Source organism: Ammospiza caudacuta, chromosome 5 (genome assembly GCF_027887145.1).
Source record: "Ammospiza caudacuta isolate bAmmCau1 chromosome 5, bAmmCau1.pri, whole genome shotgun sequence".
NCBI classification, from domain to species: domain Eukaryota; kingdom Metazoa; phylum Chordata; class Aves; order Passeriformes; family Passerellidae; genus Ammospiza; species Ammospiza caudacuta.
The window spans coordinates 64,532,252-64,790,057 of record NC_080597.1 but is presented as its reverse complement, the minus strand read 5'-3'; the positions used below and the strand labels follow the sequence as shown (position 1 = coordinate 64,790,057).

The 257,806-nt window shown below is 39.9% G+C and overlaps 2 protein-coding genes across 6 annotated transcripts; one reads left to right on the top strand and one right to left on the bottom strand.

Annotated features, from left to right (window-relative positions):
- Positions 1-54,291: 54,291 nt before the first annotated feature.
- KMT2E (lysine methyltransferase 2E (inactive)) lies at positions 54,292-109,451 on the top strand. The gene is given in 27 exon segments (XM_058804699.1): positions 54,292-54,454; positions 72,212-72,396; positions 79,028-79,139; positions 79,510-79,739; positions 81,364-81,444; positions 81,618-81,676; positions 85,819-85,991; positions 86,983-87,021; positions 88,622-88,834; positions 90,204-90,334; positions 91,404-91,521; positions 91,672-91,781; positions 92,601-92,862; positions 93,800-93,898; positions 94,647-94,811; positions 95,773-96,081; positions 97,897-98,151; positions 98,328-98,472; positions 99,148-99,401; positions 99,554-99,610; positions 100,413-100,976; positions 103,809-104,110; positions 105,805-105,893; positions 105,995-106,108; positions 106,265-106,356; positions 107,180-107,758; positions 107,760-109,451. Coding segments are annotated over 26 exon segments (5,559 nt in total). The 5' UTR covers positions 54,292-54,454; positions 72,212-72,325; the 3' UTR covers positions 108,696-109,451.
- A 1,594-nt stretch (positions 109,452-111,045) lies between these two features.
- SRPK2 (SRSF protein kinase 2) lies at positions 111,046-239,274 on the bottom strand. Of its 5 annotated transcripts, XM_058806003.1 has the most exons (17): positions 239,150-239,274; positions 238,967-239,051; positions 152,008-152,159; positions 146,063-146,171; positions 145,414-145,501; positions 145,041-145,128; positions 139,871-139,977; positions 139,336-139,501; positions 137,290-137,315; positions 135,608-135,854; positions 134,195-134,683; positions 130,373-130,473; positions 130,172-130,279; positions 120,272-120,341; positions 119,466-119,558; positions 118,947-119,039; positions 111,046-112,741 (listed from the first exon to the last, which is right to left on the bottom strand). In XM_058806003.1, the coding sequence occupies exons 1-17, from the start codon at positions 239,163-239,165 to the stop codon at positions 112,557-112,559; spliced, it is 2,223 nt and encodes a 740-aa protein (XP_058661986.1). In that variant the 5' UTR covers positions 239,166-239,274; the 3' UTR covers positions 111,046-112,556. The 5 variants fall into 5 exon arrangements, with proteins under 5 accessions (XP_058661986.1, XP_058661983.1, XP_058661982.1 ...); XM_058806000.1 differs by lacking the exon at positions 118,947-119,039; XM_058805999.1 differs by lacking the exon at positions 119,466-119,558.
- Positions 239,275-257,806: the final 18,532 nt, after the last annotated feature.

Here is a 257,806-nt window from a genome sequence, read left to right as displayed (position 1 = left end):
AATGGAATGGCTTTGTTGGAGTAGCTGGCAGTACATGCACACATTAGGCACGCTTGCAGCCATTCCACCTTGGTCTGTGATCCACAGCAGCCTACATTAATAATTTGTGTAGAGACTTTCACAGAAGGCCTGGAATTCTGCAGCAGGTAGAATATGTAGTTTAAAATCCATTCTCTTCCCTTTAGATCAAATAACATTTGTGTCATGGTGCTGAAAACACAAAGCCAAAGCTTGCAGTGATCTGATACTGATGTGATGTTTTCTATTACCCATCTGTCTCTCTTAAATTTTTGCTTAGAGTTACTTTATGCCTTTGCCTTCTGAAATGTCTTTTGCATTTTAAAAAGTAAAGTGATATATCCTTCCCTTCTTCCAGATAGTCTCATAACCCCATGAGGGGGTGGGGGGAGATGGGGAGGCCAGTTTCACAGCTTTTCCACTTCACAAAGTGATGAGAGAAGTATTGCCTCTGCAAGAGGAAAATCTCCAGGGAAAGAAGCATAAGCAGACACATTATGGTCATCAACCCCCAAGAGAAGATGTGGCCCCCAATTCCCTATGAGACACTACAAAGCTCTTCTCCTTTTGAAACTGCTCCAAAAGTTGCTGCAAAGCACTTCCTGAGATCACCAGTGTGTGACCAGCCTCCAAGGCTGAGCATCAGCTCAGTCACCTGGGAAAACAGCCTGAAGAAAATGCTTCAAAAAGCTGGGAGCTGGGGCTGAATTAACCTCCACAAACCAATTTTAAATTGGAATAACAAAATCAATTATTACTCCTGATTTTGTCAAGTGCAAGCTAGCTTTATATTAACTTAATATAGCTGTTAGGATTATTAATAAGCAAAATTATATATTATTATTAGCAATTTCTTAGGGGAAAAGTGAAATAAAGATTGTCAAAATCCTATATGCTAGGATGAAGTCTCTTTGGCATGATTGCCACATATTTTCAAAAGTATTCCCACAGTTTAACACCAGAAGGTGCTCTAGATCATCAGCCACATTACCAGTTACAGAGACTCAGGATTCCCCTGTCACATCCCAGCACAGGAACGTAGAAATTTTGCTCTGCCATAGCAAAAACCAGGAACTTCATCACTTTGACAACTCAAGCATGGCTTTTGCACAAGATATCAGGCAAGACTCTGGGATGTCAGCACAAATGTCAGGCTTACAGGTATGCAATTAGCACCTTGATTCTCCTTTATATAACTTTAAGCCAACACAATGCAAAATAATTAGTAATAAGCTAGATATTCAGTCTGAAAAACAAAATTAGGTCTCCTCTTCATTTGCTTAGATTTTTTTTCCCTTAAAGAAATGAAATTGGTTGAAGTGTCACTGGAATATTCCGAGGGCCTACTAAGTGCCTGCTGTATTTGTTGAGTTTCTCAAATGGCAACAGCAAGTAATATAAAATATTTTGCTCATGAGGCCATGAGCTGAGATGGTTGGTGACAGAGCTTTCTAGAAGAGCTTTTAGGTGATAAGCTACTATACATGTCATCAAGAAAGGAGCTGTTTTAGTCAGCATAGCTGAATTTATGAATGCTTGAGCAGGATAAGGAATAAAATAATTCAGAAAGAAATTCAGGATTAATAGATGCCATCACTGTTTGGGGGGAGGGGGTAATTTTTATTTTATATGCTTTAATATAATATGAAAATCCTAATTTACAGGTTTCAATTTATTTTGCTTTAAGTAATGTGAAAATTCTTCACCCACAAGGTACCTTGGGATGCTGAAAGAAGTGGAGAAGCTTTCCTGGAGCAGCGCCGGGCACGATGGATGTTGTCCTTATCTGTGCTGCCATCTAATGGCGCAGCAGCCTCTGGCGCCTCGTCCTCGGGAGTTGGTGACTCAAAGGCAGCTTTGCATTTCCCTCCATAGAGATCAAGGTAACAAAACCAGCGCACGCCTTACCTCCCGTGGCTCCCAGAAACGGGGCAAAATCCAGGAGATTAAACCATCACCATGTTAACTCACACTGCAGAAAGTTTGATACGAAGTTTGAGAACTTCTACTTTTTTTTAATTTCTCAAGACTGACAAGAATAAGCTTTATCTCTGTAAGTGTGGATGAGAACTTTGCTTAACATTTAAAAAGCATTTTCCAGACCTATTGAGCCCAACATTTCCCAGGGGCAGGCTTCTGCATTTCCCAGATATGACAGACACTAATTTCTATTTACCCCCTCAAAGAACCATTTAATCATAGAATGGTTTGGGTTCAAAGGGGCCTTAAAGATCACCCAGTTCCAGCCCTGTGGCATGAGCAGGGACACTATCCATTAGACCAGGCTGCTGAAAGCCCATCCAAGCTGGCCTTGAACACTTCGAGGGATGGGGCTCCACAGCATCTCTGGGCAATCTGTACCAGTTTTAAACCATTATCACTTGTCCTGTCACTATGACCCTGCACTTGGCCCTGTTGAAATTCATGAGGCTGCCCTGGGCCCAGTTCTGGAGTATTGGAAAAGAATCCCAATATTACCAGTTATATTGTGCCTGGGCTATTCTGTCCCTTGCTGCTGGGCCAAAGGCAGCAACTGTGGTGTTTCACCCCAGAGACACCTTTGGATGGCTGGAGGTTGCAGCTGGGCACTGAAACAAACCCAGGCTTGTAGAAACCCAGTTTACCTCAGGTGGGAAGGCTTCAGGCGATGGTGAAGAGAAAAGGAGATGGATTCTGCCGGAGGGTTAAAATCCAGAGTTTATTCCATGGTCACAGAGGTCTGAATCTCAGGTAACAGCTCCAACAGAATACCGAGCACATGGTCCTTGGTCAATTTAAGCCCAGGGACAGGGGGAGGGAAAGGGACAGGTGAGCACCAACCAAGGTGGGAGGAGGAGGATCTCAGGGGACAAGGGACACCTAGACAGGCCAATGACTCCCAGGCCTAAATTGCATCCTTTGAACTTGACCAACGACACGAGGCCTCAGGAATGTTAAGCCTGATTGACAGAACTCACTCAGCAAGGGGGCGAGGGGGAAGGGAGAGGGGTAGTGCCACACCTGGGAAGGGACTGGGAAGTAAAACAGGAAGTTACAACACACTGCAACACTGGAGCTTGTTCATGTCCCTCCCCATGACATCCCATCCCTCAGACATGCCAAGTGCACCACTCAGCCTGGTGTTGTCTGCAGATCCACTCTCAGCTCCAGCATAAGGCAGGCAGGCTGCAAGCTATCAAAGCTCTGAGTGGTGTTTGGGAGCATGGAAGGGAGGGATAGAACAGCAGAAGTAGGAGGCATCAGAATGAATGGGAAAGTTAGGTAGTTTAAGTCAAACCCAGGAAACAACCATAAGTGGTCAGCATTCCTCCAAATTGCTCTAGTTGCAAAAGCAGAGGTTAAGGAGGCTTCTGAAATAATGACTCTGAGATGATACTGAATGTGGCATTGATGAGCTATGATCATGCAATAGGAAACCATAAACATCTTCAAAGGTGACAGAACATAGAAAATTGATCGTCCCTAAAGGAACAGAACATCAGATTTAGGTCATCCTAGATAGCATTTGCTCTGAGAAATGCTAAAAAAGTGAAATCTGATTATGGATTACCAGGCTGAGGGCCGGAAGCAGCTAAAGCCCCTAATCCCAAAGGAAGACTCTAGAACCCATTAATACATTCATCAGGAGTAAAAGCAGGCTGTGAGGGCGTGGTGAGACCCAGGCTGTGGCAGGAATACCAATAACAACAAACTCTTCCTGCCTGGTAAGGCTGTGCAGCCTCCCAGGGAGATGTCCCCAGGCCCTAACCACTCCCAAAGGAGCTGGAGAACAGGAACCAGAGGCAGAAACATCACACACAGGCACAGCCTGGGGAAGGAAATGGCTGGGGATGCAGCAAAGCCCAGAGAAGTAAACTGGAAAAAGTCCAAAGCCAACTAGAGCTGGGATAGGATTTTTTGGCAGAAAAGCTCCTAAAGCAATAAGAAAGTATCACCACACACATATATTTCATTCGTTTCATACGAGGCACCTGGTAGTCTTCTCAGAGGCCTTAGACAATGGGCCTTCAACATGAATTTGTTAAATAACATGGCATTGCACGTATGTGAGCACACTTATTAACAACTCTGCCTGATCTTAAATAATAACTCTGCCTGCTGCTTTTGCAGAACAGGAGTCACTGCTTGGTGTTGAGCTCTGATGAACTACCACAGGTGATACTCAGATATCCCAGTCATTTCTAGACTGCTTCTGTACTCACAGGGAGAGCTGTCACCAAATTAAAGACATATTGTATATTTGCTATATATAATTATATATTATTTATATATTCCTTCCCTTTTTTGCTGCTTCTCTACCCTTATAGGCTCCTTCAAAGTAGAAAAGCAAAATACATACATATCTGTATTCAGAACTCTTAAAAAATTCACAAACACATTACATTTTACTCTTTTTCAGTAGTGTGTATTTATTTTTTTTTCCTTTTTACAAGAATTACAGAGTATGGAGAACCTCAGCTGAACTTTTACAGACTGGAAAGTGCAGGGAAGAATCTCAGAACCTGAGATCCATACCTGGGAAGCATGGAGTCACAGTACTGCAGGAATATTCATGTTTGAGGGGCTTTGGGTGGCCTTTAGTGCAACCTCCTGCTCCATGGGGTCAGGGCACTGACCTCCATTCAGGTCCCATAAACGTCAGAAGCGAAAAACACATGGTGTTTCTGGGCAGGTTGCTCCAATGTTTAATTAATCTCACAAATGCATCAATAATTAAGTAAATATCAGTGGGGAGATGCTGACACATGATATCAGAGCATCTGCTATGTGAGTGGATACACTCTTAAAGGGTACCATCCCCATCCTCTTGCTTCTTGTTTTTAACTCATAGGCATGTGCACTGAGGCCAGATTTTAATGTACTAATAGTGCTAACTTGTCATTGGTACTGAATTATATTCTTGCTGTTGTTGGAAGGGATGTATTTCACCTAAGTTTATCATTCTACCTCTAAGAGGTAAAGCCAGAAAGCTTTATTAGTGTGTTGAGAAGTAATAAAGCCATATAGACCAATACAGAAATTATTGGAGTGTAACCTTCACATTTGTAGCTGTTTTCTCCAGAAGTCCCCAGCTAGAAAAAATCAGGTTGAGCTAATGTGGCACCCAGACCTGTGCCTGCAACCTGGACAGTACCTTAAACAACTCTGCCAGCACACAGTACCTCTGCTCCATGTTGTACAAAACCACCAGGTTTTGTGAAAATAGTTTGCACTGCTGGGCTAAATGGGAAGATTTGCAACAGGTTGTCAGTGGAAACTGGAACACATTGTTATGCCAAGGAGCTGCTGACACCCAGAAGGAAGTGAAAGAAGTTAAGCCCAAGTTCCTTGTGCTGATACAACTTGGGGGATGCAGGAGCACACAGGCTGGCTTGGTGGTGTAGAAGACCAGTGTTACAGTCAGTGGTGTCTGATTCCAGACTGTGAATTCTGTTCATCTAGGACACCTGTCTGCTAGTGGGAGAAGTCTTTCCAGACACTGGGAAAATACTCAAAATCTGGAGACAACTGTGTGGTGTTACCTCATCACAGCCTTCTTACTGGACTTGAACAATCTCTTGAAGGTAATGAGTCTTCTTCCCCATTTCAGTGAGTTTTCTCTTCCCACCATCTCCCTTCTACTTTCTATTGCTAATTACCCTATTTTTTAATTGAGAGTTTGCAATAACTAGTGTTAATCTGAAAACCCAAATAATTTACCCTGGACTTCTCAATAAAGAGATATGGATGCATTATGTTTGTTTTATTTTGTTGGGGTTTTTGTGGTTTTGGTTTGTTTGGTGTTTTTTTTCCTATTCTTAAGGTGACTTCTGAGCACTCACAGTCATGGTGAAATGCAAGAATTCATGGACATGACATATTATAAAGTTTTTTAACCCAGAAGGCAAACAGAAAGTACTCAAAGTTCAACTCCACTTAAGCCTCATTATTTTTAAGCCGATCTCATGCTACTTTGTAGTCTAATTCACTGTATTTCAATGCCAAGCACTGCAGTAACTAGCTAGAAAGAGCACTCCTCCAGGGGTGTGGAAAAGAAGATGCCAGCCAGATGTCGTCCCAGGCCAGAAAATGACGCAGGCAGCATGCAGCAGGGAAAACAGGCTCCAGGTCTGAGCTGCCTGGTGCAGTGCCTGCTGGGCATTGTGCCAGAAAACAACAGCCTGAAGCAGTTTTCCCAGTTCTCACTCCTGTTCCCTCCTTTTATCAGCATGTTTCCCTGTTAGGATTTTACAGATGAAGCTTTTGACCCACAGTCCAGCACTCAACTTGTTGTCTTTCCTTTGTCTTCTCTCTCCCAGATGCCAGATTGTTAGTCCCTTTTGAAGCAAAGGGATTTATTTAATACAACAGGAACTAAAGGCAAATTACTTTCCAGAAGGACGAGGGAGGAAAAATATTTATGAAGACAGAGTATTCCACAGCCCTAGCACAGTCCAGACCAAGATGAATATTTTGCACACTATGTTGTTAGGAGAGAAGCTCAGTGATACCTCCAAGCCCCCAAAGTCAAGGGAAGATCCAGTCAAAGATACTGATATGCTGCAGTTTTGTAAAGGTTTTGGGGTCATCACAAAAGGAAGAGACAAGGAATCAGCACGGTTTGAGCACCCAGGACTTCATTGCCTCAGTTAAGGACCAAATGTGCTACTAGGAAAATCTATGTACTTGGTATGCTACAGCTGTGAGAGATCAGTAGGATCCTTTTCTTGGGCCTGGTCAGAAAGTTTAACAAGGAGAAGATCAGCAGATACATTACTCAAGGCAGGTGCAATTTCTGCCTCCACATGTGTCCAGCCCCACTGTCTGGTGATCCTGGTTCTTTCTTGTGGCACGGATTAGTCCACCCTGTGTCTGGGCCAGCTCCACCAGAACTACCAATTGTCCCCGTATCCCAGTTATGCCCTCTTTATCAGACAGAAGCAGAAATTTGTCTGCTGGTCTGAAGCCTTCATCAGCTTCAACAAAGCATGAGCCTCAGCCACATTTTTACCTTGTCTCTCCAAGATGCTAAAATCCCAGATGAATCACTGAGGATCTGGTGCCATGGCTGGTTTATGTCAATCTAAGCATGAGCTGCTGTCAAGCTGCTGCGTGCTCCCATCACCTCTCCAGTACCAGTACTGGTGCCTGTCTATGTGCACAGTCAGCTTCACACTGAGCTGGTTCAACCCACTCTATGGCCACGTGATTATCAGTGCCTAAATGCATTGAGGAGCTCCAGCTTGGGGACTGAAAGGGAAGCCTGTAGTGGATTGACATATTTTGTTCAAGCACCCTACACCATAACTATGTGTGCAGAGTTAAGTCTGGTACATCCTGATCCCATTGGTGACACTGTGCATAGCCTGGACAACCCACTCAGCACTTGCACAGGTGGTCCAAAACACCTCATGTCAGACTTGAAGGACACTTGCTGTGAAGTCCATCTCTGTGTGACCACTAAGACCACTGAGTATGCAGAGACCATACTGGACAAGTCTGACCACTCAGCAGGATGCACTGGATTTGCCCATGGCTCCCAAGATCCCAAGACACAGCAGGATCTCTTATCTAGATATGGGAATGGCAGCTCCTCCTAGAACAACACTGACTCCACTCATGACTCTGCCTGCAGCATCCCAAATTTCCTACCTGTAGCTGATTGTCCATTCTTAGAACTGTCCTGAAAGCAACTGCTGTGCCATCAGGTGAGTCAGACACAGATGAGTCAGCTGTAAATGCTACCTGAGACAGGGAAGAGAGATGACTTTGACTGCAGAGGTTTTTAATCTGACAACAAAGCCTCCCATACATCTAGAAGTTGAAGCTGCTCAAATAAATATGACAAAAATGTGTAAGTAGGAGGGTCATTCATTGTTAGCACATAGCGAGCTGCCTCCATTTCAAGTTTTGAATCAAGATTTTCAGCAAAGCAATATTTGGCCTTGATCAAGGCATTTCTGAGTGCAGTGGTATGTGCACAGAGACTGTGTATCACAGCATGTAAGACCCAGACAGCCCTGAAAGACAGGCTTGAGCAAATCTTCCTGCTGTTATTCACAGAGGAATTGCCTCTAATTCTTTCCTGCACCTCCCTGCCAGGACTTGGAGAGACTATCATGGGGCTCACAGAAGGGAGTTTGCCACTTACATTTAAACAGTCATGATTGTTAGAAACTGGCAATTAGGAAGAGTATACAGGGTCATCTAGTGACTCCTCAGAGAGCATTAACATCCACAGAGAAGCTGGGAAGGAGGGGAAGAGTCACAAAATATTTAGGAGGGAGAGGAGGAGTCATGACTTGGGAAAAGCAACTTAAACTGAAGGAAGGGGACTTACTTGATTTAATTTACCAGAGCTCTCCAGACAGCTCACAAAGCAGCCTGGCTTCCAGCTGATGCAATGTATGTTATGCAAATGCAGTATAATTAACATTATTTGACTGGAAAGGAAGTATTTCAAAAATTCATTAGACTTATAAGAAAAAAAAACCAATTTTAGATTAATATTCCTGAGCAAAGATAGAATTGTGGATTCAGAGCTGATGTTTGCCATGGCAAGTTATTTATGTATAGATGCTAGTGGAATTATTTGAAGGAGGCAGGAGAAGCAAACAACCTTTGGCCAAATGTAAAGCACATGCCCTGCACTGAGCACCAGGCTTCCCTCAATGTGTTCTGCATTCCCTCAGTTTCCATTTTATCAATGCTTGATTGAACTCAAGGCTCACAAGAAACATGTGATTGAGTCCCAGCAAAAGGATATTTTCCCCTTGTTTTCCTGTGCCATATACAAGCAGGAGCAGTGAAAACAATGAAAACCAAGCTGCACCCTCTTGCTCTGCACAACTTCCTGAAATTTCTCTTGAGCCAGATAAACCAGGCTACAGAAAAACACAGGTCAAGGTTAAAATGGCATCTGCTAGGATGCTGTGGAATTTGGGAACAGTCATATTTTCACACTATCTGCTTCTTTATGATAAATTACTTTGTGACCCAGGTGTATAATAAGACATAATGGGAAAATTTGAGATGAATAGCCTCCTAGCCTTCACTAATCTTACCAGAGAAGGAACAGAAGTCTTGTTTTAAACTAAGGAAGGACAAAGAGCACAAAAAGCTGCACGGGAAATGGCCCAGAACTGCAGAGGATTTGGAGGAGAAGCTTTCGGGGCTGCAGGCGGAGGAGGCCCGGCTGGGGACGGCAGGAGCCGCCGCTCTGTCACTGCCCGGGGCGGCAGCCGACCTTCACCCAGAGCACACATGTGGCAGCGCCGCCAGACCGGCCCACCCGCTCGGATTAACCAGCTCCAACTGCGCCTTCGGAACAAACCGCAGCAACTTTCCTGGAGGGGATTAGCGAGCGCCTGCAGTGCCTGTCCTGACCTGAACGCAGATCTGAGGGCATCGCTGGCATCGCAGCTGCAGAGAACAGCTGAGGAGGGCTCACGTCCTCGTCAGGCACCAAGCAAACACCGGGCAGACAGGACGGCACTGCGGAGAGCCGTGCCAGCTGGAGGCTGTTATTCCCATCACAGTTGTCACAGCCTGAGGTCACCACGCTGCTGCCACTGGCTTCTCCGGCTGCCCACTGAAGGAACAAAACCAGGGAGCTGTGTCATGGGATGGGAGGAAGGCCAATGCTCTGTCAAGGCAGCAATAGGATAACGCACTGACAGAGACCCAGAGGGAGCTGCGACATCCCAGAGATGATGTCTGCCCACAGTCCAAGAAGAGCCCAAATCTGTTTTCATTTAAACCAGTTTTACAGTCTGGACTGGACTGGGACTCAAATGCATTTTATGTGGCCTACACAACCCGCTCTGCCCTGCAGGAGATGAGAGACAAGCCAGGAGTGGTTTGCAGCCTCAGAGCGACTGCAGATGCCCAAAGACCAGGGCGAAGCCTGCTCACTTCTTGCTTTCTGTGACTCTTCCCATGACTGGCTGGATCACTTGGTGGTTTCTATGTTCCTTCCCTGCCTTGAGGCAATGTCAGCTTCTCCATACAGGCTGAACAGGCTTCACACACTTTCTCTGGAGTCTGGAGCAGCTTTAGGAACCTTAGAGCTGTGCAAAGGTACAGAAACTGTCCTGCTGGCTGCTCCCACCACCCAGGATGCAGGGTGATGGTCTGTCACGCCAGCCAAATGGAAGGTGGTGGTGGTGGCAACCTGCAGAAGGAAGCCTGGGAAGGGGGGAACCTACTTGCTACCAAACATTGCAGCATCTCTGTGTTTTTTTCCTCTGTTTTCTCATGTTTCCTGCTTGTGTCCTGCTGCCACCAGTCTGTGCAAATACTACAAATTAAAAGTTGGATTTTTTTTCAGGTGAATCTTGGGGAGTTAGGATCATAGCTCCCAAGAGCATCATTTGCTCAGCCCAGAACTGTATCTGCAAACTGATGACCACTGTGCATGCACACTCATGAACATTGCAGCCTGCTGACACATTGCTCTTCTGTAGCTTTGGGACAGGAATACTCTAGTGCACACCAAAAAACAACCCCAGCATTAAAGGAAAGCTGTGCAACAGAGGGATGTTGCACTTAAAATAATGTTTGGGGTCATCCAAGGAAGACAGACAGGATGGAGGGCAGGTAGAGCATGTACAGCATTTCCTTATTATCCTCTTGTGATGTTCAGCAATTTACAAAGGTACCAAACCAATGCCAGATACAGACTGTCTCACCAGGATCTAACACGTTACAAACCACAAGGTAAAAAAATCAAACACAATGGCCTCACCTTCTTGATAAAAATATGGGAGTGGTTTCTTTACATCTCATCCATCCTTAAAAGATACATGGTCTGGGCCAGCAGAACTGGAAACTGTTCCATAGGAAGTAATATAATCCAAAGTCCTATGTATTTTTAAGCTGCTCAGCCCTGCCCCTCATAAAGCAGGTATTTCAGTGTGTGGCACTCGTGTTAATTGAATGCCCTCTTAAACGCAAATGAGGAAAGCCACACTAAAGTCTCTCAAGGTTCCAGATAAGATCTGCAGCTGGTATAAATAAGCAAAATGTCACTAAGGCCAGAGGAATCTCTCCGTTCCTCCCTCTGCGTTCCGTGAACTTGACCCTACATTTCCATGCCCCTGCAAGGAGCGGAGCTCGGAGCACGCTCCCGCTGCAATGGCCGCTCCCGGCCCCTCACGCAGCTGCGGCCCTGGCGCGTCCCCAGGGACACGGCGTGTCAGGGAGGGGAAAAGCCAGGGAGTGTCTGGCCAGGCCGGGAAGGGAGGCCGGAGTTCCTGTCATTTCCTCTGTGATTATTTCAAGATTTTTCAGTAGAAGTCTGTACAGGATGGGTTGGGCTGTTTTATCAGAGCCAGATTTTGGCAGGCTAGTTCCCAGGGAGGTCCTTTTGGCCGCGCAGCCCTCGGGCCGAGCCTGCAGACCGAACTTATCTCACCGAACCCAGCACAGCCCGGCCCGACCAATGGCGGATTCAGGCTCGCTGAGGGACACAGCAGGACTGCCAACCCTCCCGCAGGAGGACAGCCTTTAGACTTCGTTTAAGAAATAACACTTAGACCTTGGCTAGTGACAGGCAGTCCCGATGGTGCTAATATAAATCTCTAAGTCACTTGCTCGACAAGGGCAAGGTTAATCCTTCATAAGCAAGAACACTAGAAACTTTCCAACCAGACTTTGCTTTGCCAATCTGTCTCTTTTTGGCCTCTCATTTTAAGCAGAACAAGAGGCAGCAGAGCGAGCAGGAAACAACAGCTCCTTCCTGCCACACAGCCCCGGCCATGCTGCAGGGAGCCTGGGGCTGGGCTTGGGTGTGCGCCAGCACTGACAGCATTCCCTCTGGATTGGAAATATACAATGGTTTGGGTTGGAAGGGACTGCTAAAGGTCATCTAGTCCCACCTACGGTCACTGTCCTGTTGCCATTAAAGCTAAGTAAAAGAGAGAGATTATCCCAGCTGAATGCCAGTAAACAGCAGCAGAGCAGTAGTTCTGTGGTAAATGTGATAAGGATTTTTGTTTAATCATTTCTAAATTCTCTGCATTTCACGTATGTGTTCCTATTGCCTTCAGTGGAAGGGGTGATGGTTTTAAACTAAAGGGGGTAGATTTAACCTAGATATAAGGAAGGAATTTTTCACAATTAGGGTGGTGAAACACTGGCACAGGTTGCCCAGAGAAGTTGTGGATACTCCGTCCCTGGAAGTGTTCAAGGCCAGGTTAGATGGATCTCTAAGCAACCTGGTCTAGCAGAAGATGTCCTTATCCACAGCAGGGGGGTAGGAAATAGATGCCTTTTAAGATCCCTTCCAACCCAAACCATTCGTTGATTCTATGAAGCAGCTTCTGTTAGGGGAAGGGAAGGTGCTGTGCCAAAGATGGACTACAACAGAGAGCATTTATTAAAAGAGAAATAAAATAGTAAAGCAATTAAATCAGGAAGGTACCAACTATTTTCAAACAGAAAAATAAACTACTGAGAGAACTCAAAACAGAGTGGATTAGAGATTTAGTCAGCATGAGGGAGGGAGGATGGAGGGATGACAGAATTACAGGCCTATAGTGCAGAGGAGGCTTTTAACATCCACATTAATTTTATTGTGCACATGCATCAAAGGTCCCTATGAAGATATGTAAAACCATGTGTCCTGATTGAAGAGAGCAGAGTTGACCTACATCCCTTCCCCTTCTCCATGGGCTAGCCTTTGGAGTCCCACTGCTGCATTATACTGCTTTGCTGGATGCTCTTTATCTTGGCTCTTACAAAGCCCATGTGGGAGAGCAATACCAGGCCCTTTGGTATTTTCTGGGCTTTCCCCTGCCCAAGGCTGCACTGTTTGTGAGGATGCCAGAACTCCCTCTCTTGTTCTGTCCATAATACACTACCTGAAGGGTCTGGCTCTCTGCCTGGGCAGCTGCAAAGAATTAGCCCAGCAGAGGTTCAGGACAAAGGGAGGGAGTGCAGACAAGGCTTCTTTTTTGCCATTCAGTCCACTCAACCTTCAAGAAACCTTGGAATTAAAAGGCCTAACTACAAATGTTGAAATTAACTGTAAGGTCAGTGTTGCTTGTAGCAATCTTGGTTTCACTGATGCAGATTAGCATCACTTCAGAAGTGCCTTGAGAGGCCCTATTTTTTATTTTTATTTCGCATCTCATCCTTGGGATGTCTTTGGTGGTTCATATTAGCTCACTTGATTTCCTAAGAGTTATTGTGTCTTCTTTCATTACAAAGAACTTTAGGTATTCTTGCCAAGGGATAACCTGTTTGTTTCATATGGCTTTGCTGATTCCCAGCATCAGTTTTTCCTAACATGAAGCTGAGCATAACTTTATGTGCAAAATTTTCCTTTCTGCTTCCTTTTCTGGCTGTACTGGTACTCACAGATTTTAAGTATTTGTTTGGATAAAAGCATTTTAGAAAGTACATTTCCCATTTGTCCTCAGTTCATTGGTCTTAATATTTTACAGTGCATCCAAAAGTTGTAACAGTTTAATACTGGCCTTGAGAACTTCTGAAGTGCCCAAATGCTCAGTAGCTGCAGAAAAAAAATAAAGGCAAATTATAAATCACTCCCTGCTGAAAAGAGAGGCTTTCTAAATGAGTTATATAGCATTATTCTTAAAATCATACCTTTAAAGGGCCTCAAAATATCCCAGGCCACTATCTTCCCCAAAACAAGGTCAGCTATGCACTTTAGATATGTTAACCTCTTAGCCAGTTCCTGCAAGGATAATTACTTGCTGATGACCAAGTCAGAAAGTATTTCTCTCTGGACAAAGCAGTAGATTATTTATTTCATGCCCTGTTGCTTATTTTTAGTAGTTCTCATGTTTCATTTTCAGAGCTGACAGGAATTGATTTGAGGTGAACTGGAATATTCCTGCATACAAAGGGGTTCAGTTTCATGTCTGGCAGGAAGCGATATAAACTGGAAAAGGAAACCTACTTGCAAATGGAGGGAAATACAACCTTTGCTACTTCTTCCACTGCTTTCTTCAATATTGATTATCAAGGACACCACCATCTTTTTGCGAGTCTTCTAGGACTGATACACAAATCTGCCCTGTGATTTGTCCCTTTGCCAGCATCCCAGGGCACACAGGGCACTCTTGTTCCCCTCCTGGGGTCTCCTCAGGGCTAATACCAATACAAACCTTGCTCTGAGGATCATCACCATTATAAACACCAAAGAAAAAAAGCAGGAGAAGATGTATTAGTGAACAAGATGAGGAGAAGTGCATGTCCTTGCACTGTCATGGAGAAAGTCTCTGTAATGTTCTTGCTCCTACTTGCCATTCTCCTGGTGAATTCATCCACCCTGACACAAATAATCTACAAGCAGCAAACAAACCCTTTCTAGTTGTCTGTCGCTTTACAGGAAATAAACAATGGCACAATTACTCACTAATATCTCATAGAAGTCACACTAATTGCTTCTGCTGAAGCTCCAGGCTTCCTTATCAAACTTGCCAGGCTGAAGTAGCTGAAAGTCTATAAACCAGTAAATAATTAACTTTGAAGATTTCCTTCTTGCATCTCCTGGTGCCTCTTTTGCCTGCAACAGTGAATGGCAGAGCAACAATTCACAGGATTTCTGTGGAGAACCTGTTTGTTCTTTTTGCCACCTTGATGTGTGCTTTAAATCAGTTGAACACTTCCAAAGAAATTAAGCATGTAAAAAATAATGAAGAGAGCAGGGTAGCAGGGTCTGGACATGCTGGGGACATTCCTCCACCCAGCTCCTGCCAGGGCAGGAGTGAGGGCTGCCAGGGCAAGGGGGCAGTACCAGCCCCCCAACCCCATTTCTCTGGGTGGGTTTGTTTGGAACACATCTGCATCCTTATTTTTCTTGGCAGGAAGATGCCAAGGGCTGACATTTGGGCCAGAGCTCCTGTCTGAAGCAATGACTTCTCTCTGATCCATTGCAGTTGAGTCCCGTGAGGAAACACAAGATGCTCTCCTTCCTGAGAAATATCTGCCTTCTCCTTGTCTCTGTGGTTTAATTAAAGCATTTTAGCAATTTCTGCTCAGCAGTTTCACCCTGCAGGAGCTCTGTCAGCTCCAAGATTTTGCCTTGGGAGTGCAGCCATTTTGGGTGTTTGCATGGGCATCAGGGCCTACCCATCATTTACTTTTACCAGCTCAAACATGCTTTAAGCCACGAAAACTCCTTAATGAAGCTGCACATTCTTAGCAAACCCAGCTCCTTCAAGACTATACTGGTACTTTATCATTCCAACCATCTTGTTTTCTGATAGGGCCTCAGTGCCTGCCTGCAAGCACGTTTGTTTACACAAGGGATGCTGGTGCTCTGCAAATTTCTTAGTCCTGACTCAAAAGAGCCACTGCAAAGGTACAGCAGTGAGAGGTAGATGGGGTTTGTACCTGACAAACAGTTCATGTGCTTATGTGCACATATGCAGCCATAGGCACTGCAGCCTTTCCCACCCTGCCAACATGTGTGGGTCAGTAGTGATGGGATCATCACAGAGAATAATGCTAAAATATGCCTCATGGGTGACCTGCATCAGTGATTGACACATGGTCCACAGCTGGTCCCCAGCAGCACAGACACAGGACAGCAAGTCTCCACATAAGGTCCTACTCCTTTTGGAAAGGTCTCCCTTCCCTCCCAGAAGCTGATCTGTAGCTGGGGCCTCTGGCAGGAAACCAACAGCACAGGGTAACATTAATGTATTTGGGTATTGATGCCACTCCTGCAATGGCCACCCTGCTTCCTCACACCTCTGTTTGCTAGCAAACTACTCACAATTTGGAGCAGGAGACCCTCTCCTGCTGTGCAGCACAGAGAATCCATGAACACCAAGGAGATCTGAATCCCCTGGGGCAGGAGAAAAGCCAAAGCAGCTGCAATGCCTGTCCCTCTAAGGTTTCACCCACACTCCACAGTTCCATGTATATAAATTAAAATTAACTTATTAAAGTGAATTAAACTTGTCTGAAACCATTCTCTGGCAGAAAATGGCCCACATCCTTATTATTGAAGTCTCAGCCTCTAAAGCAGCATGGCTTCACCCAGGCTACCCACTGGAAAGGGCACCTGGCATATGCTAATTCCCAAATCTTAGCTCAGCCTCATCTGGGTGACTATGTTTGCCTCAGGCCAAAAGCAGGCTAGGAACCACTGTACTGGTATAGATGGTTTAGCTCCATGCCACACAAAAAGCTCCCTGATGGTACTTACTTTGACACAAGACATTTTTCTCAAATTTACCTCCCTACTGGACTGTGACACCTACAGAGATGACGTTTGATCCTGAATTCAGTGACACTCTTAACTGTTCTTAATGAAGAGAAAGCATTTCAATGGATGTATGTTCTTTGTGGATTTCTCAGGCCAACCTTGATCTTAAAAAATCCAGTTTAATCAATCAGTATGACCAAACTTTCCTTCCCCTAAGATACTGCTTTACAAATAGAACAGCCCACCTGGTGCTCTCCACATTTGGGACAGAAGAAGCTTGCAAGTGACCTATAAAGCACGTTATAAACTTACACCTTTTTGGGTTCTCCAGAAACCAGTCCCTTGGAGAGCAGACCTGCCACAATTGATGTGAGCATAGCCTGTGGTGCCCTGTGTTCCCCTGGGCTCTGCTCCATCCCATAGGCAGCTCCCTGCACATGTGACTTTGCTTGCAGAAGAGGGAGCATCAATGCCACAGAAAGCTGTTACCCATTAGTAAAGGCTGCTTGTAATTGAGGCATGAGAAATCATTTCAAGTAAGTTACAAGTGCTGACCAGTGGATCTTCTAGCAAAATCCTCTAAATGAGCTGTTTCTAGTTTGTTTCAAATGGTAGTACAGACTTTCAAAGCACTGAATGCTGAGAAACTAAAATATTTAAGTGTAACTATTGGTTGCATTATTAAATAGATTGATATTTAATCAGTTATTATAAATCTCAGAGGAAGTGCTTTAAAAACCTAAAAATAAAAAAAAAATCAAAGAATGTAAGAAGGGCTGTCTTCCTGTTTTGTGTACAGCACACTTTAATACTAAGAAGATGCTGCTAGATCAGTATTAAGCATGTTTTCTGTATACTAGTGATTACACAGGTATAAAGATGAAGGGAATTAATGTCACCAAAAACAGCACAAGTTCTCCCTTTTCTTCACAGAGCTTTCTGTCCCCTGTGCTAATTGTGCTTTGCAAAGGCTGAGACACTTTGCTGGAAAGCTTCTGAGGGAACTTATTTTAATAAGCAAGTTTAATTTTTAATAAGGATGGAAAGAAGTTTGGTAAATGTGGGCAGGCAAAGTGATGGCATGAAATCTGAGAAAAAAGTATACACATATATATACATCAAATACCCTCTGGTAATACAGAGGGAGGAGAGGAATGATTTTCAGTACTATTTGGGTAAAACCCCCAATTATTAAGAAAAGCACCAAATGACTCACTGACTCACTCTCTTGGCATGGTGTTGGTAGATTTCCTGCTGTTATTTGTAGTTGTGTTCTGGTCTGGTTATGACATGTTGTCAGTAGAGTGGTTTGAAAAGTGTTAGCCTGGGGTCCAATAGTTCTTTTGTGCCATTCAGTATCCAAAAAAATACAGATTATTTTTCTAATTTCTTCACATACCTCAAAATTCAGCCACCTGTTTTCTTCCTGCAGTCCCCCATCATCACCACAGACCCTACAATCTGGCTTACTGGCACTAGTGGAGTTCAGTTTTTAGGTTTCTTTCCCTGTTAGCTGCTAGGTCCTGTCTCTTCCTGGCTGCTTGCTCCAGGAAGGGCCTCTTCCTTCTCCTGGCTGGTAACAGGAACCCTTGTGAAACAGAGTTTATGTTGTTTCATCTTGCAAATTCACAACCAAAGAAGCAAGTTTCAGCACACTTTGTTTGGCTTGCATTTCTAAAAGTAGTCAAGTACTTTAGAATCTATTTTTGTGACTAAATTTTTTAAAGGAATTAGGTGCTCACAGAATTTTTAGGATCTATTTTTGTGACTAATTTTTTTTAAGGAATTGGGTGCTTACACAGTTTTTAGGATCTGTGGCCCTCATCCAAAATAAAAGAGCAGCTGTTTTGGCATTGGGACACCCAATGTGGTTAGGAAGACTTATTAAAGAGCAATGGTATGTTTTGCTTCATCTTAAAGAGCATAGTAAGGTATTTATATGAGAATTAATTCTTGATTAAAACAGAGATAAATACAGGAAATTTTATGTTAAAGTAAAATATTATACAGAGAACTTTACCCAAACAGAATATAGAGAAAGAGCACCAGAGCTCTAGACTAGACTTAGAGGAACTGGATGCTCAGACCTGCATGGTACCTGGCCAAAGCATCTCTTGGTGGCCAATATGCCTGGGCTTCCTTCCCTGGGGAGTCAGGAGAGAAGAAGGGGAATATTTAGAGTTTACTGAGGGAAATACTTGAACCAGAAGATGAAAAGTGCTTAGGATCTCCAGTATGTATCTTGGTATGACAGGTGAATAAAAGAAACACAGTGAAATTGAAAGCAAGCCAATTACAAATGGCAGATTTGTAAGAGCAGAGGGAGGTGACACCTTAAGCCAAGCTACAAAATCCCTGTCAATAGGTATTGTGGAGAGTTAAGTTCCAAAGCATCACTGGACAGTTAAAAGGGTACTGAGAATGTTTGACATATTTTTGACCAGACTGAAAAACTGCTAGAGGTATAAACCACAATGCTTCAGAGCCCTGTCCCTCCTCAAAGGTAGAATTCAAGAATATTTTATACTTGTCCTTTAAGGAGCTTCTTAAACCTTCTGCTGAAGCAGCTGGCACTGGCAGCCCTAAAAACAAAATACTGCAATCCATGCATTGGGTTGGATTTTAATCTCCATTTGAAATTACATGAACTGCTGTGAATTGACTGACCAAATCCTGATCCAATATTTAAGTTAAACAGTATTCTAGATAAAAAGGCAGGAAGAACAGCCTATTTTCTGTAAGAGTGGTGCACTACAGCATCAGGGGATATTATCCTGCTAGATACAGATGTGAGATACAGAAGTGGAAACCTTGTGTTTTTATCTGTACAAAGCTGATCTAGCCCAATCCATCTTTGAATGACAAAAGGCCTATTTGCTCTGCTACAGTAAAAGCAAACAAGATTCATGGATTGACTGTTTAATTAAGCATCATGGCTTCAAATAACTACTTTTCTGTGTTTGGGAATCAGTTTCAAGGTCATTTAGCAACTGGCAAAGTCACAGAAGAGAAGCTCAGTCCAAAAGCAGGGAAGGCAGTATCTTTCTCTTGTCAGTAGATTAACAAAGAAAATGTTGATAGAAGGCAATGACACACTGTACTGAAAATGCAGATGAGTCTACATCATATTTGGCTGTGGAAAGTGCAGTGGTGTTATCAGGACCACTTGGCACCACCATTTTAGAAATTTAGGTGAATTAAGGCCATGTAGCCACAGAGAGGAAAGGCTAGGGCAAAATGTATTGAAATAAAGTATGTTTAGTAGATTGTGGTAATTTCAGCTGAGTCACTTGGACAATAATGGAGTAAATCCCAGCTTTGTGAAGAGCAATCCCACCTACATATTTTGGAACTATTCCAGTTTGCTTAGCACTTTCCACAAGGCATTTAGCAGGGATGCCCTCACAACATTTTGCTACATGAATCTTCTGCTTGTGCATTTCAGTCAGTTCCCAGAATATAAATCTTAAGTCTCAGATGCTACATTTATGCTATAGTTTGTTTCCTTGGGGTTTTCATTCAAGATTTAATAATTACAGTGATATTTAACACTGTAAAAATCTGTGTCTTTGGGAGAAATTCAAGTCTTTACAACTTGTCACATGGAATCATATTACTTCTATGGTTTATAAACTTACTTCCTCTAACTTCTAGTTCTACTGCCCAGAGGGTAAAACACTAGGGTTAATTTAAAACTTTTGCTTTACTGCATGCTAACTTGTACCATTTGAGAAGGTCTAGCATGTGTTGCTCGTTGATGAGTCCTGCCATAATTTAGCTCCCTATTGTAAGTCTGACCTTATTAATTAATATGTCTTGTTTACATTCTGTTGGAGAACAGTTCTCATGTGAAGCCTTTATAACTCAATTGTCTGTCAGATGAGATTCATTTGATCCTCTTCTTGGAAACAGAACCTCCACATAAATTAGATCTACTTGGATGCTAATGAAATTATAATAAATGTTGGCATGCAGTTTCTCTTATTTTCTTTGTAACAATAAATGTCATAAAAAAATAAGTTTTTACATAATTGCTTGTACTCATAGTTGGCTAGAGCAAGAGAAGGAGCCTAACTTTTTTCTTTTTTTTTAGCAAACAATTAGAAATCCAAACCTGTGTTACAAAACTTGAGGTAGTTCTATCTCATCTAATCTTGCAGTACATTACATGTTTTCTATCTCTTCTCCTGTCCAGTAGGACAAGAAAAAGTTATAGCTGTTTAGTAGATTTAGTATTTCCATCTTTAATTTAAACTCTCCTCAAATCCTGTTACTGAATGCAGTGTTGTGTCAGTGCTGTTCAATAAAGGAGGTCACAGTACTGAGCAGTCTGGTGGAGCTTAGACAACAAATTATTGTTCACCTACATCTGAACCTTCCCTGTGCCTCCTCAGCTGCTCTGAAGCACAGGGACACTACATTTTATGATGTTTTATTTCCCAGGACCATGATTTGATGGAGTTGAAGCTGGAGCAAAGCCTTCTAGAATATACCTACAGGCTTAAAGCAAGGACCTTAGGCAGCACAGTGCACCCTTGACACCCCAGTGATGGGAGAGGCATCACCTGCATGCAATTACCTGCTGTAAATCTGATCAGTGCTGGGCTTTAAACAGCCTGCCCTGTGAGTGTTCTGGTCTTCAGTGCTGTTTGTGGGAACCTGCTTTAATCCAGCCACAAGTACTGTGCCCAATGGCATGGAAACCAGCAAGGAGGGACAGAGAACCAGACAGAGGTCTGTAGGCTGGTACTGCCACCAGGGCCACCACATCATCAAACACAAGGGTAACTTCTGCTCTGCCAAATTGTCCCCTGCAGCGTCCAAGGCGTGAGACACTCTGTGACCCCCCTCCACAAACAGCATGGGCATATTGCTAATGGTAGTTTCCCTGTATCCCAAGCTCTGGGGCTGGAATATTTAATATTTCAATGTGGGAATGCTTCTGGGGCAAGTTCAGCTTTCCTTTTGCTCCATCTGATGATATTTTAGATTGGAAGGGTTTGGAAAGGATTTTCCTTCTAACCATATTGAACAGTTCAGGGTGAGGCAGGGGTGGAGAAAATGTAACAAATAACCAGAAATTTTTCTCATAGGATTTCTTACTTTCATCCTACTTTAAAGTCTCCCTAATAAATAATTCTTGAATCCAACCATGCCAGGGTGTTTCAAAAGGACAAGCTAATTTTTTTTCTTATGCAACAGCAATTGAACACCCTTTTTTGAATACACTTAATCAATGCATGCTGATATCTTACTGTGTGCATCAATCAAATATTCCCCAAGGTATATATGTCAGAGCCAGGAAAGAAGAATGTGCCTTTGCAGTCACACAGCCAGTGAACCCCTTTGGGTTTGTGCCTCACTCTGAAGCACATGCTGAAAGCATTACTGTAAGACAGATGATCCTGGGAAGTCAAGAAGCATCCTAAGGGTACATGGCAACAGATGCATTTTTTTATACCAACTTGAGAATGAATCCAGGCTGAAAAGTTCAAAAAGCTTACTACATTGGAGTAATCTAGCAGGTGAACAAGGACAGGACACTTCCATTTCTGCAGTTAACCCTGTCCTGGAACAAAGAGGTTAATATACCACCTGGCTTCCTGTGGGATGCTTTCATTATTCTGCTTCACCACCCTCTTCTATGCAGAGGAGTGTTCACAATGCCAGCACAGGGACTCACAAACTCCATGTGTCACTGGATTTATCTTGTTTAGGAGGCTGAAAAGCTGACAGCAAATAAACCAGATACTCCAGACATTCACTAATTTCCTGTCCCACATGAAAAGTCAGCTTTCAGGTGTTGACTCCAGACTACTTCTCCTACATAATGCCTGCCAACTGGGCTTCTTGATAGCAGGCACCTGTTGAGATGGCACTTTTTTCCCTGTCCATTGCCATATGCAGTGTACTTCCATGAATGCCAGCCATTTCAAACCAGGTTTAAAACTGGTTTGTGCTGCCAGAGTCAAGCAAAACTTGTTTACAGGAGTTTCAGAAGATTTGGCCCAAGTATCTTCATAACTGGGCCACTCCCTGCAATGATCATCTTCAAAAGCAAATTACTTTTAATAAAAAAAAGGCTAGGATATAATGTCTACAGAGTAAGCAGACCTTGGTATCAGTGCTATTTACAAGGCTGATGTCTTAGAAGGGAAAAAGCTGCTCACAAAACTATTCTGTCAGAAACATTCATGTCCTTTATTTTTCCCAGAAGGGTGATTTGCTGTGCAAACCTGTACAGTTCAGGAGACTCAGATACTCGGGGTCTCACTCGTGATAGCAGCTCAAGCTCCAGATAAGCTCATGGGAGTTACCAGGCTGTGAGTTCTGCTATGCTCTGCTTCCTTTTTCTAATCATTTCTCCAATCTTAAAATTACAGGTCAGTTGACTGCTGCCAGACTCATCCTGTGTTATTTCTGAAAGCTTTTATTTGTTAACAAACCACCAGTGAATAGCAACTGCTGCCTGCTTTAATAGGCCTCAATGTATTTCATTCCTGCTAAGATAGGATGATTATAAACTTCTGCAACTCTCAGAACTGAGAGAACAACTAACCTTTATTTACTTCATAGATCCTGACAATTACTGGTGCAGTTATGCGGGAAAGTTCGTCAGAGGCCTTAATTAGGCTTGCTTACAGCTGTGCATCCTCATCCCCATGAGAGCAACCTGCCCACAACTCTGTCACCCCAGGCTCTGAGGACTGATGATCTTTCACAAGCAAATTAATTCCTGAGCCAGAAAGCTCCAGGTGAAGGTGTTTCTGGGAAAGCTGCACTAGGGACATTCTTCTCCACTGCAGAGCTGAGTCACTTGCCTCAACACGTCAGTGGAGGAGTTGTCTGGCTGGAGCCTCCCTCTCATTGATGGATAATTCTCCACGTACCTCAGGTGAAAACTTCTCTACAGCTCTGCATGGTTCTCTGTATTTCTACAACCCTTCTCTTGTAGCCAATACCTCTCTGTTCAGAACTCCTAAACCTACCATAACAAAGCACAGAGAGAAGTGGAATATGGTGACCTGATTTGCACAGCAGCCTCTGCCAAATGACAACTTTCATGTCCTGTCCTGGAGTAAGTTGCTGCCACTCCAGCCCAGGACAATGATCTGCAGGAGCAGCTCTTTCAGTTGTGTAAGAAACAATCCCAGTGCAGTGAAAGCCTGTGTGAAAATGGAACCAACGCTGCTATGAGCAAGAATAAAAATACAAGCCACATGGAGAGCAGGCAAGTAACAAGAGAGAGGGGGGACTGACACACTGACAGGTAAGAGGGCAAATTACCTGAATCACAACTGAGGCAAAAATCTCCCTCTGGCAGCTCCCTCAAGGAGTTATCTATATTGCTAGTGTGTCTCCATACCAGCAATCCCTATACCAGTTTACCCAAAGGCCTAATCTTGAAAATATTGCCTTAAGAGTTCTCTCTGCATAGGACAAGAAAAAATATACAAGCACATTTACATCCAAAAGCTTATAAGCTTCAGAGCTGTCCCCCAAATCCTTGTAGAATACAAGTTCCTTTCTTGGTCTTACTCCAGCTGCTAAACCAAAATAACTCATGGATGGAGAGGACTGGAAAAATACAAGCAGACCACTTAATAGGCATTGCACTCAAATCAGCTCTGTTCTACACATTCCTTGTGTTGTGATAGCAGACTGTAAAACAGCTGAAAAGATTTGTACAAATGGACAATATTCCACCACCAGTCATACAATCATACCAAAGCCCATCTCCTACTGCTGTTTTCATGATCTCAAAGGCTGTCAGACTGTGGAAAGCACAAGGCATCACACGTGCCATTGATCAGTTCCCAGCTGATGAAGACAGGGCAGTGAGCCTGACAGCTTCACTGAGGCTAAACTGAACAGCAGTGAAGTTCCTTTATGGAGGAAGATGGTTGGACACAGCAAAAATCACTGCACAAGTACACCACGTGGAACATAAATTTGCAATAGAAAGAGGAGCTTGAAGACAACTGGTTGAGCTGCATGAGCCTGTGTGAAAGAATCAGCAGGCCAGCACACAGAGTAAGCAACTCTAATTTTGATCATGAAGGAAGCAGGGGCTCTTTGAAATATCACCTTAGTTAGAAATGAAAGGCTGGGCATGGCCACTAAGAAAAGTACTAATTTTGGTGTGCTACATCCATAGCTACTGCACTAAAGATGCATGAATTATCAAAGGGTGTATTCTCCTCCTCAAAGAACCTGGGTAACTGTTCAGGCCAGGAGAAAGCACTGTGTGACTGCAAGACAAGTACACTGAAACACTGCAAATGCTAGTGCAGAAAAACAGCCCTTCCTGGATGCATTATCAGACCTTAAACTGGTATCACAAACTCCTCTACAGGTACTAAACGGCCTGTAAAATCAAGATAAGGTATTTTCCTAAAATACAAACTGCAGTTGAAAGGGAAATTACTGACTTAATGAAGAAGTTAGTAAAGAAGATTCTACAGATTATACTGTTTGGGAAGTAAGAATAAAATCATACTTGCACCTCCTGATCTTAACATTTATGATCAAAGTAGGCATCTTGTCAGAACAAATATTTTGTTTACTCCTTTAGTTTTTCTTAGAGAAAATATGCATAAAACCCAGTTGATCTACACTGTGCCTAAGGGGCTGTTGTGCAAAAGACATGAATGGGAAGAGATGCATCCTCTCCCAAGCATGGCATGGGGGAAGAGAGCTTAAAGAAGAGGAGTTACTGATACAGTTATTGGGAGTATAAGCCTAATTTGACTACTCAATTAAAAAAGATGAGGTAAGTAGTTAATACATCATACCTCATACAAAGTTATTAACACAATTTTGGGTGGGAGATTTGAGGTGTTTTTATTTTTTGGGTTTTTTTTTTTTTGTTTGGGGTTTTTTTTTGAGTTGGGGTTTTTGTTTTGGGGGTCTTTTGGGGGGGGCTGTTTTTGGGATTTTTTTTGTCTAACTTTGTTTGTTTGGGTTTTTTTTGTTTATCCTCTATTCATTACCTTGCTTGTATGAGCTTGTGAATGGCTTTCTGTTGGGCTACCTGCCCTAGAGTTCAATAATCTCATTACCTTGCCAGTGTTGCATCCATATGGGTCAAGACATAGCTTCAGTCATGATTTAAAACAGAAGCAATACTGAAGGGGATGCCCACACCAACTCCATCCATTCCCAGCCACAATTGTTTCCTTCCATCTGCACTAGTCTGCAGACCCTATACATCCACAGATCCAGCTGTGAAATAACACAACCCTGCAAATAAAGAGAGTCCTTTTCAACCAGAACAGAGCAAGAAGCACACGAGCTCCAGAGTCAGTACGACACTAGTCATGTGTGCCTGTATGGTGGGGAAATGATGGGCAGGAAATGTAGAGATGTTAGATGCTGCAGACAGATTGTGCATATAAAAAGCAATATCCAGGAGAGGAAATAGTGCATGGAAGAAATCAGCTTTCCAGAAAGTGCGTGGCAGCCACAGTAAGTGTAGAATAAACAAGAGGCATTCCTTTGAACAGCTGGTTAATTTCTAAGATTTCATACAATCAATTAACATCCTCCACATTCTCTGCCTCAAGAAAAGCTCAAGAGGTTTTTTTTATTTCATCTTTTCTCTAAGCAGTAGAAAAGAAATTATCAATTTGCAGTGCCAAAAGGCAGGTTTTTTATTGTTAATCTGGAAGAGATTACTTGCATGGTTGGGTGAAAGGCTGTCTTGCACATTACAGCTCTGCTCCTACAACACTTGGAGGTAGTCCTGGACCTCTGTATGTGTATGGCTTATATATATTGCCTGACTGAGCTCTAGGAGCTCTGATTTGCTCATTAATCTTTAATGAATAGTCCAACTTGCCGGAGAACTTAGCAGGCCAAATTCCATCTTGTTTTTTATTTTATTATAGTGTAACAATTCTTGGAGTCACCAGAGGGCATCATTACAGAGTGCTGTTTAAGTTCCCTATAAACGATGCTGTAAGAATGTAGATTTTTGGGAAAAGTGCCTGCTTAATAGTCATGGAGTCCTTAGAGAGACTGTGGCATTCACAGGACAAGGGAGTATTTCTGTTTGCCCTTTTCCTTAGGCTCAGCACAGTACCACACATACTCTGCATTGCTGCAAATACTTCAAAGAAAAATTCCATTGAAAATAGTTTAGCTTAATTACAAGCAGATCCAAATCAGAGAATTAGCAATGGAGCAATTAAAAATGTGTGTTTCATTTTCAGCCATCTCTTCCTTTCCCCATCTTCCTCATACATCTTCTTTTAGCTGATGAATCTAAAAGATTATGACAACCTAAAAGAAATTGAAATCTTACATACCTTATTTCACTTGAGTTTAGAGATTTTATTTCCATTCAACACTTATTTTTTTCTTCTCGACCGTGGCTTTGCCTCACAATGTGTTTCATCAGCAAAGAAAAATCATTTACTTTCCTTTACCCAAAGGGACTGAAAAATGAGGAGTCTCCTATCAGTAGCACACAGCCTCCCAGCTCTCCTTGCCAGCAGGGAGGCTGTGCAGCTAATTCCCACACCTCTTCATGAGCTGTTGCTGCCAGACCTGCAGCTACGTTAAGAATAAAGCAGTTCCTTTCCAAATACATGTTTTCAAGGATTTGTATATTTTTGTACAGTATCAGACTTTGCATTATGACATCCTTTCCACTGATTATTGATAGATTCATTTGAACTCTATTCATGCTTATCTGGAAATATGATCTCGCACGCAAGGACAGAATGTGGCAATAGGCAGAGCTCAGAGTTGGCTCCTGGACGTATGCAGGAAAGTGGAATTAAACAACTCATTTTTTAAAAGGCAGGAGTTAACTGCTGCAATACTGAATAAGGATTGCTGCAAGCCAGCAGCTCTGCTACACACTCTCTTGCCTGCCCCCTGCCTTCTTCCTGTAAATGCAAGATGCTACTTTTCAGTTATGTCATCAATTGTGTAATACTAAACTTTTGCATTCACAGCATCCTTGCTGCACTGATGAATTTGGTCCATTGTGAGCACTGGCTATCTTGTCTCCTAAGACTCCTCCTTGTCTCCATCACTGTATATTTTAGGGAAAAGTATATATACACACCTCCTGTGAAACAGCAGAATAGGATGTGAAGTAGCAATTTGAATTCAGTCTTTTACAAAGTGCTGCTCTTGTACTTCAGCAATGTCAGTTCTTGTACATGCTCAGTGCACACATTTGAATCCACAGACTTATCAGGCCTGTGCTAATATGAACATTTCTTCCTTTTATCAAAACATTACATTATAGCTGACAGTCTTCTGCAAATTGTTACTCCTTTATTCATTGAGCAGTAATTCAGATGCTTAGAAAAACAATGAAGATGACTTACTCCCAAGATGTTGGATTTGTTTGAGCATTTTTCCCCTTTCTCATATTTTGCTTCATTTCACTGGGCAATTTAGGACTAAATCTGTGAATAATCTTTCCCCAGCAGCTACATCAGACTGTAAAATTTTTTAAACACTGATGTAAAGCTGTGCAGCCACAAGGAGCCTGTTGTTGATATTTTAAGGTATTTAGAGTTAATGGAAGACAACAATGACCACAGACTTTGCTCAAATTATTATTAGCAACATTATGTTCTCAGGAATGCTAATTTTGGTAGGGAGATTTGTCTCTGAATTCATTTACATTAGCTATTTTGCTATGCAAACCACAGAAGTGAAGTCCTATGCCTTTTGAAGAGCTTCACACAGTTACTTCACAAAATACCCAGAAAAACTACTTAGAGAAACTTTTTCTTTCTTAAGCTCAGTCTGAAGACTTTTCCCATCCTCTTCATGGAGACAAAATGTAAGCACAAAGACTTCAGAGGGCAAAGGAAGGGTACTACCACACCACCCCCCCAGTAGCCCTCCACAGATTCTGAAATGTCAGTCTAGGTTATTTTTCACACAGCATCAGGTATGGTCACAAGATGGTTCTTCTGAGGCAACTAATTGTTAAAAATGGGAGACAGGAGACAAGATGGTCAGTGCTCACAATGGACCAAGTCCATCACTGCAACAAGGTTGCTGTGAATGCAAAAGTTTAGCATTAGCTCAGTGGAGGACTGGAAAAATCATGGGAATTAAATTTATCAAGGTTTGCTAAATGCACAAACTCCACATTCAGCTCAGGACATGAAAACTGTTGGAAGCTGGGACAGCAGTCCAGGAAGAAGCATTTATAGCTGCTCTCTTGGCCTTTAGGGCACCAGCTTACAGTGTGTGCTGCAGACAGCATCAGTATCAGATAGATGGGCCTCAGGCAGGCCCAGCACAATCATTCTCCTTTTATGTTCTAGCTGCTGCTCTGTGAAATGGTCATAATCCTCAGGAGCTTTCATGCAGAGAGAAATCTGATAGAAACTACTATTTTGCTATAAATGTTGTCACAGAATGACAGGTACCCCACTCTAAAAGTGCTCTGGGTCAATAAGACTGAAATGAGCAACATCTTTAATCTCCAAAGAGCCAGAAAAGTGCTGGCAAGGCACATGCTATGCTTAGTTGTGTTTGCATCCTGGAGGTACCAGTAAGTTTGCATGACACCTCCAGGTATGATGCAGAGACTTTGCGTCAGGCCAGAAAAATGATGATATTTGTGTCCTTTGAATGACTTTGAGCTCTACATATCAAAAATTAGTGAAACTTATTTCTTTAGGCATTAAGTCACCAAAGACCCACGTTTTCAGATCTGACATAGCTTTTTAGTTGACTCTGGAAATTGATGTACCTCATTTACTCTGGAGTTTGCACTTCTGCTTGCAGTCTGGTATCTGGAGAAATTAGGTATTTTCAGACAATTGCAGTGAGCAATCTGAAAAAGTAGTGACTTGACTAGATCTAGCATGTGACTAGATCCACAACTAGTCTTCACAACTTCCAAGGAAAGGCAGCACGTTTTCCTGATACTATTACAGCCCAAAGAGGTGAATGATTACAAACATACAGCACAATCTACCAACAAACAAAAAATCCAAACTTGCATCACATTATTAACAGTCAGTGAAGTCTGAAATTCAACTTAAGATCTGGCCCATCAGAGAAATTTAGTACTTATCAGACATTGCTACTTTTGTGTGAATCTAAAATTTATTTTTCTCTTTTGGAAGATATAAGTCCAAGTCTCCTTTTTCCTGTTCAAAGCTTCATTTTTAATGAAATAAAATTCACTGCATATCTAGAGTGAAGTTTGCAGACCCATCAACAAGTAACTCCAACACATCAGAACCACGCTGGATTATGATTAGGTGCCAAAGCACACACCAGTTACCCCCAAACTAAACTAGAAACAAGGCTGAAGCTTGGCTCAGCCTCTGCTCCCGGGAAGCTGCTCACCTTATACTGCTCCCAGAGAAACAGCACAAGAGGGCGCCTCATGCCTCCAACATCTCGAGTCCAACTTCCAGACTGTCTTTTCTGCAATAATATGTCATATTTCCAACAGCATCGCAAAAGCCCTGAGCAACACCATAGCTATACATGGTTTAGCTTCAGTTTTGCTACCCTCCTGAAAGCATTTAAGAATATTTTCATCGTCTATTAAATAAAGACTGGATTCTCGATTAAGAATTTCAAAGTCTGTATTACTTTTTTTTTGGGGTGGGGGGGAGGGTGTGAGGGGGGTGGAAATCCTGCCACTGGTGAGATTTTAATGTTAGGAAGCAAAAGGAACATCCCCAGACAACAAGACAAAAGCCAAAGAGACCAAATAATTTTATGTCAAATTTATTTTGGCAACCACCCCAACACGGACTCTGGCAGATTGCTTGTTGGTTATAACAGAAGCCACTTCCTCTGCAGCAACAGGCATATCAACACCATTGTCTGCTTCCTGGGGACGGGCTTAGGGTGTTTCAAGCTGCACAATGTTCTTATGTGGAGCTGAGGGACTGAAAAACAGAGCCACAAACCCCCACCAGTGCCCCCGTGGGGAATTCTCCCATGCATACCTTGTTAGGAAATGAAGTGGGGTATTTCTTCTCCCTGCCCTGGCTCCAAGCACTCTGACAGCTCCATTCACCAGTGGGGAGGAAGGCTCTGCCCAGGGCTCCTCCACAGCTGCACATGACTCATGCTGGAAGAGCCCCTTTGAGCCAGATTGAAGTTTTCCCAAGTTCATTTTAACACACTGATTTCTACCACTTTAAAGCTCCCTGCATAATTGCAGCTTTCACAGCAGAACCTGGCCTGTGCACAGGTACAGACCTCACCAAGCAGCAGGCCCAGGCTGCTCCCCAGGGCTGCAGGGCCACCTCTTGAAGCCACATTCCTCCCTCTCCTGCAGCAATATCCCCAAGGACCAAGTGCTTGATCCAGGCTGCCTTCTGGGGAAAGGCAGGAGAAGCAGAGAAACAAACCCTGCTGCTCTCCTGGTCTGTGAAAGAGCACTGGGCAAATGGGACTCTCTCAGTGCTTTCCTCCCATGAGCAGGGATGTGTTTGAAGCTCTCATTCCTGCTTTTCACTGCATTGTTTGCTTAGGAAAAGCATATTCCCTGGCCCTGCCTTCTCTTCTACAGCTCCACACAGGCTCTGCAGGAACACACACAGAGCTACGCAGGCTCCAGGTGCTCACCCATATTGGGTGAACACAGATGTTCCTGTAAGTAGCTTCCTACCAAAGATGACTTCTCTGGCTGCCTCTTCCTCTGCCATCCAGTTCCATCCAGGGGAGGCTCAAAAAAGGAATTTCCATTTGGATTTCAGCCACTAGAGCAGCAGCAAGGTCTTCTTGTAGGGGCACAAGAAAGCCTTTCTTGCAGGAGTTGGGTCAGAGCCCACCACTGTGCTCCTCCCCAGTGTGCGAGAGTGACATCATTATGCCAATAAACGAGACAGGAAGTGCAACCAAGCAGAAAAACCACGGAAAGCGTCTGTGAAGTTCTGCCAAGAATGTTAACAATGGCGCTAACCAGAAAACAGGAGAAGGGTTTGGTTCATCTAATTTCTTCCAGTTTTAGTAATCTCTAGTGTCACTTGTAACAGTAGATAGTAAAAAAGCCAGGTCCTTGGAGAGACATTGTTTAGGGCCTTTTTTCTTTTTTTCCAAGGTGATGGTGACCTTCTACTGTCTTACCCCAGTCCACAAATTTCACAGCACTTTGGCACCAGTATAAAGATCCAGATAAACTGGCTGGATTTTTAAATCTCCCCATTTTTTTTTCTCCCCCCATGTTATAGCTGGCAATAGTGCATTACCAATGTCTTGGTAAGCCATTGCTTTATCTGTCTTTCTACTATGTGGATTCCTTTATTTTCCAGAACACTGCAGCTGCCCAGGTCTGAGCTAATGCTTCTTTAGAGTCACGTATTTCATCTTGTAATGTGAACACACAGGCCCATTTGAACATTATGTGTTAAGCAGCTCTCCCTCCATCAGTCCCAGAAATCTCTAACCAGATCCTAGAAGCTCACAGTCAAGTCTGTGTCCCCTACCTACCTTTCTGTCAAGCAGCTGACCAGCAGTGGCAGTGCTCAGGAGATGGGTGGCACTTGGCAGCAGGGAAGCAAAGCCTTCAACAACCATGGCTTTCCAGATAGTCACAGATATGGGCATAACTTACAGACAGGACTTCATGAAACCATAAAGCCAATGTGACTGCCAACTGCTGCCAAATCAGGAGATTCCTCCTCCTGCTTCCCTTGCACTGGCACCTATTTGACTCTGTAACAAGTCATTCACAGAGCTACACAGGCACCAATCAAAGACTGCAAGGAAAGTGAGGTTTCTGCTGCTGACCCAGCTCACTGCAGCTTCACCTTCCTGACAGCACTGGTGAGCAGGTGGACTGCAAAGGGAGGGAAGATCACAAATACTCTGAGTTATGATAGCGTCTGTACAGTGTAATACAAAATACTGCAGCCTTGGCAACGTATCGCTCCCCTCAAAAGCTTGTTCCTAAACTGCCATTTTCTACAATATAAACAATCCCACGCACAAATTAAATTAAATACAAGCAGGTGCTACTGTTATTGACATGACATTTTCAGTTCCCTGCAATTACAGCTATATCATCTATATTTATTAGAAAAATACAGTGATTAAATAAGTTGTACTTCCCCTCATAATTCAGCATGTTTTCCTAAAACCTGTAGGTATTAAAAATATTAATTAATCTTCTTGACCTTCAGAAAATTTCATTTAATAATCCTGTTTAACTCTCATACAGTTAAGATGTGATGAAAATACCAATGGAGATGTAGCAAATGACAGCTTTATTCAGACCCAGCTCTTGAATGGGCTCTGGTACAAAATACACCCAGAAATCAGACTTTCCAAAAAAATCCCAACCTTAAATAGAATAAAACAGTCTTCAAATAACCACTACTCTTATCAATAGTCCGCCATCAAATTAAGTCAGCCTTTCTCTCATTTATACCCCACCTATAGATGAGGGCAGAGAATCTGACCCTCTAGAAACAAAAGCTGTGTACAGCTGCAAAAATGACATTACTCCTGAGTGCCGCCACCTGTGGTGTGAGATACAGGCCCCAAATTTACCTCCCTTAATTTCGTAAGCATGCTCCCCATTAAAGCCAAAAGACTTTAAAAAGAAACCAAACAAGAGAAAGAATAGCAACTCCTGATTTAGAACCCATAGCAAGTAATTCTTTGCTTTGGTTACACGGAGGTACACGAATGAATGGATTTGCTGCCTTTGACAGCAGCAGGAACTGGGTTGTCTTGCTTGTTCCCAGGGCTGTTCTATTTCTTTGTACCAGGTGCAGAAAAAAACCCCAAGAATTTCTGATGTATACAACCTTCAGATAACTGAAAATTCTCACTGCTGCTATTGGTTCAAAGCTTCATACATTCATTGGTTCAAAGCTTCATAATTACAAGAAGTTTAAGAGTTTCTGTTCAGAGTCACCTCAAAGTCAGTACAAATAAAGCTGTGCTGACCAAATGCAGAGGGCAGTCTTCCAGTCTGGAGGGATCTCATCATATTCCTCACTAATACCCAGTAGCACATCAAGGACATCATAAACACAGGCCATGTCTGGAAAACAGCCACCTAAGGGAATATATGAATTCCTGCTGTTTTAAGGACAGTATTTACAATTGCAGCTTTCCCCCTGCACAAAAGCAGCCGTGCTGTGGTACAGAGCAGCACCTGCAGGAAGCCAAGGCCACCAGCATCTGAAGCCTTGCTACTGGCAACAAGGAGTCCTCCAGTATACAAAGGGACCCTACAGAAAAACCAGACAGGGACTTCCTGCAAGGGCATGTAGTGACAGGACAAGGGGGAATGGCTTCAATCTGAAAGAGGGCAAGTTTACATTAGGTATCAGGAAGAAATACTTTAGTGTGAGAGTGGTGAAACACTAGAACAGGTTATCCAGAGAAGCTGTGGATGTCCCACCTCTGGAAGTGTGCAAGGGCAGGCTGGGTGGAGCCCTGACTAATGTGGTCTAGGGGAAAGTGTCCCTGTCCATGGCAGGGGGTAGAGTCAGGTATCTTTAAGATCCCTTTCAATCCAGACCATACTATGGGCCTGTGAGAAGGGGAACACTACTGACTAGCAGCCACTGGAGAGACAGAAGGACAACATCAATTTGTGGCAAGTTCTTTCAAAATAAGAAACATAGCTACAGTGAAATGAACACAAGTCTGAAGGCTTTGTGCCCTGATATCCCACACAGCATTATCCTGTGGAGCAACAATGACAGCCTGAGTTATTTAGGCCAGCATGGATGGTCTGGAAATGTTCCCTGCTGAGACCAACACAATTTAGTCTCAACAAAGAACTCATAAGTAATCAAACTACAGACTGAGCCTGCCCAGGTTGTGTACTTTCAACAGAACAGGACCGTGCAATCACAGAAAGATAATATTATCCACCAAAATATAGTGGATAATATGTTTCTATGAAAGCACAAAGTTTCACAGAAAGATAATATTATCCACCAAAATATGGTGGATATGTTTCTATGAAAGCACGAAGTTTTTTATCTCCAAGCAGCTACTTACCCCTGAACACAACTCACAGAAGCACTGGGCTGCTTCAGCAATACTGTGCAATTAATGACTGCTACAGCTGTAAGTTCACTGCAGATTTCTGGCAGCTATAGCTGCATCATGAGACTGGTCATTTATTGTTACACAGAGACACTGAAGAGACACAGAAAGAACCTCTCACTTGGGTGTGTCCTTCCAAAAACACTGCAAAGGGGGACTTTATTGTGCCAGCCAGAAGAGACTATCCCCAAAACATGAGGATGGCCTGGGTGCTCTCCCACCCTTGGGGTCACCAAGAGAATTCACTCCAGTGCCAGGCTACAGCACACAGGAGCTCTGCATGAAAAAGCAAATCTCATCCCAAGGGAACTTCTGTTTACTTCAATGCCTCCCCTATAATCCCATTTTATGGTCCATGTGTTTTGGGAATGCTGCACAGTCAGGAGACTGGCAGAGACTAAAGGGAAGTGATTTCTTTCAGAGGACTGGAGAAAAGCAGGGAACAACCTCAAACACACTCATGGCAGCCTTCTGCTTAGCTACACCTGGATTATCATAACAAATATTTTAGTCTTAAATGGGTACCGAACTCTAGCAAAAAATATAAGCTGTTGTTTTTTTGAAGAAAAACATAATACAAGTGGTTTAAAATTAACAGTGGAACACCAATCCTGTTTAAAAGTTAAAAATGAAAGCACCTCAGCTTTTCAAAAATAAACTCCAAGATAACAATGTACATTCAAAAAAGGGAAGAGTGAACAGGATTTAGCGTTTTTGACTTGACAGCTCCCTTCATGGATAGGTCCATTAGCTTGCAGGTTGAAAAACACAACCCAGCAATAGGCATGGGTAGAGATTCAGAAACACTAACCACTTTCTGGTGGGGCATCAGATCTGGACATCCCACATTCTCTCTTTCTGCAGTGAAAACTGAGCAGAGGTGAATCTGTCATGGAGAACTCACCGTGCCTGAAGAAAACTTCATATCCTCTAACACCCACTCCAGGACAGTAAACACTGGCATGGCTGTACACAAACAACTTTCAGGTTGAAAGTATGTCAATTATCAATTGATTTACTCACCTGATAAATACTCAGTTACTTTTACCAACACAAACTCTTTGTTCTCTAGCCAGGGAGCTTAATGTTTTAATCCCAGTCCCCCAGCCTTCTGCTAAGAGCACAGTGCTCAGTACCTGGCAGGACCAAGCACTTGTTAAGCTGCTGTGGTTCCTTTGCATTAGTATTTTCCATACAATATTTTGAAATAGAGGGGAGGCACAAAATGCAGTGACTTATAACCCTGAAGAACAATGAGCATTTCTGTGAGCTGGTTTTCTACACAGGATGTGGGCTGGGCCTCCTCGAGTTTGCGTAATCTGTCTGGAAGTCCAAAAACCACATTCTGAAAACATGCTTTTCCCTTAACAAACAGCCAGTCACACACACACACAGAGTCCAACAGTAGTTTACATGTCTGTCATCCACCATTAAGGAAAATTTTCATTAATATTTTTTTTTCAAGCATTTTTTCATCAAATTAGGCACACAGACTGTACCTAATTAAAATATACAGCCTTTTTCAAATCCAGCAAGAACTTCCATCTAGGGATGGAAGATTCACTTATTTAAAATTATGTCAGAATTTGCACTTCTGACAGTTCACATATGAGACCCAGAGACAAAAACTCAAAGGCACTGGAAGCATTATCATGGAACGTGCTGGGAAGGATTATCCTGTGAAGTGGCTTTTATGGATGCTCTAAGTCATTAGGTTTAACAACTTCAGGCAGTCCTCTGAAGTTTCATGTTTTAGATACTCAGCTATAGATCAACTCTTTTTCTTTTCTCCAAACAGCACCAGAGGACAGTCCACCAAATGGAACTGTCTGCTGAACAAGGACTGGACAATGTACAGCAGAGGTTAAAACACAAAAGAGAAATGGCTTCATGCAGAACTCTCCTCTAGCACTGCAGGGTAAAAAGACAGCACATCTGAAGCCATTTTGAAGAAAAAGGATACAGGAGTGTTGCACTGTTTGACACTATTCCACATTCGGAGAGCTTAACTCCAGCAGTTGATCTGCCTGAAAAGTTAACTACCATCCCTCCATCCCCTTCCTGTTTGCCTCTTGGAGCTGCAAGACTTGGTTTATCAAAAACAATTGCTGAAGAAGTAGAGTTCATATGAATTCTGTTAAGGTTTGTCTTCACAGTAACCATGCCAATCTTACACATGGCACTGGAACTCAGTCCTGTAAGAAGCTGCTGGAATACTTCTCTTCTATGAGGAAAGCAAGCTGCATGTCAAAATACTTGATATCAATTTACTACCATAACTTCCAGGATTACATGTTTTTAATTCCTAGTGAAGCTGATAGTAATTTAAAACTCTATCATATTTCCAGTGCTCACAGTATTTTGTTAATATTTTTGAAGCTATAGCAAGTAGCTGTTCTTTCTTTGTGTGGGAAAATCAGAAAGAATGGGAGTTAAGACTGAGCAAGTGGGGAAAAAACCCCATGACTACTTCAGCTGAAGTTCATTTTTGCACACAATCAGGTTTCAAGTGGCTAGAAAACATCAAGAAATTTTTCCCCTCCACTTTCATATGTTAATTCAGATTAGCATCCTATACTCATTTAGGCAAATTATGAAATAATAAATCCTCAGCCATGTTCAATGCAGCAATTCCTGCAACAGCCACACAATTTGAGTCAAACTATTACATTCAGCACAGAACTGGTTGGCTTCTGTCTTCATCTCCAGCAAGTTCCTGCCTTAGAATATGCACTATGCAGAAACAGCTCCTGCAGCCATGGAGGAGAGAGCTGAAAGGAAATCCCAAAACCCAGCAGGAAGTAACATCTCTGTGATTCAACATGTTGAGTCTTTTCTCCTGAGAAACCAGCAAAAAAAAGCACAGCATTAACTGCACAGAAAAAATCCTTATCCTGTCTACATTACAGATTCTGGAACCACTTTAGTTTGAGTCACTGAGCCTGTCTCCCTCTTCAGATTTCAGCAAGTCTTCCTTTAGTGTACTTTCACCTAGGGTAGCTGGAGAAAAGAGAAAGACTTGTTAAATGTTGCAAAACAAATTGCATTTCACCTCCATCAGCTGTGCAAGAAGAGCAGAAAAAAAGATCTGGATGGATTAACTGGTTTTGATCATTTTACTTGGAAAAAAACCCAAAACACGCCACAAAAAAATGTTATAGGATTATACCACAGTCTGTCACTGCAATGGAAGTAAAGCAACACATCTCAGTGAAGGCTTTCAGTGTGCTGGGGTAGGTGCTGTAGGCTTCCACATTACAGAAACTGGACAGAAAGAAGGTACAAGTCATTTTCTAGGCAAAATAACAATAAAAATACCCAAAGAGTTTTGTTAACATCACAAGCCACATAAGAGAAATAAATTCCATTCTGCTCCCTGCCGTTCCCATCTGGTTTCAATCTGCTAGAGAAGACTGAAGCCTGTATTCAAAAAACAGACTGAGTTGTAAACATTAGCCTCTGCCAGCATTACTAGTAACTCATGAGGTTCCAGAGTTACCATGGAAAGGCAAGGGGAGGGTAGGAGAAAAAGGTTTATGAAAAAGCAGGACTTACTCTGTCATTAAGCTCATTTTATTGCACTGGTTTAATCCATGAAATGAAAATGAAAAATGTTTGACGCTCAGAAGACACACACTTGCAGAAAATCCAGTTCTACTTATTTCTGTTGTTTTGCAGCATTATGAAAACAGGTGAAAGTTGAGAGAAGTTAGAACAGACTGCCTGGGCCACTGGACGCCCTTGTTTTATATAGCTTGTAATTACAGGCTGCATACTGTTGCCCAATTTATTTCTTGTCATGTTATCAGTAAAAGATCCCTCCTTCATTTCCTGCAGGAATAGTTTTGTTAAATTGTGACAAAACAATGAAACTACAGCTGAGAGTGTCTTGTGGTAATATTTAACAATATGCCTGGAACAAGACTTTGCCCCATCTCAAGCCAATAGTTTCTAGTTAACTGTGCCCCTGACACGAGGCACTGATGTGCTTTGGAAATCCACTCACATGGTGAAACAGTGAAAAAAGGAAAAGGGTGTTTCTGCAGCAGTATGGGCAGAGATTCTGCATGATTTGAAACACAGTCCCTACAGGACTCTATTTTGACTAATCTTAGGTCTACAGTCAGTCCCAGCTGAAAAACTGAATATAAGAGTAGGAAGAAGTGATCTCCTTATTAAACACATCAGTCCTTTGTTCACAGCATAGTCACACAAATGATCAGCAACTGGGGTGATGGAGCACTACACTGTACCATCAGAACATAGGACTTGTAAAGAGCAACTGCAGAGAACATCTCAAGCCATGATTGCCTCTGGCATCCACAACTGCCCCAACACAACACTTCCTAGCTCAGGCACAGTAAGAAGCTGTGTTTCAAGGCTGAGTTGAACTCCAGTCACTCACCTTGAAGAACGTGGCCCTGCTGCTAATCACTCATTACTAAGCTGGGTTACTACTCAAGTAGTTACAGTCTTTTCCAACCACCTACCACAGGTCCATGACTTCTCCTACAGCCCATAGGTCAAGCTGAAAACCCCATCAGCTGTCTCGGTGCTGTTTTTGGCCATCCCATGATTCCAGACTTCTGCACTGACTCCCTGATGACAGGTATCATTAGCTAACAGACATTAACTTTCAGCAGGTTCTCATGCAAGGCTTCCAGTGTTCTTTCACTATTTCTAAAAATGGCTCCCATCACCACAGGCACTTCTCTTACTCTTGGATTAGCTCACCACACTTTTCTTCTTGATATCATCTCACCTCACCAATTTCCCCAGCCCCTTTCCTCTAGCTTTCAGTTCCATCTTCCTAACTGGAAATCCCTAATTTCATCTTAATGCACTCCCTTTAGCCTTACTGTATTATATGTCAATTTACCACTTGCATCCCATTACTGATTCTTCAACAGCACCAGAAAGCTGTAACAATGTGTTTTCTTCTTTGCTTTCCTCTCAGAGGTTGGTGCAGTTAGAAGTAACTACCAGTAATACATGTTCATGCACAGAGTAGAGCAGCTCAGGGTGACCATCATATGAAGAAGTTACCCCAGTCTTCTAGATGTAGATAATGTTATTCTCAGCCTGCAGAGGATACATGGCAACAGGCTACACCATACCTAGCTAAGCCACATGCTTCACACATGTGAAGTATGCACAATCTGACCAGAAGCAGGAATTGTGAAAGGCTAAGTTTGAAACACAAGCTTCTTAAAACCACACCCCCCACCCCACACACTCTTCCCATGAAAGGCTCACAACTTGGACAAGGTTTTTGGTGAGCTCTCAAATAAGCAGGAAAAGGCTTTATTCTAAAGCATCAAACCACGAACTGGAATGTGATTCACCTTGCAGCCTCAATTCTACTATCTCCAACTTCATCAAGAACAGCAGGAGAAGGCACCAGCCCTCCTTATGTTCAGATTGCTCAATATCCACAAAGAGCTTGGCTGCAGTGTGCAGACCCTCCTGTCTGAAAGCAGTGGATACTGAGTTATGCCCATCTTTCATGTGATTCACCACTTCAGCTTATATTTATACACTGTTTAACAACAAAGGCTCCTTTTCATCTCTTTATAGGGATACTCCTACCAATATTTAACCAGCTAAGTATTCACAAAATTTTTAGTTTATTATTCATTTTGTATTGAATAAGACTGTTAGAAAATGGGAATCCCCTGCAGAGCAAACTGCATAGGTCCATAGAACTACTGACAAAAAAGTTTAACTAGCATCAAAATTCTTGATTTTTCATCAGCAAATTAAAAATATATTTGAAGCCAACTGGAATTGCTTAACTTTCTCACTAGTCAAGTAAACATACTCTGCTATAGCTTCTTAACTGAGTATAATTCAGACATCAGATTAAGATTTGACTGCTTGTGCCTAATTAGTGATGCAAGAGGTTGCAAGTCTCTGTAAGCAGACACTCCATTTTCTCCAGAATTCAAGATATTGAAATTGCATTCAGCTTGTTCCCTCTCATACACAGTTTGTTTCCCAAAATATAATACCACCATAAAATTTTTGCTTCAGCTAGAAGGATCAACGTAAACAGCAAGAACTGTTCCGTCTTCTAACATCTTAACTTTAAATGAAACAAGACCCTAGACCTAACTGCAAACCAATATCCCCAAAGACAGCATAACAAGCATTGCTAAATAAGTGGAAAACACACAGAAGTCTGAGAAAAAAAGCACAGCTCTGCATAGTAGTGTAGCTACATTCTGTGTAGCTGCTGGAGGAGCATGCTAGGACAAGCCTGGTGTTTCTATCCTGGCTCCACACATGGGGACACTTCTGCATGCCAAAGCTAGTATTTTTCTGCTTCTTGCCTGAGTGATTCTAAGCCTGCTCTGCACACGCTGCACAGTGCCAAGAAGCTCTGTACTCCTAGGTGGATTGCTGCAGACTGGTTTTTGTCAGGAAGAGTGATCACTTCTGAAGCATATGTGCACACTGATGGCAAATGAGATTCATACAATAGGCCCAGACACTTTCTCCTCAAGTTAACACCTGTGTACTGCTGCCAATACTCATGCAAGAAAAGAAGCAATTATATTGTCTTACACAATTTTTACAGTAAGCAGGACCAAATGCATTTTTTGCCTCTCCTTGTTAGGAAAAAAATCCAAGGCACTGCTATGGCTTTTTTTTTGCCTCTGGATCAAAGTAACAAAACCCCCCTGAACTGCCAAGTGAAGCAGTCTGGTATATCTTGAACTGAAGAAGTACTGTTACCAAGTTATCACATTTCTTTGTTTTATAGCATGGATATGTGCCAACACCTACAAGCAGGATGATTTTGTAGCTATGTAGAAGAGAAACAACAGCTGATATAAAGATATTAATGGTTATTGCCTAAATATACTAATGTTACAATAGCTAAGAGGAACTGAGGTATTCAGTTTCACTGATTTCTCAAGTTAGTCATGCTTGTGCATAGCACCAAAGTTCACATAACATCAACTAGAGGACTAATTCTAGTTAGAAGCTTTAGTAGTTGTTTTGGAGACTATTCATATGCAACTATGAAGTAAACTGTGGACTTGTTTCAGTTGAAACTCTCTATGCCTTTGTGTTGGTTCAAAAGGGAGAATACTGTCTAAGTGGCTGCACTACTCCTTCCACAAAGCAGGTCAGGAAATGTACTGACCTTGTTCAATAGGAACTGGTAAACCAACTCAAGGGTCGCTATATTTCTTCTCCTCATTAACGTACCCAAGGTTCCTGGGGGAGGGGAAGACAGGAAGCAAGTACTCTTCCTGCTCCCCCAGCCTAAAAATAACTGAGACAGTCTTTCTGCAACATTTAAGCCACACAAGCACTCAAAGCCTGAAATATTTATACTCTGGGCAAACAGTCAGAGAACTCTCGCATTTTGCCCAGTATCTTTTTATCATTATCCAAACAGATCTGGACATTGTGGCAGAAGAGTTTACTTTTCTGGGGGTATGTATGAGCCTGTTGCCAGCTGTGCTCTTAAAACTACAGCTTTTTTCCTGCCTGTCAGTTAAGATGTAACTGCAATCCTATTTTGATTTGTGAACTTGAGCACTAGCTTCCCCTCTTCAAGCACCTCTTGCTCTGTCTTGAAAAATCCGCAGGTTTAGCAGAGTTTTTCCTTCACATTAGAAACCAAGGAAATAAACACCTCAATAATAAAGTTGAATACAATGTTGTGGAAAAAAAATGAAGCTTAACACCACGAGAAAATTGACATGAGAAACACTGCATACATTACAAAATAGGTAGAAAACATTATCTATAAACATGGAAATTAAATTCCTAGCAACTGAGCATTGTAAAACACAATACTGATTGTGCTATTCAGACAAATTTAAGTAAAAGAACATTTGCAGGATTTGGGAGGCATGCATGCTGACAGCCTTCCTTACTCCAGTTCTCCTGCATTTAAAAAGGCAACTGATTTGGTTGTTAGAAATTCTTCCCTTTCAAAAAGCTACAAAAGAAGACTGGGCATGAACATCTAGTTCCAAAACCGGATTCAAAGTAAAACGCATATCTAGTTAAAGATAAGCACCTTCCCTTCTGTACTGCAATCCCTCGTTCTTCAGCCAGTATCCATGATTTCTTGATGTACTTCTCACAATCTGTTCACTGCATGGAAAACCTGCAAGCTGATTTAGGCAGTCTGTTTGGCAGGTGAACACTTCGGCATAAAACTGCCATTCTTGGAGCTAGCCTTCAGTCTAGCATTTTCTTTTGAAAATCAGAAATAACAATTTCAATCAGATACAACAAAACTACCTGAAGTTTTGAAAGACTCCTTAAGTTTGAAAATAGGAAAGCTTAACTCTTACATGCTATATTGTCAGCTCATACATACTACGAGCTGACCATGACATACAGAGTGTACCTAGTTGTATGCATGCAGAAAGCTGGGCAAGGAGACAATCAGGGAATGACTTTCTACTTCCACAGAAAGAAATCTCCCAGTCACCCTCTCCACCCTGAGACACCAAAGCTTACTCAAATTTCACATATGGGCAGGAAATCAAAGTATACCACATGGCCAGAAATCCGCAGTAGCTCAGACGTGAGCTCCCAAAGGGAAGGAAGTTATAGTTAAATACAAGTCCAATCTGTGTTTCCCTCCACAAGCTCCAGAGGATGAATGGAAAAAGGCTGAGATTTCCTGCTGCACAACAGCTAGGAATCAACTGAGTAGGATGTAGCATAACTGCTTGAAATGTTACTTACAGGCAGATCCCCTCTAAACTGATCTTTCAGAATTCCATAGCTGCATACAATGCCTCTGTTTTCACAATTTCTATGATCAGTAGATTACAGACATACATAGCCTTGAGCTGCTTGAAAGTTGTACACTGTTCAAGAACTACAGGTTAGACCTGCTTATTTTCCAACAAAGACTGATTTCAGTCAGGTTCCCTTCTTACAATTCATCTTGTTGCTGCAGTTAGGGGCAACCCCTCCACTGATGCTGTATTTAATTTCGAGCTTTTTTCAGTTCCCTTTTTTTAAATACTATGTGAACAACAGCTTAGAGAACCTAAAAATGCTGATAAAAATATTGTTTTAGCAACTGTTCTCTGGCAAACATCAAGAATACACTTTTGGTTCTACCCACCCCTCTAAAGAGCTGCAGTTACTGGTAGAGGCCTCCATCATCCTCCCTTTGTCCATCTGTAACCCTAAGCACAGTCATTCACATATACTGGTATTTCATACTTTCACTGGTTTAGCCTCCCTGTGCTGAAAAACAGCTAAACAGGCTCAATGGACCTTGGGAATATACTGTATATACACCCACTATTTACAGAAGAATATATTCAATTCTTATTTTTCCTTGGAACAGCCAGAAAGACCACGAATCCCCATTCAAACATTTCCAGTTGAGAATCAAACCTAAAGAAGTTTCAAAAAGATATCACGTCAGACATGCTACTGCTTAATGGGACTCAGAAATACATATTAAAATAAATGCTTACATTAGACTCACATAACAGAAAAGCAAATTAATTTAATGAAACATCTCATCTTTATTTATGATATGGCAAACAGCATTTCAGCTTATGAACTGCAGTAGAAGTGTTTCTTAGTAGTAAAAAAAAACCTCTCCTCCACTCCAGTGCCAACTGGGCACATCCAAAATTCAGATTCAACCAAGAACTTTAGAAACACACAAAGAAAAACAAGGTCTACTGAACCTGCTTGTTTTGGACACATAGTTCAATTTTTGCTCTTTGCTGATCTATTTCTATAGTAGGACTGATGATGCAGAAGGATAATACCAATACTAAAACAATACTCATTCTTGCACCATATAAGAAAACCCCACTACATAAACTGTTACTTAGATATCCCTTAAAGGCTTCAGATTTGAAATGTGATCCAAGACTGCAACATGCTGCTTCTAAAAGATGAAACATGTTTTACACATATTAATACACACATCCAACACAGAATGCAGAGCTTACTTTTACTGAGTGCAATCAGTACATAAATCTTGCTCAATGCTATTCAAGCAAAAAGAAGCACCCAAAGCAAGACACTTTGTTAAATACATAGGTGGGCTACAGGGAAAAAAATCTAAGCTTAATGCATCTACAGACACACAGAAGGAAGCACCTTTCAGCAAGTCACTTCTATGTGTAAGGAGCATTTGTAGACAGCTCAATAACTCTAAGTTGTAATATGCTATCTACAACCACATTGGAATGCTGTGAGGATCAGGAGAAATTTGAAACATAAGGCACAGCCACCACACTGAACAGAAAGTATATGAGTATATTCTTGTTAGGTTACAGAAATATGTGGGATTAATGAGGTTTGTTTTAAGTGAGTTAACAGTTCTATAGCCCATTTCAGTGTCATTACATTACTGAAATTAAAGGGCATCTTTAAGCAAACAGACAAAAGGTACCACACCCCTCAAAAAGATCCCCCTGCTCTGCTCACTGTAGGATGAGCTTAAAATAGGCCCAATGCTACGCTCCTCTCCTTCCTTTAAGCAGAAACACTTGCCCTACAAGGCAAAATTCAGGTAGCTGCTCTTCTCCTTGGTTTCTGTTAACAACTTCAATTTACTTAAAGGGGATTATTAAGTAGTCATACCACTGAAACAGAAGAAAAGACAAACTGATTTAACTAACAGCTGCACTTGTAAAGCCACTAATGTTTGTAGCACACAATCTGTGAGAAGGGTGGAATAAGGGCTTGCCTATTCTAGAAAAAAAAAGAAATCAGAAGACCCTCCACTGTCAACTCCTAGATGTAGAGTAGGCTTGGCTACAGCCCACAGGCATCAGTCCTAATAACACTTTGAAATTACAATTCCCTCCCATCAATTAGGTCTACACTAGCAATTGCAGGGTCCCAAGAGTGTCTTGAAAGAGTTCTAAGACACACAAAACTCGTATGTTAATTTGCTCTGTATAATTCATTTTATAGGAGCATGATTTTTTTTCCTTCCTGTTCATAGTAGTTTCCCTAGTTTGAAATATCCCTGCCTGCCAGTTTTAACCAACAAAATCAAGTCTAAATGCTTGATTGGTAGTCTTCATTTTTTGACCCAAACTACATAATACAAGTTCTCTGAAGTAGTCCTTCAATTCTGGACTTCCTCTCCAGCAAAAGAGTACATGAACAGCTATATTTAGTGTCTGTACTTCAGGCCTAGACTAAAGCAGGCAATGTTAGACACAGGGAGAAATAGCCCTAAAATACTAGTTTCCTACAAAATCACTCGCATTTTTATGCAGTTTTCCACTGTTAGTGAAAATGTAAAGGTGGCATACAGTAGTGTCACACAATTATAGTAAGTGGGCTAACCACAAATCAGTAGCAGATTAACCAAACCTGTTGTGCTCAAGATTCATCAGGAGAGATACCATTTAAAGTGTTTAAAGCTCTCTTCTTGCACTCTCTGGAGCATAGCAAAGCAGCTGCTCTGATACTAGGCATCAGGACTCCTATTAAAGTTTGGCTAGGCTGTCAAGCACCACAGATCTACAATCTTTAAGATGCCAAGTTGGGAGGGATCCATCAGGATCATGGAGTCCAACTCCTGGCCACATGCAGGACACCCTGAGAACCACCCCATGAGCCTGAGAGCACTGTCCAAACACTTCCCAACCTCAGGCTGGTGCTGTGACCACTTCCCTGGAGGAGTCCATTCTAGTGCTCAAGCACTCTCTGGGTAAAACACTTTTTCCTGATAACCAGCCTACACATCCCCTGCCTCAGCCTCATGCCATTTCCTCAAGCCCTGTCACTGGTCACAGGAGTGAGGATACCTGTACAATCTTTTATTGTTTGTACTAGAGTCAAGGAGTCAACAGCCCACTACCACTATTTCCCAGTGATCCGTCATCTCCCCTCTGCAACAGCAATCAGGGCAGTTCAATTTTACTGTCACTGAAGAGGAGACACTCAAGTTCAAAAACTACTGTTAGCTGAGCCCAGACATGATGGCTCCTGCATAGTCTTTCCTATGACTATGCAGAGATAGGGAAGCAGAAGTGTTTCTCAGAAACAGTTTAAAAATAGGATCTGACAACTGCCCAGCATGCCTTTATAAGCTTATGAGCTTGTTCCAGCATATGTATGCTGGGGTAATGGAGCACAGCTTTGAAGATGAATTTGAAGTAGCACCACTCTGATAAAAGCAATAGTTTGGTTTAATGAAGAGTAGTCTTCTAAATCAGGATATTCGTGACAATGACATTCAGTACTATTTAATAAATTTCTAATTAGATGACCCATAGTTGTTCTGGATGGAATTTGAGACAGCCAGCTCACCCTGGCTCAACAGAAAAGACCACAGTGCACAATCTATCATCAGCCTGACAAACTGGGCCACAAGCACAGTGGCCCAAAATGAAGTAGCACAACCATTGCTTAGCATGAACCAGGGAATGCAGCTGGTAAAGCACTGCTTGGGCTGGAGATTAAATTACTGGCTCAGTATCATGAGCAGCCACAGCCTCTTTGAGGGATTCTTTTATCTGCATTAATAAAGTGGCACAATTCTGTACCTCCAATTTTTTTTGCTTACTTCACTAAAATTCAGGGAATCATATGACAGTCCTGTGTCATGACTAACCTGCTAATAAAGGCAGGAATGTGGAAGGAGGGAGTTTAGCACAAGAACTGGATGCTAATGCTTGTTTCCCAGCCACCTCTTCAACTTAAGCTCTTGTGCCCCCCACACTAGTTCTAACACCTCATATCCTCCACACAAGCTAGTTTTAGACTTGTATTTGGTACATCTGTAGCACTGGATCAAAGAGCTATCAAAAATCCATATATGACAGTCAACTGGACAGAAAGAGACTAACTTCTGCCAATAAAATACTAAAATTATTCACTATTTACCAATCTACTGAAGCTTGCTGGAAACAAAGTCATTACTATAAGCAGTGGTACTCAATGTCAAAAAGGTCCCCATTCTTAGTGCACCTTTCTGCTGTCAGACACCACAGAATGGTTTGGGTTGGAAGGCACTTTCAGGATCATCAAGTTCCCAGCCCCTACCATGGGCATGGACAACTCTACTTGGCCAGGCTGTTCAGGGCCCCATCCAACCTGCCCCTGAGCACTTTCAGAAATGGGACATCCACAACTTCTCTGGACAACCTATTCAAATGCCTCACTATCCTCTAAGCATCCCTTCCCAACATCCAATCCAGATCACTCATCTCTTAGTTTAAACCCATCTCCTACCACTCCCTGCCCATGGAAGGAGTCACTCTGTTTTTCACAAGCCACCTTTAAACACAGGAAGGCTGTAATGAGACCTCCCCAAGAGCTTTCTCTTTTCTGTTTTGAAAAGCTCCAGCTCCCTCAGCCTGTTGAATATTTGTTTTGCATTTTAACAGACCACACTGAGTAGGACTGCAGCAGTCTTCACAAGCTAAACCTTTGAAGAGACAGGATATATTGCTGCATTTCTACTTTTGAGCAACATCTACTGCATGACCATGCCACATTAACAAGCTCACAGATGGAGCAGTCACAGTAAGAAGTTTCAGTACAGTTTCTTTTCTCCAACACTTAATAAGCACAAAAACCCAGCAGCTAAGACTTGTTTGGTTTCTGAGCTTACAAGCTTACAAACTCTTGCCTTCTGTGACAGGACCACCTTTAGCTGTACTTATGGGATGCTGGAGTCTCCAGTTCAGTAAATTCCCAACTCTGGACAGTCCAAGTCTCCAAATTGGCAGTACTGTCTTCCATTTTCTTCCTAAAGATCCTCAAAAAGTACCATATTGCATCAACTGCTCATGAGCCATTCAATCACTGGTTCTTTTCATCAAAGAACTGCTATTGACAGCATTTCAGGGCTAGTGCTGCATTATAATCATCTCTGAGCATGACCTCACTCATGAAAGTAGCTGCTTGGACCTTAATACTGCTCTCCAAAGCTCATCAGAAAGGCTCTACTTCAAGTAACAAGGTCATGCTGGAGGGAGAAAACAAACCAATGCCCCACTTCACTACACAGAGGTCACAGCAGTGAACCTGGTACAAATTCCCACTAATTCCAGGATTAGGAGGCCACACAACAGCTTTAAGGTTGCCTCTTTAAGTGAGGAACTCAACTGTTAAGAATTGTAGAACCAGCCAATAACCTATTTTCCTGCTAAAGCAAAACCTTACTAATCTCAATTTTTTCAGAAAGATTCATTGTAACAGAAAGCCTAAGCAGTGTGCAAAGGAAGTTCTCATCCTGCTGCTGTTTGAGCACTGAACACAGTCAGTCCAAATCCAGGTGGATAAACTGATCAGCTCCCAGTCACTGGAACTCCTTTTCCTCTTGTAAATAATGCAAATTCATTTGGTTAGTGACTACCTGCCAAATTCATGACTACTGTGACCCACAGGCATCTCTTTGTATGATTAGCCATGATCTCATCCTGTAGGAATAATTCTTCACTGAATACCCCAGCTATCAGGTTATCAGCTACTTCTGGATGAAGTAAGCTTGTTTCAGGTTTTACCCTGAAACAAAATAAACTTAAATCTAAAATCCTTTGAACACTTAACTAGCCTGTAGCTGAGAATAACACTTAATTTTACAGGCTACCAATTCAGTGAACCTGAAGAGCTCTTGCTACCCACAACTGAAGGTCAATTTAGCAATGACTTAAAAACTCAAAGTTTAGAATTTTTGTTTTTGAGAGTCCCTGTCTCAGAGACTCTAGCTCCACTAGCCAAAAGCCTTTAAGAGGTGCCCCTCAAAACTCCTTAATAACTGCAGCTTTCCTGAGAAAAGGCATACCTAACTTCACTAACAATTAAAACTTGCAAATCTCCATTTTCCCACCAGGTGCTTCGTTCTGCTCCTGTTCAAACAGGAATATTTGTCAAGCCACACAATGAGGAGTCACATTAGAAAGCCATCCATTACTATTTGGCTTATGTTTCATCCATTCTTCACTTCTATTCCCCCATGATCACTTGCAGAAGCAAGAATGAACAGCTGAAAAAGTGCAGGATCATCTTTCAGCATGAGCACTTTTAACTGTCTCAACTATGACATTAGTGCATAGCTGGATCTATTACACTGTGAGTATCTCTCTCCTTTCTCCCCGAAATACTCTTGAACTCCTGTCAGTCCCTTTGTACGGCTAAAGGTAAACAACTGTTTAAATAGCAGGTCTTAGCAAGGGCTCAGACCACACATGCATGCACAGACAGGCTACCAAGGCAAGTTAGAGCCACAGGTCTGACTGCTGGAGAGCGGCCAGCCCATTGGAGTATCCTCCTTAAGGAACAAATTGAAGTGCTGTAGAAATTGTTTGTTTCCCTGGTAAGCTACACACCATTTTTTACCCAGTCTCCTACAGCTCTTTTCTTCCCTTCAAGAATAAAAAAGCCTGCATCAGAACGGCTGTAGGGCAAATACTCTGTCTCAAAGAAATACACACAGTTTTTACTCATCTCCTGCAGCACAAATAATTCACAATATATATGACATTGTTTTGAGATTGCACTGCAACACTACCAGAGCTACTGCTTCTTTCAAGGTAACCGCTTTCCTGAGAACGGCTAATAAAAACAACCTTGACACAAACAAGGAATTACTACCAGCTCATTAAAACTTGCCTTCATTTCTATAGCTTCATAAAAGCACAGCCACACCTCCATTCAAGTACTGCTGCAATAGAGAGCTTTTAAAGTAATTCATTTCTTGGTTTTCAAGCAAAATCTGTTATCAAAGTGAGTTACATAAAAGGCTGCTTTAAGAATTAAAATTCTAGCTATATAAACTATTCTCTAACATAAGCATTCAAACAATCCTTACACAGTGAGGCAGGCGATCACTGTTTCATAATTACAGAACACATGCCTAAATGCAAGTACTAATAAAATGTTTTTTCCCCTCATCTTTAGTTGAAATTAATGTTCTCTCTTTAACACATCTGCAACAAAGTCTTCACAATGTCAAGTCCCACATAAATCAGTGCTGTGTTAAAAGAATCACTGTACACTGAAAGCCTCTCTGGAAGCTTCCATTACAAAGGAGTATTTACCTTGTGTCATATGATGCCTACACAAGAAGAATCAGTAATCCAGTCATTTTAATGTTTGATCAACAAACCAACTGCCTCCTCCTAACACCATTTCCAGTAAGCTTTTTCTTTTGGTAACAAAAAACCAGGCACAGGCTCACAATCTCTAGGCCTCAAGAATCTTGTCTTTATAGTCCACACAGAAGTCAGTTGGCACAAGGCCCACCTGGCAGCCACCTTCTGACACTCAAAGGAGGGGAGCCTGCTCTCACAGAAAACAGAGCTTACATCCTAAAACCTAAACTCAAATGAGACTACAGACATCTGAAAGCTTCACACTCCGTCATTCCTAATTACTGCCTTCTCCCTTTCTTTCCTGGTATCCTCCATAAACCTACAAAAGAAAAATGTAGCACTGTTAGATGCTTCCAATCCTGTTTTTCTACCCCTCCTCCCACAACACAGGGATGCCCTGCAGGCTATAAATGCGACCAATATGAACTACTTACAGCAGCTCCCAAGTCCCCAGTCAGTTCTTATATAACTGAACTCCACCTCACCGTATCACTTATGTAACACATATTAAAGAGCAGCTATTACACAAAAATCTTCTCTCTTAGTCATACACTCAGTTACTTTCATTCCTGTTCTCAAACAGCACATTTGTGAAATAGTCAAGCTTTATGCCCATTCAGGTTGCCACTGTGGAGGCAAAAAGAAGGAAAATCCATCTATCCAGGGACAGACTAAGAATTGAAAAAGTGAAACATTTCCAAATAGAACAAACCAACACCTTTAAATCATCAACAATTTTAACTATTAATCTGTTCATTGGGTTAGATGCCGTGGCTAAATTTACACCGTGGCATACAAGAACAAGACATGGGAACTAGCACTGAATTGCTTTGAAAATATGAGAAGCTCAACCAAATTGTAACAGGAGTTGCATTCCTTAAAGAAAAGGGTTAGGATTGGAAAACATACATTTTTCACATCCCATCCAGCAAATACTGAATTTTTTTTTAAAGACCCGGAAAAATATATTTGCCAACATTCCAGGCCTATGTAACAAGTTCATTTACCTATGGACCTCAAAGTAAAACATGGGGAGTCCTCACAATATTTGCAGACCATATTTTTCATTTGCACTAAGTACAAACATCAATTCCCGTGGTAAAGATGCAGGCCATCTGCGGCCTGACTTCGGAATACACCTATCGCTCCACAGAAAGCTGCTCAACTCCTGCAACAGGATTCAACAGCACACAAAGAACAGCGATCCACTTTTCCTGTTCAAACAGAATAAAGTCATAAACACCTGAGAGATTTTCCCTGGGCCTCCCCACCCGTACCCCCGGCAGAGCAACACTGGAACAGCCGTGACCTCCTCGGCAGAAGAACAACTCCGCACGGCCTGTAACATTTTCCTCAGCGGCTTTAATGAGGTCATTTAGACATCGCTTAAAACGACTGTTCCAGTAAGAACCACTCCATAACCCCCTGCAACTTAACTCAGAGCAGAGTGCCTTCGCACCGAGCCGGCTCCCACGCTCGGGCGGAGCCAGCAGGCCAGGGGGAACTTTCCCTGGCGGTGGGTAAAGCCTTGCGCAGAGAGGGGGCGGAATGGAAAGCTTCCCCCAAGAGGAGCTACACCCTGGAGGTGGGTGGAGAGTAAAGAGAGAAGCGAGAACCTTCCTCGGCAGCAGCTACACCCTCGTGCATAAGGCTGATGGGGGAAGGGAACCAGCGCGGGACCGACGACGTTGTGCAGGAGGAGGGGGAGGGAAGCCCGGGCTCTCCCGGGCAGCCGCCGCCGCCTAAGCCAGCTTGGTCCGCAGCCAAACCCCACAGGAATGCAACGCGGTCACATGACCTCCGGCGGACGTGCAACTCCCTTCCCTCTCCAGGGACACTCTGCGCCATCTTGTACTGACGCAGTTACAAAGGCAGGCATGAGTTGCTCCCCTCTCGCTCGTTTCCCGCTCCTCTCAGCACAGCCCCGGCACTATTCGGGAAGGAGAAGCCCAGGCCCGATCCTGCTTTTCTTTTCGTCAGCTCTTCGGGGACGCCCTGCCCGCGGAGTCCTCCCTGGCGCTGAGATCATGGCGCCCGTTTTCTCCCTTTGCCTCCCCCGACAGCTCCCGACCCTGCCCAGCTGCGGCTGCCCCTGCTGCAGGATGATGTCAGCGCCAGCCAATCAGGGCGCGCCGGGCCACCCGGGCCGGCCCGGCCATTGGCTGCCGCGCCGCTCCCGCCCCCCTCCTGACTCGGGCTCCGCCGCGCTTCGCTGCGGAGCCGCAGCCAAGGCACAAGTGCGGGGAGGGGAATAGGAGGGGAAGGGAAAAAAAAAAAAAACCCTACACAAAAAACCGACAACCAAACCCACCAAGACGCCAGCCGCCATTTCGCGCAACAACAGGCAGAACCCGAGCGAACAGCCCCAGCCAAGCGCCCTAAGGAGAGAGAGAAAGAAACAAGAGACACACGCACAGAAGAGTTAGACAGGAAAAAAAAAATACCCATAGACTCCGCCATGATCACAAGAGGTTTAATCGCCCCCCCTCCTCCCTCAGACTTAATGCCCCATTACAGCCGCCTCCTCTGCGTCCAACCAGCTAGCAGATCCCTTCACCTCGGCTCCCTCCTGCCGCAGCAGCAGCTCTTTAGAGCCCCAAACTCTCTGTGCCCAAGGTGTGGGGGGACGCTAGTCTATGGCGCTGCTGCTAACTGCTTCTCCAGTCACCCGAAAGTGGCGGCTCCATCGAGGCAGGGTAAGAGCTGCCAGCCCAGCTTTTATCTGGTGCCCCGAGTTTGCGCACTGAAGAAGGCTCGCTCAGCCCCTGGTGGGCGTCGAACGAAACCCCAGCCGCCGCCTCCCCTCCCTCCATCAGCCGTAGCGCTGGAGGGGCTGAAGCCGGGCAAGGGCGGCAGGGCGGCGTAGGGGTACAGCGGAGAGGAGATATGGTGGTTAGAAAGACAGGCTGCTTACGAACGGCAGGAGCTGTGTTTGCCCTGAAAGGCTGAGCGAGCTCCTGGCAGTGGCAGCGCCCGCTGGTCTGGATGGAAGCGCGCCATTCCTACTCCCCGAGCGCTGTTCCCTAACAGGCAAACGAGGCTCGTTCTCTGCTTTTCTCATTCATTGCAGAACAGAAATGCCTTCAGCGAGTGCTATCGCATTCGCTCTGAGGAAAAAAAGCTTTCTCCCACTTGCCTTTGAGTCCTAAACGCTTCGGGGAAGATTCTCAGCCTCGAGTGTCTTACTGAAAGTTTCAGCCAAAACCTCCCGAGCAGGTCTGCAAAAATTCCCGCTCCTTTCTCGCTCCCCTCTTCCCCTCCCCTCAGGTAGTTCTTCTGCGTGTGTGAGATCCAGCGGGTCTGCCCGGCTTTTCGCGCAGTTTAGGCCGAAAATGTGCTGTTAGAGATTCATAAAGAACACGTATGCTGACAGCATCGACGGTCGTGAGGAAGAAGCCGGAGGCTGGGGGTGTGAGAGCGGCCGAGGAGGGACTTTTGGCGTTTATTCCTCCGAGGATGCAGCTCTGACTCAGACACCCTCGCTCCCGCCCGCGCTCGGCCCCACAACAGGCCGGGACGGAGCCCCCGCCCCTCCCGCGCGGGCTGCGCCGCCGGGGCTGCGGATCGCCCCCGGCGCCAGCCCCCGCTGCCGCCGCCCCTCCTCCGCTGCCCTACTTCCCTCCTCACGGCCCCCCTGCCCAGCCCCTGCCGCAGTCTGGTGCCGCGGCCGCGCCCAGACCCCGGAGCCGTTCTGCGTGTTGCAAAATGGACTCTGAGGGCTCGGCGGGCGCGGGCTGCGCTCCCGGCCCGTAAGCAAAATGGCGGCTGTTTGGCTTCGCCTTGGTAACCCTGCCCCTGTCAGGCGGGGCGGGTGAGCCCCGTGCAGGGGGAGGGAGGGGAGAGCGGACGCCATTTTCCCAGAGAGAGGCAGTGACATAGAAGGGAGCGTAGGAGGCTGGAGGGAGGGAGGCACGGGAGCAGCGGCGGCAGCAGCGGGGTTTGTACACAGGTCCCAGGGCAAAGGCGCCTTTGAGCTGGTCCCTGTAGGGTTCTGCGCACTGAGCTAGGTTTGGGGGGAGGGGGGGTCTCCTCTTTCCCTTTCTTTTACTAGAGCCTGCTGAGGGCTGAGTCCTGCCTAGGGTAGGGATATCCGCAGTGGGGCTGTTGCATTGTTTTGGTTGGGATAGAGAAGGGGCTCAGCTGAGGGGTCCTGCTGCCTGGCCTGTGACCATTACAGGTGAGTCTTTGGTTATTACGAGCATATTCTGCTCTGGGTGCTTTGGGGGAGGGGGGGGTGGAAAAAGAGTGAAATGCGACGGGAATGTCTCATTACCTTCGGTGCGAGTATAACTCCTTCCCACCCTGAAATATGTTTAATTTCTGTTTAAGTTGCCTTGAATTTGCTTTTCCTTTTGTGGGGTTTGGTTAAAAAATGGCAGGCTGTCGCTATATCTTATGAATATGGCGGGTTACTGTAACTGGAGGAGCTGAGGAGAATTTTTTGGCAGTTACGCCAGATTTATGCATTATGCTCGGAAAATGAGCCAAAAGGAGCTATTATGTGACAACATAGGCTTCCTTGGGCTGGCGGTTTTCAGAACGGGTTTGTGCGTTATTGGGACTGCGTATTGAGTTTTATGAAGCTTGGGGAAGCCTATTCTTTTCCTCCATCCTGTAGATTTTTGCTTTGTGGTACTAAAATGGCTCTTTATAGGCCTAATCTCTTTGCCTTCCACACCCCCGCCTCCCTGCCTGCCTCCCTGTTAATATCTCCGCTTCGTGGTGTAACCTGGACAAACGGAGAGCTGTCCCGAGGAGTTTCTGTGCCAATTTAAAAGGGGATCATTCTCCCCACCCCCTTTCTCGAGGCTGTAAGGAGTTGGAGTGGTGCACCCCTTTCTCGCTTTAGTTTCTGCAGCCGGTGTTCGTGTTCCCTGGGTGGCATATTTCATTCTCTTTCCTGAAGCTGTAAGTGTCGGTGGGTTCGGCCGTATTGCTGCAGACACCGGGGAAGAGAAACAAACGGTTCACTGTGTACTACTAAATAGGGTAGAGAAACATAATATAGCCTGATTATAAAGGTCCTGTATTCCCCCATACTCGGCTATTAGGGAACGTGCGGTGTCTGAAAGCCCTGAGGTCCCTAAAATGCTACATACTACGTGTCGTCAAAAGCAGAAGTTCAGTGCTGCATCTAGATTTACGAATGTTTTAGTCTGTTTATTTACAGCAGTTTAAAGGAATAATAACGAAGCATTTTTGTTACTCAGGGTTCAGATCAGAGAACAGCAAGAGATATCCATGGCAGTACTTGCAATGCATGATTAATTGGTTATTATCACTATACTTCTGAAGTTACTTTTTTTAAAATGTGGAGCAAATTTATTAATTTCCCTCTTTTGTCCTTTAGAGATTCTAAAAATGGCGGCCTCAGGCTGATGTTGTGGTAATCTAATCAGCTCGGGTCCTCCACACCCCATGCAGTGCGTTTGTCTGCAGCATATTAGTGTCTTACTATGTTAAAAAGAAAAGGCTGTTCCCTTCAAATAACGTACAAAACAGCTCTTGGCTTTTACTGCGATTTAAAAATGCTGTGTTCCAGCTGATTAATTTTATTGGTTATGTGTGTGAAAGGCAAGTGAACGAGACCACTCTTGTCGGGGAGAAGGGGGGTGGAAGGAGGCAACAGACTCAGGCAGCTCCTTCGAGGGGTGTGTGTGGTGCTCTAAGGTAATCTGGGTGTCGGTTTGGTAAATTGGAAAGGCTCCTGCGTTTGTGATCGATACGGTGCAGCTGTCTGTCCTGCTAACGGCATAGAATCAGTAATATTTATCAACCACAGTCGTGGATTACGGTCACTAAGACACTCGGCTAAATTCTTCGTGGAAACACATTTGTGAACGTCACGTTCATCTTCCAGGAAATACCTTCACTGGACATCGGTGTAGTAATTCCATATATTCATAGTTAGAGAATACAGAATGAACTGAAGGGAATAATGCACGCGAGATTATAACCTGTTACTTTATTTAAAGACACAGAATTTCTTCTGCTGCCATGTAATTTTGGCATTGCATTTTTTTCTTCAATTTTATATATTGCTAGATAAATTGTGTATGTGATAACACACACACAAGTCCTGAGGGAAGGTGCGATTCCTAACGTCTAATTTTTTTCCTAAATGAAATATGAACCATTTAGTATCACCACTATAAATATGTTTGAGTGGGGGGAAGGGAGGTCACAAGGATTCATTATTTGGTAGTTGGTGTAGTCTGCTCTGATACATACTATAGCAGCTGCAAATTGTATGTTTTAAGCAACAATAACAAAAAATAAATTTTCACCTTTTTTTTAATGCCTGTCTTTAGTCTTGTCCTTTAAATTAATGAGATATGAAGTCCTATTCCAGTATAGCTTTAGAACCTTCTGGATTTAAGAAATCAAAAGTGAGATGTTGAAGTGGCAAAGCTGTCTTCAATCTGTGATGAATTTTAATTTAAATACCATTTAGAAGCACTGATGTAGGATTTGAGGTATACCTGAAGTTGAACAGTAGGATAGACTTTTAGGGTATTGTTAATACATGCCTTTAATGTGTTTTGAGGGCAAAGGCTGAGTGGTTTCATTAATTCTCCAGTAATGCATGCTCCCATCATCTTTATTTATATAAATACAATTTTTTCTTCTAAGCCATGTCTTATTCTCTCTATTTAAAAGTACATGAAAAAGACAAAGAATATATGGGCCTTTATGGAAACCTTTTGCCTTTTTCTTTCCTTGCCTTCAATTGGAAGCTGCTGTTCTTGATATTCTACAGTCTGCAGCTCTTCATGGCTTCTGTCATGTTCTCAAGCAGATATCTGATTGACAATTAGAGGAAAATAACCTTGGACACTTTACAAAAAGTGTTTGGGGAAGGGTAATGAAATAACCAAAAATACTAATTTTCAAATTTTACAGTTTGTTTTATGCACTAAGAACCTCTTGGGAATTTAGAGATCTTCCAGAGTTTTCCTGTATGAGTTTTAATGACTCAGTTTGCCTTCGTGACTCAGTTTCTCCATTTGTATAAACAGATCTCTGATTTGTTTTAAGGAGATGAGACTACAAAACAAATTCTACCTTTATTTTTTAACTCCATTGATGTTTTTATTTATATATTCATAAAGAATGAAATACCCCCCAACCCCCAAAACTAATACTAGCTTCTTGAAAGAGGGAAGATCTGAAATCTAAATTCTTTTTTTTTTTTTTTTTTTTTTTTAAGAATTCTGTTCCACAAACATTGTGTCACAAATGCAATAATGTGGATTGGATTTATGAATCCATTTATATTAAAGTTTTACATATCTAAAGGAGAATGTTGCTTAATTGTCACTTAGGCTTTTGGGTGAGTGTTTTTGCTGTCTGGGAAATTCCAGGGGGGAAATAATACTGACTCTTTAGACTAAATCTAGGGAAAGTTTCTCTTAGGACTAAGTAACCTCTTCAGGTTACTCTGAGGTAATGCAACTCCTGATTTCTCTTGGACAGCATACACAACTATTAAAGTTCTTCTGGAAAGCAGCAGAAGTGCAGAAATCAATGTCACTCTAAAGGCTGAAGTGTTTCTCCAGTTCTGTTCTTGCTTTGACTAAGGACAGTGTTAATTTTGCATGCATGCTAATACTAATTTTAGTAAGGACTATTTGTGGGACTGAGTTAAGGAGTGGTGTATGTAATTGTAGAATCATGGTATTGTTCTAACTAAATTAATGTAAATGAAGGTTTAATGAAAGTATTTTGCTGTTGTCATGTGACATTCTAACAAAATTTAGTGGGAGGGATGTAGATGGGTAAAGATATAAAATAGAAGGCAATTCAGACTTCTACAGAGATCCTAAAGAGGTGCATCTGTGTTATTTGCCTCGTGACTTCCATGCAGATGAGCATTTGTGAATCTCTCAAAACCAGACTTTGTTGGAGAGTGTTTTTTCAACAGGTACACTGTTGAAGTGTTTCCACTGTGCAAACAGTTCTGATTTATTGCTGAGAGTGACATTTCAGGCATCTCTGGGGGAAAAAATTTCCACAGATGAGAAACGTGGATTAGGGAAAAAATCCTCAATTCTGTGCTTCCAGATTCTGGATTCTTTAAAATATTAACTGTAGTGGTCTTTTGAATGGTGCAAAATGGATATTTCTATCTGCTTCAGTGTTCATATTTTCTTAGTAACAGAAGAGTTGTACCCACAAGACCTAATCTCTTTGAGGATCCAAAATTCTGCTCATGACCTTCACATTACAGAAAAAACCTGCTGTAGTTGTGTTCAAAGGAAAGCTGCTGTTAACCTTTAAAGCATAACAAACAAGTACTTAAAAGAAACCTTTTCAAGGTTTCATATACTTGCTAGGAGATACTGCTATTATATGTATTTCCTTCTGCAAATCTTAATGTAATAATGAAACAGGATTTAAGCTGTGTTGGTTGTTAGAAAATTTTAAGAAGACCTTTGAAGACAGTTAGTTTTATTGCACAGAGTATATGTTTTTAACATGCCTGACCTAAGTGGTTTTGTATCTTACTTTTCAAAATTAAAATATGGGTAGGAACTACAGTAAATTAGTGTCTATTCAAGTAATGTGCTTGAAAAGTGAATGTGAAGAATATATTATAGTAGCACACAGATTGCATCCTGTGCAAGTAGGGTATGTTTGTTACTTTTGCATATTGTATTACCAGAGTGCTGCCTCTTGTTTCATGTGATAGTTCATACACTGCTCAGATGGAGATCCAGTGCTGTAAAACCTGAGTGAGACTTTAAAGGGACCGGCAATTCTGCAAATCAGGCACTTCCAAAATAGTATTGTTCCTAGTTTGAGAATTTAAAATTAGCACTTGGATAGTTTAGGTAGTACAATTTCATATTGCAGGCTCAGGTTAAGGAAAGCTTTTTTATTTTATTCTCATTTGTAGTTGTGTTTTTTGTGTTTTATGCCATCATAATCTAGGTAATCATTCACTTTTCTATCTTCATCACAAAAGTAAATTGCCTTCAAGTTCAAAGACAAAATGATAAGACTAAATTTTAATGACATTATTGTACTTTATATTGCAACTTAAGAAGGAAGCCATATAATCTGTTGTTGGCCTCCTTATCATAGAATGGTGTGGAGATGGAAGGGACCTTCAAAACCACTTTGTTCCAGCGCCCGTGCCATGGGCAGGGACACCTTCCCCTGAGCTGGCTGCTCAGAGGCTCATCAGAGTGTGCCCTTGAACTTCCAGGAGTGGGACATGTGCTGCTTCCCTGCACAACGTGTTTCTGGTGCCTCAGCAGCCTCTCTGGGTAGGATTTCTTCCTACCATCTCATCTAAATCTCTCATCTTCCAGTTTAAAACTGTTCCCCCTTGTCCCGTTACTATCTACTCATGTAAAAAGTCACTCTCCCTCTTTTTTATAAGCCCCTTCTAGGTACTGAAAGGTTTCATTGAGGCATTTGGAGCCTTCTCTTCTCCAGACTGAACAACCCCTGTTCTCTGAGCCTTTGTAGGAGAGGTGCTTAGGCCTCTGGATTATCCCTGTGACCTCCTCTGGATCTGTGCTAACAGATCCACTTCTTTCTAGTGCTGCAGACACCAGAGCTTGACAGAGAACTGCAGGTGGAGTAGAGGGGCAGAGTCACCTCCCTTGACCTGCTGCCCACACTGCTTTTGGTGCAGCCCAGGGCATGGCTGACTTTGTGAGCTGAGAGTGCACGCTGTGAGTTGTGTGGTGCTGCTCACAAACCAGCACCTGGCAGCCTCTGTCCTCCTCAGGGCTCCTTCTCCACCCCTGCTCTGGCCAGCCTGCCCTTGTGCTTCCTTGGCACAGGGGCAGCTCCTTGCACTTGGCTCGGCTGAACTTTGTGAGGGTCACACAGGCCCACCTCTCAGGCCTGTCAGGGTCCCTCTGGATGACGTCCCTTCCCTCCAGCATGTTGGCCACCCCTCAGAGCCTCATGTCATGGACAGACTTGCTGACAATGTGTTTAATCCATGTCACCAACAAAGGTTTTAAACAGCCATGGTCCCACTAGCAGTGTGTGAGGAATGCCACTCAGCACTTGTCTCCACTTTGACATCGAGCTTGGCAGCTTTTGCAGCTTGTACAAGTGCAGCCATGCAGCCAGCTCCTTATCCACCAAATGCTCCATCCATCACTTCATGTGTCTCTCCATTTCAGAGTTAAAGATTATTTATCACTCACAGAAACTGATCAAACTAATAGCCTGTATTTGCCACTGAAGACTTCAACTTCATGTAGAATGGTAGATTCAGGTTTTTTTACCTTGAGGAGTTCTGAATATTTCACTTTGTTTGGTGTTCATTACTTTTTAACTCTTCTAAATTGATAGGACTGGAGATACCTTCTGACTGTTGGTGATGCTGTTAGCTTGCCTTGGGTAGACAGAGGGGCCTAACTTCTAATTAGAATGGTTATAATGGGCCTGAGCTGAAAACTGTAGCACAAAACAGGTGATAGTCAAGTCTAGATGGTTAATCCTGTTTTAACTACTGCTTTAAAGAAAATTTTCTAATAAGGAGTGGTTTTAGTCAGTTCTGCTTGAACTGAAGACTTGAGAATTACGGCAACTTATATATAACTTTTGAGGTAGGTACAGAGTGATTACATGTCTCTTTTGGTTTCCAAACCTATCATTCTAGAACTGTGAAAGAAACATGAATACTTTATATATAATTCATAAACAATACAGTAGTTATTTTACTGGTGATAAGGGTGAGGTTCCTCCCTCAAATGCCTTACCAAGTGATTCCACTGAAATTTTTCCTTTTGCTTAGGATAGGAACGTTTGATGGAAAACTTTAATATCTTTAATATTATGAAGGATTTTCATGAATGACTGTGTTGTGGGGTTCTTTTAAATGCTTGTTCCCTGTCTTACTTTCCAGTGATCTCTTTTGTGCTGAAAGACAAAAGCCAACACTGCTTTTTGTTCCCCTCTGTGTGGCAGTAGTAGTGAAAATTAAAGCTGTTTATTGAGCTTCCATCATTAGGCAGAATTTCTTTGTGCTTGTTTAAAAATCAGGTATTTTATGTCTCTGTTACTATAATTGAAAAATGTACTGAAGCCTCCATTGAAAACACAAAGCTATGGAGTTAAAATGCAGGGAATGGAAATTTCTTAACTCAAATAATACAGTTTTGCAAAATAATTGTAAATAGTTGAAAATAAATTCAGTTTTGTTTTCTTGAAAGTCAGAAGGATCTTTTGATCGTACACTTCTGTAATTTTTCTGTGTCCTTGAACGTGAAATAGTCCCTCCATCTGTTCTCTCATGTTTTCTTGCCAGTATCCTCCCCAAGTTTTTGTAAAGAACATTGAAATACTGCCAAATTGTTATGAAAATATATAGTCCAGGTTGAACTGTAGTTAATGGACTTCTTCTGACTGCCAGAAAGAATTAGAAGTTTGTGTTTGAAAGAATGTGACTCTCTGACTTGCTTGTGTTTTGATTCCTAGGCATAGGTGTAGCAGTTAGGTGAATGTCTACAAATTGCTTCCATGAGTAAAAGTAGAACCACTGTTGAGCTATTTAGGTAAATCAAGTGTCAGGGATAAAATGAGGAGCTAGTTTTTGAAATCTACATAAGTGAAATCATATCAAAACAAAAATATGCTGAGCTGAAGTCAGACTTGAAATATATAAAAAGAATTTACTTCTTCTGTAGTAGGTAGCTAATAATTGCAGTAGACTCCCAAGTCTTATTGAGCAGCATAGAAAAAATTAATTAGCTTATTTGGGATCATGAAGCCCACAAAATATTTATACTGTTGAAGGCAATGCCAATATTTATTTTTAGCCACCTGTTTTTTCACCCCAAAATCTGTACTTGTTGGGAGGAATGTTGGTGACTGAATTGCCATGAGGTATACTGTTATATTTAATAAAAAATAAATAGACTTAGCCCATGCAGTTGTAGATGTGAATTTGGGTATTCTTACAGAATGTGGACTGTATATACTTGCAGAAAGCCTTTATTTTTTAGGATGTTTGTCAGAATAATAATGTAAGATAACAGATAAATGTTTTCATTGCTAAGTCACAGGCAGTTTGTCTAAGTTTAATCAACAGCTTTTTTTCATTTTGTGCTAGATGGAGAAATACTCATTTGCAGTAAAATAGCTGATGCAAAAAAATGACATAAAGCCAAGATATTTTTACTGGGAAACTACTTTATTAATGTTCCTAGCCTTTGAATTTTTCTTTAAAGGCATTTTAGACTTTTCAGTAATAGACTGAAATGACAGGCTAATGTTAGGTAGATAATATAAACTTCTCCAGGCAATATGCAATATTGCTATGAAAACATAATTTTGCACCTCTTCATGTGCTGTGGTTGTTTTGTATTTTACAGTTCCTTGGCTCTCCAGCTCAAATAATTGATGGTTTTTGAATGGCTAGGACTTTCTTGTGTAATTTATTTCAGAAGTATAGCAGATGTTTAGTAAACTTACTGACATCAAGCAATTGGCAGTTAATTTTCAGTCCTGGGTGTTGAGTTCTGCAAATAGAAAACCTAAAATCTGCAAGTGTGGTGTGTGTTAGTATATCTCTGTTTACTGTTTCTTTCATTGATTCCTTTTCAATAAACTAATCCTTATTCTCTCTGTAACTGCTTTTACCTTTATTTCCTTTCTACCACTCATTCTTTTTCTCTTCCTAGTCCCCTATTTTGTCTAACTTCCACTGAGAGAAGAAAAGGAGTGAAGAGAGAGAGGAGGTAAGGTCAAGCCTTCATGTTTAAGGGACTAGCATAAATATTTGAGGAAGAGACCTTGCTTTCATTCACAGCAGTAAGCAAGAGCAGCACTGTAGTAAAGGAAAGTAGCTTATGTCCCATGGAAAGCAGCTTTGGTGTGTCGCAGAGGCTTGGCCAAACTGGCAGCCTGACTTGGTTTGTGCTCCCAAGCATGGCTTGCTTTGTGCAGGCTGGAGTCTGTGTAGTGAAGCTGTCACCTGTGTACCAAGGAAAACCTTGTGATGTGATGGAAACTCCAATTTTTTATGCATCTTGGATACCATGAAGGGGGCAGGGGTTTTTATTTCCCTCTTTTAGGTACTAAAGTCTGACCAATTCATAAAGTTTGGCTGTCATTCCAAATGTGACTGTGGTCTTTATTGAATGTAAAATCCTGCATTTGTCTCAGGGTGTTCCTAAGCTGAATCAGAGAAGTTGTGGATGTCCCACACTGGAAGTGTTGAAGCCCAGGTTGCATGGGGACCCTGAGCAACCTGGTAGCAGAGGTGTCCCTGCCTATGGCAGGGATGTTGGAACTGGATCATCTTTCAGGTCACTTCAGACCCAGGCCATTCTGTGATTCTGTGCTAGTGAATTTTGCTTATTGGCACTATTTTAAAAGCATAGTTTGAGGAAGAGTCTTACTTTGTAGTTGGTTGTAGTAACAGTGCTTCTTAAATAAGTTGGTCCAATGATTAAGTAGGTCTGTGTCAGTACAACCAATAATGTGATAAAACAGAAATTTGACAGAGCTGGGAACTTGGTGCCCTTGAGCTCTCTGTAGCTTTCTGGAAGTCCAAAAGGAGCTGGGGTTAGCTATGAGCAGTGTCCTGTGAGGAGCAGAACAATAATGATTTTAGCCATCATCTGTCATGTGTGACTTCAAACCAGCCACAGCAAGTACTTTTTTGGGTTTTTGTCTGTCTGACAGGGTACATGAGAAAAGTTGGATGGACATGAGTACTGACAATGTGCAGGTGACCCTGAAGGGTACTGAGGGGCTTGTGAGTGAGGCTAGAAGCAGTTAATATTGTGAGGAGGAAGAAGATACTGCTGAGAGGGACATAGAGAACATTAAATCAGTGGGAATGCTGGAGCACACACTCCAAATACCAGATTTCTTCTAGAAAAGGTTGTTTCTTCTATATGATTTGCAGGACTTGGTCATTAATTGGTCTTAATATGTATATTTGAGTGTGCCTACTGTGTCTTATTTTTCCTACTCCTTTTTTTTGTTTCAGCACAAATTAGAAGTAAGCTATCTGTTAGGTTACCACAGAAAGCAGCAAACAGTAGCAGAGGTCTGAATTTGGACTTGCAGTTGTTTCTAAGTCTGTGCAGTTCTTACTGCAGTGGTGTAACATCTGGAAGTTGGATATCCATCCTCATCTCTTAGGAAATCTGTACAGTTATGGAGCATGCTAGGGGAAACAGAGAAAACTTCTTTGTATGTAGGATTAGTCATTTATTCATGTATTATGCTTCTAGGTCTGATTAAAGGCATGTTACCTCTTGAGAAACAGACAGCAATGAATAAATATTGATTATACATTTATTTTATGGTATGTGTATATATGCTGCTTTTTTTTCATAATTGTGTGTTGATACAAGTATATACATATGCACACGTGCACAGTAGAGTTCATTATTTGAATGGTACCTAGAGTGTGCCATTAAAATGCCAGTGTCTCTTGCTAATTTTAAAGTAATCTCATTTCTTGTTAGACTTGTATGCTCAGAGCAGCAGTAGAAAGCAGCAGTTTAGAAAAGCATGATTTTATTTAATGAAACCTTCTTTAAATCTTCCCTTATTCCTTTCCAATTAAAAAGAAAGTTAAAAAATCAAACCCAAGAAACAAACAGAACCCAGCACACACCTCCCAAATCAAAAACAAAAAAAATTCCAAAGGAGGGGAAAACCTGTAGGTAGGAAAGCCAAGTAATAAAGCTTAGTTTGTTGGCCTTGTGACAGTTGAGGACATGAGTTTTCACTCTGTGTTTGTGGAGCCTGACAAACTATTGATAGTTGCATTTTTAATTAGATTTCTGCTGTATAGATTTTTGTGTGGATTTCTTGTGGTCGGGGGTGGTTCCCATGAGCATGCATTAAAATGATTGGCCTGTAAATGTGAAGGAAAGAATGACAAGAATTGCTTTTGCTCATGATTGCAAAACGTGTGTACACACATGATGTAATTGCAGGGAGGAGGAGAATGTTACGGTTGCATTCTCAATAAATGCAGCTCACGCATAGAAGATGCATGCTGAGGTAATAAAATGCAATAAAACAGAATGCTAACTTTTGGTCCCCTATTACCTGAGATGGCTTTGTATAAGCAAGTGACAATAAGATATGCAGGAGTCAGCAGAGGTCTGAAAGCAGTAATACAGTCTTGGAAATCTTTGCATCTTCCCTGAAAGGCCTTACTGATATGGGAAGCAATAATTAGTTTTGTAGTGGTCCTTTGTAACTTTGGAGCTAACCTGGACTCACAGTAGTGTGAATTTTCTACTGGGAGCAAATGGAAATTAAGAGTGCAACACTTATACATTCAAATTGACTTGAAGTTACAGCCAGGTTAGCATTGCATGCTGGTTAAACTGAAAGGTCTTGCTTAACTTAAGACTGTCATTGTGTGTTTTAACACTGATTTATTTTTTATCTGTAAATCTTGTAACTCTTCTTCTTTGGTCATTGCTTGAGAGGAATATTGACTGTTTCAACAATTTTATTTGTTGCTTCAAGTTGATTCCCTTAAGATTCGTACACATCTCATGAAAATGAGCTTTCTATATGTGTGTGTTGTGATACTTAATATAGCTCCAGGAAATGGTTATTATTTTTTTGCCTGGATTTAAAGGTGTGAGGGAAGGGCTTTACCAGTACTCAGAGTTTAGCAAAAGGGAGCCTCTTCTGTGCTTGTGTTGAGGGGAAATAAGCTCTTATAATCATGAGGTGAACTGTCCATTGCTGGGTAAATTGGAAAACAATGAAACTTTTTAGATGTTGGAGGGGGGGACTGACAATTATTCCTGGCCATTTCAGGTACTCAGTTTACTACATATGGGAAAGTGACTGCTTTCACCTTTGATGTATTTTGTAATTCACTTTTCAAGTTACATAATTTTGCTTTTAAGGAAAGAGTTGTCATATGTAGATAGCTTAGAAGGTTTTAATTAATTTTTCTTCAACTGTAGTTACGTGGATTTTGTATATAGGCCTTGTGAAAGTACAGAGTAGAGAGATGGTAATTTGGTTACTGTATAAATCCTTCTGTAGTGACATGAGTTAAGGAGTTCATGGGTGAAGTTGCATGCATCAGTAGAAAATCTAAATAATTATTTATCTTAAACCAGCACTGTTGCATCTAATGGAATAGCCTGGTTATGGGCTAATTAGAATTAGATTTTTCTCCTTAAGCTTCTATGTTTAGGAAGATCCTGGTAATTTGCTTTGCAGAGCCATTCTGTGATGAAATCTCCCAAATCTTGAAACATCTAAACCATCTAATAACTATTTTTTTATCTTGTAATTTTTGATGGGTGATAACTGCAGAGGAAAATATTGAAGAACTTTACACGTATACAAAATTCATAAAAACAGGAAAAAAAAGATTTAGTGTTTTTGTAATGCCTAGTGATGTGAGAAACTTGAACTGATCTAGCAATCCATGTACTTAAGTTAGTGTAGTCTTCTGTGTATGTGGGAAAATTCTTATATTTGAGATAGGATATAATTTAATTGTAAGCTTAATTCCATGTTCCACTTACATCCCTTTATAAATTAGGAAACAAATGTTAAGTTTCAAGTTGCTTTGAATCTCTTCCTCTCTTCTAGAGTAAATGTATTTTTTCTAACTTCTGTATACTTTTTGTATTTGTCACATGACAACAATCTGGAAATTGTTCATGGGAAGGGAAAAGCAAGGAACAGTGACACTGCCTGTAAAAAGTTGTCAGATGTGAAGAAGAATAGCAGAAACAGCTTTTATTTTTTCCTCTTTGGTTTTTGTAGTATTGGACATAAACATTGTTAAAAAAACCCCAACAAACTAGACACCCTCATCATAATATAATATTTCTGTAAGTGTTGTGAGTAGTAATGCTGTCTTGATATATTAGTGTCTCTTTAGGATTTTTTTAATGTTTAAGACAAATAAATTGTTAATGGTGTTGCCACCATCTCTTACTGATTTTTATGAAAAGTTTTGTAGGTGCATTTAGACAAGAGCTTTAGTATTCTTAGGCATACAGCAAAGGCTCTAGCAGGTTTAACACTACTGATGTGACACTGAATTACTGATGTAGTTTCAGGAGATCACACCCTGGCCTTCTTCAAGGTTGAGCTCTGTATTTGGGGGTTTTTCCTCCTTTGGGTACAAGTGGCAAAGTTAAGTTTCTTCTCCTGATGACAAGTGATCTTAGCAGGACATGAGAGAAAGGAAACCTGTGGTCTCTGCTAGACCACAGAATAATGTTGTTTTAGTGGAATACCTCAGGGATAATGTATGAGTTATTTCCTGTTCTTTAAAGCATAAATTGTGTTCTCTTTACAAAGCCACAGAGATTAATATTTTGGAATGTATTGCGCTCTTACACTTCTGGTTTTTGAGTACAATTAATTTATACAAAAAAGGGTCCTGGTGTCATAAACAAAGTGGAATTATGGTGAGGCTTCAGGTATTTTAGACTTGATGCAGCTGTTGTCAAAAAGCTCCTGTGTATTCTCTAGGGGCAAAGAGAAGTGCCATTTGAAGTGTAAATCAGTATGAGTGAATGGTGAAGTGTGATGGGTGTGAAGAGGTTGATCTTGCACAAGATAAATGTTTTAACCAGAAATTTGTCTGGGTTTTAGATGAACATTTTATTATTAGGGCAAGATAAACTTTTTTACTGCACTAAATAAAAGCAAAATTTATTTGAATAAGGGATTTTTTTCCTCCTATAATAAAGCTGTAGGGTGACCATGAGAAAATTTGGTGAATTTAGGAAATTGCCAAAATGCTTTCAGAGCTTAGAGTGTACTGTTACTAATGGAGTAGACTATAACAAAATTGTTGTTAATTAAGGTACAATAGATGAGCCACTTTGCCCAGTAAAGAGCTGATCAATGAACTTTGGACCAGCAGTTTTTATATGGTGGCTTTTAACTCTGTGACCCTGAAATTAACTGGAATAACCAGTGTGGTCTTCCTGTCTTTCAAGTTCATGTACTGCTTGAAGAAAGACTTTCTTAAACAGTAAGTTGTGGAAATGAATGTACCTATGAAAACAGCTTCTTAAAGGCCATGGATGACAGTTTGTCAGAGTTCTGAAAGAATAATTACTTGAAATAGATGGATACTTGCAGGAGTTGGAAAGTACCAAATCATGACAGCAGATAGTATTTTATGACTCATCTAAAATACCAAGCTTCAAAGGATAAGCAATCTCTTCATAGATAAAATTCCCCAGTGGTTGTGTTACTTTCTTTCTGAACTTATAAAAATACTGGGAATATTAGTATGTCATGACAGTGCTTCTGATTCTGACATGGTGGAAAATAATTATTTTCCATCATTCCAAATTTAACATCACTGTAGGGATCATAATTGGATGGCCTATATATAAGGTCACAGTTTTGTTTAATAAGTGGGTGTAGTGTTATTAATTTATCCTAGATCTCCCCCCACTCTCATTACAGGCATTTGTTGAGGATGGCTACTCATAATTAATGAGCAATATTTGTTTGAATTAACTTGGCCATGTAGGTATTGCAAGCCAGTGACTGCCTTCATTCTTCCATACTGAACTGTAGGCAAAGGAAAAGCTTTAGGGAGTTCTGTGTGTGTAATGAAGGTGATAAAAACCAGTGAGTATTGCAATCATGTTCCACTTCCTTTTAGATAAAACATATGTTTAATGCTCTTCAGGCAAAAACATCTTGATTTCTCAAGTTTCTGACCTTACTCAGTGTAGATCAGGTTAGAATTTTTTCCTGAATTCTGACAAACTGTATTTGAATAACTTGCCATAGGGCAGGAAGTTGGTTTTGGTTGAGTCCTCCGTTTTTTTGTTGAGTTTTTGTTGTTGTTGTTTTTGTTGAGTCCCCCCTTTTTTTGTTGAGTTTTTTTAGCTCGAATGGTGGTGTATTTGCATTGTCCTGAATGGGGGCATGGGTTAGCCATTGATTTCCAGTCTATACATAGCTATAAAACATTCATGGCTCTTCTTTTTCTGCATTATGTTTTAAAAAAGCCCCAAAATCACTTGATTATCAGATTCAAGTGATGTTCACTGACAACACAGAGAAGATCTGCTTACCAAATCCATGATGGTTGGGTAGTCTCAGTTGTTTTATGTAAGTTTGGAGATGTCACAGCCCATGACAGAGCTTTCTAAATTTGTTCCTCACTTCCTTCAGTCTTCAGGGCATTTTTGCCTGTGTTGTTTTACAGCTGATGCTCTAACTGGTTAGAAGTGTTTAAAGAAAATCTTTTAAGAAAAACCACACCATCAACAAAATCAAGTTTAAGTGCAAGAAATACCTAAGTGAGGATCTTGATCCCAGACAATGTTGTCTAATATGTCTTTTAGACCTACATTGACCCATTAAAGCTGTTTTTTAAGAATTACCTAATGACAGGCATCAAGTAAAAACTCCATTCTGCTGATGATTTGGTAGCATAGGTCACACTGCAGGGAGTACTGGAACAGCAATTAGCCCTGGCCTAGCTGATTTACCTGGATTTAGAAAATTCATGGTTTCTTTAAAGTTATTGTGTAAATTTTTTACTTTTTTAGAAGATGGGAACTAAATGGTGAGTTGATGTTTCCTTTAAGTTGTAGGTACACCCATTCAGGGTTCTGCCCTATGAGTAGAGTTAGCTATATGGTGGGAAAATGAGTGCTCACTTAAACTGTTAAATGGGCTTATGGGTTTTTCAACCCTTCTATTGAAAATATTCTATACCTGCTTTTGATTTAACATATTTTTCTTGCTACTTATTCTTGACAATAATATATTTTTTCTTAATTGTTTTGCGTAGCTAGTGATGCATTTTTTTACTTGTGGTATTTAGTAAGAAAATGCTCAGTATTTAAATGAGGAAAGCAAAATATTCCAAAGGCTACTTGGCCCAAAAGCTTTCTAGTTCATTGTATTTGATGTCTCACGTAATAGGACCAAATCACACCTTTTGCTGTCTAGGAGAGTGAACTAGCTGTAGGTTTAGGCACTTCAGACATCTTGGCATGTTCTGAAGTTAATTGCCAATCTTCACTAGTGTTAAAAAATTTAGGAAGTTAGATGAAGACTTGCTGCTATCTCATACTTTAGAGATGTCTTGTACATGCCACTTTGTCATCTTGAAGGTGCTGACCTAATCAATAAAAGAAGACAATTCAGATTTAATTCACAGGGTTTATCTGAAGTCCATTTCTCACCGGGGCTTGTGCTTTTTGTCAGTGTAGTGTTTAGCAAGAATAACGTGTTGAAATGAAGTTCAGCCAGGATAGGTGCTGGATTCTACACCCGGAATGGGGCAGCCAAGGATGTATGGACAGACTGGGAATGAGAGGCTGGAGAGCAGCAGCCACAGTAAGGGACTGGGGATCCTGGTCCTGACGGTCTGAACAGAGCCAGGAGGGCCACCCATGTCCAGGGGCATCAGGCACAGCAGCACCAGCTGGGCAAGAGAGGGGATTGTCCTGCTCTGCTCTGCACTGGGGTGGCCTCATCTCGAGTGCTGGGGGCAGTTTTGGGCCCCACAATATAAAAAAGACATTAAACTATTAGAGAGCGCCAAAGGTGGTGAAGGGCCTTGAGGAGAAGCTGTATAAGGAGTGGCTGAGGTCACTGGCTCTGTCCAGCCTGGAGGAGACTGAGGGGAGACCTCACTGCAGTTACAACTCCCTCATGAGGGGAGCAGGAGGGGCAGACCCTGATCTCTGCTCTGTGGTGACAGTGACACTGAGGGAGTGGCCTGAAGTTGTGCTGGGGGAGGTTTGGGTTCAGCACTACGAAAAGGGCTTTGAACAGGCTCCCCAGGGCAGCGGTCACAGCACCAGCCTGACCCAGCTCAAGAAGCTTTTGGACAGTGCTCTCAGGCACATGGGGGGACTCCTGGGAGTGGTGCTGTGCATGGCCAGGAGCTGGTCTTGATGATCCTCGTGGGTTCCTTCAAACTCAGCACATTCTGTGATTCTGTGAAAATACATTGATCTCAAAATTGTTGTGCTCATGTAGACATCAGCTAAGATACAACATTTTGTGGTATGAGAGGAGTGTCTTTATTAGGCACAGTATGTGCTTCATTGCGAAGTGGTTTGTGGTCTTGCAATTTTGACATTTTGGTGAGAGTTTGCAATTATTCATTATGTAACTGCTGAAGGTACTGGGCTACTTTACTCAAATTACCTAGTCATGTGTAAAACCTGGTCTGTATTTGTGTATAAAAGTGCATTAATTTACTCATCTGTAAATAGCTGAGAGCTGTTCACATTTCTCTTGGGTGGGTGTTCTGCCCTGTGTAGTAAGGAAAGTGGGGGACTGGTAGTAACTGGCATACAGGTTGGATCCTACATTCACTCGTGTGAGTCAAGCAGATTGCAGTTTACTCTGCAGTTAAAAACTACTACTGATTATTTTTATTTTACTCCTTTAAAAAAAATCACTTCCAAAAGTGGTACTGAACAGGCACAGTATCTTCTAATGGTGATTTATTAAAATGGAAAAGGTTTCCTATCATTATTGTGAATTATTAGAATTATTTTGTTTTTTTAAAAATACTACATGGCAGTTAAGACATTTGTTTTCTTTTTTTAAGTGCAAAACAAAAGAGAACAGTGCTGGCTAAGACTTAGTTGCGAATTCTCTAACTAGGTTTCTATTGAAAGGTACAGCAACTAAGCTTTGACAGCAGAGGGCCAGTCTCTGGCACTTCCCTGATTGTGCTGGGGTTTTTAATCAGAAATTTGAATGATTGTCCATTTGTAATATGTTCAGGTTCAGGTGTTAAGATCATCACTCTCTTTAAAGAGGTTTATTTGCAGTTAATTTTAGAGAAGATTGAATGTTCTCCTTTTGCTTGTGTAAAATACAACTAGCGAAGTAATTGTGACAGATATAAATGGCAAATTTTAAAAATAAAATACATGATGTAAAATTGCCTGGGTTTGAAATGAGCTGACTTAATCTGGTGCATGTTGTGTTTTGTTTTTGGCAGGGTTTGTGGATGCACTTAGATGTTTGCAATGAGCACTGTGGCTGGCATGCCCCAGTGTTTTGGATACCAATGCATAGGACTCCGTAGTAATCGAATTTATCAGAAACGAACGTCATGAGCATAGTGATCCCATTGGGGGTTGACACAGCAGATACTTCTTATTTGGAAATGGCTGCAGGCTCAGAGTAAGTATGTGAACATAATTTGTAAGTGCTCTTGCCTATTTTTTAATTACTTTACTTTTTCCTTCATGGCCATTTTTTGAATACTGTTGGAGAAAACTTAAAGAATTTCCTTAGTTTTGTTGAGTTTTTAATTACTTAAATTAATAACTGTCACTTCATTTTATGTCAATTTCTTCCACTTTAGGGGAGCAAAGGAGAGAAGCTGAATGTTTCTACAAGTGCATGTTTTTCTTGCTTATCAGACTGACAAATAAAGATGCTCCTTGGTTTACTTCTCATCCTTCAAATATTTTGCCATTTCGGTTTCCTTTTTAACTACATGTAAAATTTTTTTTTGATTTTGCACGTTAGAAAGATAAAATAATTTGGTGCATTAAACTGCAAGAAAGTAGTAGTAATCAAGAAAAGTGTGTGAAGATATGGTATTAGCATTTCAGCTAGGCCTTCATTTTAAGAAATGAAGGCCTAGCTGAAATGCTAATACCATATCTTCAGAAAGTTAAGCCAGTAGAAAATGATTTAGTAACTGTGTATAAAGGGTTACAAAAGAGCTAGTGAAATCTTGCATTCAGTAAACTCTGACTTTGCACCAAATATTGTAGTGTAGTGAGTTTCTGGGATTTAGAGGATGGGGAGGGTGACATGTGGGGTTTTTTTTAGGGTTGAGGGGAGCTGTTCTTGTGCATGTGTGGTTTTTTGTGTTGTGGTTCTTTTCTGTTTTTTCCCCCTAGTCTCCTGTACAGTATTGATGGGCTAAGGTTTAGAAACTGTTGATCTCTGACTGGATACATTTCTTGTCAAGCAAGCCTTTCTGTGTGTGTAGCACACAGAATGTTTAAGAAGCAAGTGGTTTTTCTTCCAAACTTTGAAGGAAAGTTTTAGGAGAACTCTAGAACAGCTTTTTAAAGGGATGTTGCTCTACTGTGCTTCCAGGTATATATGAGGCTATTCTAGGTTTGTGCCATTTATTTGAAGAGAACAAAGAATTTGCAATTCAAATTTTTTTTTTGTTACAATAAATTTTTAAGTTGTTTTATCTTTTTATATTATAAATACTCTTAACCTTGGGGCAAAAAAAATTTTAACTGTAGTGAACCATTCACATTTCTTTTCATTTTTTTTCCTGTGCTTTTCTTTTATGTTTAGAGAGGGTCATGATTCCTGAGGTTGCTGACATTCCTTGCAGACACAGCATGTCATGCTGAAATGAAAATAAATAAATTTAGTTGTCAGTATAAACAAGATAGAGTTCACAGTGTTTTATTTGGTGGATACTGTCGCAGAGTGACCCAGTTAGGAGCTGCTTTTCTTCAGATGTCAAGTGGCTGTTACCACTTAGATTAATTCTTGTCATCTCTGCCGTGCTCACACTGAAGTGTGTGCAGGTGCATGATTGGTGTACGCTGATTTAAAAGCCATGTCGCTGTCACAAGAAGTGTGACACAAAGGTGTGTCCCTAATCTACCAGCTTACACGGTTGTAAACCCTTGCTATCACAATCCGTGTGGCTTACTCTTTGTTCTTGTGCATTTTCTTGCCAAGGGTAGCATGTTGGGCGTGGGGTGTATTAGTAACAGTCCTAGAGGGTCTTTGAGCACGTTGTGGGGTTTTCCCAGGGGGGAGGAGCTAGAATTTTTTCCTTGTGACTGGCAGGTCGGATATTGCTTCATATTGCTGAAGCATGAGCAAACACAGGAATGGGGGAGTGGCACACTTGATTATGCAGCAGAAGCAGCTTAGGGAAAAGCTCTTTGTGTAGTGCAGTCTGCTAGTGCTGAAAGATTTTTCCTTATGTTTTGAACCAAGGCATAAGCCTATTAAAAGAGGGGATATTTTATATGATTAATAGTTCCACATATTTTAATAATTGTAGCAAATAGCTGTGTGTGGAGTAGCCTAGTAAGAGGTTTAAGGATCTTAAAAATAGGGTGAATTAGTTTGTTTATGTTGCATGTACGTAAGTGGGGTCTTCCAGATAGATCTTTGTGTCATTGTAGTAAAAACACACATACTTGGCCTTTATGATCTTACTAAAGATGGGGATTTGTAACATCTTAGTGGTAAGGTGCTTGTACTTGCAAGCCGAACAAGCCATTTCTGAAGGTCCAAAATACTCTTCCTTCAGAGAGTGCTTGTGGAGTTCAGAGTGTAAATATAAGCTACACATTGGGAAATGCCATTGATGGTACTGCTTTTGTGGTTATATCCATACATGTTTTTTAGGGAGAAGGCCTGTATGATAAACCTCACAATCACAGTGTAGAGATCACAGTACTGAGTTCAGTATCCAGGAGAGAACATTGGTGCAGTCTTACCTACAGATAGGATCAGGCCAGCCTGTACTTGCAGGGCCTGCTGCAAGGTGCTTAGGTAGCAGAACCCACTCCCTGCTAGAGAAGCAGTCCTTGCTTCTTGTTGTCTGGCTGTCATGTGTCTTTGGTTAGATCAAGTGTCTTGAAATAGAAAATGTTGTTTCTCATACAAAATATATTGTGTTCTTTTGTCTGAGATGGCCTTCAGCTAGATGCTGTTCAGGTGTGCTGGTACAAACAGAAAACAAACCTAAACTCCTTGAAAATTAGACCCATCAAACTGGATTGTGGAAGGTGGATGTTGCTGAGAGGTTGCATTTGGAGTTCAGACAAATGTTCAGGAAGTACTTGTAGTATGCTTAGCTCACAGCCTAAAGCTTGGATACCCCACCTGCCTTTGAGCATTTTAGTGAGATTTTGTTTCCTGCTTGAACATCTATAAATTTATGGAAGTGGTTGATGGCCCCAAATTCTAACTGACTGTATTTTTGGGTATTAGTCAAAAATTGTGTGCTTTTTTTTTCTTAATTTATTACTGAATGGTCAGAAGCAAACAATGTTTAAAAGGAGTGGAATGAGGGAGGTGACATTTTAGAGACGAATTGGCTTCCTTTGAATCATTGCAGGTTGATTTCCTTAATACAGGTTAACTAACTATAAAAGTGTAGTGACTGAGGTTTTGTAAATTAACTGGTCTCGGGTGTTGCTTTTAGTTTCTCACTAATGCCATCTGCTGGCAACATGCAGAATATTTTGTTTCCATTTTAGAAATGAATGGTAGGAAATGACTCAGAACATGAAGTTGTTTCACTTGCTAAATGAAAATTCTCTCAAGGCTCTTTTTTTTTTTAAATACGGGCATCTCTGCTTTTTTAACTGATTTTAGAAAATACTATATTTCTGTTTTCAGGGTACAGGAATGTCTTAAAATCACTGCAGACCAAGATGTGCCAAGCTTTTTGTTTTGTTCACTGTGAACATTTTTCACAGTTTTGAATTGCTGACCACAGTGCTTAACAAGTATATATATTTTAGCTTTAGCAAAACACCATGGTCAGTTTATCACAGTAATATTTATTTATTTAGGAAATAACATTTTGATCAAGCTTCATATATACTGTGTTGCAATACAAACACTGTAGTTCGGATGAAAACCAAAAATACAATAAATATCTTTTAGTTTTGCAGTAAGACAGCAGTTGTTTGAGGTGAAGCTGAAAAATGTGGTATGATCAGAGGACTGACAGAATTAGTACCTCAGTCTCTGACAGAATTGGCTAATGGCCAAAATACAAGCAAGGAAAGCCTTACAGTGTTTTCACAGTTCTGAATGCTCACATGTTTTCCTCCTGAAACCTTGCTTTCTGGGATGGCTGTAGGAATGCCAGTGGTGAAATGAGGGGTGTCTGTCTGTAGTACAGTAGTTAGTGCCTTGCTGCTTGGGCCCTGGTACCTGAGCCCAAAAAATCTAAAACTTGATTTTTAAATTAGGTAGCGTCTCATGCTTTAATCATCTGTACAATTAAATATTTTACCAAGAGGCATTTCTTCTCAAAGCCTATTCTGAGATGCCTGTTTCAGAAGAAGGGTTTGACCTTTGAACAGACATGTGTAGAGAGGGCATATTTTCTGTTTGAGGTCAAGCACATGGTTGGCAAAGCCAGGAATGATAAGGAATTCAGTAACCTGTTTGTCAGAGTTGATTTTGTCTGTGGCTCTCTGAAGAATGGTGCTCATTCTGTACTGTTTTATGCCATCTATATCACTTTCCTGTTGACTGTAAAGGAAATCTGTGATGGCTCATTTCTAGTTTAAGTGAATGCTCTTGGAGCTCCTTCCCTTAGTTCTTGGTTTGTTCCCCACTTCCCCAGCCCAGTGCAGTGGGTAAGTGGAACAGTAACAGTTACATTCAGAGCTCTAGTGAGCATCTGTTATGATTGAAAGTAGTGTCTGTGCCTGGATAAGCATTTTAAAAAAGTTTTACTGAAAGCTGATTGTGCTCCAAAATTTTTAATAGTTGCCTTTCTGTATCACCTGATTTTGCTCCCACCATTTTTCTGGTTTGCCTTGTTCAAGTAAAGATGTGCCTTTTTCTTAGTAACATTGTTCTCTGAATCTGCTTTATGAGTGTTAAAACAGTTGGTGATAAATGAATGTTTCTGAAAGCTTTACACTTTTGCTTCCCACCACTGTTATGCCTGTAAATATTAAATTTTGTTCTCTTAAGTGGTTTATAAATGGCTGGATTAATAAGAAATGGGTGTAGGGTGTTGGGTGTATTGTCTTGCCTCAGATCTTGAAAGGGACCTGGACTATCTTTTTGATGACTTCTGTAGTCAGATGATGAAATACACAACCTCCTTTTTAGGACACTTTCATTGTTATCTTTCACTGAATGTTCCTGTGTTTAAGTAGCTGGTATTTAGGTCATAGTAATACTTATTTTTAATGAAGGAAACTCTCCTAAATTAATCCAGGATGGATTGTACCAGAATCCCCTCCTGCCTGTCCTTAGTAAGCCTTCCTGCTCTGTAAACAGAGTATTTTTCAGCAGGACCTAGGTTGAGCATTGAACACAGAGTGGATAAGAGTGCCTGTGCTGCTGCTTGTCCCACTCAGGAGATGGGGAGGAGCAGCAGTAGAAGCAGTGCAGTGGTCAAGACATCCTTGTTCCTGGAGAAGTTAATTTCTGCCATAGTCATGATGGATGTGTGGCTAATGCCTCGTTCACTGGCATTTTGGTTGGCTGGGTCATCACAAGGATTACTGGAGCACAGAAAAGATGTGTGATTACTGCACAGATGTGTTGGTAAATAGGTAAAAGCAAATTGGTTGGACAGGCACAGTTTTTCATCTTTTGTCTTTATTTTAGTCATGAGCTTGAGTTCCAAGCTGCTTCTAGAAGCTAATTATAACAAATTCCAAATAAAATTGTATTTTCAAGTTGTGAAAGAGTGTAAGAGAGTAAGTGAGGATTTTTCTGCATTTATGAGGTAACAAAGAACAAGTGCTGTCAGATTTGGTTTGTCTTATGCTAGTCAGAAGTTGTATTTTTAATGTTTGTACTTCACATGATTTTTGTGCTCACATGTTTGTTCATTCTCTCAAAAAAAAGGCAGCTGATGACTGTTGGAGACAGTAATCTTTTTAATTTTTTTTTTCCTTTGGACTCTAGAAACAAAAGCCCTCCCCCAGAAGTGCTTTTACCTAGTTTCTTCTTAAACAATTTTATCATTAGGGTATTAACCTCACATGGGAAAAAGCTCTTAAGAAGAACTGGGCCACCAAACCCATTAGTAGGACACTTTCAGAGATGTGAAAATACTGCATTTTGTTCAGAAAGTTAATGATTAATTTTTTTTTTCCAAAAAGTAACAAATGTAGGTTTCTGGTGCCCTTTTAAAACAAACTAATATTGCTTCATGGCATAACAAAAAGTCTCTATTAATGTGTAAGAAAAAATCCCATCAGTATCTCTTTTAATTTAAGATTCAGAAACACCAAGTTTATTTTAAAAATTACCTCAAGGAATTAGTAAGATATGTGAGAGGCAATAGAATTCACACATAACAGAAATAAAATTAGAAAACTGAGCCAGACCTGATTTGTAATGTGAATCACACCCGGGTCAGTTCTAAATGTTGATATTTTGTGGCGCCTTTTTTTTTTGTTTTGTTTAAAAGAAACCTGCATTAGTAACCTGGATTCATTTCTCTTGGTGTTATTAAATCATATGGTGCAGTGAAAATACTGCAAGTTATCTCAGTCATGCACACATGAACAGCTGCTCAAGAAAGGCCGTGAAGATGTAATTTTTTGTGCTCAAATAGATCTTCCTGTTCTAGTATTCCTTTATCTTTCTTGTTTTGTATTGCGGTTTAGTGTATATAAGCCACGGTTTGTATATTGAAGGAGGCACTGCCTTTGATACAAAACCTTGTCTTGCAAATTATCAGCTTTTTCTTTCTATCTAGAGATAAATAAATAGAAGCTGCCTTGTTTAGGTGCTTAGCCCTGGTCAGATGTGTGCTCGTAGGAGCAGCCGGTGCGGTGGTGCCCGCGCTGCCGCTGTGTGCCGCTGCAGGGCTCGATGGATGTGCGGGCCGGAACGCAGCGTCCGTGCTCGGGCTGAATTCCCTTGGGCAGCTTTGCTGCCGTCAGCGAGCGGCCGCCGGGGCTTGGAGTTTGTTACTGCCCCCATACTGCTTTAAACACAATCAGCAGGAGTTAATTAGAAGTTGTGCAGCAAGTACCTCCAATTTATTAATATAAATCACATAGTAATTGCATTTGTTGCTCTTCTGTCTTTTGCCTTGCAGACCAGAATCTGTAGAAGCTAGCCCTGTGGTAGTTGAAAAATCGAACAGTTATCCACACCAGTTGTATACCAGCGGCTCGCATTCACACAGTTACATTGGTTTGCCCTATGCAGTAAGTTTTGTGCAAAGTATTCTGTACATAATTCATTATGGAAAAATATGCTGGTTTTATCTGGAAAAACTGATTCATGCTTATCTTTCTGTATCTTATTGGGAGTTGGGTAGGTCAGATAAAAATGGTCTGTCAGAAGCAGAACATAGTGAACTTAAAGGTATAGCATAGTTGAGAAGTTAGAAAATAAGATTGAATTGGGATATAAAACATAAATACAAAATTTAAAATATTTTAAATATATAAAATTGGATATAAAAATACAAAATCTTAACCTTTTACTAGAAAATTAAGAAGCCTGAAGTTCCTTGCTTGAATAGCCATCAGTGTATAAGCATTTACAATAAATTACCTTTTCACAAAATTCCAGGACCATAACTATGGTGCTCGGCCTCCTCCAACGCCTCCAGCTTCTCCTCCTCCATCAGTGCTTATAAGCAAGAATGAAGTAGGCATATTTACCACTCCCAACTTTGATGAAACCTCCAGTGCTACTACCATCAGTACGTCAGAGGATGGAAGCTATGGAACAGATATTACCAGATGCATTTGTGGCTTTACACATGATGATGGATATATGATCTGTTGTGACAAATGCAGGTAATGCATATTAAAATAACTTTAAAAGTAAAAATTACTTAAGGCTGCACTGAAAGTGAATGTAACTAAATGGTGTTTTAGTTATGATGAGTCACAAAAAATTTCCTCCATCAAAAAAGTGCTTGAAGGTTGTGTGTTTTTCTAATAGGCAACATAGTCAGTTAAGGCCAGCGATTATTTTATAATTTAATTCTGGTCATTCTTGGCTACTCATTAATTCGGTCATGCCTTTGCTTGTGCATTGCTGCTTAATAAGGGTACACCTTTTTTCCCCTCTAAAAAGGATGTCTGTGGTACTCTGTCCCAAGTTATTTGTTAGTAGAGTAAAATGAAGACCCAGGCATTACTTAATGTGCATGTACTAATAAGGCATCTTGGTGAATTATGTAAATGTAAATCAAAGAACTTGAAGGATGCAAAATAATGTGAAAGAAACTTCTTGAGTATTGATTTCTCCGTGCATGATCTTTCTGATTACTCTTCATTTTTCAAAGGATTTGGTTAATAAGTATGAAAACACTAACCTAGGTTCTTAGTGGAGAAGCTGAAGTTAAATATTTTAGACTTCTGAGTTTATGCTTAAGCACCTACTTGATCGCAGTATAGTAAGAGATTGCTTTTGAATACTTGGAATTGGAAAAATAAGAATATAAGTTTTTAGAGCTGATACACTTAACAGGAGAAAACAAATGTTATGTTTCTGCTCTATTAGCCTGTCTTTTTAAATTTGGTTAATGAATACTGCTGGATTTGTTAGATCTTTGTGTATTATAAAACAATAGTTATAGCTACTTATAATATTAATTTGAGCTCCATTCTTCTCTCTGCTTATGTAATAAGCTTGTTAGTAATTTCTCATGGTCCTAAATTCTGATAATCTTGCTCATTCTTTTGAAATGTATTAAGATGTTCTTCCAGCAGTGGAGTTGTAGGCAGTCACCAGTTAGGTAGAGTCTTTCTCCTTTGAAGAAGAGATTCTCTGTGAGGAGCTGAATTTACCACAACTCTTTCCAAGTGGGAAGATAACTCTTTTTGTGTCCCTCATCCTTCTAGCAGTGTAGGGCTGAGTATAAACTACTGGTTTAGGTTAGACTTCAGTCTAGCAAGCAGTCTCTTCCCTGACTCTGGGAAGAAGTTAAAGCTCTTTCTTTGCTGTGCAGCAGTACTACCAGTTTATAACTGGGTGTATAAAAATGTGTATTTATTTTTCTCTTAAAATATATAAGGAAATAAAACTGTTTCTTAGTGTATATTTCTCTAGATAGAAATATTTTACGTACCCTTTTCTAAAAGGGAATTGAATCCTTTTGTTTAAAACCAAACCTCTTGTTGCTATGTAAAACATAAGTCTTGTTACTGAGGGTATTTGTCTCTATCTTGTTCTCTGTTGTGATAATTTACCATTTGTTTTCTGATGTTGGAGAAAAATTTCCAAGAGAGAAAATGAGTCAGCTAGCAGAGTGGTGGCAGAGATAGTGATTGAGATGTAGTTTTAAGCTGTATTGAATCTGAGTAAAGATGACAATGAAAAAAAAAAAAGAGCAGCTTACCTTCTCTATGTATTGTGCATGCAATTTTTTTAATTGTTCTTTAAAGTAGGGATTTTGTTTTGATCTTTTCATAGTGTCTGGCAGCACATTGACTGCATGGGAATTGACAGACAGCATATTCCTGACATATATCTGTGTGAACGTTGCCAACCCAGGTGAGTAGTTTGGTTGATTTTGAACTCTGAAACAGAATGGAACAGTGCACAACTGGTATTTTTCCAAGTATCTGAACATATAGTTACTTTACTGTTTGTTCTGTAATAGTCAATGGGAAATGCCAGAGGTGTGTTTTAATACTTAAATGTGCTGATTTATTTTCTAATTTCAGGAGTTTAGATAAAGAAAGAGCAGTGCTGTTGCAACGAAGGAAACGGGAAAATATGTCAGGTGAGTAAAATGTAAAGCTCTTTTCTTAGTAAAGGTGATAAAATAAGTAGAAATTTATTTATAAAGACTTCAGAGCACATACATGGTTCCTACAGTTTTGAGAGCCTTCAGCATATAAGGTTCAGTAAATCAATGCCTTTTACTTGATTGTATTTTACCAAGATAACATAGTATTAGAATTGTTGTAGCTCCACCTGTTTTATTAATGGTTTTCAGCACTGTGGGTTTTTTATAGCAGTGTGGAATAATTCAATCTGTTCAATAGTGATCAAGTTTCTTAATAAGCAATGTTGCTTTTATAATAACTGCAACTCCTTTAACTAAGGTGCTGAAAAAAAATGTGGAAAAGCTTTAAGTTTCTTCTCTTGGAATGAGAGAGGATTTCTAAGTCTTCTTTCATTCTGGAAAAAAGTTTCAGGGAGAAATCCTAATTCTTATATGTTGGATGTAGATTGGGTGTTTTGGTATGGCTCTGGAGTTTTTTGGACAATGGGAAAAGTTGTTAAACCAAGTCAATATGATGTAGGTAATAATGATGTTTTGAGGGGTTTTTGCCTTTGATAACCAAGGTGGCATGTAGTGCAAGTACCCATTTCAGTCTGGGTATTTTATGCAAGTAGTTCTTGAACTTTGAAATCTTGAACAGGATTTCAAAACTCACCTGGCCTAAATTGTCAGGAGTTCTGTCTGGCCATTACCAAAGCGTGTTGTAGAATTCTTGGTTGACAGCTGGTACTTTCAAGCTCTATTACAAAAGTAATAACCTGGGAGGAGGTCATCCCCTAAATGTAACGTGTTTTACTTCCAGATCATGTCTCTGAAGTAGTGGAGTGTGTGTGTGTATTTTAAGATTTCTTTTAAAATTACCATGTAAATATGGTCCTGCTTCCCATGTCATCTGGCTTCAGAAAGTCTGAGGGGTGTGTGGCACAACTGTGCTTCTTGGTGCAGTTGACACATGGTGTTGTCTGCTACTAAGTTGTCTAAAGTCCTTTAAAGGTGTTAATGACCTACTTACAAAACCAGGGTCATTTTTTGTCTTGTCTGTTTTCATTTTAACAAAACCAAGCTTAATTTATACAGTTTTCCTTGCCCTACTAGGTCAATCAAATTTAAATTGTGAAAATTTTTGGAATTTAAAATTATTTTTGTTGATTCTGTTGAAATAGTAGAACAAGTAGATTTATAATTCATTTTGAGTTGATGAGTTCACTGACTGCTCTGATATTACTGTGAGGTTGGACTTGAATTTTCATAACAAATAGGGGAAGTTGATGATCTGAGCTATTTAATCTCTTGGGATTTGCAGGCACACTATCTGGTCATTTACTGGTAAATTTAAGGGAAGAGAGATTAAAAATCTTAGGAGGAGCTGATGAGATCTTCCTTTGAAGTTAGTGTTTAACCCTCCTCAGTCTTGATCAGTGTTCTAAATCTGTTACATGAATTCAGTAGGAAAGGAAATACTAAATGTTAAGCCAAAGTATCAAAACAGTTGAAAAGAAAGACAAATTCTGGTTCTCTTTAATCTAAAATGTGATCAAAGTGCAGTATTGATTACTGTGATTTATAATACATAACTTGAATGTCTGTGTTTACACCTCTTGATTTCCATTTAGCTTGGGTGAATATATTTTGTGTTGACTGCTGTACAGTTTGGTTGGACTCAGTGATTTTGAGTAAAAACTGAGACCTGTGTGAGACATTAGTAAAATGGGCAGTTTTCACAGATGATTTCAAGTAGGAAAAGCAAAAGTGGCTTTTGGTGGCCATCAATTTGAATGGATCTTTTCAATGTTTTAGATACTCAACAGAAGCAGAATGTTACTTTTAACTTAATTATTAGTAATTTACAGGTGTTTGATAAAAGATAGGACTGCATAATTTGCTCTTTAATGAATAAGTCTGTATATATAGAGCTTTTCACTTAAATATGAGAATTCTTTAGAGTAAAATGTCTTTGTTGTAAAGATTTCTAAAGAGTTACTGATTTAACCTTTGGATGAAACACAGCTAACAGTGGGGAGAAAGTAGTAGATCAGTTAGTTTGCTCCAAGAAAAGAGCTTTTAATTGAACATTTCACATGATAGAAAATTTTGTGTGTTAAGCTTTTATGTGTAACCACATCATCCTTTTCCTGGCAATGTTCTTAGCCCATTCTTCTGGGCCCTGTGGTTGTATGAGATGGTGTTGATTTTGTTTTTCTGGTATAAAAGTCCAGTTCTGGTGCAGCTCAGTGTGCAGTGGATTTCTGACTATGGTTCAGTGAACTGAGCACCTTTGTCAAGCCAATACTCCCTCAGTTTTATACTGGATGTTTTGGGCTTTGCTGTTTGTTTTGGGCTTTTGGGTTTTTTGATGGTTTTTTTTTTAAGATGAGATATCTTGATGTATAACATAAACAAGGATGTTGCTTCAAGCTGTTTGGCCTTGAAATTGCTGCTGTCAAGATCACTTGCTGCTTATGGGTAAATTAATCTGGGCCCAGAACTTGTGAAATTTGGAGAGTTTGTGTCTTTGCTTCTGACTGCAAGCTCAAGATCTCCCCTTAGTATGCTTTACCAAGGCTCTTCAAAGTGAAAGCAGGTTATGTAGGTTAGAGAGGAGTGTCTCAAAACAACTCCATGTAATTACATGTTCAGCTGAGGTAATTATTTTTTACAGTAAGTTAGAGCACAGTGCAGACAGCAATACTGAAATGTTGCTTCCCTAAGGAAAACAGTGTTTTGTGGGGTTTGGGGCAAGGGGAGAGGTGTGTGGCTGTGATGTCATGATTCTGTAGGCACTAGTGTATGGACTGCAGACACTGACAATTTTAAGTTTCTGTTTCCCAGGCATTGGTTATTCTGCTATTTATTCTTCTTTGATTAGACGTTTCTTCTTTCCTTGTGCTTTTTATGCTCATTTAGACAATATTCTCAGCAGAGATGTTAACAAATTCAGTAAACATCATAAATTCCTAGCTTATGAAATACAATTATGTGCCTGATAAGGTGTTCAAAAGAATAACCATGATGCTAAGATGAGATTGTTTGCTATGCACAGAAGAATCCTGTTAAGGAATGTTGTGAGCAGGAAAAATCCAGAGTAACCAGAGTAGCTGGAGTTCTTTATTTAGTAAAGAGGGTTTTGAGAATTAGGACTGCTGAGTGCACTGATTAAAGCAACATCCTTCTGAGAGCAGAAGGAATGTTTTCTCTGCTCTCATATTAAGTATTTGTAAAGCCTGCTTCTGTGGTGTGTGAGAAAGTTTTGCTTAGTGTGAAGTGTATTTACTGAATGCAGAATATTTGGAAAAGCTGCTAAAATCTGAGAAGCCTGTACTGAGCACATGCAAACAACAGTCTCTTATCTGTGTGCATCATCTCTCTTCCAATCCTCCCCATCCTTCACAGCCTTTCATCTTGACAGAACTAGGGTAATCCTGTTTCAGGTCAGGATATGTGTTTGTCTGACATAAATGCTGATGTATGCTAGATTTCAGGCTTTGGCCTTTAGGTCTGTGAGAGCACAGCACAGAGAAAAAGTATCTGTCAGTTTATGTCTGATCATCTCTTTTCTCTTCCTGAGCAGCAGAATGTTACTGTTAGGGGATTTTGAGTACAAAAGGCTTTTGGCTAAATTGACGTATTAACCCTGAAAAAGGCACTTGACAGTGCAAATTGCAGCTGAAATAGTTGATTATGACTATGACATGTGATTAATTAATAGAGCTTCACAAGAAATGCTGGCCAGTCATTAATTTTAATCCCTTCCAGAATTCAGTCATCTGAGAGAATCCAAATGCTGTATTACAAGTAAAAGCTATATATAAGTAAATGTGTTAACAGATTTTTTTACCTTTTTTGTTCTAGTTCTAATTTTGTTTAAAATGGAATATGGTCTTTAATTCCATTCAAAGAATGGAATTTAATCTGGTAACTTTTTCTTACCTTGCATTACAAACCTGTCTTAATTACCAGTTTCTCATTGGTCCTTCATTTTCATGCTGTTGCAACTGTTGGTGAATTTTGCATATGAGTTCTTGGAGCATTTGTCATTATGAATTTTTGTATTTTGGAAACAGATGTAGAGTAACTAGTGAGTGTTCTAGTGTTCTTTCTGCAGTACTTGATTATTTAGAGTGTTCTTTGTTTTCAAGATGGGGACACCAGTGCAACAGAGAGTGGTGATGAGGTTCCTGTGGAACTGTATACGGCTTATCAACACACACCAACGACAATTACTTTAACTGCTACAAGAGTTACAAAAGTCAATGATAAGAAGAGGAAAAAAAGTGGAGAGAAAGAACAGAACATAGCAAAATGTAAAAAAGTAAGTGAATGTAATTTCTCTTATTACTTTGTGTTATAATTTATAGCTATGTGACATTTCTTACCAAGAGACACTGATTTAAAAATCAGGCTATTTTACTACCTGGGTTTAGCTTGAAATATATTACTCTGCAGTAAATTAGTGTCTTCCTGGGTGCCTGACCCCCACGACTTCTCCTTATTTCAAGTTAATATATCCTGCCTGGGCATGTTCAGTTTTATAAAGGAGGCAGAATCTCCCCACAGGAATTGCATTTACTGGACCATTTGAAATAGTTAGAGGTGGTGCAGAACAAGCTTTGGGTTACCCAAAGAAGAATTCCTTGGAAGTCTTCATTTGTGGTGGTTTTAAGTACAGAAATGTTTGCCATTGGTTGTCCATTTATTTGAGTAGAAATTGTGTAGAAGTGTGCTGTAAGAAAGCTAGCTGCTAAACTAGAGTAAAAAAATAATGACATTATGCTGTTTAGCTGCAGATGTACAAACTATATATGTGAAGACAAAACATATGTGAGGAAGTAAAGTACATGAAACTTCCTGAACAAGTGGTTTTCATGGTTACTTTCCTTGGCTTGGATGAGAATTTTGTTTTTTAAAACTTCAAAGTCAGAATAAGTTATTGATGTCTTTTTTGCTATCTTTAGTAAAATGTTTCCTTTTGATTGAATAATTCTCAATACAAATCAATTGCCATGTATTCCTCTGTTACCTCTGATATTTTAGCTTGGATTCTGAATTTCTGGAGAATCAAGTTGTAATGTGAGAGGAAGGTAGAGGTACCTGACTACTGTGCACTTAGTTAGGAATGCTGAATGCTTTTAAAATACATTTTGTGAGACATAACCTCTTACCTTCTTGAGATTTCAGCATAGTTTGTTCTTTTCTTTTCATCTTTCGTGTTTAATTAAAAAGTTGTTCATTAATAGCTTTTCAATTCCTTAAGAGATTTTGTATTTCCTCCAGTGAATATGAATATCTTAATTTTATTCCAGGCGTTTCGAGAAGGATCCAGGAAGTCTTCAAGAGTAAAGGTAATGTGATTTTGTTTGGGTTTTGTTTCGTACCTTAACTGTATGTTACTTAAATAATAAGCATCAGGAATATAATTGGGGCTGTACACTAAGAACTGTTCTCTCTTGGTAGCTAATATATTACATATGCATCATAGTGATTTTAAATTAAGGCATGAGCACTACATCTCTGCCCTCTGAAATTAACTGAAATAATTAGTGCAAATTTTTATTTCAAGAGCCAGTGGATTAATTGGGGCTCATGTGTGCTATGCAAGGGAGTAAAATTGAGTGAACGTTTCATTTAAATTTAGTGGCTCCAGCTTTTCATAACTGTTTAGCAGCAAAGTAATGAAGTAGCTGTACTGAATTTGAAAGCTAAGTTAGTGGTTCTGCTCTGTCAAACCTCCATCTACACCTGGTGGGACTCCTGTATATCTGGCAGGATTTTAATCACTGGTACTGGCATAGTCTGAGGGAATTGTGTTGGGATGTCTGCTTTGTAAGATTTAAATGTTACAGCAGTCTTTAAATTTTCTGTGATATAAAAATGTGCATGGTGTGAGAACTAGGTATTTCCATAGTTCATTCATACTTGGAATATATAAAAACAAGTGGGATGCAATTTATGCTTCAAATGTCTAAGATGTGCCTTGGGAAACAGTGAAGATGGATTGGGGAAGAAAAGTCTCTAATTTTGTGGGGTTTTTTTAATATGGTGCTTGTAAGGTTCCATTGTTTTTTCATGGCTGTCTTAGCATCACACCTTTGAAATGCTGTTTGTGTGTATGGTTTTCTTCATGCACAAAAGAAATGTAACCAGGTCAATTGAATTGCTGAACTACTTGTGTTTTATTAATGTTTAATAGTGTCTCTGCTCAGGTGGATAGAAAAGGGAGCGTTGGCTGGCTGCTGCTGTCCGTAAGGAGCTTTGGTTGGCTGCAGCCTGGCTGCTGCTTGTGAGGTCTGGAGGTACAATGGCACTTTCTTTAAAAGTGAAAGGATCTGAAGCACTACAGAAGGAAATTGTATAGTGAGGAGCAGATAAGGAGGGAAAAATTTGATGTGTAAAGCCTGTAGCATTAGAGTCACAACCTTAATGTAGCAGGTGTACGATTAATGAAGTTTAGTAAGTTATGCAGCAGAAGAAAAGATACAGCATGATCTTTGAAGTTGAAAGGAGAATGAATATAAAGTCTGTGTATTACAGGATAAAAGCTGGAGTTCTCTGTATTTGCATATGTTCACAAAAGTTGAGTGGGCAGGGAGACCTGACCCTCCAACTCCTGCACTTAAATTCGTGATGCAGTGCAGTTGTGGGAGGAAACAATGTCACTCTCCATTCTCATCCCACTAAGAGCAGGAATCACTGTTGAGGAGGGAAAGCATTCCTGAACTTGGGTGATACTTACTAAATAATAAAATTCTTGAAAGGACAAATGTAATGGGACTGAATTTATCTCAATGTTTTTAAGTAATACAAAGTTTTATACTAGACTTGCTAAAGAAACCCAGCCTGTAAATCAGTGGCATACCTTTGCCCATCATTTTGTGTCTTGTTACAGAATTTTTCTTTTAATATCTTGCCTTCTAATATCTGGTGACTTACTTCAATTTTTAGGGCTCAGCTCCAGAGATTGATCCTACTGACAGTTCGAACTTTGGATGGGAAACTAAAATCAAGGCATGGATGGATCGCTATGAAGAAGCAAATAATAACCAATACAGTGAAGGTGTCCAGAGGGAGGCACAAAAAATAGCTCTCAGATTAGGCAATGGAAATGACAAAAAAGCAGTCAGCACCAGCAATCTGATTTTCAAACCTCCAGTAGAGGTAATGAGCTGTGCCTTGTTGTGTTACTGCATGATGTGTTTGTACATGACATTAGATGCCTTAAAGAAACCCCAAGCAACCAAAAAACCCCAAACCAAAACAATAAAAAAAGCCACAGGAGAAAACACAAAAAAGGGACTTCGCATTCACTTTTTGTTCCTTGTCTCACCAGATTTGAGCATCAGAATTTTAACATATTTTTCAGATTTTTATACATTCTGTACCACCCTGGTTATGTTTACATTTGCATATCATTTATCCTAAAAAGTAGCTGAGGTGTTCGTTTCAGCCTGAATATTGGGTTGCCCTTAGACTGTCTCTTGACACATAGCTTTAGTCAGCTTTGCTGCTGTTTCTCTCTGAGAGATACCTGGAGTTGTTAGAGTAGAAAGAACCAATGGAACTGAATTTATTTTTTTCCCCCTACTATGTGTATCATGATGTTATTGTCAACATTTTTCTTAAGGTGTGGTAGGTGTTCTGGATGTTCATGGGTGGTATTTCTGATAGTGATTCTTTTTTGACTCATCCTGTAATTTCTAGTTAATGAGGAAGTTGTGCAGTGCTTTTTTCTAGCCTTATTTATCAGTAACTTACCAGTTACTTACACACTTAAAATCAGAGCCATGTAAAAAACTTAGTATTTTGTAGCAGAAATCTGGAGGAGTAGTTACTGTAGCAGATTAATGGAAGCATCTTTGCTTCTTTTTCTCAAAGACCATCATGGCATATGGGACACCCTCCTTAGAGGATTATCCCTACTTACAGAGCCTTTTGCCTACATAGAGGCTACTTCCTTTTTCATTGGTGATGGCAGTTATGAGAGGTGTGAGTTCACTAATTGCCAGGGTATGTATTGGTTTTTAATTAAAGCCATCCTTCCATCTAAAAATATGAAAATTAATTTGGAAACTCTGTCAGGATTCTTTTTTTTTTTTTCAATTATTACATTATTCCCTGTTTTGATTTTTCTTTAATGAGTTGTGAATGTCTGCATGTTTTGTTTTGTTCAAAGGAATTGTAGCTTTTTGAAAGTGTTGTGCAGAACAATGCAGCAGTTCATCCTAGTCATGGTGAGAGTTAAGTGCACTAAAGGCTATAGTACTTGAATTGTAAAAACATGAATATGTTGGTTTTTAGCCATGTCCTGGAGAGCTAAGGCCAAAGCATTCCTTGTGTCTAAATTGATAACTAGTGGCATTGCTAGGTGAGCAAGACAGCTTGGTCAGTTCAGTTGGAGGTTTAATTACAAAAAGAAGGGGCTTTTTTAGTTCATATAAAATTGTTAAATAGTTGTGAAAATATAATATGCTATTAATGGAAAAATGGTAGAAAGTAAAAATTTATAAATGAATCTGTGTCTTTACAGAGTTATGTGCAAAAAAACAAGAAAATTTTAAAGGCTGCCAAAGACTTGCCTCCTGATGCACTTATTATTGAATACAGAGGAAAGTTCATGCTGAGAGAACAATTTGAAGCTAATGGATATTTCTTTAAAAGGTTTGTTCATTCTTTATGTTTCAGTCAAGTGATTGTTAAAATGATGCTTGCCAAACTGTTGCTTCAAGTACAAGTGGATCTTAGTTACCAGCAGTGTCTTGTATTTTACTTTGTGTGATTAAAAGTAATGACAACTCTGGAACCTTTTCTGTCCCCTTCTCTTCTGGATATCCTTACAGATTTATTCAGGAGCTAGTTTTCTCTTTTTTGTTCCTTCCTAATTATAGAATTCTTGCATGCTCGGCTGGGTAGTTGTTCACCTTAAACCAGGAAATAGACAGGTTCTGCCATCATAGAATAATGACTATATTAATGGTAAAGGCTTTATCCTTTATGAGAGAAATGGATTTTAAGTCCACAAGGCTGAGAATGAAATTGGACACAGGTCAGCTTGGGGCTGTTTTACTGCTAGAGTTCTCTAGTTAGTTTACTGAGCAGTGTGTGGCTGCTTCCTTCTTCCTGTGGGTTGGTTTTGATGCTGCCACTAACTGCATGAACACACCTCCTCAGAAATTTGCAGAATGCCTCTTGAAGGAGATGGAGCTTTTGCTCAGTAAAGATACAAGGTTCCTTGGAACTTGGAATAGCAGAATTTAAAGTATGACTTTATAAAGTATTTGGAGGCCCCTTTCCTTCAGGAGGGTTGGTGCTAGTGATGCTGCAGGTGTTAGGCAGGGATGTGGTGGTCTTACTTTTTAAAAAAACTGTTCTATGTGGCTTATAAATTTCTGAGTTTCATTTTAGGGCCTGTCATAAAAAAAGTTTAAGAAATTTGAAAAACTTTAACAGTGTGTCTTCCATGTCTAGTGCTTGCTCTGTTAATGTTCTCCCTGTGGATCCTATGCAGATGATACAGGGCTGTAACTCCATCTTGAGGTATTCTGAGAATATATGTGGGGAATATATCTGCTAAAATCATGAAGCTTGAACATGTCATTCTTAGATTAGCCTCCAAATTTGGTGTATTGTACCAAGCATCATGTTACAAAGCTGACTAATAAGGAGAATAAGCACTGTTTATCATCTTGAAAAATTAATGAAATTCCCAATTTTCTTGTGTGTTTTTCAGGCCGTACCCATTTGTTTTGTTTTACTCCAAATTCCATGGGCTAGAAATGTGTGTTGATGCAAGAACTTTTGGAAATGAGGCTCGATTTATCAGGCGTTCATGTACACCAAATGCAGAGGTGAGCACCTTTAGAAAGTTAAACTAGGTTTCATTTACTTAGGAATCTCCTTTTCCATGAGATTCCTGATAATCTGAGCAATCCCTACACTTTTTATACAAGAACTTGAAAGTAATTCATGATAATATAATAACATTCTCTTGATTACAGGTGAGGCATGTAATTGAAGATGGAACAATTCATCTTTATATTTACTCCATCCATAACATTCCAAAGGGAGCAGAGATTACCATAGCATTTGATTTTGATTATGGAAATTGGTAAGTATTTGAGAATACTGTTCTAAAATACCTCTAGTGCTCAGTAAGTTACTTTGCAATTCAGAATGACTTTGGTTTTGCATCATTTACTCTCTTGCATGTTTTAATAACACAAAGCTCCTTAGGCACTGTATTTACAATGAACAGTGTGTGTGGGCAGAGTTGTGTATTTTTATTACTGCATTCTGTGGCCTGCTCTTCAGCCAGCTTGGATGCAGTGCTGTGCAGACCTGCCTTTGCTGTGTGACCACAGAGCGCGTGTGCTAATCAGCACGGGTTCACACTATCTCAAGATACTGGGCACTGTTCAGAGTTGTAGACATACTCCTTCTAAAAATACGTAGTAGTTGTGTTTAGTACCAGTGACAGCCTGTTTCAGTTGAACAGGTTTGAATTTCCTGTTTATTCAAGTGGAGCTTAAAATTGTGCTAAGTGACACTGAGTTTGGTGTGCTCGTGCTGTAAATTGTGTCTGCCATTTTTGCATATAAAATGAACTGTCTAACTTCATGCATCTGTTTTATGTTGGTTATATTTCCTCTTAGGATTATGCTCAGGTTTTAGATGTCTTTTGGCCTTCAAGCAGAATACTAACTTGAATTTAAAAGAATTCTGTGTGGCAGAGCTAAAGGATTAACCTGTAGATAAGGTTTTTGAGTTACAGTAGCATTTCATTTACTTAGGAATCTCCTTTTCCATGAGATTCCTGATAATCTGAGCAATTTAATGTTTAATGTGAAATATCAGTGATTTAGTATTGAAGGGTCTCATTGCTGTACAGCCTAATCAAATATGCCTTCTTGCATTTAATTACTTACAGTAAATACAAAGTGGATTGTGCTTGCCTCAAAGAAAATCCTGAGTGTCCAGTTCTCAGACGTTCCGAGCCTACAGAAAACATCAATACTGGATATGAAACTAGAAGGAAAAAGGGAAAGAAAGAGAAAGATGTTTCGAGAGAAAAAGAGACTCAAAATCAGAACATCACATTGGATTGTGAAGGAGCAACCACCAAAATGAAAATTGCAGATAATAAACAGAGGAAGCTCTCTCCCCTCAGGCTGTCCATTTCTAATAATCAGGTACTGACACAAGATGCTCAGAAATAATTTAAACTTTCTCATTTGAGAGTGATTTTTGATCTGTGTTTTGTGTCATGCTTTCAAGAAATGATAGCTGGTATATGGAATCTTCTCCTGATCTTTTTATGTAATATACTGTGCTTATATAGAACATTCACAGGAGAACTTGTATTGTTTTTCAAAATTGAAGAGTAGGAATTGTGGGAAGAATAAAGCTGTTAAAAGTGCATTTACATTTTCCCATACACTTTCTTTATGGTAGCACCATATGTATCACCCTAGGAAAAAGCTACTAATTGCCTGGTGTCTATGTTTAGATATATATATTTTAGGACAAACTTTAAATCTTTGTCTAGTCCTTTATGTAAAAGTGAAATTGCATATAGGACTAGTGAACACTTAATTAGTTTCAAAGTTACATTTTCATGCTTGTTTTTTCTTTGAAAACAGAAAACCATTGTTAGTTAGGTAACTTCTGTGTTTCCATATGATGTGGCACCATCATTAGATTATATGGTGAATGTTCAAATGGAAAATGTGACTTCAATTGAGTACACTTCAGAGCTGAGTAAAACTTCAATTACTTCTGTGTAATTGATAACATCTATTTTGGCATTCATTCCATTTCACTAAAAGTAACGCTTTTTTGTGGGTGGATAATATAAAGCTCCTAACTGTTTAACTGATTATAAAATGGTTAGAGCAGTGGCCTGTTGTTAGTGTCCTAAAGTTTCCTTTGTTTTGAAGGTTTCATTCTGATACTTCTTTTTGCTTGGTGGGATGAGGGAGTGGGGATGGAACACTTTTCATCCTGATTTGTTAGTTTGGCTGCTTCTGATGTAGTGATCTGAGGATTCTTAGTTCTTTGTAGCTTTCAGTTCACTCTAATTTACCAAAGGAGTAGAATTTCTGTAAAACAGTCGCTTCCATCTTGCAGGAGCCAGATTTTATCGATGATATAGAAGAAAAAACTCCCATTAGCAATGAAGTAGAAATGGAATCAGAGGAGCAGATTGCAGAAAGGAAAAGGAAGATGGTAAGTTGGGAAGCAAGTAGCTGCCTAAAAGGCATCATTAAGGCTTAGTGACACCTGCTCTTCCCATGCTAATTGCTGCCTTTTTGTGGGCTTGTACAATCTGAGCATGTGCAAAGTCAGATCCTTACATGAACTTAGCCTTAAAATGCAAGGCTTGCTATTTGAGAACAGTTCATCTGGGTTCATCACTGCATTCTGACAAAAATCTGCTTTTATCTTCAATTGTATATCATTTTTTAGTGTCTTTAGATGATTTCTGCAATGCCTGTTTTAGATCTCATTATTTGCTCTTTTATTATTGCTTGTGATTTGTAATGGCTATTTTTATAGCTAGCATTGGGAATTAAGATTTTCCCCTATTTTATTTTAATTCCCTACTTGAATAAAAAGTCACAGAAATCCTAATTTTTGGATTTTGATAGAGCAGTATCAATAAATCTAATATCTTAACATCTGCCTTTTTTTTGGTTAAGTGTTCAAAAAATTAAGCAAGTTCTTAAATTCAAAGTAGGATTTTCTTGTTTGTCAAGCTGGTATGGATGCAAGCCTTTCTTCAGAAGTCTAGTATTTGCAGTGATTGTAACATATCCCTTTAATCTGAGCTTCTCCTGAACTTGATCTTCATGTCAGACATATACTGAACATGTTTAGAAGTACTTAAAAAAAAATAGGAGTGAGAGTAATTACATATTTAAATATATGGAAGATTATGACTAAAACTGATCATGATTATTGTTAAATCCATCAGACAAGAGAAGAACGGAAAATGGAAGCTATCCTGCAAGCTTTTGCCAGACTAGAAAAAAGAGAAAAAAGAAGAGAACAGGCTTTGGAAAGAATCAGCACAGCAAAAACGGAGGTTAAATCAGAATGCAAGGAAGCACAGATTCTCAATGATGCTGAGTTTATTCAGGTAGTTATCTGGAGCTTTATTATAAAGGTAGCTTTTAACATTGCCTATTTTATCAATTTGGCTGGCACGCTGCATGTTAAGATGTATGTATTTTTTTTTTAATCTCTGAACTCAATTATATGTAACCAAAATGTTCTTTGACATTACATTTTATTGGCTTCTGAATTTTTTCCAGGTAAGATCCATATAGAATTCTTTAGTGAAGAATTTCAGTTACATGAATTTATGCAAACATACACACACCCACAACAGCTGTGTAATTCAGTCTGTCTTTGAAGTTCAGGATGGAACATTTATCAGTGTTGACTTTAGCCACAGGAGGTGACTGTCCTTAGGCACCCTCTGTAACCAATGGAGAGATACTTGTTTTTTCAGTGGGTTTTTCAGGAACACATAGTATTCTAATCTTTCTGTCATTTTAAAGCAAATGGGTTAGTAAAGTGGTTTTTTCCTGAGTTCGTGCAGATGATACTTCATGTTTTATAACAGATTTTAACTCTGTTGTAAATGGATGCTTCTTAGTTTGCAAATACTAATTGAATGATTCCCAGTCCAGGTTGTTTCCCTGAGCTGTGTGTGTCAGCATTCTCTTAAGTACCTTTTGTGACAAAGCTAAACACCTAGCTAAACTATGAATTGCCAAAAGAATATTGGATTGAAAGACACGGTGATATAAGCGGTTGATTTCTAGCTTAGGGATGAATGAATGTCGTGATCTGACTGGTGATGGGTGTGTGTGAGCACTGCTGATGATGATACAGCTGGTGCTTGGGAGGAAGCTACAGGAAATGCTGTAATTTCCCTTCAAGAAGGAGAGAATTGTTGTAGTTCTGACAACAAAAATGAGATTGAGACTTCCTTCTGTAAAAGAAGAGGGAACTAACTTCTTTTTTTTCCTGAGAAAGATAAGTAGCTCTAAACATGTATGGGATCTGATTACTTGACTTTTGCCTTGTCCCAGGAACCGGCAAAAGAAGAAACTGCCACCAAGCCCACCCCAGCCAAAGTTAACAGAACTAAGCAGAGGAAAAGCTTCTCCCGGAGCAGAACTCACATCGGGCAGCAGCGCAGGCGGCACAGGACCGTCAGCATGTGCTCAGATATCCAGCCCTCCTCTCCTGATGTGGAGGTCACTTCACAGCACAACGAAACTGAGAATGCAGCACTGGTAGCTGAGCCTGAAACAGAAACTGTTGTTACAGAAATGGTTACTGAAACAGAAGCTCCAGCACTTAGTAAATGCCCTACAAAGTATCCAAAAACAAAGAAGGTAAGTCTCTTGAGGGATGAGGAAAAGATGGACCTTAACAGTTTTTAAAAAATTATAGGCTGCTTCATCAGCGTGCAACTGCGTGTATGCACTGTTTTTAAAATGTTTACTCATTTCTTGAAAAATCACCATTGTATAGTCACTCATTGGTAATAGATTAAAATATGTGTAACATCGTTTGGTGGAAGTTAGTTTGGATTGAAGACACTTCCAAAATACATCTTCAGAGCAGTTTGGGAACAAAATGTTTTCTAAATGAGCTTTCTAAATGGATTGAAATAATATACATAACCAAAATATAATTAAAGCTGAATTTAAAGAGAAACCCAAAGAAATAAAAGTTGCCTTTCTTCCTTTGTTCATTGTATGCTTCAGATAGCAAACAATATCTCCAAGAAACTCACTAACTCCTTGTACTTCTCAGCTGTCTGTTCTGAAGTAAATGGATCTAAACACCCCAAATGTGTATGTGCATGTCTGGAGGCAAAATTCTTTACTCTTTAATGCTGCTTTGCTGTAAAATTTCTTTCCATTAGACTGCATTGCAAAAAAGTTGTACGAAATGGCACAATATTAAAAGACACTCAGAAATCTTAAATCTGCAAGTACAACTAAAGCAGTACAGCTTTCTGCTTTAAACTTCACAGAATGCATTAAAAAGTATTTGTAGTGTGATTTATAAGAAAACTTTAATCAGTGGAGGAAAAGGGCGGGTGGGGAGTGAAAGGTCAAAACTTCTTGTCAAAAGAAAAATAACAATTTTAAGATGGTTTTCTATCTTAAACCCCCAAACATAATTTAGATTAGTTTTTTTCAAAAGGTCCCTGAGTCATTCTGTAACACTGCTTGTTTGCATCACTGTTACATTCTTGTGAGGGGGAACACTTACTTTCTTGCCTGTTGCATAGCAGAAAAGAAGGAAGAAATGTTTAATACTCTGAAACAGCAACAAAGTGCAGTCAAATTCAGGCTCCAGGTATCTGTGAAATGTCTCTGCATTGCATCCATTGTACCCTAAGTGCAGAGAAGGTCTTGCTTTAAAAATTAATCAAATAAAAATGGATTTTAAAAAGACAAAATAAAATTTATTATGATAATTTGTGTTAAAGTCTTGATATCATATTAATATTTACTGTTGTGTGTCCTTAATTTTGAATCACTGTAAAATCTAGGAGGTTAGTTTATCTGTTAATAAAAACTAAAATTTACTGGCATATTTTTTTTAAAACACTGAACTAGCTAGGAAATACTAGCCTTTTTGGACCAGTGTATCTTTGTGTTCAATTACACCTCATTTACTACTACAGTTGGAGAGTGTTGAAGGCAGGTGCCTGATGTGTTGACTGAGGCACAGTCCTGACAGTATGGAAATCTGATGAGGAGCTTCTTTAATTTTGCTCTGTTAATGTTACACTATTTCTCCTCAGCCTGGTACTCAGGCACAAGTTGAAATTTTGTTTTGGAATTCTGTTACTGAATTGACATCCTAATTACAGTTGATCTAGGCACTTTTATTGTAATGTTCAGTGAGAATTAAATGCAGAAGAACTAAGTGTAGTTTACAACAAAAGGAAATAACTAAACACCCCTGCCCCTCCCCCAAACTGGTGTGTCAGCAAACCTGTACTGATTTCTTCTGCTGTTCCCATGATTTCACTAAAACTGAGCTCATTCTTGCCAGGTCTTCTTAAACTTGGAGCCTGGAAACTGTATCTGGTTTGTGTAGTAGTTGACTAGATGAATAATTCAACTAAACCCAAAAGTCACTGGTAAACACACTCATAAAACACTAATTTTTTTTCTATCTCTGTTTAGCACTTGGTTAGTGAATGGTTGAGTGAAAAGAGTGATAAAGCAGGGAAGCCTACAGACACTGTGCCAGAAAGGCCTCTACGCATAACCACGGACCCTGAAGTTCTGGCTACCCAGCTGAACTCCTTACCTGGCCTCACTTACAGCCCACACGTGTATTCAACTCCAAAGCACTATATCCGTTTTACTTCTCCATTCCTTTCAGAAAAGAGGAGGAAAAAAGAACCTGTGGAAAACATTACTGGCTCTTGTAAAAAGGTAATGCTTCTCTTCGTTATGGTGTTCTATCCCATATTAATTAAAAAGAAGTCTTTATTTATTAACATAAATTCAGGCAGAAAAAGGCTGTTTGGGAAACCAGTCATACTACACATTTTGAAATGTTCATCGTTAAAGTTTTAAGTTGCTAATTGGAACTCCTTGGTTTTTTACAGCGTTGGTTGAAGCAGGCTTTGGAAGAAGAAAACTCAACAACGATTGATAGATTTAATTCACCATCACAAGAGAGATCTAGAAGTCCAGCCATCAATGGTGAACATAAAAGTCCTTTATTACTGAATGACAGCTGTTCCTTAACAGGTGTGAAGCTTTCATAAATACACTGCATAAGTGCTATGATGAAGTAGCTGGTTGTGGAGCACTGTTTTTAAATTGATGACTTGATGAAAATTCCAGGGATGGATATTTTCATAGTTGTGTAGTAGTTGGGAATTTTTCCCCCTTTAATGTGTATTAGATAAGAAACCGTTATATATCCTAGCATTTACAGTCAACAAAAGACTAATGGTTTTCTATTAGTATTAAGAGGTCAGGTTATAAATTTAATTTTCTATGCTTTCTCTATACTTAGAATCCCTTTAAAATTCAGTATGCCAATGTAGCACAGAGGGGGGAAAAGCTGTGTAATCTTCTAGGCATAATAGAAAATTGGAGTGCACTGAAACTACCTTTTAGCTGAACAGTCTTAAAAATGCATAGGAGTTGACTTGGCCTTCTCTGGAGACATAGGCAGTTCTTCCCAGCATCCTAGCACACTAAATTCCCTTACTGATATATCTGTAGGCTGCTAAGAGTTTATTTTTCAGGAAGCCTGTAGGCTGTTAAAAGTTCATCTCTCAGCAAGCCTGCCCTTCTGAGATTTTTTTGATCTTAAAATTCTTTAATTTGGAATGAACAATTTCATTACCTAAAGTAAAGCAACTGTGATCGTTCTATCTAGAAATCATACAACTTTTTTCTAATTTTAACACACAGATCTAACCACACCACTAAAAAAACGAAGACTGTATCAGCTGTTGGAGTCTGCTTTCTCAGAAACCTCCACACCTACTCCTTCTCCCTATGCCACACCAACCCATGCTGACATCACTGCCTCCGAGCCATCATTGTTTGCCACTCCTCCCCGGGTAAAAACAGAGGATGAGGCTTGTCGAAATGGTTACAAACCCATCTATTCACCAGTTACTCCTGTAACTCCATGTATACATGGAAATACCATGCACTTTGAGGTGAGATTTGTCATGAATTCTAGAGCGCTCAGAGAAAGTGTTCAGACATTGCAGTGTAAATCTGTAGTTTGTACTCCTGCTATGTAATGGGGGAGAGGTATTTCTTTAGGCTAAAAAATTAATTGACTTGCAATTTCTTCTTGTTTATTTAGAATATTTCCTCACCTGACAGTTCCCCAGAAATAAAAAGGCGAGCTTACAGTCAAGAGGTAAGGGCTAACTTCCCCATAGATTTTACTTGCTTACTCCTTTATATTTCCACTTTACCTCTTATATTTTCTGTTTTAAACCGATTTTTCTCTGTATCACTTAAAAATCATTATTTGGATCAGGATCCCCTTTTATAATGGAAAGGAGTAACTACTGCAATTTGTAAACAGGAACAGAAAGAGAACACTTTGCTTTCCAGGCTGTAGTTAGATTCAGATTAACATTTCTCCTTGTTACCAGCATTTCTTAATTGTTTGTGTGGATCCCAGTTATGCTCAAAGTGAAAGAGCAGAGCAGAAGGTTAGTAAGTCAGCATAGGTGGTGGATTAGTTGAAGGAGTGCTGTTGGAATGTGCCTGGGCATTCCCAGCCTGCAGGGGGCATGTGTCTTGCCATGGGGCTTCATCCTAAAATTCAGAGGTGTCTTGGAAACACTTCCTTGTCCTGCTTTGAAATAGGTGTTTTGACACTGAGGGAGGATTGCTTTTACATTGAAGCAAGTGCTTTCAAGCTTTCTGGCCTGGGACTTGCTCCTTTTGAAGCTCTTCCCCTTCCTCTGTCAGTCATAAATAAACCCTGACACTTAATATTTCTTTTTATTTTGGTTAATGTACATTTATTAAAATGCTTTCACATAATACATGGGAATAGTAAAACTAAGAATCTGGCTGTAGAATTGTTTCTTAAAAATTGATAAATTCATGGTACTGGCAGGCCTTTAATCCCACTTAACAGCACATCTGAATGTCAGATGGGTTTGATGGAGCATGAAAAAATAGTTACATGTTTTTTCTTCATGCAGGGCTATGACAGAGCATCGATTCTAGCACTGAATTCTTTCAGAAATTCCAACCTGACAGAAATGGGCCTGCAAGAAATAAAGACTATTGGATATTCTAGTCCAAGGAACAGAACTGATGTCACACGGCAGTGCACTGGAGAAATGGAATCTGTGTCAGACCTCCAGCTGGGACTCGAAGTAATTGAGCAAAGTGCACTGCATAAAAACCTGGAAGCCCCCACACATGATAGGACTGATTCAAACAGCCAATTAGAAACTGCTCATTGTGGACGGGGCACAATTTATTCTTCCTGGGTAAAAAGTCCTGACAGGACAGGTGTAAATTTCTCAATGAATTCTAATTTGAGGGACTTGACCCCTTCACATCAGTTGGAGGTAGGAGGTGGATTCAGAATAAACGAGTCAAAGTGCCTGATTCAAGACGATGCAAGAGGCATGTTGATGGAAGCATCTGTTTTTTGTACTTCAGAAGATGGAATTGCACCTGGCTTTGGAAGGACTGTCAATAACGACAATTTGATGGATGGAAATTGCACACCCCAGAACCCTCCACAAAAGAAAAAGGTTATACATTTAAGAATCATTTGGTCTGTCTTCCATTGTCTGCTGATGATGTTTTTATAACAGAAAGAACCCCAGTGTAATAAAAACCAACTCATGGCTCATGTTTACGTACTGCAGTGTAGTAGACATTCAGGAGAAGTATTGAAAGGCAAAGAGCAAAGCTGCATAAAACTATTAGTAAATTTATTTTTTCAACGTAAAAGATACAAATTCTATTTCATATGAGTCTTAAATGAATTGCCCAATAAATAATTGCTTTTCAGGTTTGAAAATGGTTGCTTATGCCACCTGGTGTTACAATGCTCTGTTATGCAGAATATATACTATCGTCTTAGAGACCACATACTGTGAACATCTGTTATGAATTACTGCAAGAAGTTGCAAGAATAGATTTGTGTTACTCAGACTTGAAAGTTAAAACTACACAGAAATCCTTAGTTCCAAGAAATATTTTTCTTGGCTTAATTTGAAAAATAAGCTCAATCTAAATTTGCTGCTCTCATGAAACAGTTGTAGATAAGTGATATTGTCATGGCTAACTCAAACCAGGATTGGAAGTTACTTTGTGTAATTCTTAGACTGCATTGTACTGTCAGGTTGACTCCCTTTGCAGAAAGAATGACAAAGATGGAAGGCAGTGGGCTCCAATGTACCAGTTTGCCTGTTCTCCCTCATCACACACTCTAGTAATTTTTCTTGTTTGAAAGGTGTGATTTATTTTCTTTACAAAGTAGTGGTGAGGAGGTTGAGGTTTTCTGCATGTGTACATGCCTGCACAATGGGGTTCAGGGCTTTTTGGTCACATTGCAGCCCCTTGTATATTCCTGCTCCTCTGGGGCATCCTGCTGTGGAGCATTGAGGAGTCTTCCTTCAGTAGTTCTTCATCAGGACTGGATTTTTGTTTACTTGCTTCAAGCTGAGACATAAATGGAGTGATATTGTAGGAGCTCTGATCTTACCCGGTCACGGCCCTGAGAATTTGATAGATTGTGTGTGTGTTACTGCAGCCCTGCTATTTTGGCATACCAGAGAAGAAAACAGAAGCCAAAATTCCTGTAAATTGACAGTCTTCTTTTTCTGAAGGCTAAATAAGCCTTCACAAATCCCAGCAGCACTTAGTACTTCAGTAGCCTTCCCCAAGTCCCTTGCTGGCAGGGATTGTTCCAGGTTGTTACTGCTGAGAGCTTACGCTGCACTAATCCTCCACTAAAGGAAGGTGTGGCTGCCCCTGACACCCCCAGTCCCAAGGTTCTTGTCTAACAGGCTCAGTTTGAAGAAACAGCCAGAGCAAATTGCATCTGTACCCCTGAAAGAGAAGGGGGTTTAGGATTTCTGAGGACACACAAAAATTTGAAACCTTAGATAGTATAAAAAAAGAGCTGGTGGGCTAGATCCCACCTAAGGTGAAAGGTGAGGATTCGGGAATTTTGTAGGAGACTCATAAAAGCCTTTTCCCTAGAGTCATGTAAGATGGCAATATCTTTAGGTAGGTCTTTGTAGGATGTTTTTGCATATTTCTGTATTTTTGTGGACATTTCCTCCTGTTTTCCCTTACTATTGCACAAGTCCTTTATCAATACAGACCTGTACATTGTGCCACACTACATGGGTTTCCTAACATTTAAGCTTTCTTTAAAGCAGTATTCTTTAGGGGGTCCCTGTTACATGATGTGGAAATAATACTAAATTGTTTGAAAGTGAGATCAGTTCTTTACCTGAACTTTTTTATGTAAAATCAGGTATTTTTCACTGTTTTTACCCTGACATATGGATGGGTCTCTAATATATATGTTTGAAAGCAAACAAACAAAACCTCTTAGGACTGGAAACAGCAGCTGCTTTGGTTTTTCTCTCTGTTCAGAAATGGATGTCCAGTTTTTGAAGGATTTAGCCAGTTAAACGTTATTTTTTTTCATTATTGCACTTTAGTTTGTTGGTTTGGATGCTGTATGGGTTCAGAGCAGGATGTTGATAACTAGAAGAAAATCTGTAGAATTAAATGTGATTTTTACCAAACTAGTGTAGTTACTCAATAAAGTAGGTCTGAAGGTCAATATTTTAGCTTTGTAATTCAAATCCTGAAGATTCATGGTGAAAACATTTGAGCCTGTATTTTTTTCATTGAAGGCAATTTACTAACCACCAAAACTGGTTTCTCTTACATGGAACTTTGGTGTAGTGATTGTATATACATAATATATGAAATAGGAACCATGTGTTGTTATTTTTAGTAATAGAGTTAGCTTAAAAATATGTTCTTAATCAGTCTGTCTTAAAGGGCAGTAAAGACAAATTCAAAATAAATGGGAAAAGTAAGTTGCAAATTCTGGATGTTAAAAGGCATGAAGAGTTTAGTGAATGCTTTGATATATGAAGCAGAAGGGTAGTGGGTTCTCATGCAAGGGAGTCAATCTGAGACCTGGATGTGACATCTCTTGAAATTAGCTTTACTAGATCAGTGTAATAGTAAAATTCTGCAGTTCAGGAGAAACCACAGAGTCCTTTGTAACCACAGCCAAGAGAATGACTTCAGCAGTGGACCTTTTGCTGACCTGTGTCATCTGCTTCTTCTCTGAGGCACAACACATAATGCTTCTCTTGGCAGAAGCATTTTTTTAGTATCGCCTTTACAGTTGGTATAGTAGCTCAGTACTCTGTAAATTCCACTGCAGCTGTGGTGAAATATCTTCAGTTAATTGCTGTCCTTTTTTTTTAACCAGTTACATGGTACATATTACTGAAATACACAGTTCATTTAATAGAAACTGTGATAAAGAAAATGGGTAAAAATTCCTTTCTAATGTTTGTTTGTGGGTTGTTTTTTCTCTTCAGGTGTCCTTGTTAGAATACCGCAAGAGGCAGCGTGAAGCTCGGAAAAGTGGCTCCAAGCCAGACAGCTTCCCCCTGGTTACTGTATCTCCTCATGCTGCTGGTGCAGGAAATACAAGCAGTAATAATGGTGCTAGTGATGGGTATAACAACAGTGCTGAAAATGGGGAGCAAACTGAAAACACTGCAAGCCTGCCTTTACCACTGCCAACTGCTGTTTATAATGCAGCTCCAGAGGACACTGGCAACAACTGTGCAGTTAAGGAATCTTCCTCCAGTGAGAAGAGTGAACCAGAAGTTCAGTGGTGAGCCCACAAAACTACAGGATTTCAGTTTAATTTGGAAGAATTATTTATATGAATCTAAGTGTTTGGTATTTGAAATCTATTTTTCATTAAGACTGCTGTTGCAGGTTACTGGCTGGAAGCTCTTCTTCCAGCTCAGTGAAGAGTTGTCTTACCTTTAATCTCAGAAATACAGCAGACACCTCATAATGATTCAATTACATGAAGAATTACCCACAAGATATTTATTAAATTATTTTAACTTATCTTCTAATGGCAAAATAGGTATTGGTTTGAGCCTTTGTGTCCTTGTATTTCCACTGCTTTGTCTGTGAGATGAAGAGAATTCTCCTGTTAAATCTCAAAGCCTTTCCAGAAGTACTGTAGGGCATAAGGTGCAGCAGGAGAAAAATCTATGCTGATTGGCAAAGGCTTCTGGAAGACTTTAGGAGGTGTGGTTTTCAGTCCTGGCTGGAATGTGTGTGGGATGTTTGCTGTTGCTTAATTGCCCAGTGCAGGGCTGAGTGCAGCCTGGCCAGCAGCTCCTGCTCAGCTGGGAGCATGTGGTGACACAGCATTGTTGTTGTTTGCTCAGTGCTTCCCTTTTTGCAGACCATATGGGCAGTGTGTGCAATGCCAGATACCCAGACAATCCAGATCCTGAGGAGAGGTGGAGTGTGGATGGGGAGAAGATGGACTTCAGTCTGTGTAAAACACTGCACAGATTTTTCACTGAGATTTAGTAGCTTTAAAATAGGTCAGCTGTAGTGACACCATCTCCAAAACATTACTAGTGCAAAATAAATCCTGCTGATGTTCTTTGTACTGTAGTGATGGTGTAACTGTAGTGAGGATGAACCATGGGCTTAGGAGTTGAACATCCTTCCACTCAGATGCTCCAGCTGTTCCAGAAAAGAAGATTTTGTAAGCCATTTGACAGGAGAACATAACAGCCACTTTTCAGTGGAACACTGAAGACTGCACTTAAGTTCCCTGTGCAGAAGCTACTGTCCTGAATTGTGGAAACAGGCTAAACAAGAAGAATTTACTACTTAGATTTTGCAGTAACGCTGCAGAGCAGCACCAAAACTTATTTCAGTGCAGCAATGTTATAAAGTGATGCCATACATCCTTGCCAGAAAGGAAAATAGTTTTGTGGAGCACTGTCACTTAGGATGTTCTTGGTCAGGTTGTGATTATAAGAGAGATGTGACTGTTGCTGCATACCCACTGTCTAGCAATTGAAGTTTAGAAGTTTAGACAGAGAGATTTGTAGTTGCACACCATTTAGAGCTGTGCACCCGCTATTAAAGAGCAGATTCTAACAACAAACAAACAAAATTACTACTTCCACTTCTGGGCAATGACAGTTTTCTGCAAATTGAGACTATGAACCAGTAACTGTGACCTTTATTTTTTTTACTTTTCTGTTGTTTAGACAGAGAAGAACTCAGAGATCTACAGATACTTCCTTAATAAGAGGAAATGCCAGTTTTTTAATGTAACATTGTTGCAGGAAATGACTGTATTTAAAGTGGGAGAAAATAGATACAAACCACTTAAGTAATAATATTCCTTATGCACAACCAGTTATTTGGTTGTTACATGCAGCCAACACTATAGATTTTCTCTGACTCTTTATTTGCATATACCTTGTCCTAAATTTGGGCCATGGGAGTACATCCTCTTAAATTTAAAATGGCCTTCTCTTGCAGGACTGCATCAACCTCTGTGGAACAAGTGAGAGAACGAAGTTACCAGAGAGCTTTACTTCTCAGTGATCATAGGAAAGACAAGGACAGTGGTGAGTTGATTCATTGTTTTGAAGATACATCAGTCTAACCAGTTCCCCTGTGGTAATCTGTAACAATTCTAATAATGTGTTTGGGTCTGCTTCATCTGTAGGGGGAGAATCACCTTGTAGGCCATGCTCACCATCTCATGTTCAGTCTCCATCTCATTCAAATCTCATTTCCCAGTTGCAGCTTAAGGCCCCTTCTTTCACTGAAATTACAGAAGGTCAGTAAGCAGATGACCTTATATGACACTTGAGATATTCAGTGGTCGAACAGCAGCTTTAATAGCTCTTTTAAAGTCAAATATAAAGTGCTTAGTGATTTCTGCAAAAGATTTAATTTTCCCACTTTGATATTTATGTCTGCTTTATCTCTGTAGAACCTGATTCTGAAAATCCAGAGCCAACTTCTGAATGTCCGTCCCCAGATACTTCCCAAAGGACTTGTAAGAGTCCATCAAAAGCAAGCAAGGTAATGCAAGGTGTTTGCACAACATGCATAGGAATAGCTCCATCCAGCTCTGATTCACCTTTAAAAATGTTAATTGTAGGATTTACTGCTTTGGTGACATACACACATTCATCTATCTGTGCAGTAATTCAACATAGGTAGACATTTGCAAGAATATTTGTCCATATACACTAAAAAGGGGGTTTATTTGCTGTGCTTTCAGTAGGTTTACATGTTTATGGATGAGAGAAGAGATTGTATCTGTGCTGTTCTGAGGTGTGAACGCTGAAGAACTGGCACTCAGAACCAACAGCAGTGATGTGACTTTACCCTTAACAGGAGCTTGCTCTTGCTCTGCAAGAGTTTGGCATTGTTTGGCAGTCTGATAATATGGAGAAAGATGTTGAATAGTGAAGTGATTCAGGTTGTCATGTTTAGTCTGTTTGCTTTCACTACCTCAGCTTTAAAATGTTAAGTCGCTCTGAAACTTGCTTTATTCCTGTAAGTGGTCTTCTCTGGAATTACTTCTTTCTGATTCAGAAATCTACAACTTTTAACAAAGAATGGATTCAGACTTTGACCTAATGGATCATATTTCTGTTACAACTTTAAAATACACTTCAGTAGTCTTTGACTTGGAAGAATTATTGATATATACTTGATAAAAATATTACCTTCTCAAGCTTACTCTGTTACTGATGTTTTTCTCGCACCAAATGCATATCCTTCACTTTAGCACTTCTTTTCACAATCTGGGGAGGAGAGTGTTCTGAGATGTTTTTTGTTGCACGCATGGTTGAACATTTCAGACATTGAGCACTGACTGCCTTTCTTTCCATTCCAGCCCTCTTCACCGAGTCCTGTAGTTTCAGCACAGCCTCTTGGGAAAACACCCACCAAACCCGATTCGCACTGGGAAACTGCAGCTGCTGCACCCGAGACTGAAAGTGCGAATCCGCCCAAAGCTGAGCTGCAGCAGAAACAGCTGACAAACAACGTCCAAGCACTTTCAAAAACTCATCCATCTCAGTCACATCTGCGCAGCTCTGCTGAGCAACTTTCACATTCACAGAAGTTGCCTTCCGCACCTTTGAAGCTGCATTGCCCCCCTTCGCCTCACATAGAAAATCCCCCCAAGTCCTCCACCCCCCACGCGCCTGTGCAGCACGGTTACCTTTCACCAAAGCCTCACTCACAGCAGCTGGGATCTCCATACCGACCTCATCACCCACAGTCGCCTCAAGTTGGGACGCCTCAGAGGGAAACACACAGGAACTTCTACCCGGCGGCGCCGGCCCTCCAGCCCAGTAACCAGGCACAGGCTGGCGGCCCCCTCTTCCCTCAGACATCATCAGGACAATCTTCAGCTTCCTACAGCCAGTTTAACCAACAAAATTTGAACAGCAATGCGCCACCTCCCCCACCCCCCCCCGCCCCCTTCTTCCACTTACTATCAAAGCCAGCAGCCCTCTGGAAACTTCCAGAGCTACAGCCAGCTGAAGGGCAGCATACCCCAACAGACTGTGTTTTCATCTGGACCAAATCAAGCACTTCCTGGCACTGCGGGTCAGCAAACGGTGCCGGGCCACCACGTAGCTGCAGGGCATTTTTTGTCCTCTCAGAACCCCAGTATTCATCACCAGGCATCGGCATCTGCTGCTCCTCCTCCTCCTCCTCCACCACCTGCTCCAGGACCCCACCTTGTCCAGCAGCAAAGTACTCATCAGCAGCACTCTGTAGCACATGTTGTCGGTCCGGTTCATGCCATGGCAGTGGCTCCTGGATCACACATTCATTCTCAAGCTGCTGGTCACCATTTGCCACCGCCACCTCCGCCACCGGGTCCTCTCCCCCACCACCAACCTCCCCATCCCTCGACGGGACACCAAGGTTTGCAAGCACAACACCAGCACGTTGTAAACTCGGCACCGCCTCCCCCGCCGCCCCCTCCCTCCGGCGTCATGGGCTCGGGGCACCACCCCTCATCAGCACAAGGGTTACACCACCCCTCTCATCAAGGACCCCCCCATTTCCCTTCCAATGCCCACACAAGCGTCTCCTCCTATTCCTCTCAAGCCCCACATCACACAACGTTAGGACCTGGACCTCAACATCAGCCTGCTGGCACAGGACCTCATTGCCCACTCCCTGGTCAGGGTCCTCACATCCAACCTCAAGGACCAAACAGTATTGCAACACCCACTGCTTCCGGCTTCTGCCCGCACCCCGGCTCCGTGAGCCTGCCCCACGGAGTGCAGGGGCAGCAGCAGGCCTCGCCCGTGCCAGGACAGATCCCCATCCACAGAGCACAGGTGCCACCCACCTTCCAGAACAATTACCATGGCTCGGGGTGGCATTAAAACAGATCCCTTTAGTTATAAACATTTTTAAAATGTTCTGTAATATAAACTGTGTATATTTAATATGTACCTATTCAAGGTACTTTTTAAAGCTTGTACATGATACTTTGTATAAAAGCAAACACCAGTGCTCTTCCATTGTATCCTTTCCATTTTTTGCTTTTTAAAATTCCTGAAAACGTGCTGTTAAGCCAGTATTAGGTATTTCTTTTTATTTTGTAAGTGGACATTCCAGCTGTTTTTTCTGGCAGTAGGTTTGATGCTGCATAATGTTTAAAATTTTATTGTTGCAGTTAAATTCATTTAGTGAAAGTTTTCTATATTACTTTTATACATATGTAATTAAATAAGTACACAGGCTAAGTGATGGCACTAACAATTTTTTTTTCCATTTTCTGTCAACAGTTTTTTGTGTGCATAGAGATAGGAAACAATGCAATACAGATTTTTATAGTTTTGGTGTGGACATGGCTTTTTGTTTCATCAGTTATTTGCAGAAATTGTAATTTAATGTATAGACTGTTTCTAATGTCTCGGACGAGTGCTGTAAATACTGTATTTCTTTCGCTTGTAAAGTTGCTTAAAGCTTCTTTCATTTGATATAGTATTGTATATAATAAGTCTTTTGCAAAAAAAAGTGTGATCTTTGTGAAAGTAGTACAGTATATGATCTTTAATTTTTTTTAATATACTGTCACATTGCAGCACTGGTTGGGCATTTTAATTCATGTTAATAAATCACAATTATGTCAGTTTTACCTACTTGTCCTGAAAGGGTGCTATATCAGCAGGAAAGTGACCTTAAGTCTCTGATCATCCCTGCTCCCTGTGAGGCTCTTCACTTCTCTGCAGTTTCCAGCTGTGGCTTTCCTGCTGTAGCACAGACAGATGTGGAACAGCCTGGTCTTTCCCCTGCTCCATTCAGAGGTTGAGGAATGATCACCCCCAGCACAGCAGAGTCCTGGGTCAGTTTACCATGAGGGTCAGCAGGGGCACTGATGGGCATTTTTATGCTAGAGGTGACCTTGGTCACAGAGAGGGAAGCACCTGCCCACTGCAGGACCTTCCTGCTGGGAGGAGCTGTGTGGCAGTCTGGGGTTTTCCTAAGGGAAGTGATTGATTCCTGCTGCTCCAAGCAGCACTAAGATGGTGCTGTTGTGCTCCTCAGTGCAGTCTGTCTGGGTGAGGCTGTCCCTCCATGTCAGCAGGAGCTGCTCAATGGCTCCAGCTCAGAGCAGAGAGCAGAACCTGTGAGTGAGGAACGCTGAAATGCCACAGGAGGGAAAGTAGCTGCTCCTACCCACTAAAGAAAGAGTTAAAAAAGGGGGCCACCTTAAATTCTAATTTGCTTCTAACTACAGAAGAATCTTGCTAGTTAAAATCATACACTAGAAATCCTTTCCTGAACACCTGCTGGCTCTGCAGCATGCACACAAGTTCACATTTTACACTAGCATGTGTAGTGTAGGACAGCATAAGGCTCTCAAAAATAGCAAAAAAGCCCAATGCACCCTCTGTGCAGTTGCACAGACACTGATTCTGATGTGCATCATCCTGTCTAGCCCAGCATCCAGATCTGGTTGCCTCTCTTCCAAACCTCCAGCAACAAAATAATTTCAAACACAAGAGAACGTTAAATACCCACTGTGCTTGGCAAGGTCTGAGTGCAGTGCAGGGAGCTGCTGCTCTGGGGAGCACAACAGCACAAGGCCTGCGCAGGGCTCCCAGTGCTGCTGCAGCACCAAGGCCGGGCAGAGGCAGAGCTCTGCCAGCCTTGGGCTGCCCCTGGCACTTGAGTGCAGTGCCAGCATTTGCTGTGTAGTCAGGAATGCATTTGTAACCAGGCACCGCAGAGCTGGGCTGGGTGTGAAGCTGAATGTAACTTTTACCTCCATTGTGGCACCGTCCTGAGCAGCGTTGTCCTTGCAGCCACAAAGAGCAGTTCCAGGATGAGGGTGAAGGGACTCGGTCCTGAAACCCAACTGCTGCAGGGGCCTCAGCACTGGACATGGACAAGAGAGTTTCACACTGTGGTGCCTTGGCAGTCTCTGGAGGAGTGGCTGCCCCAGCTCGGGACAGCACAATCGTTCCCTTGTTTACAGGACACAGCTGGTAGGAAAGACGCTTTTTTTTTTGGTCACATTTCACCAGCAAACCACTCCCAGCCACAGCCCCTCCTGCCACAGGGCCTGTGGGGCTGCTCTGACCCACACCAGGTGATGTGTTCCATAAATGAACGTGGGAGCTCCTTTCTCTGGCCAGGACAGGCCAGCCCCCACCTCCCACCCCTCCAGCACCCCCACGGCTGAGTCATGGCTAGGCAAAGAGTCCAATGACCAGCAACACTGTCTGAAAAAACAAAACACTTTAATTAGACAACTGCAAGCACCTCAAACAACTGGTTATTGTTACAGCATGGGGCTATCTTCTCACAATCCAGTTATTGCAAAGGCATGTGAATAAATTTTATATGGACAAAGTCAAGAAAAAAGTGGCACTGTAGTTACATGAAGATCAGGAGTAAGCTTACATTCATCCCACTGACTTCTAAAAGAGGCCCAAACACACCTCCGTACTGTACATTCTAAAATCTGTATTGCCTATAAGCTTCAGCCTATGCAGCTTTTTTCCTAGGAAACACATAATTGTTGCGTGCAACTTACGATGGGCAGTCGTATGTCTACGGATGGGAAAGAATAAAGCTAGTGCAATTTGTTTTAGAAACATGTAAAGCTATGAATGGAATGAGCATGATCTTGCTTCTTGGATTATTTTACCCACTGCACTGTAAATATCTGCAGCTATATCCTTCCTTAACTGATGCCAAGCACACACTTTTATTATAAAAGATCAGTAATTCTACACAGAGAGTGGTTCTCATGCTCTACTTTTAATTTTTTTTCTTTTTCTTAAGGTATAGTACAACTTACAGTGCTTATAAAAAGGCAACACCATATGGTACCATGTCTTCACTATCACATTGTAAGGGAAATTGCTATTTTTCTTTTCTTAAAAGCACTTAAAATAGGCAAAAGTTCTAAAAGGGAGTGCTAAATGATAATGCATACTTTATTAGAAAGAAGTCTAGCCTTCCTTTAAAGTGCCGTTTGGGGAATGAAATCCTGTAAACCAGAGCCACTTTGTTTAAAACCCAATGAACAGGAACTGCTACAGAATAGAAAGTTTACACAATTCCTTAAAGCAGTTTAAAGTCCACTACATGCAATTGGTTTGCTATAAAGCTCTCTAAAACTTAGTCGCTTTACTCTGAAATTGAGTCCCCAGTCCCATATTTAAATGGAAATAAACATTTACAGGGTGCATTTACATACACTATAATACAAGAATGACATCCCTTTGCCAGAAGATAAAATTGTACAATTCCTTGCCGTAACTCAGTTCTGACTTGATAAATTTCTTACACTCGTAAATTATATAATATGCATCAGCTAAAATATTTTTTTTTCATAAATAGTTACAAAACTTGCCAAAACACATGGGGGGAAGTTTCTTTTGTTCAAAAATCTGACATCTGAATGTCACACAACACAAGAAACAATGCTTAAAGACACGTTAAGTGTTTTCTGAAGAAAGTGGGTGAGTAAACTACTAGCTGAGGACAAAAAGACTACCCTTCCCCAAGAACACAGTGCACAAAAAGCAAAATGTCAAACAGTACCTCAAGCAAAATAAAGGTCTGAGGATTGAAGCCAGCTCACGTGTGATCCTGCTAAAGATTTTGTGACAGTCACCATTTAGGTCCAACGCATTAGAAAGTGGTTGCTGGCTTTTTTTTTTTTCTTTTTTTTTTTTTTTTTTTTTTTTGTTTTGTTTTGTTTTTTTTACAGCTGGAAGATTCTGCTAAGAATTCAGCCACGGATGCCTAAGGCATTCTCCAGCTGAAGCACGTTTCTCTGGGACCATTTCTAGCATGGGGATCAGGAAATCTGTAAACTGTGCAGCATCTTCATGAGGCCAACCATACTTCTCCACAAGCACATCAAAAAGACTCCAAGGTTTCAACTTGGTAATGTGTCGGAGTTCTCCTGCAAACAGAAATATTGATTGCATTAGAAAAACACCCTTTTACTCGTGTCAGTGACTAATCCCTGTTTTGTTTCTCTCCCACTCTGCATTCACAGCACCTTGCCCGGGCTGGCAGTCGCTGTTTAGGAAGGGGAGTGCACACCAAGCTTGCTCAAGGTCATCACAGGAGATGGGTGTGTTCCATGTCCAAGCCAAAAACTGTTCCTACAGCCATCAATCAGCACGCTACACCTGGACTCCAGTGATGCTTCCTGCTGATTTCACTCTCCTGTGCACACAGGCACTCATGCTCCCACCATGGCCAAACCTCACTGCAGGCCTCTCCTTCTTCATCAGCCAAGGAACCCAAATTTCACAGAATCTGCTCCAATCCCAAGATGGAGGGCTCAAAACACAGGTCCTTGCCTCACCACGTGCCATTTGCCAGCAATGCAGCACAGCACTGATTCATCCCTAGCCAAGCCAAGCAGAGGTTTGGTGCTCCAGATTCTGCTCCATCTCCCAGGCAGACACCCCCAGAAAGGCTGGTCTGAGTCCTCCTGAGAGGGAGGCACCTGCTGCTGCCCAGGTCTCTCAACCAACCACCAACAAAAACGGTGGCAGCAGCTCAGGACTGGAGCTCCCCCCAAGAGGGGAGACTTTGCCAACCTGACCAGAAGGAAGGAGGTGAGAACTGTTCTGCCATTCAAACCAGCAACACTACCCAGGTCTGTCCATGGGTCATCCAGCACGATGGGGAAAACTCTTCAGGTTCCTGCTCCCCCCCTGTGTAGAAATGAGGCCCAAAGCCATGAGATTGCCATGAGGTACGTGGGGAAGGGATTGCTGTGGGCACAAGAGGGACGAGCAGCTGCCAGGCCAAATGAGCCTCACTGCTGCCACCAGGATACTGATCTGTCACCTTGTACCACAGCCTCTGCAATCCAGGCTCTCAATAGCCCTCATTCACACGTGGTGTGGCTGCCCTCTCACCACTCACGATGGCAGTAACAGGGAATTTCACTACAGTCACACCTCCTGTTCTCCCAAAAGTGTAAATCTGACATGGGACATCCTCCTTGGAGAGGATGAGAATAGGACCCCACCTTGCAAACAAGTCAACAGGCTTGCTCCTCTCTCCCCCCCCAAGCAGGGACATCTCTTTGGCAACATCTGCCTTCTGTGTCAGACCACAGCCAGGAACACCTGTGTGCAGTGCACTTACACTCTGCAGATGCAGTGCATTTATCACCAACAATCTAATGAATCTCTGGCCTCTTGCTGCAGCAAAGTACTGCAGCTGGCCATGAATCTGTGTATGTGAAAGCTCTTTCTGAATGTGACCAGACTTAAGAGTGCCTGATCTGTTCTGATCAGGAATTAAGCCCTGGCACACCCAGCCCCTCTGATGTTTGGGCACCAGCTGAAACACAAGGGCAGATGTTTTCTGCTGAATTTCTATACTCTTAATGCAACCATCTTGAGCATGTGTATAAGGCAGACAGTCTGCACTGGACACTGCAAAAATCACTTGAGAGACCCCTGTGGTGCTTCTGCACTCAGGAGAGTGCTGGGGTCTCACCCAACACTGGAGGCTTCACAAGCTCACTCCAGCAGCTGGGATGGGGCACCCAGGCCACACTGCTTGTCAGCCAAGTGGTTTGTCAGTGTGCTGCTTGTCCCTGCTGTAACCTACTGCCCATAAAATGCCATCTGACACCAGCTCACAGCCAGAGCTCCTGCACATCCCTGTGGCAAGGGAAGCTCCAGGGCAGGAGAAGTAACCCGTGTCCATCTGACTGCCCCAGGGGCTGAACACCTCACTGCAATGATTTAAAAGCCCCAAAGGCTCAGCAGGCCCTGTTTCTGCTGCCTCAGCCCTCAGCAGCAGGTCCTAGGCAGAGTGCAGGGCCTGAAAAAGCAGCTCCAGCTGCTGTCACAAAGCCCCACAAGAGCAGGAGTGCAAACAATCCATCACCCACAAGCTGCAGAAACAGGAGCTCGAGGTGTGCTGCCCACAGGAGGAACAGCAGCAGAGGCCATGTTATGGTTACTGTGTGCACACTCACAGTGCAGGCAGGTCCCACCTGCACCCACAGACACAGAAAGGTTTTGCTTTGGGCCCACAGCTGCCCCACACAACAGGGAGCACAGCACACCTTGGAGCAGCATCTTCATTTCCAGGCTCACTCTCAGTCCTTTAAATCTTTGTGCAACCCTGAAACTTGACTGTTGAAAATCTTACCTTTTCTAAGGTTTCCAAAAGAGTGCATTGGTGACTGCTTACAAGAACAGGTAGTAAATTATGTAAAAGGAATGCATGAAGTCAAATTACTGCCCAAAAGTGACAGAAAAATGACTTGGTATTGACTGCAAGCAAAAAGCTACTAGGAAAAAAATCATGTCCATGGTTTCTCCAGCTCCCAGCATTCACTGCAAGGGCTGCTGTAATCGCGTACCAAACAAGGCTCAGCTCGGAGGGAGGGTGGGTGTGTGTTCCCATCCAGCACTGTCATCATCTTTGCACTCACATTTTGTCATTTCCAGCATCTTTCCCCTCTCAGATCTAAGGTAAGGTTGCACAATGAGGCTCCTGTGCCACTGTGGAAGGAGAGTTCTGCTGTTTGAGTACTCCTCATTGTGTGACTGCCCATGCTATGCCCAGCACAATACTCAGCAGTTTTTCTGCTAAGGAATAAACTCTTTTAGCACTGTGGCTGAAGTTTTTCAAAGAAATTCCATGAAGATTGCAAAAGCCTTTAAGAAGACAGGATTCAGTAAAAAGTATCTGTGTGGGGGCCACGCTTAAACTAGTGCTTTAGTTTTCAGTAAGGATCATGATGCTAACTATGGAAACAAAATAGGCTAAGTAAAAAGAAAATCAACACCACTTAAGTGGACACAAAGTCTTAGAAATAATTTTCATGTGGGTCCTTCTCACTTCCATCCAAAGCATGAGAAGAGCACAGGAAATGGAGGTGCCTGCCAACTCATATTTTCACCTAGCTCAAGATGTTTGTATCATGTAGCTGGAGGAGAGCAAGGCTGTGCCTACATTTAAGGGAGAAATTTAAAAAGCACAAGCCCCACCAGTCTGACACCATCTGTATTCAGGGCATCAGCATGCATTTTCAGAGAAGTGCTAAAAATGTAATACTGAGAGCTTCCTCAGAGAAGCTCTTTATTTGGATTTTTGATAGTGAAGCACACAGGAGATAATCTGCAGAGGACAACAGAGTTGTCAGAGTTGTAAAACTCCTGTTGCCAAAGCAGAGGCAGCAATGATCGCTCTGAAAAAGGAAATGTTAAGCCAGAAGGAAATTACTAAAAAAAATTTCTGAAGGACCAGGGGAGAAAAATGCTATTTAAAGCTGTCTCTGCTGACCTTAACACCGAAAAAAACAGAGCTAGTCTGTAAAATTTGTCAAAGACACATTTAAGATGTGTCACCAGGCAAGAGGAGGATGGATCATTGAACAGTGAGACATGGATGATGTGAAGAACTGGGGAAGCAGCAATGGGATTTAATCTGCTGCTACACATCTATGACATGATCCTGAGAACCAATTCCAGGGCTGGTGGAGCAGTGGTGGAAGTGAGGAGCATGGGGGGAGCCCTCCTCCCCTCCAGGACATCACAGTGAGTGCTTCTCATGGCTCAGCTTCCAAAGCAAAGCCAGCCCCAGGCCAGCACCTTGCATAGGTTTAGCTCACAAGGAAACAGGACCAGCAAATACCAGAAGAAATATAGAAGGGAACATGGTCTAGGAATAACAAAAATATTTTACATTTTAATGCCAAAACATATTAATAATTCTTACAGTCAAAACAGCTTCCATGAAGACACTGAAGAAGTGGACTCCCTGGAGTCTTTTACTGGGCTCAATCAAGATGAGACTCTATAAAAATATGTGAGCATTTGTGTCACAGTATAAGAAGCAACTTAAAAATGCTTTTCCTCTTTTAAATGCATCCTCCTATTAGAATGTCTAAAACTGCTTCAGGCAATTACTGAGAAAGGACTTGATCCTCCAAACTCTAAGTTACTAGCACCTTTCTTTTTGTGCCTGGGACTTCAGTAGCACAACTCAGATGTTTACAGCACCTCTCTGAGGTCACACTTGCTCATGAACAGGAGCAAAACTCAAACTAATTTTCACCCAAGACTGATGTTTTCAAAACAGGAGCTCAAAGCAAGATTTCTAAGCCCACCCTCAGACCACAGTGAGAAATTCTCCAAGAGCCCCAGGCCTGTACCATGAGGCTTATCCCTAGTGCTCAAGCCACAAGAAGTTGAGTACAGAATGCAGCAGCCTGCTGGCCAACTCTGCACCTCCCTCTCACACCCTGCCAGCCCCCCCACACAAATCCCAGCTGGGGACAGCAGAGGCTGGCAGTGCTGGCGTGGCCAGGGAAAAGGAAAAGGGTGCCCGATGCAAAGAAAGATGCTCAAGGAAGGACACTTGGCACCTCCAGTTTTGTTCCACAAACATTTCAGCTTCCCCAGCCTGCAACAGCAGAATAACTGTTGGGTATGACCTGAAAAAGCAGCTTGGTTTGTTACTCCTTTGCCTTGCATTTGGGATCCTCTGGTTTAAGCAGAAACAGGTGGGATCCAGTCTACTTAATCTTCCACAGCAAACTTGCACCTTTATGGTGTGTGGTTGGTGAACCAAGCCTTTAATCCTGCCTTAAGTCCCACCCTGAGGATGCAAGAGGCACCCCCAGTGCCTCTGAGCAGTGTCACTGATGTTCAGGCCTAGAGGACAACACTGACTCTGCAGCTGAAGACGCTCATGGAAGCACCAGGGCCTCTCCACATCACAGGAATTTTACAAACTGCCCTCTCCTGTGCCCTGCCCACACTGCAGCTACTGAGTAACTGCTGGGTCACTTTACAGTTCTGCCACATCACTAGAAAATGCCAACCTGTCTGCTGTAAGGTGAAAAATAGGAATGTGAGATACATTCCAGCAGCTGCAATCCCTGACTGGAGGTGCTGCAGGGAATCTCCTGCCCAGCTCTTACTGCTTGACACATTTCCAGACCCACGGGCTTGACTTTGCACACCTCAGTTACCAGGAGACTGTTTGAAGCCCTCTGACACAGGCCCCCTTCTCTGTCCCCCGAGGCAGCTCCTGAAGCTCATCACTGCCTGCTGTGCAGGGAAACACTTGTTTAAATCCACCCTCTGCAAATTCCACTGCCTTTCCCCCAGCTCTTACATGGTGAGTGCTGGCAAACAGCAGCTCTGCCTTCAGCTCATCCACTGACTTTCTGATTACACAAACCTCACTCCACACTCAGAAGCCCCATCAGCCTCCCCCAAAGGGCAGCTGCTCCCTCTGAGATCACCACTGCTGCTCTGCACTGCAATGCCATTGGCAGCCTCCTTAAGGACACAGAGGCACAGGGAGTCAGTCCCTGCTGCAGCAGGAGTATCCAGCACAGAGCAGGAGGGAGGGGCAGTCACCGCTGGGAGGCCATGGGAGGCTGAATCACTGATTGTGTTCAGCCTCACAACCCTGAGCTCCAGAGCCGCCAGCTCAGCCCCCGGACACCAACACCTCACTGGGCAGCCCTGGGCAGGGCAATCCCCAGCTCTGTCAGCAGCAAAGTGCCCTCCCAGCTGTGCTGACAGCCCAGGATGCTGCTGACAGAGCCTGTCCCTCCACACAGCACAGGCTGTCTCACAGCTGAGGGGATGCAACACACCTGGGGCATCACCACATCCCCCACAAGTCAAACCCTGCCCTCAAGAGCAGCCTGGGCCAATTCCATCTGCCCTGCCTGCTCCCTGGGTGTGACAGCAGCTCAGTGCCCACTGCCCAGGTATTCCCTTCCTGCCTCTCTCATCCCTTACCAGTAGCACCTGCTGGACACCACTAGCTGGGATCCAAAGCTGCTGGCAGATGATTCTTCACCACGCCACAAGCCATGCATCACTTGAGTCCTCACACTTACAGGAACATTAGACAACAGATTCACACAGACACTTGTTAACATCCACACTTTGCTGAGTACATCCCCAAATGAATTTGAAATGAAATTCTGAAATGAACACCTCAAACTGGGGCTTTTCCCAGAAAGCCAAGTTTACATCACAGATCTTCTTTAGTAAGTGCTCTCCATTTAAATGGATCTATTTCTTCAGTACCAATAAATGAACATATTCTCCTTTTGGATAGTATTATGCTTTAAATTAGTGTTGCATAAATACCGTTACCTTTTTTGGTGAAAAACTCCTTGGAATATTTCCCCAACATAGCGTATTTTCGAGGGATTTTTCCCAGCAGTTCAATGATCAATGCTATGTGGTCTGCATTGGAGAACATTGCCAGCAAAACAGAAACATACAACAGTTTAATCAGTACATTGCATGCACACACTAACACTGGCCCGGTACAGACAGAAATAGATTGATCCTGGTAAAAAACACATGAGCACACTGCTCACTCAGTGCCTACTTTGGAAGGATGCTTTCAGCAAAACTTCCTTCTCAAAACAATGAGTGGCAGCTGCCACAAACAAATTTTGCCATGTAATTTAAAATGTACCAATAGTTATTTTTCAGAACATTTGGGGAAAAAAAAAATTCAGAGATTCGTGGGAATTTTGCTTTTCAAAATAGAAAATTTTGTTGTGTGATTTCAGGAAATGCTCCTTGCTGGGACATGATGCAACCAGCCACAGCAATTCCACTTCTGTCTGCGTCACGGCACCTTTCAAAAAGAAGAGGTACTACCTCTGCGATTGAAGAATTCCCGAGAATATTTTCCAGATAGAGCAAAGTGCCTTGGGATATTGCCTAGCAGCTCTATGATGTGTGCTATGTGGTCTATGAGGGAGAGAAAAAAAGGATACGGGAGTGGAAGGGGCAGGGAAAGGATGGGATAAAAAAGAAGAGGAAAGAAACTGGAATTAGTAAAAAATCAGAAATAGTTTCAAATCAACAATGTTTGCAGCAAATCCATGCAGAGGTTTCCAGGATCAGCAGAGCTCTGGCATCATTAGTAGCATTTAGGAACAATGAATGATGCCCACATTACCACTGCAAAGAGCATTTACAAGCAAACAAGCATGAAAATGGACAGGTATACAGATGGAAGCAGGAGTTAACTCTGATTTTAAAAAAAATAATTAGTAATTGCCTAATACAAATAAAAATACACAATGTAAACATTATTCCAGTGTCACTCTTTTAAAGAGAATAATAGAATAAAGTTCAAATTTGTCGTTTCTTTTCTAAACTAAAATGTTGTTATTTTCAATCAGGTTTCCACACATATGCAATCTTACAAGAAGGGTAGTTTAATTCCTTCAGGCAGTTGTTAAGTAGATGAATATCTGCAGAAGGCAGTTTTTGCCCACCCACTGCTAGTGGTGGCACTTAAAACTAAAAAGAAAAAAAATCATATTTATACTCTGAAAACAACGTTTATGAACAGCTCTACTCAAATACAAAAACACCACTGGTAAGCTCACTGGAAATTTAAGAGAAGGTGTATGAAAATATGAAGAAACTCTCACAATACCTCAAAAGAGTCATACCTTCATCCCTGGAATAGTCTTCACCAGAGTGTGGCTCAAACAAGTAATCTCCAGTCGCCAGCTCAAACGCCTACAACGCAACAGACACAGTCAGGGGCTGCAGAAATAACGCCTTCCATCGAGAGGTGTCAGCACAACATCACAGCTCCCTCACAAACCACAGGAATCCACACTCAGCTCCAGCCTGAGACTGATCTGAGACTCAGGAGCAGCCACTTACCTGGGGACATCACTCCTGCAGAGCAGCAGCAGCAGCACAAACCCAGGCTCTGCACAGAGCCCCACATCCAGCCCCGTGTCCAGCCCCACATCCAGCCCTCTGCTGGGCTGGAGCCTGCCCATCCCCAGGCACTCTGGCCATGCAGGTGGGATGAAGGAAGGAATCACACACAGGGCCGGAGTGCAGCCCTGCCCTGCAGCCCTGGCAGTGCTGCTCTGAGCCAGCCTTAAACACAGCCTCACCCACTTGTGTGCAGTGTGGTGGTTGTGTCAGCCACCTGAACACATCAGGCATTTCAAAATATAATAATATATATAAATAATACAATATAATATATATAATAAAAACTACACATGTATCTGACGGGTATTTACCTAGCAGGATGCACGCTGGAGGCTGAATTAAAGAAGTCTGAATCACAAATAAAATCCATTTATGACTATAACTTATCACTTGAAATTAGCCAACAAAAAAATCCATTCATGTCTATAATTAATCACTTGAATTAGCTTCTTGGATTACTCTAAATCTGAAAGAGTTTTTTGAAACACTTCAATGGTGGGAGTAAATGGCAAGATAGATACTGATGAGGAATCCAGAACAGACACCAGGACATCAGATACCCTCAGAGCAGGCAGGGATGCTAGCCCTGTGTTAGGTGAGGGTAAAATTGACTTTCTCTGTATGGGTGTAATGAACATGAAAAGCTGCAAAGCTCTGAAGCACCTATGAGAGCCCATACTTGTGTCCAGACGTGGATTCATCTGATCTAATTTGTTAAGCTAGTCTCTTTCAGCTCTGGCTCACCAATTGCCCAAGCAGCCACAGGGATCTAATTCCTTCCAGGTGGTTTAAACATCAAACTATTTTCCGTGTCCAAGACATGGGAAAACAACCGATCCAGAAAAGCATTCCAAAAATCAGGCAGAGCTTCCGAGCACAATTCTAGGATGGGATTCCACTCCATTAGAACATTTACTACAAAATACTTGTCTCCTGAATATAGGCACTTTTCTGTTCCAATTTACAAACTGGAGTTGTTAAATCACCTGTAAATTTAGCCTATTTATGAGCATTTGGCTTCTTCAAGCTGTGAACTGCAGTGTCATCCAAGTGGGCTACAGCCAACATAACTCATTGCAATCACACATGGCAGCCAAGAAAACAGGAACACCCCTTGATGACATTTCTGCTGATCCTATGAACAGGCCTTTAACTTCTAAAGTTACTACCACTAATAAACAGTCATTCACTACTTTTCTTATTCCACTCTTAGCTCAGGATTGACAGTTTGCATTGTACAGCTGAAAACAATTTTATTTCATAAAATACCAGGTTTCTAAACTGAAATAAATGTTAAGAGCAGCCAGAAGTGATCACTGGGGTAGATCTCTGAACACACCACAGAGAACAGTGTTATTCTCCTGAAGTGAGACACAGAAGACCCAAGTGTCCTCTCTGTATCTCATGGCAATAAATTTATTCATAGGGAGAGCTGGAGCAGCTTTCCCAGGAGAGCACACACCAGTGGGGCTGATTCTCAAGGACATTGAGGAACTCCCTGCTATTACACACAGATCCCTGGAGAAGAATGGAAATGCAGCTGAATTTAGCCACAAGGGTAGACTACACAAGAATATAGTTTCTGTCCATAAAATGAAGTATTAATAGCTTGATATGTCTGTGTGGGACTTAAAAGATTAAACTGAAAAACTGTGAAAACTGTTTATAGAAAAGCACAAGAGGTAAGCATACTGCTGTGATGCTCTGAATTTCAGATCAGTTTGTGTATCACAAGAGCTGAAAATTCCCATAGATTTGGGGTATTTTTTTAGTATACCACCTTCTCACTGAACAAAAACCACAGCTTTTGAAAGTGACAATGATGCTTCTCTTTTCCTTTTGTACAGCTCTGACTGCATGCCCAGGATGGGCTGGGGCCACAGCACTTCACACATTGGATTTTCTGACTCTCCCCAAAGGACTCCAAGAACAAAACCACTTCTGACTCAGATGCACACAAGGACAGCCCAGAGGCAGGTGCTGTGGTGTTTGCAATGATGGTTCTTAGCATCCATGGAAGACAATGTCTCACAGGTTCATCTGTGGCAACCTCGTAGTAGTTCCCAGCTACTTTCAGGACAGACTAGCTACACTGGGCAAGATAAATGAAATTAATTTGTCCTCACATAAAAAAGAATAAAACCAGACCAAGGTTTTTGTCATAAAGAATCTGTGCTAGAGATAAATTAGTGCTAGAGATATAGAGATTAGTGCTATCTGTGCTAGAGATAAACACATTTATAAATGTGTTTATAACACATAAATAGCTGTAATAAACACATAAATAGCTATAAGAAGGACAATCCCATCTCTGGATTGTATCAGTTTTTCTGCTCTTTAAAGCACTCTCCAAAGGGGCGGTGCCCTGGAAAGCCCAGGCTGGGATGGAGTGGGAGCCATGGAAGAGCCACAGCTCTGGCTGTGCCACCACACTCTGGCTGCTCTGGGCATCCTCAGCACTCACCCACACCTGACGCCCACCTGCAGGCACAGACAACCCCCAGACCCCACAAGGGAGGTCACTGACACTCTGTGATGACACAGGGAGACCCCAAGGGCAGCACAGTGACCACGGGTCTGCTCTGCCCAGCCCTGACCAGTCTGGGGCCACCAGTGTGACAGTGACCCTGTCCAAGTGGGGAGAGGTCAGGGAGGAGCTGAGGCATTACAGGGGCTGAGCAGAGGAGGCAGGAGGGGAGGCTGGCAGGGCTGGGTCTGCTCAGGGGGGAGAAGGGATTTAATTGCTGCACTCCAATGCCTGAAGGCAACAGTGGAGAAAAACAAGTTCAACTCTCCCCAGTGAAGAGACAACACAGGCAGCAAGATGGGAAATTCCAATCAAACATGAGGGAAAAAATTCTTTGGTGAGACTGCCTGAGTACTGGGACAGGCTGCTCAGAAAGGCTGTGGAAATGCCATTGTTATAGGTACATCCTGAGGTATGTACCCCTCACCTGGACATGGCACTGAGTGACCTCATCTAGCTTTGACAACAACCCTTGTTCAAGAAGGAGATCACTTTAAACCTAAATTTGTCTATAATTTCTGTGACGGTGTTCACAGGGGTTCTTGGATGAGGGAAGAGATGAGGATATGGCTCCATGTTTCAGAAGGCTTGATTTATTATTTTATGATATATATTACATTAAAACTATACTAAAAGAAGAAAAGGATTTCATCAGAAGGCTAGCTAAGAATAGAAAGGAATGATAACAAAAGCTTCTGTCTCAGACAGAGTCTGAGCCAGCTGTGATTGGCCATTAATTAGAAACAACCACATGAGACCAATCTCAGATGCACCTGTTGCATTCCACAGCAGCAGATAATCATTGTTTACATTTTGTTCCTGAGGCCTCTCAGCTTCTCAGGAGGAAAAATCCTAAGGAAAGGATTTTCCATATAGGATGTCTGTGACAAATTTCCAGGATGCTACAAATACAGACTAACTATATTTACTTATTTTCCCTTTGAAAGTAATAAGTTCTAAAAACAAGTTTCTTGACAGAAATTACAACTCTAAAATACCATGATTTTTTAACTTAATGTTGACATTTACCTCAAGACAAGTCAGCATTTCATTTATTATATGGAGATAAAAAATTAGCTACATCACACTCAACATATGGCACAGAAGCCCAAGGCAACATCCATCTTTACTGAGTGTTCTGGCAATTTCTACTTACCACTTTCCTAAGGTTCTCACAGAAAACCAGTCTAGACTGCTTTTCTCCATCTGCAGATGGTGAACCTTTCACAGAAATGGTTACACTGCTGTTTTATAGGCTCTGAAGAGGCTCTATGTATGTGAACCTAGCACAGCACAGACCTGCTGCCATCACTACATAATGGAGCCATATCTAAACACACAATTGGAAATAGCTACAATTTCACTGTGTGACAGCTGTGCACTCAATCTGCTGATTGAAAAATGGATGCATGCCTAGGGAAAGCTTTCTGGGAGAGGACTGGAAGAACAATTCACTTGGACTGCATCAGCCTCCCTGAATTGAAGCCCCAGCTGAAAAAGAACAACAAGCTATAGGCCAGAATTATTATTTTGACAGATGAGATGCAGCTCTTGGCCAGAGCTTCTCCTACCCAGCTGAAATGAAGAGATGTGAATGTGAAGACTGTAACTGCTTTAAAAGCAGGCTTGGTTTTAAGAGCACTGTTCCACAGGTTGGTGGGAGCACAGAAAGAAGATCAGAAAGCTTTCTGAGATACACACACCAACTGATAGCTTGTTCTCCCATGGACATCTCACCCTGAAGAGCCAGGCAATGGAAGAGTATGAAAGGCATTTTGCATGGTTAGTGCTTGTAAGGAAGGCCAAATATACAAACCGGAGACTTGCATGGGATGCTTGGAAAGGAAACAAGGTCATTTTATTTGCTGTACTCCAATCTTGGAATCATGCATGCTGAGTGGCTGTTTTGGAAAGTCAGCTCCTCTGGGAAATCATTTTCTTTTGAGTGTTTCAGGTTGTCCACCCACCACCTTCAGGAAGGTGTACAGCGAGTAATAACAGCATTCTGTACTGGATCTGCCTACTGAAAAATACGTGCATAGCAACTTCAGCTTCTTCTCCCCTCGAAACCACATTTCTGATTTTCAATTTTTCCTCAAAATACTGCTTCTGTGCAGACTGAAGCTTGTCATCACACCTTTGGTATGTGCCACTCACACATACTGACATGATGATACTCATGATCCCATGGAGACATGATCATTTCTTCCCTGCTTACAACAGTGAAGAGTAGTTAAGGACAGCTCCCTCTCCACTCCACACTGGAGAACAGCACACAAAGAAATAAACTGGGGGCACAAGCCTGCAAGGCACCCACAAGCACTAACATGTAGGTTTAATTTTAACATAACCTAGGATAGCCTGTTCATTCTCCATTCAGTTCCTCTGAGTTCTCTCACACAAACAGAAAAGGCCATGAATAAACCCCAGTGCTGTAAACTTGCCTTGTAGTAGCACATCCTTTGTTTTGAAAGCTCTTTGTCTGTCCCCTCTCCATCACACCTTGCAGTGTTTTCTTTCATCATCTGTCTTCTCTTTGGGTAGATAAAATACCAAGTACAATTTTCACCTTCTCTGACTTCCTGCTGATCTATGGCTGTCATTTGTTTGCTAGGTCTCATTACAAAGAGAGGATATTGCAGGAATCACAACCCTCCACCAAAAACACCTCAGAAAAGTGTTAAAAACTTAAAAAGCTTTGTTCATGTCCCAGCCTGTGACACAGTCACCTCTTGCCAGCAGCTCAAACCAAAGATAATGAGCAAAAGTCAGATGATGAGATTCATCACTTCAGGTGCTTTTCCTGTCCCCAATCCAAGGAGACTGGAACAAGGAAAAGCAGTGGAATGATGGTGCTTGCAGTCATGTCCAGAAGCAATACAAAAGGATGCTGTCTGCCAGTACTAGCTCCCTTATCTTGCCAGGATTTCTTGGCAGCAGCAGTGGAGTACTGTGTTCTGTGTTTTCTGGGATTTAGGAAATGCTAAATCACTCAGAGTCTGTTCAGTTGCTGCTCTAAAGAAAGCAACCCGCTCAATACTTTAATGTGGAAATTCAAACCAATACAACTAAATCATCAAGGATGTTTTCAATCCTGTCAAAGGTACTGCTGCCTCCAAATCCATTCCCTTTTTTTGGGTGAAAATGAGAGATGCACCTCCCTGCTGGCAGAATTTAATTAGGGCTTAGTACAGGAAGGGAACATCTTCTAGAATTTAGTAAATGTGGAGAGATTCCCAGTGCGTAGCTCTCCATGAAAGCAGCTCTCAGTTCCACATAAACAGTCCACAATGTTAAAAGAAAAATAAAAGGGTACTGTACAATTTCCTAAACCAAACTTAAGTGGGTCCAGCAAATGACAGCAACCATCATTCCAACCAAGATCACCAAAGTCTAGAGACAAAATATAAGTTACACTTTGTGGAATTCTTTGCCAAGCACTGAGCAAGCAAACAACTCCACTGAGGTCTGGAAAAGCCCACTGACATACAACCTCTTTCACAGCACTTCATGCATGCTCTGCACTGATTATAAGCCTCCAAAGATCTGCATCATCCTCTTTCTTCCCATCCTTATTTTTTTCCTGAGCAACTCTGCAACTCAGACCACCTGAGCAGAGGACTGGTACTGGTCTGAGGATATTCACACTCATCCTTTAAACCTGATTAAGAGAAGTTTGGGGCACAAGAACTGGGCCATGCCAAACCATCTAAAATTAGAAGATTCAGCTCACAGGCTGCTGGCTTACAATGCTACTTATTCACTGACATAACACCAAAGAAACAGCACTGCAAGTTTATTAGCCCTGAGTTATCTTGCCCTCTTTTGTTGTTTGGGTAGAGCCCTTACATGGCTCTGATTACAAACACTCCCAGCACAGGTAACCCTGACCAGAAACTGGCTAGTCCCATACTAAAATCAATACAAATAAAACAGGACTTTTCCTTCCTGGAAGCTGCATCAAAACCATCACACTCCTGGCTAGACAAAGCCATCCCAAACTAAGTGAGGCCAGGTAAGGAATGCTCTCCATTCAGACACAATGTACCATGTCCCAGAAGATTCATAATGGAATATTCTGGAAGTTGCTGTGCACACAGAACACAGATGCTTTGCATGTTCAGGGCCTGATTATCAGAGGTCTTGTTTAAAAGCTTCACCTTCATCCTTATTATTAAAGACTGTGTAAAATGCACTGGCAACTGGTATGATGGAAAAACACATTCTACTGCTGCTGAGATAAAACACAATCTTCTGTGCTTAACACACTTCATGCCATAAATACAAGCCAATACAAGAACCAGCAGCTGGGCCACTGATGGTCAGTGCTACCCTCAGTGAGCAAGATTATTTCATTAGCAAGGAAAATGCAGTGAAAACTTTAGGCTCAAATGGAGATCTATAAAGTACAAGACCAAGTTAAGACCCCAGGTGAATCCTGGTACCAAACATTCCAAGTCATCCTTCATATAATCCAGGACACATATAGATTTGTGAGTTTTATATACACATAAATCTATAACACAGACACCCACAAACACTAAGTTCCAAGAAATGCCCTTTTTTTGCCATTTTTTAAATGGAGATGTGAGCTAGAATATCTGACAGTAGTGGACACAAAATACATGGAGAAAATCTACTTTGCCAGTTAAGCAGTGTTCATGTGTGCTTGGTGCTGTCACATTAGGTAAAGTATGGATGGATGGAAACTTGCCAAGGAAAAGTAATGGCAATACTGCTGGACCACTCATTTTGCACAGTACTGCTTCCAAAATGTCCTTAATGACTCAGGACTTGTACTAGCAGAGTTGCCTCTGCTCTCCTTTGGGAGTCCTGGACATCAAGGCTAACAGGGTATCTGAGCTGTATTTTGGCTGAAAATAAGCACCACCTGCTCCAGCAGACAATCCCTTTGAAAACACAGTAAACATGGAACAGAGTAAATTAAATATGAAACAAGAGCAAGATAATCTAGAAGGGCATTTTCTGAATCAAATCTAGGTACAACAAGGAAACCATCCTTGAGAAAGCAAGTAGAGGCATTAAAACACTTTGGCACTTCACAGTCCTTGACTGCCTTAGGGATGGGAGAGGTTCACATCATAATTTCCAAAGACAGCCTAAATAAATTTGGGAGTTTGCAGTTCCACATCAGGAATGCTTTCCTGGCTGTTAATCTCTATTACAAGTCCTCTGCAGGAAGAGGTATTAAGGCCTCCAAGGCAATCCCTACCTCAGAGCTGTTTTCCATCTGATACAGGATCAGCATCCCCAATGCTCTGACCCATTTTCTCAGCCACACAGCAATGCAAACACTTTCTAGGGGCTTTTAAATGATGATTTTTTTTCTGTGAGCTTGAGAGGCTGCTCTCTATTTTTTACACAACTATACCATGATGACAATTATATTCAACAATTGTATGTAAGTGCTGTAATGTTGTAAAATTTCTACTGCATTTCTTAAGGGCAAAAACCTAAAGACTGTGACAGAAGACAGAATTACAGCACTTCTGCCTCAAATGCTTTACTATCTGCAAGGCTTACATAACAAAAAAAGCAGAACTACATTTTTCTCTTTAAAATAATGAAATTTCATGCATAATTGTGAATCTGAGTTAAGGTACCTCCAGTGGCAGTGATGCTTTAGGCCTTTTTCTTTCCCTGAGCTTGAAGAAAGCAGGAACACTTACATAACACAGAGGAGAAGTTGTAATAGGCTGGGAAACCCCAAGTATTGCAAGAATATTACATTCCTTAGATGTGATATTGCTATTTAGTACCCCTCTATCTTTAAATACAGTTCTAGGTAGACCTCAGCCTGCTTTATGTGCCTTTAGTTCCAAGACTAAAAGACTTTATAGGACTATAAAATTAGCAGTGACAGGTACAACTTAAAGATGAATGCAGGGTGTCCAATAAAATAAAAGATTATCAAGTTCAACTGAGGTTTACAAAATACTAGGTAAAAGAAAAAAGTCTCTATAATGACTTTGTAGTTAGCTAAGAGAAGAATAACTTAAGGAATTAAAGAACAAACTGTGGAATATTTTATATGCTTTGTTTCCAATGTAATAGAAAAATTCTCCATTTTGTAAATTTTGGAAATGGATGGGTTTGCTGTGTACTAAAGAAAAAGCTAGTATTAAACTCCAGAGCAGACATACTTTAATTTCACTTATGGGTTAGCTAGTTCCAACACATGGCTTGCTGAACTTCTAATATCTGTAGGATTTTATGTTCCTTTCAATCCTCCTCCTCCTCTCCCTCCGAGCTGTGTAATTCTTCTCATCACCCACACATGCAAACTGTGTCTAGTATTTGATCTTCTCCTCCTCCTCCTCACACACTTACTCTTATCAGACATGTATTTGTAAAATAGAAAGATTTTATTAAGATTTTACTTTTAAAATAGGCAAAGGTATTTCTAAATTTGTTTTTTTTGGATATACATACTATCTTAAATGAGAGGATGCAGCTTGTTCATCCTCATTGAGATATTAGGGTGTTTCAGAAAGTTGCATGATCAAGTTTTCACTTTTTCTGTTCTATAAAGACTCTTAAAAAGCTGTAATTTCAGTTGTGTTAAAACTAATTCCACAGAATGTTACCACATATTTTATGCCAATAAACTGAATTCCTACTCTTGAAAGTTTAGAACCAAGCCTAATCCAATCCATGTTTTCACTGCACTTGGCACCAATTTAAAGTATTTCCCTATTTTTGCTAAATCACAGCTAACAGTAGCCCAGGTTCTAAGACTGCAATGAAACAAAAAGTTGTACTTTTTTAGTTACATTTTGTCATTCAGAATAGACACATATTTTTTCTCTAAACTTGCATGTTTCTGGCTACAAGTTTAAAATCATCACATGAAAATTAGATGTGCTCTCCAAAATATTTCCTTTTGATTAAGAAGGCTTGAGAAATTGAAAGAAAGGGAAGAAATCATCAGCAGCGATCTGATACAGCATCATTTATGATAATGTATTTGTGTCAAAACATCAAAAACATCCCCATCAGGCTTCCTTACTAAATAAACAACTGTTTTAAGAGCTTTACTCTTGTAAAATACACATTGCATTGTTCTTACCATACATGCTGTACTCCAGATATCAGCAGGTGTACTGTAACCTGCTCCTATTAAAACCTCTATGGATCTGTACTGTCTTGTCTGGATGTCTTCTGTGAAGTGTTTGTGCTAAAATAGAAAGAACCACATTAATGGGAAAAAAGCACTATAAAAAGACCTGTTCTAAACAGTGAACAGCTAAAATGATGTAGTTCCACTTACCACCCAGCAGGCATTCCCCAGGTCAGCAATTTTAACTCTAATTTTATCTGCATTCCTTGGGTCCAGGGGATTCACCAGTAAGTCAGCAGCACGAGTTTTTGCTAACACAAGCAAAATGCAGAACAGTTAGAATGTTAAGCCCACTATTCATTATCTCTAAGCAGTTTTGCCTTGACACTTTGTTCAGTGTTGTCATACACTGAATACATGAAAATAATTTGCTGAATGTTACAAGAAATTTAAGCAACATAAATAGGATTTCTTCCCCTGATTTCTAAATATCCTTATACATTTCAAGTGCAAATTTTTTGCATTTTTTTAGCTGCCAAATGACTCTTACTACAATAACCAGAGGAGCTTCTAAGCAAAACCAGTGTATGTTTCCAGGAACAGATTCAGACAGAAAATGTGAAAACTCAGACTCCAAGAACTCACCCACTACACACATGAAAGATATGTTCTTGGAACAATTTGGTTGAGAAATCCTGCACTTCCATGCCTGGCTACAGTAAAAATCTGGCTGAATTCCTCCTTTTTTTTTTTTTTAAACCTATCCCAAGGTGTAAAAGACTCACCAAAACCTGGCTAATTTGAGAGCCTAGAGGGCTGTCATCCTTTTCACAAATAATTCAGCACTTAAAAGTTCACTGAAGGTTCTATTTGCCTCAATTATGATCCAGACTAAAAAGGCAGAACTTTGATCTTGCAATCTTTAGAGGCTCTTGGGACACTGAAACCTTAACACCCCCAGCAGAGGTGCTGCTTTTCTCTGTTTTGACATTCCACCTGCTAGTTCCTAAACTGGGAAGAAAGCAGATGAAGGCACAAGACAGAAGCAGGTACCACACATCACAGGGAAGCACAGGACTGGTCTCTGTTTCCTTGCCCCAAAGCTGCAAGGTGTAAATTGGAAGCTGAAGGTAAGATAAGAAAGAGGTACTAGATCCAAGCACTTGTGGCTGCAGTGACCTGATAAGCTGGTGAAAGCCTTGGAACAGGAAAATACACCAGACATGGCACAAGGACAAAAATGCTGGATGTCTAATGGAGAATTAGGAGTGACTGAAATCAGATGGAGATCTTCAACTGCTGGCACAGGAAGCCTGAATGGGTCATCAGAGCACTGAATTTTAGCCAACCAGAAAAGAAAGTGGTAGGGCCCACCAGAGGAGAGAGGGAATGAAAATATAGAAACAGCAAAAGGCAGAGGGGGCAGTGACCACAACAAACAGCCCTCTAAAAAAGCTGGAATGGAGTCCAAGACTCAAGTTTATAAAAAGCATCAACATAAGGACAGAAGTAAAACACTCAAAAGATAGGAACTAGTAAGACTAGTTAGCTTAATACTAAAGTCTTCCCTTAAAAACATGCTGCATAGTACAGTGCAATATTTTTAACACAATCACATGCACTACTGAAGAAATAACAGGACCTTTCTCAGTTCAGTAGTCTTTGCAAAAAAAAAAAAAAAAGACAATGCTGGATAAATCCTTCCCACATGTGTTGCTGAAGGATTGCAGTAAATATAGTCAAATGAAGGGGGGAAAAATGCCCCATGACTAAGACATCTGAATATGACATTATGCAACAGCTTTCTTCAACCTCTTCCTAAGAGAGGGACATGAGCTGGCAATAGGGAAGTGCCTACACTTTTGTGTTTTTCTAAAAAGTTGTGATGCTTAAATCCTGTCTCTTCTTGGATTCTGTATTTGACAAACACAGATCATTTACAACTGAAAGTGAAGGCAGAGTAAGTGCATTTTCTAGAAAATACTCTCAAAAAAGCATCCAGATAAGTTTAACCTTTGAACAAAATTAGTGAACACTTCTGTGTCCTAGTTCCACAAAAACTAGGAAATATCACCTTAATTCTCACAATCTCTGCATGACAATGTACTTAGCAAATATTCAAACACTGGAGAGAGGAGGAGGAGAGTCGTGAGGAAATTAGAGATCTATCTTCAGGGCATTTGGTCACGCAGTGAAAACTTGAGAAAAACAAAACTGCTCATCCACTAAACACAAACTGGTTTGTGCACCAAATAAAGCAATAATCCCAAAAAAATTAAGATGAGACCATGCCACTTAACAATGCATAGCAATGCCTAGAGAAAGAGGAACAAATGAAAGTCTACTTCAGTACAAAAAAAGGAGAATAAAGATATGATGAAAAATTATGTAGCACCATTTAAAAATATTAAATAGCCTCTAACTCCTGTATGCTTCTTTCTAAATACCTTCACCTGTTTTATTACTGTTATACTCAATGTTATTATTGATGCCATTAATATCTGTAACATTCAGCTTTTCTCCCTTCTTCAAAAAAGTCAACTATCACTGAATTTACCGTCTGTCTTCTCTCGTTGCAAGAAAGGTGTGAGAACTGATGGGATAACATCAAGGAGGAATAAAGCAGGTTTTTTTCCCCAGCTAGGGAGCTAAGCTGTTTCCATGAGGACAAAAGCAGCTTTAATCTCTGAAGACATGAGGATTTTACCCACCACCCCAGGAAAACAGCAGTGGAGTCCTTCTGCCTATATGCAGCTGGCAAAACAAAAGAAGAAACTACCAGGCATTCAGGAATCTCCTCTGTATTGTTTCAGGGACTTGAGAGTGTAAGGAGGTGGACTAAAGCCTTATTTGCCAGGATGTTCCAGAAATGCAGTTCTACTGAGCTGTATTTTATTTCACATTTCTTACTTTACCTTACCTGTCAGACCCTCTAATAAACTGTGTGAATTGCTCTTCTAAAGTCTTAAACCCAGAAATACACTTGACTGCATTTTTCAATGCAGCTCAAATTCATCTGTGACAATGTTGATGTCAAGCTTGGTGATCTTCTCCCTAAGCTCCCATTTTCTTCTATCTGCTCACAGATTTAGAATCTCAGTATTTTCTTTATTAAAGCTGAAACCCATATATTTATCATTTAACCACTGGCACTATAAATAAGATCTATGTGTAATATCCTGAAGCTATTTAATTCAATGGCAAAAATCCAGCTCTTTGCAGTGACACCAAGATTTCACCTTCCATGTCTTCAAATGGATTTACAGGCAAAAGTTCTGGACTGATGGCCAGAATTTAAATGTCCAAACCCATGCTGAATATAGAAACACCATAATGAGTTGAGGGTTGGCAACATGCCCTGCTGAGTATTAATAAAAGGTTAAAACAGGAACTGTTTGACACAGAAAGAACAATTAATGAATGAAAACACAGCATAATACAGAATTTTTTCAATATGACTGAGAAAAGATGTGACAATAAGTAACAGATAGAAGCAGCAGCCAGACAAGCTCAAACTTGCTACAATTCTTCTAAAACAATTCAAAGTACTAAGCAGTGGAACACGCTTCAATCACACTGGATTATAATTTCATTTGTCTATTTAAGAACAGGTATTTTTCTTTTTGAAAAATACTTTTTAAGCCAACAATAAATGTTACTGGGCTTAAAAGATGGTGTATTAGTGACTTGTTATCAAAGGACATCAGGTTTCATGATCTCATGCTCATCTACCTTCAAACTACAGGAACGATGTTTATTTGCAACTATAGATTTCCTTTTCTCTTTCATAAGCAAACTGACTTGTCAATGCAAATGTTTATTCTACAATAATTTGTTTATCTAATACCCCTTCAAAGCAAGTTCTAGAGTGGAAAATAACCCATAAATTACAGTTCTGCAAAAAAACCCATCCAATTCACCTAAACAATCTTTTCTTAACCTAACCACTGCCTTTGCATTCCATTTACCTGCCTCTTTTAATGCAATACACACCCATGCTACTAGACAAAAGCCATTAAGAGGAACACTTACTTTTTGGCAAATCCCCAGTGCTGGACGCTGAAACCGTTCTGCTCCTGTCATGAGATGGGCTGCTCTCCTCCCTTTCAGTTACAGTGGATCCTTCAGACACAGCAGAACCACAGGCTACAGACTCCAGAGCCCCAGAGAACACCGACGCTGAAAATTCCGAGAATTGGGACTCTGGAATTTTATGACGTCCATTTGGCAATTCACCATTAAACTGTTCATAGGAGCTGCTATAAGAGTAATCACTTTTTGCATTTGGATCATCAAGATTATACTCCTCTGGATTTGGACATTCTTCCTCTTCTTCTTCCTCATCTTCAATCTGTTGCTCCAATAGGAATGGGCCATTCACAATATGGCCGTTTGTTTTGGGGGATTCTATCCACTTAGGGTCTGTAGAGTCAGTGTTGACAAGCTCCTGCTCAACATCATCATCCTTTTCAGTGTTTTCCTTCTCTGTGTCTTCTTTTTCATCCTGATCTTCTGCTTCTCCTGAAAAATTTCAGCAAGCAACACATTGCATCACATGTCAATAAACCAGACTAAAATTAGGCAATCGTAATTTTTAACTATTCAGTAACTACCTGACTTCTGACATATCACACAAGGAAACACCAAATATCACTGAAATATGCAAAGCTTCAAATCTAAATTAAAGGTAAAAGGATGGTCTTACTAGACTGCTGGAAAAATAAAAAATAGGAAGGGCTTCAGGAGGGAATAATCCAGAAGAGAATGATGTTATGAAGGGAAGATGAATAAGGCCTTGAATGCAAGGTTTTAAAAATCTAGAATTCAACGTATGTCAATGGAGTCATCACAGAAGCAGGAAAACTCTTTGTAAAAGCAGAACTAAAACAAACCAAACTGAACTACAGTCTCAGTAGTTACATCTTTATCAGGACTGAAGAGCTGACAAGAAAATCAGGGAAGCCAGAATGGAGCTGGACCATAACGATTATGGTCCAAGTCACCAGGGCTGAACAGGAATTTTAACAAGTGAAGAAGTTGCAATCTTTGTTACCTGAGAGATCATTACAACAAACACTGTAAGAAGAAAAAGGGAAAGAGCAATAATGACTCCAACTATGTCAATAATATTATAGAAAAATGCCTCTTATTGTTCTTCTATTTCATCAGGATACTCAGTTATTCCACTCAATGTGGCATGGTGACTGTTATGTGCTTTTTTGAATACTTTATAGCTATACACTACTATTCATGGCTTTCTTCACTTCTGTAGTAACTTTGATTTTTCTTTACCTTTTGAGGTTTTGTAGTTACAATTTTAACTACAAGAGAAAACGAACTTAATTATTGGAGATTTTGTTCACTGCACCAGATACAACACAGCACAGTTACACTTTCTGCTCTGAAACAGTAAAATCAGGGGCAATAAAAACAAGTAATACTGACCATCATCATTTCCAGGTTCTTCATCTACTACCTCTTCTATATCAGCTGTTTTTAGTTTCACCTCTGGGTGGTACTCATCCTCTTGTTCATTTGATGGTACAGCTGAGGTTACATTTTCTTCTATTTTTTTCCTTTCAGCTTCCCGCTCTAGTTCTTCTATTTCCTGCAGGCGTTTTTCCAGCAGCTCAGCTTGCCTCTTCTGCTTTTTCTTCAGTTTTTTCTTTTTGTTTTTGGATATTTTTCCAACCTGAAATATTAATACCAAAGAAAGAAAAAACAAAAGTAATTATTTTCAAGCCATCTCCAAACTAATTTACAGTTTGATTACCATTTTTTTTTGAAAATACTAGATGGCAACTAATTTAGTAATTATATTACTTTTTCCAATTTACTTCAAATCAAGAATGATACAGGATTACATGAGGCAAAAGTCCACCAAAATTTTACACAGTAAATCATGTTTTTTACATGGTCATCATTAGATATAAAATCAAAATACATCTATACATCTAAGATGTCATAATAAAATTCTTATAATCCCACAACCTTGATAAACACAACAATCTTAAACTTCAATCCAGATTAACAGATGATACTGTATGTGGAAAATAATCAAGCGTCATATTAGCTGTTTACAGAGAAATTCAATACCTTGTTTCTCTCTCTTAATAATGCAGTTATTAACCAGCAAAAGTATTCTGAGCAAAAAGACACAAGAAAACTAAAGAGACTGGAAACAGTGAATTCTAAATAAAACCTGGGGTTTTTTCAGCTATTTTCTAGTGAAAGGAATGCATTTTTATTACTCTCTTCTGGCCCAAAACATATGAATTACAAACAGCAGACGGCCATTATGAAGTTTCTCATTTTATATAACATAAGGATTGAAAAACTCAGGTACAACAACAAGGAAATGAAAAGTGAATGCATTTTAACAGAATTGTGGCTTCCATTTCTACCATCTGATAAATGAGATCTATTCATTTTTCATTCATTGTTTAAATATCACAATAAGAAATCCTCATATAATCAAAAAATAAAGTACAAGGAAAAGCAAAAAACATTTCCTCAAAGCTTTATCTGTTAATACTGTTATTTTCATAAAAAGCCATGGGATCACCTAAACAAGACATTAAATTTCACAACCCTAATAATTTTCATCCATGTTGTATACCCACTGAAATTATACATGTTCTGTACACACAGAAAGCAGCTTTGACCACAGATATTTCTGAACAGCTGTATTACCACTGGTTATTTCCTATATGCATGTGGCAAAGAGATCTTTCAAACCTCAGAAAATTGCCTCAACTTTCAGGCCTTGATGATTAAGGCCTTTATGCCCTTAAGATATCTGCAATGCACAATATTTAGTGCATTCTCCCATTTTTGTCAGGATTTGGACAAATGGGTTATTCCTCAAGAGAAGAAAACAGCAATGCTTAACTTAGTTTGACAAAGCTATAGAACTAAATGTCTGTGAGAATTTCCATCACAGAAATACTGTGTTTAAAACTGGTAAGGCCACAGACATGAAAAGAAAAATGTTCTTTGAAAGATAAAAGCTTTATTCAAAGGAAGCTCTTAAAAAGGGTTGAGGCTACTAACAGTCTAATACATATTAAAAGCCAGAGAAGCACAGAAAATAAGGCAGTTAAATTGTATTATATAACAATACTTACAGGCTTTTGTTGTGGAGCTGTACTCACTAAAAAGACAAAAAATAAATTGTAAATAAAATAAAGGTTTTCTTTTTCAAAAACAGCTTTTTAAAAGCAAAAACAAGTAGAAATAATTTTAAAATACCTTTAACTAAATAAGGCAGTGCTAAGTTTACTTTGTTAGCCAGATTTTTTACTCTTTACAAGTACATGCTGCCTGAAATCATTTGATGTCTCCATTAGAGCATCTGGGATTGGAAGGAGCTAACAGCTATCTGTGTTCACTGTGCTGTGCTTGGCACACAGCTCATGAAATTTAAAAAAAAAAAATTAAAAAAAGCTGAACCATTAAGAGTGGATAGAAATCATGGAACGGCAGAGCAGGTATAGACTGGTTTAAACAGTTCAGGGAATATTAGCAAAAATACAACTACTGTGTTGTACCCAACAGAAAAGCCAAATACTCATGTGTCTTACTCTGCAACGAGGCAGTTTGATTGCTAGGGCTGGAGGCATGAAGAAGTGCCTAAGGCAAAAACCACAGCATATCACAGAAAAAGCAGCTCCAGCACAGGCCTCTCTGAGCAGGATCCCAGCAGTGACTGGCTCTGATGGGATTGCAGTACTGGCACACTCACAGAGCACCACAAGGCACATTAAACCTCCCCTGTGATCAAAACCAACAGAAATATCCAAAACCAGGAGACAGAAGCAAGAGGAACTGAAAATGGGAGAACCTCTCACAAACTTCTTCAGACACACAGGCCTATGGCAACTAAGGAATGCCAAAAAAAATACAGAGTTGTTTTATAGGTTCAGATCCTGCTGCTAAGCTCAGGGAAAAACCTGCTTGAATGCCCCTGAAAGGGCAAGGTTTTCAAAAAGATTCTTAAACCTGAGCACTATCATTGTTATAAAAAGAGAAATTATACACAATTTATTCTATGTGTTGCTGTAAAGGCAACACATGCTCAGTTCCCGTGTGGAAAGCCATATATTTAATTACAATTTGCTAAGAACCAAGTGTGATAAGAATGCCATTCCTTAAAATAATACTTATTTTAATGTCAGGAAGCAATATAAAGGCTGCATGAACAAAATCAAGTTATTTCCCACATAAATAACAAAATATCTAGCTATGTGATTACACATTATGTCAAATTCAATATAATACATTCACCATTTATACAACTTTTCATCTGAAAGTATATAATGCTAATCCAGTGAACTGGATCCTGATCACTGTATTTGCTCCCAATATAGGAAGTATTTTTAACATACCTCACAGATTTCAATCTGTGATATATTTTCTGACAATATAGCAAAGGGAATTACTTTTCCACTGCCTGTAGCTGATGTGCTCAACTGGCAAATTAGTAGCAACCAGAGTACTGAAAATATATAGTACATAGTACTAAAAAGAAAATTACTAGAAAAGCTACACTTCCTCTTTGTCTTTGCTAATTGCTGTGAACTTTTTTACCTTGGCTACTCCTAGCTAAACATAAGGCACAGTTCTATCAAAACTCTTGGCAAGCTTAACATAAAACATTTTACAGGAACCCCCAGGAAAACCCCTAGGAAAATGGGCGTTCAGTTAGGTACAACAAATTCCACTTTTAAGGGTGAAAAAATATGAATGTAAAACTTTTCATTGATTCTTAAAAGTAAGTTGCAACAGACAAAAAGGCAGATGATTTCACAAGGATTGTGGTGAACTTATAACAGAACTAGACATAATTTAGGTAAGATTAGTAACTGTTGTCAATATTAGAGATGTAAGCTTCCAATGTGACTAAAACCCAGGCATTAAGGGTTGTGGGATGGGAGGGGAGTAAGTTTACACCAATAAATCTTTTTCTGTTTCTGGGGACCCTGAAAACTTGAACATGCAAAACCAGCACAAAATCATTTCCTGACAGCTTCAAGAGCAGGGATAAGAATTAAACAGACATGCATTTTTCACATGCAATTATTTAAAATGTGAATTCTCACTGGATAAAATACTGCTAGCAATACTGTTCTGCTGGCAGTTTCCCACACTGCATTTGAACATGCTGCTCATACCTGCAGAGCCAGAGGGGGGAGGAGCCCCAGCCTTCTGCCACTCGGTGGCCTCAGCTGCCATCCTGCGCACGTAGGCATCGTCCACACACATCAGGATGTTCTCGGGCTTTATGTCCGTGTGGATGATCTTGCACTTGCTGTGCAGGTAATCTAGACCCTGAAGGACCTAATAACAGAGGGAATTTTTAAAAAATCTGCTTGAAACTGCAACTAAATTAATTAAGAAACTCAACTTTCAACTGCATTTTAAAATAAGGCTGATTTTATCACATTGCTCAAAAGTACCCAGAAATTGGAAAAAATACGTTACCAAGTAGTAGCATAAACACGTAATTTTCCACTGCAGCATGGAATTACAGAAGCTTATGAAGCAAAATTGTTTGATGCACAGTAACACCAGTGCAATCTCACCCCACTGAGATTAAAATAAAATTATCTCAGATAGTAGTAAGAGTTCAGTTCAAATATTGTAATTCAAACCTTCAAACTGTTAACAATTGTGGAAAAACCTGATTAGAGTATTAACTAAACTTACCTGTCGAATTATGCTTTTAACACAACGGATGGGAAGGCCTTGATAATTGGACTTGATTATCCATTTTAGAAGATGATGTCCAAGTACTTCAAAGACCATGCAGACATCTGCAATTTAATTAAGGATAACTTCCAAATAAACTTGTTCATGAGATCAAGTTTGCCTGTGTTCTGGCTAAAGGAGTCATCATCCCCTTTAGAGGGAAAATGATTCCCCCAAAAATGAGCATGGCAAATGCTTTGGTACCTTGTTTCAATTATACATAAACCCATACAGAACCAGTGTCCAACTGCAGAGCAAATTAAAATAAAACATTTTAATTACACAAATCTTGTCCATCACTTCTACATGTTAACAACAGCACTAGGGTGAATAATTAAGAAAGTAATTGTAAAAAGTAACTAATTAATTCTTCTTTTCTTTGAGACAGCTGAAAGTAATGATTTGGCCTATGATCTCTATTTTTTTAATAAATTTTAAATTACATTAATAGAAGGTTTTAATAACAAAAGTGTGCAGCAACCATGCTTTAGAAAATGAACCATAATAACCGTTTTTTATTAAGCTGAATAGTCACTTAACAACAAATACTAACATAGTGTGAGAATGGATCTCTTAAAGCCTACAGTTTTAAATGCAGAGAATAATGGCAATCACCAAAGAACTCTCAAACAAAGAAATGCAGAACTCAGAAACAACATGCAAAAAACACAATAAATAGACACAGCGTTTACTACTGGCTCCTGACAGAGGCAAACAGTCAATTATCAGGGGAGATGATTAGGACAAAACATGATGTAGGAACTTCCAGTGATTTCTGCTTCAAGGGCTTTCTAAGTTAAGAGATTCTACACCCACACGCCTGGGTAGGTTATCTTTCTATTGAGAAAATCTTCAAGTACTGAAGCTAATTTAAAGTTTTGCCATCACAACATTCTGGCAAGTTAAACAATTAGACTACATCCAATTAATCCTCAAATGTGAGCTAGGAATGATCTTAATATACCTGGAAATCAGAAAACATGTTAAAATCTTAACTACATGATACTATAACCTTGTGATGAACAATATAATGCAAATAACCAAAAATTAATTACTGCAGGAAAATCTTGATTTTCTGACTAGGTCAGAGACCATTCATATGGGAGACCACTTCTACAATGTTAGAAATCTTACCTAACTTCTTTAAGTTTTATTAACTAGAGTCTTGGCAATTATCTTAAGAGCCACTGTCTTGTGTTAAAATGAGACTTACCTTGTCTGTCAGTTTGTCACACACATTCTCCTCAAGTACCTACCTATATACATAAAGGTAATGCAAGTTTTAACATCTGCATCGTCTATACTGAAGTTACACCAATAGTAAAAGGTCTCAAGACTGGTCAAAGCACACTGTAACACAACTGCTGCCAACAGTTAATCTCATTTCACATTCCTGAATTCCTGTTTTAGAGGAGACACTGAATAGTCCTTTCTCACTCACATCAGCTGGGTGAGCTCAGAACTCCATCCCATTCAGGAGAGGAAACAGCCTTGGTTACTTTACCCCACAATGAACACGAGTCACTGCAGAGCACACAGCCATCAGAGAGGATGAGCAGAGAGCATGAGCTCTGCAGGGCTTATTAACTGAGCCCACACAGTCAAGCTGCAAAGCTACAGCAGCACAGATTGCAAAAAGGACACTGCAACATTCAGAAATGAAATATAGGACACCCGCCCACAGTCCTTCAGACCATGCTGCTGCACTCTCCAATGCACATTCCTGGCATTCCTTGCACTTACAGAAATGTTAAGCATTGCCAGTGACCAGAAGAGAGAGGGATGTAGGGAAGTAAACAGCTGAGAGGCAAGGGAGAGCACCAAGAAGGAAGGTGTAAGAGGAATGGCAGAGGCAGGCAGGAAGAGGGAAGGTCATCAGAAAGTGATGTCTACCTGAAAAAAAAGATTGCAACATTCTGCAAGGAGGACTTGGACAAACTCAAGGGACACTCCATACTGGAGAGACAACTGGAAGGGAGAGAAGATACAGAGCAGGCTCAGTGTTGGGAGTAGGATATGCAGAAATGTGTCTGCTGTCTGATTTACTACCCTGATCTGAAAAACATTAACCTTAAGCCAGACTGCCCAGAACAAAGAGTTTGGGAAAAGCTCTGTATTAACTACTAGGAAAGCAGCCTTGCAAGTTCCAGGATCCTCCTACAGCACCAATAACCTGACTGGTGAGAAGGTCCAAAAACTCCTGCAGCAAAAAAAACCCTGAAGCCCACCTAGGAGACATGCTTCTTGTGAAATTCTCTTCAAAGCAGCACAGGGGATGGCTCACAGGACAAAACCAAGCACAGCAGCAAAAGAGAGAGTAAATCTAACATTAATCAGCTGACAAGTACTGGGAGCTGTTCTTTCTTGACTCAAATCCTACCTGTAACTATCCATCTATAAATACACATTACTTAAGCATTTAGAAATATGACAAAGGATAAAGGCTAGTTAAGCTCTAGGACCAGCACAGAAAACTTCAGGATGCATCTCAGTTGCTTCTGGATTGGCAGCACTTAGACACTATGACATAATTATCTATATTCTTTGGAGATACATTTATTACAATCACTCATATCATCAGACAATGTCTGATTGTGTGGGAATGCTTCCTTCTTTATTTTTTCCATTTGTCTCTCAAAACTTGTTCCATTATATGATTATCTGAATCTTTCATTTAAAAAACGCTACACTGAAATTAACATTTACTGCAGTTCTAATAAATGTCCACTGCAAAAAAACATAATAATTCACACTTATTGAAAACACCAAAGTGCCCAAGATCATGAATTCTGTTATTTCATGAAAAAGTCATAATTGCAATCTTTCAAAAATAAACAAGTAGGTAAAAAATTACCAGCCTAGTGCAGCATCCCACATTATTAAAATTCCTCTGTACATAAGCACTTACTGCAGCTCCTAGGAGAGAGAGGACAGTTTGCAGTCACACAGTGCAGGCCAATGGCTCTGCACAATCCCAGCTCTGTTCTCCATGGTTCTTGATAATCTTCTCTGTTTGGAAGCTCCATGACATTTTATGGTATTAGCCATCCAAAGGATTCACCCACCTCTCTTCTGTCTCGTTTTAGCTTTTAAATGCATTCCATAACCAATAATCAAGCCTCTATGAAACATATGTGGTTTTATTTTACAGTCAAGCAACAGATATTTAGTGACTTGCCCAAAGGAAGCTGGAAACAGCAGAGCATGGAAAAGATATCAAATTACTCTATTTCTCTCAACCTGTGCAACTCAGTGACAATAATGTAGCACTAATATGGCATTTTAAAAAGTAAACAGCACCAAAACACTAAAATCAATTACCTGCTCCATCCTAAGAGAACCCACACCAAAGATTATTTTCCCTAGAACTTAAAAAGGAGCTGATGAAATAATGCAACCAACTACTGCTCAAATAACTCGGATGCACAAGCTGTTCTCAGGAAAACTCAATGCATAAGATACTTGGTATCATATTTTTGCTGGCAGTCAGGACTTTGACAGGCTTTCAGATGCAATTTAAATGTGAGTCCAGAATCAGTCCATCCTGTACACTGGTACTTTTCTGGAAAATGTACTTTTCAGTAAGGCAGGAACATCTGCCTTCTACATAAAAATTTCTGTACCGCCAGTTTTCAACGTGAAGGCAAAACTGAAATAGAATAAATCAACATCAGCTGTCCAGTTTTAATCTACCAATACAAAGCTACCTCACCCCTTATTTTTCACTGGCACATGGTCTCTTTTGGCCTTCTCAGTCTAAGTGCTATAGTGCAATAAGATATAAGCTTGGATATGATTTCAAAGTATTATCACTAACAAAATTTACTTTTCACACCTAGAAACAGCCCTCACCTTTAATACAGTGGTATACATGTGAATCTTATCAAGAATTTAAGAACATTATTGGGAAATTGCTCTGATAAAGAGATAAGAGTTACTTCTATGTATAGCTATAAATGCTTTATTGTACTCCTTATTTCATATTAGTGTTTACAATAAAACAGTAAATCAAAATTCTTGGTTTCTAAAAATAATTATTCTTCAACTGTACTACAGTCAGATGAAAACAGATAAAAATGGGGAAAGGTAAAGGAGATTAGACACTAGTCTGTAACTGAGAACACCTGACCCCACACTCATTCTCAGCACATAACCAAAGGCTCCAAAACCAATGCTAAGAGACACATCAGTGGGATGAAAGCTGCTTGCACACTCACATGCTTTCTAGTGAGCACTCAGATTTACTGACAGTCACCTTCTACATTCCTCTCCTAGGAGATGGGAGTTGGTAAAAGGTGCCTTAATCTGATCTGCTGAAGGCACAGCACCAAAATCAATGTACAATCAGGCTCTCCAGAGCAGGAACTGTCTCTCTGGCAGTGGGACCCATGAATAATGAGGTCTGCTACTGGGCTCCAAACACAACATGCACACACGTAAGTCCAGCTGTAACAGTAAATGAAAGCACAGTAATATAATAAGCCACTAAACAACCTAATATAATCAGCAAGGAGAACTCAGTTTAGCTCGACTCTAAAATCAAATTTATTCACAGACCCAAAATTTACACTGAGAATTAGTTGGTTGTATTTTACTTTATCTCTCTCTTTTTCCATCACCCCTGTTTTGTTTTTTTAAAGAAAGCTTTCAAAGACAAAGCTTTACAACAAGCTTGCCAAAAACAAGGTTAACACCTGGCCAAAAGATGATTACATGAACAAGAGAAGCATCTCCATGACCTCACACTTCTTACAAGAAAAAACAGCTTTTTCATGACACTGACAATTTCTCTTTACCAGTCTAGAACAAAAAAAATATTTCTTGGAAGCTTCAGTAATTACAAATGTTTTCAGTAAACTCCATTTTTTAAGCAATCTATCTCTACTTCTACCAGACCATGAAAGGATATATAAGACTTATTTTTTAATTCTGCATTGTGTTTAGAAAAGCTAAGTTACTTTCACTCCATAGAGTGCCTTCCACACTGCACTTCTCTTGGCATCTACATACATTTTGGTGTTTATACTTTGTATATTTAAAGTAAGATTAACTAGAAAAAAGCCAGCACTAAATGCTTACTTATTTCAGTAGAATTTTTAATGAGAATGCCATGTTCTCAAAAGGATACGAATTCCATTCATTCCAGAAATTTTGAAGTCATCAATGAGCTGTACAACCATATCCTTGTTGGGATCATTAGGGTCACTTTCACGAACCTAAACCAAGAATGCAAACACTGACATTTCAGGAAAAAATCCACTGTAAAATACTGATTAGTTAGATTTCCACACAAACTTAAGTATTTTGGGGCATATGAGTTAATATGTTAAAACATATTAACTCATAATAAGCCAGATGTTTAGAGGACAATATGTAAAAAAAAAACAAAAACAAGAGTCTAAAAAAATTCTCACTTCTTTTTTAAATTCTCACTGCTTTTTTAAATTCCTTATTACAGTTATTATTATTATTGAATACTGTACTGCAATAGTGATACTTACACATTTGAGTAACTTTATTTCATCCAAGGCTGTCTCCGTATAATGCTGGGCACTTTTTACAACTTTCATTGCAACAAACCTTTTTCCCCTTGAAAAGAAGAGAAACATTTTCAACATGTACACTGAGCTAAAATAAACATACTTTAAAGGTTGGGAAATTTTAAATAGAATATTTCATAGTCTAATGCATTTGTACAGAAAATGATGAAATTACACGAAACAACAACTTTTAACAACACTGTGTTAACAGTGTAATTATTGATATTTTACTCTCCTTGATGCTAATGTCTCTACAAGAGGAATCTGCTTATACATTTTATCATTTAATGAAGGTAATTACATTTTTTTCATTAAAGATACAAAAGAAATAAAAATATAAGTCTATTCTGGCATGCTCAAGACAACACACAAATTCAATAAGCAAAGCTAATTTGTCAAAGAAAATAGAATTACATTTATTTCTGAGAGCTTTTATAAACTACACTGTTAATCAAGAGAAAAATAAGACTGTAGACATATTTTTGCACAAAAGGATAGCAAACATTTATATAACTTTATCATGCACATAAAACAGAAGTAACTGCAAACAAAATAAAGAAATGTATTAAGAAAAACGTTTAAGTATGTGGGAAAAAAATAGTTTTCTTACTGCATATCCCAGCATAGCCAGACTGTAGAGAAGTGTCCCCATCCTAACTTTCTAATGACATGATACCGGCCATTGAAAAGGTCACCAATTTTCACTGGATGATAGCCTCCTTTCATGAAAAAACAAGTAGAAAAAAGAATATTTAGAAAATAAACAAGAATTCCCAGGTTTTCCAAGTAATTTTCTTGTAGTATAAATTTTCCACTTTAAATTGTCCTGTACTATAAATAGGAAATATAAAGAAGACTCTAATGGTAAAAATTCTGCCTTGCTTGGCCTGGAGGGAAAAAACTCATGTCCTGTAACTACTGTAGAGTTTATTCACCCTTCTCTCTTATGGCTTTTATTTATGGTAATATAACCATCTGTTCTCTATTTCCTCAGGCTTATCTTTCACTTCACAGACAGTAAAGAAAATATCTACATTATTTCTTTATCATATTTGAAGCCTCTCCAGTCAACATATTTTGGATGATTGCAGAATCTCAACAGAGATTGTTTTAATTCCCATTTGCTTTCGAGTAATAAAAGCAGCAATAAAATACTTCCTGAGAAAATGTTAAGAACAATGCAGACTTCACTGATGCTCTTCTACTTGGCTCCTGATCCACAGCAGCAATGCATTTTTCTGACATCTGAGGGTTTTACAGCGAGGAGGAAGAAGAGAAAGCAGGCAGCTCTGGGCTGTGTCTGAACTGCTTTTCCATTACTGAAGTCTGCAGTCCAAATTTAAACCACTACCCAGGTTCTCCACAGCCCCATGAGGCAGAAAGGCCAACAGGACAGAGCAAGCTGGAACTCAGGTTTCTAGAGCTGTAATGAAGCCTTTTATTTCCTCTGTATTTTGGGAGACATTCTTACTCTTAGTTAAACACAGGGAAGACAATGAACACACAAGGTTTTTATTCAGACCTTAACTCACCAACAATAACATCCCTAATTTTGCCTAAATTGCAGACAAATAATAAAGCTGCACCATGCAACCCTCCAGGACACCAGCAGCAGACTCAGAGCAGCTTTCAAGGAACCACTTATTTATCTCTTTCTGATCCTTCACAACGTCATGCCCAACTGTAGCAGGATCCTCAGTTACTGACTAATCCATCTAGAATCAGGAAAACCTCCAACTACTTTCTTGAAGTTTCTGGATCTGTTTTGAATCCCCTGAAAATCCTGTTAGAACTGGTTAAGACAACAATGTGAATTTATAACTTAACTCCTTGAATTTAAAACAGAAACTTCTCTCTTATCTCCTTTTATCTGTGGGAACAGTGATGTCAAATCTGGATATATTTTTGTTCTCTTTTTGCTAATAACATCTTCTGCCTTAACAGAAGTTCAACAGTTCTTTTATGAACTCTCCCATGCTGCCAGAGCAGAATAATAAATTTAACACAACTGTGCTGCAGAATTATAACGATTACATACTCAGGAGAAGGATAAAGCTTAAATGACACATTGTGTTAGATGCTGGTGTGCCTCACAAACTCTACAACACACACAGCTTTGATAAATGTGTGCTGAGGTGTAACTGCCGGCTTAGCAAACAGTAGACACAGCATCCCCAAAAGCTGACCCTTCCCTTGGGGCACACCTCCCCAGCCCTCCCATCACTAGGAAGGAAATGCTCATGGAAGCTGCCAGGACAACTCACCCAGCCCAGAAAAATGATACTTTCACTCCCACTGCTGAGGTGTGCCACTCTCAGTAAGGATGCCCACACTGGCTAGTGGGAATTCCTTATTTCCAAATAAAAACCCAAATCACGTTTGGAACACCTGACTGGATCTACCCTCCAGTAGAGAAGGGGGGACCTGGACTTGCTGAGAGTAAGGGTTGAATATTATACTGCCTATCTGCAAACAGAAACAGCATCAGCCACAGATGAAGCCTGAGTCTACTGCAGCCTCACTATCACAGAAATTTTGCTGAATAAACACAAATACATGAATTGGTACTGATACAAAAATTGGAAACCAAACTAAATTTGATTTTGTCTATTTAAGCATCCTTCTAGTAACAGCTGATGGAGATATTTAACAATCTGGATGAATATAATCATTATTTAAGACAGCTATTGAGTGGTTTAATACAAACAAACAAAAATCTAATTACTTGGTAATTTTTTTCCCCACAAAATTCTATGCAGGATGATGAAGTCATAGATGCAACAGGAAAGTTAAGAGAACATACAGGAATTTTACCTTTCCATTACTGAAAAGGTATGCACTTGTGAAGTGAATCAAATCTGATGACCTGCAAAATTTATATGAGATTTCCACACAGATACACCATCACAGATAAAAATATGTAGCTAGGAATAGTTTAGGCAAACAAGAGCCTTTTACGTCTGACTCTACACATAGCTTTTGGCATACTTGTACTTCAAAGGGTCAAAAATAATGAAAAACTTGTGATGGTTCCTTCCCATAAGACACAGAAAAGGAAACAGCACAGAGAGGAAATCGGACAAAGACACCAAAGTTAATAAACTGAGGCTTGGTAAGTTATTTTAGTAAGCTCTACATGTTGGTAGCATAACAATACTATATATGTAAAACTATGTTGTTTTTTTGATTCCTACACCAGTGTCACAACTAATTATAACAATACACCAGCATAAGTGACAAATGCCAGCAGTGGGAGCATATATAGCATGTGAGTGTATATATTTCACAAGATACTTTCCACTGTCCTAAGTCACAGCAGGAGCAGTTTTGGAAATAATCTGTTACCATTCCTGTACATGTTACTCTCTGATTATTCCTATCAGCACCATATGCATTTACAGGTTGTGGACAACCAGGTAACAACTCACTTAAGTTATATGTATATCAAAAACTGGTGCCATCCTATGGTGAATGTAACCATTTAAATTCTCCATGATACCTGAAGTATTTCTAAGTATTAGTAACAAGAAAGCATCTATGTAAAATTAACAAGCTGATAAAAATTATGTGCTTTTGGGAAAACAATACTGGCATTTGAAACTATGCCATGTACAAGTGGCACTGCTGATAAATTAACACAAAATACCCACCTTGTTGTACTGCAGCACATACAGAAGAAAAAAAGTGTCTCTCACAGCTAGCTAGCTACATGCATGCAAGAAGGAGGGGCAGAAAAATGAGGTCATTATTCCTGAATGTCTCCTGAATGTATTGGTAATTGTAGCTGGCTCGTTCTATGTTTGTATAGGGAATTATTCCCTTTGTGAACTGGATGAATGGGAGACATCTCCAGGGGGCAGAGAAGATGATCAGAGAAGCAAAAAATTCTGATTACATCCATGACACAACAGACTCTTGCAAAAAAAAAAATCACCAAGTGTTTCAAGGCTTTTCAGAGAAGAAAAAGTAGCTTAACAAAGTACCCCCCAAAAAACCATGCAGTTGGACGATTGATATTTCCATTCCTCAAATAAATATTTGAAAAGCATTTCATGCAAATTCAGTAACACAAACAGAAGTAATGTCACAGACTCAAACAGGCCCTGGAGGAAGCCCCCAGGGAACGGAAGTCAGTCTGCTTTTCACAGATGGCTGCTAGTCAGTCTCTTTCACATCAGGTGCTAATACAAACTGATCCAATTCCCTCATTAAAAAACACTACTATGACTATTTACTAATCACCATGTAATGTGGTCAAGCCCAGCACACAGTAACATACCCTTAAAAATAAAAGTAGTAACAAAAATACTCTACAGGAAGTACAGCTAACAGACCGTATGCTGAATTCCTGAAAAAAATAATTATATACTCATTATCAAAATTCCCCTCCTATAAAAATTCAGACTGGGGCTGAGAAGAGATGAAGTATGCTCTGGGCCTCAGTCAAAAACCCTGGAAGACTGCCATTTTGAAGACAAATTTAGGAATAAAAAAGACACTCCAGCAGTAAATGGTAATTTCCAAATCTTTATCTTCCCCTCGCTACCCAAAACAGAAAAAGATACTCAAACTAATAACACATCTCTCCAAAAAATGGAAAATGCATCTAAAAGCCATTTGGGAGTTCTTTACCAAACAACTCATTCCCTATACAGAACATAAAATATATAAACGAATCCCCACGTGGTCATGGAATTCAGATTCTTATGGAGACCCTCCCTTCAGCTGCATGCCAGCAGACTGAAAGAAGGAAATGCAGTGCTCAGTCTTACAGGAAATTAGGATCAGAAAATAAGCAAATCCTCTACTGAAGAAACAAAAGCACTGCTCTCATAGATAGAAACAAGTAATGATCATGACATCCAAATGAACCAAAGCCTGAACCATCCTTAATGTACTTTAAAAAATTCAAAGCCTCAGGATCAGAAGAATTCAGAGGAACCTTTATGCATACAGAAGTTCCCTTTAATTTTTCAGGAAGCCTACAAGTATTGTTAGTGTAATGTATTTTATTTCAGAAGGATACAGACCTCACTACTGACCTGCTCTAGTAAAACAGGTAACTCACAAGCAGGCTCTCTACTTAGACTATTTTTTTGTTTTGTGATCTAGCTTCTGCAGAAGGTGACATTTTTGCAAAGGATACTGGAAAACAGACAACAATGAATTGTTTGAAACTAATGCAGCCCTTACTTCAGGAAAGAATAAAGTCAGAGCTTTGAAATGCTTAATCTCAAGGAAATACAGATGTTTATGAGTACACAGATGTTTAAACAAACCCTTATTCACTGATGGAACACGTTAAAGACACCAAAAGAGTTATCTTACGCAACAAATGTGTTTTAACACAAATAAAAAAAAACAAACCAAAATACTTGAGCATGGTTCAGCTACATGTTTTTTTCTTCCCACCTGGAGACTTTGACATCTAGTTTGAGTTTACTGTTTGGCTTTCACTATTAGCATTTTTGAGCCACTTACACAATTGAAATATAATATATTAATAAAACTTCTTACACCAAAATGAAATAGTCACTTTCCATTGTTAAATATGTAAATACAAAACACTTTTCCAGGCTAGGAAGAGGAATCCTTGAAATGGCACATTTCCAGGCTTACACAGAAACTTCTGATTAAGAAGACATTATCACATTTGACACAGGAAGTGGGTTTTGGTATGAGGAATACAGAATACCAGATACAGTCAGTGTGCATAGAGTGCTTTTTGACTATTCAAAAATACTGATCTGAAGAGATAAAATTCTGATGTATGTATTCTTGAAATCTACTACAACAGGTAACCCAGAGTTGACACAACTTTTATTTATCATTTTTCATCTAAGTACAGTGTACACTCTACCCTAATGGGAACAGATTTGCAACTTTAGCAGTGACATTACAATAAATTTAAGTATTGACACTGTTGTACCACACTCATGCTTTTATGCATTTAACCAAATTTAAAATCTGAATATAACCAATTCAAAAATTAAGGAAATTGAGTTAAAATGAAGATGTAGAGAGCCTCAGACAACGCTGAGAGCTGTGAAAGACACCATGTGGAAAAGAAGCATGTAACATCTTAGGCTAGTGCAAGTGAGAGAAGAAAGGAAAAATAAAGGATACAGTTTAAAAATAAATTTAGGAAATGCTCCTAAAAGCACCAAGGCATTTTGGAGTATGAGTTGCTTGTCTTGGTTTGGGTGTTTTTGTTTCTCTTACAACTCACATGAATCAAGGGAAGTTGATTCTCTAGTCTTATAATTGGGACATCAGGAAGAATACAGGGATGCCACACTTGTGTATGTATTGAAAAATGCATAAACAAGCTATGGCTAAGTGAAAAAGTAATGCTGAAGACAATTATAGATTAGGAACAGCTCATCATTTCAGGTCGTGATGCATAATTGTTTCAGGACCTGAAATGATGAGCTGTTCCTAATTGTTGTACAAGTAAATTCCATAATTAAAGATCATCTCTTTAAAAATCCCTCAAGAACCAGAACCAGACTGGCATGGCAGTGTTCAGCCTCAGCAGCAGTGACCTGCACTCACCTTTACAGTAATCTGCGGGATCCTCCTGCTCCTCATCGTCGGAGCCCAGAATCTCCTCCTCGGGCTCGGGCGGGGCGGGCTCCGGCAGGGGCGGCGGCGGGGGCGGCGGCGGAGGCGGCGGAGCTGAGGGAGCTTTCTGCTGAGGCTCGGGCCTGCAATGCACAGAGAGCACACTGAGCACAGGGCCGCGGCAACGGGGTACCCAGCCCTGCAGGGGTGATGAACAACCAGAGAGCACAGGGAGCACAGAGCCACCGCAATGGGGTACCCAGCCCTCAGGGGCCATGGAAAACCAGAGAGCACACGGAGCACAGAGCCACCGCAATGGGGTACCCAGCCCTCAGGGGCCATGGAAAACCACAGAGCACACTGAGCACAGGGCCACCGCAATGGGGTACCCAGCCCTCAGGGGCCATGGAAAACCAGAGAGCACACGGAGCACAGGGCCACCGCAATGGGGTACCCAGCCCTCAGGGGCCATGGAAAACCACAGAGCACACTGAGCACAGGGCCACCGCAATGGGGTACCCAGCCCTCAGGGGCCATGGAAAACCACAGAGCACACTGAGCACAGGGCCACCGCAATGGGGTACCCAGCCCTGCAGGGGTGATGAAAAACCAGTGAAGCATCTCACGTTCTCACTGTCACCTCTCACATCCCCTCTGGGACACCGGGGAGACGTGCACAGAGAGGAACCTGGCCAAACCAAGAGCAGCTCCCACGTGAAAGAGCTTGCAAAGACTCAAAGTACAGAATCAGAAACACACGAGCTTTTGAAATCCCTGACGAGCAAATGACATATAGAATCAGATACAGAAGTATAGTATAATCAGTACAGAATCAGATACAGAAGCATAGTATAATCAGTACGGAATCAGATACAGAACAGCTTTTGAAATCCCTGACGTTAGACTCATCTTCTTGAGCACAACTGGGAAGAAATACCTTTGCAAAGAACATCAAGATATTCAAAAGCTCCTGCCTGCTAGCTGAAGGAGGAAAGATCTCATTAATACACAGCAAGAAACAATCTAGAGACACTGACCCAAGCCTTAATGTACTTCTCATCTGTAGCTCCTGCCAACACTGTGGAAAGCTGAACCAGTATACAAAATACTGAAACGTCTATTAGAAAGTAAGAGAAAAAAACTCATCTTCCTAGGTAGTCTATGATGCTCATATCAGGGCATATAATATGCTTTAATGTGCACTAATTATTTTTTTAAAAACCAAAACAAAATCACCAAGGTCTGACACCACCAGGCAAGAGATGAGGTTGGTTTTGTCTTGCAGCGCCTTTTTTTTTTTTAAATAAACAACGAAAGTGAAATTAAATTTTATATCCTGTTCCAAAGAAAGCTGTACTTGGTTACTACAAATTACTCACATTTCAAAACTGGCTATTTTCCATATACTTCAGTCCAGGCTTGAAGTGATATGACCTCTGTCATATAATTAAGAAAGCCTTTCCCAAACAGGTTGATGCTGTTATTTTTTGTATTCATGCCTCTTGCAATAAAAAGTATACACTTTCGAAATACATTTGCAAAATAATTTAAGCATTTGTGGCATCAAAAGCTGCTATAACTTACATTTACATCTACTTCAAATTAACCACATCTAAAAAACACCATACTAACAGTATTTTGTCCTTTGTGAAATAAAAAAAGATAAATCTGTAGTTGGCTGATATTTCAGCACCTAGAATTAAGATCCAAATACTTCCTTCATCATGAGTAAAAACTGTACTTATGTTTATCCCACTTCTAAGTCATCTTCCTCATAATTCCTTTTCCTGTTAACACACTGCAATTGTTCAAGACAGACAGACAGACCCTTTGGAGTCAAAGAGAACACGGCTGGTCAGAAACAAATGCCACTGGCAACACTCACCACCTGCACAGCAGCTGCTATTACGCCTTTGCTTAAAAGGACATCACTGCAAGCTGCATTGCATACTAAACTCATCTGCCTGCTACCCCTTTCACATAATAAAATTCTTCAGTCAATAAATGGTCAGATTTAAAAAGGGGTATTTTGAACTAATTTATCAAGTATTTAAGTTATTATGAGAATCTAATGAAGTAAAATAATTTACATCAGTTTTAACCACATGCAACTAGAAAAAAGAGGAATACATTTGTAGGATAAAAAATAAAAATATTCGCAGGTGTTCCTACTTAACATTATGCTGGTTGTTTGCCTCCCTCTTTCATTTCTGGCTCCCAACAGATGTCTTTATCTGGTACACTGAGAGGAAACTGCAAATGGAAGGTTCAGCACATTCTCTGTCTAGCTAATCCTACTAACAAACCAGATTTCTGACCTTCCTGGTTTCATGGTGCCCAGCAAGCTCCCAGTGACAGCTCCTATACCTGATCTGAAGCTTAAACCCAACAAACCATCACAAAAGGACCTACATTACAAACCCTGAAACTTCATCTGCTGGGCACAGGACCATTTTGGATACATAGATCAAGAACTAAGAACACCTAAAAATAAAAAAATAGTGGTTGGACTTGATGGTCCTAAAAGTCTTTTCCAGCCTAAATGATTCTACAAGGCAAGAAGAAGGATGCTCAGTGAAATAGCCTGCACTTCATCCATGTGTCTGAAAGCAGGGTGCCAGGAACACAGGCACATCCATCAGTGCCTGGACTCCTTATTTTGGATGGTACAATCATCCTACTTTGTTCTGACCACAAATATCCATATAACTATTTTGGTCACATGAAATGGTACAACTATAGAAAATGCAGGTAGGGTAGGGAAATGCAGTGTGGTGGTAAGTTCAAAAGTTCACTGAAATAGGTTAAGAAAACAGGGTTATTCTGAGTCCTTCTCAAGGTACTGTATTTGATTTTGGTTTGAAAGGGGTTATTTTTCCTGTCTTCTATCCCAGTTGATTTTTATATTCTGAAGTGTTTTCTTACTATCCTTTGTGGACACCAGAAAGGAAGTAAAGATATTACTGTATTTCCTTTCAGAGTTATTTATGATTTTTATCTGCAAATAACAAAACACTGCTTTAAATTGAGGAAGATCTTGGGTTTATCCATTTAGCTTTGCTTGTGTCTTCTGGAGCAATCAAATATTAGTACAGAAAGATGAGAGGAAAGGAAAGAAACATACTGAGTTACATCAGTATGACTGCTAATTCTGTATTTTGGCAATTTTTTCCTCTAGTTTAGAATTCTTAGCAAGAGATTCCTATAGTTCTTTGGTTTTTTTCACTTTTACTTTTCTAGGATATATGTAAAGATCAAGTCTTCAACACTTCACTTGATGGCTTAAATTCTGCCTACAGGTTGAGTAACTCATCCTGGCATCCCCAATGCAATTTCTTCTTCTGCCAACTCATAGTTTCACAGTGTTAGGAAGGGCATCAATGAGAGAACTCCAGTTTTGCTATTTCTGAATGGCCTTTTATTGAATTGCAAAGATAAGCTATGATGAATGCTTCAACAACACCTTCATTTGCAATTTAGGGCATGAATACACAGTTTATTCAGCTTAGATTTCATTTTTTCCAGTACAGTCTGCTAAATATAAATTATTTTTTCTTTTGAGCAGACTTTAAAATACTGTTGACATTAAAAAATCCAACCATTTAGAAACCTGTGAGTCACAAACACAATCTCTGTTTCCTTTTCAGAAATATAATTGTCAAATACTATTAGGACATAAAAAGCTGTTCAACAACCACTATTTCAAGTTATTAGTCTTTCTTATTCCTAAAATGCCATGTAATGATATGCATTAGGTAACACATGCATGCAGAGATTAATATTAAACTTGTTTTTCTTTTTTTCTGAAGTAATCACTTGGTACTCTGTGGTCTACCATTATTAGACTGTTCATGACCACCCAAGCATAAACACTTAATTAACACAAGAAGACACACTATTTCTAGACTCTCAGTATTTTGTCAGCAGGTATGCAGAGAACTGACCATCTCCACTGGCTACAATGACAAACCTTATAATTATACTGAAAGAAACACTAAAAACAATTAGCAAACACTAGCCAGCATTTTTTGGTCTTTTAATTACTGCCTTTTCCATGGGCAAAAATAAATTTACAGCAAAGTCCAATCAAAACACAATTAAATCCTATTTTTAAACTGCTCTTAGAGGGAATACTTAGTAAAATACAGAAGAAAAGCTGAAATATTTCTCCTCCACAGTGAACTTGAAGCAAAATGCGTCAAAACCCTGCATGGAATCTTACAAAAAATCAACTGCCCACTGTTATGAAACATAACATTTCTGACAATTTAATTTTACTGTTCTCCCTCATGGACATGTTGCTCCATGCTACCACTGGGTAACAGAGAACAGTAAAAGCAATCTCCTTAACACTCAAGCCTTAAAATGTTGAGAATATTATACTATTAGAAATCCAGAAAATTCCATTCTTTTTTTGCTGTTGTTGATGTTCTGGGGTCATTTGCTATTCTTCTGTTCTGGAAAAGGTAAAACAAGAGCAGTGAGAGTGACTAAAATCACAAAATGCCTTCCATATGGGAAGCATCTGAACATACCAGAACTCCCCAGCCAAGAAAACAAGACAGCAGAGTGCTACAAAATCCAGAGAGATAAAGAGAAAGCAAATAGGAAATGGCTATCCACTGCCTCATCCCATACAAATTGAGCCAAGTTGACAGAAAACTCAAAAAAAAAAAAAGACTCATGCAATATGATGGTAAAAACTAAGGTGAACTTTTTTCCCTTAGGTATCACAGATATGAGAAGTTATTTAAGTCCAAATAGGGCTCAAAAAAACTCATGGAAGAAAAGGTGACTGATGGCAAAGGCAGGACTGGTGTGATTTGTGAAGCCCAGCAGCCTGGAATGTGGAACAGCACGCAGCACACCAGGGCACAAGCCTGCACTCCTCCCCAGGAGCTGCTCCTGGCCAAGGGGAATGCGGGAGCACTGGGGTCTGTCCTCCTGCAGTCACTCCCTCTTCACACATTCCCTTATTTTCCTCAACTAATGAATGATTTCCATCACTAAAAACCAAAAGAGACTTCGGGCCTCTTTATCCGAAACCCTCAGAGACAAAAAAACTACGTTTTCATTATGAAGTAATGGATAAGAATGTCTTACACGTAACACTGTTACAGAAGACTACCTGAGGAAAACCTCCTGTTCCCGTGAGGAACAGGCATACAAAAACAAGAATTCCTCTCTATGAACACTCTGCACTCATAGTGACTACTTTAGGTAAACAAAGCTTTACCTTCAAAGTGGCTAAAACCTGCATCTGATTCTCCTACCTTTAGGAAAGCAACATTTCAGAAGGAAATCAGACTGTGTCAAATTAAAAAAAAAAAACTTGGGAAAAAGAAATTTATCAGATTAAGAACTACCTCAATCTGAGGGAAAAACAAAACTTCCTTTTAAGATTTTCAGATGAACACAACCAAAGACATTTTTCACTAACAGGAAATGTGAATAAAATTAGGTCAAATGACTTCTTCATATATCAAATAAAATATGGAACAAACTAGATTCTAGTTTATATGAACCTTTTGCCATGTCCATAGAGGTTCTACAGGAAATTTCAATCTGAAGTGGTAAAAAGAGGAAGCAAGGGAGAGGGTGAGCATCAGAAGAATTACACTGTAAGCCTCCTAAGAGATAGGAGCTTTACAAAATCTACTAGTGAATGTGGGTCCATCTCTCCAACTCCTAAAAGCAAAAGCAAGGCTCTCACAGTTCTGCAGTTAAAAGTCTGAATCCCCATACATAAATTTCTTACAGCTGTTATTAATTGCTGAAAGTCTCAGCTATTTGGATCTCTTTCTTGTTTGTACAAATGGTGTCTGCTTTACGAGCTGAATTCTTGCCTGCTCTTTTTTCTCAAATGCAAATTTAGCTTAATTAGACAGGTGCCTTCTAACACTGAGCTCTTTGAACCGGAGGCAGCCTTAAATGGAGGCTTTCTGAATAAATTCACACACATAAAACAAACAACAAAAAACATAAGAAAGATCAAAAGAACTCTGAAGTTATCACTCAAGGAACAAAATTATGTTCCATGTTTCAAGTAAGATTTTAAGTGGATTGTAATTCAGAATATTTTTAAATTTTAATAGCAATGGCAAATCATTTGTAATTTAATCATTCTTTTTAATTATGCCAGAGGTCATCTTACTGTTTTCAGAAACAGTCTACAAACCCAGAAGGAAACAGGGCATAAGATGTGTTTTTAACCAACTCCAAGAAATTGTTGATGTGAACTTCCAGAGACAGCTTTGCCATACCTGAAAAGCACTATTTGTGTTCTTACTGTAGTACAAAACAGCACCACCATCTCCAATTCTAGGAAATTTATGCATAAAAAGAGAGAGCACTGGTATGTCACAAGCATGAAGCAATTTCTACATCTGGTCATTATGAAAAAAAATTCTAATTCCTCCTGGGACTGTTAACATTCCTTCCAAAGATACCATCCTACCATCAAACATTAATAGAAGCAGCAGTAAAATCCCTCCCAGAAGGGAGCAGGCTGAGACATGGTAGCTTTAACCTCAAACAGCAACACAGAATTTTTCATTCCCATCTTACTTGCCAGTCTTTGGGAGGCCACCTTGGGCTTGAATGGATACTCAAATTCCCAGTGAAATGCCAAGGAATGCTGCCTTCTTCCATTCCAAACAACAGCTACTGTAAACAAATGCCATTTCACCAGCAAGTGCTGCAGTTTTACCACAGCCCAGCCCAGCCCAGCCCAGCATCACAGGAAGGGCACACTGCCAAGGGCACAGCTGAGGGCACCCAGCAGCAGCCTGCCATTACACCAAATCACACCCAGCATGAAGCAGTAAAGTCCGCTAAGTTTAGGAGGGAGCTCTTATGGCCTTTCTCTGATAAAGTTACACCGTGTTCCCAGAAGGAACTGGTTTCGAGCTCTGAAAGTCAGTCCCAAATGAAATTTTGTTCTCAAACAAATGCCATTCTGTTAAAACATTCTTAAGTCAGTAAACCAGAAGCCAAATGTACCCAGAAAGCCTCCAGCTTCATTGGACTTTAGTATGTTTTCTTCCTCAAATACTGTTTTTCTCACAGAGCTGTATTTTCCAGACAAGTATCCATTACAGACTTGCAAAGGAAAAAAAGTGAACAGTTAATTAAAAAACACAGACCCACCTGGCAGCACAAAAAGAAAATATATAAATAGATACTTGGCAGCTTGTACCTTACCTGTCTTTCTAGTCACCAGTAAAGTGTGGTAAAGGCTGAGAATGTTAAAATCATAGAATATTTTGAGATGGAATGGACCAACCAGCATCATCAAATCCATCTCCTGGTCCTTCAGAGGACAGCCCCAGAAAACACATTCTGTTTTGTCCAAATGTTTCTTAACTCAACTTCACACTCACCCCTGTGACCATTTCCCTGGGGTTCCAGGGCCCAGCCACTGTCTGTGAGAAGAACTTTTTCCCAATATAAAACCTAAACCTCCTTGGCTCATGTCATGCCATTTCTTCAAGCTGATTACACCAGTGAAGAAATCAGTAACACACCTTCTGCAGAAGAGGTGACTGTCAGATCCAGCTTCACAGAGAGACATCAGGCACTGGGCAACCTGAGACCTTCCAACAGGCATGTCTGGGTGGAGATCCAGGTCCCAGCTGATGCTGTGACTCCAGCAGCTATCATGGAATGAGTTCTGAGGCACGACCAGACCAACCCTGAGCAAGTGCTCACTGCTGAGGCTGGGGATGAGGGTGCCTCTTTGTGCCCTTCTGCACCAGCTACTGACTCTGCCCATTGCCTCTGTTAGCAGCCCCCAGATGTCATGGTCTGGTTTCTGGGTACCATGCACTTGATTTTTACACTCTGACAGTGGAATGGCCTCTGTGGAGAGGAGTCTTTCCCCATTCCCTGTTTGCCTGCTGTGGCTTCACTCACTAGGGGCTGTACTTCATAGGCATGGGGGTGGTTACACCAAGTTTTAATCTCCAACCACTGCTCTGGCAACACCCAAGTCTCATCAGGAGGTCCCACAAGAGCTTTTGGCTAAAAACAAAAAAAAATAGAAATTCCAAAGAGCCAAAGTGGAGAAATAGAGCTGTCATAAATCCATGTATTATGTACTGTTCAATGAAGAATACAGTTTTCTATATATACATCCTAACAGGTCAAAATAAAACTTCCACCTGAAGTAAATCACATATGGAATACCACTCCAATGCAATGATAAAAAAATGCTAAAAAATAACCTAGTCTCATAAACCACACATGAAGCTTCAACTTCTTCACATCCTCTTGCAACAAGAATCCCTTCTCACCTGCAAGGCTTCTTCCACTTCTGACCAACAAGACAACCTGACACAGAACAATATCAGATGGTGACAGCAATGGCCACTATTTAGACTTCTTTCTCCCCTCACCATGAACGCACGATGGATTGCTTTTAACAGAATGACTCACGAGTGTATAAATGGAAATTAATTTTTGACTTTCATTCTGGAATGTTATGTTGTAGTATTTAATTTCTGCCTTTCTCTCTGGCATGTTAAATTATAGTGTCTCTAGTCTTTCTATTAATAAGATATATTCAGGAAACATGCTGTTGTTGCTTCAGAATCCTACAGTTGCCACTAGCAACAAATTTACATGTTTTGAAGGAGAGGGGGAAGAATCACCCTCTGCTCTCCAACAGCCCTGACCCCGGTGAAGTCAGCAGACTGAACCTGATTTGACCAAAACCACTTAAGTGACTGACCATTTAAGGTCAAATATGGACTGAAATATGTATTCATAACTAAATTACAAAATACAAGATTTAATCTTTATCACAAGACAATAACTCCTTCAAGGAAGTATATATTCCATTTATTCGTTAGAAACCATATGAAGACAACTAAGGACAAATAAAGCAAAATGAGCTGAAGTAAACTGACAAATACAGTGTTTCACTCTCCCTTTTACCCATTTAACAGCCTAGTAGAAAGGATTTCATAGGAACAGTGAAGTTGTAACCCTTCACTTGACATCAAATGCAGTCGAGCAGCAGAGTACTTCTTGCCTTTGGTTGGTTGGTTTTTTTTCCTGACCCCTAAAGCACCCTGGAAAAATGTAATCCTGACTTCATGTGATCATCTCAGTGCAAAAATGCATTTTTCATGTCCCCATTTACTTAATGTTTAGAAGACCCATTCATCCCATTAAGGGAAATGCATCATGCTCTGGATTATGTCTGGGAACTCAATTCTTCAGGCAATGAGAGAAGGGGAAGCAGAGAGGCATTTTGCATTGGACTTAACTGGCAGGTGAAAAAACCAGAGCCTGAAGGAACAAGACTGCATGACTAAGCCAGCAATTAGAAGAACCTCTCTGTCTGCTGCAAATACAAACATTTGCTGCAGTGATAAATTCTGAATGCTCCAGTTGGAATTCTACTGATACCAGACTTCTCATTAACCTTCTTTTCAAGAAGCCAGAACAAGCATTTTACATGAACTCTTTACATTAACACAACTCCTTTTCACTAACAGGTTTTCTTTCTAAATAAAGAATTGCACTCAATCCTTCAAAAAACACACAACTCCTCTCCCAGACTTCCAAATCCCAGCAGCATTTCCTCTATAAAACCAGAGTTTTAATAAATCTCTTCACAATTCCTACTAGCATTTATGGAAGTACCCAGCTTCCATTGCAGTATCATTAAAACTGATAAAAGCAAGCTAAACAAGCAACTCAAAACATTTTAACTATCAGACATAAATTGCAAAGATGCCTATAATGCAAAAACTTTTTGCTAGTGTTCAATAGTCAGTTATACTCTTCAATTTTAGGTATATGTGGTCATAAGTACAACACATGAAATGTCTACTTTGAGTTTCTCTCTGTATATCGCTCATTCCTGTTAATTTAACACTAATTTTCCTAAAAGAAATAAGTAAAAGCAGCAAAAAGATTGCAGAGTCCAGCTGCAGTCAAAAGCAAGCAAATGGAAAACTAACAGACGTTTTTCACAAAAATTCATTATTACCCAAATACAGATAAATAACAAGCAGCTGGTTTTAGCTTCATGACCATTTACTAAATCTTTCTGTCTTCTTGTCTTCATAGATACAGTAGCAGTTATTACTCTTCAAAAACAAGAAAATACTTTATATTTGGATAACTTTGATAAACTGATCTTTAGGAAAGCAGTTACTTATGTTCCTTGGCTTAAAAAGTTTCTTTTTTTAAGTGCCTAGATCTCTGATTTTTTTTTTTAAGTTTACTTTTCATACTTCTTAATGCAAAACTGAAGTTGATCTCTTGGCCAGCAACCTCACAGAACATGGCATATTTTATTTATTTCATGCAGATGTTGTTTCCAAAAGCCATTGCATTCAGCATGCTCTCCTGTCACACTCACTCAATGAAGAGGTTGTCATTCTCACTCTCTAAGACACCTCCATGTGCCCTTTGCCTTTCCAGATGTTTCCAGGGAAATGCCCTTCCACCCCTTATTCACATCAAACATTTGTCTTGGGGGTTGTAGAGGCAATTTTGGACCTTTCCATTATTTTTAAAGCTTGCAAGTGAAGGATGTCTCATTTGGATCTTCAATAAGGCAAGCAGCTATTTCAGTAGAGTTAGGAAAGTCACCCCAGTATTACAGAGCACTGTCCAGCTGGCTTGAATGAGGCAGTTTTGTATACTAAATACTGTGATAATTCCTGTTGAGATTTTCAGAATCTATTTTGTGTCAGCAAGTCTGAGAATAAGGGTTATCAGACCATCTGACTCATCCCAGCCTTGGCATGCTTTACCTCACAGCATGGATGCTGGATGACTCACTTATTGGAATATTCCTACTTCCAACAGCAAGAGAGAGTCTCATCCATGGTGGAAAAGCACTCAAGGAATCCCAGCTGTCGTGATATCCCAGATGAACTGCCTCCCTTGTGGAGAAGATGCAAGTATTCAAGAGGCACTTGTCTCCAGAGTGGGATTTTTCCATATCCTGCGTCTCACTACCAGAACACTGTGCCTGAAGCTTCCTCTACACTAGGGCAGTAAACTCTACAGCTCAGGAAAGGAAATTCACCTTGTAAATGTAAATTCTGGACCCAGTTTACAAGAGGACAGCAACTATTACTTCCACAAGGCTACAGCCTCCAGATCAATTCTTTTCCAGAGGTAACCTTATCTCAGGGTTTGTCATGGAAGGACAATGATGTCTGCTGCACCTCATCCCACACAGAGCTCTGGAAAACTGAACAACTTTCCTGTTCTAGGTTTCAAAAGTCAAATGCCCAGGATAATTGGCATGGCACAGTAAAGATCAGAAACACTGTGGTGCTGAGTTCTAATGGCAGTAAAGAACAGTGATAGCATGACTTCAAACCTGTAACATTTTACAAGCAGAAACTGAGGTCCAAGGAATGTGGCAAGCTTACTTCTGCTGAAAATGTAAATGTTAAGGTGTTATGGTGGTGACAAAGCTTCTGATCTGACTGGTGCTAAAACTATGACACATTACATATGTTTGTGATGTGCCAGTGCTGTGACTTTCACTGAGACAGTGTCAAAGGCAAGCTGAAGTCTTCTCTGCCACTGGCTCAGTAACAAGCCTCAGAGAAGTCTTCAAGCTGTGGAGACTCTCAGCAATAATGAATGCTAAAGAGCTGAAGAAAACTCTAAGTTGAACCACTTTGTTCCAGGAGATGAGGCTAAGAACTGGAAATATAGAAGGATCATCTCCCCTTATGTACCTATGGTTCCTGCAGAGGCAAAGTTGGTTTCCTCCCCCTGAATGAAGATGTGAATATGCAGTCAGTGCCACTCTGCACACAGGCTATCACCAAGTTCTGATTCGCTAAACCTCTGAAAACATGATAGCTGAAGCACAGGCTGATTGCAGGATGGGATGGAGATATCCCACTATGAAATGAGACATCCTTAAATCATCAGCATGACAAGGCAGGCAAGCCTTGGACAGCTGTAAAATGCCTTTGAGCTTAATCCTGATTGATAGCGTGGGTGCCAGACATAGGAAAAGGCTAATATTCCTCCATGAACATTTCATCTACTTGGATTTCTAGAGGAGTTCCAGCTAGGGTACATCAGTTCCCTTTAGACATTTGATGAATTGTTGCTAGGCAACATCAGACACAGACTAACTGTATAGTGCCAGGGTTGGGAAAGAAAGATGATGATTCATAGGGATGAACAGAGCCCTTCACACTTCTAAAGAATACTGCTTCCAGTTTGGTTAATCTTCTCAGAAGGTTTGACTTCTCAGAACATCCCACTTCACTGAGGTGGTGCAGTACTTTGCATGTAGGAGGAATACAGAAATGCAAAGAGATCACAGAATCACTGGGGTCAGAAAAGACCTTTAAGGTCATCAAATCCAATCATCAACCCAGCACTGTCAAGTCCATCAATAACTCATGTCCCTAAGTGGCACATGTACACATCCTTTAACACCTCCAGGGTTAGTGACTCAACCACCCACTCAGCAGTCAAGATGAACAAAGCTTCACCCTAGTCACATCAGAACTGCAGGATGAAGAAATCCCTCCCCTAAATGACTCCCAGTACTGAGTACCACTGAAGGATAACAGAGGGTCGAAAAACCAAACAAGCAATCTTTTGTAAATCCAGAACCAGACCAATAGGACTGCCATAAAAAAAGAAAACCACTTTTTTTTAAGTCTTTGTGACTCTCTAATTTCTCTGTGAAAATCATTTGAAAGAAGTTCAGAAGGTGAAACTAGAAGGAAAATGCTAGGAGACTATGCCTCAGTCTATTTTGTCCCTGTTCTGCCTCAGGACAAAACTCCCTTGGTCCTCAGTACACACTGCTATTTCCATGCAAATATATCAGTTATAACTGTGTATATATTTAACAACAGCTTTCTATAATATTAGATAAAATGAACAATTATTTTTCTATTGCAAACAGCAAACAATAAGTTTCAATTTCAATTGTTAGACATATCTACCTATCCAACAAATTTATAAAAATTGCTGCATGTTTTTGTGCCTTGAAATACATTTCCTGTCTAAAAATGTAGGTCTGCATCTCTTCCCTTGTATAAAAATACCAACCACAGCACAGCATCAGCCTCTCTCCCAGTGCCACCGTGTTGCCATGGAAACTGGACCCGATTTCTACTGCCAACATAGGTTCCATGTAAGCAGGAAATGAGCTTAAGTAATATTTATATAATATGCAACAGAGAACATATATACAACATTTAGATTTCATTGGAAGCCTCTAGACAGGCTGAAGCAGCTTTAAGTAGTCTCAGATTGTTTCTATCAGACATTCAAAGTATATTTTCATTACTAGCCTCAAAAGCATAGCATAGGAAATGCACACATATGTGGAATTCAGTATATTCCTTTCTTCTTGTTTTCACTTGAAAAGACAGACAAGCTCCACACTTCATAAGTAAACAAAATTATGTGTTGAAAAACACTAGAAGTTAATTTATTCCTTTAAGAGCCTTACTCTCAAAAAGGCATGATAGGAGACTACGAAGGCTGGTTTTGCAACATAATCTGAAACAAAGGAAAGCCAACCTAACCTTCAGTATTTCCCATGGCATGTCTTTCTTCTCTTTCCCTCCGCCCCATTTAAAAAAATTTCCTATCAAAATATTGCTATAAAAACACTGCCCCACAATTCTGGTGGGGGTTTGGTGTTAGTTTTTTACTCTGAATACAAGCTGTGTATGCCCACAGTCATAGAAGGGACCTCTGGTGATCATCTGGTCCAACATCCCTGCCACTCCAGCCAAACCACCTAGAGCCAGCTGTCCAGAACCTCCTCCAGATGGCTTTTTTGGAACATCTCCAAGGATGGAGATCCTACCACGTCTCTCATGGGCAACCAACCCGTGCTGGTGCTCAGCTTTCAGCACCAGGCATGAGATCAGGAGACACAACTTCTAAACAACAAACAACCCACTGAATGATGGCCAAAATACATTTTCAATACCAAAACAACTTTGTTAGGCAGCCCACTGTAAAATGACATAACACAAAGTACCTTTCAAGCATACTTAAAGGGGTGGTAAAGAGACTTTCACTATGTCTAATTTCCCTCAACTCTCTTAGACTCTCTCAGAACACTTTTTCAAAGGTAACATGTTTTGAAAAGAACTACTGGTCTTGAGCAATTTTTTTTTGGTCTGGAAGAATTTCTTACTAGAAATATTAGAGTGGGCAACAGAGGCAACATGAATTCTCTATGTGCAGACAACCTCAGGAAGACTGAAAAGCTGGCTTGATCTGCACAATCAGAAACATAATTTTTACTTCAAGTAGCTAGTTCTTCCCTATATTATAAAGCCAATACTCAAAATCTATTCCCACAGTCAAGTCTTCCCCTCTTTCTCAGCTATATAACTTTGCTTCCAAACAAAATGCATTAAAGTTGAAAACATTAACTGGAGTGAATTATCTTGAGGGCAGAAATCCCATAAAAAGGAGCAGATGCAGGAACACTTGAGCACAACAATATTAGAAAGGCCATTCTAGGTCAGTTCAGTGATCCACACAGACCAATAACCTATATTTAGAAAAACAGCTACATGCAGATGTCAGAGGAAAAGCATAAGAGCAAACCAAGCACACAGGGATCCTTCCTCCTGTAAGCAGGTCTCCAGAAAATAGCAGCTCAGAGGCCACCAGATGGGATTCCTGTGTATTTAGTAACTCCCACCTGATGTTTACTCCATAAATCTATCCAGTTCTCCTCTGAGCAAATGGAAACTTCTAACATCCATCTCAGATGGCACAGCATGAAATTCCAGAGCATACTTACACCTCTTCCAAAAGATCATCACCTCATGTTTGTTCTGTATCTGCCAGAACAACTCAGAGCTTCAACTGAGATCCTCAGAATCTTGTCCTGAAAGCCTGCAAACATTCATTCTGCAGTCACCTTCTTCCTGGCACACAATTTCAGAGACATCTACTGTACACCCTCTGCCATCTGTTTGTCAGCCTTGAAGATTCCTACTCAATTTTGTCTTTTCTCACAGGAAAGCTGCTCTACAATTCAAGATCCTTCCCTTCACTCTTCCCTGAACCCTGTCATGCTGCACTCTTTGTACACAATATTCCACAGGCAATGTGTGCAGGGTGTATATTTTGGTACAATGACATTTTCTACCATGTTGTCTCCTCCTTAATTTCTAATCATGTATTTGCCTCTTTTTATCACAACTGAACACGAAGCTGATGCTTTTATGAAGCATCTATTTAAACAGCATTCACTAAATAATGATTATCACCTCAGGATCCTTTATTATGAAGTTACAATTATTTTTCAGTGTGCATTGCTTCAACATTTCTTAGGCTGAATTTCATTTGCCATCCTGACATCCAAAATGCTAGTATTGAGTAAAGTGAACTGGGCCTGATGTAGCTTTTTTGACCAAGATCCACCAAGATACATGGAAGAGAAGAAATGCACATACTTCCATCACATAATATAATCAAACGAAGTTTCTTTGCATCTTTGGGAAAGCAAAGGTTTAATTGATTTTTTATTTGTTTCTAACATCCTAGGTCTATGACTAGCTCATATAGCTGTGACTCCCCAGAACTGTCTATTTATTTCATCATGAGAGTGTGATTATGGTATGAGTTATTAGATCTTTAAATAGAAGTAGATTAATCAGTAGCACTAAAAGGAAATGACATTTCCTTTTAAAATATCATTTTCCATTAAAATAATTATGTATCTCATGAATTTTAAATAAGTAAGATTCCAGAATTGCAAAGAGACCAGAAATTAAAAATATTTACCAAAGACTCCTGCTTTGCTTTAGTTAAGTTGGACAGCCCCACAAAACATGTGCTTTGCAAAAGAATGCAAAGAAGACATATTCTCTAAAGTAATTTCATCTTTGACTCAAATATATTACTCAGGTGTCTTTCTTGAAAAAAATATGCAATTTTTAATATAACCTGTGACTTCAAAATAGTTATCTCTAAACTTGAATTTCTATGATGTGATGAAATAATTGTCACTGACAGGAAGAAAGTATCAACATGAAATACCAGGTAGTACCAACCAAATTAGAATAATTGCAATCATAATTGCGATTCTGAAGCCATTTGCCAGGAAGACAAAATGTACCTACCTAATTTAGAAAGGTGAGGAGATGAGAAACTAGAACTTAGAAACCTAGCTGACTTCAACTATCAACAGCAATGGCAGGAAAAGGGGGCAATTACACATTAGGTGACTACTAAAGAATAGGTATTTAATTTCAAATGAATGACTGCTATATTAATAAATAAATAAACTTTATTTTAAATAATTTTTTATGGAGAGATTATGACAATTGAGAGATAAGGTTGCTTAAATTCAAGTGACAACTGTTTACACTCCCAGAATATGAATAAAGCAAACCAAACATGTCACAAAATTCAGTTTTGATCAGAAAAACTATACTGCTTTGAAAACAGCTGCACTAAAAATATCCTAGCAACAAATGGTGAAGATAATTGAGAACAATTTTTAAATCAATAGTTGGGGTTTTATTGTTAGCTATTTGCAGAAGTCAAAAATCAGTATAGGCCAGAGAGCTCCAAGCTTACAGCAGATTTTGGCTTAGCAGTCCAGAGAAGACAGCAGTTTCTTCAAGCAATTTATAAATTAGTAGAAGGCTTCCATGTGTTTGTAGCAAGGCAATATACTGAAAATTTTATTAAGTTTTGCAGTGCAGTACGTTTTAATTTCACTTGATTATTATTACGACTGTGAAGAAATCTCAACTTTATAATGTTATTTATTATTTTTCAGGTGATCGGAATGCATCCAAATAAAGATCCCACAAAACTGCAGCAAGCTGCAACTTAATCCAGTAACATAAAAAAGTAATTTTCCCTTCAGCTATTTCTGCACAGACTGCTATTCTCTCAGAAATGCCTGTTATTTACCTATGTCTTTCATTAAATAAAAAGTAAAAAATCTTTATGAATCATTACGATCTATAAAAATGAATAATAAACCAATTCTAGTTTGAAAGCAGCTGCTCTTCATGCAAATGAGAACTCCAGTACCAGAGTGATCTTTGTTCACAGTGTGAGCATTCAGCAGCATTCTCAGCTGCACCTTCCACAAAAGGTGTACTTTCCACTGCACATGAACAATGTGCATTTGTCAGTACTGTGAGGAATTTTAGGATACACTGGGCAAAACAGAAAGATCACTGTAACAAATACAACTAAATGAACAGGAATGAATCCTTAAATGAAAACTGCTTTTTAAATATAAAATACTAGTTTGCACTTAAAATTCATGGTAAACCTCAGGAAGTTTGCTTTTTTCTTAAAATTTGTTTTCTGTCAGATCCCTCTGGAAAAATTACAACACTACCTTAAGTGCTAACACACAATCACATCCATTTGAAATAGTTTCAAAATGTATTGCCTAATAATCAATGACCAGAAGCAAAATTTTTATAATGAAGTGGGTTTTAATACCTATGGATATTTGGTGTTTGGTTTTTTTTAATCTGTAAAATAAAATACCAATCTAAGCTAGGACAAAGGTAGGTGAAGGAATATTTCCCTGCTATCTTCAAGGCTTTGCTCACTGCAGCCTCTCCACACAGAGCCTTCAGCTGACCCAGCCCAACAAGAGCAGAAAACAGTCAAAGGATATAAACAGGAAGATACATTCATTTATTTCCTGTAAATTTTCTGACTCTGCCAAATGTTTAGATCAATTAAAGGAAAACAGACGTCAGAAATGTGACTTAGCTCATGTTTTCTTGCCTGGTTTTGAACTGTGGCTGGAAGTGCAGGTACCACAGCCTCCACTAAAAAAAAAGGCTTTTGGCTCAAGAGTAGGGATCACAGCAAGAGGAGTGTGTAGGTACAAAGATTTTACTTCAGCTGTGAAGCAAAAAAACCCTACATTGTTTTGCGCCTTCAGCCTCTGCTCCTCCTTTTTTGCCATTTATTTCAGCTAATTGTATTTATTACTCAGTTAAGTAATACATTATCATGAAAGTAAATCACAATCTTCCTGACAAAATGTCAGGAATAGACAAAAATTAAGCACTGCCTCTCCCCTTTTGCAAAGTACAGGCTGGTTAAGGACCTATGAAAAACTTATATGCAAAACAGGGTCCTTAAAACCCACAGCCCTATATGTTCTATTCTGCAAAAAATTTTGTTCATGTTGAGGGAATTCTCAGGAACCAGAAACAATGTCAGCAAAACTGCTGTTATAGTTTTAAAAAAATAGCGCCATAATTTGCATTGTAATCAATGCGCAGTGCAAAACCTGTGCAGACTCCACAGTGAAATAAACAACATTATTTGGTCCTTACAAAACAAATCTATGATTTCAGAGCACACAGATCCTGGGGATGAGGACCTTTGGAATCATAATGTGAGACTTTATTCCAGATGTCCTCTAAGAAACACAGAAAATTATCTGAAAACAGGTTTGAGGGAAATGCAAAGCTTTCAATTTTCTTTAGATTACCTGTCAATTGTAAACTTATATCAGGCTTAAGAAGGATCTTCTTTTAAAACTCAAATACAGCAGTCAGGCTGCATGTCTGTACAGGAATGGTTCTTTAGGAAAAGGCAGAAATATTGGAAAACATAACTTGTTTGTTGCAGTGTTACTTCCCCTGCTCTACTTACTGTTGTTTAAGTCTTTTTGAGTTGGGTTCATTTTTTTTTAAATTCTTTAGAGAAGATGAGAATCAGGATGCATGTGCTCTTAGTGCTACGCTACACCTGGGAGGGAGCTCAAACTGCATTCTCCTACTCATATGCCCTGGAAACCAAGTAAATCACCTGAAAGGCAGCTGCAGACTGCCCTGCCTCCATTCCCAGTGCTGGAGGAGCCAGGACAGAAACAAGTAAAGCACTAGCCCTTTTTTTTGGTTAATAAAGCAGAGAATACTGGTGTGGCAACTTGCATGAAATGAGTTGCTACCTTTTGCTCTTTTCAGCTTCTAACAGTTCTGCAAGGCTAAATAACTGAGCATATGATTCCATGCCTAAAAAAGGTTTATAGATTTGGGTTGAATAGAAATCCCTACAATGATGGTAATACACTGACATTTTGGTTTTTTAACTTAAATTACATAGCTCTTTGAAAGACACTGGAAGAAACTCACTAGGGGGAAGTAATTCACTGTTGGAAAAGATCAATTCTAAAAATGAACAGACTGCCTAAACTGCTAAAACTCTTGTTAAAATCCCCAGATTTACCAAGCAATCTATCTGAAAACCACAGGTATTTGAAACAGGGTATATTTAGCCTATGGCTGATAATAAATCTACAGTTCTTCTGCCTGCTTCCTTCTTCTGAGACAGAATAACAATTAGGAACTATGCTCAAATGATTTGCTCAAATTAAAACTTCACAGAATTTTTTTTAATTGTAAAATTGCATGAGCTTAAATACAACTAGTAAGTTCATCTTCTACAAGCTAAAAATTACTGCAAATCAAATAAAAGGGCATGTAATGATTACATTATTAACTATGCTGCTGCAATAGTGACCACAAAGACTGGGCAAACTCCTCTGCAAGAAGTTAAATGCTTAAGCCCAAAATGAAAATGTGGCTATAAACAATGTGCTCTTCCATATTTTTCCTCTAAATCAAAATAATAAAAAATTAAATTAAAAAAATCAAGTAAAAATGTATTTTCTTAGAAATACACTCCTGCAGGTCCCACTTTCGCAGCTCAATAACCAGTTCAAACCAAAGGAGGCCATGTTTTGCAGAACCAGCCACCTAAAATAAACATGCAAAAAGGACAGGAAAGTTCAGAAATTACTGCTGCAAGAGTGTATGAATAGAACAGCAAGTGACAGTTTTGGAAGTCTGCTTTCCAAACAGCAGAATCTGCCCTCAATTCTCCCAGGATACAGCCTGTAGTTAAATCAAAACACGTCTGAATACAGGGTCTAATCCACTCTGAAGCTTATAGATGTGGGCACACTCTTCTGCCATGATAGGCCATTTTTCAGAAAGACTTTAACTCTTAACACTTACAGCTTTTAAAGTGTTATCTGTTTTACTCCTCACACCTAATCTACAACAATTCGGGAACATTGCAAATAATTATGTAATTTTAAAAGGACAAGTAATCCTGAATGGTAGGATAAAGAAACATTGCATGAAAACTTTAAAAGGACAGTCAAACAACAGAATGCAAAATAAAGTCACTCAGCATTTTTTATCAGACTCAGCCTTCACCTGCAAGTGCACCACAGTGGTATTAAAACTGTAAAGGCCTAAAGATAAAAACAGCAATAATCTTTTCATAAACAGTTCTTGATACTGGGAATGATAACCACACTAATATTCAGGCTTAAGAGTTGCTCAACCAGACTGACAGTGAGCTGGTTCTCGTTAAGGCAGAAAAAGAGGAAAAAGTTCTAAGCCCAAAGATATGTTCACTTTTTAAAAGTAATTTAATTTAATGAAAGCAAAAGGTATTCTGTAATTTCAACAGTTTGCATTGCAAAGTTATTTCAGGAAAACACCCTCTTGCTTCTATCTGTCCAGAAGATGGACAAAGGATTTCTCCATAGTTGTGACAATGATCCTTCTGCACAGAGACAACACAGAAATCTTCAGATGAAGGCTCACAGACCTGACTTCACTTCTCCAGGAGATGCCTTTCAGCACTTCCCCAGGGCCAGCTGCCCCAGAACAACCCCATGTTCACTGCAGGGAGACCTCTCCAGCAGGCTGCTGCCAGCCCTGGGGCTCAGCTCCGTGTGCGGCTGCCCAGCAGGGCGAGACCTGCACAGCCCTTGCCCACTCTGGGTGCCAGCAATTTGGGAAGCGCATGGTACATGTGAGCAGTGCCTGAGCAGGTCCACTCTGAAGAGGTGGCACAGGTATCCAGGGTGCACTCTGAAGGCACAGGGAGGGATGCTCAGGGAGTGCCCGTGAGGTTCTGTCACTACTCCTCTACCCACACAGTAAGGTCAGACCACTATAGATAATGGCAGCCTTATCAGCACAACCAGGGAGCTTCAGCAGAAAAGTGGAGATGCCACCTTTGAACATAAAAGCTGAGTGCTTTTGAAGGACCTACTGCTCATATTATGGATTTTGAAGGACCTATTGCTCATGTTATGGATTCTCCTCTCAAAATTACAGTATGAGGGGAAAAAAATTGCTATAGTAACAAATTATAACATGAAGGCATCCAGTTCAGACTCTCATCTTATACTTAAGATTACAAAAATGTTCTCCTAAGAAACAGGATTGTTGCATTTCCTGGAGATGGTACAATTACTGAATGTATACTTACATCAAAACAAAGCCTGGAGTTTAAGTCACTTGCCATAATATTACACTCTCTCCAAAATCAAAGGAGTTCTTTTTAAGTAAAAGCGAGTATCCCAGGCAGGGCCTGACAGTCAATAGGCTGATTAAGAAAGGAGGTTCTTTGTAACCACACTGCAGAACAGTCTGTGTAAAAAACAGGCTAAAGATAAACTAGAATATTGTGAGAAAGAGTCCAGAAAAACAGAACAAATTAACTGTGTTTTCCTTCTTTCAGAAGGAAGAAACTGCAGACCAGGGTCACACAACTTCTACAACACCTAAATCCAATTTCACACCACCTGCCTTCAAAGCTGCAAATGGGTCTGGCTGAGTATAATCTTACTCTTCAGTACTGCTCATGAACTGCCATTCAAATTAAAAAAAATAATAAAATTAAAAATATGGACAAGTGGGTGTGACATTCAGGCAGCATGTGCTACACATACACAGTGGTGAAAGGGAACTCAGCTGTCGATAAGGCACTATTAACATCTATAAAAAACTTTACAACTAAGCTTATAAAAATGGCTTTTCCTATTGCTACAAAAAAGCAGTGGTATAACATTTTACACAAGGTTATTTCCAGCATTCTAAAGCATTGCTAAAGAGCATTTGCTCTGGACAAACAATGCATCATTGAAAATGGCTTGTAGCATTCAGTAAATAAATTAGTGTGTGGGTACAACCAAAAACTGTATGGCAGTACTATGCAAACAGAGACTGAAGTTATTGCAAGACTGTAGTCACATTTCAGTGAGAGAGATTGAAACTAAGCTGGGAAATCAAAACAGAGATCTGAAACACACACAAGTGACAAGATGAATGTGATGTCAGCTACCATATGCGAGAATCAGAGAACGGAATTTGTACACCAGTTATGAAAACAGGAAAGCTATAGCTGAATCTACTTAGATTTAAAATGGACTCCATTCATCTGTAGGAACAGGCTATAGGATAGCTTGAAATTTCTTTACTGTAACAGAAGCAAATCTTTAATTAAAACGAAAAGAGAACTTCTGAATTTTTTAAATTCTTAATTTTTAAGCCAACTTAAAATCAGGATTGCAACCTAAAGCCATTAAGCCCTGAGGTTAATTCAGTAAATTAGAAAGACAACAGAATAGAAATTTTCCAAGAATTAGTACTCATCTCACAACACTAAATTCAGGCTTTGGGTCTCTTGAACTCCAAAACACTGTCATGACTTTGTTAACTCTGTATGTACTCCCAGCCCTTCTATTTCTATAAAGTACATATAAAATGTATACCATGCATATATAACCTCAAAACCAGGTAAATGCTGAAAGGGTTTTTCCGGTTTTGTGTGGACCCCATGACCCTCCATCAATCTCACATATACTGTTAGTTACATTGCCATTGAAATCAAGAATTATGTTGCACCCATTTAAGAGTTTTTTACTTAGAAACACACACATGCCCCTAAAACAGAACAACTTCAGAATACAGAAAGATGTAGGATTACCTATCTCCCTTCTGCAAGTTCCTTATGAAGCTTGAAAACCTGTACATCTTCCTTTTGGAATTTAAATATTTTCCTTGCTGGTTCTTACTTTCAACATAAAACTACCATCTATGTCAGAAGATTCTGTAGGTGGTTAAAACTATGTGATTATGCCTTTAGATGATTAACCTACGATTTAACATGAGATGTGAAGTTTTGTTCTGTTTTGTCCTTTCCACCTCAGTCTGCCTTGAAAGGATTCAACAACTCTGCCACTTTAATTAAAACAGTGAGAACTAGTAATGCACATCTGACTCATGCAAAACAGAGAATATACCAGACTATAAATTTTATTTAAAAAACATAAAGAGCTGGATGAGTTCAAAAACATTTCTGAAAGTAGGAAGGGAACATTTCAGAAGACCTTCATAACTTCTGTATTCATTTCAAAAATGAGGTACAAGTTCATTTCTTCTTTATTCTGTACATGGCATGTCCAAGTGAACAATCATTATACAGAGAATAGTTACTGCCTTTAGTGTAGCACCTGAAATGGCTTCAACAACTTTCTGCTCACCATTTCAAAACAGTCTTCACAAGGACAGAAATATTTTCTAGAAAAAGAACACCAAGCTTGTGATTTTTACTATATACTATTGATCACTTCCAAACCCACACATATCAACTTTTTCTTATCTACAGACATGAGACTGTAATTGAAGATCGACATTAACCAAGATCTTGAAAAATACAGCATGAATTTGCAACTCTCAGTACTTTGTGTACTAAGTATATCAATCACTTTCCATATGTGATTTAACCCATCTTGTACAATTTTAATATAAAAGGGCACAACTGTTATTCTACCTGTAGAGGTACAATAATCAACTTCAAAAACATTTTTCTTACCTGAACAGTTCAAACATTATCAGTGCCAAGTGTAGTTCATTAATGTTCAATAAGAAAAAAAAAAAGATAGATTTACTCATGCCATTTACAGATTATAAGTTTTATTTTGGGAAAAAAAAAAAGTTATCTTGACAATCCAAGTAGCTACTTTGAGTTCTGCTAACAGAACAGTTACACTGAGTCACATTAAAGTTCCATCTACTTTGTCCATTATCCTGCTCCTGACAGTGGCTGAAAGTGGACACCTTGGGAAGGGTACAGGAACGATCAAAACAACAGCCAAACACTGGCCCACTCTGCAACAATTTGCTATAGGGGCCACAGATAAAATCTTTATATTTATCAGTCTTCAGTGAAGTATTTTTCTACAAACTTGCTCAGTCACTCCTTGAACTGATAAAAGTTTAACATTCTGCGCCAAGAACTTCTACCCACTTAACTGCCCGTATCTGAAGAATAATTTCCTTTCTGTTTGTTCAAAAATTGCATGCAAGCTTCCTCTGTGGGAAGATATAGGAAAAAAATTATTTGCTTTTTTAATTTCGCTCACCATTTAATATTTTCTATGTAATTTCTCTCAATAATTTTATTCTTTCTGAGATGAAACCCATTTTTAAGGCACAAGATAGTGCTTATTCACCAATTCCTTTCCTGACAGTTTCTAACATCATCCTTACAGTCCTTCTAAAGCACTGAGCTGCGACTTCTGTGGACCCAGCGTTCCTTGAATCTGGGTAAGCCTGTCATGTCACCAGCACCAAAATCCTGTTACAGAATAACTGCACTAGATCCCATCAGTAGATGTCAAAGGTTTTCCCCCCACGAGCTTCATTTCACATTTCTTACTCCTTTATGCACATTATTTCCCTCTTATAGCATTTTTTTCTGAAATTTTTTCAGCAATCCCTCAATTTTACCATCCAGACCCTACCAGTATGACTATGGTCAAACTCCCTACTTCAAGTTTTTCACCTCCCTCCTCTCTCTTGCTCAATCCACCAAAAAGCCCCTAAAGCAAAACCAATCAGGTTTAATGCAGCAAACAGAAGAGTCACCAGTGATACAGCTGAGGCAAGATAGGACACAGAATAAACATCACCAGAAGGAGGAATCAATACCTGCCCCTCCTTCCCATTTCTGATGGCAGAAACCAATCTCCCCTTTTCCTCTCCTGGGGCTGAGAGTGGATCTGTGGCTCAGTCACACATATGAGGTCAATCCAAACTCAGAGCTGCTGTCAAAGAGGCAATTTTGCTCCTCCCTCTCACAGCCATGGGCACACAGACCCGCCCTCTGTCCCAGCACTCCTTCATCCATGTCTTTTGGAAGTTGTCCTAACAGCCTGAAACATAACAGGCCAGTTGAAAAGTAAGCACAAAAAAATAACTTGATGTGGACAGAGGATGGAAAAGTTACTTCAATGGCAACGAGCTCTTGGATTTGCTGCTATTCAGTGTATCTTTTGAGTGATATTTATTAGAATTATCACTAAAATCTCTACAATTCACTTGCATCCAGCTCAATTCTTCCAGTGGACTTCTGCTTCTTTCCAGGCACTTCCTCTGCCTGTGTTTGTGTTCACACCACTGTGCATGTGGCTCCCTAATCCACACAAAAACCTGCTCCCATCCTCTGTGGCAATTTTCAGGCTCATCAAACCTTTATCCAACTGATTACATCAAAAGCACCAGTGCCAGCACTAAAGATAAACAGAAGAAACCAGTGTTGGGTATAAGGCAACACTTCAATCACTGGCTTAAGCCTACTGTGAAACTGTGGCCTTGTGTTGTTTTTTAAACATGAAATATCTTCTCTGCAAAATTTTATACAGAATCTTAAGAACTATGCAGTAACACTGCAGTACAAATGGCTTAAAGGGTAAATACACACAGATCATTATGGACTCATGAAGAGCAAAACTCAGGTGAGCTGGATGATTCACCCTAACATTTCTCCTGCCAATGATACTGAAATAAATATATATACACACAAATCTTCTCATACTCCTGATCTGTGCAGTATGACTTGTATTGAAAATCATTAGCACTCTATGTAGATTTGACCTGATTAATTCAACATTCTCTATTGTAAATTGCAATAAAGGAATGCAGCATTTTTTGAATAGACACTGTTTTGAACAATGTTGAGAGTATATACACAGGTGAATATTTTATAATGACAGATATTGTAGGCACTTGAGCCAAAACACTTACTAGAGGCAAAGTAAAACTTTACTTACTCAGAGTACGTAAAACTTACATTTTACTTTATTAACAGAGTTCCTTTGCCAGGTGTTGCCTTTCATCTCAGGATGAAACCCAATCATGCAATATTTTTAGTCACTGGTACTTGAAGGTCCCTGCTTTTAAACTGCTTCAGAGAGAGCAAATGCCATCATCCTAAGTCACCTTGTCAAAAGCTCAGTGACGTGCACATTTTTCTTCTATCTCCATAAAGAGCTATCAACAAGGCTGCCCTGTCCCCTGGGGTTACTAAAATTTAGATCAAATGTCCTTTCATACGAGCATGATCTAGCTATGCACTGTTCTAACTTTAAAGTTAAACACCTTTCCTGGAACAAAAACATAATATTTTAGACACAGTGAACTTGAAACCATTATTATGGTCTGTGGCAGTTACCTTCATGTTTCAAATGAGTCTTTGACAGCTTTTACATCTCTAGCTTCTGGCTGACATACCCAACTCACTGAAACAGGCAAAACCACATAAGGTAATTCTCTAGGGTATTTTGGTGGGGTTTTCTCTTACAATTCAGAAAAAAAATTTTCTTGACAGTGTTACTGTTAAACTAGGGTTGAAATTCAGAAAAAAATTAATTCCAAGACTGGTCTAAAAAAGCCATTATATTGATTACAGATCAGAACACATTTTCTCATTCCACAAATAACTATTTGTTGCCATGCATGATACTTCCAGGAGGATGTTACACTGAACACATCATTCTAACAGGACTGCCAATGCCTTGTTTTGGCAATATTCTCCTTTTTAGAAATATAGAGGTGATGCATCACATGTGCTGGACATTTAATCTTTGTAGGTCAAAATGTCACATATTTCTTTTGTAAATATCAATGACTACATTGTCAAAACTTTATCAAACAGAAACAGACTGCCTTAAAAGTTCCACTGCTGTCAGTAAGCACTGCTGAGACAAGAAATCAAACACCTTATACCACACATATTGATTGTTGCTGTTGATCTGTGAATTAGACGATGCTGGATAAATTAATGCTGAAAAGAAATTATAAAAATGGAAACCATCAAAATGCAAGGATAGCAGCTGTCCTGGACACTTCTGGAGAGAAGTAATAAAAGGTCATGCTCACGATGTTCTTATCAGACAACGAGGATCCAGAAGAAAAACCCCATGACAGTCTCAACTTTCATCCCCCCAAACTGGAAGGAACTGAGTGATAAAGCTCTACAGGACCAAATGAGCCCATTTTGTAGGTGAGTTCTTTTTCCACATCAGCCTTCAAGGAGTGGCTGACTTTGCAATTCCTGAGTGGGAACCATGAACCCAAGAATATTTCATAGTTTTTCTTACTGCTGTTTCATTTGAATGTACCTTAAACCCAAAATACCCACGCAGTATGTTAAGGTGAAGATTGCACTATCTAATAATTAAGATGAAAGAAATGTCTGCCTACGTAGCAGGTAGACATTGAAGGATTGCTAAATAACTCAGTTAGGTGGAACTGTGCATGAACTTTATTAGGCATTTGATTATTCAATATGCTGAAAGACATTCCATATTCTTAATACAAATGAGGTTCCATCTAGATCATCATATTCTGTTATGCCAGAATTTCTGTTAAAACCTGAAATTTCAATTGCAACATTTTCTTTTAACTACTGCTATAATGATTGCCAACTGCAGCTATAATGGCAAGGACTACAAGAAAAAATACACAAAATAATGGTGAAGCACTAAGGCTGCCTTAGAATAGTAACAAGAGAATCCTAGATGAAGTTCTAAAAACCTAAACACGAATGTTATGCTCCCATACAGCATTCAGGCTCTGGCACTCACCTGATTCCCTAGTGAACTAACTCAGCTCATTGTGGTGAAAACTTTTTGGGGCAAAGAGGACTTCAGGAGGTTGGGGCTAGTGGGGAAAGCTGGACCACTCATTTGGCTGCAAAGCACTGAGGCTGCAGTGAGCCCTTCCCACAGAGCCACACACCACAGGGATTAATCCCTGCTAGTTCAGTGGGAAGCATAAGGAATCTGAGTAAGCCTGTCATGTCACCAGCACCAAAATCCTGTTACAGGATTTGCCAAGCAGAAATGCAGCAACTATCCACCTCAAAGACAGCTGGGACAGTGTAAGCTATCACCAGCTCTGTAGGTACTTGTTTCTGTGCAAGAAATCAGCCTTCCTGTAGCAAAGCAAACAGAACAAGGAACTAATACTATACCCACAATTCATTAATCATTAATCCCAGTACTAGCAGACACTAATTGCCTAACAAGGAGGGCAGCAGCATTGCCACACTAACCAAGCAATCCTCCCATTCACAAGCATGGCTCGGTCACGGTGTGCACACACACAGTGAGCACCTGCCAAAAGCTACAGAACAACTGCTGTTTCCTGCTGTTACACCAAAAATTCCAAGAAAGAACAAGCCTCATTAAAAGGTAAATCAAAGTACGTTAAAGCCAGTAAAGAATTATCATAATCATGCCTTAGTTCCTCACTGACCCATAACTGCACAACACAACATGGAGAAATAAAAATGACAGTAAAAATGGACACAAGAGTGATCAAAATGGCTTAGAAGTTAAAGCAGTATGAATACAACAACGTTTGAGAACCAAACACAGGCCTTGTGCTTTGACTGTCACAGGCTGGCATCATTTCAGCCACAGCACAATCACATCCTGAGGGACAGTAATGACTTTTGGTGCTCTGCTTAAAACCCTAAGGACTATCCAAATAAATAGTTATTGATGAGTCCTGGAGGGAGATAGATCAAGCTTTCCTCAGGCAAGGATGTTCTAATCATCAGCCTGCTAAAAGTAAGCTAGAAACAAGAGTATTAGATGGGGACAGATAGCTTCAATCAATGTGGGCATAAATTAATGCTGCTCATTGAAACCAGAGTTTTGCCAGCCTCAGTCAGTATCTGTTTCTTTTAGCCAATGCTTTAATGTTTGCAAACTGCAAGTGTAACAACAGTGGAAACAAGATAAGGAGTCATCAAAACAATGCTGAGGTATTAGGACTGACTTAAAACAAGGGCAAGAGAATATCAGGTGGATTTTCAAATTTTGTTTGAAAAAGACTGAAATATACTAAACCAAGCTAAACACATAAAAATTTTAAATATATATCTTGTGCCTTTACATTTCAAAAAATTTCTCAGAAAAAACAACTGAGGAAAAAACCCCTTCTCTTCAGACAATATACATATCATTATATGTATATCCAATCCCTCCATACTTGCTTGCAAAAAAGATATATATGCATCTTTCATACTAAGAATCCCAGTCTTGAAGAAAAATCAAATCACTTGAAAGGAAAGTTCCAAATAGACAAACCACAGTCATACAATTAAAGACATGCTAGCAATCTCCTGTGAATAAAACACTCCGTGTTTATATTGTTAATGAACCTAATTACACTACAACACCACCATCATGTTAATTATGTTTATGGATTCCAGCTCAACAAGAGCCTGGATTGTCCTGAAATATGCAGATAAAACCACTTGCAGTTGACTAAAACAAAAAGAAACCTTGAGCAATACACAATATGACCTATGCAAAGCACAGTATATTCAACAGATTTTGGAAAAATTAAACTAGTCATGTCAGCAACACTGGAACAGTAATAAGTAATATTGAGACATTTGCCAAATTTAACTGGCAGGAAGCTCATAAAACTAAGAAAACTATACTGCCCAATGAAATATTTATTGCAATAGTATGATGAACCAAAGCATTTGACACTGTCCCACACAATACCCTTACTTTAAACTAGAGGGACATGAACTTGACAGATGGACCACTTGTGGATAAGAACTGGCTGGAGGGATGCAGCCCTAGGGTGGTGATCAACAGCTCGAGGTCCAAGAGGGGAGCAGAGAGGGCTGGGGTGTATTGTGTCCTGGGCTGCACCCAAAGCAGCACAGCCAGCAAGTCAAGGCGCTTCTCCTCCCCTACTCCACATCCACCTGGAGTTCTGTGTCCAGATCTGGAACACCCACCTTAAGAAGGATATAGATTTGCTGGAAGGAGTCCAGAGTAGGCCACCAGGATGGTCAGAGGGCTGGAAGAGCCCCTCTGCTAAGCAGACAGGCTGAGAGAAGGCTCTGGCAACACCTTAGAGAACCTTCCAGTAGCCAAAGGAGCTGAAGGAAAGCTAAAGAGGAACTTCTTACAAGGACACGTTGTGAGAGGACAAGGAGGAATGGCTTCAAACTGAAAGAGGGCAGGTTCAGTGAGCATGCTGAAGCACTGGAACAGGTTTTCCATCCAGAAGATGTACCACAAACCTGGAAGTCTTCAAGGCCAGGTTGGATGGGGCTTTGAGCAACCTGGACTCAAGTGGAATGTGTCCTTGCCCATTTTAGAGAGAGTGGAACTAGACAGTCTTGAAGGTCTCTTCCATCCAAAAGCATTTTATGATTCCCTAACCATTACTCTCCCTTATATTTCATTTTACTCCTTTGTAAAATAAACTGTGCACTTCATGGCTCCTTTGCATTCTGAAGTCAAATCAACATAGAAAATGACTTACAAACCCTCAACTTTACATGTTCCTACCTAGTTAATGATTCAATCCCAACAAATCACCTCCACTGACATTTTGTTGACATCACCCATAACCGCTACAAAACAGCAATTTAAATCCTCCAATCTGGCACAAGGAAAGCAATCTGTATTTCACCGGTTATAACAGTTTCTACTACATTCCACAAAATAACATTTTAATTAAAAGCAGACTTTTGCATTGCTATGGAATTATGGGATTGAATACTAGCAACAAATGTGCCAAAATATAATTAGAAAGAAACTTGAAAACTCCCAATCTTCTCTTATATTTTAAATTAGAAAACTCTGATTTTCAGCTCTGGAGGATCTGATTTAAAAAGCATTAAATTACTTGGGAACAAAAGATAAAATTAGATGTATAATGCTCATGGCTTTGGGACAAAAGGTCAACTATGCTCTTAAGCAATTCCACCTGTAAAACAGTGTGTAAACAAATAGTAGCTTCCTGTAATACCTTATATTTGCTGTACTTCACAGAATCATAAACTCACAGAATTGTTTGGGTTGGAAGGGACACTAAAGCTCATCCAGTTCAACTCCCCTGCCATGGGCAAAGAGGACACTTCTGACTGGGGGGGACTGCTCTGTGCCCAGCCCAGTCTGGCCTTGAACCCTTCCAAAGAAGGACCATGAGGATGGTGAAGGGTCTGGAGGGGAAACCACATGAGGAGAGGCTGAGGTCACTTGGTTTGGCCACTCTGGAGGAGACTGAGGGGAGAACCCACTGCAGTCTTCAACTTCCTCAAGAGGGGAAACTGGGGCAGGTACTGATCTCTTCACTCTTGTGACCACTGACAGGACTAGAGGGAATGGCCGGAAGGTGCGTCAGGGGAAGTTTAAGCTGGCCATCAGGAAAGGATTCTTCCCCCAGAGGGTGCTTCGGCTCTGAACAGGCTCCCCAGGGCAGTGATCACAGCACCAGCCTGACAGAGCTCAAGAAGTGTTTGGACAGTGCTCTCAGGCACATGGGGTGACTCTTGGTGTGTCCTATGCAGGACCAGGAGTTGGACTCAATGATCCTGATGGGTCCCTTCCAACTCAGCATTTTCTAAGATTCTATGATAATAAATTCCTCCTCCAATCAATTAAACTACTCACAAGAATTCATTTACAGATTGCAGCACGCACAATACAAATCACCAAGGTTTACATTTCAATAAAAATAGCTGTAGCCCACTAATTATTGTAATGTGCCTATCCTAACAAACACACAATGGCTATGCATTTTACAAGTAAAGTGCACTAGTATCTAAAGCATCTCTAAGCATGGAAAGGAAGGTTATCAGGAGGAAACAATATGGATTCAACAAGAGGAAACCATGTGTGACCAATCTGATTCCCTCCTACAGTGACGTGTCTGGCTTGGGATGGTAAAAAGGAGAGACAAGAAGAATGAAGGCTGGAGTGGGAGCTAAAGGGAAAGCTGTACAATAAATCTCCCACTGTATTATTTCCACACAGAACTCCACTGCAACTGAATCTCAGATTACTTTCTGCAGGCAACACTACACACACATGAACTATTAGTTGTGAACAAAACAAGGTCTCAGAAGAAGTTTAGAGAACCAAGAAGTTGTTACTCTCAGAAGCTTCCAGGAGTTAAGGAAGATAGGTTTTTTTCATCTGACTCCTACATGTTTAGACCAATGGAGCAGGGTGATGAAAAACCACATGAATACCTAGCGAAGCTTTCTAAAGAAGAAAAGCAACATTTAGAAGGAGGAATAAAAGCTACAACCAAAACCCAGGATAGTCTTAATCTAAACGCTCTTGCCATAGAGAATCCAGTGGAAACCTGGCAGAAGCCTTGAAAGACAGATCTTAAAGCAGCTCACACCTGTCCACGGGAAAGATCTGACAAGAACTATTTGCAGTAAAGGGCAAGAGTCCTCAGATACGATACAGAATGAGCTGGAAACAAACTGCACCGCCCAAGAAGCTAATACAGTAGTGTAGTACACACATTATTTTTTTTTAAGTTGTATTTTAGGTATAGTATTTTTATCCTCCAAATTTTATGTCTGTGATTGAGGTACTCTCTAAGCATTCAGTATTTGGCTGCAGTCAAGGCTGAGACTTGGGCTGAATACCCTTCTTTCAGTCTCAGAAAAAAAGGAACATTAGGTCTTTTACACAACAGCTGAAAAAGCAGGGGAAAAAACCAGAAAAAAAATGCTGTGCCTGTGATTTCAGGAGAGAGTTGCGTGGGGTTTTTTGGGTGTTGTTTTTTGAATTTTAAGGGGGGTTTTTTTAGTACAGTACTTGCTAGACAGGCAGACTTGAAAACATCAGCAAAATAGCTGCTTGTTGCACTTTGTTTCTACTCTGCTCAAGCAAACGAGCTCTGTTTACATGTTTTGTGTAAATAAACAGCACTGCACATATACACACAAACACTCCCAACCTTCAAATCATATATTTCACTTCCTGAGAAGAACAACTTGGCAAAGTCTCAAGTATTAGCTATCTCCTGGGCTCTGAGAGTAGAAGTAATACATGCCAGGTTTTCTGAATGCTGATGTCAGATAGCCAGATATTGACTAACACACATTGTGGCTCTGTGTCTTTTGCCTGCTCAGCTACCTTGCAAAGGAACTGAACAGTATCTCGATGTCTGCAACTCAGATTAACAACTGGCCTTCCAGTCCACCTCAGAGACATAGCCTTGTTTAGAATGAGAGTAATGCGATGCTTTTTGCCTTTTTTAAAGTGGCACTTTTTGACCACTATTACCAGCCACCTCCTTTCTGGACCAGACCACAGAGCATAGGATGTGAGACAGTTTATGGTTCAGAGGTGTTTACTATTACTATGCATCCCTGTGTTACCTCAAATGGATTCTGTGACAAGCACAGATACCAGGCCAGGAGAGGAAGGAGCACTGCTTGGTTTTGGTCATGCCTGAACTTTGCCTTCATTAGAGGTATGAGCTTGACACATCCAGCACTGAACGTCTGAAGCACAGAGTATGCATCTAACACATGGTAAGAATATACATCACTCTTCCTTTCCAGAAACATAGGTCTAAAAACTAAATAGAGTTACACAACAGACAAAACTCTGTAATATCTAACTTCCAGGAGACTGAGAAGGAGTAGCAAAGCACTGGTGCATTTCATATCCTCAGCTAATTTCAATCTCTTGGATGCCCATATCAGATGACCAAGAATGCAAACAGACCTAGATCCACTTTTGACAGATGGTACTAGGTCCCTGGGAGACCAGTGTTAGGTTATCTGATTGCATAGAAACAGATCCAGCAAAGATCAGAAGCAAAACAACAGGTCAACCCTAACATCCTCAAGAGCAAAAATGGAGCATGTGAATCAGCTACTCCCACGACTATCAATTAGACCATACTCCCCCAGTGTAAAACCTACCAAGATGAGTCAAAACTCTTCCAAAAAAACACCCTGAAAACTAAAGGTTATTGCCTTAAGGGGTATGGGACTTATTATGGGATGTAGGGAGAAAGAACATTTTGGGATTGTGTAAAACTTACCACAGTACTGTGAGAATAAGCAAAATGCCATGAAATGTTCAGGGGAAGGTACTAGACATGAAGGAAGACTGGCATAGAAGTGCTAAGGGAGAAATAAGTAAGAGAAAATAGCAGGCAAAAAGGATAAATGGGGCAGGTCCAGTACAAATAAGCATCTGGTCCTTGCACCTGTCCGTGATCATGACAGTCCATCCCATACTGTCACTAAAACCCTATACCTGTCTTCTTTGTGGATACATTTTCTATTTTGAGTGTGTGAACTCAAGCCAATTTCAAATCAGACTGGCCAGTAAATAAGGTCCAAGTACCAGCAACTCAAGTGAGAATATGAATCTTGAGGGCTCATGCGTTTAAGAGCTACAAACTACTTAAAGAATTTAAAATTGGCTAAGAGAGAACACAGAGTTTTGTGTGCGAGTTTCTGTGAAAATTCCACCAGTGGACTTCCACTGTGAGGAGTTGGAAAGGAGGAAAACAACAAGGCTGTCCATGCAGTTCTTGCCTCAATGCTCTGTGTCTATGTGGGTGCCAATAAAAGGCCTAGTTTGAGTCTCTGCTGCCCTGCACAGTCAGCTGTGGATACATTTTCTGCATGTGAGTGTGTGCATGCACACACACCTGTGGGGAGGCCATGCTCCTCACTGCCTGGCCCTGGGGACACAGCACTCACCAACTCAGCTACAACAGGAGATACTGCCCTGGGACACAGCACCCTGCACTCACCAACTCAGCTACAACAGGAGATACTGCCCTGGGACACAGCATCCTGCACTCCTATTCAGCTACAGGAGATATTGCCCTGGGACACAGAGCCCTCCATGTCTGGCTACCTCTAACAACTGGCATGGCTAGAAGAACACATACCTTTAGCAAGTTTCTTAGCAAAGCTATCAGTAACACTTTGAAGGTGAAGTGTCTAAATCTGCCTTAGGGTTTGACTTTGGGGTAGTCTTTAAGACTTTTAGTTGCAGACTGTTTAAGCTGTCCTGGCATCTGTTGGAACACACTCCATGCAGTTCTGCTAAGGCATTTTTTAAAGCCCTGAGTATTAAAATGATAGTAAAAAAAATGCATTGGCATTCTCGGACACTGTCCTGCTTCAACTGGATGACTTCTGGTTCTTTTAATAGCCCTTGAAATTCCTATGTGCTAAACACATTTGAAAAGAATCTTGACCAGTTCTTTCCTTTATGTTTTCTTTCCAAGCCAGGATTCATTTAACCGAAAAGTAACATAAATAAAGCAGACATACAGGTGAAACAAAGTACATAGAAATAAAACTATAGAAATATATTCAATAAGATTGCCTTGGAGAAACCTGTGAAGAGATTTCCATAAAGAACAACACCACTTTAAATATTAATGGTCTGCACAAAAAATCCCATGTAGTCACTGACAGCACACTGCAGTTGAGGTGCCCAAGGAATAGGATCTAAGCTAATTCATTGTGTCAGTAATCCACTCACAAATATCAAGAGTTCTTGAGAGAAAGAGGAAGAGTTTTTCCTTGATCACCAATAATGTCTCTGTAAGTTCATTCTTTTACTTTAGTTCTGGAACATAAGCATTCTGAGGATGGCTGTATCTCTCTTTATTTGGCTTTCTAGACTAATACTCTGAAACATTAATTACCTGGAAAAGAGCCGAGTGAGATTTTTAAGTCCATGAAGACTGGTTGTACTCTTATTTACAACAGAATGAAAGCTTTTAATTGATAAAAATGTACTTCAGAATCACTATGGCTGATGATCTTTTTCATACCTTAGGGAAGTCTTGGTCCAAAGCTGTATTAGTCTTCTTGGAAGCTGGCACTTGTCATAGCTGAGGCACACAGCAGCAGTGGAAATTCCTGATTCTTGTCACATATGAAACAGGAGCTGTCAGAAAGGCTTTGCACTGTCACACTGGGGATGACAAAGCACCACTCAGAGGAAACCACCACACGTGGTCTCCTAAGGGTAAGGTAATCCTTTTATAGAAGGATTCATAAAGAGCAGAGCTAATGCCAAACATCTTCCATTCTAGTTCATGGCATGAAATAAACAGAGGTGGATGGTGTCTGGTATGTGGGCACAGCAGGAACTGAACGCTTCTGTGGACAGTGCCTGCAGCAGCTGAAGACAACAATGAGAATCTGTAGGTCCTGGTGCTGGATAGAGAATAACAGAAGAGCTGTCCACTGAAACCCACAGAAATGTCAAACACCTTTCCATCTGCACCAAAAAAAAAACGCAAAACAAAAAAACCCACAAACACCTGCTGGGTATTTTCTGACACAGCAGTTGCAAGAGAAAATAATGCTGTCTCTTTATAGTAGTATCAATGACAAAAATAACACTCCCAGTTTCTGCCAGAACTAGTAAAAGTTAAGCTTTGACAACACAGGACAGAAATGAAGTTTAATAAGAGTTTCTGCTGCAATTATATGACCTTCTTTGCCCACAGAAAAGACAAACACTATCACCACACACAGCAGAACTGAACCACAGAAGGATGAGCCCTTGCCTTCTTAGAAAGGCTGCGACCATCCCGCTAGATTTGGGGCACAGGAAGTTGCTTCAGGAAAACAAAGCAATGAATTCTTAAAAGGCTTCATGTTACTCCAAATAAGAAGTAGGTTCAAGAAATACTCCTTTCCATGGAATTAGACTGCACCAAGCTTGGGGAAAACAAGTCTGGAAGACCAACCAGCCCAACACTACATTACAAATGTTTCACAACTCTCAAGAGAAGAAAATACCAATTTATGGTACTTATTAGCAGATATCAAGACAAAATTACGACACTTTTATTAATACAGAGAGGTTATTTAAAGTGCCTTCATTAAACACAATGGTCAAAACTTCATACAAATAGAACATCTACATGAGATGTGGTTCTGGTTTTGAACATTGTCCAGTCAGGAAAAAGAAGCAATCAACCAGCTGACCTAAAGCTATAACCAGACAAGGAAAGCTCTGTAGATGTATTTTGGTGAAGAACACAGGCAGAGCTTGGAGCTGCACACATTTCTTTGGTAACTGAAGCTTTAAAGACTAAAGAGAGAGAAAGGGAATGAAGCAGAAAAAAAAGGAAATCACAGTTCACTATCCATCTAGTCACAAATATCAGCATGAGTTTGGCAGGCATCCTAGGTGAGATAAATTTCATCTGTTTTTAAGGTAACAGTGACTGCTTAGATTTTGTCAGAGATCACCCAAGACTAAAGGTGAGTTTTGAAGAAAATAGAGAACCACCTAAGGCAGATACTGGTTCAGGAGTGTAAAATTCCTGAAGAAATAACTAGTAAAAGACCTTCTGGTCACAACACCCTTTGGACAGAAAAGCTATTTTTCAGTCCACTGGAAAGTTTAGATATCCTCCAAATTGTACAGCAGGATTCACATAAAGTCAAAAGCTGAGAGATGGCACAATTTCCTGATAATATGCATATAAAACAAAATATGCAACAAAATGGAATGCTTAAATCTGCATGCACTTGTTTAATATGTTCTTAGCATCCCTCAGTAACTACATCAATTCTGGATCAGTGAAAACACATGTATCACCACACAGTAAACTCACTGAATCATATTAATATCTAAACATTTTATTATTAATTTTTAAGTATATAATATGAATATACATACAATATGAATACACAGAAAACCACAGATTAGTTTATCCTGTAACATACTACAGCAACTACAGAAATGAAAGCTTTGGGCATAAATACACATTGTTTTATGCAATCTATCAGGTAACATTCCTTTACCATCCACCTAGGGGCTGGAGTGGACATTTTAGTGAAGGCATGACCGAGACAGTGATTAGGCAAAATGTTTCAGGTCATGAAACAGACTAAACCCGTAATACAAAATGCTTTGTTTAAAATTATCCATTACTTTTTCCCCAGACATTTTACCTGGGATAGAACTGGAATACCTTAGAAAGTATATTGTGCAAGTCATGGTTTTCCAGTCTTTTACATACCTTTTGTTTCAGCCATTCAATAACTGTGTTCAAACCACCACTGGATTGCTTGAGTTAGTTTCCAGTGAATAGTTCTCATATAGGAAAACCTGATACAACACCCCACAACTTTCCATCTCTCCCTTTCACAAAATTCTCTCATTTTAGTTCCAACAGGAACTGACAAAATCTGAGGTTTTACTTTTCAGAAGGTGTATTAGAAATTTCCCTATAATAAATACCTCACAAATACCTGCATGATGAAAAGTTGCTAATAATTTTTAAAAAATTATTGAAGAAAAAAATTAAGTAGTGCACAGGCCATCTGAGTAGTAGGGATACTAAGGATATATTTCACTTGTAATTTTTTTACCTATAGCAGAAATACCAGACAGAATAAAGCGAGCAGAAAATATATTTATAGCAGAAATAAACTGAGTCTATCCCTGGAAAGCAAAATACACTTAAAATTCTTAATCTTTTCAAAGCCTACTGATAGAGGCACTACCAGTTTTAAAAAAAAAAAAGTACAGTGTCCCCTAAAAATATCACCTCAACATGCTCCACAAGTGGCTGCTTCTATATAAGCTATTTCCATTTTTTCCTACACAAGGACAATGGCATGTTGCAACATTCCTTGCCTCCACATCCCTTTCATATTTCACTTTAAAGCCTCACATGCTAAAACAAGTGAGACTGTGGAACCTTTAATATGAAAGCCACACAAAACATAGGATTTATTTTGGTCCAGAACTGGCAATCTAAAATTAAGCACCTAGTGTAAGAGAGCTCTACAGGTACATTGTCACCCAACAGAGCTGGTGCTGGACTAAAGTGCCTCCCTGGACAAACAGCTTAGGGCCCACACTCAGCTAGGGTGATTTTCTTTCTACTTCTGAGATAAAATACAACAAACAGAATAAGCTTGTAATTTTGGGGGGGAAAGGGGGGACGAAATATATATTGGTCACTGTTACCATTTATTAAAAAAATCAGAAAAGTTATAGCTGTATGACCACTAAAACTAGATTTGAACTGTCCTGAAATGGAAGATGTACAAAATTTCTTTTATCCTACTAAAAAGAACCAGTAGAAAAAAAAAACAGAAAAAGAGATAAAGAAAATACAGTATTTTGAAAATGTGTTTTAAAGTTACTGGAACTGATAAAATAGTTGCATTATTCTGATAGCTATTTTTTTCCAGTGTAAGTTACATAAATAATAGAATCATTATCTTATAATGTCCTGTTATCTAACAATTATTCCAAACCATTTATCTGACATACAGCAATATCAGCTTACACATCATGTTGTTAGCTGATGGTTCTACTTTTAAACATTACTTCTATATTTATTACAAGTTACACTTCTACCTTAAAAGTAGTAGCATCCATGACTAAATTTAAAAAAGAAATACACACACACAAAAACAGAATAAAAAAAATCACTGATGTTCCAAAACCCGGAGGAATCTTTCAACATCATAACTTGTTTCACAATGCCTCCTCTAAAAACTAACATCAGGTCTGTGAGAAAAGGAAGAAGACAGTACTCAGCCTCCATCTTTTTCCTTCTTTCTCATTATTTCAGATTTCTTCCTCCTTTACTTTATCCCTGAATGCCTCCCTGGCATGACCTGATGAAGAAACTATGTAAAAGCAGTGAGAAATGCATTAATTTGCTCTGCAAAGATAAATTACAAAGATAGAGGGGTATACATACCCCAAGGCTTAAAAGAAAACCCAACAAAAAGCCAAAGCAAAACCACCATTATTCCTTAAAACTTGCCTGCACCACCTGACATCAAATACATCCACACAGATTAACACAAACTTGTCATTTGAATTATCTTCCCTTTACTGCTATTCATGAAACCCCCCAAAATGATGAAAATTGAATTATGCACATACCAGCTACCTACTTTAAGACTATTCATGAGTGGCTGCTATTATTTTTTTCAAAAAACACTGAAGCAGAAACTCATTTCAAAGAAACATGCATATGCAGCATTTGTATGAAGAGAGAAAAAGAGCAGGTCAGACACTTCAGACTGATCAGGCCTTGCTAATAACCTTTATGAGAAAATGCTCCATGGTAAAACTACACTACTGACACAAATTTAGAATCCAAAATCAGAGCTGAAGAAATAACAAGTTCTTTGTCCTAAATGTGAAAAAGAAAAGTACTACATACAGGAAGTCTTAAGTCTTAAGAGTATCAAGTCATCCAGGTGAAAGAATTAACTTTCCTCAAAAAGAAACAGAAACTTGCCAAGAGTTCCACACAGCCCCTAAAAAGGGGGGGAAATCTGTGCAGCTGAAAGCATTCCTTATACTGCAGATGAGAAGAGTGCACAACTCATACACCAGAAATAAAAATATTTTTATTTTCCTGGAGGGCTCCTGGAAGACCATCCCATCTCCATCTGGGGGCTGCTACCTGCTCCCTCAGGACATTTGGAGCAGTAACCTCATGCAGCCCCCGGGGAAACACTAAGAACATGTTTAATTACTACTCATTAGATAAGGAAACCAGGTGAGTGTCACATCGTAAGCACGCTGTAGGAAAACATATCAAACACATCCATGGTCTCCTTCAGGCCCAGCATCCAAACAAATCAATTCAGCACAGCAGCTGCAGTGCGTTACCTGATCCCCACCCACGTGCACGCTCACATCCCCAGTTACCTGGGTTACCTTATCAACAAGGAACAGGACTTTGGCCCAGGGCAGCATTAACTACCTGGAAATTCAGGACACAGAGACTCTGCCTGATTGTGTCTGCTCAGGAAATATCCCATAGCATGCCAAAACACAAGTATCTTAATCTCATCACCTCAATTCTGCAACTTCAGTTCTTCTAGGGAGAAGGTAAGTGGAAAGGAAGGATGAATCTTTGAAAAATGTCTCAGGTTTGTATTAATTTACTTTTCAAGGCTGCCAAACATCTCAGAGGTTCCTCAACAAAAAGGTTCAACTTTCTTGCTAATGTATTCTAAAAGGTTCTTAAATTCATAACAAACAACTATCCTAAGAGAACGCTGCAGGATTTCTAAAATGCTGAGCCTCCATAACAGCAAAACCATCCATTATATCCCAGCTTTCTTCTCATCAGTAAGATGTGACAGCATGATGAACTTGCCAAATGAGCAGGAAAACCTACAAACACTGAACTGTCTTGTAAAAACAAAGACCAGCCAAAGAAGGAGGCAAGTAATGGGCTTCTCTCTCCTTCCTCCTGTATTCCCATTTCATCAGGCTCTGTAAATGCACAGAGCACCTCCTCTCCCCTCCCCTCTGGCTATGCAAGCGCTGTCTAGCAGCCTCTGCTAGCGTGGAAAACAAGCAACAAGCCATGGACTCTTTCAGATCTTCACACAGCATTCCCACACGGAGAACTCAAGCTTCACAAGAAGCACAACCACTAGGAGCAAGGATTAAAACCAGCAATAAATAAATAGGCAAGAATTCATTCCCTTTCTGTAATTTTCAAGAACATGAATATTCTCATGTCTGTATGGCATAAACACACATTGCACTTCTTCTACAGAGCAGATTAGGCCAGTTTAACAGTACAGACACTCAATATTATAATTATTTCTTTTAAAAAAATCTTATATATTCATTTTCAAAGAGCCTTGAAAGGAACTGGCAGCTAATAGGATAGACAGCACTGTTTCATAACAGCTTGCAAAAAAATTCAGTCTATTTTTAGATGGGTGAAAAGAATGTGGTTATTTAAAAAAAAAAAAAAACAAAAACCCTCCTATGAAATAAAGATGTTTTCATTTATAACTGACCATGCAGCTGATATGTTAAACCAATCTCCAGGTGAACAGTACCATATATTTAAATCCTCAAAATAAATTTGTGTGCATATAAAACAGCCACATTTTAATCTTTATTGCGAGATAACACATCATGCTGTTTAAAAAATCTTACTTTTTAATGAATCTCATTCAAATGAATCTCAGACAAATGCATCTTTTTCTAATTGTGTTAAGATCTTTTTAAAGGACCTCTTCATCTAGGACTACCATTAGTACAACCATGAGCATGTTCTGCTCAAAACCAGACTGATCAGATGTCGGGTGCTGCATAACACTCATATTGCTAAAATAATAAGTATCCGTATTATACGCCAAATTCCCACACGCAATGCCAACGTAAGTCTCTCCAAAAATCAAGTTAACACCTGTTTCCTTTACTATTTTCACTCCATCATCCTCCCTGTTACCACCACCATTTTAAATCTTGTATTTAAAAATTTTAGGCATAAGAGTGGGATAAAGGTTAAAAAATAAACACTTGCATTTTCTCTTCTCATTCTTAATTTTGTACAAGTAAATACTAAAATATCTCTCAAAGCTCTTCTTATATATCTCCATTTTAGAAAGGTGACTTAACATCCCATTCCCCCCCACCATTTTCTGAATCTCTTATTGCTGGTATTTTGTTATAACCACAGCTGGTGAAAGACAATGCAGTTTGCTTCTACATATCATACCTAAATATACTTATAAATCAAAATAAATTGCTCATTTTGGTTTTTCAAACCACCCATGCCACACAGCACTCATTCATTTTGAAAGATGTCTTTTAGTCTGTTTCCTTAAGATAGCATTTAGTGCCTTATCATGTCTCTCTGTGCTAAGCCATTCAATAAAATAAACTTCAGCTCATCATTTCAGCCGAACACAGTTTGAGAGCTTAAAATTAACAATATTTTTTTGCCAACATCCAATATTAAAATGGTGAAATGGAACACTGAGAGGGTCTTTTGCATACAGCCAAAATGTTTATTGTAAATAATGGAGGGGAAATGGTATTATGTTTCTCTAAACAAGCAGTTTCAAAACCAAAAATGCCCTAAAATGCAGCTGCAAGCAAAACAGAAGTGAGCAGGGCTGGTTTATTTAAAATCAACAAAATAATCACCAGGAGGCTATTCCACGTCAGAACACTTAAATATACATTTAGTACCTTGAAGTATTTCCCTAAAAATGAAAGAGCTACTTGAAATAGCACTAATCTGATTGACAGATAAAATAATTGCTTTAAAAACACTTCTGAGTCATTTTGTCCTTACCTGCAGGCATGAACCATTACTGCATGCAGCGACTGCTCCATTTCCTAGCACAGACTTGAACGGGGATCACATCTATCTTACAGAATGTGACTAATAGGGGGGATTTGCGATTCCTGAGCTACTTTCCAAAGGACACTCCCTTTTCCACATACCCGGGCACGAAGCGCTCGGCCAAGTTCTATTTGCTACCGATGCTCAGGGGCAGGAGCAGCGCGGGGTCTGCGCGGCGCCGCTCGCCCGCCTGACAGGCGCGGGGTCTGCACCAGCCAGCCCCGCCGCGATCCGCATGCTGCAGCCCGCCGGGCTCCGGGCACGGCCGGCCGCCCGCAACCGCGGCCAGAAGGCACAAAGCTGGGCCGGGAGGGCAGGCTGGGTGGGCACGGTGCGAGATCCAGCATGCAGCACACGCGGACAATGCCAGCAGCCCCGCGGAGGCAGAGGGAGAAGCCCCGCGTTCATGCGGACGGGGATGCGGCCGTACCTTTCTGGAGAGGACGACTTCTCAGAGTTAACTGACATCAGCAGCTCAGTCTTCTGCTTGATTTCTGGAAAAATCAGAAAACGTTCACCACCGACGCCTCCTGCCCTCGCCTTCCGGAGGTCTCCCTTCCCTGCGCCCTTTTGTCCGCCGGAGGCCCGGGACGCGGCGCTGTGCGAGGCCGCCCAGCCGCGCTCGGAGGGCCGGGCCCGCGCACATGACCGCGCACGGCGGGCGGAACCATCGCCGAGCGGGGGGCGCCGCTCCGCGCCCGAGCCCGCGGGGGCAGCGCGGGGGCCGCGCCACCGCTGCCGCCGGCGGGGGGGACGCGGGGGGTGCCCGCCGAGGGAGAAAACCCCGAAACAAAAGATTCCCGGCACGGATCGTCCTCCCGGGTAGCGTGCTAGGAGGTACTGCACACCCGCCAAAGCCTCCAGATCTAAAGCCCTGAAAAATATGGCTCTTTGAATCATTTTTGTCACAAAAAGCGAGGTATCAAATCACTACTTTCACACACGGGTAAGAAACCAGACGTGGAAAACGCTAGGCACACCTGGATTTTTGTTTTTAGTGGTCTGCCTCTAATGCCCCCAAATACACTTTGAAAAGTAATATTTTCTTTTTATTTTCTTTTTTTTTTTTAACACCTAGTGATTCCCCCAGAGGGTGGCTGGGCTCTGAACAGGCTCCCCAGGGCAGCGGTCACAGCTCCAGCCTCACACAGCTCAAGAAGCGTTCGGACAACGCTCTCAGGCACATGGGGTGACTCTGGGGAATGGGGCCATGCATGGCCAGGAGCTGGGCTTGACAATCCAGGGGGGTTCCTTCCCACTGAGCACATTCTGTGATGCTGTGATCACCAGGCCAGCACCTGTAAGGCCTGGGCTGGTCCCTCGTTCCCAAATGCTGGCAGCACACCCTGGCACGGACACCCGGCGCGCTGTCACCAAGGGGAGATGCACCCTGCCACCGCTTCACAAGATCCAGATAAGCAGAACAGACACTGCTGAAAAGTGAATTCACCAGGTGCTCTGGAGTCGAGGTTTGTGATCCAAAAAAACCCAAAAGAACAAAGGGATGTGAGCCTCATTTTAAGACCATATCCTCGCTGGAGACCGTAGTGCCACCTGTGGTAATACTGGTAAGATCTGAGCAACACTATGTCCACTTGTGAACTGCCACAGTAAACCTGAACTGTTTGGGATTAACCATTCCACAGTGGAAGACCTCCAATCTGACTTTTCTTCCTCTCTTCATACATATCTCAGGTACAAAGCCACTGAAATTTCTGAAAACAGAAGAAGAAAAGCTGTGTAATTTGATTGATAATTGTTTTTTCAACCACAGTTACAAAAGTATTATTACTATCTGAATGATAACTCTCATGTTCTGGTGGAAGGCTTGCAAGCTAGCAAGTGATCATCACCTTTTTAAGCATATGCCACTTGTTCTTCCCAAAACATACTGATCAGAAGAACATCCAACAAGTATCTCAGTTCTCACATCCAAAGCAGACACTTCTTGGATCTTTGAAAACATATCTGTGAAATGTCATTATGTTCACAGCTGGCTCCACTACATGACTGCAAGTACCATAAAAAACTTCTTTTACTGTTGTCCATCCCAGGCAGCAAGTGGTCCTACAGTCACAGCTACTGGGATACTTCTCTGCACACCCAGACACACATCCCAATGCAGGGATGAACTGAAGTTAATTTCTCTACCACAGAGCCCTGACACCGACTGACTATAAATATAGTCCTCAACTTCAAAGTCCAATAAATTTTTAATTCCTTCTGAAGATGCTTATAAATTAAAATTGATTACATAAACAGATATTAAAAAGGCAGGATTTCATAGCAAAACAAAATCCCCAGAGTTTGGAAGGAAGTGATCAAATTATTTATTCCATAACTAAGCCTCCACATAGGCTTTGCAATGGATGTCCAGAGATTATAATACTAAGACTTTATTGCTAACAGTACACCACAAGATGCTAAAAATAAATCCAAGATATAAGTTATTTCACCACGAACTTTGAGTCCCTGGATTCTCTATAAGATGTACAGACATTTCTCCATGATGGTATTAAACCACATAATTTAATTTTACTTCTAGTAACCAAGTGACAACAAAGACTTATTCAATATAGCTGCAAGAAGAATTTCAATAAAATGAGACCTCATAGGAAAAAAAAATTCCAATGTCTTAATGAGCATTCTACTCCACAATTAGAGAACACTCATCACAAGGTTTGGGGGTTTTTCTTTCCTGTTTCTCTTCCGTCAATTTGAAATATTTTCTTATTTTGGATTAACCAATCTTCTGTCTCTGCTACCTGAGATTTTTTCAAGTGGACCCCTTTTGCTCATTTTTAAAAGCAAATCTGTACCGTTACATATCCATATGGCACCAGCAAACTCAAGCTGATACCATCACTATCACTCCTCATACAAAACTGATTGTGGGAATATTACCAAAATACGACACATGAGTTTTACACTAAGTGCCTTTAGGCCATAGGAGAATAACGGCTGCAGAAACAGCAATGTTCTCATTTGTTTATTTTGATTATTTATAAATTACATATCCAGAATTCTGGGATAATTTACAGAATTTATTAGAAATTATTTAGAATATTAGAATTTATTTAGAATTATATCCCAAGTCCAAATAACACAACAGAAAAATCCCTTCACACTGCAGCTGCCACAGCACCATTCTATCGGCCTTTGAGTCTAGAAGAATGCAAATTATAGCAGTATTTGTTGAACTCAAAGTAACAGAAAAAGAAAAGAGAAGAAACAGGAAAGTTTTACAATTGAACAGGTCTTCCTGGAGGTTTCTTGGTTCAAGACCCCCCCAACCTAACACAGCACTAACATTTCCACTTTACCTCAAGTACAGTGCCACAAAGGCAAAGGCTGGGCTGTTCAGGACCTGCACCTCTTACAGATTCAAGGAACCACACCTTTAAAAGGTTTCATGAGTAGATTCAATAACTGTACTGATCAGCACCCAGAGGTACAGGGAACTTCTGCTGAGTGAGCAACCATTTACATCCTGACTGAGGAGTTTTGGGTTGTCCTAATTTCTGAGGCCACAAAAAAGATAGCACTCTATATAGAACCACATCCAGAACAGATCATAACACTGACTGAATAAAAGCTGAAGATGAATGAAAATTAGAGCTTGCACATCTCAAAGCAGCAGTTAATGCAGTAAATTTTTTCGGCTACAAAATACCAATAAATTCAGGTATGGGGTAGTATTGTTGTCACCAACTCCTCAGTCATTGCATGCACTTCATCAGCCCACTTTGAGTCATTTTGCACTGTGCACAGATCAAGTGGCAGACAACTGGCTCTCAGCCAATGCCTGAGAGAAGCAGATACACTAAGTCTCTAAAGCCATACTATTCAAGCTGTGATTGAATGAAAACAAAAACCAGAAAGGCTCTACACTGCCCAAAATGGCTTCCTAATCATCATGACTGTTGTTCTTTCAAACCAAAGCAGAGCCGAAACTAACCAAAATTTCTTTTTCTTAGCCTAGATGTTTGCCTCTTCTGATACATTCAAGTGGAAATTGTGTGTTAAGACCTAGAGAAAAAGGCATCAGATGAAGTTAAAGCAAGAAGGCATTTGCTAAGCCAAAAAATAAAAAGACCAGAGTCTTGGAAAAATGGAGAGGAGAGTCCTAGAAAGAGATGCTGGCGGTTTCTGAACTCACAGAGGATTTGTCGGAGAGCATCATATCAAAAGCTCCGAGCAACCTGAAGTTTCCATACCAAATTTAGAACAAACCACCTCAGAAATAATAAGGGAAGAAACTCTCCACACAAGATGAAGAAGAGAAATTCTGTTATTTCAGCAGTGTGAAAGAAGAACAAAAGAAAATTATGTGGGAACTAGGGATATCTACATAATCTGGAAAAAAGAAGAGAGGAGCAGAATTAGCCTGGAGTTTTGTTTATTTGTTCTGTCAATTAAAAAGAAATACACAAGAACTCTCCACAATAAAAGAAAATAAAAAATCCTAGCAGCTGTTTAGGCACAGATGGGGAAGTGTGGACAAGGTATATGGCACTGCACAAACTGTTCCCTGTGACATATGGGTAGATATCAGAGTCACCACGATCTCAAAGTCAACTGACAGAAGTCACTGTTTCACTAAAAATTTATTCATGTCTACCGCAAACAGATTATCTTGATGGTCTACAACATGTTCATCAGTCAAGATTAAAGTATCTTAATGACAGTGCATGTATTAAATTTATCCAGGGCAGAGATCCACTGTTGCAGAACTCAACTAATACAGCTTCTTCCTCCCACCACCCCCGTGTCTTTTGGGAGCAAAGAAGAGACAAAGTAGCATCTAAACATAAATACCTTCAATTTTTTGCAATGTAGACCATGCCATACAAGTTTCCATATACCCTTTTTAAAATAAATATTATACTAAACAGATGCGAGTTAAATATACTTCATTTTTAATTACTAGGTAGGCTCGTCCACCCATTTTGTTAGTCAAATCAGATCATAAACTAGCAGGTTTAGTGCTTTTCTTCCATTTTCTGTGTGGTGTATGTTAGGACACAAGCTTGAGGTGCTTTTAACGTTTCTCCTACGCTATCTTTAAACATGTACTTCCTTATCAATATCCATCCTAGTATATTCTCCACTGAATTTTCCATCCTTGCATCACAATTACAGCTGCTTGGATCTTACAATTTGCCTATAAAACCCTAATCCTACTGCAAGTTGACTACTTCCAGTATTACTCTTAAAAGAAATAGTCCTGCCTCCCAAATGAATCTATGAAGACAGATCTGAAACTATTAAACAAATCAAATTAATCAAACTGCCTATTCTAAGTAATTTTTCAGCCTTGAAGTCATAAAGTGCACTAGAAACCTTGGTATCAGTAATGTGATTTTATGTGGACAGATCTATGTTTGAGCTTTGGATAATTGTGCAAGTGACATGCTAAACAGCACAAAAGGCAATAAATTTAAATTCTCCCAATGAGGCACTGGGCCCTAGACAAAATGAGACAGCTTTGCACACAACTTGAGAAATTCACTGCTTTATATGTTTTAGATCACGTACTTTTAAAATAAATAGTTCCAAAAGACTGCTGGAATCACAGGCTGTGTGATGAAAATGGGATTCAAAATGGCACAAACACAGAGCAAGCCTAAATTTGATAAGCATATGAATACTAAATGAGGTAGTATTGAAGCATAAAGAGTATAACTGCCCTAAAATAAAATCTTCTCCCAGATGTTAGTAAGATTTTGAAATGATGAAAAAAAAATAGAAGGTTTATGGACTTCTTCAGGTCTCTCATGCGTAACATTCACATCAATACTGAGACACAAGCCAGCAACTGCCTCACTGAAGAATAAGTGACAGAAAAAACACCTGTTTACGATCTCCTCTTGAGGAGATTACATTAATATTCTTAGTATTTTTCCTCTTCAATATGTTAAATAGTATTTCTGCTCAGAGCATGAGGAAATTAGAACTTTTAAGGTTATGCCATACTTGTAATATTAAAATCACCATTTTAAGAAACTCTTTACTTCCAAATGATAAAGCAAACTCTCTCCTTTCCTAAAGAAATATATTAGAAAAAGTCAGTAATATTGAAATGCATTTTAATTTTTAACCATTTTTGTAAGAGTTGTGTTTTAGTTACTGCGCTGAATGTACAGAATGCTTTGAAAACAACACTTCCTTGTCTCACACACAAGTTCTAGAGACCAGATAACAGATACAAAGGGAAGTTTTTCCTCTCTACACTACACAAGTTCAACTACAGCTCAGTCCCACTCATGCTCAGCTCAGCAGACAATATCTAGAGTCAAGACCTAATGACGGAAAAAAAAATACAGAATTTTTTTTTAAGTCTTTCATTTTCTCTTGCATAAAGGGGAAGATGGATTTACTCAGTATCTACAGCTACATTCAATGGACTTCATGTTAATAGTACACACTCTTTTGGGGTTTTTGAGAAACTATATGTTGCATCTAATCTTCTCCTAGTGATCTGAGCCACTGCCTTTTACATTTCTGATAAGACTTAAAAGTACTAGAACCATATGCTCAGGTATTTTAAAAAACACATTCATAGTAATATCTTTGTTGTCCTTCTAAACAGTTTTCCACACATGAGCTGTGGTTGAAAAATAATACTTCACAAAATATTCTGAGGAAAATATCTTCCTTCAAAATGGCTGCTAGTCCCACCCAGTACTAACTTTTGGTTAGTACCCAGAAGTTAAGTCTACCCTAATTCTTAAAGCCAGGCATCCTTCACATGCAGATGACACTGCCAGTTGCTTAGCAGAGTTCTCCTTAACAGAAATAGAGGCCAAAGCTGCTCTGAAAAACAGTACATAGCTTAAATGGTAGTTGTTGCCTTACTTTTGCAGAAGAAAATGGAAGACTATCTACTGAAAACTTACAAAAAATGGTATTTCATTCAAGAAAAATTACAACAGCAGTATTATTTTTACAACTTCATTTCACTGAACCTTCACCATGAGGAGGACACTGAAAAACACAGAATACACAGAGGAGTGAAACGTGGCAGGAAGGAAGCACACACTGCAGATCACAAGAGTGAAAACAAGCTTGAGAACAAGCTTGTTTCTACTTCTCCAAAAAGGAAAAACGGAATGCAAAATGCACAGAAGAATTTGCCTTTTACTTGTTTAAATAATTAGTTTCCAAATATATAAATATACATAATTGATGTAAGTTAGACCTCTGAAGAATTTTTAATGCAGTCAGATTATATATTAATAATTTTGAAGGAAGTTTGTAGATAAATTTGAGGAAGCATTAGATATTTCAGAAAAAAAGCATTATTACATGCTACAATTACTCAATAAATGGCCCATTATGAACATAGGGAAGCAGAATTATTTATGTTTAACTAGTTAAACATAACTATTAATTGGAATTTCTTTTAGTCATTCACATAACATAACTAAGCCTGGTTGACATGATCTGGTACTTGATCTATTAACAGACTGTAATATTCCTTAATAAAGTGTTTACTGAAACACAAAGGTGACAATAAGAGGAATTCTTCATTCTCACAGTTCTGCTGGGTCTGGCAGCATTTGCTGTACCAGATGTATGCCCAGCACCACGTTGCTTTTCCCTCCTTCCTCCCATCTCAGGCCAATAAACAACTCTGACCAAAGTTTCTTTGAAAATCCATGCTTTTACAAAAAGCCATTCTGCAAAGAAAAAAAAATTCTTCATTTTGCATAACTGTTTGTCAGATTAAGTACCAGGAAGCACACCAAAGAAAGCACTCTTCACCCCAAATGTATCTGTGGTAGTTACTTCCTAATTACTGATGTATTGAACTTTATTATTTATACATGTTTAAGGTTTATGAGAACAGTTTTGTTTGGAGGGGACAGGGACAGAGTTGAGAGCATTTCCTAGAGCTGCCAGAAAACAGAAAGCTTATTCCTACAAGTTTATTAATTTTAGGGGAAAAAGAACAAACAACCCAAGCCAAAATATTCTTAAGTATGTTAAAGGATATCCTTTGTCCTTTTAAAATCAGCTGCCAATTGCTTCCTATTACTAGGCAAAAAACCATACTTCCATACAGAAATAGCTGAACACAAGGTAGCTAGAGACAGAGTGAATAAAAAACTTATTACTCTGTTAGATAAAACACAGTAAGTAATTTGCTATATTTCCAAATCTTGTCTAGAGGCAAGTGCTTTGCCAAGCATACATGGACAGCTTTTCTGCTGAAGCTGAAAAAAATTCAAGTTCCAGCCAAATAATCAGTGTTAGACACCCTCAAACTACAGAATTTCTAATATCTTCACTATCTTAACTCAATGGACAGAGTGAATGATTTCTGACTTCTAATCCAAAATATTTCTATTTTATTCCCTTTATATTCTTGAGTACAATTATTACTGTGTTAGGATCCTTCTGATAATAGCATTTTCTTTCAGGTCTATAATTGGCCTGAATGTGTTAAGTGCTGTTCAAATTTTCAACTGCTATTATTTTTCCATCATTGTTATGTGCTTTATTTTCAAAATTCAAGGAGAAAAAATTGCTCTAATGTAGCAGATTGACAATTCCAGTTTTAAAGGAAAAACAGGTTTCTATTCATCCAAACTGAGTCAAGCATATGTTACCTTATAAAGACTAAAGCAGTGACTCATAGAACCTTGCACACACTGATTCCTCCCTCTCCTAGGAGATGAAGCTACATGATTTACCCAAAAGGATTAAATGAGGTCACAGTTATTGAATACATATTATAACCTTAAACTTCAGGTTAGAATTTCTTCTTAGTCTTATTTTTCAGAACCATTCACTGTTCTAAAAAGCCTTATATTTTTACTTTTCCTAACAAAATTTACAGATAGAAATCCTTACAGTAGAAATGTTTTTAAATTGAGATATTTAGCACATTTGCTGTATGCTTTTCAATATGTTTTTATATTGTGATTATTATCACAGTATCTACACAACTGATTTTTCCAAATATTCTTGCAAGCTTTTTGACATTTCTTATCCAGCACATCATCAGGCTCTTATACTCCTTGAATTTTCAGATGCAAAGACATTCTCAGCCCTGTTCCTCTAGGACATGGGAAGGACTTGTTTCACCTTTTCCTGGGTTCATAAGAGTACACACAGTTCTCAGAAAAAGCTCCATCAAAAAATCACATCATTCCAAGCCCAAAGCAAGCTAAAAATCTTTCCACTTTAGCAGTGATTTGTGCCCCACTGGGACATGGGCCCATATGGTGATCAGCTTACCTGAAGTCTAAGTCTTGAGGAACACTGGACAGGTTACAGAGTTATCTCTGTCAAAATTCACATAAAATGTTTCATATTGTTTATAACAGAGACAAGGGGCAGAATAGGGAAACAAAAAGTGTTTTGCATGAAGGAATAAGAGCAAGAGAAGCATCCTCAGCAGCCATTAAAAGTGCCAAAATCAAGATATTGATGCCAGCTGTACCATGGCACACTCACCAAGTAACATCATATACTCCTGGCTTTACCTCTAGTTCCTACGTTTGGACACAGTACAACTCCTGTGTAAATAAGGCTGACCATGTCCACTCAGCAGTACAGGCTCAAACCAGGAAGGATTTGTCTCACAGCAAATATTAAACAATATTAAACAAACCTCGAAATTCTCTATCTGAGCAGTCAGCCACCCTTCAAGTATGTTCTTTGCAGTTTGTTCCTTGTTGAAAATACAACTGAAGGGCCAATGCAAGCTCTGAAATCCTGCTCGAGCCTGTCAGACCAACATCAATTACTGCAAGAGAAGGCTTTGGATCTGTGGCACCTGCACACACCTTTGCTATCTCGGAGGTAAAGCACACAACTGGCAGAAGAAATTCAACATGAAAGCACCACCACTTCCCAGCCACTGGAGATGCAGGAGCAGTGACTGCAGCCATCCCTGCCTCTGGCACGTGCATGTGCCCTCCTGCTGCCAGCACCACACTGACAGCAAGAAAACCCTGAGACACTGCCTGGAAGGAAATCACTGTCTGCTGTAACACACACCCCCAGTAACAGATAAAGCTGCAGTGATCACACCTGGGAACAAAGACAATTCTCTGTTAACACAGCATCATTTTATTACCTTAGATTTTTTCGTTAAATAAATGGATCTACCTATTCTTAAATTACATCTTGATCAAGTTTAATCTTTTGGAAACAGTATCGTCAGTAAAGCTGTAACACAGAAAAATTAAATTTCAGAATTATTACTGGAGATAAAACTGTAACAAGATAAAATTGTAACGATGACAAATTTTAAATATGCATGCAGTGCCCACAAAAGGAGGGACCATCTAATTATATTGCAAGTGTTTTTCTCACACATACCATCTTCACTCTTTAATTGCCAATGCTCTGGATTTACATAGCAACATGAACATACTGGGGATTTTTCTACTGGGCTTCTCTGGAGTGCAATGGACATAGCAGTAACACAGGAAAATATTTCCTTAAACAAAAACCCCACACTGATAACTTGGCACTCAGCCAGCTGACACTTCCCGTTTTTAAGGAACGGAAATACCTTTCATTCTTCAGATGCCTGTCTTTGTGAAGTCTGACTGTAATTACCACATAATACATATATATCCTGAATATCTGTAATTGGAAATATTGGAAAGGACATACTACATTCACAAAAGTGGAAAGAGAAAATGTGTGGTGTTTCCAGGTAAAGGAATGCTATGAAAGCTTTCTAGTCCTGAAGGACTTCTATTAGGAATATTTTTAACATTATACATAAAATATACAACATGCATGCAAATACATGTCAAAATATCCCCTTGCTTTGTTTTTGCTCTCTTCTTCAAAGAAAATGGATGATTTAAAAAAAATTATACCAATGCAGAAACAATAAATGAGTGAAGTGGAATCTGGAGAAGTATCTATAAATTCTTCTGTAAGATGTGAGATTTTTAAAAATCTGATCAGAAGAAAATTCTGGCTACTAAGGACAAAATATTTTTATAGGAAAGAACAGAGTTGAAAGCAATCCCAATAAGGGAGGTATTTACATAAAACAGAGGTTTGTCCAGACCTGATGAGATCTGATCCTGCAATTAGTAAAGCTATTTAGGTCTATGCTGCTTGCCTTTTTTCCTGTTGTTCATTAATATCTCATCTACACTGTATCATAATCAGCCACTGCTGATGTAAAATTACAAGTGTTCTTGGCTGGCCTGCAAAACTACCTCTTAAACAATAAGACTTTCAAGGTTGGTTTTTTTTAGCTCTGCTTTTTTTCTTTTCACACCCTCTCCTCTTCTCCATCTGACTTCCCCATCACTTATTCAGCAATCATATGAGAAACCTGCTATTGTCTTGCCTAAAAAGCTGGCTACAAATAGTTTCTTCTGTAGTGAAGACACAGCGATGTAGGTGGCGAGAAATCACCCCGTGCTCTTCGAGCGTGTGCTGATGTCACTGTGGTACCTCCATCCTCTCCAGGACTGCATGGTGCAGCTTTGATTGCAGGGTGTGCTGGCGGCGCAGGACATCAGCCAGCCTGTCCCCAGCCTTCTCCTCCCTGCAATCTTTGTCCCAGCCCATGGCAGCAGTGCCACCTGCCCAAACTGATGGCTGGCATCTCCAAACCAGGCACTCAGGGCTTCTACACGTGCCCGTCTTTTCTGGGAATCTCTGCTGCTCAGAGGGACCCCGACATGTGTTAAAAGTCTCTTTTCCCAGCCCGGCAGTTGAAGGAGGAGTCAGAATTCTTCAGCTGTAGTTTTCAAGGTTGTTTATTTTCCTGTTTTCTGTAACATCCTGAGATCTGTTCAGCAGGTCAGTCCAAGGCACACTGACCGCCCTCAGAGGCGGTGCTGTCTTTTATACTAAAAACTACATGTACATTATTTACAATAACTTCCCAGTACCTATCACCTATGTTAGACAGTATGCTCCTACCTTAAACCAACCCAAAAGTGCCAGCATCACACAGAACATGGATGCTAGGAAGAAGAAGAAAGAAGGACAAAACATGCCCAAATTCCTCCCTCTTGGGACCCCAAATCTCCATTGTAAAAATCTTAAAATTCTACTTTTCAACCTGTGATAAACTAACTACTATTCTACTTAAACCCTCCTGACTTGCAATTCTTCATACAAAGGTGGTAATTTGCTCCATGGGTCAAAATCAAAGTGGCAGGTGTCTTGGGCAGGGGCTGGAGCCATCCAGGACAGCCAGAGGGATGTCCTGGCAAGACAGGTCTTCAACAGCACAGTCCTAAGTTTGGCAGTGGTTAGAGCAACATTTAAACAATATACAATGCTGTAAGGGCTGCCAACAGTGTCAGTTACGTCTTTCATAAAAATAAAACCCTATTGAACTAAAAGAAACCGTTTTAGAAACTGATCAGTGCAGATAATCACAAAGACATCAAAAGGAAAAAGAAAATGGGAAGACAGATTGGCAGATAACACTCTACCTCCTATTTTAGATTTTGCTGAGGACTCAGAGCAAGGGTTCAACCTTACCGCATTTCCCTTTATATAAAACACAGGTGAACAAACTGAAAACCTTGTTGAATAAAATAAAATAACCTGATGAAAGAGCATGATAAGTTGTACTATCTGAATTCTCTTCCAGTTTCCCTATCCTATTCACCATTCCCTAACGTATCTAAGTTTACAGTCACAGATGATACATGCTTGAAAATCAGATTATTCAAGTTTCAACAGGACTGGCAGGTCTAGCCCAGACAAACCTCACCAATGATCATCCTGGCTCCCATACAAGGAAGGAAACATATTTCAAAGATTATGTATTTTTAAGTGCCACTACTACTTCAACTTATCTTTGGGAAACATGGAATGTGACTACATTTATATCACCTTTATTTGCTCCTGGTATTTAACACCCATAAGGAGAAATTATGAATAAGCATCATAAGAAAAGAGCATATAACAAATTGACTCTAAATAGTGTGATTTTCCTAAGTTATGAGAATCACCAGTATAGCTTCAAATGTTAATTAGAAGGAAAAGAAATGTTAACATGAAGGAAAAGTTGGGAAAATGGGCAGAAATCACTGAGAGCAGAAAAAGAGTGAAGCAATAGAAAAATACAGCAAAATTTCTGGAAGAAAGAGAAGGAACATTGACAGAGAAAAGGTATATTGCCAAGGCAAATATAGACAGCTGAAGACAGTAGACAAAGAAAGATGAGAAAGCTCAGGAGAGTGTAGGAAGAAAACCAAACTGAAAAAGATGAGGACTAAAACTTGCAAGGGAAAACACTAAATGCAGCAAATGTGTTCAAGTGAGCTGATGTGAGGTTGTTAGGGAGAAGGACAACAAGAGCATTTTGAATATTTTAGAGAGGACTGATGTGAGCTTTCCTATCCAGTGTCTAGAGGGTACCCCAGAATATGCACTGGAAAATAACATTGCTTTCCACCCAAAAGGACATAACAGCAAGGACATTACCACTCTGCCCCCATGGCTGCACTGCTGCTTCTACTCAAACAAGCACCCAAGCAATGACAAGAAAAGCTGAGGCATGGCAGATCTGCAAGTTGCACCTATCATCTTACATTTAAAACCATGTTTTGGAGATGTCTATACACTGGAAAATATGGTATCTTGAGTACAAAATGTATTTAGAGAACCTGCAGCATCTAATTTTTTACATTCAAAATTCAGCTTTTGCCCATTGTGAATAAGGCAGTATAAGAACATCATGGAAACAAGAAGTAAAACATACATTTAAAAATTGGATCTTCTTCAGAGTTTTGATTAGTTACTCTTCGTGCTTATTATATAGAAGACTAGGGAAAAGAACTTGCTTTTTTTACTTTTTAAATATGCAACACCCACAAATTGCTACGTTGAAGTTGGAAAAACTTCCCAGCAAAATGAGTCAGCAAACCATTCCTCCAACAAGAATAAAGAAAGGGCAAGACTTAACATTGCCCTGGTTTATTTTTACTTAGAAATATCATTAGGAAAAAATGATTGAAAGTGATAAAATATTCAGACTTCATCCCTCTAAGATAATTATTACAATTATTTCATCCCTCTGTTAATATCCTTGAGAAAGCACACAAGGGAGCTAGATAAAGAAAAGGCCACATCCAGAAGAAGTGTAAATTAAATTATTTTATGTTAAGCTTGTGTATGTCCAACAGTCCTCTTAAAAATCTAGCTGGAACAGTTGCAAAAGCTACTAAACCCAGCATTTGTAGGTGTATAAATCTCTAGCACACTGTCAAGATCATTAAGGATATCAGCATTATTTTTAAGAAGGAAAAAATGGCTTTCCTACAATTCTACTTGTTCCACTGGCTGAACAGGCACAATGAGAATTCTCAACCACTGACTTTTAGACAGATTAAACAAATTCTGCCTACTAGTGTCTTCGTCTGAGCTACCAAGCTTCTTTTACCACAGACAGGGAAATTGCCTGTGTTGAGAGTTGAGCTCGTTACCTGGTTAATCTAACCCCAAACAGGCTGAATCCCCCAAGTGCCAGCATCTCCCCACCAGCAATAAAGAAGTTTACATAAGTATAACCAGACAGAATGTGGATGCCTACACTGAAGACAGCCACATGAGAGCAAGTGAATCCCACTTCTACTGCACAGATTCAGGTGCTTCTATCAATTCAGATAATCTTCACCCGTTTGGTTACCAACTTCTGCTGCCATTTAATGTGGGATTAAAATATCACTTTATCACTCATCTTTGTGTATTAATGACAGCAAATCACTTTCCTTCTATAAGGTATAAACAGAGAAAGAAGACTATGGTTTGGATGGTTTTTTAGTCTGTTGAACAGTCACTCAGCTGTTCAATTTTTTAAATTGCTGTCATTCATTGCAATCCACACAAAATAAAAGTTAGAACAGGTACTAATATACCTCCAGTAGTACAAAAATCCCCTTACACAGACACAAGTCATCAATCACATTAACATTTCATCTTGATTGAAAAAGGACATAACATGGATATGACAAAGTTTGAAAACAGGAAACACACAACTAACCAGGGAGATTATCAGTGGAGAAAAAGTGGAGTGCTTTAAAAAGTTCATAGAAAATTGTAAGAATACACAGGCATGTTGGCTGAGAAAAATAATTTTTAAAAAGTAGACAGGGAAAAACAAATTTCTATTGTATTTCCTCCTTATATTTATGCAAAGAAACAAAAGAACTAATTTTTTTAAGTAATATGGCAAGATAGATGAGGAACTACACAACAGCACAGAGAAATTTAAATACTGATGGGAATGCACTCAGGCTGATAGAGTTAAATGGGATAAATCTAAGCAGATATATTTGTGGATTAAGAGACACATACAGGACTGTAAGAACATTTTCAGACACATAATGCCCCTAATCTCTATTTATATGAAACTCCTGGTTACCAAGCCAAATGTTTAAAGCCTGTGATGGGTAAAGGCCATTGTAGAATCATTATTTTTATTTACTGTCCTAGAAAATTTTAAATTTGAAGGGCAATAAATATATTGCTACTGTTGGCAGCACAAGAGAATTATCAGTGTAGCCATTGTGTTATTTCCAGAGCATGAGTGATCCAGCACAGGTATGGCCACAGTTCTGCAGGCAGGGCCAGGCTCTGAAAAATTCTGGATGCTGCCACAATTATAGGAACCATTATGGACCATTTTCAACTCAGTTGTGCTTTCTTTTTTTTCTTTTAAACTTTGAAGCTAATACCACACTATCTGTTCACATACAACCACGTGAATTCCTGACAGAAGACAAAGTTTTAGACACACAGCAGGTTCAAGGAGCAGAATCCACATCAGAAAGACTGAATCATCTTGTAATAGGGCATATTTTAGCAAACATCAGTTGAAAAGTAGCTGAACAGAACAGTTAAACAGTAGAAAACTTAATCCTGTAACCATTCCATAAAATAAGGTTTCAACAAATCTACTAGCAGGCAGCAGAATGATAGAATAAAATTGAATCTTCCACAGTCCAAGTAACAGGCAAAAGAGAAATAGGTCAATCAACAAAGATCTCATCTTTTGCTGTGTGGCAAAATCTATCCCAGAGTGCTGACATATAGTGTTTTTTGTCCTGACTTACCACTTTTATAATAAATGTTTATATTAAAATAAATAACACAACATTTTAAAATATAAATATACAATTAGAATTCAAACCAGGAGTATGATCATTAAAGTGAAAATATTACCTTTCTTATAGCTAGCTTTTATTATTAAACCATGTCACAAAGTATAAATTATTTTATTCTGCCAATTAACCTGCAGTGTCAGACCAGTGAAATATCTTTAAAGAAGATAATGAGAGACTGTCTAGCAATGGCACAGGTTGGCTCATGCCTGGCATGCTGCCATGCATACAGACTGGCACCACAGCAGCTAAAATTACCTCTCCATCACACTGCTGACAATAGCATGCACATACTGAGTGTCCAAGCAAGAATAACTGCATGAGATAATCAGAGTTTAAAAACAAACACACACAACATACAACCATACCCCAAGTACTTTCTGTGCATTTCAGGCACAGCACCCACAAGAATCAGTCAACTGGAGGATTATGGGGAGAGTTTCTTTCCTTCTACTTTTTTTTCCTTTTCTGTTTTTTTGGTTGGTTGGTTTTGGTTTTTTTAACTTCTCCTCTGAGATGGAGACATCAGTATTTTGCACAACAGCCTGAAAGAGCAGAGGGTTCACACAGGCGAAGTGAAGTCACTGCAAGTCATTTAAGTCATTACAGAACACCAGAAATGCCTAACTTGACCATTTGGGCATACTTGTAGAGGGCTGGTGTATGTGCAACTTGTGCAGAGCCTTTTTTTGTCTCCTCCCTCTTGCCCTTGGACAGACACAACAATCAAATATTCAAGACTGCTGCTAATTTCACAAATTTTGCCTTAATTCTTTCAAAGTTGAGAGCCAAGATTTGTCCCTCTTTGCCAGCCAAGGAGGTTTTGGCAAAGCTAAAACAGGCACAAGTATGAGACCGAAATTTAACCACACTTAGGGGGTAACTAGCAGAGATAAAATCCTGCATCATTAGCTGCTAACACATGACAAAGGCAAACGTGATCTGCATGTACTTACTCACATGTGGTGTCATGAACCACAATCCCAGTTTAAACCCTCTGTCAGGCTTTTACTCATCTCTCCTTACTTCATTGAGAGTATGTAGTCTTGAATCACATCAAGGATTCCTTTTTTTTTGTCTTGTTCTTAAGACTATTTTTGTATACCAAATAGACTATCTCTATATATTTAAGCTGTGTGTTAACCTATTAAGATCTGCCCAGAGAGAATGTGCTCAGAGAACATGTTTTAAAATACTAGTCTCCTTTATACTGTTCATTTTCTCAAATAGCTTCATTATATGGTGGCATTGTTGTGACTGGCTCAAAAAGCAGCCACTTTCTACTAAAAATTAAAAGAATAAGTAAATTGTTATGTATGAATGAGGACAAGCATGGTGAATAGCTGTGTTTTCCATTTTTGAACACAAAGCTACGTATCCCACAGCTACTTGAAAATATTGCTCCAGATTAAGTCATATTCACTTCAGCTCACCTGACCCTGTGGGTCAGCCTGGTGTTTCCATGTTTGAAGAGCTCACAGCAGGTTTCACCACACCTTAACAATGCTGACACAAGAGCCATCTCAGTCTTGCTTTACCCATAGAACTAGACTGGCTCTCTAGAAAAGGAGGACATGTTCATCACTGACCTGAGTTCTGCCCTGTAAGACTCATTCTGACAAAGTATAATGAAAACATTCATTAGTTTGGCAGAGAGGAAAAGGGGTTGAAATCAATATTTTATTACAGCCCGTGTTTAAATCCCTCTAGTAATCCCTCTTCCTTTGCAGTTTGCTTTACTGTTTAAAAAAAAAACCCATTAGTCATCTTTTTCCTGCAGCATTCCTCAGGGCAGACTGATTATAATAGTGCCTTCTCTCTCTTTGTAAGCAAAATGCTGTGGAGGAGACTTGGCACTGATGGTGCTCTTGAAGCACTGCTTTCCTCTCACCTCAGAGACAGCTGTACTGCACACAGCTCCTCACAAAACCACAATCAGGACCAGTAAGTACCAGGATACATTTGTGATTTATTGACACAGCACTGTTAAGTTCATTTGAAATTCAAAATGCACATTTTTCCAGTGACTGTGCAGAGTGTCATCTGTCAGGGAGACCCCAGACATGTTTCCCTTTTGAGGACTATTGTACTGCCTTCCAGTTAAAATCACTTTCTTTTTCTTTGCACATTAGTGAGTACTTTCTGTACCTTCACAAAGAAATGCTAGGATAAGTGTGTTCCAAATATGTATCTACATTATGGTATTAAAGCCTTTTTGAGACACATTTTCATGCTAAGTCCTTATTTTTACCTTTTACAGCACTACAGCAGCCATGGAGCATTTTTGACAGACTTCAAAACTTACTAAAACTCCAGTTTTTCATATTCTAGCTCCAACACTGCCATCAGACACAATTCACAGCAAACACTGAGGATCCATCCCCTCTACACCAGCCAAAACATCTTACATAATAATGAAGTGTTCTTATACAGAGTTTACATTACATTACCCTCAGATAGGGTTAGAACACACTGTTCCATATAAAACATAGAGACAAAACTGCTTCCCTGATGGAGAGCTTATGGGCTAAGAACACAAGGAGCGTACCATGGGGGAAGAGAAGGCAAGCATGGCAAGATAAAAACATTCATAAGTGCGTCTGCACAAGTAACATTTATCATTAGAGTAATGCAATTGCCAACCAAATCCATCATCTCTCCTCAACTCCTCATGGCGGTGATGGCAAGAAATGGCTAAGGAGGTTGAAAAAGAGGAGTGCAGCAGCTACAAATGTTCGTGATGAAGGGTATTTATAGGACAGGAACACCACAGGAAGAAGAATGGAGCGTTTACAGGAGATAAGGAATGAGTGGGCAAGGTTTACAAGGCTGACAGATACGAAGAGACAGAAAATGCAATCAGATTTGCACATGAGGGAGGAACACAGTGGGCAAGTGCAGATAATAGGAAAAAAAATCATCTGGCTCAGTTTAGAGCAAATGCTGATGGAAGAAATTTTGAATGGATACTTCAGTCAAAATAAGAAATAGAATTCATTGTGTGTGCTTCTTGGGAGGACTCAAAGGGATGATCCTGCAGTGACTGACTTGGTAGATATGGTATACATATTTCCTTTCTCACATAAATTTTTTTACCTGCTTGGGAAGCTGCCTTTTAGTATATAAATATATTTTACTGCTCCCAGCCTCAATCAAGATGCTCTTCTGCATTTTGTATTTTAAGTCACAGCACAATATCATGTACTTTTTTTGAGGGGTTTTTTGAGGGGTTGGGGTATTTCTTAATTCTTTTAAGAGCTTTCATGATTCCATACCAACTTCACATGGAATGAACCAGCAGTCTAACACAACTTCATCTGCAATATGTTATCTTTAGCAGCACAATGTTCTTTAACATATGGAATTAATGTTATGCAGAATTTGAAGAAGAGATTGGTAATAATCTTGCTGCAATGCCTCTGAGAGCAGGAATGGGAAAATACTATGAATTAAATGACTGTCTTCTAGAACCATGTACTTTAAAATACCTCCCTGTTGTTGGTTTCATGACTTCACTAGATAAAACTATACTGATTTCTAAAATAAACGTGTATTTCTTTACATCTCTACTGAATTCTGTATTCACTTACTTATATGTCTGAATAGTAGGATATGTCAGGATTATTTAACCTTTAAAAAACAGTGCATACATCTAACACTATGGATATCTGTTTTTTGCCTCTAAGTATGTAGCAATATAGAGAAACTGCTAACCATCATTTATATTCTAATGTTTTCTTGAATCACACATTTCTGTATCATGAACTGGGCAATTGCACAGTGCCACTGACTGCTAGTAATGATCAACCATGACACATGACCAGTCAACATTTCCTTTCTGCAGCTGAACCCAAAACACAAAAGATGCTAAATTACTCAACTAGTTCTCCAAAAGATAATCACAGCTTTCATTCCCAGATTCTCCAATAACTTCAGAGATCCAAGTAGCCTCCACCCACTCCAACCTTCACTCTGAATCTACTCTGAGAGGGTGCTAGGCATCATTTGAAGGACAAATTTGGTATGCAGAATTTCTAACTTTATGTGGCTTGCCAAATCATGCAGAAGAAAGGTTAAACAACTTTATTTATCTTTAAAAACCCCAAAAAAACAAAGGTCATACACCTAATGCTTTTTTAGAAAGAAACACCAGCTAATAAATGAAGATCAAAACCTTTTTTGTCTGTTGATTGCTTTTCTTCTCATTCTTGATCAGAAAGTCCTGTTTTAAGTAAAATTCTGCTAATTAAATGTAATGATCTTATAGCATTATCACTGTCAAAACCACTACCTGCTCACTGAGAAGAGTCCCCAAAGACTTCAAATTGTAAGTCATCAACACAGGGATGATTGTGTAATCATCAGGACAAACCAGTTCAAGGTCCTTGCTTTTCTACCTTCAAGACAATTGAGTAAAACAAGTTCAATGAGAACAGATCCAGAAGTGAGAAAAATAACACAGAATGAATTGACTCAAACCACTGAGTCTTCAGTGCAGCTGTCACACACATCAAAGCCTTAGGGACATCTGCAACATTTATGTTGAAAAGTTTATGTAGCTTCTGATGGCTTTATGTTTGCATGTGGTGTGCGTACAACTCTGAATCTCAGAAGGTCCCACCTCTTCAGTGAGGTCCTAACTGATCAGTGTATTTAATCTATATCCCATTAAAAATGAAGAAGGTAAGTAGAAAGGCAGAGATGTAACTTCTGAAACCTAGTGGGACAGGGCTTCACAGGATAATGCTTTAATATTTGTAGACCATCAATCGAAACAGGGAAGGCCATATTTAAGGGAATTCATTTTCAAGGCAATACTTCCTTCAATTACCCAAGAATAAATTGACTATTGTATATTTAACCATTACAGTCAAAGAATGCAATAATGTAGAAGTATTGTCATTCTCTTTGAATTAAATATCACAAGCAATCCCCAGATTGGGTTTGTGCTTGAGGTATTTTTTCCTATGGGAAGGACAAATCTCAAAATTCAGAACTACTGATACTGATGAGGGAGTTCATGAGTTACCCTGAGTGAGAAATGTCCAACAGGGCTTCAAGAGCCCTCAGCCCACAATTTCTTTCAAGAAGGCAGCACAAGAGAGATTCTAAAACCTATTAAGATGGCAATTTTAGAGAATGTGAAGTAATTTTCTCTGTTGGAGAGCTGGCATATACTGAGCTATCACAATGTTCAGTATTATTTACAGAAAACAATTACAGACCTTACCATTATCTGAAAGATAAGTTACTATATCAGGTTTAGACTTCTGCAAAATGAAATACAGGTTTAGGAAAAAAAAATGAAACAAAAAAATTACATCATTCTCCATGTTAGAGCAAAAACCATATATACAATATGACAGCTCAATGTGTCTCTGCAAGCCTGTGCATTGTGCTCTGGCAGGACCCTGCTTGCAGGTCCTGTATAAGTTCCTCTTCCTTATATCAGTGGCCTCTGTTCTGAAAGAGCATCAATGCCAGCAGGGAAATCCTTCAGACAAAACCTTTGAAGTAATGAGGTTCAAACCAAAATTTTTTCCCTTGCAAGGCAGACTAACAATCAAATACTGCTCCAAATTTAAACACCTTGAGAACATTTATAAGAATTGATCTTTTCCCTTTACTTACAGGCTATTATTAGTTAGTTATTTTCTTACCAAAGCACTGGAAAAGCTTCCTGTCTCCTATGATGTATTAGGGCTTCAAGTTTATAACTATACAGTTCATGCAAAAGTACTGCTATATAGAAGAACTGACATCTTCAGTCATCTCTAACATAAGTATCAAGAGGTTGCACAATAAGCAAATTATTTTTAAAGCACATATGGTAAAAGATAAGTAAAAGCTTTGTCAATGCACGTGAACCTGACAAACAATTCCACTTTGGAAATTCTGTAGTAGACAGATCTATCACTTGAAGGCATAAAAAATAAAAAAATATTTGTTCTGTTTAAAACATCACAAGTGTTAAACCCACTCTCTCATTTTTGATCTGCGTTAGATCTTACAATTAATGCCTGCTTTGATGGAGAACCTGACTGTACAAATATTCTGAGTGCCTAAGACAGTATTTAACTTTCATTTGGTAATTTAATAACTGTAAATGAGATGCACATAAACAAAGAATTTGTTTGGAGAGCTCCATCAGCTGATGTCTGAAATGGGAATGAAAGGTCCCCTTTGTCTACCTAAAAGATGTTTTTCCAAGTGACCTCTGGCATGTCACTTAAATTGAAAGGAGGAGTCTGAAGCTTTCATGAATCTGAGGTTATATTCCTATGTGACCTTTGCTAAAGACTTGGAATTTACCCAGCATAAGTTATTCCAAAAAACATCAGTTTGTTAAATTTAGAATATCAAATGGGCTATAAGTAACATCAAAAATGAACAACATGTAGAGTCCAAAACAAAATTAAATGTAGGTCTCATGCAAAACAAAATTGTCTGGTTTACTGATGTCTTTCAAATAATGATTCAAGAACACTTGATTTGAATACTTCAAGTATTTTTAGCAAGTAGCTAAAAATCAGTACAAGACTGAGATTATAAATCTAATCATATTCATCTCCTTATATGGATTTATTAAATTACCAAAGGCCTTGATTTCAGTTCATCACTAGCAGCAGCACAATCATATAATGAAGCAAATTCAGACTGGCTCATGCTGGAATAATCCACATTGAGTTTGCACTTTAATTACTCATTTTTCAGCCTGCTATAAGCTACTGTAGGGTTTTCCTTTACAAGTTAGGGGTTTTTTTCTCCCGTCAGTGTCTAAATAAGTAGCTGAGTAGTCTTTGGGTTTTTATTTCCATGGAAGCCTCTACAAATATGAATAAATGCCCTAATGCCTGGCTTATAACGTCATTCCCCAAATTTGACCCAGAAAAACTTAATATGCCAATTTCTATGATTAATTTTTTTATTAAAAATTCCCAAGCAGCCACCTTAGTGATCTAATTTATTTAAAGTTAAATTAGCTTTCTCTCCCTGTTGTTCTGGCATTAAAATTAAGCTGTGTCCCACTGCAGTTTTGGTGTTTTAACCTGATATAGGTAACTAGCACTTGGATTGCTCTTCTCACACAACTGAATACAAAGCCTTCCAACTACCTCTGCCCACTCCATACCTCTCACCTCAGCACAAGTGCAAAATGCCACATCTAAGGCAGTTCCATCACCCTAATGGTATTGAAAAGCTAAGTAACACAGTATTAGCTTCACTCACACTAGTGATTTCTTTATGCATTCTTAAATAATACCACACAAGCTAAAGAGCAGCATAAAATTCCTAAGTATGGCTCTCTGAAATTCTAACACTGGGGCACCTTAACGTACATATTGCAGTCCTGAAACACCCCATCTTCAAAGTCATATCCACACCCCTGGTCACTGCAGTTTAGATATGCAGATAAATCTGTAGTCTAAAGCCAAAAATAAAGCAGTGTAGGAACACCTAATTCTTGCCTAAAGTTCAGGCTTAAAAGCACAATGATGACATTTCCATAAGCTTTGCTTTCTACAGCCATTCCACCACAGCCTGGCAGTGAGTCACAAATGCAGTCACAAATCACAAATCCCTGTTAGACACAAGTTCCAGGTTTGCAGAACACAAAAGCCATTTTCCAAAGCAGCACAGCATAATAATAATCTTCACAGCAGCACAGCTCCCTCTCCAGCACAACGTAAGTCCACAGCAGGACATGGAATAACAAGGTTATCCAGGAGTAGTTTTTCTTAATGACAATTCTGATTAGTATTTATGGTGATTTCGGGAAAAATTTAACCAACTACATAATTTAAGTAAGAGAGAAGTACCCTTTGCATCTTCCCTCCCACACTAATTTTCACATTTAGTAATATTTATTAAGATATATTTGGATTATATTCTTTAATTGTTAAAATATTGAGATTTTGAGTATGTTAACTACAAAAATTCAAAAGAGTGGGTAGAAATAACTTGCAAAAATAATTAATCACAAGTACACTATCATAAACAAATTACATAATTAACAGAACCTGATTGCCCATGATTTAAGCTTTTTTCCTCGCCACTGTCTTACTCCAGTCACTGCAAGCTTCTCCACTACCCTTGAAATACACCTTTCTGACACAGGACAGCAAAACTCCAATACCTGCCCAAAGCAGAAGTGTTCATCCAGCACTCCCTGCCCAGCAGGAAATTCCAATGCATTCTCATGGTTTGTCTTTGAGACCCAGATCTCCTGATCTGGTTTTAACACTAGTCTAGAGAAAGATCAGTCCTAGCCACTTGCAAACCTGTTAGGTCCCTGGAAGATTGTGAAACTCTCAACTTCCCTGGAATACCACCTGTACTTAGAAGTTACAAAAACATGTATTCTAGCATTCACACTCTTTTCAGTCTAGGACTGATTTATATGCACATCAAGGGATTTCTTAACATGCAAAGCTCATCTTAGCCCCTCAACATGCTAACAGGGAGATTTAGTTACATTAGGTGATGCACTTTAAAGCAAATTAAAATAATGTCTTAAACCTACCACAGCATGAAGAAGAGAAACCTCTTTTTACCTCACAGACTATTTTAGACAAAAGCATAAGCCAATGCCCTCTTGGCACTAAAATCCACCAAAGCAAAATGTAATTTTTACACTGAAGAATGAAAAGAAAAGTTTTGTTCAAAGAAAACCTCACTGTAGAAGAGGGCAGCACTCACAGAAAATCTGAGCAGGACAATAGGAGGGATATTTCACCCATCTCAAAGTAGCACACTACTTAAGTTGCTCATTCTTCAAGTGAAAAAAATCAGGCTGTGTAATATATCTCAATAGTTACAAAGCCAGTTGCATTTTTATTACGTAGTCCCCATGCTCCTAGCAACAAACTACAAAAAATCTAATTCTAAGAAACACTCTAAATAGTGCATTTTTGACTGATTTTATCAGTCATGCCATACAAACAGAACGTGGAAAGAAGCAAACCCAAGCATGCAGCTGACTAATGCCCAGTATTCTGCTTGCTGCCACAGAACTGCCAAACCTTTCTGGAAAGATTTGGAAAAAAAATTTTAAAAATATTTAAAATACACAAAAGGGTACTAAAAGACGCAGCTTTTTTTTTCCTATGGTTGTGGAACTGACTTCCTTTTACTATTTGCATTTGTGTTTATATTCAAATTGTTCATAAGCACACAGATAATCAGCTGTTTAGCCAGCTAAAACTTCAATTGTGTCATGTAAACAGGACTTATAAAGAGCTGTGTGAATGATATGTCAAACTTCATTCATGCTTGACAGAGCAGACACCTTTCACTGCAGGAGAAATGAAATCAACATGTAGTTTTTAAACAGGTAATTACTTGGACACAAATGGAAACAAAGCTTAATATAATGGGAACACAATAGATTCTATAGCATGTAACTCGGTTGACTTTCCAGACAAGATCTTGGACCTAGGCTACTTGGACAATTTTGCCTGAGACAACATAAACATATAGGAGAAAACTCAATACAAAAGAAACACTATTTTAGTTTGTATTCAGGATTCAACTAAATGAGCCCTGTAGCCAAACTGCATTGCATTTGCTCTTCTTTTACAAAGTAAAAAACAAGTAAGGAAAATAATTCTACTACACACAAATAAATGTTTTTGTATTGCAGCTACCAAAACAGATCCACTTTGCTGAATCCATTTTTCAAAAGCATGCAGTACTGAATAGGAATGAAAATCCACAAAGGCAGCAGATGGATTCAGATGATTTTGGAGCAAAAGCCACTGCCATCTTCCAAAATCTTTCAGATCACCACCAAAACTCATTGTCAACTTTGTGTTTATTGTAGTTCTGCAAAATCACAGCAAGTCATTTTCCCCTGCCTGTCATATCACAATTAAGGGGCCACTGAAAAACAGACAAACCACAAACACTTTTTATTTCAGGGTCTACAAAAACACACATACTGGCAGCAGCTCCTGAGCACAAATCATAAGGGACAGGAAGAATCGCTGAACTACTTTACACACTTCTGGTGATTTTAAAGAAACAACAGATCAATTAGCCTGGGTGCTGAGCGTTCAACCTGTGCTGCTTTCCAGGAGCCACATGTGGCCCAGGGCAGAAGCAGCTGCAGTCCCTGCTCCCCAGGGCTGTACTGCCGCCAGACACAACACCAGGCACTGCTCTGCTGGGTCACCGGCAGGCACAAACCAAGGGCACACCTACAGAATTTACTCTGTCTTCAAGAAGCAGAAGGGAAAATAACAAAACTGTTATTTGCATAGGGAAAAAAAAAAAAAAAAACATTAAAAGCATGTGAAATCTGTAAACTTTAAAGTGGAAAGCACAGCAAAAAAAAAAAAAAAAAAAAAAGTTAAAATTGCCTTAAATGAAGGGAATTAAAGCCAGCATTTGCAGCATGCGAGGCAGACATGAAAACAGACATCCCACAAAGCATCCCACTTTCTGATCTGTCTTAGACAAAAGCACAGGGCTGTCTACAGAGCACCAGTCCTGATGGGATACTTGCTGAGGCAAGTAGTTCCAGCAGTCCATCTCTTGGCTTTTGCTATGTTTTTGGATATTTTAAATTATCTGAGGATTCTTGTTTCCAAAGGAAAAAAACTCTCCCAGACATAAATGTGATCAGGGACCAGCTTAGTGATTAATCCAGCTGAAATTAGTCAAAGACAATTCAGCTTTTACAAGAACAAAGGCAATCAGTACTCACTCTTAATAGGATTAATCAGTAGGAAAAAAATACTCAAATGAAATACAATTCAAATATTAGGAAAAAAATTCACAATAAAGAAAGCCTGATGGCACTGAAGTCCAAGGAATGTTCAGGTTGTGTCATGGATGTCCTTGTCCCTATAGAACCAGGAGCTGCCTCAAGAGGCAAGGGAGCAACACTAAGGTAGAAAATCACAGAAAAGTATTAGAAAACTGTTAAAGGGAGACTTTTTTGAAAAGACTCAGATATGGTAAGCCTGTGGTAACACAGACACCAGACCATCACAGAAAGCAAAGCACTCAGAACAACGATGCCAGGAGGGCATGGACACACTGTGCAAAGTACATGCCACACCTGGAAGAAAAACTGTTAAGCAGCAATGACATAACATTATTTTTGGATGAAATAAACCCTGAGAAAAAGGACAGCTAAGAGAATTCCAAGTGTTTCTTCGTGGTAGAAGAAATACCATCAGGATTCAAAACTGACACAATGACAGAAAATACACTTTAATACATAACACAGGCAAGTTTCTGCCTTGCATTAACACAGGCCACCTCAAACATAACCAAGGTACTTCACCTACAGAAACATGCAATGATGAATTACCAGGAAGAGGAATAACAGCAAGAAAGTCAGCATTGGATTCTGGATCAGAGTCTAAAAACCTTTAACAGCATTTGCCAACTCATTCTGCCTGCTAAGTGAATTTTAGCATTTACACTCCCTGCTCAGTTATCCCAGACAATATCAATGTGGCTTTACTGATCCCTATGCCTATAGCCATGAAGCACTTTCACACAGCCTCTAACAGTATACTGCATAAATTATAAATTATTAAACTTAATAAAAACCTTAATAGCAGCAGACTCTACAGGCATAGGTCTTACCACAATACAAAGTTTTGGAAATACTTTTCTTTTATCCCAGTAGTGTTTAAATGTCTACTGTAACAGAGTAAGATTAAACCACCCACTCTTACAGAGGCAGTGCATGCAAAGAACCATGTTAGAGCAACAATACCACCATGTACAATGTAATTACCTACCTCAAAAAGTAAATGGAAAAGAAAACTGAATTAAACCTGTAAAAAAACTTAACCAAACAAAAAATAAAAATCCTTAATGGCACAATCCTTAATTGCCTAGACCTCATATACTACACATAGCAACTTATGAGAACACCACCCCTGAATGTAGGAAGCACCACTCACAACCTCTCTGAACAAACAGCCCAGTCTGATCTATGACAGTTTACTGGGCACAAAGATCATCAAATCAAGAATCTTCAATACCACTTGAAAAGCAGCACTTGAAGGGAATGCTTGTTCTGTATCAACCGCACCAGAAATAGATCAGGAGAAATTGCATGACATAAGGACTGAGAAACAGTCACTGCAAAACCCTAATAGACAGCAGACAAAAAGAAGAAAGGCAAAATATAAATCACTCCAAGATAAATTAGTTCCTCGAGCACCTGCCTGATTAAATGATTATAAGTCCTAACAAAATAAAGGCTAAGTATTAAAGCAATGACAGCATTACCTGCTCAGAACTACCCAAGGGCCACAGCAGAGTTACTGACATGCCCATTACTGACAGGACAAAGCATTGGAAACAAACCCCAAAAAGGTAAAACACCCAGGAATAAAGCCTAACAAGAGCACAGCATACTACACAGATGTTTCAAAAATGCACGTGGAGAGGCGCAGGCAGGATGGAGCAGCAGACAGGGGCTCCAGTAAAACCACACTGAAGCAGAAATGTCACTGTTACCACATGCCAGCAATTTCATTATATGTATTCCCAAAGTAATAACCCAAACAGGAGCTTGAGCAGGAACACCAGCAAAAGCATCTTCAATCACCATGCTGAAAAAAGACATACATATCTAAATAAAAGGAGCAGACACCTCAGATAAGACAAGCCCTGTGACATGGGAAATGGTTTCTGTATGGCTTAGCTGAGCAAGTCTCTTCTCTCTCACATACACACCCAGCCTGTATGCTGTACAGGGGCACCCACACCAGAGAAGATAAAATCAGCACACCCATTAGTAAGTGTCTGCTTGTAAGAGACAATTACATATTTCATTATTTCACCCACAGCCATAAGTAAATTCATATTGATTTTAAATCGAGTAGTTTGAAATGTTTCGTGTTCACATCAATAAAGATTTGTTTCTCAAGTAACGTTGATACAACCCAACTTATTCTAACTGGTAGGTTAAAACAAGCTTCATCAAGAAGTGGTATGATAATAGTTCACCTTTGCAAATGTCTAACAGGTATTGCAGAAACACAAAAAAGAGAAAACCACATTTCCTCTCTATCCAAGCAAATACACCCAGCTGTCCTCAGTCACCAATCACCCACACGAAGTGCTTTGGAAGAACATTTCCTCTCTACATCAAGAAAATTTTGCATACAACAAGTTGTAATGTTTTCACTTCAATCAAACCTACTCCTTAGTGCCCCATTTTAGATGACAACTTGAACTGCATGTATTGGAAATTTTTTAATTGATATTGCCACCTAGCGGCCTGTTTCAACAATATTAAATAATCATAAAAGCCAGCAGGAGAACATCAACATCTACAAGAATTTTCCCAAGACCCATCAAATATAGTTTTTCATCAGTATAGAAAAATCTGATTCTGCTTTCCACCCAAAACAAAGGAAATCCTAAATGACTACATACAGAATTAAGCCTAAGGTAGTACATACTCCCCAAAATAAAATTATTTCTATGGCCAGAATAAAACAGCATCATAAAATCATTTGGTTTGTGTTACGCAATAATGCAATATTAAAAAACTTTCCAAGCACATGATTCCAGAGAAGTACCACTATGAAAATCTATGTATAAAGTTTACTTTTTTCACTTTCTTGAGCACAAAATAGAGAAAAGGAACATATTTCCCATCTCTTTGGTCCTCAGTTTAATGTAGGTCTGCTGTTGTGTTTCATGTCAAGATGATCTGAATAGACTAAATACAGAAATTAAAATGCAGAACAAGTCCTAATATAAAAGAAAACAATTTTCAAAACAATTCTGCTGGCAAGTGCATCTTAGTTCATGTGGGGTGTTTGCAGGGGTCCCAGGGCGAGGGAAGAGATGAGAATCTTGACTTCATTTTCAGAAGGCTGATTATTTTATGATATCTATTATAGTAAAAGAAAATTATATATTATAACTGTACTAAAAGAATAAAAGAAAGGATTTCATCAGAAGGCTAGCCAGAAAAAGAAAGGAATGGGAATAAAATCTTGTGACTGACCAGAGAGTCAAGACAGCTGGACTGTGATTGGCCAGTAATTAAAAACAACCACATGAGACCAATCAAAGATGCACCTGTTGCATTCCACAGCAGCAGATAATTATTGTTTTTCTGTTCCTCTGAGGCTTCTCAGGAGAAAAATCATGGCAAAGGGATTTTTCAGAAAATATCATGGCAACAAGTTATATGAGAAAAGAAAAACTAGACAGGAAGTTCTTAGTATGTATGCAGCTTTTCCATTGTTATTTCATATAATAATAAAATCGTTTAGGTTGGAAAAGACTGTGCATAAGTTAATGGTTCCATCAACTGGAACCATTGACTTACTATCACCATGTTCACCACTAAACCACGTCCCTAAGTGCCACATCCATGTGCCTTTTGAACACTCCCACAGGGGGTGATTCCCTCACTTCACTGGGCAGTCCATTCCTTTGGCAATCTGACCACCCCTTCAGTGAAGAAACTTCTAGTACTCAATCTAAGCCTCCCCTGGTGCAACTTGAGGCCATTTCCTCTGCTCCTGTCTCCTGTTCCCTGGGACAAGAGGCCAACCCCCCTGACCACAGCCTCCTGTCAGGCAGCTGTAGGGAGTGATAAGGTCACAGCCCTGAGCCCCCTTTTCTCCAGGCTGAACACCCTCAGCTGCTCCTCATCAGACTTGTGCTCAGACCCTTCCCCAGCTCTGTTCCCTTCTCTGGACTCCCTCCAGCCCCTCAGTGTCCTTCTTGTACTGAGGGGCCCAAACTGAGCACAGGATTGAGCTGTGGCCTCACCAGTGCCGAGCACAGGGGGACAATCCCTGCCCTGGTGCTGTGGCCACGCTGCTGTTTGTAAAACCCAGGGTGCCTTTGGCCTTCTTGGGCAGCCTCAGCCAGGCACACACAGCTCACTGTGATCCAAACCAACACACAAAATACAGTCCTACAGTCACAGATAACCCTGCTCTTTGTTCACACCACAGCCATCTTCAGTATCTCGTGGAAGCATTGGTGTTTATCATGTAGCATTAGTAAAAACTGATTGATAAAACAGTAATTTTCATACTTTCTGCTTCTATGTACCTATTTCTAAAGGACAAAAATACTTACTTTTTACCTTGCTGCTTAAAAACCCTACATAATTTTCATGTGTCTGTGCATCCAAGCTTTTTTCACAGCATGAGGTTCAGCAAGACCAATGCCAGGTCCTACAGTTTGGTCACAACAGCCCCAGGCAGCACTACAGGCTTGGGGCGGAGTTTCTGGAAAGCAGCCCAGCGGAAAAGGACCTGGGGGTGCTGGTGTACAGTGGCTGAACAGGAACCAGTGTATGCTCAGGTGGCCAAGAAGGCCAATGGTATTACTATAGCATAGTTCACAAATATATATATATATTTACATACACATAGAGAGAGAGAGACTGGTTATTACTCCACATTTTTATACATTTTATATAAAAACCATACTGATGTCATAATCAGAAAAAAAATTATTATTTTCCTTAACCTTGGGGAGATACACAGACCAGGTCTTTTGCTTATACTATCATCCTCTAAAAAACTCAAAAGATCTCTCCATTATTTCCTGCCATGTTTCTGATCTGCTTCAGAACACCAAGTATTTCTATAATGAAGCTAATACCTTGAAAATGTGTTCAAGCCCTTTCAACTATATTTAGCTAAAAAGTTTATCCAATGTTTAGTCAGTTCAGTGCTACATAGCTCTGTCCTCTTATATCTCAAAGCCCTTAGAGTTTCTTTCGTGACTGCAGGTTCAAAAGTTCTATTGCAAGAAGAAATAAAAGCTTTCTAATGAGGTGCTGAATAACTACATGTTAAATGTTAAGAAAACCAAAAGCTACTCTGCAAACCACCAAAATTTAAAGACATTACTTCAACAAGATGCAGCTTTCAAAGGTCTCTCCAAAGCTTATTTGCAAGTGAGAACTTTCCCACTACCCAGATTTTCCCACTAGCTACTACTGCAGCTCCCTGCAAGGAAATAATTCAGGACAAAAATAAAATAGTTTAGGATTATAGAGACTTTCTGTAAAAACAAAGCAGGTTGTATTGGAATCTTAAAGCTAACCCTCTTAAAATTTCTGAAATGTAGAGGAAGAACCTCTTTCTCTGGCAGCATCCAGGCTACCTGAACAGAACAGTGATTGCTGCTTACCACGGATCACACTAAGCAAGGTCATGGAGCCAATAAAAATGCTGCTGCCATTGTTTGTAATGGGCCAGAGGCTTTGTGTTAAGGTGAGCCTTGGGACTTTCCACATTCTGACTGAAGGTTTGGCCTGTCTGGAGATTTGTTTTAGCATTAAACAGCACCAGACCACTGATCAAAGGAGTATTCCCTACTTTTTCAGCTACTGTTTCACCTTGTACAGTTGTGCAGCATAGCACCCATTGTTATACATGTATCTGGAACTAATAGAGCAATAATAATTATTCTGTGTAAATAATTATTTAAGATGCTGGAACAAAACGCAGTATAAAGGGTTCAAGAGATGGAACCACTGCAGAGGACTAGAGTGTGACAGGATGATACAGAGACTTGGGGCTACAAACACCTCACCACTGTTCTGCTGGCTGCAGAACTGCACCCACAGAAGTAACAAAGAACAAGCATCAAACTGTTGTGAAATGCAACATTATATAGTAAATCTGGATGGCTTGACACTGATTGTAACATGGATTTACAAGGCAGCACAGAAATAACCTGCAGAATCACATAAAAATTATTCAAATGGATTTCAGAATAGGGAGTCAAAAGCTACCAACATCAAGGTCATAGACCTTTTAGCAGGGCCAGGAGGCTGATGACTGGTGATATCCCTCCCTTCTCCCAAATGAAAGCATCCATCCCAGAAGGGTAGGCATGGCACTGGGGAAAGAGCAGGTAGTACAAAGTTTGGGAATTTATCATCTTGTCTGTAAGCAGCAAACACTGATATCACTGTAACTCAACTATCAATGATGATTTGGTTGGACCTTTAAGACCTTCTAGCAACCTCTCTGAAACCTGACTGCAACAAAGTAGTAGGAGAGACTCCGAGATTTGGAAGGGCAGATTCAGATGGATCCATTAGTAGCTATTTAATCTGCAGAGCAATACATGTCCAAGCTGCATTAATAGAATACCTCAGCAGCTGGTGGATGCAGATCATGCTGCAAACATGGGAGACAAGCAGTCAAGAACTTCAGGCTGAGAAAGCACACAGCTGGAATACTCATTAGACTCCCTGCTTCCCAGCCTCCAAAAGAGTGAGTTCAAAATTAATTTATCATCCTGTAAATAAGACAATATGTTACTTGGAGGGGAAATAGCAAGCCATTTTATTTATACATGCAAACACACAGACATGCTCTCTTCACCTCACTAAGTCCCCATTTCCAATTTTCTTACTTATTAGAGCATTTTGGGCGCCTGCTCACATTAACTGGAGCACATGCACATATTTTCCCCATCAGTGAAACCCTGCATTGTACATCAGTCTTTCCCTCCTCCGCTGAAGTAACAGTCCCCCTACTCTGGCTCTGCCCTGTCTTCTATTTCCTTTCTCCAAACACCCCCCTTTATATTCCTGTATATGTGCTAAAATAAGGCAATGTCATATACACTCACTGACTCTTCATTCTGATATTCTAGGTATATTCTGTTTACTGGCAGCAAATATGGCCTTTGCTGCTTTCCATTGCTGCTGATAAAAGCCAAAATTCAATTTTTTCCTATGAAATGGGGTGAATATGCATTTAGTTCTTGATTAGTTTTTATTTGCATGTAATCTATAATAACTCAGTTTGAATGAAACCAGATCATCTTAAAAACAAGGCAGCTTACTCCTTTTTATTTCACTTATTTATAATTGCCATACATTGATGAGAGCACCACAAGAAGCAAACACAAGAAGAAAGGTGAAGATACTGGGCAAAGAAGTGAGAGGGGACCAATTTTTCTACTTTGTGGTTTTCAGCCTCTCCTGGAACACTAAGATTACACACTTCAATCCTGCTATGAGATTAAAGGGACTTTATCTACTGAGTTTAAATGATATTTAAAGACTCACAAATTAAGTTTCCTATGTAAAGGCAACAGCTTATGTACATGCACATACATAACTATTACTCATTACTGCTACCAATGCAAATCAGCCATGAAATATGAAGTATAATGTATTTTCTCAAAAATAAAATATTGGCAGAATTGACACAAACTGTGAAAAAAAAATCAATTAAGGATACAAGCACCAAAAGCAATAAAATCTTTTACTTAGTTCTGCAGTATGATTTTAAAGCAGCTCCTTTATTACCAATGTAAATTTCATAGCATCAACATTGAACTATCACTCCAGAACAAAATCTGAGAAAAAGTTTGAAAAGCCGACTCTGAGAATTAAGATTTTTCTTGCTGGATATTGCTCTTTTGCAGCAATCTTTGCTAAGTCAAACATGCCAGGATCTGGTGCACCACAGTTCAGAGTTTAACATAGTCATTTAAACCATGCACAGTTTCAATTCAGCTTAACACCTTGGGCTGTGAACTGTAATTAGGGAAAAGCTGGCACATATTCAGTTCCACTGCCCTTGCACATTAACATCATTATGCTTTAAAAACATTCTGAATAAACCAACAGGACAAGCATGTTCTCTGCACTTTGCCCATCAGGTCCTGATGCTAAGAAACAACTCACAGAGGTCCCATGAGGACTGGTTTGCTTTTTAAATTTTTTGGCTAACTCTTACATTATTTTCATTATTTTTGCCATAATTAAACATACACTGTATAGATTTAAGAGAGACATTGTCATCATACATATAATGCCACTTTCTGATTTAAAATCTCAGTCAAATTCTTCTACTTAAATGCATGTCTTCCATAAGAATTCCCACTTATTGAAGAAATCAGATGAAGTGATTTTTAGCAATCTATGCATCTCACAAATAAACAGAAAAGCTAATTATTTGCTGACACTTAACTTTCTGGTGTTAAAACCATCATAAGAGGACTTTCTTTTACCATTTCATAGTTTTATTTTTAAAGTGGCTTTACTATTTGACATACTTACCGAAAATGTTGTTTGTTTTTAAGTGGGAAAGGAGCATAACAATGCAAATATATCAAATTGTCTGATTCACATTGATTCAGCACAACTGAAAGAGTGAATTATTCCTTTTTACATGTATAGCCCCAAGTTATCATGTTCCTTTTTCATCATTTGCAAAGGCAGACTATCAGACAAATCCATTTTAAAAGGCCTAGAATTTTAAATATAAAATGAATTCCACTCACCAGACACTGATACATACAGTGATCCCACACACTGATGTATAGAAACAGAAAAACTTTAAAAATAAATCTGTGGTTTTGCTTCAATATATGTATTCAGCTGTAGTTTATTTTAATGTTCCTTTTAGTTGCAGCTATTAAAAATACTCTGTTTTCACTGGCATGGCAAAGCACAAGTCAAGGATTAGGACAAGCAGCTTGTGCAAAGAAGGTACAAGTGGAAGAGAAAGGGAGTCTGATCTACTTAAACTTTATCTCAAGTTTTCATAATGCTACAATTAGGACAAGATATGGCAGTGTATGAGATACAAGCTACTGAGAGTCACTCTGGAAACACAAAATTAGATCAAAATGATAACATCTAAAAGAGTAACATCTTTACTCCCAAGACAAATATTCTCATTACACAAAACTGATTCTCTGGTTTCAGAAATAAACATTCGAGAACACAAGTATCCTACTCTGCAATTATAAGAACAGGATAAATAATTTTATTTCCTGTACCATGTTTCTTATACAATATGTTAAAAATTAGTCAAACTTCGTTGCAGCATTTTTAGATAAACTAACCAATTCTCAAAAACGCTTGTTTTAGACAAATTAAGAAAAATTGGTATCGTCTATTGGTATAAATCATTTCAACCTTGTCTTTAAATGCTGGATTTACTAAACAGCTTGGATTAGCAGTGAGAATGCAACAATTAGAAGTAACTGGTCCATACTAAACATCAAAGCACTTATGTAACAGGTATCTGGTAATTCTTTAAAGCTTTATCTCACATTTTAAGTCCACTTGAGATTCACACACTGTGTTTTCACATCCTGCTTCTCCAAGAGCCTGGACAGGCTGGTGTGCCCAAACCATGTCTGCCCACAAAAGCCTTGCTGAGTTCAGCACAAAGCTCCCAACTCCCAGCACTGCTCATTCCTCATTAAAGAGTGTCTCTATGAAATGCACACTGTGGAAGCAACTATCAAAAATCTCTGTGTTTCATCTTCTCAACACTGTTGACACAATCCAACTTACACATCACTATATAGAAAACATTTCTGGGAAACAAAAAAATAAACACTAAAATCTCTAATTAACTTTAAAAAGAGAGGCAATGCCCTAAAAGTGTTTGACTGGAACGTGATTAGATGTCTAGGGAGCAGCATAATGGACTTGGACACCAACATGTGCTGAGACACTGTTACTAATATACAAAACAGGTCACACCTTGAAAAAAAAGTCAAATGCTTTTTCAGATGTTTTTTCAGATACTATTATCCATTCAGATGATTTTTATTCTTTTGAGCCAGAACTCCTAATAGTATCATGGAGTTCCTGGTTGTATGCAGGTTTCCCTGACACTTTACAACATTCACCAGGGAATAAATCCTGGCAAAAGGGATCTGTCATAATGTGCCTTCTGACACCAGGAAGGAAACTTGAAAGAAAGCTTAAGCCTCTGATTTCCTCAGGGCTCCCTCTTTCATAAAAGTGCTGAATTGTGACTGCTGCACTGAAAAGAAATATCATTTAATGACCCATACAGCCTCATTCTAACCCAATCACCATTGTTTTGTAACTCAGTTACCTGGCAGCAGCCAAGCAGCATGCTGATACCTGTGTGTCAGTGAAACTTGATAGCAACACTTCCCTTTTAATCACTCACCTTCCAACTCCATCAGTCTGCTGCTTTTGATCATGCTAACAAGGGTTGTAAAGCTACTGGCCAGCCCTTACATACCAAAGCCTAGCACAGCCTATAATCTCACAATTGACACTTGCACATGGCAGGGTGAAATAGGCTTGAAATTCCTGAGGCATGTTGACTCTTACTTCACAGGTGAGTGAGCTACTGAGCTGTTACATAACCATGAGAACTGAAACCTGAAAATAAAGCTACTTGTTCACAGCAACTGAGGAAATAATCTGCATTCTTAGATTCACAATTTTAAATCAATCCCAGGCTCATTTTGGCATCAAACTCAGACCTGCAGATGGCATCAAAGCCTACAGGAAAGAAGCATTTCAAGCATGCCCATTCCTTCAGTATTTTTCACTCCCTGAAAGCCTCTCACCCTATCATCATAACCCTCCTGTTCTTGGGCATGAAAGCTCTTCTCAACACACCTCTACTCATTCCCTGTGCACTGGGATTTAGGAGCTAAGTCCAGTTTCACAGCTCCTTCCTGAGCCAGGTACAGCAGTGTCACACATTAGCCACCCTGTCTGGATCCAGGCTCACAGATCCTTCAGGCTTGTGAATACCATCAGATGCTGCAAGTGATCCACACAGGTGGCCTTGAAAATCTAAGGGCTGCCACACTAATTTAGGTCAAACACACACCCAGGCCAGTATTGTACCACTGGGTGCCAGAAACGTGCTTGGAGATGAGTACACAGGTGGGTCACTCTGTATTAGGACAAATTCACTTGACAGGTCTTCAGCAAACAGGGGCTTGGAAAATCAAACTGCACTGACAATAGCATTCCTAAAAACTACTGATGGTGCTGATTACCTGTCTTAGCCTTCTTAAACCCAGCTGTAACTTAGACTGTACAACATATTGCAAAGCCACACTCTGTCTCTTATACTGCACTAAAAGAAGCTGGGTTGGATTTTTTCCCACTGGAGTCATTCTTTGAATATCACTGTTTTGTAATGAGTAAAGGTAAGTTATTCTTCTTCCATTTCTCTACCTGTAATGATTTCTTAGGCGTATCAAAATAATTCTTAATCACCTTTACATAATTTATGACTAGTACATTTCAGATAAGCTGCCCAATATCCTCAATCACCTTTACTACCTTCTTCTTTGAGCAGTTTTCAGTTCTACATAATCTTTTTTGAAACAGTACAATGTAAACGATGTAATCATCATAAATGTAAACCACCATTTATAAAGAAGCACAATTTATTTTAAACCATTAGCTTTCAAACATTAAAATGGCCATAAAAAAGAGTACACTTTATTTATTACATATTTAGTCAAGTACCTTACTTAGGTCTCAGCTGCACTTAACTGCATTCTTTTAATTACTTCTTACTTGGATTTTAATGATTTTTATTAATTACTTGGATTTTTTTAATGATTTTAATGTTTTAAAAAATTGACATCCCAGTCTGTGATGAAGGAATAACATCACATACAGGTGAGCAACAACAGGGACGTAACAGGCAGCAGACAAACACTTATTACACAGAGAAATTACTGGGGTGAAACATGAGACCAGAAAAAGCAGAGCATTGCAAAGGGAAGAAATATGTCCCAAAAGAGTTTTCTTTACAAACATGAATACAAAATCAATACAATTTTAATACCGTTTGAAAAGTAGTAAGCAAGCGATTTTAACACTGGAATTTAAGGTACATGTACTGCAGCTACACTGCTCTGACCTTTATCACTGCAACAAGAACAGTAGAGACATAATTTTTTTTTCCTCAGGGATAGGAAAATATAATTGACCTCTAGCGATGGAATACTCCCTTCCATTTTAGAAAACTGCAAACTAAGCATTGATAATAGCTCAAGGCAACTGAAGCCCTTGGTTCTTTTAATCTCCTACATTCAAATGATCGACTTCTAATTAACTAACTTCTGTTGAGGAAAAACAGTGAGGCACCAATACTATCAAGAAGCATTATTTCACCAAGGTGTATTCAGTAATTTCCCTTTAACCAAGAAGCTCAAGATAAGATTCCTTTAGCATTAACACTCAGAGACTTCCTCAGCAGAACATTACTTCATTATGGAGGACATCGATACAACAGTCAAAAGTCTGCCAGCTGCTTTGCTGTACAAAATCAGAGTACGTGGTATTTAGACTTACACACTACTTTAATCATAGGATTTTCCAATGTATAAGTTAAAATGAAAGCAGTACACATGAAATGTAGAAAAAGTTAGCACCTTTACAGAGGTTCACTTTGAAATTTATACCACCCTTTTCAGCCAAAAAGCTTGTTCAGAATACCTTCTTTAAATACAAAAAGTTCTTCTATGGTTTTCTTAGGCTCAGATGCAGACTGCTGCAATTCTGTTCTGTTACATGTGCTTTATTATATTAGCCTTCTTTTTCCAGCCACTTCTGCAGATTATCAGAGATCCATCCAAACACAATAGTTTATAAAGGCAGAGTACATCCTAAAAGGTGTGTTACTGGGGTAGACAGTGGACACAAGAAGCCCTGCCAACTTCAAACAGGACCATCCCTCTTACACTTACCATATGCTGTAACTGTTAACAGATTAAAAGTGAAAAATGAGGTAACAAGGATAAGGATTGTGGAGAAGAGGAAAAATAAAATCTTGCTAGGAAAACCAGGAAGCAAGGGTTATCACTTCAAATATATGAAGGATGAGACAAACAGAACTTTAAAGATATAAATACTGGGAACTGTAATGACAGGTAGAGAGACAATGTTTTGTTTCTTCAAATATTAGTAACTTTTATTTTCTTTTTAAACAACCCAGTAAAACAATGCCCATTCACAAAGTCCCCATAGGCAATCAGAACAGAATTAGTTATTGATTATTAAAATATAGGCTAGATTGCAAAGATAAGAGTCTAGTAGAATCACAACAAAAGCAATTACTACCAAAAGGGAAGGGATCAATTATGAATACAACTGCTATATAGTTACATTTTCATTTTATCATTTAATTTTCTTTGGTAGAGAACTCAAGTCACCTCGGTCACTTTCATTAGATATTGGCACAACTTTGGGTTCTACTCTTCTGAATCTTTCCTAATCCTCCTCTTTAAAAGCTTTTAAAAATTTAACGCTAGTTTCTCTGACATTCTTCAGTAAATTATCCCAAGAAGAAAAGAAAACAACAGCTTGAGGGGCAGATACAAAACCACTGCAGACTGTGGGAGTGTACAGCCACTCTCACACAGAAAGGCCAAGAGCTACACCCATGGCCTTTGGTCAGTGCCCAGAATACATTCAGCCAGTGTTCATGGGAACAACAACTACCTCATAGATGCTGCTTCTAAGAAAAAAAAAATACTTTAAGAGACTGGAAAACACTGTGGTAGAGAAACAGTAACAAACAAAAGCAGTGCATGACTTTTACACATTTAAGATTCCATAATAATGAAATATATCCGAAGTCTTGATAGCTGTACAATACTTGTGGATTCAAGTTAGACATCTGGAAGTGCACAGTGCAGAAATCTGGCACTTCCCATGTTAGCCAACACAGATGTGCTGCACCACTGCAAAGTAACAGCCCATGGTCTATTCCACCTGCTCTAAAGTACTGCTTAAAAACAAAACCAAAATCAACCTTGGTATTCGGATTTATACTTTTGTATCAAAATATGCAGCACACTAATCTTCTCTCCATAGGTTCACACACCATCATCTCGATTATGGTTTTTTTTACTTACCAAATGCTTTCTTTTAACTTTGAATAAAGACGTACAGTTGACATGCCAAGGAGGACAACTCTAACTGGGTATTCACTTGGGTTTTGTCACATTCACTTACAAATAAAGTCAAGCAAAAAAATATATCCAAGGTACAAGTTTACCCCAGTTGAAGCCTGTACTGCTCTGAACATAAAGAGCCTACCATTCTGCAAAATGCAAAAGGCAGATGCACCTGAGGCCATCTGTTAGCACTAAGTGAAGGACACCAAACAGGCTTGTCTGCCTGTAAGCAAGTTTATCTCTGAACAGACTCAGGCACCTGTCAAAATCACTATTTCACAGACCTCTCTCAATGCAGGCCTCCACTTTAAGGAGAAATAAATCACAGAGGATCCAAACTAATTTCGATTAATCTTTTGTCCAGCTGAAAATATATGTGAGTAGTTTGAACACACTGCATGTAAATTCATCTATTACAACCAAAATTAAGTGCTAACTTATAATAGTACAGTGAGATACTCTGTTTCAGTAGCCTGGATGTTTGATTTCAAAGTAAAGCCATCCAAATAAATTTTATTATTACAGGTAAGGTAATAGGTATAGCCTTGATTCAAGACAAAGTGCTTCCTCCTAAAAATATAAGGCACTCAGCTTCTATTTTCTTTTTTTTTTAACAAAAAAAACCCAGATTCACCTCCACCAATTCTCATTGACTTAGGGGGTCAACACTGAGGAGCTACAGGACCAATCTCACAGCCTTCTTTGGCAAATAAGGTCATAACTGACAAAAAGCTATTCAAAGTTCTGCAATTTTTTATTCTTGTGTCATCAGCTTCATACTCTTCAAACAAAAGCCTGCAAGTAAGCTACAATAAGATGTAACTCTCCTAGCCAATTTTACAAGAGAAGTCCTGCAGTGTCCTTTGAAGCACATTGTTAACAGCAACAATGGAAGTTACTCCATAAAGCTTTGGCCTGACATAGAAAAGTTTTCATAAGAACCACAGTAAAGAAAAAAAAGTGCTTTGGACTCAAAACTAAGTTACAACCTATGGTATAGAATCTCCACCCCTCAAATCAACATTTTCATTTGCAGATACTGTGCATTTGATGTGCATCACTGATACCATATGCCTCTAAAATACTAGAATATGCTGTAGCAGCTGAATTTAAAGTAAAGCTAGAAACAGGACCAAAGAGATACTGAAAATGTCTGATACTGTTTTTACTTGGGGGTCTCAACCATTTGCAAGGAGACTTAAAAACTTGAAAGGAGTTTTGCTTTCATGTAGAAGCACAAAACAGAGTAGGTCATCAGAGCACAGGAGTGGTATGAAGAGAAAACATACACAGCAGAAGAGAAGAGACGGCTCTTGTCAGCTACAGCAAAACCACTTGTTTCATAAGGCAACTGATCGGATTGGAGCCCTGCATCTGGAAACGCCGACTCAGCCAGGCAAATGGCCAGCTCCTGACTGTGCACCCTCACTTAACAGCAGCCAGTTTCTTCAGCAAACAAAAAGACTACCAGTTCTGTACTTATTATGTCTCTGTGAGAGCAAACTTTTAACAAACTCACTCAGTAAAACATCCCTAGAAGTGATGTTAGCTCCCCTAAGAAGCGTATTGAATGCTTTATCACCTATGAGTAGAAGTTTATTAACAACCTTGTGGTTAACACTTAACTGAAAGCTTCAAAAATAACTCTGAACCTAGAGCTACAATGAAATTTAACCTATTTCTGTTTTCAAACTGGCAAAAGACAAATCCATGTAACACTACAAACTCAAAGTTTTTGGAAACAAGGGAATCAATTACTGCATATCTCGCACATAACATTTGTTTCCATTGCAGTAACTCCAAATTCAAACAACTGAAAGCACAATACAGCTTTTACACAATGCTGAAGGAAACAGCATGAGTGGAACAGGATGTGAACAAAAGTCTAGCTGCCAAAGTCTAATCACCACTATACCAGCACCTCATCTATGTTATTTTTCCCCATCCTAATGGGGAAAAAAAAAACACTCATTCATTGTAACTAGGAAAAATAAAGCAGACCAAACACTTCATGGTCAGAGATAAATTGTTATTTCTTCCAGCAGAAGTCACAAAAAGACCTTGCCCCTTGAATCACTTGCCATAGCAGAGAGCAGCATCTCTCCCCACCACATATAGCCATCCATCCACCATCCACTGCTTCCCAGTTCTAAGACTAGCCAGCTAGGAGGAGAGAGCAATGAGTGACATCAGGATGTATTTCCCTGTCAGAACAAAGCAGGTAGACTGAATTCCTAAGAAACGAAAACAAAGACAAGAGCCTATTGGCAACTTAATGAGTCACCAGTAAAGTCCCACTGCCCAAAACACAGTGAAAGTTAGTGACACAAGCATGTAATCCTTCATGGACAAAAAATGAAAATAGTCCAAAGCCACAGTGTCGTAGGAAAGAATGAAGTGTGAACACTGTAAAGATGGAAGAATGTTCCTATGTGGTTCAGTGAGCAAGTATCATGAGAAAAGATAACTGGACAGTGACAAGAACATGAAGGGCTAGCGGAAGACAAGAAGGGGAAAACAAAGAACAACTTCTGTTCTTATCTGTAGGATTAACAGAAACTTAAACCAAAGAGATACTGGTATCAGCATAGCTGGCGATTAGACACATCTGGGAAGGGGAAATAGTCTGATGGTACCGAGGAGGATGAGAAAAGGACTGCCTGCAGATGGGACAATGATGCAGAAAGACACCTCGGAACAGAAAGCACTGGGAAAGGAGACCACAAAGATGAGAGAACTGGAGGGAGAGCCAAGAGGGACACGTGGGCTGGGCAGATCCCCCACAAGCCGGGGGTTCTCAGGGCCGGCGGCCGGAGCGCCGGGCGCGTTCCACGGGGCACCGGGCGGCCCGGCCCGAGGGATGCTGAGCCCGGCGCCCGGGCTGAGGACGGTGCCCGAGCGGCCGTGGTGACACCCCCGTGGGCGAGCCGGCCCGGGCGGGCGCCGTGCCTGCCGGGGGAGCCGCGGTGCGTCCGCGGGACCGGCAGCCGGGACGGCCCGGGGGTTACGGCAGCGACGCGCGAGGGGAGCACAGACAACGGAGGGGGCGCGGGGGACGCTCCGTCCCGACGGGTCGGGGGTCCCCATACTCACTTTTTGTGAGACGCCGGGTGCTTGTCCCTCCTGCCGGCCGCCGCGGACTGCTTGGGCCGCCGCCTGCGGGCCTGCAGGGCCAGCACTGCCGGGAGAAGAGAACAGCCGGGAGCCGGCGTGAGCAGCGGCGGCCGCGCAGCCCCCCCCCGCTCCGCCCTCCCGCCCGGCACAGCAGCGCGGTACCTTTGCGCGAGTTCATCGCCCCGCGCCGCGCGATGCTCGGCGGGCGCGCCGCTGCCCGGCTCCGCTCCCGGCTCCGCTCCCGGCCCCGCCGCCAGCCGCGACCGCGCGCCCGGCACCGTCCGGCAGCATCGGCACCGCCGCCCCGCGCCGCCGCCGCCGCTGCGCAGGCGCGGGGGAGCGGCGGGGCCGCGGCCGGAAAGGCGCGGGCGGGGCGGGGCGCGGCAGGTGGCGGCGGGCGGGCGCACCTGAGGCGGGAGCGGCCCCGCCGAGGTGGGGCTTTGTCGGGCGGCCGAGCCAAAGGGAAATGAATTCTGCCAAGTTTTGGGTCGTCATGGGAGTAGCGGAGCGATCCGCCCTGGTGCTGTGCCACGTTGGGAGCTGTGGGAAGGGGCAGAGGAGAGAGGCGGCGGGCTCTCTCCACGGCAGCAGCTGGGGCGAGATCAGCTTTAGCTTGTCCCGAAACCTGTGTGGGGTGAGGTGCCAGAACCAATTAACCTCGTGGCCAAATCCAGGGAAATTAGATTTCCTTAATTCTGATTCTCACTAAGTTGTTTGATTATCATGACGAACAGCTCTTGGCAATGGGTTTTTTCCTGCCAAAGGCATCTTGCTGCCGATGGTGCCAGGCGCTGCTCTGATTTGGCATAGTAATGACCCAGTGAACACTGTCACTTCTTACCTGAGCTGTGCTTGACAGTGTTATGACTGAAATTTTGTGCCATCTATACCTTAGTGCCTGGGGCCAACATGATCTGGGTCATAGCCAAAGCTCCAGACTAAGAGTGAGGCTTGTCTGGGTTATCTTCCCATGCCAGTGGAATTCCAAGGCATACTAACTGAAATGGAACAGGGGATGGTCATTAAATTTTGAGGCAGAACTGCCTCCCTAAGTGGCAACTCAAAGAATCCACAAGGATGAAGATCCTAAAAACAGCTACAGTCAAGACATTATGAGAGTGAAGGGAACTAGCAGTAATTGCTGGTCTTAAGTAATTGGATCATTGAGATTTCATTTAGACAGAAAATTGAATCCCTAGGTCTGGTTAGTTCAGCTTAGGAGGGGTAAAGCCATAGAAGCATGAAGCTAGACAACCCAAAAAGGAGGCACTACACTGTATAATGTTTTTTTGTCTGACTAGAGAGCCTGGTGAACAGAAAACAATAGGACCATGAAGTTACTAAACTGCAGCTCTCATAAGGCATCCCAGCTGCATTTCTAAAGCCAAATATTTTCTGTGTCCCATCCTCCATCATAAAAGTACACAGGAAATAAACATTTTCAGTATAAACTGCTACCAGTAATATGCAACACTGGTAGGTTACATTTCTCCCTTACTGTAGTTAGTCTTTTAGTTCAGTGTGATGGGTTAGGTTACAGAAGGCTTTATTGAAATTTTGAAGGCTTTCTGTTAAGAAAGTTTAGGTGCATGAAAATTAATGAGCTGAATGCTAAGAAAGCAGATTTTGTATTTACTCATTATTTCCAGGCAAATTTTAACTTCACTGGTTAAATTTTGTGTGTGCATGAATACCTGTTCCTGTGTAGTGAATGACAGAGAAGAGCAGCTGATAATGGAGAAAATAGTAAGACTTGCTTTTTTTCTTTGTCAGGGCAGTGCTGCATTAACTATGGTTCTAGAGCAGAAACCAAACAAGGGTCATGGTCATCTTTTCAGCAACTTGTGCCATTCTATTTGCTTTAACAGGAGTTTTATATGTAGAACTGATTGGACAATTGTGTCTTAGATAAGTACAGGGAGCTTTGCTTACATCAACAGGATTATAAATCCACCAGATCTGGAGTCAGGAAGGAATTTCCCTCACGAGCATAATGTCAGCAACATAATCAGGGCAAGGGAACAATCTGCCGGCACACAGAGAAAGGAATTGTTAGGACTAGGTGGGAGTATACTATGCACACAATTTCATTCAGTTCTAGTGGAAACATATTTTGGGACTGTATTTTATCGGGGTTTTGTTGTTTTCTTCCTCCCCAACCCTCCCAAGCATCACTCAGAGGATGATCATGCAGAAGTGCAAAAAATCACTGAGACTCTCTGTGTATGTATAGAGGATTACCATGTGCAATTAACTGACTGGAGAATAAATTAAGGTCAGTAGAGGATAAACATATTTCAGAAAATGAAAAAACAAAAACCAACAAGTCCCCACCCTATTTCTCAGACACAAGAGAATAACTCCCTGAGAAGACAAATAGTAAACGATTTTTTTTTAAATCACAAGAATAATTTTATTTATGTGCTTGTTAAGAAAGAGTCTACCCTGTTTATTTGAATCCACTCATTTAAGGGAAATTTTCCATCTTTATTTAAATATACATCTTTTTCAAAAGGAAATGATGAACCAAGAGAGAAGAAGACTAAATAGCAAAAGGAAGCATTTGCAAAATCATTGTTCAACATAAAGGTGGAATGAGCCAGAATGTATCTGCCTGTATTCTCTCTCTGAACACTTTATGGGAACACTGTCTGGTTGCAGGGATTACCACAGAGCTCATTCCCTCAGGGAAAGGCACTGTGAGGTTCAGGCGACATGACCTATGCAGAAGGGAGGGACAACAGCAGATTTAGGTGATCTTAGGTGCAAACGCCAGGAGAGAAGAAGAATTAAGTATGAAATTATGGAATGGTATTCTTCCCTGTCTGTAATATAGCTTGGCTCTGTCTATAGCTTGGCTTTGATACCCAGAGATGTTTGGTTTGTTTCCTTTTCACCTAGCTTTGCAATATTCCCTTACATATGAAGACTAACTTCTCCTTTTGTACAGAATAAGAAGTTACCTAGTAGCAGTCCTATAAACATGATACTGTCATCCATCTGAGAATAACTGAAAATTCTTCCTTCAGCAGAGGGATGTTAGAAAATTTTGCTCTGATTTCTGTACCACTTCCTTTTAGCACTGCTTTTCCCACTCTGTAGTAGCATGGGCTCATATTCTTATTTCTGCACTTCTCAGAAATCAGGATATGAGCCAACTTCACACTGCTCTTGCACAGAATGGAACAAAGATGAAATAACACATAAGGCAGAGGAAGGAAAAAACCCAGCAAAACGATAAGTGGTGGAAAAAGGAAAAAGAAAAATGTAGTGAAAGGAAATTCTCAATTCCAGGCGAGCTCTCATTAATATGCAAGTCCAGCCTTCTCATCCTCTTGCCTTTCATTGTTGTCTCTTGTTCCTTCAGTTCCCACCCCCACTCTGAATTTCTTTAAGTATGACACACCCAAGCAGGCACACAAACAATGAGTCTGTCCTTCTCTTGCTCACTTGAAGAATTTTCTATCTCCCAAAGTGGTTTTTTCCTTCTCCAGTATATAAACAAAGCAAAGAGGACAATTCTCAGCTTGGTTTTGAGCAACACAGACAACAACAAACTTACAGATAGGAAGGATTAAGCAACAGTAACTAAGTAGCTGAGTTTCTTGTAAGGTCAAGACTATTGGCTCATCAGTGCCTCAGTATAACTAGTTAACATTAATAGGAGCATTGCACAAGTTAAACAAGAAAAGTAGTCTATTATCTCAGTAGTGTAATGAGAAAAAATAGCAGGAAGCATGAGTTGGGATTTCCAAAAAAAACAGGAGGTCAGAAATTCCTCAGTTTAGATTCCTGGCTCATTCACTGATTCATTGTGCCCTTCCTAAAGCAAATTAAATGACTCAGCTGACTAATTTTCTTCATCTATAAAATGGTACACTGCATGCCAGCTACACAGCGTTTACATTGGTAGAGAACTCTTGTTTATCAAGTTAATTTGGATTACTAATAAAAGAAGAAAGACATAAAGGACAAAGCAGACCGGTTTAACACCAATTTGACATGAAATTAAAGACTAACCTGTGCCCAGGAATAGCTGCATCAACCCAGATATGTATTGAATGTTGTTTAAAATAGGGCATGAACTGGCATGACTTAACTCAGATCTGAAATAGAATTAAAACAGACTCTGGCAATATTTTTATGAAAATATTTCTTCTAGTGTTGAAGCACGCAGATTTTCAGAATGACTCATTCTAGCTTCCCCCATTACTTCCAGCAGACTCCCAAACACCCCTTCAATTAAACTCCCTCCAGTTTCCTGGGTCCTTGTCTTAAATTTCCTCATTAGACTCCACTCTTGGTTCCCAGCTCTTTAGCCAGCTTGCCCTTCTCATCTTGACCTGCATCAGCTCCTTTTTCAAATATATTGTCTTTTTTTTTTTTTTTTTTTAATTCTGTTTAAATTGGATAGTTTCTTCCTTCATGCTGATTAGAGGTCAGCAAGGGAAGAAAGGATCACTGAAAGATTAACAACTGCTCTCATTTTTCTGCTCAACCTAGACACAAGCAATTATAGCAAAAGTTTCTCAGCAGTGATGCAGTGGTGTTTTGGATTCAGTCCTACAACTTCTTTGTGACTGGCAGCTATGCAGTCTGGTTGTGCATGTGAGAGATTCATCTGCTAAGTAAGCATGGAATATTTTCAAACTTAATTATTAAACACTCACAGGTCTCCAACATGCACAAGATGCTCTTTTACAAAATCTCATCATTTGCCCACATTTAAGCAGATTTTCCTAAGGATTTCAATGGCACATCTTTGATATTAAGGCGTTTTTCTATGAAATCTCAGCCTCCTACTCAAAGGTAGGGATTGCCAACCAATGAGATGAGAATCCATTAGCAATCAGATGCAGGGGTTACCCTGTTTCCCTTTCTCTTGACTTGGACTACACAAACAAATGTCACAATTAAAACAATAAGGGAGAAGCCATAAGCTTAAGCACAATGATAGAGGAAGAAATGGACTCATTTTCTCTAGGAGAGTAAAGCTTCTTTCTTCCCTGTAACCTCCCCTGTACTTTTACTTTATACAAGATGTTTTCACAGCCTTCAGAAAAATCAGACACCAGCTGACTAGTAGGATGATGCCATGTTATGTCAGTAGTACCCCAAACTCCTTTCTTCACACATCCTGCAGTGTGACATCGCTGCAACGCCCTCACCAACTCCCTCCTGGGACATTCACAGCCACTGCCCCACTGCTACTCAGTGAGCACCAGTGCTCCTTTGCAAACTTCCAGATTACAATAAAATCAACTCCTGGGGGGAGAATGGCCTGCAAAGCAACACTGGCCAAACCAGTTTGCCTGGGTACAGTTCCCGAGCTTCATCTCAACAGCAGATTTGTCCTGTTTCATAGGAAACAACCATTTGGTAGAGGATAGCTCAGTTACACTGTCAACATGCATCAGCAGCTACAGTTATCAGGGTACTATTGTTTGCCATTAATGCACAGAACATTGCCTCTTTTGCTCAATTAGTTTTAACTACATACAGAATCCAAGGAACAACTGGGGTAGAGAGGCATTTCCAAGAAGTGGCTGAGGATTCTTTTCATATTATCAAAACAGCATTCTTTTAAAAGTATTATTTCATTACTCAGCATGGGATATTTCATTCCATATGATTAAAGTTTTACAAAGTTAACAGTAACTGGATCTTGCAAAGTGAAATGCCAGCCAGCTTCATAGTCATAGGCATTACCAGCCTGGTTCATAACTGGTATGAACTAGCCATTCAGTTTCATTCTCTCTAGATAAGTCTATAACATATCTATACCATGTAAAACAGCTACAGGAATTTTTTCAAAAGCTGAAAAGCTTACAGCTAATTGTTAAAATAAAAGCAGAAATAGCTTAACTTGTTAGCCAACATTGTTAGCCTTCACAAAGAACACTCATGAATGAACCTTGTTATTTTCAAAGAACTGGAGAAAGACTGATTATCCACCTCTAGGCATGGGAAATTCCCTGTGCTCCTACTGAAAGATGCATAACATCAAATCACAGTGAAAATATTATAAACAGTCAGCTATGTTCATTCAAATCACAGAGAATTAATCTACTGCAATCTGGCCTTGTGCGTCGTTTCTTAGAAATTAATTCCGTGGGCTTGATTTTTTGGGTTTGATTTAATCATGTTTTACGCCCACTTTGCCATTCATTGTAGTAACACAAATGACTGTGGTAGGAAATATTCACATGCTTTTGCCTTCAGAGCTGCAAACTATTATAATAAACATTAAGAATGTAAATATTGTCACCAAAGAGTATGTCTTCATTGCACTGTTTACTCAAGTCAGGCCTTTAAAATCCCTACACTGTTGGAATATATTCACACAACAAGTCTGTATTATTTACAGTAACTTCTAAGCCATGAAGATTTTTACCCTTTTTCCAGAATACTCAATGCCTTACTAGCTGGGCTGCCCTGGTACAGATAAACCACAAAACTAAAGGATTATGGCTATTTCAGTCCCTAGTAAGGAAGAAATCCAGTGTAGGACAATGATTTCTTCATTCTTCAGATACATGACTTTAACTTGTTTTGAAAATAAGGGGGTTTATTTTCTTCAAACACTAGTTGCAATAGGTATATAAGTCCATTTCCTAAAACCTCCTCCTCTGTTCTAACTTATGCATTATTCTTAAAGTAAGCAAAGAATTGCAGAAAACTGCAGAAAAAGCAGAATGGCAAGAAGCAATTGCAAAATGGTGACAGATTGTGTATCTGATTAGTTGATGGTAGGATACATCCAAATCAACATGTTTACCAACATGCTTGGCACTATTTGCATTCAGTGAACAATGCACTAGACCTTTTATATGGGAACAGAAGCAAGGAATTATACTGTGAAGTCAATACACCCACAGCATGCCTCTTATCATTGAAAACCCAGGAGAACAGAGGGCCTTTTCTGTCTCTTCCTTTGAACTGTAGTTGAAAAGCATGCGGAAATATGATGATGTTGATGGCTTTTTGTAGCCAGCAATTTATCTAAGACTGTTGTGGTTATAACAACAATGGTTGGACTTGATGATCTTAAAGGTCTTTTCCAACCTAAACAATTCAAAGAGACTATGATCTTTGCCTGCCCTGATCAAATTTTCGAACAAGGTTCTTTGTCCTTTGTTTTCCCCAAAATAATACATAGTTCAAGATTAAGAATTCTGTTACAAACTGAAGTATTGTATGAAATAGTACTGGGAATTTACCTGCAAATAAAAAATTTGCAGAAATCTTATTTGCAGTGAAATTAATCTCAATTGCAATGGAAGTCTGCATTGCCAGCATACTATTATCTTTTTCTGGTCCTCATATAAAAGGATTACATATGTCCAAATAGTCTTTCATTTCAGGAGTTAATGATTGGCTGTTATTCTTTAAAATCTGGAATTGCCTAGCCAGCTGAAGAACCTGATTATGGGAACTACAGGTCCCCTGGATATCACATACAACCTGGTAAAAATGTGGGTGCTACAGCTTATTGGACATGAGGGGAAAGAGCAGCTCAAGAAATGGTTCTTGATTTTGTAATATGCATTCTAACTTTCCAGTTGTTCTCTAAACTCTTGGCAACTACTGCTCATCTCCCTTTTCACAACTCGAGATGCACATTAGGCCCATGTCCAAGGTTTGTTTGCAGCAAGTTATCCTTGAATCTTTGTTGGTATTGTTTTGTTGGGAGTTTTTAATTGTTGTTGGATAAGGGTCCTTTTCACCAAATGTGTATCTGATTTGGCCCACAGAGAGAAGAAAGAAAAAAAAGTGTCACCCTATAACACTTTGTATCATGCTGAGCCTTAAATTAATATTTTATGTGCTTACTCTGCTTTCATTTCATCTCTTTTTTCTGTTCAGAAACAGTTGTATCCCATGCTGCCAGTGTACAGAGCCTATAGTATTTCATATTAATGCATTCTTACACAGGGACTGGGATGGTTAGGGAGGCCCTTGCTGAGGGATGGGAGCTGTCAGATAAAAGGGATGTTTACCAGTTAAGGTTTCAAACAGCAGTGCCATGAGAATATATTAATCAGCTGGAGATCTCAGACTGGAAGAGGAAACAACTTTTCCCAGTATCTGGTAAAAGACCATTTTAGTCTAGCAGGCAATTAGCCAGCCATTGAATGGAGAGAGACAGTAAGCTGTAGGACAGATACAGGGAGTTCTCTCCAACAATTTCACTGACCATTGTGATTTTCCTCATATTTCAGTCATTTGTAAGACTCATCAAGCAAGAACAGGGAAAATACATAGTTGAACATTAAAAGGATCCTGAATTATAATGCCAAAGCTAGCTAAAAATAAATCAGATTCTTATCTTTTTGGCTCGAAGGCATCCTGGAACTAAAAGAGACAAGAGACCAGGCAAATTCAAAATTATTTCTTCACTTAACACAAGTGGGACTTAGCATGGGCACTCTCTGGAACAGTGCTTTAATGGTAGCAGTTGTGTGACACTCACAAAATTCAGGTGTAGATAAAAAGGCAGGCACTTGGTTCTCACTAAGCATCTAATCCCAGCTTTCAGCAAGTTTAACAGTTACCAGTTAAACCATGCCTAGAGAAAATCCTTAATTGCAGAGGTAAATTTTCACCAATTGGAATTTATATTGGATTCTATGTGCACATACCCAACAGAATAAGGGTCCCAAGGGGAAAAAGGAACAGAAGTTACAACTCCTGCCCATAACCAAAGGAACAGTCATACTATGCTGTCTGCTATCCCCCATACCAATTAATTCCTGCACAGGTTATGTTGTGGTGATGCTGTAATTCTATCCATCTTCCATCCAGTGGCTGTTATCAGTTCTGTTTCTGTGTGAGCCAGTCTGTCCTTTGGTAATGTCATGGTGTCTGTCCATTTGGTTGTTTTTGAGACCTGCTCCACATCACAGTTACCACTTCACAACCTCTGCAGCAGGAATTTCTTACAGTACAGCCCTTTCTGCCCCTCTCTAAAATCTGATCCAAACTGTTCTGCCTCAAAAGCTGTCCAGTGTGAATGGACATGAGGATGTACCTTATTTTCTTTTCCTGATATTGAATGACTCCCTGCTTGATTCTTTTATTATCAGATTTACAAAAAGTGTTTATCTGTAAGAGTTTGCCATCCTGAATTATCTTTTTTCCTGTGCTCACCCTGAGGACCACCAGAAGGTTGTGCAAGTCTCCAGCTAGCTCACAGCATGCCCAGGCACAGCTGTCCCAGAAGTCTCTTTCTGCATTGCTTAAATGAAATAGCTGTAAAGAAATAGAGAAAGTAATGTGAAAACAGGGACTTAAACTGCTGTATGGTCGCTCATGGAAAATGGGTAAGCAGACAGACAAAAATAGAAGTTGTCTTGAAGTGTGCAAGGCCACAGAATAGTGCTGCAATTGATGTTCACTCCACTAAATAGGTGGGATGGATACCAAATGACTTTAATTTATCCACTTAGCTAGGCAGATAAGACTAGACTCAGGGGAGTTCAAGAACATTTTCTAATATGACTTTTTCAGGAAGAGATTGCAAGGAATAAAAGTATAAGCCATGCTTCCTCTCCTGCCCTATTTTTGGACAACACTGGCCTTGTGTAACTCTCAACTTTTCATCTCTCTGAGAAGAAATACTTCAGAGTTTCATCACAGTAATTTTAGGTTTTTGTTGTCAGGAACAAACATGCCTTCCTGAAGTTTTTTAAAAGCCCACAGCAGACAAAGATCCAGGTGCAACTTGCATAAGCAGGTCTATGTTAGCTCTAAATGAGCCAGTCTGGGTACTACAGCAGCAGCCTGTTATTGGGGCCCTGTGGTTACTCTGTGCTAAATTAGTGAATTAATGAACTAGTAACTAGAAAATGAGCAGGCTACACTACTGGATAAATGCAAGTCAACTAGTTAAAATTAGCTTAAATTTGTTTGGAAAATCTGTAGTTACTCTACAAAGATGTACAAAGCTGAGAACTGTGTCTGTGATCTTGGACCTTAAATTGCACTCTGCCATGTAACAGTATATTACAGTCTCATTGCCAGCAGACCACTGAGTTGGAATTCAGGACCTGGAATCCCCAGCTATTTCTCAGCCTTACACTGAAATGAAATCCAACCAAGCTTGACCTTCTCCACCATCTGGTTTCATGGGTGGAATAAGAATTGGGCATGAGGCCAGCAAGCAGCAATGCTGTGCTCTGGCATGGTCTCTGATCAGGAGGAATTAAGAAGCTAGGGTTTGGTTATACTGAGCAGCACAACACTCTGCAGTTTAGACTGGACTGGGAAAGTTTAGACTGTTTTAGATTAATCATGTGTTGAATACTGTGTGTATAAAAACCTTTTTCTTTCCTAAATTTAATGACTGCTTAATCATGCTTCCCCAGCAGACAGTAAAAGAGCATAAACACTTTAGATTCTTTCCCCATTTTCCTTAGAATAGTCTATCATTAATTTCCTCTTTCTTAAGAGTTATTTTGTGGAGGTTTCTAGGCTTGACCTCTGGATAACCATCCCTCGTTGTATATCGCAACATTTCACCCCATATATTTAAGCACTTAGACTTTAAACAACTCTATTTTTACTACATTCATCTTTTAAGGAATGTTTAATTTAATTAATGAGGTCATGGCACCCTAAGTCCCAACTTCTGTTGGCAATGTTCAAAAACTTTCCAAAAAGCTATCTAAAAAGTATCATGTTTGTTGTCATGCTGCATTTATGTTTGTTTCCTAAGCAATACAACAAAGACATCTATTAATGAAGAGCAAACACTCAGTTAACCACAGACAGTTTTTTAATCAAGTAGCATTTAATTAAATTGGAAAAATATCCTTTTGTAGGGCCCAAAATGTGGAACCTAAATAGAGTTATATGTCAAATTGCTCTTCTTTGAAAAAGTACTACAGCTTGCAAGACAGTAATTTCAAAATGCCAAGAAACATTAGCACCAGAACACTTGAAATGCCAGAAATTTTTAGTTAAGTTTTTAGAGTTTTCATGCTAAATAACTTTTTCATCTCATAACTCATTTAACCTCTTTCTTAATTTCTTTTTCTGAAGTGGAAAATTATTTGTTTCTACTAAGTGCAATCAATCCCATACTCTAAGTTAAGTAAAACATCTACATTTAACATCCCTACAGCTATCTAAATTGGTTTTTTACTCCTGTTTTAATTTTTAGTGGGATTTCTATAGTATTTTCTTAGCATATTTTCCAAGAAAACAAGATTTGTATGAAGGGCTGGACTCCCTCTGATATATTATTTTATTAATTGCCTGATTTCAAATGAAGCTGGGATTGTCTGCCCCTTATTAGTCTCAAAGTTACTGTGAGGACACTGGGGTAGCCACTACTAATGTGTCTCTTGACAGCAAATGAAGGGGAACTGAGGAGCCTTCTACTCTGTTTGGCAGGATTTGAATGAGTCAACCCATTCTCCTACTGTGGTCCCAGCAACAAGCTGGAAAAAGGCAAGCAGAGGGTGTACAAATGATGTACAAATGATGTACAAATGACTGGAATTATGTACAAATTACCAGAATTACAAGGTGGGGGAAAGGCATCTGAGATATAGAAGGGAGCTGAGGGTATTGGAAGGAAGTCTAGGAAGCAAAGAAAAAGGCTGAAAGAATATTTTGATGGCATCATGGTGGGAAGTTGTAAAGAGCACAGAATACAAATTTATTAAAAAACAACCTGCATTAGTTTTACTACTCATGAAACACAGTAGTGGTTTCATGGTTCAGCACTGTCTTATTTTTGGTGAGAAAAACTCAGCATGCCTTTATCAATATGCAGTTATTGACCATGGGGGGATTTAAGCGACTTGCCCTTGTAATTTTTGCAGTTTTTAAAAAAGTTCTGAAAAATCCTGAAACTGAATTCTTTTAACTTGGGTAGAGCTGGCTACCTTGAGCTACCTGGAGCTGATCTAGATACCTGGAGTTAAACTTCTGAAAATTTGTCTGCAGTGTGTTCTAGGAGATTTTTTTTTTCTCAGTATCAGTTCAATGGCAAATACTGTGTGCTGCTAGAGGATGCAGATGCTGTTCACACACTACATAAATGCATTTTGTAAAAATACACACTTAGGAAGGCTTTTTTAAGGGATCTCTTCTGAATGTATCTAAGGAAGTATGTGATTGAACAGCTCTGTAGAGGGATGCTTCACAATGTGTTAAGGAGCTTTGGTGGTTTATTAGACTGTACGGTTGTCAGAGAGAAAGCATTGGAAATACAATGCATTTGTACATGATTATTCATGTCGTAATTGCCACTCTATCCTCGACTGTATGTCTGTAATGGGAAAAGTAACACCAGGAAAATGAGTGGAATTATTATTTGTAGCCCTGCAGTGACTAACAGTGGCACGAAAACCTAATGGACCTATGAAAGAACACTCTGTCTGCAGAGGAGTGTGCTGTGCACAGGAAAGTGTCTGTACAGAGCCTGCCCACCCAGGGCTGCTGTGTGGTGTCAGGGCAGCAGGCAGCACAGTGTTTCTGTGGGGGCTGTTTACCTAGCTTGGTATCGTGATTTTCAAATGGGACTTTCCTACTGCACTGGAAAGAGTTTTTCACACTTTCTCACTTTGTAAAAGGCAGTTCCAGACCCTATTGTAAGGAGGTGTGTAGAGCCAAATAGCTGCTGATTAATGCCTTCTCTTCTGTGCCTGGAGAATTTTATGGATTACAGTGAATAACAGGCTAATTTGTTTCCTAAAGCATAACTTGATATAAATGTGATTTTCGGCACTACCTAACTTGGGTTAATGGAGTGTTGCTTCAATGTATTGTGTTTCTGGCATGTTCTGACTGTATCCATAATGTCTTTGTGTGACCTGAACTTCCTATTCATTACAAATTGGTGAATAGCAGTAAGCAGTTCAACAAACAGGTATTTCTTAAGCTGTCAAACTGAAAGCCTGCATAACCTAAAGAGAAGTGCAATCAGACCTGCCAACTGTAAACAATAAATACTTCTAAAATGTAGAATGGCTTACAAATAAAATAAAACTGAAAAGTTAGCTTGACCTGCAGCTCAGCTGTAGTTTATGAAAACATTAAGAATGTTTTCATAAGAAAACAAAAGAATGAAGGCAGCACCAGTGCCTGGTAACAACTCCCTGCTTTTCTGCTTTTTTCTCTTTCTGGTGCTTCCACGCACAGTGTAACACACTACAAGCATACAAAAGGAAAGGGCTGCAGGGTTCCTTGAATTGTTCCAGTCAACTCTCTTCATGTTTGACTGCTAACTCCCATGCATAGAGATTAGAGGGAGACTGGAATAGATTTAAAAGTCTATTAAGAAGCTGAAGCAGCAGCAGAGAAAGAAGTAGGTGCTCATTGCTTCATGCAGAAGCCTGAAAATGTACAGGTACTCTCCCTGTTTGGCCCTTCCTTTCACCTTCTCTCTGTAAGAAATTATTCAGAAATTTTTGAGTCTGCACACACTTATATCTGAATTTAAAAAGCTAATGTCAGTTTATTAGTTAATTTTTCCTCCAGAATCTGCATTCTTCCAAACTATTTTATCTGTTCCTGCAGGAGTTTCAGAATTACTTTGGACATAATGTTATGTGCTGCACATTTCTATTTGATTTTCTGTAGCATCATTTACTGAGGCTAGACAGGAAAATGCCCAGACTTTCCAAACTGGAGCACCAGACTGCTGTGATAGTCTGGTCATTTTTTTGTGTGTATGTGGTAGAAATAGATCCACCCTTGCTTCTATTTCTACAGAATAAAGCCATCAATCCCAACTGTATCAGCACAGAATTTTTACCCACACCCACAGGCAGCAGGCAAACACTGGTCAACAACAGAAAAAAGTAACAATATATTAAGAAGTTCATTTAGATATTATTTTAAAGAAAGGGTTTTATTCTTGGAAAAAGTAGTATGACTGGCAGTGAACCAATTGTCAGGGAACAGAAAATAAGGAGCTGAGTTTATTAGTCAAGGCTGTTTGTCTTTTATAGCAATTCATCAAAAACATGCATGTGTTGGAAGCCCTAGAAAGATTAAAAGGTATTTTTTCAGTCCTGGAAGAGGAGACTGTCCTTTCAAGGACACAATGGTGCTTTTCAAAAGAGCAGTGACTGTAAAACTTGTCCATCAATGGAAGGCTCCTTTCAGAGCAAATCTCACTCTACTGCTTTAGGGAGCTATTCTCTAACATTCACAATTGACTAAAATTATTGTTGCATAAAATATCTGTAAATTTTACTTCTTTGATATGAGTAAAAGACAGGGGAAAACGCAGATAAAATTTAAGCAATCACCTTCTGAATGGTGTCTGTTGAACCAGGCTCCTCCCTCACCACAAGCTAAGAAGAAGAAGAAAGAAAACTCTGGACTTCAGTATTGAGGGCTTGCTTGTCTGACTTACCCCAGCTCAAACTGTGACTGGCCAATGGGACTTCAGCCAAAAACACTTCACCTCTCATTCTCTTTTCCCTGCTTTTTCTATTCCACTTCAACACACAGTTTCCACAGAAACAGAGCAGCACAAATAGCACAGGTTTTGGGTGCCTTTCTGGAGAAGTAAATGTAACAAAACAGTCTGCATTTAATGTCTCATTTTGCTGAAAAGCTTTATTACATTCAGAGGTTATCTGGATACTAAAAATTATATTTAGAATTCTCTCCTTTTTAAACCTTGTGTAGTAACTCCATGGATTGTCTGACAAACTGGCACCAGAAATATGAATCTAATACTCTATTTTATCACTTGGTTTAGGGCTTTTTCAGATTTCTTTCCTCCTCACTATTCATCAGCAACATTGACAAGGAACAGAATCAGGCAAACCACTGTAGCAGCCCACTATCCAGCTTCCACTGTGCCCCACAGCCAAACTTAGCATGATGTACAAATTATCCCTAACACTGCACTTATTTCATAGCTACAGGGTAATTTTGTACACTGAAAAATACAGTGAAGGTGGTTGCTCTCAGAACATATTCCATGTTCCCAGCTGACCAGCTAGCACGTACGTGAGAGGATTCTGTTCCTCATCCTTACCTGCATAGGACCCCTTATTTATGTGCCCCTAGTATGGCTGCACTGGCCCAGTGAATGCTCAGATAAAACAAACTGCTGTGAAATTACACACTTAATATTACCTATTTCCTATTGGAAACCATGAATATTTTCTGTACTGCTTCTACAGAGTAGCCTGAAGTCAGTTGTGCTCTTTTTGTCAAGCAGCCAGGAGGACCCAGGGATTACTTTTGCCAGTGCTAATCACTGTGAACAACTCCATATGTGAATGATGAATGCCAGAGGTCTCCTTCATATATCCCAGTATCTTCAAACAGCAAGAAAGTGATGAGTGATAGAAAGGTGAAAGATTATTTGTATTCTGGATTTTATTGTCTACATGCAGAATAAGGCACATAAAGAAGGAGTACTACATTGTGGCTATAATCTGCGAGTTAGCCAAACTCAGGTACCAGGATTTTCTCTATGGATGATGAAGAATGAGAGTTTAAAGTCATTCATAACTGAGTAAAAAATACCCCAGGTATTCCCACTATCCATTTCACTTTCACATCCGTGAATCTTTGATATGAATACTGTGACTTCTTAACAGTTTTTAGTGGCCAGATCCAGTTTGCACTGAGGAAAACGGGCATTTTACCAGGAGCTTAATAAGGTACAAAATTTCACAGCAGTAACAGTGATCAAAGGCAGCTAAAATAATTCATGGAAAGCCCAGTGTGACAGCAGGCACAGGCAAGGCAGGCAGGCATGTAAAGAGCACACTCTGCTACCCTGCAGGCCTCCCCATGAATGCAGCATGAGCTGACAGGAGAGCTCATTTCTCCCTCCACCTTTGTAGCCTTGGCTTTTCCTGCTGTGTGTGAGGCAGCAGCTTTGCTGCAAGAGAGGGTCCCACCCAGCATCACTCCCCACCCTGCTCCTCTGCAGCCCTCATCAGCCCTGTGGGCAGCTCACACTTCAGCCTCTGTCCCGTCCCAGCTGTTCTCTCCTCCTCTGAACAAATACAAGGAAGGTCTTTCAGCCCTTAAAGGCTTTCTGAGATAATTGTGAATAGGGGCAGAAATACAGAATTATTCCTCCAACCCAGATCCCTATTTCCTATTGTGTTTGCTCTTTACCATCTCTGCAAAAGCTGAAGGCTGCCACTCAGATCTGTGGGTGATCACATCCTGTTTTGTCTACACTGCTGCAAAGCTTTACAGCACCCCTGAGTCAATTGCCTAATGGTGAAATTAAGGTAAAAAGAGAAAACATATTTCACAGTTACCTCCCAGTCCTATGCTTAAGGTTGATTTTCTATAGTCAAATGCATTTTTATTTTAAAATCAGCCTGTAGAGCACATTAATTTTTTTAGATATGAACAAACTTGGTCAAAAAAAAAAACAAACCCTCTCTGCCTAAAATTCTCCTCATCTGTCTAGATAAGATGCTTCTCCACCTTTCTTCAATTGCCAACTAATTGACAAATGGATTTAGAGATTAATTTCAAAACTAAGCAGCTTTTTATTTAAAAGAAAATAATGGGTGAAGGGAAAAGGGGAAGCATCAACTTAAAGGTGATGGCCTATTCAAGTCCTATAAACTGATAACTTGTTTTCTTGGAAAACCATTTTTGTCATTATTTTGGAAATCTGCATGATTCATTTTGGACTGTTTTCAAAGTTCCTCAAGGAACCTTCTCGCTGAAATTGCGTTGTGAACAAAATTCTGTATTTTCAAAAAAATCTCTTCTTCATACTTTTATATTTTTAAATTTTGCATGGTAATGAGTTATCACCCCCACTTTTTGCTTCATGCAAGGCCTCAAAATAAGCACGAAAAATGCAAAAAACCTACATATGAAAAATACATTAGGCTTTTAATAGTTCTTTGGTTTTAGTTCTCTGTGGTGCTATTAGTGGCAGGTAAAAATCAGGTTAGTTAAGTGCAGCTGGTGCAAAGGGGTGTAAAATTACAACTTATCTGCCTGATTGTCTGTGCCCCTGGGAGGCATAAAACTGAACAAGAGTGAGAGCAGTTATTGCTGCTCTATTTTATTAGCTTTTTCTATAGACTGGGAACATCTCAACTTTGTACCTTCAGATTTCAACGAGCATCTTTGGAGGAGATTGACTCAAGATGCTTCTCACTTGCGTTCTCTTCCTAGCCAGATTTATGCTCCCATCTGCTGAGATGTGCTATCCTGATTTCCCCTGCTAGGGAGCCTGAGAGTAGGAAGACATCACAAACTTATTAGAGCTTGCTCATATTTTTTTCCACAAAACAAACCTCCTTTAGGTTACATTTAACAAAGTTTCTATGGGAATATACTGATACATTGTAATAGAGATTAAGATAATATTGTAATGATACCAACTGATGGATATATTAGATAATTTATAATAGAAGGGGTTTTAATTGTTAAACCAACCAGAGGAAAAAAAATCAAGCTCAAACCACATTTTTTTTTTATATATTTTACAGTATAACTCTGTATGTAAAAGGAGCACTTGACTAATGGAAAGAGAAAGAGGTCATGACTGTGAGCCCTTTGCCAGCTTCCATTTGGAAACCATGTTAAGGGTAGATCATAACAGGAGGTGACTGAGAAAGCCATCTTCAGTGAACTCTACTGATGGTCTCTACCTGCCAGGGTGGATCAGTTTTATCTCTGAAGCAGACCTTCAGAGCATTTCCCTCTTTCCAGACCCTGAATCATAGGAAGGGTGATCTCGTGCATTTTGTCTGTGATTCTCAGACACAGTCAATTCTTTAATATGTCAGAGAATTCTTTTCTGAATATATTAGAAGACTTGGGAAACACATAGGAATGATCTTATTAATCTATTTACCTTGTGGTAGCACCTGCAGGTCCTTCAAAATGCTGGTTCTTCAGTGTATGAGGTACTTCATACCACTCCAAATTCCACCTGAGCTGATGGTAGGGGATGATAGATGAACATGTAGTCAACAGGGAAAACTAAGAGAAGGGTAATTATCATACCAAGCACAGTTGTAAGATAGAAGCTACTTAATTACTGACAAGGATTTTGAAGACAAGGAGGTACTTAATGTAGGAATTTTGAGGAGGAAAAATAAGTATTTTAGGGAAGCTCTCCTGCAAAAGATAGAAGCAAGAAGTTACATGACAGAAAAAGTTGGGCCAATGCATGGTAGAAGTCTTGCTGAACATTTTCCCCAGCCAGATATTTTCAGCAAGATGTTTTTGCCTGGGAGAGGTGAAGAAACAACTTTTCAAAATACCACAGCCATAGTCAATGGCCAAATGACAGCAATGTTCAATTAACACATAGTTGATGTTCTAGCACTGGCTTCCTCCTTGGCACTACAGCTGTCAGAAGTGCCATTATCTGCCTTGTCAATCACTAACCTCCATTGCTGCTTCCAGTCCACTGTTCACCTCTCCTCAGAAGTGTACTGAAGCCATTCCTGATATCCCTACTAGGATCTGGTAGGTTAATTAAGTTCAAAGTGTGAAGGCTGGACAGGGAGTGGGTAAACTAAAGCTTTGTAGAAAAGACAAAGATTTCATCCCCTAGGGCTTTATAAAATAAATCTCCATAGATCCATCTCTGCTCAGACCTAAGGAGAGCTGCATCTTTGCTCCTTTCTTTTTTCCTATATGAGGTCTTTTATAAGCTAGTCATTGAGGAATTCATGCATACCTGGGATTTTTTAAATTCCGAGCAAAGTACTCCATTGCGTTACTTTCTTATTCTACTCCATGAGAGAAGGTAAGTACAAGAGATGAGAAAATAAGTTACCCATATACATATACCAGTTGTAAGTCTCATCACTAAGACTGTGAACACAATACAACTAGAGAATA

Bases quoted from the DNA above. Each gene is read 5' to 3' on its own strand.
- SRPK2 (XM_058806003.1), bottom strand. The intron at 145,502-146,062 runs GTAAGAAAACTA...CTTCTTTTCAAG, and splicing joins TGGCTATGCTGGGATATGCA to GGGAAAAAGGTTTGTTGCAA. The intron at 145,129-145,413 runs GTAAGTATCACT...TTCTTGGTTTAG, and splicing joins AAATAAAGTTACTCAAATGT to GTTCGTGAAAGTGACCCTAA.